This window comes from Tachyglossus aculeatus, chromosome 2 (genome assembly GCF_015852505.1).
Source record: "Tachyglossus aculeatus isolate mTacAcu1 chromosome 2, mTacAcu1.pri, whole genome shotgun sequence".
NCBI lineage: Eukaryota > Metazoa > Chordata > Mammalia > Monotremata > Tachyglossidae > Tachyglossus > Tachyglossus aculeatus.
The window spans coordinates 107689299-107942908 of NC_052067.1; the positions used below are offsets into that span (position 1 = coordinate 107689299).

General features: G+C 44.6%; 3 protein-coding genes and 2 non-coding genes across 8 annotated transcripts; 2 read left to right on the forward strand and 3 right to left on the reverse strand.

The window, feature by feature from the left end:
- Nucleotides 1-8502: 8502 nt before the first annotated feature.
- LOC119942205 lies at nt 8503-23778 on the reverse strand. The gene is made up of 6 exons (XM_038762861.1): nt 23689-23778; nt 18141-18206; nt 17075-17189; nt 16668-16744; nt 9699-9862; nt 8503-9129 (listed from the first exon to the last, which is right to left on the reverse strand). The coding sequence occupies exons 1-6, from the start codon at nt 23776-23778 to the stop codon at nt 8895-8897; spliced, it is 747 nt and encodes a 248-aa protein (XP_038618789.1). The 3' UTR covers nt 8503-8894.
- LOC119924137 lies at nt 22349-22486 on the reverse strand. The gene has a single exon (XR_005449044.1). It is a non-coding gene; the product is annotated as a small nucleolar RNA SNORA7 (small nucleolar RNA).
- Nucleotides 23779-28235: 4457 nt separating the features above from the next.
- WBP4 (WW domain binding protein 4) lies at nt 28236-73533 on the reverse strand. 2 transcript variants are annotated; one of them, XM_038741029.1, is made up of 10 exons: nt 73455-73533; nt 65598-65670; nt 54483-54545; nt 54275-54398; nt 51612-51815; nt 44423-44469; nt 41882-41957; nt 35154-35329; nt 29568-29731; nt 28236-28722 (listed from the first exon to the last, which is right to left on the reverse strand). In XM_038741029.1, coding segments are annotated over exons 1-10 (1140 nt in total). In that variant the 5' UTR covers nt 73457-73533; the 3' UTR covers nt 28236-28511. The 2 variants fall into 2 exon arrangements, with proteins under 2 accessions (XP_038596957.1, XP_038596947.1); XM_038741019.1 differs by having other exon boundaries at nt 51612-51818.
- Nucleotides 73534-73875: 342 nt separating this feature from the next.
- Nucleotides 73876-233121, forward strand: ELF1 (E74 like ETS transcription factor 1). 3 transcript variants are annotated; one of them, XM_038765995.1, is made up of 9 exons: nt 73876-73906; nt 154975-155281; nt 207896-208073; nt 218852-218959; nt 220586-220750; nt 224181-224264; nt 225115-225307; nt 228772-229245; nt 231313-233120. In XM_038765995.1, exons 2-9 carry the CDS (start codon nt 155210-155212, stop codon nt 231932-231934), a joined length of 1896 nt encoding a protein of 631 aa, XP_038621923.1. In that variant the 5' UTR covers nt 73876-73906; nt 154975-155209; the 3' UTR covers nt 231935-233120. The 3 variants fall into 3 exon arrangements, with proteins under 3 accessions (XP_038621923.1, XP_038621922.1, XP_038621924.1); XM_038765994.1 differs by lacking the exon at nt 73876-73906 and adding an exon at nt 119690-119843; XM_038765996.1 differs by lacking the exon at nt 73876-73906 and having other exon boundaries at nt 155210-155281; nt 231313-231952; nt 232097-233121.
- Nucleotides 73938-74009, forward strand: TRNAE-UUC. The gene has a single exon. It is a non-coding gene; the product is annotated as a tRNA-Glu (tRNA).
- Nucleotides 233122-253610: the final 20489 nt, after the last annotated feature.

Sequence of the window (253610 nt, forward strand, 5' to 3'; positions counted from 1 at the left end):
GGGTTTGTAAAAGGCACTGTAAAAGTTCTTTATTATCAGCTATAAAATATTTTTGTATTAAAAGATGGCAATTGAAGGACACTAAGTGAATGGCAGTGGTTATTTTACTAATGTGACATCAGCTTGTAAAATGTTCTTTAATAACGTTGGCTTGCAGGACTAAACATCAGTTTATTTAACGAAACAAAATTACCACTAGTTAGATGCTCCTTTCCCCCCGCCTGAGGTTGTTGGCAGCATCGTCATCGTCCTCCCCAAACCCCTGAGACTGTAAGCTCATGGTGGGCAGGGATCGTGACTGTTTATTGTTGCATTGCACTCTCCCAAAGCACTTAGTACAGTGCTCTGCACACAGTGAGCGCTCAATAAATATGATTGAATGAATGAGTGAATCATCATCAGTGGTGTTTATTGAGCACTTACCATGTGCAGAGCACTGTACTGATCTCTTAGGAGAGTACAATACAACAGTTGATGGAAACAATCCCTGATATCCTTGCCCACAACGAGTTTACAGTCTTGAGGGGGAGACAGATACCCATGTAAATAAATAATTGTCTTGAGCTTATCTCTCTCCATTCACTCAATCATATTTATTGAGCACTTACTGTGTGCAGAGCACTGTACTAAGCGCTTGGAAAGTACAATTCAGCAGTGTTCCTTTATTTTTGTTTAGTACCTTAATTACCATTCTGCTTCCTGTTGCTGTATTTGGTAGTTCCCACATGTGATCACCATTCACCAACTAAGGAGGAGAGTGTGATTTATTATATATTATATATATAAATATATATATATATATTTATAAATCAGCCCTGCTGATTTATTAAAAAGGATGCCTAAAATCGAGTTTACATATTATTTATTATAGTGCCTTTCTGTTCAGTGTTACTCCAGATCACATTCACTTAGCCTGGTGTTTCGTCTCTGAGAGGATAAGAAATGTTTTAAATTACGGCAGATATATAGTTTATCCTTTCTAAGTGTCAAGGATAGAGGAAAACGTGAATGTGACATGCTCAGTTTTTATTGGGTTCCTACTTTCTTTAATGGTATTTGTGAAGTGTTTACTATGTGCCAGGTACTGCACTAAGTGCCGGGGTAGTTTAAAAAAAAATAGCCGGGTTGGGCATAGACCCTATCCTACATAGCGGTTCACAATCTTAATCCCCATTTTGCAGAGGAGGTAACTGATGCTCTGAGAAGTTAAGTGACTTGCTCAAGGTCACGCAGCAGACTGGTGCAGCAGACTCCCCCTCGTCCCCCTCTCCATCCCCCCCATCTTACCTCCTTCCCTTCCCCGCAGCACCTGTATATATGTATATACGTTTGTACATATTTATTACTCTATTTTACTTGTACATATCTATTCTATTTATTTTATTTTGTTCGTATGTTTGGTTTTGTTCTCTGTCTCCCCCTTCTAGACTGTGAGCCCGCTGTTGGGTAGGGACCGTCTCTATGTGTTGCCGACTTGTACTTCCCAAGCGCTTAGTACAGTGCTCTGCACACCGTAAGTGCTCAATAAATACGATTGATTGATTGATTGATTGGTGGTAGAGCCGGAATTAGCAACTAGGCCCGTGCTTTATCCACTAGAACATGCTGCTCTCCTACTGTGTGCAGAGCACTGTACTGAGTACCCCTCTTCAAATGCCATCCAGTCATTTCCGGCCCCTAGCGACTCCGTGGACACACCCTCTTCAGAATGTCCCATCTTCTGTCCTAAAGTTGTTCTGGTGTGTGTATCTATAGAGTTTTCTTGCTTTTATAGATCTGGAAGTGGTTTACCGTTGCCTTCCGCACAGTGAAAACATGAGTCTCTGCCGTTGTCATCGATCAACGTTTTGATCACTCAATCATCTATCTTTGACTGTTTCTCGTGCCGCTGCTGCCCGGCACAGGTAAATCGACTTTGTCCGATGCTTCAGCTTAGACCTTTCCATTATGAATAACCCTATATAGCACAGCTCTCAGCTTCATCACCGAACACAAACTCTCCTGCCACGGTAAGGTGTCGATTCCTAGAAGGGACTGAGTGATAATAATAATGTATTTGTTAAGCGCTTACTATATGCCAAGCACTATTCCAAACAGTGGGGAGGCTACAAGGTAATCAAGTTGTCCCACGTGGGGCTCACAGTCTTAATCCCCATCTTCCAGATGAGGTAACTGAGGCCCAGAGAAGTGAAGTGACTTGCCCAAAGTCACACAGCTGACAAGGCCCTACTGAGAGCTCACCTCCTCCAGGAGGCCTTCCCAGACTGATCCCCTTCCTTCCTCTCCCCCTCGTCCTCCTCTCCATTCCCCCATCTTACTTCCTTCCCTTCCCCACACCACCTGTATATATGTATATATGTTTGTACATATTTATTACTCTATTTATTTATTTATTTTACTTGTACATATCTATTCTATTTATTTTATTTTGTTAGTATGTTTGGTTTTGTCTCCCCCTTTTAGACTGTGAGCCCAATGTTGGGTAGGGACTGTATATGTTGCCAATTTGTACTTCCCAAGTGCTTAGTACAGTGCTCTGCACATAGTAAGCGCTCAATAAATACGGAAAGAATAAGGAACAGTCTTCCAACAATGCGTGTGTTGGGTGTAGGTGCAGCGTAACATGGTATCAAGAAATTGCCGGGTGCGTGAATTTAGCAGCACCAGACACAGGATTCCAACGTGAATTTTCCTGAGTGTGGTGGTTTGCCAAGAATGCAACACCATATTTTAGGAGAACGGGTGTCTTTTGAGTATTTTATAATGACAAACTTGAATTCAATTGAAATTTCCATATAGAGAATGTAAAACAACCCTAGGCAGTGCTCCATTTTAGACATCTGAAATCTAATATTTAAAATTATTTTAAAACGGGCAGATTGCTCTTAATTTTAATAAATAGTGGTTTTTCCTTTGGATTGCCCAATTAATCTGTTCCCTCTGTATAAAAGCCTGTGCTTCATGACGCAGGTCTCTAGTGTTTCTTCTTCCAACTTGGCAAAGAAGTTACTTAATTAGGTTTGGGCCTACCAGAAAGACCCAAAAGGAACAAACATGATTTGGATGCCTGCCTGACTATTTCATTAGCTCATGCAAGTGAAATTTTCAAGGTACCATTGTTAATGTTTTATAGAAAAGGAAAAGGCTATGAAATTAAGCAGCAATCGAGGTACCACTGTTAATGTTTTCTAGAAAAGGAAAAGGCTATGAAATTAAGCAGCAATCAAATAAAATTCTGGGGTTAACTTTGTCGGCTAACAAAGTACCACGTGCATCTACCCTTAATCCTTGTACCTGAAGGTTTTTTTTTCCCATTTTGTTTTTTAGCACTTCCTGTGGGTCAAGCCCTGTTCTCAGCTCTGGGGTTTATCAAGTTGGACCCAATCTCTCTGTCCCACATGAGGCACAAACTAAATTGGAGGGAAGAGGATTTAATCCCCATTTTACAGATGAGGAAGCAGGCTTAGAGAAGTTAAGTGATTTGCCCAAGGTCAAATGGCAAACAATTGGCAGAGCAGGATTAGAACCCTGGTCTTCTGACTCCTAGGCCCGGGCTCTTTCCATTAGGCCATGCTGCTTCTCAATAAGTTTTGATTCCCAATTATCCTGAATTGCAATAATGAAGCAAGCGAACGCTCCCAGGAATTTTTTTATTATAGCATACTATTTTCTAACGTGTTTGCCCAATTTTGGTGATAGTTGGTAGCTAATAATGAAGACACTAAGGTGAAAATAAGATGCCACATAGAGACTTAACTATACCTGTGTTAGGCATGAATGAAATGGCCTTGATCATAAGGGATATGACCATTATGACAACAGGAGTTAGGAAAGAGGATCCCAGCAATAAGCAAAGCTGACCAAGCGGCATCATCAGTAGTCACGGAGCATCTAGGGCATGGAGTGGGAGAACATGATTTGCCCAAGTTGTTTCTTTTGGTTTTGGTTTTGGTTTTTTGGGGCGGGAGGCATTCCTTTGGAGTCGAAGTGAAAGTTTGAATCCAAGAGGTTCAGCTTTTCTAGGGTAAAGTAGGTCTGTTCAGTTTAGGTTGGGTCTTGAGAAATCTTTAGCCCTAAGAAAAGATCTTTATGGGCCTGATGATGTGACGGTAAGCCAGAGCCGTGATGACGTCCTGATCACAATGTGGTGTGAGAATCGTGCCTGCAAGTGTGCCCTCAGCTGCTCCGATGGAAGGTCCTTTCTAAATAAACTCTGGACCCTGTATGAAGGGAGTGAATTTCAAAGAGAAATGTGACACAGCTTCAAAATCACTAAAGGTGGCTTTACCCAGGATAACCCGTGACACGGGTAACAGGTGAATTCTTTTGTCACCTCCGGCCCTGGCTGCCTAGAACTGAACCTCTTCATCTTCCCTCCTGAGTCTTTTCCTTCATTGAACCATCCCGTCACCGTTGACATTACCATCTGTCTTTGCTATAACCTGATATAATCAATCAATCAATCAATCAATCGTATTTATTGAGCGCTTACTATGTGCAGAGCACTGTATTAAGCGCTTGGGAAGTACAAGTTGGCAACATATAGAGAGAGTTCCTACCCAACAGTGGGCTCACATAACCAGTATAACCTTGGGTTAAATTGAGCCAATATACCTTGCGTTATATTGACTCCTCCCTCATTTGCAACCCCTATATGCAGTCTTCTCACCAAATCCTGCAGGTTTTTCCTACTCACTATTTCCAGGATCCACCCTTTCCTCCATCCAAATGATCCCTCTGCTGACCCCAGGTGCCCATCAAGGCCCAGCTTGCCAGTTGCATCAGCCTCCTCGGTGATCTGCCTTCGTGGCTCAGTGGAAAGAGCCCAAGATTTGGAGTCAGCGGTCATGAGTTCAAATCCTAGCTTCGACTGTCAGCTGTGTGACTTTAGGCAAGTCACTTCTCTGGGCTTCAGTTACCCATCTGTAAAATGGGGATAATGACTGAGAGCCCCCCGTGGGACAATCTGTTCACCTTGTTACCTCCCCAGCGCTTAGAACAGTGCTTTGCACATAGTGAGCACTGAATAAATGCCATCATTATTATTATTACCCACCTCGGTTTTCTACGATAGTTGTACACAGCACCCCAGTCTTCAAAATCAGTCAATATAGGTATGGTATTTATTGAGTGCTTAGTCTGGAGTACAATGCTGCAGAATTGGTAAACACGATCCCTGACCACAAGGAGGTTGCAATCCAATGATTTTTTTTTTAATGGTATTTGTTTAGTACTTACTATATGTCAGGCACTGTACTAAGTGCTGGTGTTGATTCATTCATTCAATCGTATTTATTGAGTGCATACTGTGTGCAGAGCACTGTACTAAGAGCTTGGGAAGTCCAAGTTGGCAACATATAGAGATGGTCCCTACCCAACAACAGGCTCACAGTCTAGAAGGGAGAGACAGACAACAAAACAAAACATGTGGACAGGTGTCAAGTCATCAGAATAAATAGAAGTAAAGCTAGATGCACATCATTAACAAAATAAATAGAATAGTAAATATGTAAACTAAACTAAATAGAGTAATAAATCTGTACAAACATATATACAGGTGCTGTGAAGAGGGGAAGGAGGTAGGGTCGGGGGGATGGGGAGTAGGAGAGGAAGGAGGGGGCTCAGTCTGGGAAGGCCTCCTGGAGGAGGTGAGCTCTCACTAGGGCTTTGAAGGGAGGAAGAGAGCTAGCTTGGCAGATGTCTGGAGGGAGGGCATTCCAGGCCAAGGGGGATGACATGGGCTGGGGATCGACGGCGGGACAGGCGAGAACGAGGCACAGTGAGGAGGTTAGCAGCAGAGGAGTGGAGGGTGCGGGCTGGGCTGGAGAAGGAGAGAAGGGAGGTGAGGTAGGAGGGGGCGAGGTGATGGACAGCTTTGAAGCCGAGAATGATGAGTTTTTGCTTGATGCGTAGGTTGATTGGTAGCCACTGGAGATTTTTGAGGAGGGGAGTAACATGCCCAGAGCGTTTCTGCACAGAGACGATCCGGGCAGCGTTGTGAAGTATAGACTGAAGTGGGGAGAGACAAGAGGATGGAAGATCGGAGAGGAGGCTGATGCAGTAATCCAGTCGGGATAGGATGAGAGATTGAACAAGCAGGGTAGTGGTTTGGCTGGAGAGGAAAGGGCGGATCTTGGCGATGTTGCGGAGGTGAGACCAGCAGGTTTTGGTGACGGATTGGATGTGAGAGGTGAACGAGAGAGCAGAGTCGAGGATGACACCAAGGTTGCGGGCTTGTGAGACGGGAAGGATGGTAGTGCCGTCTACAGTGATGGGAAAGTCAGGGAGAGGGCAAGGTTTAGGAGGGAAGATAAGGAGTTCAGTGTGGCTTAGTGGAAAGAGCCCGGGCTTGGGAGTCAGAGGACTTGGAGTCTAATGCTGGCTCCACCACTTGTCTGCTGTGTGATCTTGGGCAAGCCACTTAACTTCTCTGTGCCTCCGTTACCTCATTTGTAAAATGGGGATTAAGACTGTGAGTTCCACGTGGGAGAACCTGATTACCTTGTATCTACCCCAGTGCTTAGAACAGTGCTTGGCACATTGTAAGCGCTTAACAAATGCCCTAGTTATTATTATTACAAGCTAATCAGGATGGAAACACTCCCTGTCCCACATAGGGCTCACAGTCTCAATCCTCATTTTACCCGTGAGATAACTGAAGCACATATAACTGAAGTGACTCACCCAAGGTCACACCGCAGTTAAGTGGTGGAGCGGGGATTTGAACCCAGGTCCTTTGGACTCCCAGGCCCCTGCTCTATCCACTAGGCCACGCTGCTTCTCCAAGATTGATCATTCCTCTGCATCCATCAGAAACTCTGACCAATGGCTCTAAGGCAACCCATCACCTCTCTCCCTCCTACTTAACCATTCTTCTCTCCCATTGCATACCAGCTGGGATTCTTTGTTCCTCTCTAGCTATCCTATTCAATCAATCAATCAATCAATCGTATTTATTGAGCGCTTACTGTGTGCAGAGCACTGTACTAAGCGCTTGGGAAGTACAAATTGGCAACATATGGAGACAGTCCCTACCCAACAGTGGGCTCACAGTCTAGAAGGGGCTCACAGTCGTGCTTTGTTCTCATCTCCCTTTCAGCTAAACCCTTGCTTACCTTCTTCCTCCTCCATCACACCTAATGAATCATTGCTCTTTCCATCTTAAAAACCTTCTGAAATCTCTTCTCCAGGAAGCCTTCCCCAATTAATTTCTAATTACCCCATTCTGTAGTCCTCCCACCCCAAATGCCACATCAGCACATTTACTCACAACCTCCTGTAGCAATTTGGAAGCACTATCTCATAGTCATACATATTCTCCTTTCCTTCCCCCATTTGTAATTTATTTTAGCACCTTTAACCCCCACCAAACCCAGGTTGAAAACACCGTAAGGACAGAGATTGAGTCTACTACTAATTGTATTGTACTCTCCTAAATACTCTGTACATTGTAAGGTCTCAATCACTACTATTGGTTGAGTGAGATCATACTTGGGCTAACTCCCTTTTTTGACCGGAGAAGCTTGTTCGGTCAATAAATTTCCCATAAAAAATCATCCATTTTTTATGGATGATTCATAATTATCCATTATTATTTATTAATAATTAACACCAATATTATATTAATTATATTAAATAGTATATTAAATATAATATTTACATTAATATTAATCCATATTTATTAATTATAAATCCATAATTTAATGGATGTTTCATCCATAGGCCTTCCCAGACTGAGCCCCTTCCTTCCTCTCCCCCTCGTCCCCCTCTCCATCCCCCCATCTTACCTCCTTCCCTTCCCCACAGCACCTGTATATATGTATATATGTTTGTACATATTTATTACTCTATTTATTTATTTATTTTATTTGTACATATCTATTCTATTTATTTTATTTTGTTAGTATGTTTGGTTTTGTTCTCTGTCTCCCCCTTTTAGACTGTGAGCCCACTGTTGGGTAGGGACTGTCTCTATATGTTGCCAATTTGTACTTCCCAAGCACTTAGTGCAGTGCTCTGCACATAGTAAGCGCTCAATAAATACGATTGATGATGATGATGATCCATTTTGGTTCATTGTGTTGAAGCGATTAATATGTGCTTTTTTCTATCATGTAGAAATAAAATCAATATGCACCCATTCACTGGTGTAAAATTAAATGACAATTCATGTTACAATTTATTTTTTAAAGAATGGTATTGTAAAATTCACCTTGAAATGGGAAAAAAATCTGATTCTTAAAATGAAAATTTGTTAAAGTACAACCCCTAAAGCGTGATCATTAAAGGTCATATAGTCAGACAGTTCTTTTACAGTCAACCATGAATTTAAATTATCCATTCATTGTCAGTGGATAATTGAGAATGGGCTTCATTGGCTGCTTTTTTAATGTAATATGAACTAAAAATAAAAAAAAGTATTTATCTAATTTGCATTCTGATTGTTCATCAGCCAGAGTACGGTACTTGAAAATAATACGAACATATTATTTACCAGACTAATTTTTCTAGCATCAAGTTATAGCCACGTGATTAAAATATTTTGGAAGTCTAAGCAAGTCGTATAATTTCAGCTAGCTACACATTGAGTAATCAGAAAATATTTCAAGCACATGCTTTTATCAAGTGTCTGTCCTACCAAGATAGCTCACTCCCTCCTACTTATCCATTCATTTTTCCCATTCCACATCAGCTTGGATTCTTTGTTCAAGTGTCCATCCATCTCTTGAAGACAGGTAATGTGCCTACCAACTCTGTTGTAATGTACAGGCCCAAATGCTTTGTTCAGTACTCTCTGCACACAATAAAGGCTTAATAAATAAGAATTCAGTCGGCTTCTGCATCCCGTCCACCTCAGTGGCATTACCGAGATGTGCCCATTCTGAGGTATGTACTTAGTTAAAGTTGCTTCCAAGTTGATTAATTTTCTTAAGCTCTTCTTTGTTATTGATGGTTTTGTGTACGGTGATGAGGAAAGGAAAAGCTGATGGGAGCTCCACTCTGCTACTTAGTTTCTGGTGACCCCAGTGCAGGCAGCGAAGTTTATCAGCCAAATCTTTCCTTCCGGCCCGCTCCAGAGCATCCTGGAGAAGCTTGGTCTTGTTCAGTTTATGCCACGATCGCTCATACCTGGAGGTGCCAAAATTATCAAGGATCAGCAATTGTAATCTAAACATTGCCCCGTACACCTCACCCATTTTACTCTTAGGTGCGTAGTTCAAGTTGCTGCCTATAATTGATTCTTTAAAGGTAAATTTAGTGGTGATAAACTGCTTCTGTGGATTTATGGCTTAGTATGTGCTGTGCACACAGTGAGCGCTCAATAAATACAATTGAATGAATGTCAAGAAATACACCGATTTCACAACATTAAGTATTACCTAGCTTATGTCCTTCCGAGCACTTGTCAATATTTTTACAGTTTCTTAATTGGTTTAAAAAAACTTTAGCTTTTAGTAAAAAAAAACCCCTAAAAAATAACTTCAGTTTTTATATTTTTAAAGAGGTGGTTAATGATGGGGGAATAAACCAAGTAATTTCTTTCCAAGTAATATGTTGCCAACTTGTTATATGTTGCCAACTTGTACTTCCCAAGCGCTTAGTACAGTGCTCTGCACACAGTAAGCTCTCAATAAATATGATTGATTGATTGATTTCCAAATGTGAAAATGGAGTAAATCTTACAGATGTGGACATACCAGCATTCTAGCATTTTCTGGGCTTGGATCTTCTTTTTCACTGTAGCTTTGTGAAATTGGCTTATTTCACCTCTACTGAATCCCAGCTCGTTGGCAACGATTGTCCATTCAAACCCTAGCTGCTGTCCCAGTTCTCCTACTGACTTCAGGTTAATCACCGCATCCTGGGCATCAAACAGCAACAACAAAAACACATTCGTTAAAACTAACCCATTTTAATGTCCAAAGGTGTAACGAAAGGAATTATTTACTCCATTTTAGGAAGTGTATTGACTAGTAATAGCGACAATATTAGGGGATGGGAGAGAGAAATTTCAAATACTATTTTTTGTATTCATACACAGTTGTTTAGCTTGCTTAAAAGTGTGAGAAGCAGTGTGGCTTAGTGGAAAGAGCACGAGCTTGGGAGTCAGAGGTTGTGGGTTCTAATCCCGACTCTGCCGCTTGTCAGCTGTGTGACTTTGGGCAAGTCACTTAACTTATCAGTGCCTCAGTTACCACATCAGTAAAATGGGGATTAAAATGTGAGGCCCACGTGGAACAACAGCTGTATCTACCCTAGTACTTAGAACAGTGCTTGGCACGTAGTGAGCGCTTTAACAAATACCATAATAATTATTATAATTATTAATTATTATAATTATAATTATTATTAATAATAATTATTATTATTAAGAATTGGAATTCAATTTCTCGTCATGGTTGGGGATTCAGCTTGACAATTGTTAAGATTGCTCGAAAGTAGGGTGCTGTGAAGCATTGGAATTCAATTTCTGGTCATGGTTGGGGATTCAATTGGATTTGATTCTAGAAGGGTAATTCATGGTCCCTTTATTCAGCCCCACAGCACTTAATAATAATAATAATGATAGCATTTGTTAAGCGCTTACTATGTGCAAAGCAGTGGGGAGATCACCCTGGGCTTCAAGGCTGTCCGTCACCTCGCCCCCTCCTACCTCACCTCTCTTCTCTCCTTCTCCAGCCCAGCCCGCACCCTCCGCTCCTCCGCCACTAATCTCCTCACCGTACCTCGTTCTCGCCTGTCCCGCCATCGACCCCCGGCCCACGTCATCCCCCGGGCCTGGAATGCCCTCCCTCTGCCCATCCGCCAAGCTAGCTCTCTTCCTCCCTTCAAGGCCCTACTGAGAGCTCACCTCCTCCAGGAGGCCTTCCCAGACTGAGCCCCTTCCTTCCTCTCCCCCGCGTCCCCCCTCCATCCCCTCTCCATCTTACCTCTTTCCCTTCCCCACAGCACCTGTATATATGTATATATGGTTGTACATATTTATTACTCTATTTATTTATTTATTTTACTTGTACATATCTATCCTATTTATTTTATTTTGTTGGTATGTTTGGTTTTGTTCTCTGTCTCCCCCTTTTAGACTGTGAGCCCACTGTTGGGTAGGGACTGTCTCTATGTGTTGCCAATTTGTACTTCCCAAGCGCTTAGTACAGTGCTCTGCACATAGTAAGCGCTCAATAAATACGATTGATGATGATGATGATGATGATGATGATCAGGTTGTCCCATGTGGGGCTCACAGTCTTCATCCTCATTTTACAGATGAAGTAACTGGGGCTCAGAGAAGTTAAGTGACTTGCCCAAGGTCACAGAGCAGACATGTGGCGGAGCCAGAATTAGAACCCACAACCTCTGACTCCCGAGCCTGTGCTCTTTCCATTGAGCCACGCTGCTTCTCTATGTACATATCTGTAATTTATTTATTTCTATTAATGCCTGTCTCCCCATCTAGATAGTAAGCACATTGTGGGCAAGGAACGTGTCTATAGTGTACTCTCCCAAGCGCTTAGTACATTGTTCTGCACATAGTAAGTATTCGATAAATACGATTGACTGACTGACCGGCCGTCTGGCATTCTGTGCTGCTTTTTGACTGTGACCCAGCCCTGGCACAAGGCACCTGTAATTAACCACTCTTAGTAGACCAAGGATATGAATCTCTTCCGAAGCACATGCACCAGCTTTTGCATCTCACACTACACCCTGACCTCCAGGCTGATATAGAACAACTGTGTTCTATCTCCAAGAGCCGCTAGCTGCCTGGAGATGATCCAGGACTTTTCTAGCATTGAGACCAAAGTCTGTGCACATGTCTTCCCGTTCCTCAAAAACCTCCAATAATAATAATCATGGCATTTGTTAAGCGCTTACTATGTGCAAAGCACTGTTCTAAGCGCTGGGGGGGGATACAATGTGATCAAGTTGTCCCACGTACGGCTCACAGTCTTAATCCCCTTTTTTACAGATGAGGTAACTGAGGCTCAGAGAAGTTAAGTGACTTGCCCAAGGTCACACAGCAGACTTGTGGTGGAGCTGGGATTCGAACCCCTGACCTCTGACTCCAAAGCCCGTGCTCTTTCCACTGAGCCAAGCTGCTTCTCGATGGCTTTCTCACCAGAGGGAAACCTCTTACCATCAGCTTTAAGGCACCCAATAATAATGATGATAATGGTGTTTGTTAAGCAGTTATTATGTGCCAAGCACCGTTCTAAGCACTGGGGTAGATACAAGGTAAACAGGTTGTCCCACGTGGGGCTCACAGTCTTAATCCCCATTTTACAAATGAGGGGACTGAGGCACAGAGAAGTTAAGTGAGGTGCCCAAAGTCACACAGCTGACAAGTGGCGGAGCTGGGATTAGAACCCACAACCTCTGGCTCCCAAGCCCCTGCTCTTTCCACTAAGCCACACTGCTTCTCTAATCAGCTCTCCCCATTTTTCCCCTAGACTGTAAGCTCATGGGCGGGGAATGTGTCTACCAACTCTGTTATATCGTACTCTCCCAAGGGTTTAGTACAGTGCTCTGTACGTAGTAAGCGTGTAATAAATACAATTGATTACCTACTCTCACTCATCCTCCACAATTCACTCTTCAACGTCCCCCTGACTTACTGTACCTGGATTTCATCTTTCTTGCCATCAACCCATTGCTCATGTCCTCCTTCCTGCTTTGAACTGCCTCTCCCTTCGTATTTGACAGATCAAATGCAGATCAAATACTGTGAGCCCACTGTTGGGTAGGGACTGTCTCTATATGTTGCCAATTTGTACTTCCCAAGCGCTTAGTACAGCGCTGTGCACACAGTAAGCGCTCAGTAAATACAATTGATGATGATCACCATTCTCTCCATCTTCAAAGCCCAATTAAAATCATATGTCCTCCCAGAAGTCTTCCCTGGCTAACCTTTCATCTCCCCACCCTCAACTCCCTCCCTTCCGCATGGCCTGTACCCCTAAGCATTTTGACCCACCATTTCCAGCCCCACAGCACCTAGGTATAATAATAATGATGGCATTTATTAAGTGCTTACGATGTACAAAGCACTGTTCTAAGCACTGGGGAGATTACAAGGTGATCAGGTTGTCCCATGGGGGGCTCACAGACTTAATCCCCATTTTACAGATGAGGTAACTGAAGCACAGAGAAGTTAAATGACTTGCCCAAAGTCACGCAACTGACAATCGGCAGAGCCGGGATTTGAACCCATGATCTCTGACTCCAAAGCTCGTGCTCTTTTCCACTGAGCCACGCTGCTTCTCATGCTGCATCCTCATACTCCGCAGCTTCCCCTCCCTGCAAGTTATTTTAGTGTCTGTTTCCCCTTCTAAATTGTAAGCTCTGTAAGGGCAGGGATTGTGTCTACCAACTCTATTATATTCTCCCAAGCGCTTAGTACAGTGATCTGTAAGTGCTCAAATACCACTGATTGACTGAGTGCTAGTTAGATTGGCATGATCAAATGGTGCCTAAACTGATATTACATTAAAGTTTCAGTCAGGAGGTAATTGCCATTACCTACTTTTCCATCACAAAAGTAACCATGATACTTTCTGCTAGATTGTAGACTCCTTCAGGGCAGGGAGCGTGTCTACTAAGTATTATACTCTCCCAAGCACTTAGTAAAATCAATGGTACTTATTGATCACTAATTGTGTTTAACACTGTACTAAGCACTTTGGAGGTTATAACAACAGACACGATCCCTGCCCTCTAGGAGCTTACAATCTAATGGGGGAGGCACAGACGATAAAATAAATTGCAGATGGGGAAGCAAGAGAATATAATAATAATAATAATAGCATTTATTAAGTGCTTATTATGTGCAAAGCACTGTTCTAAGCACTGGGGAGGTTACAAGGTGATCAGGTTGTCCCACCTGGGGCTCACAGTCTTCATCCCCATTTTACAGATGAGGGAACTGAGGCACAGAGAAGTTAAGTGACTTGCCCAAAGTCACACAGCTGACAAGTGGTGGAGTACTTAATTGCTCACCAGTGCTGGGCAGCAGCTGCATGGGAGAAAATCGAGGGTGGAGACTCAAGTTTACTGCGCAGAAGGAGGCGATGGTAAACCACTTCCATATTTCTACCAGTCAACTTCTAGACTGTGAGCCTGTTGTTGGGTAGGGACCGTCTCTTATATGTGGCTGATTTGTACTTCCCAAGCGCTTAGTACAGTGCTCTGCACACAGTCAGCACTCAATAAATACGATTGAATGAATGAGTACTAAGAAAACTCTATGGATACACCGCCAGAATGATTGCAGATGGAGGCGAGGCGTTCTGGGAGAGATGCGACCGTGGGGTCACTGTGGGTCGGAGACGATGCGACAGCAGAAGACAATATTTGATGGCTGCAGGGGTGGGGTGAGTATCAAAGTGCTAAGGAGATAGAGGCGATGCAGGAGGGAAGAAGCTATGAAAGCGGAGCGAGTTCCTGGCAGGAAAGAGGGTATGGAAAAGGGAGCGATAATGATGCTGTTTGGAGTAAGCATTCGAATAAGCATTCTTTTAATCAATCAATCAATCGTATTTATTTATTTTAGACTGTGAGCCCACTGTTGGGTAGGGACTGTCTCTATATGTTGCCAACTTGTACTTCCCAAGCGCTTAGTACAGTGCTCTGCACACAGTAAGCGCTCAATAAATACAATTGATTGATTGAATAAGCCATGTGGCCTAGGAGAAGGAGCATGGGTCTGGGAATCAGAGGACCTGGGTTCTAATCCTGGCTCCGCCACTTATCTGCTGTGTGACCTTGGATAAGTCACTTAACTTCTCTGTGCCTCAGTTACCTCATATGTAAAATAGAGATTAAGACTGTGAGCCCCGTGTGGGACAGGGACTGCGTCCAACCTGATTAGCTTGTATCTACCCCAGTGCTTAGAATGGTGCCTGGCACATAGTAAGTGCTTAACAGCTTGAAGCAGTGTGACTTCTTTTAGACTGTGAGCCCACTGTTGGGTAGGGACTGTCTCTATATGTTGCCAATTTGTACTTCCCAAGCGCTTAGTACAGTGCTCTGCACATAGTAAGCGCTCAATAAATACGATTGATGATGATGACCTAATGAAGAGAACACAGGCCCGGGATCCAGAGGACCTAATAATAATAATTGTGGTGTTTGTTAAGCGCTTGCTATGTGCCAGGCACTGTACTAAGTGCTGGGATGGGGACCGTCTCCATATGTTGCCAATTTGTACTTCCCAAGTGCTTGGTACAGTGCTCTGCACACAGTAAGCGCTCAGTAAATGCGATTGAATGAATGAATGACGGAGCCACCACTGTAATCCAGCTCCGAGCAAGATCGCTCATTCATTCAGTCATTCATGCCAGGGGGCAAAGCGTAAAGGGGGAGCGTGGTCAAGCAGCATCTCACAGCTGCTCCCTAGGCCAGGCTAGGGAGGAAGGGAAACCCCACTGCACAGCCCCTTGGCGTTTCCTAAAAAAGGAAAGGATCCCTCAAAAACGAGCTTTTCTGAGAGTCAGAGGTCGTGGGTTCTAATCCCAGGTCTGCCACTTGTCAGCTGGGTGACTTTGGGCAAGTCACTTCTCTGGGCTGCAGTTATCTCATCTGTAAAATGGGGATTAATAATAATAACAATAATGATGCCTCCTCCAGGAGGCCTTCCCAGACTGAGCCTCTTCCTTCCTCTCCCCCTCCGCATCCCCCCGCCTTACCTCCTTCCCCTCCCCATAGCACCTGTATATATGTATATATGTTTGTACGCATTTATTACTCTATTTTTTGTACACATTTATTCTATTTATTTTATTTTATTAATATGTTTGGTTTTGTTCCCTGTCTCCCCCTTCTAGACTGTGAGCCCACTGTTGGGTAGGGACCGTCTCTATATGTTGCCAACTTGTACTTCCCAAGCGCTTAGTACAGTGCTCTGCACACAGTAAGCACTCAATAAATACGATTGAATGAATGAACGAATACAAGCAAATTGGGTTGGACCCAATCCCTGCCCCAGGTGGGGCTCACAGTTTCAATCCCCATTTTATAGATGAGGTAACTGAGGCACAGAGATGCTAAGTGACTTGCCCAAGGCTGCACAGCAAGTGGCAGAGCAGGATTCTAATCCCAGCTTTGCCACTTGCTTGACTTTGGGCAATTCACTTCACCGCTCTGTGCCTCAGTTCCCTCATCTGCAAAATGGAGATTCAATACCTGTTATCCCTCTTAGACTGAGAGCTCCATTTGGGACCTGGTGACCTTGTATCTACTACAGTGCTTGGCACATAGCATTTAACAAAAACTCTAATTATTATTAACAAATGTCATTTATAAATACATTTATAAATAAATGCTACTGATTGACATTTTCATAGCTCCTTTCATTTATATGGCTTTGAATATTTTTATGATACCAAGTGCAATAACCTGGCACTAAACTCTTCCCATTTATATCCCAATTTATCCCTATTTATATCCATCCTCAGAATTCTTGTGTATGTGTTTGCAGAATTGAAAATATTGAATTCTGAGTTCAGTTACTGATTTTAACTACTGTACATTAGAGTGTAAGGTCTTAGGGGGCAGGCAACTTAATACTTCTTAATTCTATATTTCCGAAGCATCTAGTATAGTGCATTGCACCAAGTGGGTGAATAATAAATACTTTATCTGAAAAGGACATTGCATGTAAGTTGACTTACCTCTTGGGCTTTGTTTGGCATCTCAAAAGCAGTAATCACATTAGCATCTGGCAATCTTCTTCTTATAAATGGAGAAGCTATCAAAATGGGAAGGAGAAAGGTACGAGGGCTCTCTCCAGTGGAAATCTGCCAGTATTTAGAAAGACCCTATCTGGAAAAGTGGCGGGCTAATTATATTGACCCTGGAATGAACATAATTCTCACAACTGGAGCTCTCTGTAATCTTAGTGAATTACAGGCACAATCTCTGTTTATCAGAGATAAACTCTCAATCAGTCAATCAATGGTATTCATTGAGTATTTACTGTGTGCAGAGCACTGCACTAAGCGCTAATAAAACATTGATTGTTCTGGCTACTACTTAGCAATGTATCTAGTTCATCCAGAACATTTTTGGTTTAGCATACAGTATGGCATTAGATGTTCTAAAGTTACCAGACATTTTCTGCTACTAGCAATCAGCTGATAAGTCTGTATTCCACTCTGTCTTGGAATTTGTTTAAAACTAAAAATCCGTAGTATCTGGATGTTCAGAAATTTGGATCATGCCTGGTCCTGATTAGTCTGGATAAAAAGGAAATTACATTTTCCTCCATCACTAGGCTTACTATATTAATCAGGACATTGGGTGACCAGCCTAAACCTGTCTTTCCCGACGGTGAGGGCAAAGAGGTCAGAGGACAAATATGAAGGTAAAAGTCTTCTAGTATTCTAGGAGAGATCTCTACTGAACATAGTAATGCTTAACAAATACCATTATTATCATCATCATCATCATCATCAATTGTATTTATTGAGCACTTACTATGAGCAGAGCACTGTACTAAGCGCTTGGGAAGTACAAATTGGCAACATATAGAGACAGTCCCTACCCAACAGTGGGCTCACAGTCTAAAAGGAGGAGGCAGAGAACAAAACCAAACATACTAACAAAATAAAATAAATAGAATAGATTATTATTATTACTAAAAAAGTGGGATTATAGAGTTTACATTCAGCGTGTTCTCAGCATGCTTAGTCCTGCCTGCAGAAGTCAAAGCATTTAGAGGGACTAAGAGCATCTGGAGCTTAGTATCAAGAAGTCTGACTGGATTAACTAGGTTCGTTTCGCTGGGTTTAGCACAAGCATTATTTTTCTAGAATTGCATGAACAGCCCAGAAACACTGGAGTGTATTTTGTTCACTCTTCCCTTAATTTAAATGTGTGCTTTTTATTTATTGTTTTGATTCTCAAAGGTTTGCTAAGGATAATTTGCTTCTTCATGTCCATTCAAATAGTTACGTTAAAGTGGTCGTACTCAAATTCTCACATTAAACCCCTAAATAACTTTCTCATAGAATCATATAAAGTACTTTCACAGTCAATGAATTTGTGCTTTGATAATCAAAACAATCCTAGGTTCTCTGAATTGCTAACGTTAAAATAAGTTAATAAATCAATTTAGAAAATCCTTATGCTAATTACATACTTACTTTGTAATGTTTGATTTTTTTCATCCACAAGATGAGCAACTCTCCAGTTTTCTTTCTAACTGTCTTCTTGGGTGGAAAACATTTCAAATATAAAAATACTGTTGTTCAGTGGTATCTACAACAAATGTAATAGTCTGTTACAAGTTAAAAATGTTAATTTTTAATCTGGAGTCAGTGTCCCATCACAACCAAAGTACTGATGAGGCAATTCCTTAAAAGGAACAGCTCTTGTATAACATCATTTTTTTAAAATGATATTTATTAAGTGCTTACTATGTGCTAGTCCACAGTACTGAGCTCTAGGGTAGATACAAGATAATCAGGTTGGACACAATCCCGGTCACTGTCTTAACCCCCATTTTACAGATGAAAAAACTGAGGCCCAAAGAAGTTAAGTGACTTGCCCAAGGTCACACAGCAGACAAGTGACAGAGTTGGGATTAGAACCCACATCCTTCTGACTCTCAGGCCCATTCTCTATCCACTAGGCCCGCTGTTGGGTAGGGACTGTCTCTATATGTTGCCAGCTTGTACTTCCCAAGCGCTTAGTACAGTGCTCTGCACACAGTAAGCGCTCAATAAATACGATTGAATGAATGAATGATGCCCGACTACTTGTTTTGTTTTGTTGTCTGTCTCCCCCTTTCTAGACTGTGAGCCCGCTGTTGGGTAGGGAACGTCTCTATATGTTGCCAACTTGGACTTCCCAAGCGCTTAGTACAGTGCTGTGCACACAGTAAGTGCTCAATAAATACAATTGATTGATTGATTGAGTGAATGAATGAATGATGCCCGACTACTTGTTTTGTTGTCTGTCTCCCCCTTCTAGACTGTGAGCCCACTGTTGGGTAGGGACCGTCTCTATATGTTGCCAACTTGGACTTCCCAAGCGCTTAGTACAGTGTTCTGCACACAGTAAGTGCTCAATAAATACGATTGATTGATTGATTGATCATAATGATGGCATCTATTAAGCGCTTGTACTTCCCAAACGCTTAGTGCAGTGCCCTTCACACAATAAGTGCTCAATAAATACGATTGAATGAATGAATGAATTAAAGATGCCCGACTACTTGTTTTGTTTTGCTGTCTGTCTCCCCCTTTCTAGACTGTGGGCCCGCTGTTGGGTAGGGACCGTCTCTATCTGTTGCCAACTTGGACTTCTCAAGCGCTTAGTACAGTGCTCTGCACACAGTAAGCGCTCAATAAATACGAATGAATGAATGAATGTGTTTTTTTTTCTAGCCTTGTCTTTAGTCTAGAGAAAACAATCTTGTGATAGGAGAAAAATTCCATAGAGTCTGACGCGTGAGAGTTAAAAATTGCATTTCATCCAATTGAATTTACTTTGATGACAGAATCAAGGTGCTGGTTAACATTCCAGCCCATCACTAACTGGGCGCCAGTTTGGCATGGCGTTCTACTGGTAACCAGGAGTCATAGATTCTGTGACAGATTCTGTGACCAGACATGAGGCCTTTTGGGGCCCAGTGTCATTCAGGTAAGATGGGGGGGATGGAGAGGGGGATCCCCCCCGCATCGGTGGAGCGCCGAAGGCTGCGGGTTCGAATCCCCCGCCCCCGCCACTGGCCAGCCGGGTGGCTCCGGGCGAGTCGCGTCGCTTCTCTGGGCCTCAGTGACCTCATCCGGAAAATGGGGATGAAGACTGGGAGCCCTGATCGCCTTGTAATAATAATACACACTTCAATAATAATAATAATAACGGCATTTATTAAGCGCTTACTATGTGCAAAGCACTGTTCTAAGCGCTGGGGAGGTTACAAGGTGATCAGGCTGTCCCACGTGGGGCTCAGAGTCTCAATCCCCATTTCAGCGCTTAGAACAGTGCTTTGCACATAGTAAGCACTTAATAAATGCCATTATTATTATTATTCTGCTAGAGTCAGGTCTGATAGGCACTGACAGCCCCAGTTGAAGAACCCAGACAGAGACGCATGTTCATTCATTCATTCAATCGTATCTATTGAGTGCCTACTGTGTGCAGAGCACTGTACTAAGTGCTCGGGAAGTCCAAGTCCAGAGAGGCCCAGCCTGGAGTCAGTCCCGGTCTTGACACCAGTTTGGGTCTGAGGGTCTTGCAGGAGTGGAATGGGGAAGGGGAAATTAGAGGATGAGAAAGCTGGAGTTTGACTAAAAATTGGGACCTCCAGAGTTTTCTCTCTGAGTAGCTCTTGCTCAGTACTCAAGCACTTAATCAACAGAGAACAAAAGCTCCTCCTCTTCCTCATCTCTGGCTCCTTCTAGACTCACTTTCCCCTTAGCGTTTCTGAAGCCTCTTTGTCAGAAAGTTGAAAGCAGGGTGAGGGTGATGCAGTGAATGATCCAGAACTTCTGCCTCCTTCCCCATTCGTCAGGGCTGCCTCTCTTTTGGGTTCAGATTCAACTGTATTAGGATTAGATCATTTTGTTCAGTGTTTGCACTCAAGTGCTCCATAAATACCCCTGATGATGGTTGCAAACCCCTCCTTCAGTGGTAAAATCTTCCAAGGCAGCAACTCTGTCTTTTCCTTTAATTGCCCGTTCCAACAGCCTACTTAGTACGGTGCTCCACACAACAGCTGGCTTTGAATAAATATTAATGATTGTAAATTTACATGATTGGAAAACAGCTTTTGACTTCATGTGTGCACTTTTCACATTTGTCAGGAAGAGTTCTGTTGGGCTGAATGTGTATCTGGATAAATTGCTTCAATCCATCAACCAATCATATTTATTGAATGCTTACTGTGTGCAGAGTACTGTACTAAGTCCTTGGGAGAGTGCAATACAACCAAATTAGCAGATACGTTCCCTGCCCACAAAGTTTTAATACACTTTTGGTTATAGAATGCATTGGTGGAACATAATGAAATGTCAAGAATCAATCGATCGTATCTATTGAGCACTTTCTGCATGCAGAGCACTGTACTAAGCACTTGGGAGAGTACAATGTAACAGAGTTGGTTGAGAACTTTACGAACTAATTATCCCCAAGTTTATGTGATATTGTGTGTGTGTGTGTATGTGTGTGTTTTGGGTGGGGGGGGTGGGGGGGGTGTACAAGCAGTGCTATCTACCAACCCCAAGCACCTAGTACAAGTGGTCTGCACATGCTCAATAAATACCATTGATTGGTAAAGATGCATTTTCTCTCAATGTTCCCTACTCTTCTCTCTATCTGACATGTGGTAAAGACATCCACTGTGTCTAAAGACATTTGCTGTCTCCTGAAGCCACATTATGATCCTGGAAGTGGATGGTAATCATGTTCTTCAGAAATTGGGCCCTGTTTATAGCATTTTGCAAGCAATGGAGAAAAGTGAGGTGCAATGAGAGGTTTTTGTGTCAGCGCTCTCCTCTTTCTTCTCGAACATGGTAGTAATTGTGGCATCAATGCTTTTGACACTGTGGGCCACCCCCTTCTCCTGGAAACACTATCCTCCCTTGACTTCACTGACACTGTCCTCTCCTTGTTCTCCTATCTCCCTCACAGCTCATCCTCAGTGTCTTCTGCAGGCTCCTCTTCTGCCTCCCACCCTCTGACAGTGCGGCTTCCTCAAGGCTCATTTCTGGGTCCGCTTCTGTTCTCCATCAAACCCACTTGCTTGAGAACTCATTCATATATATATTTTAAGAATATTTGTTCTTAAATTCTAATTCTTAAAATATGTATAACATAGTTCTTAAAATATATATATATGCACACACACACACATAAAGAATATTTATTAAATTTTTACTATGTGCCATGCACTGTACTAAGCACAGGAATAGATACAAGCTAATTAGGTTGGACACAGTCCATGTTCCCCATGGAGCTCCCGGTTTTAATCCCCATTTTATAGATGCAGTAACTGAGGCCCAGAGAATTGAAGTGACTTGCCCAGGGTCACATAACAGACAAGTGGTGGAACTGGGATTAGAACCCAGGTCCTCTGATCCCAGGTCCATGCTCCTTCCTCTAGGCCACGCTCCTTCTCATTTGTCTTGTTTTATGCCGTCGAGTCGGCTTCGACCCATAGTGACGCCACGGACACATCCCTCCCAGACGCCCCACCTCCATCTGCAATCGTTCTGGTAGTGTATCCATAGATTTTCTTGGTAAAAATACCGAAGTGGTTTACCATTGCCTCCTTATGCGCAGTAAACTTGAGTCTTCACCCTCGATTCTCTCCCATGCCGCTGCTACCCAGCGCAGGTGAGTTTTGACTTGTAGCAGATTGCCTTCCACTCGCTAGCCACTGCCCAAGCTAGGAATGGATTGGATAGGCCTCTGCCTGACTCTCCCTCTTGTAATTGAGACTGGTAGAGTCCTGGGAACTGTCCAGGTGTGACCCTGAGAGGGGTACTTCTCATTAGGGATGCCTATTTAGGGAAGCCATTGACATCCTTGCTTTTGTTTCTGCCTGGACAGCTTTGTGGCATTTCTGCTTTGGTGGCTGTTTTCCCCAGTGAAGGATTCAATAAGGACCCTTTTTGTTGGGACATGAGGATCTGTAAGGCATCGCTGATGTATTAACACTTAAGCAATTAGCACAGTGCACTGCCAAAGTAAGCGCTCAGTAAATACCATTGGTGGGTGGATGATGGATGCATTGATCGTTGCGCTGTAGATGACTCTCTAATCGTGGTCACTAATCAAACCAGTCCTGGTGTTTTCTTCTGGCAGCACCTTAAAATCTTAAATGCTTCCTGACAGAACCTTGTAGATTACCCCGTTGGTAAAGACAGATGGGGTTTCTTGCTCTAACAAGGCTGCTCTGACATCATGAAATTGCTTGCAAGTGGCTTTGGGTTTTTTTTTTTTTTATGAATTTATAAAGAACTTACTATGTGCCAGGTACTGTACTAAAATAATAGCATTTATTAATAATAGCATTTATTAAGCGCTTACTATGTGCAAAGCACTGTTCTAAGCGCTGGGGAGGATACAAGGTGATACTAAAAGCTGGAGTACACAAACTAATCAAGTTGGACACCATCCATGTTCCACATGAGGCTCATAATATTAATCCCCATTTTACAGATGAGGTAACTGAGGCACAGAGAAGGAAGGGACTTGCCCAAGGTCACACAGCAAACGGTGGAGCTCAGATTAGAACCCAGGTGCTTTTGACTCCCATGTCCGTGCTCTGTCCACTTTATTCCCCAGGAATTTGTCATTTAGCTGTTGAAGTACTTTAGATACACCTTTGTGATTCTGTGGTGTTATTAGTGAAAGGAAGGAAGATATTATCCCAGTTTTTGACAATAGGCATAATGGCAATATGAATATTCTTAAGATCTAATCAATAAAGTTAGGTTTTGGGTGCATTTCCTTAGCCACTGACAACCGATGTTCTGGAATACATATTCACAAAGGACTTGTTTAATCTTTCTTACTGTATGTGGGAAACATGTTTGGTTTTTTCATCAGTAATGACAGGGTATATCAAGCCACCCGCATTCTTCCCAGCCTCTCTGGGAGTAGCAGCCACTGTTGACAAATGGCTGATCCCGGGCTAAGGGTGCAGGGACTTGTAATTCCAAGTATCGATGAAAAACTCACCTTTACAAGGAACGGGGCCGGGATTTTTGCAGAGACTGGGTGAGACGCTTCTGCTGGGATGCTCAGGGTAGAGCCCAAGAACGTATCCATTAGTGATACTTATTGAGAACTTACTGCGTGCAGAGCACTGCACTAAGCACTACTTGGGAGAGTACAAAACAATAGATTTGGTAGATGTGATTACTCGCCGCAAGAAGCTTCCAGTCACGGGGCTGTGTGATACCCTAATAATACAAGGAAAGCGTCTTCGATGATCTGCAGCTGAATCCTAAGGTTGAAATGCATCTATTCAGTCTGATTCTACATGCGATAAATTATACATTAATAGATGATCTGGGGATCAGAATTGGCCTGTTTTTGAAGCTGCAGCCTTGGGGAACTAGATGAGGGCTAAAGCAGATTGCTAATTCTGTTGTACTCTCCCAAGGGCTTAGTACAGTGTTCTGCACGTAGTAAGCACTCAATAAATACCACCGATTTGATCACCCATTCCAGACTATTTATGAGCTTGTGTTAACTAAGAAAACTTTACTACCTGACTGAAAAATAGTATATTTCTCTTTTTATAACATATTCACACAACTTTCCCACTTAGATTATCTTAGAAAGAGTTGAGCATTTTCCTTTAATACTTTGGAGGGGAATACACTGCAAAATTGTGACAATTTGCTATTTCTAGATTACAAGAAGAATGAAACCATTTGTGATCATGAAAGTCATTACTGTGGAAATTTAGATCAGATGACAGTGAAAAATGACACAGCAGAAAGAGTAAAATGAAGAGAAACGATTCAAAAATCAATACTCTAATACTGTAGCTTACATACAATTTAACTCTTATGGCAATACATCTGAATTATCCAGACCTTTTAGACTCACATATTCTTTCTATCCCTACTGCTGTTTTTTTCCTCTAATGATAAAGCAGTATAAATGTTAACATTTTACTATTTATTTTAAGTTGAGGAGGAAAATTAGGCTGGGAGCCCCAGGAAGGACAGGGACTGTGTTGTCAAATCTGATTATCTTGTCTTTCCCCAGTGCTTAGTAGAGTGCTTGGACCATAGTAAGCACTTAATAGTACCATTTAAAGACACACACACACACACACAATACTGTTTTCTTATTAGAAGACTATATTCATTAACGAGCTTATTTCACACTTTTCTACAAAAAACCTTTTATTCTGTGATGTGGTGTGTTAAGCTTATTTATAAGATGCAGGTTCCAAATATTTAGGTGAGTTTTAAAGTTATGTACTGGATTTTTGTCACAGCTGGAGATAGGGGAATAAACTAGAACTACTAGTGGTAGAGGTATTATTGAAAGGAACTTTAGAAACTTGCTAAGAAAATTTAAATCGTAAGTAGAAAATTGCTGTACTTAGTCTGATTATAATTTCTAACTGGATGTACCTACAACCACCAAAATGTGCCACTTTGCTGTTCTTGATGGGTTATGAATAACTTTTAACTGATTTTCCAAAGGACATGTAAGGCTTGTAAAATACTCAAATAGAAGCCAAATAAAGGGGGTTAACAAAAAAATAAGAAAAGATCTGACCATTTAGATGGACTTGAAACAGATTACCAGAGGCTGAAGACAAATGAACACTTTATTCATGCTTCTATGGCTTATTCATTCGTTCATTCAATCGTATTTATTGAGCGCTTACTGTGTGCAGAGCACTGTACTAAGCGCTTGGGAAGTACAAGTTGGCAACATATGCAGACGGTCCCTACCCAACAGCGGGCTCACAGTCTAGAAGGGGGAGACAGACGACAAAACAAAACATATTAACAAAATAAAATAAATAGAATAATAAATATGTACAAGTAAAATAGGGTAATAAATCCGTACAAATATATATACAGGTGCTGTGGGGAGGGGAAGGAGGTAGGGCGGCGGGATGGGGAGGGGAAGGAGGGGGCTCAGTCTGGGAAGGCCTCCTGGAGGAGGTGAGCTCTTAGTAGGGCCTTGAAGGGAGGAAGAGAGCTAGCTCGGCGGATGTGCAGAGGGAGGGCATTCCAGGCCGGGGGGAGGATGTGGGCTGGGGGTCGATGGCGGGAGAGATGAGAACGAGGCACAGTGAGGAGGTTAGCGGCAGAGCAGCGGAGGGTGCGGGCTGGGCTGGAGAAGGAAAGAAGGGAGGTGAGGTAGGAGGGGACGAGGTGATGGACAGCCTTGAAGCCGAGAGTGAGGAGTAGGTTGATTGGTAGCCACTGGAGATTTTTGAGGAGGGGAGTAACATGCCCAGAGCGTTTCTGCACAAAGATGATCTGGGCAGAAGCGTGAAGTATAGATTAAAGTGGGGAGAGACAGGAGGATGGGAGATCAGAGAGGAGGCTGATGCAGTAGTCCAGTCGGGATAGGAGGAGAGATTGAACCAGCAAGGTAGCGGTTTGGATGGAGAGGAAAGGGCAGATCTTGGCGATGTTGCGGAGGTGAGACTGGCAGTTTTTGGTGACGGATTGGATGTGAGTGGTAAACGAGAGAGCGGAGTCGAGGATGACACCAAGGTTGCGGGCTTGTGAGAAGGGAAGGATGGTAGTGCCATCTACAGTGATGGGAAAGTCAGGGAGAGGGCAGGGTTTGGGACGGAAGATAAGGAGTTCAGTCCTGGACATATTTAGATGGCGGGCAGACATCCAGATGGAGATGTCTTGAAGGCAGGAGGAGACCCGAGCCTGAAGGGAGGGAGAGAGAGCAGGGGCAGAGATGTAGATTTGGGTAGGGATGATAGTTGAAGCCGTGGGAGCGAATGAGTTCACCGAGTGAGTGTAGATAGGGAACAGAAGGGGACCAAGAACTGACCCTTGAGGATCCCCTACAGTAAGGGGATGGGAGGGGGAGGAAGAGCCCGCAAAAGAGACTGAGAATGAACGGCTGGAGAGATGAGAACCAGGAAAGGACAGTCTATGAAGCCAAGGTTGGATAGCGTGTTGAGGAGAAGGGGGTGGTCGAACAGTGTTGAAGGCAGCTGAGAGGTCGAGGAGGATTAGGATAGAGTAGGAGCCATTGGTTTTGGCAAGCAGGAGGTCATTGGTGACCTTTGAGAGGGCAGTTTTGGTGGAATGTAGGGGACGGAAGCCAGACTGGAGGGGGTTGAGGAGAGTAACAAGCTATCCTTTTATCACTAGACAATCTCTAGTTTTGATGTAGAAAAATGCATAGGCAATGACCATGTAATTTTGAATTTTAAACATCTGTGGAGAGGTGTACGGAATCTAGTCTTCAAAGGGTAAACTGGGAAATTCTTCCACTATGTCAACTACCCAGAAAACAGGACATTTTCTGATTGCCTGAAAGAATTCTCAGCTCTTTCCCTTGGGTCTGTGGTTAGCCATTGGCAAAGTCCAGCCACCTGCATTTCCAAAAATCAACCTCTACCTTCCATACCTTTTTTCACCAATAGATAACACTTTCCTCCTTTCAACAAGAGAAGACTCTTGACTGAATTTAAGCTAATGTGAGTCCATCTATAGGTGGGATCTTTCAGCTAGACTGACACAGGGTTGGCCTTAGCCCTGACATCCAAGTGCAGACAGTTCTATAGATATAGCAGAGTCTTTCTACTGAGGTTCCTTCATTCATTCAATCATATTTATTGAGCGCTTACTGTGTGCGGGGCACACAGTTGATACTGTTACGGATTCACTCTTAGTAGATGGTGATAATAATAATAATAATGGCATTTATTAAGCACTTACTATGTGCAAAGCCCTATTCTAAGCGCTGGGGAGGTTACAAGGTGATCAGGTTGTCCCAAAGGGGGCTCAGTCTTCATCCCCATTTTACAGATGAGGTAACTGAGGCACAGAGAAGTTGAGTGACTTGCCCAGTCACCCATCTCACAATTGGCAGAGCCGGGATTTGAACCCATGACCTCTGATTCCAAAGCCCGTGCTCTTTCCACTGAACCATGTTGCTTCTTATGTGGTGAACACATAGAGACCAGATCCACTTTCTACTATGCTTCCTCCCAGTCCCACTGTCTCTTTTAACCCCACCTGGACAAGGGGACTTTGGGCTGTAGAATTTGGTCCAACCTAGAATTCTCTTATGTTGATGATTATTTTGATCAACTACTGGACCACTGGAAGCTATTAGTCAAGTGGAATCAACACCTAACCACTCAACATTTAAATTTAGACAGTTACCTAGCTGCAATTTTATACAACATAATGAGCTCCAAGCTATCCAGATTTCTGTTTTTCCAGATGGTTTAATTTTTGACTTTCTTTATGCTCTGGGATATTATTCAACACCTAACATCTCTGGTAGGCAGATTCTAATTTTGGCCCTAGCTTCACTGGGTGTAAATAACCCAGGGGAATCCTTCCTTCATGATGGGGAGATCAGATAGGTCTCTGGCCCTCAACCATGCTCTAGCCACACCACATTAAGTGGTATAATTATCCACTTTATGCTTGCTGACGGAGGACTCTATTTTTGTTGGACTTGAAAGGTGCTAATTTGGGGCAATGAATATACCGAGGAAGCACTGTCATATGCAGCAATGTATATTCACGTAAAGGAGTCCAGAGTCCAGAACTAACTTGGCGTATTTTAATAATTTCATTTTTATGGCAGAACTCAATTCTCAGACAACAGCTATAATACAAAAACAATACAATGACGATTTCCCTTTCAGAAACACGAGTAGGGCTGACATCAAAGAGATTACAGGTTTTTTTACATCTGATCCAGTAGCTAGACTTATCAATTCCTAAAACTTTAAGAACAAAAATAATTTAAAAGATTTATGGGCTCCCTCTTGCCCGACAATGGGTACAAAACTCAGTTTTTGTTATTAAGTTCAATTACTGATCATCTCCTCTCTGTCTTAAGTTTCTAGATTTTCCATTTTCAAATCTTCTTTTTTTGAAGACCGGAGCTACACCTTCTGCCACCTCTCCAAGGGAGGTTACTGTCTTTTCTTTAAATATCACTTTGGCCTCTCCATTAACATTCGTCACTGGAGCTGGTACGCATTCGTTCTCCTTACTAGGAAGTTCCAAGTCCAGCTTCTCACTGGAACGGGATCAAACAAAAAAAAAAAAACCCACAACACTTTTTAGCAAGCAAAGAGAGCATCATATTTATCATAATCTCTACCCACAAATCAACCAAGAGTCCCTGATACACTAATGAGTAGAACAGCAGATATAGAAGGCTAAAATAACCTATCAAACTATCTAATGTGATTACAAGAACTCGCACCAGTTTTTGAAGTAAAAAGTTTGCAATGATATCAAAAAGCAGCTGCTTGTTTTAAGACTGGGGGTCAGAAGATCTGAGTTTGAAGAATAGCTTCCCAACTTGTCTTCTGTGGAAACTTGGGGAAGTCACTTAACCTTTCTGTGCCTCAGTTTCCTCATCTGTCAAATGGGGATTAAATATCTGCTCTCCCTCCCCTTGGTCGGTGAGTCCCAAGTGGACAGGAACTGTGCCTGATATGATGATATTGCTGTCATTGTTGTCTTATGCTGTCGAGTCGCGTCAGACCCATATTGACACCATGGACACATCTCTCCAAGAACGCCTCACCTCCATCTGCAATTGTTCTGGTAGTGTATCCATTGAGTTTTCTTGGTAAAAATACGGAAGCAGTTTACCATTGCCTCCTCCCACGCAGTAAACCTGAGTTTCCGCCCTTGACTCTCTCCCAAGCCGCTGCTGCTCAGCAGACAAATAATCAATCAAACAACAGCATTTAGTGAGTGTGCTTACTGTGTGCAGAGCACTGTTCGAAGAACAATATAACAGAGGTAGGAGACGTGATCCCTGCCCACGAGAAGCTATTTTGTAAGTCAGGTAATTAGCTCGCTTACCAGAGTCTCGTTTGTTGTTGAAATTTATAAGTTTGGGATACTTACAAAGTGACCTCCTCTTGCTTAACACTCTCCCATTCTCCATATGGGTTCGCTTTTTTGGAAGTTTTGGGTTTTTCTTTAGACTGAACTGAGGTGTCTTGGTCATTTTCATTTTCTTTTGGCATTTCTGACTCCGTTTCTTCATCGCTACCCTTTTTACTTTTTATCTGAAAGGGAGAAAATAAAAAAATATTCTCTCTAGTCAGGCAAACCTGATAACGTTCTTTATATATCTCTCCTCTTCCACAAATTTTATCCCTTCTCCTTACTAAAACTACTAAAAACCCACTAATTTAAAGAAAGGTTAGCAGATTAATCTCACCTGGCTCCAGGAATTCAACTATTTCCATACTCCTTGTAACCATGACATTATCTTCGACTCATCTCTTATACGCTATACTTAAGTTCTTAAGTACTTAAGTTCTTAAGCTCTTATACTTACACGGTATCTCTGTATATTATTTTTATCCTTATGTCATTTGTGCTTTTATATAATCTAAGCTATTGTCCTTTATATTTTGTTAACTTTGGGGCAAGTCTGGTATGCCTGTAATAGACCGCAACGTTGAGACGATGGGCTATTCCTTAATTTGTGCTCTGAAACAACGGACATGCTCACTGACTTAAAATCAAGCTCAAAATTTGCCTTAGTTTCTCCTAAAATTTTCAACCCAAAGTTGAAAATACAAATACTGTATTTCTTAAACACAACCTATTTATACTTGACCAATCATCAATATCTGAGCGCTTACTGTGCACAGAAAGTGGTTAGTAAAGTGCTGCAGTAATAAGCACTCAATAAATACGATGGAATGAATGAATACTAAGCACTTGGAAGAGTACAATACAAGAGATGTGGTACATACAACCCCTGTATGCAAGAGGCTAACAGTCTAGAGGGGGAGAAGGCATTAAAATCAATTACGGATATATACATAAGTGCTGCGAGGCTGAGGGTGGGGTGAATATCAAATGCTTAAAGGGTACAAATCCAAGTGGAAGGGTGATGCAGAAGGGAGAAGGAATAAGGAAAATGAGGGCTTCGTGGGGAAGTGATTTTCATAAAGCTTTGAAGGGAGGGAGAATGATGGTCCGGCCTATGTAAAAAGGGAGGAATTTCCAGGTCAGAGGGAGAATGTGCGTAATGGACTGGGGGCAAAATAGATGAGATCGAAGGACTAGTAATAATAATCATAATATTTTTAAGCACTTTCTATGTGTCAAACATTGTTTAAAGTGTTGGGGTAGATACGAGTTGAATCAGGTGCCACCTAGGGCTCACAGCCTAAGCAGAAGGGAGAACAGGTATCGAATCCCCATTTTACAATTGAGGAAAACGAAGCACAGAGAAGTTAAGTGACTTGACCGAGGTCACACAGCTGGCAAGTGGCAGGAGCATGTTTAGAACCCAGGTCCTCTGATTCCCAGGCCCATGTTCTTTCCACGTGATAGGGTAATTAGATTGTTATTAGAGGAGCAAAGTGAGCATCCTGGGTTGCAGGAGGAAACCAGCAAGATAAGCTAGGAGGGGGCAAGTTATTGAGAGCTTTAAAGCTGATAGTATGGAGTTTCAGCTTGATGCGGACGCAGACTGGCAACAGCTGAAGGATCTTGAGTGGAGAAATGCAGACTTAACATTTTTTAGAGTGAAATATGGACTGGAGAGAGTAGAGACAGGAGGCAGGGAGATCAGCAACGAGGCTGATGCAGTAGTCAGACGGGCTAGGATAAGTAGCAGTTTGGATGGAAAGGAAAAGGTGGATTTTTACAGATGTTGTAGAGATAGAACCAATAGGATTTTGGTGACAGACTGAACACGTGGGTTGAATGAGAGAGATGAGTCGAAGATAATGTCATGGTTACAAGATTTTGAGGCAGGAAGGACGGAATAAAATGGTCCAGAAAGATGAAAGTGGGCCTGGGTGGCGAAAGATTTCCATAACTAGTAACTGGAGTGGGTGACGGGCTGGTCATTTAACTATATAGTGTTATCACTAAAAAAATATTTATATTGCTTCAGTCAACGCTTTGGATCTTGGGAATGCATCATATATTTTCTATATGAAGGCAAACTGTGTTTAGTGCTCTTTGGTTTAACCCTGTTTAATCTACGAAAAATGTTAACTTAAGTCCCTAATGTCAGTGTGCAAGATTTTTACAAGATTAAAACTTCTACTGTCTCAGCAACTCTACTTTTCACTGTTAGAATGTCAATGAAAGCATATTCTAAACTGTGGTGTTTTTTTAAAAAAAGGCTATACCCAAGTATGTGGCATAATCATTATGGAATTATGTTTTTAATATATAAATTTTAAAGAATGTATATATCTGGATGTCTGCCCACCATCTAAAACTCAATATGTCCAAGACTGAACTCCTTACCTTCCGTCCCAAACCCTGCCCTCTCCCTGACTTTCCCATCACTGTTGACGGCACTACCATCCTTCCCGTCTCACAAGCCCGCAACCTTGGTGTCATCCTCGACTCCGCTTTCCCGTTCACCCCTCACATCCTGCCGGTCTCACCACCGCAACATCGCCAAGATCTGCCCTTTCCTCTCCATCCAAACCACTACCTTGCTGGTTCAATCTCTCATTTTATCCCGACTGGATTACTGCATCAGCCTCCTCTCTGATCTCCCATCCTCCTGTCTCTCCCCACTCCAATCCATACTTCACGCTGCTGCCCAGATCATCTTTGTGCAGAAACGCTCTGGGCGTGTTACTCCTCTCCTCAAAAATCTCCAGTGGCTGCCTGTCAACCTACGCATCAAGCAAAAACTCCTCTCTCTCGGCTTCAAGGCTCTCCATCACCTCGCCCCCTCCTACCTCACCTCCCTTCTCTCCTTCTACAGCCCAGCCCACACCCTCCGCTCCTCTGCCGCTAACCTCCTCACCGTACCTCGTTCTCACCTGTCCCACCGTCGACCCCCGGCCCACGTCCTCCCCCTGGCCTGGAATGCCCTCCCTCCCCACATCCGCCAAGCTAGCTCTCTTCCTCCCTTCAAAGCCCTACTGAGAGCTCACCTCCTCCAGGAGGCCTTCCCAGACTGAGGCCCCTTTTTCCTCTCCTCCTCCCCATCCCCCCCGCCCTACCTCCTTCCCCGCCCCACAGCACCTGTATATAATAATGATGGTATTTGTTAAGCGCTTACTATATGCAAAGCACTGTTCTAAGCACTGGATATGTTTGTACAGATTTATTACTCTATTTTCCTTGTACATATTTACTATTCTATTTATTGTGTTAATGATGTGCATTTAGCTTTAATTCTGTGTGTTCTGACGACTTGACACCTGTCCATGTTTTGTTTTGTTGTCTGTCTCCCCTTTCTAGACTGTGAGCCCGTTGTTGGGTAGGGACCATTTCTATATGCTGCCAACTTGTACTTCCCAAGCGCTTAGTACAGTGCTCTGCACACAGTAAGTGCTCAATAAATATGATTGAATGAATGAATGAATGAAAGAAAGAAAGATCATAGTCCAGCCAGGTAAATCAGTGCATGTGCCAGGTTCAGGGACTTCAAAAAATGCTTCGGGAAAGCAATTTTAACAAATTGAAACTAAGAACATTAGTGCCATATTGTTATTTTCTGCCACTTGAAATTTATGCATTATTTTACATATGAAATTAGAACATCAGGAAGAGAGCGGGTGTGGTGGCGAACACACTGGGCCGAAAGCGAGGATGTGATGCAAACTGAAAACACAATTTTGGGCCAGTTAACTTCTTCGAAACTTCAAAACCTCAAAACTTTTGCTTTTGGAAACAGGGGCTGTTAACACCTGATTCAGGTAAGATACACCAATCTTATCTATTTGCACTCATCTATACTCAACCCATATAATAAAAATTTTCTTCATGCAGTTCCCAGTATCAGGTACCCCTTCTATCTCTGAATCTTTTACCCCAAACTGAACTGAATGCATGAGAAGCACTCTTTCCTCTATTTACAGTACATCTCTCCTCCCCACTTTTTTTAATGGTATTTGTTAAAAGCTTACTGTGTGTTGGCACTGTATTAACTGCTGGGGTAGATACAAGCTTATCAAGTTGGACACAGTCCATGGCCCACATGGGGCTCACAGTCTTAATCCCTATTTAATAGATGAGGTAACTGAGACTTAGAGAAGTTAAATGTCTTGTCCACAGCAGACAAATGGTGGAACCGGGATAAGAATTCAGGTCCTTCAGGTACTCTAGCCACTAGGCCAGGCTGCTTCTCCTTCAATTCTCAGCTCCAACTCAACTTCTCCAAGATGCTTCCCTGATTAAACCCTGCCGCCACAATTCTGATTTAAATCTTCCCTTTTAATTCATTCTTTGAATGTATTAGATATTTCTATCCTTATATTATTTTTTCCCTTCAGTGTCCCTGAAGTCAATGACAATTCAATCAATGGTATTTGAGTGCTGACTGCATAGAGCACTGTACTAAGCACTTCAATACAACAGAGTTGGTAAACAAGTGCCCTGCCCACAGCTATTCTTTAACATGGGCTTCTCAAAACAAAATTATAAATGCTTGTAAATGCTCAGACTGAAGTAAATAATAATAATAATAATAATGACGGCATTTGTTAAGCGCTATGTGCAGAGCACTGTTCTAAGTGCTGGGGAGGTTACAAGGTGATCAAGTTGTCCCACGGGGGGCTCACAGTTTTAGTCCCCATTTTACAGATGAGGAAACCGAGGCCCAGAGAAGTGAAGTGACTTGCCCAAAGTCACACAGCTGACAATTGGCAGAGCCGGGATTTGAACCCATGACCTCTGACTCCAAAGCCCGTGCTCTTTCCACTGAGCCATGCTGCTTCTCATGATGCAGCAATGCATCAATAAATGATGTCTTTGAAAAACCTGACACTAAGCTGCATGGCCTAGTGGGAAGAGCATGGACCTGGGGGGTCAGTAGATGTGGGTTCTAATCCTGGCTCCGCCACTTGGATGCTGTGTGACCTTGGGCAAATCACTTAACTTCTCTGTGCCTCACTTACCTCATCTGTAAATGGGGATTAAGACTGTCAGCCCCATATGAGAAGCAGCGTGGCTCAGTGGAAAAGAGTGCGGGCTTTGGAATCAGAGGTCACGGGTTCAAATCCCGGCTCTGCCAGTTGTCAGCTGTGTGACTTTGGGCAAGTCACTTAACTTCTCTGTGCCTCAGTTCCCTCATCTGTAAAATGGGGATGAAGACTCTGAGCCCCACGTGGGACAACCTGATCACCTTGTAACCTCCCCAGCGCTTAGAACAGTGCTTTGCACATAGTAAGCGCTTAATAAATGCCACCATCATTATTATTATTATATGGGACAGGGTCTGTGTCCAACCTGTGTTCTAAACACAATCCCAGTGATTAGAAAAGGGTATGGCACATAGGAAGACCTTAACAAATACCATAATTATTTTGCTTAATTATAATAATAATTATTATTATCTTAAAAGGTTTTATATTAAACTACAGTCTTCTCAAAGCCGGGAATGATTTCCTTTGCAATCCTCACAGAACACAGGACAGTGCTTTGTACTCAGTGAGGACTCAGAAAATACTTCGGACACACAAGAACAGCTAAAACATCTCAAAGACGACTTACCCGAAACTGTATTTTTTTCTTTTGTGTTTCTGTAGAGGCCTTGGATTTTTCCTTCCCCTCTTCTCTTGCTTGTTCTTCGGTGGACTCGCTGAAGGATTTTATAAGTGCACTGATGCCTTCATTATTTGAATGGTCAGCACGTGGAACAAAATCATCGGGTTTCTCCCATTTGGATTCTGGTCAACACATTTTCATAAGCAACATGGTTTACGATTTGTCCTGAAAGCATTCTTAAGGCAAAACCACTTATCTAAAGTAACAGGGGTCATTACTGTAGCAGTATGTGCCAGTGTACTGAACGGCTCTAGTAGTAGTGTTATATAGTACATAGTGCGTGTCCTCTTGGTGTAGTGTACCAATGCACTCTGCCCTTGGGAAGTTCAAAACAGAGATGACATGTTCCCACAAGGAACCAAAAGTATAAAACTACTCTGAGAGCAGTGTGGCCTAGTGAAAAGAGCACAGGTCTGGAAATCAGAGGACATGGGAGCAGTGTGTGTGAGACCTTGGGCAAGTCACTTAATTTTTCTGTGCCTCAGTTTCTTCATCTGTAAAATGGGGATTCAATACCTTTTCTCTCATCCCTCTTAGACTGTGAGTCCCATATGGAACAGGGAATGTGTCTTTCATTCATTCAATCGTATTTATTGAGCGCTTACTGTGTGCAGAGCACTGTACTAAGCGCTTGGGAAGTACAAGTCGGCAACATATAGAGACAGTCCCATCTGACTGACTTGTAGGGACGGTCTCTATATCATCATCAATTGTATTTATTGAGCGCTTACTATGTGCAGAGCACTGTACTAAGCGCTTGGGAAGTACAAATTGGCAACATATAGAGACAGTCCCTACCCAACAATGGGCTCACAGTCTCTATATGTTGCCAACTTGTACTTCCCAAGCGCTTAGTACAGTGCTCTGCACACAGTAAGCGCTCAATAAATACAATCGATTGATTGTCGCTACCCCAGCACTTAGTATAGTGCTTGATAAATACTATCATTCATAATCATCAACTATTCAAATTACCCTTCCTGCTGTCTGTTTTCTATATTTCATATTGTGCTTTTTTTTTTAAAACAAACATTGCAGAATGCTGATTTCTAATTATATTTATAAGTCAAAATTTTGTGTCAGTCAAGGGATTTCTCCGTTAGCTTGGATGACACAGTAGATATAGTTCCATGAAGAAAGCCTCAAAAGTATTGCCTAGATCAGTTGTTGATATTTCATTGGACATCAAAGGAAGGACTTGGAAAATGTCTGCAATTATCCAAGCTCCTATGAGCGTTTTGAAATACATGTAAACTATATATAAGGTTTAGAGAAAAAGAGGCCGAACATCTCTTATCCTAAAACGTTTGACACCTAAAAAAAAAATCACAAGAAAATAAACTGATTACAACAGGGGTCTGAGTCTGGAGGCGTGAAAATCTACTTGAAACTAAGCAAATTAATAATAATTATAATAATAATAATGGCTATTAAGCACTTACTATATATCAAGAACGATACTAAGCACAGGGGTAGATACAAGATAATCATATTGCTTGTCATTATCCCACATGTTCACGGTCTAAGAGGGAGGGAGAACAGGAATTTTATTACATTTTAAAGATACGGAAACTGAGGCCCAGAGAAGTAGTTTGCCCACGTTTCCAGAGTGGGCAAGTGGTGGAACCCAGGTCATCTGAATCCAGGCCTATGCCCTTCCTGCTAGGCCACACAATTATTTGTTGTTAATGGTATTTTTTTAGTGCTTATTATGTACTCGGCACTGTACTAAGCCCTGGGGAAAATACAAGTTAATTATGTCCCACATAGGGCTCACAGTCTTAATCCCCCTTTTACCGACACGGAAACTGAGGCACGGAGAAGTTATTTGCCCAAGATCACAGCAGACAAGTGGCGGAGCAGGAATTAGAACCCAGGTCCTCTGACTCCCAGCCTGTGCTCTGTCTACTAGGCCACACTGCTTCTGGCTCCAAAGACTTCCAAATATACTGAGGGTGCGTTTCTGGGGGATAACTTTAAATGTGTATAATAATGAACCTATCTTTATGTGTTTGTGTGTGTGTGTGTGTGTGTGTATACACATATACATACTTATAGGAAGACATGTCACCAATTCCATGCCCTTTGACTGGCACATAGATGGAACCCAGGAGGCAAATGGTTGAAAAGGGTATCTCCCAAGAGGACGCATGCTTATTGTAACTCCCACGCACCCTGTAACTACTGTAAACCCTGCTCCCCGGGAGAAGTGGGAACCGTGGACAAAATAGCCCTTGATATCTCGTCCCTTTCACCCACCAATCTGCCACTGCCAAACAGTTAATCCACAGGCCCCTGGAAGAAGCCCAAGCCAGGCATTTTGGATGTCGCAGTGTTTCCAGGAAATTGAATGGACAAACTATGTATTTCTGCTTCTCTCTAGTTCCACTTTTCCCTACCTCTCCATGTCTCCCTGTCTTTTTCATCCCTGTTTCTTTGGCTCCCTATCTCCCATCCCAAGCCTCTCTGTGCATAGTCCTTGGCATGTGAAGCACAGGTTTCTTGCTAGTTTAGCACAGAATTCATTCATTTGATCAGATTTATTGAGCGCTTACTGTGTGCAGAGTAAGGCCCTACTGAGAGCTCACCTCCTCCAGGAGGCCTTCCCAGACTGAGCCCCTTCCTTCCTCTCCTCCTCGTCCCCCTCTCCATCCCCCCATCTTGCCTCCTTCCCTTCCCCACAGCACCTGTATATATGTATATATGTTTGTACATATTTATTATTCTATTTATTTATTTATTTTACTTGTACATATCTATTCTATTTATTTTATTTTGTTGGTACGTTTGGTTTTGTTCTCTGTCTCCCCCTTTTAGACTGTGAGCCCACTGTTGGGTAGGGACTGTCTCTATATGTTGCCAACTTGTACTTCCCAAGCGCTTAGTACAGTGCTCTGCACACAGTAAGCGCTCAATAAATACGATTGATGATGATGATGATGATGCAGGGCACTGTACTAACTGCTTGGGAAAGTACAGCACAGCAGTAGAGACAATCCCTGCCCACAACTAGCTGACAGTCTAGAGGGGGGAAACGGATATCAATACAAGTAAACAGGCATCAACAGAAATAAAACTACAGATATACACATAAGTGCTTTCGGGTGGGGAGGGAGGGAAGAGCAAGGGGAGCGAGTCAGGGTGATGCGGAAGGGAGTGGGAGATCAATCAATCAATCAATCGTATTTATTGAGCGCTGTGTGCGGAGCACTGTACTAAGCGCTTGGGAAGTACAAGTTGGCAACATATGAGGAAAAGAGGAAAAGTGGAGTAGCATTAAGCTAAACAACAACAAACTTCCTCTAGATGTAAGCTTGTTGTGGGCAGGGAATGTGCCTACCAACTCTATTGTACTGAACTCTCCCATAGGGCTCAGTACACTGCTCTGCCCACAGTAAGCACTCAATATTGCTGGTCAATTTTAATGGAGAAAATTTTTCTTTTTCATTAGCTGAACTACACTGACATCTACTGGATTTTTGTCCCTCTTTAATCAACAGGGGACCATGTCTGCTTCCCGTTGTGTATTCTTTTCCAGCACTCCATACAGTGCTCTTCGCACAGTAAACAACAAATACTATTACTACTACAAGGAAGACAGAGAAAAAAAATCCCCTTCCGGCTCTTACATAAGAATCAAGCCACGGTATATAAATGTCTACTGTATGGAGAGTACGGAACTAAGCACTTGGGAGAGCACAACTGAGATAGCAGCCATGATGCCCGTTTCGGTGAATTAAAATCTACCAGGGGAGACAGGCACAAACAACATTTCAGATAAAAGATGACAGTCGGTCGTTAAATTGTAGAATACATAAATTGATATGTACTGCAGTGCTGCGAGAAATAGTGAGTGACTAAGTGTAGTCTAGACTGTGAGCCCGTTGTTGGGTAGGGACCATCTCTATATGTTGCTGACTTGTACTTCCCAAGCGCTTAGTACAGTGCTCTGCACACAGTAAATGCTCAATAAATACAATTGAATGAATGAATGAGTGTAAAGGTGGAGCAAAACCACAGAGCTTGTAGTTGGGAAAGCATAATGGAGGGAGAAGATGATCTGATTGGAGAAAGTGTCCCAGAAGGGGTAGGGTTTAGAAATGGCTTTAAACATAGGGAGAGCTGTAAAAATGGCAGATAGAAATCAATCATTCTTATTTACTGAGTGCTGTGTGCAGAGTGCTTTACTAAGAGTTTGGGAGAGTACAATATAATAGACACATTCCCTGCCCACAACAAGCTTAGAGTATAAAGGAAGAGGGATATTAATATGAATAAACAGATTTACAAATACACATAGAAGTGCTGTGGGGCTGGGACGGGGGCTGAATACAGGGAGCAAGTCAGGGTGACGTAGAAGTGAGTGGGAGAAGAGGAAAAGACGGCTTAGTCAGGGAAGGCCTCTTGGAAGAGCTGTGCCTTCAATAAGGCTTTGAAAGTGGGGAGAGTAACTGTCAGTCAGATATGAAGAGGGAAGGCATTCCCGGCCAGAGACAGGATGTCGGTGAGAGGCTGACGGCGACATAGACAAAATCGAGGTACAGTGAGTAGGTTGGCATTAGAGGAGCGTAGTGTATGGGATGGGTTGTTTTAGGAGAGTAGCAAGGCGAGGTAGGAGGGGGCAAGGTGATTGAGTGCTTTAAAGCCCAGAGTAGGTTTCTTTTTAATTCAGAGGTGGATGTGCGACCACTGGAGGGTCTTGAGGAGTGAGGAAACATGGACTGAATGGTTTGGTTTTTTTTGAAACATGACCTGGGCAGCAGAGTTAAGTATGGACTGGAGTGGGGAGAGATGGGGGGGCAGGGAGGTCAGCAAGGAGACTGATACAGTAATTAAGGTGGGATAGGATAAGTGCTTGGATCAGCGCGGTAACAGTTTGGATGGTAGTTTGAAGGGGGAGAGTTCCAAGTTGAGGAAGGGTGTGAGCAAGGAGCTAGAGGACACTGTGAGCAAGGTTAGCTTAAGTGGAGCAAGGAGAGTGAGCTGGGGTGTAGAGGTAGAAGAGAAGAGGGAAGAGAACTGAAGAAATGCCTCAAAGCAAACGCTCAGAGGTACGCAGATCTATTCCTTCTCTTACTCCATCTCTACACTGATCACTGGGGACTTCAATATCCACAGAGATGTTCCTGGCTACCCACTTTCTATCACTCCTCAACTTCATCGACCTCCTGCTCCAACCCAGCTCTCCCACTCACCAACTTGGACAATTAATCAATCCATCGTGTTCATTGAGCACTTGTGTGCAGAGCACTGTATTAAGTGCTTAGGAGAGTTCAACACAACAACACATATTCCCTGCCCACAGCGAGCTTACAATCTAGAGGGGGAGACAGACATTAACATAAATAAATTACAGATGGACACACTTCTGATACCATCTCTAGTCACTGTACAACCTCTACCCTCACCAACTTTGAAATCCCTCGATTTGACCACAGCTTCCTCACCTGCCTTCTCTCCCACACACCTCCTCCCCCAAATTCTGTCCTGTTCCCCAACAGAGACCTCCAATCTTTTGACCCCCATCTGACTTTCTGGAGTCACCATGCCCCATTTAGTCTCCATACCCAAACTTCTTTTCCTTGATGAACCAAATTGACACCCTCAATACCACCCTCTCTAGCAGCATGGAATAGTGGATAGGGCATGAGACTGGGAGTCAGAAAGTCATGGGTTCTTATCCTGACTGTGCCACTTATCTGCTGTGTGACCTTAGGCAAGTCACTTCACTTCTCTGCGCCACAGTTACCTCATATGTAAAATGGGGATTGAGACTGTGAGCCCTATGTGGGACGGAGACTGCGTCCAACCTGATCTGCTTGTATCCACTCCAATGCTTAGTACATTACGTGGTGCACACAGTAGGTGCTTAACAAATACCAAAATTATTATTATTATTACTAAACTCAACTCTCTCGCTCCCCTATAATAATAATGGTATTTGTTAAGTGCTTACTATGTACCAAGCACTGTTCTAAGCACTGGGGTAGATACAAGGTAATCAGGTTTTCTCATGTGGGGCTCACAGCTCCCCATTTTACAGATGAGGTAACTGAGGCACAGAGAAGTGACTTGCCCAAAGTCACACAACTGACGAGTGGCGGAGCTGGGATTAGAACCCACAACCTCTGACTCCCAAGCCCTTGCTCTTTCCACTAAGCCACGCATCAATCTCGTACCACTAAGTCACAGCCCTGGATTGCCTCCACAGTCTGCCTCCTTCGCTCCTATACACGAGCTGCAGAGCACTGCTGGCGGAAATCTAGTTAACAGGTCAACCTCGTCCTCCTCAAGTTTGTTCTTGTGTGCTTTAACTCTGCCCAACAAAATTATTCCTCCATCCTTATTGACACCTTTGCCTATTGCCCTCACCCACTGTTCCAGACATTTAATTCCTTTCTCAAACCCCTTGTCCTGCCGCCTCCCTCATCCCTTGCCCCTAAAACTACTTTATTGAGGAAAATTGAAACTATCAGGTACGATCTCCCTAAAATCTCTTCTGATCCTCTCCAGTCCCTTCTTCAAATCTCCCATCCTTCCCAGCAGTATCTCAAGAGGAGATCTCCTGCCTTCTCTCAAAATCCGCCTCCTCCACCTGCGCATCCGACCCCATTCCCATCCAATAAGCACTTTGAGGTTCATACCAATTCAAAATAAATGAGTCAATTTCTTACCTCCTGTTTCCGTATTATAATAATATGTGTAGCCATCTTCACTTACACTTTCCACCCACAGAGGCATGTCTGTTCTCTAATGAAAAAAAAAAACCATAAGATATCACCAATGGTATTTATTGAACATTACTATGTAGAGAGAACTGTACTAAGCGCTTGGGAGAGTACAATACAACAGAGTTGGCAGATACATTCCCGGCCCACTGACACAACAACACAGTTTGGGAGAAGGCATATTTCTTTATTTGTAAGAAAATTTGCTGTTACGATTAACCAATCAATGATATTTATCAAGCGCTTACTCCCAAACTTATTAAACGCTTGGGAGAGTGCAATATGACAGAGTTTGTAGACTTGTTCTGGGTCCCCCAAGAGAGTCTAGAAGGGGAGTCAGATATTAAAATAAATTACAGATATATATATACATATGCTTGGAGCTGAGAATTGGGAGAATATCTAGTGCTTAAAGGGTACGGATCCAAGTGCATAAGTGACACAGAAGGGAGGGGGAGTAGGGGAAATAAAGGTTAATTGAGTGTGGCCTCTTGGATTTTAATGATACTTTGGAAGCGGGGATGTGAGTTAAGAGGGGGCAAGGTGATCGAGTGCTTTAAAGCTAATGGTTAGGAGTTTCTGTTGGATGCGGAGCTGGACAGGCAAACACTGGACGTTCTTGAGGAGTGGGGAAATTGAACGTTTTTTAGGAAAAGGATCCAGGCAGCAGATACAGAAGCAGAGAAGCTAGCAAGAAGGTTGATGCAGTAATCACGACAGGATAGAATAAATGCTACGCTGAAGCAGTCTGGGTGATGGAAAGGGCAGATTTTAACAATGTTGTGAAGGTGCAACTGACAGGATTTGCTGACAGATTGAAGATTTGGGTTGAAAGAGGTGAGTCAAGGAAGGTTATGGGCCTGTGAGATAGGGAGGATAGTGGTGTTGTTTTTAGAAAAGACCACGGGAGGACAGGGTTTGGGTGGGAAGATAAAGAGTTCTGTTTAGAACATGTTTAGTTTGAGGTGTTGCTGAGACATCCAGATAAGCGATGTCCTGAAGGCAGGATGAAATATAAGAATGCAGAGTAGGATATAGGTCGGAGCTGGAAAAGTAGATTTGGGAATCATTCGCATAGAGAAAAGAGTTGAAGCTATGGGAGTGAAGGAGTTCTTATGACAGTAGGTGTAGATGGAGAATAAAAGGGGACCCAAAACTGAGCCTTTTGAGGGACTCCCACTGTTGAAGGGTGGGAAGCAGAGGAGCAGCCTGAAAAAGAGACTGAGAAGGAATGATCAGAGAGCTAGGGGGAGAACCAGTAGAGGAAAGTGTCAGTGAAGCCAAGGTTGGATAATTTTTCCAGTAGAAGGAGGTAGTACAGAGTGTCAAAGGCAGGAGGATTAGGAAGTCAAGAGAGGTTGTTGGATTTGGCAAGAAGGTGGTCACCGGTGACACTGAGGGGGCAGCTTCCATGTAGTGAAAGGGGCCAAAGCCAGATTAGAGGGGATCAGGGAAACAATAGGAGGAGAGGAAGTGGAGGCAGCAGATACAGACAACTTGTTTGCAAGAACAGTAGGGAAGAGCCAGCCCCTGTAAAGTGAATGGCTGAAGGTGGAGGTCTAGGAGGGAAGATGTGAGGGGATGAATGTTTTGATAAGATGTGAAGAGATGAGGTTGGAGGTGCAGGTGGAGGGGTTAGATTTCAATGGGAGATGGGAGATCTCCTCTTGAGATACTGCTGGGAAACATGGGAGTCAAAGAAGGGGCAGGAGGAGGGAGGGAATGGATAGGAGCAAGGGAGATTTTAGGGAAATCATACCTGATGGTTTCAATTTTAGCAATAAAGTACATGGCCAGATCACTGGGGGAAAGACATATAGGGGAGGTGTTTGAGGAGGGAGTTAAACATCTGAAACAGCTGTGACAGGCAATGGGTATGGAGATAAGTAAGGATGGATAAGTACTGTTGCCTGGCAGAGAAGAGGGAAGAATTAAAGGTGAGGACAAATCTGAGTTGGACAAAATCAGCCTGATGTTTGGAGGCTGTGGGTTAGTGGTGAAAGTGCTCTGCAGCTGGAGCATAGCAGTGGAGGGATCACTGTGGAGGTTGTGGGTTAGCGGTGCAAGGTGGGTGGAGGGCCGGTGAGGTGAGGGAGTTAAGTTCTGTGGAGAAGGTAGTGTTGAGGGTGTTGATTTGGATGTCAAGAGAAGGTAGTCTGGATTTGGAGACCAAATGGGGCATGCTGACTTTAGAGAACTGGACGGGGTCAAGCAAAACAGTCCTTCATTCATTCATTCATTCAATCAATCGTATTTACTGAGCGCTTACTGTGTGCAGAGCACTGTACTAAGTGATCGGGAGAGTACAATAATAACAACAGATAGATTCCCTGCCCACAACGAGGTTACAGTCTTGAAGGGGAGACAGACATTAATGTATATATGAAAAAAATAAAATAAGAGTGCTTACCAGTGGTTTATAAATCAGTTACATAACCAGACTCTTCTGGATGAAATCAAATAAGAAAACTCATATTGGTCAATTACCTTTCTGAAAGTTCCTTGGAATCCTTCAGGTTTATCCCACCGAGATTCTTAAAACAAAAATATATTTCAATGAACAATTTTCTGTTCTTTAAAAACTTTTCCCCAAAACATCATATGAGCCCCGGGCGAAATTCAACCAAGATAGTTGTCTATCAGCCAATGACAAGTGAAAACCCAGAGCGATGACAGAGTGCCACCTCAATTATAAACAACAGCAGAAGGCAGGGAATTATTGCAGGAAGACATCCGACTAAAGCAAACATAATGCAAAAAACCAAAGAACGTCAGATGAGTAGTAATACTATTCGAATGGGGAATCATTTCAACATTTGTTTTGCTATGGACCCCACCCTCTCTCACCTCCCCAAAACACTTGTTCACAACTTCCTCCCCTCCTTTACTACCATCTTAAAATGACTCACTGTTTTGGCTTCTACTCGGTTGTTTTCCCACACGCTCAAAATCTCCTCTTTATTCAAAAAGGCTTCTTTCAAATGCATCACATCCTCTTTGCCTGGCCTCCCTGCTCTTCAAGGGGCACGGGTACACATAGGACATTTGCTTCCTCTCCAACAATTCTTTTCTGCCATCTAGCTTTGGCCCTCTTCACTCTGAAACCATGTTTACCAAAGACTCCAATGACTTCCTTTTGGCAAGTCTAATGGATTCTTATTCTGACCTAATCTTCCTTGAACTTTCAGCTGCCTCTCAATCGACCACTTCTTCCTAAAAACTCTCTCTAGCCTTCTTTATACTGATATGGTATCTTGCTATTGATAGATCTTGCCAAGCATCTGTGTGCAAAGCACTGTGAAAAATTACATGGGTGAGAATGACACCTGGCCCTGGACCTCAAAGAGTTCACAATCTAAGAATCGGGGGGTGGGGGGCAGGGAGCTGGTGACAGATTTTTAAAGAAAGAATGTTTCTCTTGGGCCTCTTCCTTCCTCTCAGGCCACTCCTTCTGGATCTCTTTTGCGAGCACCTCTTCTCCCTTTCACCTTTTATCTGTGGTTATCCCACAAGGGTCCTCACCTCTTCTCAGTCCATCAATTGTATTTATTGAGGGTTTACTGCGTGCAGAGCACTGTCCTAAGCACTTGGGAGAGTACAATATAACAGACACATTCCCTGCCCACAATGAACTCTATATTCATTCTTTAGCTACCGCTTTGATATGGACAACCACCAAATTTACCTCACAGGCCGATTTCTAACCTGCCTTTGCAATCGTGCATTGTCCTGTACCTCTGACACATCTCCTTGCTGATGTCCCTGCCTTCGGTCTCTCCCCACTTCCATTCCATTCAGTCCATACTCCATTCTGCTCCTTGAATCTTTTTCCTTCAAAAACATTCAGACCATGTTTCCCCACTTCTCCAGAAACTCCAGTGGTTGCCTGTCCACCTCTGTATCAAACAAAAACTCCTCTCCATTGCCTTTAAAGCACTTAATCTCCACGTGGATGACCCACCAACTCCTTAAATGAAAAATGCACCAAATGGAACTCATCTTAATAATAATAATGATGGTATTTGTTAAGTGCTTACTATGTGTGAAGCACTGTTCTAAGCGCTGGGGGAATACAAGGTGATCAGGTTGTCCCACATGGGGCTCACAGTCTTAAGCCCCATTTTACAGATGAGGTAACTGAGGCACAGAGAAGTTAAGTGGCTTGCCCAAGGTCACATAGCTGACAAGTGGAGGAGCAGAATTCGAACCCATGACCTCTGACTCCAAAGCCCATGCTCTTTCCACTGAGCCATGCTGCTTCTCACCTCTTATACCTACTCCCCTCCCAACTTTCCCATCATGTGCTAGTCTTTGAGACCTTACGTATAACTCCTCTGTCTCACGCCCCATATTTAATCCATCACTAAATTCTTCCATTTTTTTCTCCATGGTATTTACTAGGTTGGCCCGTTTCTCGCCATTCTCACAGTCACCACCCTGGTCCAACGTATGTTACAGTCCACTCTCTCCACCAGACAGCTGAGCGAATCCACTGGGGACCAGCTGCCTTCTCATTATGACAACTGGGGCTCCAGGATCGCAGGGATTTAAGCTGCTGAAGCACTCTGCAGCCTCTCTCTCAAACAGGAAGCCTGCCACCCCTGCCCCTCTCCCAACGTGACTTCTAGGGCCCCTGCTCCTGACACACCCTATCCATGCCAGGCTGCAGGGACTTAAGCTTTAGCAGCCCAACCCTTGGCCTCGATCTCCACCGTGGCTGAGGGAATCCCCTGAGAGACCACACGCCACCTTCCCATCACAGCATCCAGGACCCTCAGCATTCTCCTCTACTGGACAACCCTGCTGCCTCCATGGGAATCGGCACCAGCTCTCTTCCATGTCACCGAGGAGCCCCCATCCTAACCTGCCCTGCGCCACCCTGGTGAGAAAGATAAAACAGCTGCAGCGTACTTTAACAAAATCTTGGGAAGGCTAATGGTAATTTTGATACCTTCACAACATCACCAAAATCCGCCCCTTCCTCTCTGTCCAAACTATTACCACTTTAATGCAAACACTTCTATCCCACCTTGCTTATTATCAGCCTCCTTGCTGACCTCCCTGCCTTCTGTCTCTCCCCATTTCAGTCTATACTTCATTCTGCTGCTCAAATCGTTTTCCTTCAAAAACATTCAGACCATGTTTCGCCACTTCTCCAGAAACTCCAGTGGTTTCCTGTCCACCTCCATATCAGATAAAAACTCCTTGCCATTAGCTTTAAAGTACTCAATCACCTTGCCCCCTCCTACTTCAACCCAGCCTGTATACTTTGTTCCTCTAATGCTAATTTCTCACTGTACCTCAGTCTCGCCTATCTCGCCACCGAACTCTCGCCCACATCCTACCTCTGGCCTGGAACGCCCTCCCTCCTCATAGCAGACAGATAATTGCTCTCCCCCACTTCAAAACCTTATTGAAGGCACATCTCCTCCAAGAAGCCTTCCCTGATTGAGCCCTCCTCTCTTCTCCCACTCCCTTTTGCTCCATTCTTACTCACTCCTTCATTCATCCTCCCTCCCACCCCCACAGCATGTACATATCTGTGTATATATCTGTAATTTATTTATGCATTGTATATTAATGTCTGTCTCCTCTAGACTGTGCACTCATTCTGGGCAGGAATGCGTCTGTTTTTGTTATACTGTATTCTTCCAAGCAGTTAGTACAGTGCTTTGCACACAGGAAGCGCTCAATACAATCGAATGAAGCAATATGTGTGAAGCGCTGTGTGCCAAACACCAGACAAGATAACCAGGTCAGCCACAGTCGCTGTCCCACATGCAACTCTTAGCCTTAAGTAGGAAGGAGAACAGGTATTGAATCCCCATTTTACAGATGAGGTAACCGGGGCACAGAGAAGTTAAGTGACTTGCTCAAGGTCTCACAACAAGCAGTTGGCAGAGCGGGGATTAGAACCTCGGTCCTCTGACTCCAGGTTTGTGCTCTTTCCACTGGGCCTCACTGCTTCTAGGAGACATTGTTGAGGCGGTCCTTCCCTCTTGTGAGACACAGCTGCCCCGACGTCAAGCTTGATCCCTTTGGGATTTGGATTTGACCATCAAAGAAATCAGTCACTGACAGGACTGGGGTCTTCTCGTCCGGCACAGTCAGGAAAAATAACTGCACAGCTCGGGCCCGGTAAGAGCCCACACAGGGAATACCCTGGCGTGTACATAAAGGTCCCGCCGGAGCCGCAGAAAACCCCAGCTCCCCCACAGTGGCTCTGCTCCCTCTCGGTCGCAAGAGGAGCTTAGGGCCGGCGGAAGGGGTGAGCCCACTGCAGCCCCTCTCACTAGAACTGCATTAGGTGGCTGTGGTTTGGGTCCTCCAAAGTGGAGGCAAAGCTCTGCGTGTCACTCTCCACGGCCAAGAAGCGGTCGGTGTCGATGCCGTTCGCAAGCCATCACCAGACGGGCACCTCTGCGGGGAAGCTGTACTTCTCCAGCTGCAACGGCTGTCAGCTCCCAGTGGGCCTCATTTTCTGGGTCGCTCTGCAGCTCCTCCAGCTCCTTGGCCAGGGACCAGCTGCTGATGAAGCTCTTGTTGAGAAGGGCATGGATGGGCAAACTTTCCAGGACCATTCCTGGAGAATTCACCCCAAACCTCAACACGACTGGTCATCTGGGAACCCCTAAACAGCAGGAGCAAATGCACCGACTTCATCTCGGCTTTCGCCCGGTTGAAAGTTTCGATAAATGGCAGGTAGAAGACCTTCTTGAATGGGTTCATGGCCACCTCCAGCCCGGCTCAGAGCCCACGGCTACCTCCGGGTTGTGAATGTTGGACTCTGAACCTCGACGAGCGCAAGTTATTTACACTGTCTGTCTCCCCCTCTAGACTGTAAGCTCTTTGTGGGCAGGGAAAGTGTCTACCAACTCTATTGTACTGCACTCTCCCAAGTGCTTTAGTGCTTAAGCGCTCAATAAATTCCATTGACAATGATGATGAAATTCTGCTCCTCTAACCACAGTACCCCACGGATTTTTGTTTTTCTTTTGTATATTTATCCATGTCTTTGTTGTCTTAGTGTCTTGTTTCATCTCTCTATCTGTTGTTGTCAATCCCCCTCCCCATTCTATAGTTTTAGATTTGACTGCTCTGAGGAAGAGGGACTGCAAATAATTCCCAACTGTGTATTTTTTCCCAACACTTGGTACAATGCTTTGCCCACAGTAAGCACTTAAAAAATATTATTACTACTACTGTCATCACCACCCAACACTTCCACTTTACTAATAAATACCACTGATTACCCATCTCCTTACTTGATTTCTTGTCTGCAGCTTTCCTCCTTCTCTCACATGCTCTGCTGATAGGACTGTCTTCCTAAAATACTGTTCAGAATGCATCACTTCCCCTGGACTACACAACTTTTCTCTCCAAATCTGACAAACCACAGTGCTATTCACACTGGGGATGAAGACTGTGAGCCCCCCGTGGGACAACCTGATCACCTTGTAACCTCCCCAGCGCTTAGAACAGTGCTTTGCACATAGTAAGCACTTAATAAATGTTATAATAATTATATAATTATTATTATTATTATTATGTGCCCTCTTAAGACCCCACCTTTCCAGGACACCAAGTTGTACAAACCCACAGCCAACTCCATTACTTAGACAATTACTTCTACTCATCTTCAGTACTTTTTCATATGTTCCTGAATTGTTTATTCAAATACTTAATTTGCTTACTTTACATGTAAATAGTCTAATGTCTGCCTCCCCCATTAGAATGTAAGCTTCTAGTGGACGGGATGTATCAGTTCTGTTTTCCCAAGGGCTTAAGACAGTGCACACTACTACTATTATTTGTCAAAAACCTCCAAAGCCCGTTTCCCTTCCCATTAAACAGAAAGGCCTGATCACTGTCTTCAAGGATCTCCTCCTGAGACCTCTTCCTTACTTTGCTTGTCCTTTCTCCCACTACACTCCACTTCACCCTATTCATTCCTCTAAAGCTAAGCTAATTTACTAACGATACGTCATTCTCCATTTTTTCTGTCCAACTAATTGTGCCTTTCTACCCATGCTAAGGAGTCCCTTCCCCCTCAAATCCCCTAAAACCCATCCCTGCCCATTTTCAAAACCCTCCAAAGAAGCTACAACTTTCAGGAGACTTTTCTTGGTGAATACCCACCTCCCTGGTTATGTCATCCCATCAGCCACCCTTAGCATTTATATGAATATCAATTTATTTATTTCACTTATTTGCTCACTTTTGTTGGTACCAGCTATACTAAGATTTTCCTCTTGTTCCCATTCTATGCATACAATCTGTATTTGCCTGTCTTTCTCAATTATTACACACTCCTTGAGGGCAGGGACCATATCTTCTACTTTTATTGTAAACCCCCAAACACATACAGTGATCTGCACACAGTAGGCATTCAATAAATACTGATGGCTAATTTTAAATGCTTCCCAGGTTACTAGGGAAAGCTGAAGGCACTTCCTGCCTCCACGGAGCTTATAATATAAAGAAAGATAAAATCATACCTATCAGTATAAATGGGTTATAAACGATGTAGAGACCTAAACATAACAAACAAAAACAACCACGAGAGAAGTAATGTATGTAAAAGAAGAAAAGAAGGGCAGGGAGGGGAGGAGAGAGGGAGGTGAGGAAAGAAGTTTACTGGAATGATTGAAGCCAGGGGAGAATGATCTGGACAGTTTTTAAGGTGAAGGTGATCTCTGAAGGCTGTCCAGGGTTACAAGGGTGATGGAAAGGCAGAGGAGGATGCGTTCCAGGTTCGACTAACAGTACACGCGGTATCTTGGAAGCTGGAATGACTGAAGGATGGAGGGGTGGTAGAGCGCAAATAGCTGGCCTTGCTGAAATGGAATCTTCATTTGGGGTGTATTGAGAAAAGAAGGCAATTACGAATAAATAATTTTGTTTTATGACAGGTAATGGCAGGACTCTAAAAAGGGGAAGGACAGAGAAAAGTACATGCTATCTGGGCACAGATTAGAATTTTCAAGTCTCCTTACACAATCATTGACATTCGGACCCAGTGTTATCATCCTTAGATTTTTCCTACAGCCAGGAGGAAATGAGAAGTACAAGACGGTCCCTGAAGAACCACAGCCTTTGAGCAAAGAGAACTAGAAGTTCTCTTTCAAGCTTATTATTCTCATTACAGAGTCTCTGGGATGTTGAAGAGCCTGCATAGTTTTCTTGTCAGATACTTAAGTGGTCAACCCTTGCTCTCTCAACCTAAACCCCTCAATGCCAGTAAGGATCAGACTAGTATACACTGGATAAATTCAGAGCTCAGGGTTTTACCGGAGGCTAAGTAACTGTCTACTCGCCTTTTCTTCCAAAAGAACAAAAAGCTAGAGATTACCATTGATTATTGATTGCCCTGAACTATCTCTAGGCTTGATTAGAGAAGCAGCGTGGCTCAGTGGAAAGAGCACGGGCTTTGGAGCCAGAGGTCATGGGTTCATATCCCGGCTCTGGCAATTGTCAGCTGTGTGACTTAGGCAAGTCACTTCACTTCTCTGTGCCTCAGTTACCTCATCTGTAAAATGGGGATTAAGACTGTGAGCCCCCTGTGGGACAACCTGATCACCTTGTAACCTCCCCAGCGCTTAGAACAGTGCTTTGCACATAGTAAGCGCTTAATAAATGTCTTCATTATTGTTATTATTATTATTGATTTACTTACCTCCTGTTACGGTATTGTAGTAATAATGGTAGCCCTGGGAGGACATGCCTTCTATCCACTGATGAGCTCCAACCGATGGCTTATTGGAGGGGCCTTTTTTCTTCTTTTTCTTTTCTTTTGGCTGACTTGGTGCTGTGCTGGGTGAGGTGGTGTGGGTTGCTACGGTGCGGGTTGCTACTGGTGTTATGCTAGGTGTTGTAATTTCTTCTGAAAAGGAAAGGGAGGAAAAAAAAGAATCACCAATCAAACACATTTAACACTGGTCAAATCCTTTCTTTCCAGGGGGTAAAAGCCAGGAGAATTGATCTGGCTCTCTCGATTGGGAAACTCAATGTTGAAGCTGCTTCCTCCAAGACGATGACAGTAAGTTAACAGGAAAGAAATGTTACGGTATGTACTTTGGCCTGAGGCTTGGAGGAGGTGACAGGGCAAAAACTTCTGGGTCAACAGGGTTCCCAGACTCTTCCAGAAGTAATGACGGCTAGCCAGGGGTCGCGGAGAGGGTGCTGCTCTCCTTTTCTTCTATCACTTTCAAATAATAAAGCACCCTGGCGAGATGTATGCTCAATCAATCATCCATAATTATTAAGTGCTGTGTGCAGAACAATGTACTGAATGCTTGGGAGAGTACAACACAACAATATAATGGACCCATTCCCTGCCTACAATGAGCTTACACTCTAGAGGGGAGACAGACATTAATATAAATAAGTGACAAATATATACATAAGTGATGTGGGGCTGGGTCGGGGGGTGGTAAATAAAGGGAGCAAATCAGGACAAAGCAGAAGGGAAAGAGGAAAAGAAGGCTCAGTCAGGGAAGACGACGAAGGGTTGGGGAGCGAGAGAGTTTAGTAGAGAGGGTGGTGTTGAGGGCATCAATTTTGTCATCAAGGGAAGGTAGTGTGGGTTTGGAGGCTAAATGCGGTAAGATAACTTGAGACAGTTGGATGGGGTCATAAGATTGGAGTTCTCTCTGGGGGAACAGGACAGATTTATGTGGAGGAGGTATGTGGGAGAAAAGGCAGGTGAGGAGGTTGTGGTTAGATAAAGGAACTTCAGAATTGGTGAGGGTAATAATAATAATAATAATTTTGGTATTTGTTAAGCGCTTACTATGTGCAAAGCACTGTTCTAAGCGCTGGGGAGGATACAAGGTGATCAGGTTGTCCCATGTGGGGCTCACAATCTTAATCCCCATTTTACAGATGAGGTAACTGAGGCCCAGAGAAGTTAAGTGATTGCCCAAAGTCCCACAGCTGACAATTGGCAGAGCTGGGATTTGAACCCATGACCCCTGACTCCAAAGCCCGTGCTCTTTCCACTGAGCCAAGCTGCTTCTCCGGGGTAGAGACTGTACAGTGACTAGTGAGTAGTATGTTTTTTCTTATGACCACTACCTACTAATTCACTTTGGCAGCAGAAGAGAGAAAACTTTTCTTATGATACCTAAGTGCTTACTATGCGTCAAGCACTGTTCTAAGCACTGGGGGCTTAGTGGAAAGAGCACAGGCTTGGGAGTCAGAGGACATGGGTTCTAATCTTAGCTACACCACCTGTCTGCTGTGTGACCTTACGCAAGCCACTTAACTTCTCTGTGCTTCAGTTACCTCATCTGCAAAATGGGAATTAAGACTGTGAGCCCCATGTGGGACAACCTGATTACCTTGTAACTACCCAGTGTTTAGAACAGTGCTTGGCCCACAGTAAGCACTTAACAAATACCATTATTATTATTTATTTATTATTACAAGTTAATCAGGTTGGACCACAGTACCCGTTCCGACATGGGCCTCACAATCTACGCAGGAGGGAGAACAGGTACTGAACCCTCAATTTTTACAGTTGAGAAAACAGAGGCCCAGAGATGTTAAGTGACTTGACCCAGCAAGCAATCAGCAGAGCCAGGATTATTCATTCAATCGCATTTATTGAGCGCTTACTATGTGCACAGCACTGTACTAAGCACTTGGGAAGTACAAGTCGGCAACATATAGAGACGGTCCCTACCCAACAACGGGCTCACAGTCTAGAACCCCGGTCCTGTCTCCAGGGCCTGTGCTCTTTCCACAAGGTCACGCTGCTTCTAGTTATTTGCAATTACCAAGAGTAGCTTCTCCAAACAATAATAATTGTTGTATTTGTTACGTGTTTACTAGGTGCCAAGCCCTGTACTAACCACTGGGGAAGAGTCTAGACTGTGAGCCCGTTGTTGGGTACGGACCGTCTCTATATGTTGCCGATTTGTACTACCCAAGCGCTTAGTACAGTCCTCTGCACACAGTAAGTGCTCAATAAATACGACTGAATGAATGAATCCATGTTCATCGAAGTCAAACGGGTGACTTCAGCATCCCAGAAACACATTTTTGGGCCTAGGCGAGTTCATGTGCGAAACAGCTGGATTCCTTGAAGGCACCTGTGCAGGCAGCAGGGCAGCCCCTGCTGCACAGGGGGGTTACGAGATGGAGACAGAAGTTGTAAAACAAAGAGTGGCTGGGAAAGCCCTGGTGGCTCCCTTGGACGAACCTCCCCAAGAAAAATATCGAGGGCGTTTCCTTCGTGTCTAACCCCCACTAGGGAACTCCACCCTGGAAACAACAAGGGCCTGTTCACCATTCTCTCTGATGCTACTTTGAAAGCATGTTGGCACACTTTTCTACCTGAATCGATTCCAAGCCTTTTCAAATCCTCCTGGTATGCTTTCAGAGCAGCGGCCTCCATAGCTGCAAACTCTTTTGATGCTTTTTCTTCTTCTTTTGCCTTTTCCAGGCTTTTCTGTTTAATCTAAGAAAAAAAAAAAGGGGTCAAAGAGAGGCAAAAGACTAAAATTTACATAGCTTAGAGAAACCACAAAAAAACCCAAATTACCTCACTGATCCTCTTTGCAACATTTTCCTTATGGTTCTTTCCTCGTTCATGGAATTCAACACTCTTGAAAAGAAAAAAGCAACAACAGGCAAATAAATTACAAAATATAATCATCTCAAGGGCAAGGGGAGGAGGTCAATGTGAGAAGGGAAAGATAAAAAAGCACAAAATTGATCTTAAATGAAAACAATACTTTTAAGACAAAAAAAGGGTGCCAGGAAGTAGAGAAGCATGTTATTTTTTAGTTCCTCACTCACTTTTCAATAGTACTTACTGAGGGCCTATTGCAGGCCTTTGTGGAACACGCAAAGGAAGGAAAAGACTTGATGCTTTCAATTTAGACAATATCACACGATGTTCTTTACTGAGCGTTTATTGTGTGCAGAACACTGTCCTAAGTGTTTGGGAGAGAACAAACCAAGAGACGTGGCCGACACGTTCCCTGCCTACAAGGAGCTCATAATCTACAGGCTATGCTTCCTGCCCACAAGGGTTTTACGGCCTAGGAGACCTAATGCCAGTTCAAATCCTCTGCTATTTTGAGCTTGAAGGCATCTAAAACAGCAATCAGGCTTAATGAATGGTATTTGTTGAGTGCTGTGCGCAGAGGACTGAATTAAGCACTACCAAGCTTAATAAGAGTACAATCCAAAGGAGTTGGTAGACACATTCCCTGCCCACACAAGGTTAGAGACTTAATGTTAAGAGAACCTCTGCAGCAACATCACAGGAGCTCTACTACAATAAAGAACCCAGTTTATAAAGAGCCAACATAAGTGGTGCATGGGTATTTCTATCAAGCAGTCACTTAACATGGTGATTGGTTAGCATGAGTAGTTGAAATCACCAAAACCACTCTACTAAAAACAGCACAAGGGAGGACTAAATGCAGCAAATCAAAAAAAGAGGCGGCAACAATGTCTTGCAGCCCTTCACGATCTCGACAAGAAAGCCTTCTGGAAGCGGTGTAGCAGTAGGCAAATTAAGTTAAGAAACACCAGTGATAAGTGATGGAATACCAGGGCTGAAGAGATCTAAGGCTATGCAGGCCCCCACCAAATCAATGATTTCTATACTGAACAATAACAGTTCCGGGATTTATCAAGCACTTACTAGCTGCCAAGCACTGTGCTAAATGCTGGGGTAGATACCAGAGTATCAGATTGAAAATAATCCCTAATCCACACAGGGCTCAGAGTCAATGAGGGAATTCTGCAGAGGTGACGTTTCCAAGATCTCTTTAACACATCTTCTTATTATTATTATTGAAGATGAGGTTCGACAAAGGATGGATAATCTACCCATGTATGAAGGTGTGACCCTCATTCGAATTGTTGAGGAAGTTGACATGGCAGAGCCAAGAAAAAATGGCAAAACACCCGAACTTGTTAGCATGTGTGCTGAGACCTTCAGTCCTTAAGGAGGTAAGTTGCTTAAGCACTTGTACAAACATTTACATCATGGAGAAGAGTGTACTGGACCTTAAAGATGCCACCATCGACGTCTTCAAGAAGAAAGGTGAATGTTTCAGACTTTGGTAATTATGGTGGCATCTCACAGTTTGGCATTGTGGCACATTCTACCAAAGTCCTTTTAGACTGACTACTGAAGAATATAGTTAACTGTCACAAACCTTCTTGACTAGCGCATCGGCTTCCTCTCTGACCTCCCTGTCTTCGGCCTTTCCTCTCTTTCTGGTTCATACTTCACTCTGCTACCCGTATCATTTTTCTAAAGTCCTTTTGTGCACGTCTTCCCAGTCCTCAAGTACTTCCAGTGATTGCCCATCCATCTCCACATCAAGCAGAAACTTCTTACCACTGGATTCAAGGTAGTCAATCAGTTCTTTCCCCCTTATTCTCTCCCACTACAACTCAGCCTGCACACTTGGTTCCACTAATACCAACCTACTTACAGTCTCTCACTCCACTCACCAGCCACTCGGACTCCTTGCTCATTTCTAGACTGTGAGCCCACTGTTGGGTAGGGACCGTCTCTATATGTTGCCAACTTGTACTTCCCAAGCGCTTAGTACAGTGCTCTGCACACAGTAAGCGCTCAATAAATACGACTGAATGAATGAATGAATGTCCCCCATCCTGCCTGCAACTCTCTTCCCCTACATATCCAATGGATGATAATAATGATGGTATTTGTTAAGTGCTTATTATGTGCAAAGCACTGTTCTAAGTGCTGGGGGGATACAAGGTGATCAGGTTGTCCCACGGGGGGCTCACAGTCTTAATCCCCATTTTACAGATGAGGGAACTGAGGCACAGGGAAGTTAAGTGACTTGCCCAAAGTCACACAGCTGACAATTGGTGAAACTGGGATGTGAACCCCTGACTTCTCACTCCAAAGCCCATGCTCTTTCCACTGAGTCACGCTGTTTCGCTGCCACGCTGATCAGCTCTCTCCCCAACTTCAGATCCCTACCAAAGTCATACCTCCTCCAGGAAGTCTTTCCTAATTTCTAATTCTCCCACCCTAGTTTCCCTCCCTACCACCACACCCGTGTACTTATTCCCACAGGCTAAGCCCTTAGGAACTCACCCCATCCCCACTACACTTATGTAAAATACCCTTATACTTCTTTGCCTCCTTTGCCTGAAATTTATTTTATTGCCTGTCTCCCTTGCTGGACAGCAAACTCTTGAGGGCAAGGATCTTGTCTACCAACTGTTTTGTACTTTCCCAAGCACTTAGTAGAGTGCTCTGAACAAAATAAGCACTCAGTGAACACGACTGATTGATTAACTGTGCTTCTGGGGGGAAATGTGGCTTCAGCATGGCAGATCAGTCAATCGGATTTATTGGGCGCTTACTGTGTGCAGAGTACTACACTAAGCTCTTGGGAGAGTACAATACAGACTTGGTATGTTCCTTGCCCAAAATGCTCTTACTGCCAAAGATATATAAAGACTTATTAAAGCATCTCCCCCAAAAGGCCTTTCCCAACTAAGCCCTCATTCCCCCTCCTCCCTCTTCCTTCTGCGTCACCTATGCACTTGGATCTGTACCCTTTAAGCACATGATATAACAATAATAATAATAATAATAATGGTATTTGTTAAGCACTCACTATGTGCCAAGCACTGGTATAAGCTCTAGCATAGATACAAGGCAATCAGGTTGTCCCATTTGGGGCTCACAGTCTTATTCCTCGTTTTACAGATGAGGGAACTGAGGCACAGAGAAGTTAAGTGACTTGTCCAAGCACATGATATAACAATAATAATAATAATAATGGTATTTGTTAAGCGCTCACTATGTGCCAAGCACTGGTATAAGCTCTAGCCTAGATACAAGGTAATCAGGTTGTCCCACTTGGGGCTCACAGTCTTATTCCCCATTTTACAGATGAGGGAACTGAGGCACAGAGAAGTGACTTGTCCAAGGTCACACAGCAGACAAGTGATGGAGCTGGGGATTAGATTATTCACCCCCTCTCAGCCCCACAGCACTTATGTACATATCTGTAATTTATTTTAATATCCATCACCCCCTCTAGACTGCAAGCTGGGTTGGGGCAGGGAATGTGTAAACCAACTCTGCTGTAGTGTACTCTCCCAAAGGTTAAATTCAGTGCTCTTCACACAGTTAGTGCTCAATATGTACCACTGACTCCTGAAGCAGGCATTTAGGGGCTGCTATATTAATGGAATTCAAGCTCCTATTTAAAAATCTAGTAAAAATGCTATCTATTTACAGAGCTATATATCTCTATAAATCAGGGCAGGTCACCGTTTCCCTTGGGCAGCAACGTGGATGTACCCATATGTTTGTACATATTTATTACTCTATTTATTTACTTATTTATTTTACTCGTACATATCTATTCTATTTATTTTATTTTGTTAGTATGTTTGGTTTTGTTCTCCATCTCCCCCTTTTAGACTGTGAGCCCACTGTTGGGTAGGGACTGTCTCTTTATGTTGCCAACTTGTACTTCCCAAGCGCTTAGTACAGTGCTCTGCACACAGTAAGCGCTCAATAAATATGATTGATTAATTCATTGATGTACCCAAGGAGGTACGTTTTAATCAGACCCACCTTGCCACCTTTAAAGACAGGATGAACCTGCTTTGTACAGCATCCCATAACGCCCACGGGCATATGACTGCAAACTACTGGATGACCCAAGTTCCCACATGGTGTTTACCTTTCGAAGTAGGCACGTGGATATGATGTAAAGATGCCTTCATTTCTGTTTTTAACATATCTTTCATTATAATAATAGTAATGGTATTTGTTAAGCGTTTACTAATGTGTCACGCACTGTTCTATTGTTTATTTCCAGATTTGATGGAAGAACGATAAAACATAATAATTACTAATATGATTGTGGTATTTGTTAAGTGCTTACTGTGTGCCGAGCACTGTCCTATGAGCTGGGGTAGATAGAAGATAATCAGGTCATTCTCAGTACAGTTCTCTACATATAGTAAGCACTCAAATTCCACTGACTTGCAGTGGCAGGGAATTTGTCTACCAACTGTTACCTTGTACTCTCTCAGGTGCTTAGTACAGTACAGTACTTAGTACAGTGCTCTGCACACAGTAAGTGCTCAATACACAAGTGTACAGATTTATTATTCCATTTATTTTACTTGTACATATTTACTATTCTATTTATTTTGTTAATGATGTGCATCTAGCTTTAATTCTATTTGTTCGGACGACTTGACACCTGTCCACATGGTTTGTTTTGTTGTCTGTCTCCCCGTTCTAAACCGTGAGCCCGTTGTTGGGTACGGACCGTCTCTATATGTTGCCAGCTTGTACTTCCCAAGCGCTTAGTACAGTGCTCTGCACACAGTAAGCGCTCAATAAATACGATTGAATGAATGAATGAACTGATGCACAGAGAAGTGATGTAAATTCTGTACAGATTTATTACTCTATTTATTTTACTTGTACATATTCACTATTGCATTTATTTTGTTAATGATGTGCACTTAGCTTTAATTCTATTTATTCTATTTATTCTGAGCACCTGTCCACATGTTTTGTTTTGTTGTCTGTCTCCCTCTTCTAGACTGTGAGCCCGTTGTTGGGTAGGGACCGTCTCTATATGTCGCCAATTTGTACTTCCCAAACGCTTAGTCCAGTGCTTTGCACAGTAAGCGCGCAATAAATAGGATTGAATGAATAAATGAAAGTGTTGCCGATTTGTACTTCCCAGGTGCTTAGTCCAGTGCTCTGCACGCAGTAAGCACACAGTAAATATGATTGAATGAATGAATGGCAGGCACTGTACTAAGCGCTGGGGTGGATACCGGCAAGTTGGGTGGGACGCAGTCCCTGTCCCATGTGGGGCTCACAGCCTCAATCCCCATTATACAGAGGAGGGAACTGAGGCCCAGGGAAGCGCTTGGGAGAGAACTCCTCCTCCCCATCTCCGCCGCCCTACCTCCTTCCTCTCCCCACAGCACTTGTATATATTTGCACACATTTATTTCTCTATTTTACTTGTACATATTTACTATTCTATTTATTTTGTTAATGATGTGCATATAGCTTTAATTCTATTAAATGATGAATAGAAGCAGTGTACTTAGCTATTGGGAGAGTACAACACTACAATAAATCGACACATTCCCTGCCCACAATGACCTCACAGTCTAGAGGGGGACACAGATATTAATATACATAAATAAATTACAGATATATACACAGAGCACTGTATTAAGGTGCTGAGGTAGACACACAGTAATTAGTGGGAAAATGGTCTCTGTGCCACAGGAGGTCATAGTTTAGCAGATGGGAGAACAGGTATTGTATTCCCATTTACAGATGAGGAAACTGAGGCACAGAGAAGTTAAATGATTTGCCCAAGGTCTCACAGCAGATAAGTGGCAGGCTGGGGTTAGAACCCAGGTCCTCTGGCTCCCAGGCCTAATGTTCTTTCCACTAGGCCACCCTGCTTCTCTGTAATACTTTTTTCTACTCTACAGTCTTTGTGATTTCTCTCAGTGGGCCAGAAATCAGGAACTATTTCAATTGTTTCTGAACTACCTCTCCCTTAACTCCTTATTTCCCATTAAAACGAGTGTGGAAAACATGGGGTTTTGCCAGAACACACTATGGATTTATACAGCAAATAACTGTAGACTGAAAATTTGGTAAGCTAATTAAATTTTCCATTAAAACGAGTGTGGAAAATATGGGGTTTTGCCAGAACACATTATGGATTTATACAGCAAATAACTGTAGCCTGAAAATTTGGTAAGTAAGCTAATTAAATTTCCCACCACATTCTGAATGAAACATGGAATATATGGGGCATCTTACCGAAACAATAGAAGAAGTTAATTCTGGACATGTTAATAATGAACAATTCCCATTTTTTGATACTGAATAGAAGAAAGCCTCAGTGAGGACCCTACTTATTAATAGTTTATCGGTAATATTTATCAAGCCCGTAGAGAAGTGGCGTGGCTCAGTGGAAACAGCCCGGGCTTTGGAGTCAGAGGTCATGGTTTCAAATCCCGGCTCCACCAATTGTTAGCTATGTGACTCTGGGCAAGTCACGTCACTTCTCTGTGCCTCAGTTCCCTCATCTGTTAAATGGGGACTAAGACTGTGAGCCCCACGTGGGACAACCTGATCAGCTTGTATCCCCCCCCAGCGCTTAGAACAGTGCTTTGAACATAGTAAGCGCTTAATAAATGCCATTATTATTATTATTACTGTGTGCAGAGCACTGTACCTAGTACTTGGGAGAGTATAATTCAATAGAGTCATTAGCCATGATCCCGCCACAAGGAGCGTATAGACTAGAAGGGAAAACAGACAAAATAAATTATGGATACGGGAAACGGCAGAGAAAAAGGATTACAACATAAGCGCTGTAGCTGTAAGGCTGGGGGTGGATATTAAGTCCTGGAGGGACTCAGATCCAAGTGTATATGCAGTGTAGGAGAAGGCAGATAAGGGATTGAGGGCTTAGTCAAGGAAAGTCTCTTGGAGAAGATGTGGTTTTAGTAGGGCTTTAGGAGTGGGGAAAAAGGAAGTTTTTCCAGGCCAGGGGAAGAATGTGAGCAAGAGAGATGAGACTGAGTTCCAGTGAAGAGGCTGGCGTTAGAGGAGCAAAGTGTACAGACGGGTTGGTTTGCAGTAAGAAGTTAGGGAGGTAAGGAAGGGGCAAGATGACTGACTGCCTGAAAGATGACGGTTCTGTTCGATGAGGAGATGGACGGACAATAACTGGAGGTTTGAGGAGAGGGGAGATGTGGACTGAAAGTGTTCTTTTAGAAAAATGATCTGGACCCTGTAGACGGCACCACCATCCTTCCTGTCTCACAGGCCGATAACCCTGGCATTATTCTTGACTCCTCTCTCTCACTCACCCCACATATTCAATCATCATCATCATCATCATCATCATCAATCGTATTTATTGAGCGCTTACTATGTGCAGAGCACTGTACTGAGCGCTTGGGAAGTACAAGTTGGCAACATATAGAGACAGTCCCTACCCAACAGTGGGCTCACAGTCTAAAAGGGGGAGACAGAGAACAAAACCAAACATACTAACAAAATAAAATAAATAGAATAGCTATGTACAAGTAAAATAAATAAATAGAGCAATAAATATGTACAAACATATATACATATACACAGGTGCTGTGGGGAAGGGAAGGAGGTAAGATGGGGGGATGGAGAGGGGGACGAGGGGGAAAGGAAGGAAGGGGCTCAGTCTGGGAAGGCCTCCTGGAGGAGGTGAGCTCTCAGTAGGGCCTTGAAGGGGGGAAGAGAGCTAGCTTGGCGGATGGGCAGAGGGAGGGCATTCAATCCATCACTAAATCCTGTTGGTTCGACCTTCACAACATTGCTAAAATCTGCCCTTTCCTCTCCATTCAACTGCTACCACATTAATCCAAGCACTTATTCTAACTCACCTTTTTTTTTTTGTGGTACTTGTTAAGTGCTTACTATATGCCAGACACTCTACTAAGCGCCGGAGTGGCTACAAGCAAATCGGGTTGGACACAGTCCCTGTTCCACGTGGGGCTCACAGACTCAATCCCCATTTTACAGATGAGGTGACTGAGGCCCAATGAAGTGACTTACCCGAGGTCACACAGCAGACAAGTGGCAGAGCTTGGATTAGGGCCCATGACCTTCTAATGCTCAGACCTGCACTCTATCCACTATGCCATGATGCTTCTCTTGATTACTGTATCAGCCTCCTAGCTGACCTCCCTGCTTCCTGTCTCTCCCCACTCCAGCCCAAGCTTCACTCTGCTGCCCGGATCATTTTTCTACAAAAATGATCAGTCCGTGTTTCCCCTCTCCTCGACGACCTCCAGTGGTTGCCCATCCAGCTCCACAAACAGAATCTCCTCACCGTCGACTTTAAAGCACTCCATCATTTTGTCCTACCCACCCACTCCTAATACAACCCAGTCTGCATACTTGGCTCCTCCTCTAACGCTAACCTTCGCACTGTACCTCATTCTTGTCTATCGTGCCACAAACCTCTCGTCCACGTCCTGCCTCTGGCCTTCAACAACCTCCCTCTTCTTATTTGACAATTACTCTCCCCCACTTCAAAGCCACATCTCCTCTAAGAGGCCTTCCCTGCCTAAGCCCTCCTCTCCTCTTCTCCCACTCCCTTTTGCGCCACCTTGACTTGCTCCCTTTATTCATCATTCCCTCCCAGCCCCACAGCACTTATGTACAGCCTGTCTAGAGGACAGTGCCTGGTCTTGGGACTCAGAAGGACCTGGGTTCCAATCCCGCCTCTGCCACTTGTCTGCTCTGTGACCTTGGGCACGTCATTTAACTTCCCTGGGCCTCAGTTACCTCATCTGTAAAATGGGGATTAAGGCTGTGAGCCTTAAGGAGGACAGGGACTGTGTTCAACATGATTAGCTTGCATTTACCCCAGCACTCACAACAATGCTTGATACATAATAAGTGTTTAACAAATACCATCATTATTGTATGCACACAGTAAGCGCTCAATAAATATGACTGAATGAATGAATGAATGTATCTGTCATCTTATTTATTTTCATTACTGTCTGTCTCCCCCTCTAGACTTTAAGCTCATTATGGGCAGGAAATATTCCTGTTATATTGCTATACTGTACGCTCCCCAGCGCTTAGAACAGTGGTCTGCACAAAGTAAGTGCTCAATAAATACAACCGACTTGGAGTCAAGGTGGGATATGATAAAAGTTTAGATCAGCAGGGTAGCAGTTTGGGATGGAGAGGAAAGGGTAAATTCTGAGTGGCTGAGGTGGTAGAAATGACAGAATTTGATGAAAGACTGAATATGTGGGTTGGAAGAAAAAGAGGAGTTGAGGACAATGCCAAGGCTGTGGGCTTGTGAGACAGGGAAGTTGGTGGTGCTGTCTACAGTGAGAAGCACCGTGGCTCAGTGCAAAGAGCAGGGGCTTTGGAGTCAGAGGTCATGGGCTCAAATCTCGGCTCTGCCAATTGTCAGCTGTGTGACTTTGGGCAAGTCACTTAACTTCTCCATGCCTCAGTTACCTCATCTGTAAAATGGGGATTAAGACTTTGAGCCCCCCCATGGGACAACCTGATCACCTTGTAACCTCCCCAGCGCTTAGAACCGTGATTTACACATAGTAAGCACTTAACAAATGCCATTATTATTATTATTACAGTGTTGACTAGGGGAGGACAGTGTTTGGGTGGGAAGATGAGGAGCTCTGTTTTGGACAAGTTAAATTTGAGGTGTCAGCAGGATATCATCATCATCATCATCAATCGTATTTATTGAGCGCTTACTGTGTGCAGAGCACTGTACTAAGCACTTGGGAAGTACAAATTGGCAACATATAGAGACAGTCCCTACCCAACAGTGGGCTCACAGTCTAAAAGGGGGAGACAGAGAACAAAACCAAACATACTAACAAAATAAAATAAATAGAATAGACATGTACAAGTAAAATAAATAAATAAATAGAGTAATAAATATGTACAAACATATATACATATATACAGGTGCTGTGGGGAAGGGAAGGAGGTAAGATGCGTAGAGAAGTCCTAAAAGCAGGAGAAAATGCAAGACTGCAGAGGAGAGCAGTCAGCGCTGAAAAGATAGATTTGGGGATCATCCACTTAGAGATGGTAATTTAAATTGTAGGAGTGGATAAATTCCCCATGGGAGTGGATGTAGAGAGAGAACAGAAAGGGGACCCAGAACCAAGTCTTGAGGGACCCCCAGAGTTTGCTGTGTGACCCTGGGCGAGTCGCTTAATTTCTCTGTACCTGTTACCTCATCTGTAAAATGGGAATTAAGACTGCGAGCCCAATGCAGCACATGAACTGAATCTTGTATCTACCTCAGCTCTTAGTACACTGCCTGGCACATAGTAAACACTTAAAAACCATAAAAAAATGGTCACTGGATAGGGCAAGAAGGATTCATTGGTGATCCTCAAGAAGGCAGCTACCGTGGAGTGGAGGGGCAGAAGCCAGATTGCCTGGAGAGAATTGGAGGAAAGGGAGTGGGAGGCAATGGGTGTAAACCGGTCACTCAGGGAATTTGGATAAGTATAGTAAGAGGGAGATGGGGTGATAACAGGACGGGGCGGTGGGGTCACGGGAGGATTTTGGCAGGGACCATATGTGCCAACTCTGTTGTACCCTCCCAAGTACTCAACACAGTCCTCTTCACCTAGGAAGTGCTCAAATGCCACTGATGACGATGGGCTTTTTGAAAGTAGTCGGGAAGGAGCACTTAAAGCACTGGCAAGTGAGCAGTTAAAGACTGCTCTCGGGAAGGTGGCAAGTGTTTTAACAAAGTGCGAAAGGACGGGGTTAGGGTGCAGGTAGAGAGGGAAGATTTCTACAAGGAGATCCTGCTGGGAAAGATGGGAGAATTGAAAAGAGGGCAAGAATGTGTCTGTTATATTGTACTCTCCCAAGAGCTTAGTACAGTCCCCTGCAACAAAGTGCTTAAGTGCTCAATAAATACAATGGATTGATTGAGGAGGGTGTGACTGCAGAGGAGCAGGGGAAATTTTAGGGAGATCACACCTTACGGTTTCAGTTTTTTGATGAAATAGGTGGCAATTAAACACAGCTAAACTACGTATAGTATTTCAGAATATCATTTAAAATAGAATGCCATACAGGCCTGTTGTCTGCTATCCAGCACTTGCAGTAATCACAAAATTTCTTTGGTTGTGACTTCCAGTAGTCAGCCCTGAAAAAGAAAAATGACTAATTAGTCACCGGAAACGTGATGCATGATTCCCAGGATAAACTGGTCTCTGTAGTTGTTGCAACTCATTGTTTTCTTTGTTGGCAAAGAGTCCTCAATTATACTTCCCACTGAAACAAAAGTACAGGGAAAAGAAGTCTTACCCTTGTAACCTTATACTAGGTGAAGAAAATGTTAAACACGTATAGTAGGGTAAATAGGCAATTTACAATTTAGCACATTCCTATTTGCACAATTGGAAAAATTAAGTATCATGTTCAACTTCTCCACAGTCTACCGGTCTGCACAGAATAAGCACTCAATCAATACTATTTATTGATTATCGCTATGAGGAATTATCCTCCAACTGTTGCTGGGATATGTCCGGGGGGCAACTGGACTTGAAACCCATCAGATCCATTTTAATCGAAAGTAGACAATAATGCTTACGACTGCATTATGTGACTTGGAGTTGGTCAAATCCGTTTTTGAATTTCCATGACAGGAATGGCCAGAGAAAAGATGGAATGCCGCCAACTGGCCACACGTGACCGTTTTCAGGGGGAAAGAGGTGGCCAAGTCCACTAGTTGCAAGCCTCCATTTGGTGCAGGTCAGAAAGTCCCAGAGAACTCATGCTCATCTGAACAGAATGGTCAAATTACGTTTCTCTAAGGTCACCCTATTTGAGCGGTGCCGTTTTGAAAAAATGAGGCTTGAAACCTCCCCACCCAATGTCGTGCTTGCGGGTTGCTGGGAACTGGGTGAGGGAGAAGTCGGGGGTGAGGGCGATGTGTCTATGAGCCGTGAGTATTGTTTAGGGGTGTGTGTAGGAGGGAGGAGTCATTCATTCATTCAATCGTATTTACTGAGCGCCCGTTGTTCGCAGAGCACTGTAATAATTGTGGTATTTGTTAAGCGCTTACTAGGTGCCCTGCGTGGTGGTCAGTGGACAGACCTGGCCCTCAGGGAGGAAGGTCCCGCGTGGGCCTCCACTGGCCCAGCGGCATCTCCGGTACCTCGTGAGCCTGGCTTTGGCCAAGAGATCCAAGTGTTCACGAGTCCAGGGTCCAGCCCCAAAGTTAGTTTAGGCTTCCCGAAGATGTGGGAGGATGTCAACCGGATGAAGGTTGTTGGCTGGAGGGCCTGTGAGAGATGTCAAAGGTTCAGCTCACCCCTGGGCCCAGGGTAGGCACCAAGTGTACCTTGGTGTGCCTACCCAAGGTAGGCACCAAGGCACCCAGACATGCTCTGGACATGTTACTCCCCTCCTCAAAAATCTCCAGTGGCTGCCTGTCAACCTACGCATCAAGCAAAAACTCTTCACTCTCGGCTTCAAGGCTGTCCATCACCTCGCCCCCTCCTACCTCACCTCCCTTCTCTTCTTCTACAGCCCAGCCTGCACCCTCCGCTCCTCTGCCGCTAACCTCCTCAATGTATCTTGTTCTCACCCGTCCCGCCGTCGACCCCCAGCCCACGTCCTCCCCTTGGCCTGGAATGCCCTCCCTCCGCACATCCGTCAAACTAGCTCTCTCCCTCCCTTCAAAGCCCTACCGAGAGCTCACCTCCTCCAGGAGGCCTTCCCAGACTGGGCCCCCTTTTTCCTCTCCTCCTCCCCATCCCCCCCCGCCCTACCTCCTTCCCCTCCCCACAGCACCTGTATATATATGTTTGTACAGATTTATTACTCTATTTTACTTGTACATATTCACTATTGTATTTATTTTGTTAATGATGTGCACTTAGCTTTAATTCTATTTATTCTGAGGACCTGACACCTGTCCACTTGTTTTGTTTTGTTGTCTGTCTCCCCCTTCTAGACTGTGAGCCCGTTGTTGGGTAGGGACCGTCTCTATTTGTCGCCAACTTGTACTTCCCAAGCACTTGGACCAGTGTTCTGTTCAATAAATACGACTGAATGAATGAATGTGTTGCCAATTTGTACTTCCCAAACGCTTAGTCCAGTGCTCTGCACGCAGTAAGCACACAGTAAATACGACTGAATGAATGAATGGCAGGCACTGTACTAAGCGCTGGGGTGGATACCGGCAAGTTGGGTGGGACACAGTCCCTATCCCACGTGGGGCTCACAGCCTCAATCCCCATTATACAGAGGAGGGAACTGAGGCCCAGGGAAGCGCTTGGGAGAGAACTCCTCCTCCCCATCTCCGCCGCTCTACCTCCTTCCCCTCCCCACAGCACTTGCATATATTTGTACACATTTATTTCTCTATTTATTTTACTTGTACATATTTACTATTCTATTTATTTTGTTAATGATGTGCATATAGCTTTAATTCTATTTTTTGTGACGATCTGGACACCTGTCTACATGTTTTGTTTTGTTGTCTGTCTCCCCCTTCTAGACTGTGAGCCCATTGTTGGGTAGGGACCATCTCTATCCATTGCCGACTTGTACTTCCCAAGCGCTTAGTACAGTGCTCTGCACAGTCAGCGCTCAAACAATATGAACAACGTAACAATAAACAACAATACAGCAATAAACAGGGACATGCCCTGCCCCCAACGAGCTGACAGCTTAGAGAGCCCGTCGTTGGGTAGCAGCTTGGCTCAGTGGAAAGAGCACGGGCTTTGGAGTCAGAGGTCATGGGTTCGAATCCCGATGGTGCCACATGTCTGCTGTGTGGCCTCGGACAAGTCACTTAACTTCCCTGAGCCTGTTACCTCATCTGTAAAATGGGGATTAAGACTGTGAGCCCCCCGTGGGGCAACCTGATCACCTTGTATCCCCCCAGCGCTTAGAAGAGTGCTTTGAACATGGTAATCGCTTAACAAATGCCATCCTTATTATCTGTTGCCGACTTGTATTTCTCAAGCGCTTAGTCCAGTGCTCTGCACACAGTAAGAGCAGCGTGGCCCAGTGGAAAGAGCCCGGGCTTGGGAGTCAGAGGTCATGGGTTCTAATCCCGGCTCTGCCACTTGTCAGCTGTGTGACTTTGGGCAAGTCACTTCACTTCTCTGGGCCTCGGTTCCCTCATCTGTAAAATGGGGATTAAGACTGTGAGCCCCCCGTGGGACAACCTGATCACCTTGTAAACTCCCCAGCGCTTAGAACAGTGCTGTGCACCTAGTAAGCGCTTAAAAAACGCCATCATCATCATTATTATTATTCTCTGAGCCTCGGTGGCCTCATCTGTAAAATGGGGATGAAGACCGTGAGCCCCCAGTGGGACAACCTGATCACCCTGTATCCCCCCCCAGCGCTTGGAACAGTGCTTTGCACATAGTAAGCACTTAACGAATGCCCTCAGCATCATCACAGTCGGCCCTCAATCAATCTGACTGACTGAGAGGAGAGGGGTGTGTGTCTCTGTGTCCTCCGGAGAGGCGTCTCAGGGGGCGGCGACCCCCTGTCTCCCCTTTCTAGCCGGGGTGCTCGTTATTGCCTAGGGACCATCTCTATCTGGTGCCGACTTGGACTTCCCGAGCGCTCAGTCCACTGCTCTGCACATAGTAAGCGCTCAATCCATACGATTGACTGAATGAATTTCTAGGCTGTGACCCCGTTGTTGGGCAGGGACCGTCTCAATCTGTTGCCGACTTGGACTTCCCAAGAGCTTAGTCCAGTGCTCTGCACATAGTAAGCGCTCAATCAATACGATTGACTAAATTAATTTCTAGGCCGTGACCCCATTGTTGGACAGGGACCGTCTCTGTTGCCGACTTGTACTTTCCAAGCGCTCAGTCCAGCGCTCTGCACATAGTAGGCGCTCAATCAATATGACTGATTGAATTAATTTCTAGGCCGTGACCCCGTGGTTGGGCAGGGACCGTCTCTATCTGTTGCCGATTAGGACTTCCCAAGCGCTTAGTCCAGCGCTCTGTACATAGTAAGCGCTCAATCAATACGATTGACTGAATTAATTTCTAGGCCGCGACCCCGTTGTTGGGCAGGGACCGTCTCTATTTGTTGCCGACTTGCACTTCCCAAGCGCTCAGTCCAGCGCTCTGCACAGAGTAAGCGCTCAATCAATACGACTGATTGAATGAATTTCAAGGCCGGGACCCCGTTGTTGAGCAGGGACTGTCTCTATTTGTTGCCGACTTGCACTTCCCAAGCGCTCAGTCCAGCGCTGTGCACATAGTAAGCGCTCAATCAATACGATTGACTGAATTAATTTCTAGGCCGGGACCCCGTTGTTGAGCAGGGACTGTCTCTATTTGTTGCCGACTTGTACTTCCCAAGCGCTCAGTCCAGCGCTGTGCACATAGTAAGCGCTCAATCAATACGATTGACTGAATTAATTTCTAGGCCGTGAGCCCGTTGTTGGGCAAGAACTGTCTCTATCTGTTGCCGACCTGGACTTCCCAAGCGCTCAGTCCAGCGCTCTGCACACAGTAAACGCTCAATCAATCAATCAATCGTATTTATTGAGTGCTTACTGTGTGCAGAGCACTGTACTAAGCGCTTGGGAAGTACATCAATACGATTGATTGAATGAATTTCTAGGCCGTGACCCCGTTGTTGGGCAGGGACCGTCTCTATTTGTTGCCGACTTGCACTTCCCAAGCGCTCAGTCCAGTGCTGTGCACATAGTAAGCGCTCAATCAATACGATTGACTGAATTAATTTCTAGGCCGTGAGCCCGTTGTTGGGCAGGAACCGTTTCTATCTGTTGCTGATTAGGACTTCCCAAGTGCTTAGTCCAGCGCTCTGCACACAGTAACCGCTCAATCAATACGATTGACTGAATTAATTTCTAGGCCGTGACCCCGTTGTTGGGCAGGGACTGTCTCTATTTGTTGCCGACTTGCACTTCCCAAGCGCTCAGTCCAGTGCTGTGCACACAGTAAGCGCTCAATCAATACGATTGACTGAATGAATTTCTAGGCCGGGACCCCGTGATTGGGCAGGGACCGTCTCTATCTGTTGCCGATTAGGACTTCCCAAGCGCTCCGTCCAGTGCTGTGCACATAGTAAGCGCTCAATCAATACGATTGATTGAATTAATTTCTAGGCCGGGACCCCGTTGTTGGGCAGGAACTGTCTCTGTTGCCGACTTGGGCTTCCCAAGCGCTTAGTCCAGCGCTCTGCACATAGTAAGCACTCAAGCAATACGATTGACTGAATTAATTTCTAGGCCGTGAGCCCGTTGTTGGGCAGGGACCGTTTCTATCTGTTGCCGATTAGGACTTCCCAAGCGCTTAGTCCAGTGGTCTGCACATAGTAAGCGCTCGATCAATCAATCAATCGTACTTATTGAGTGCTTACTGTGTGCAGAGCACTGTACTAAGCGCTTGGGAAGTACATCAATACGATTGATTGAATGAATTTCTAGGCCGTGACCCCGTTGTTGGGCAGGGACCGTCTCTATTTGTTGCCGACTTGCACTTCCCAAGCGCTCAGTCCAGTGCTGTGCACATAGTAAGCGCTCAATCAATACGATTGACTGAATTAATTTCTAGGCCGTGAGCCCGTTGTTGGGCAGGAACCGTTTCTATCTGTTGCTGATTAGGACTTCCCAAGTGCTTAGTCCAGCGCTCTGCACATAGTAAGCGCTCAGTCAATACGACTGACTGAATTAATTTCTAGGCCGTGAGCCCGTGGTTGGGCAGGGACCGTCTCTATTTCTTGCCGATTAGGACTTCCCAAGCGCTTAGTCCAGCGCTCTGCACATAGTAAGCGCTCAATCAATACGATTGACTAAATTAATTTCTAGGCCGTGACCCCATTGTTGGACAGGGACCGTCTCTGTTGCCGACTTGTACTTTCCAAGCGCTCAGTCCAGCGCTCTGCACAATAGTAGGCGCTCAATCAATATGACTGATTGAATTAATTTCTAGGCCGTGACCCCGTGGTTGGGCAGTGACCGTCTCTATCTGTTGCCGACTTGGACTTCCCAAGCGCTCGGTCCAGTGCTCTGCACACAGTAAGCGCTCAATCAATACGATTGACTGAATTAATTTCTAGGCCGTGAGCCCGTTGTTGGGCAGGGACCGTTTCTATCTGTTGCTGATTAGGGCTTCCCAAGCGCTTAGTCCAGTGGTCTGCACATAGTAACAGCTCAATCAATCAATCAATCAATCGTATTTATTGAGTGCTTACTGTGTGCAGAGCACTGTACTAAGCGCTTGGGAAGTACATCAATACGACTGATTGAATTAATTTCTAGGCCGTGAGCCCGTTGTTGGGCAGGAACCGTTTCCATCTGTTGCCGATTAGGACTTCCCAAGCGCTCAGTCCAGTGCTCTGCACATAGTAAGCGCTCAATCAATACGATTGACTGAATTAATTTCTAGGCCGTGAGCCCGTTGTTGGGCAGGGACCGTTTCTATCTGTTGCTGATTAGGGCTTCCCAAGCGCTTAGTCCAGTGGTCTGCACATAGTAACAGCTCAATCAATCAATCAATCAATCGTATTTATTGAGTGCTTACTGTGTGCAGAGCGCTGTACTAAGCGCTTGGGAAGTACATCAATACGACTGATTGAATTAATTTCTAGGCCGTGAGCCCGTTGTTGGGCAGGAACCGTTTCCATCTGTTGCCGATTAGGACTTCCCAAGCGCTTAGTCCAGTGCTCTGCACATAGTAAGCGCTCAATCAATACGATTGACTGAATTAATTTCTAGGCCGTGAGCCCGTTGTTGGGCAGGGACCGTTTCTATCTGTTGCTGATTAGGGCTTCCCAAGCGCTTAGTCCAGTGGTCTGCACATAGTAACAGCTCAATCAATCAATCAATCAATCGTATTTATTGAGTGCTTACTGTGTGCAGAGCGCTGTACTAAGCGCTTGGGAAGTACATCAATACGATTGATTGAATGAATTTCTAGGCCGTGACCCCGTTGTTGGGCAGGGACTGTCTCTATTTGTTGCCGACTTGCACTTCCCAAGCGCTCAGTCCAGTGCTGTGCACATAGTAAGCGCTCAATCAATACGATTGACTGAATTAATTTCTAGGCCGCGACCCCGTTGTTGGGCAGGGACCGTCTCTATCTGTTGCCAACTTGTACTTCCCAAGCGCTCAGTCCAGCTCTCTGCACAGAGTAAGCGCTCAATCAATACGATTGATTGAATGAATTTCTAGGCCGGGACCCCGTTGTTGGACAGGGGACCGTCTCCATCTGTTGCCGATTAGGACTTCCCAAGCGCTTAGTCCAGCGCTCTGCACATAGTAGGCGCTCAATCAGTACAATTGACTGAATTAATGTCTAGGCCATGGGCCCGTTGTTGGACAGGGGACCGTCTCTATTTGTTGCCGACTTGCACTTCCCAAGCGCTCAGTCCAGCGCTGTGCACATAGTAAGCGCTCAATCAATACTATTGATTGAATGAATTTCTAGGCCGTGACCCCGTGGTTGGGTAGGAACCGTTTCTATCTGTTGCCGATTAGGGCTTCCCAAGCGCTCAGTCCAGTGCTCTGCACACAGTAAACGCTCAATCAATCAATCAATCGTATTTATTGAGCGCTTACTGTCTGCAGAGCACTGTACTAGGCGCTTGGGAAGTACATCAATACGATTGACTGAATTAATTTCTAGGCCGGGACCCCGAGGTTGGGCAGGGACCGTCTCTATTTGTTGCCGACTTGGACTTCCCAAGCGCTCAGTCCAGCGCTCTGCACATAGTCAGCGCTCACTCAATACGATTGATTGAATTTCTAGGCCTTGAGCCCGTGGTTGGGCAGCGACCGTCTCTAGCTGTTGCCGATTAGGACTTCCCAAGCGCTTAGTCCAGCGCTCTGCACATAGTAGGAGCTCTATAAATACGATTGAATGACTGACTGACTGAGGGGCCCGTCCGTCGACCGCATCCCCCCGCGACACTCACATGGCGGCTCGGGCGTCCCGGGCGTCTGGGCCTGCCGGTCCACCGCCCCCTCCGCGGCTCGGCTGGCGGTCCCGGGGCCTACGGAGGCCGGGGCGGCTCCGTCCGCGTTCGGTAAAGCCGTCCCGGACCGGACCGCCCCGCCCCGCCCCGCCCCAGCTCCGGGCGGACGGTCCCCGGGCGGGCGCGCGCGCGCGCGCAAACAGCCGGTCCCGGGGGCGGGCTTGGCCGCCGACTCGGCCCGCGGTTGTCCCGGAGCGGCGGGAGCGGGAGGGGCACCCCCGCCGGCCCCCGCCCCGTGGGCGCCTTCTCCGAACTTGGGCCACGAGCGGCCCGGCCCTCCCTCCCTTCCGCGCGCGGAGCCTGGGCGCTCGGCCGCGCCAGGCTAACGGCTCGGGCGGCGGCCCCGGTGGCGGCGGCGGCGGCGGCGTTGGCGTTGGTCCCCGGCTTGTCAGGTGAGCCCCGCGGGCCCCCGGCAGCGGCGCTTCCCATATGGTCCAGCGGTTAGGATTCCTGGTTTTCACCCAGGCGGCCCGGGTTCGACTCCCGGTATGGGAACGGCCCGCTTTTTTTTTTCCCCCCTCTCCCCGTCCCCGCTCCTTTATTTATTTGGCCCCCGGCCCCGGCGGACTTGGCCTTCGCCCCCGGTTCGGGACTGTAGTTTTCCAGCGACCCGGGAGGTGATTATTCCCTCCTGCTCCTAGTTTCGGTCTCCCTTTCCTGCCCTCACGGCCAAGTTTTTCCTCCCCCCCCCCCCCCCGCCCCTTCCTCCCGAGCGACGCTTGGGTGTGTTTCTCCAACTTTCCCTCCCCCTTGCTGCTGGGAAACCGTGGGGAATGGCGTTCTCTCTTTTCCTGTCTCTCTGTGGGTCTGTCTCTTGTAAGTCTCTCTCTGTAGCTCTGTCTCTCTTCTCCGTAGGTCTCTCTTCGGGTCTGTCTGTAGGTCTCTGTGGGTCTGTCTCTCTCCTTAGGTCTGTGGGTCTCTCTGTGGGGCTGTCTCTAGGTCTGTCTCTGTGGCCTGTCTCTGTAGGTCTCTGGATCTGTCTCTCTGTGGGTCTGTCTCTTGTAAGTCTCTCTCGGTAGCTCTGTCTCTCTTCTCCGTAGGTCTCTCTTTGGGTCTGTCTGTAGGTCTCTGTGGGTCTGTCTCTCTCCTTAGGTCTGTGGGTCTCTCTGTGGGTCTGTCTCTAGGTCTCTCTCTCTGTGGGCCTGTCTCTCTCTGTAGGTCTCCGTGGGTCTGTCTTTCTCTCTGTGGGTCTGTCTCTGGGTTTGGCTCGGTGGGTCTGTCTCTCTCGGTAGGTTTCTGGATCTCTGAATCTGTCTCTCTGTGGGTCTGTCTCTCTCTGTGATCTGTTTCCGTAGGTCTCTGGATCTGTCTCTCTGTGGGTCTGTCTCTCCGTGGGTCTGTCTCTTGTAAGTCTCTCTCTCTGTGGGTCTATCTCTTGTAGGTGTCTCTCTCTGTGGGTCTGCCTCCCTCTCTGTAGGTCTCTGTGGGTCTGTCTTTCTGTGGGTCTGTCTCTGGGTTTGTCTCGGTGGGTCAGTCTCTCTCTCTGTGGGTCTGTCTCTGTAGGTTTCTGGGTCTCTCTGAATCTGTCTCTCTGTGGGTCTGTCTCTAGGTCTCTCTCTGTGGTCTGTCTCAGGTCTCTGGATCTGTCTCCCTGTGGGTCTGTCTCTGTAGGTCTCTCTCTGTGGGTCTGTCTCTCTCTGTAGGTCTCCGTGGGCCTGTCTTTCGGTGGGTCAGTCTCTCTCTGTGGGTCTGTCTCTCTCGGCAGGTTTCTGGATCTCTCTGAATCTGTCTCTCTGTGGGTCTGTCTCTCTCTAGGTCTCTCTCTGTGATCTGTCTCTGTAGGTCTCTGGATCTGTCTCTCTGTGGGTCTGTCTTTCTCTGTGGGTCTATCTCTTGTAGGTCTCTCTCTCTGTGGGTCTGTCTCTCTGTAGGTCTCCGTGGGTCTCTCTCTCTGTGGGTCTGTCTCTCTGTGGGTCTGTCTCTCTGTAGGTCTCCCTGGGTCTGTCTTTCTGTGGGTCTGTCTCTGGGTTTGTCTCGGTTGGTCAGTCTCTCTCTGTGGTTCTGTCTCTGTAGGTTTCTGAGTCTCTCTGGATCTGTCTCCCTGTGGGTCTGTCTCTGTAGGTCTCTCTCTGTGGGTCTGTCTCTTGTAGGTCTGTCTCTCTCTGTAGGTCTCCGTGGGCCTGTCTTTCGGTGGGTCAGTCTCTCTCTGTGGGTCTGTCTCTCTCGGCAGGTTTCTGGATCTCTCTGAATCTGTCTCTCTGTGGGTCTGTCTCTCTCTAGGTCTCTCTCTGTGATCTGTCTCTGTAGGTCTCTGGATCTGTCTCTCTGTGGGTCTGTCTGTCCCTGTGGGTCTATCTCTTGTAGGTCTCTCCCTCTGTGTGTCTGTCTCCCTCTCTGTAGGTCGTCTGTCCCTCTCTGTAGGTCTCCATGGGTCTGTCTTTCTGTGGGTCTGTCTCTGGGTTTGTCTCGGTGGGTCAGTCTCTCTTTCTGTGGGTCTGTCTGTAGGTTTCTGGGTCTTTCTGAATCTGTCTCTGTGGGTTTGTAGGTTTCTGGGTCTCTCTGAATCTGTCTCTCTGTGGGTCTGTCTCTAGTCTCTCTCTGGTCTGTCTCAGGTCTCTGGATCTGTCTCTCTGTGGGTCTGTCTCTAGGTCTCTCTCTGTGGGTCTGTCTCTTGTAGCTCTGTCTCTCTCTCTGTAGGTCTCCGTGGGTCTGTCTTTCTGTGGATCTGTCTCTGGGTTTGTCTCGGTGGTTCAGTCTCTCTCTGTGGGTCTGTCTCTCAGTCGGTTTCTGGATCTCTCTGAATCTGTCTCTCTGTGGGTCTGTCTCTCTCGGTCTCTCTCTGTAATCTGTCTCTGTAGGTCTCTGGATCTGTCTCTCTGGATCTGTCTCTCTGTGGGTCTATCTCTTGTAGGTCTCTCTCTCTGTGGGTCTGTCTCTCTCTCTGTAGGTCTCTGTGGGTCTCTCTCTCTCTCTGTTGGTCTCTGTGGGTCTCTCTCTCTGTAGGTCTCCGTGGGTCTGTCTTTCAGTGGGTCTGTCTCTGGGTTTGTCTCGGTGAGTCACTCTCTCTCTGTGGGTCTGTCTCTGTAGGTTTCTGGGCCTCTCTGAATCTGTCTCTCTGTGGGTCTGTACCTAGGTCTCTGGATCTGTCTCTCTGTGGGTCTGTCTCTGTTGGTCTCTCTCTATGGGTCTGTCTCTTGTAGGTCTCTCTCTCTGTGGGTCTCCGTGGGTCTGTCTTTCTCTCTGTGGGTCTGTCTCTGGGTTTGTCTCGGTGGGTCAGTCTCTCTCTGTGGGTCTCCGTCTCTGAGGATCTGTCTCTTTTAAGTCTCCGTGGGTCTGTCTTTCTCTCTGTAGGTCTCTCTGGGGTCTGTCTCTCCCTAGGCCTCTCTCTGTGGGTCTCTCTCTGTAGGTCTCTCTCTCTCTGTGGCCTTTGGGAATTTGGTATTCTCCCCACCCTTGGCTCCATAGCACTTATAAACATATCTATAAATATATAATAATGTTACTCTTTCTTCCCCGCTACACTGTAATCTCACTGTGGGCAGGGACTGTGTCTATTGATGGATCTCTCTGGATCTGTCTCTTTGGGTCCGTCTCTCTGTGGGTTTGTCTCTATAGGTCTCTCTCTCTGTAGGTCTCCGTGGGTCCGTCTTTCTCTCTGTGGGTCTGTCTCTGGGTTTGTCTCGGTGGGTCAGTCTCTCTCTGTGGGTCTCCCTCTCCGATGATCTGTCTCTGGGTTTGTCTTGGTGGGTCAGTCTCTCTCTGTGGGTCTCCCTCTCCGAGGATCTGTCTCTTTTAAGTCTCTGTGGGTCTATTTTTCTCTCTGTAGGTCTCTCTGGGGTCTGTCTCTCCCTAGGCCTCTCTCCGTGGGTCTCTCTCTGTAGGTCTCTCTCTCTCTTCTGTGACCTTTGGGAATTTGGTATTCTCCCCACCCTTGGCCCCATAGCACTTACAAACATAATCTATAAATATGTGATATTACTCTTTCTCCCCCGCTACACTGTAATCTCACTGTGGGCAGGGACTGTGTCTGTCTTTCGATGGATCTCTCTGGATCTGTCTCTTTGGGTGTGTCTCTCTGTGGGTTTGTCTCTATAGGTCTCTCCCTCTGTGGGTCTAGCGCTCTCTCTGTAGGTCTCCGTGGGTCCGTCTTTCTCTCTGTGGGTCTGTCTCTGGGTTTGTCTCGGTGGGTCAGTCTCTCTCTGTGGGTCTCCCTCTCCGAGGATCTGTCTCTTTTAAGTCTCCGTGAGTCTATCTTTCTCTCTGTAGGTCTCTCTGGGGTCTGTCTCTCCCTAGGCCTCTCTCCGTGGGTCTCTCTCTGTAGGTCTCTCCATCTCTGTGACCTTTGGGAATTTGGTATTCCCCCCACCCTTGGCCCCATAGCACTTATAAACATATCTATAAATATATAATATTACTCTTTCTCCCCCACTACACTGTAATCTCACTGTGGGCAGGGACTGTGTCTGTCTATCGATGGGTCTCTTTGGATCTGTCCCTTTGGGTCCGTCTCTCTGTGGGTTTGTCTCTATAGGTCTCTCTCTCTGTGGGTCTGTCTCTCTCTCTCTCTGTAGGTCTCCGTGGGTCCGTCTTTCCTTCTGTAGGTCTGTCTCTGGGTTTGTCTCGGTGGGTCAGTCTCTCTCTGTAGGTCTCCCTCTCCGAGGATCTGTCTCTTTTAAGTCTCTGTGGGTCTATCCTCCTCTCTGTAGGTCTCTCTGGGGTCTGTCTCTCCCTAGGGCTCTCTCTGTGTGGGTCTCTCCGTCTCTGTGACCTTTGGGAATTTGGTATTCCCCCCACCCTTGGCCCCATAGCACTTATAAACATATCTATAAATATATAATATTACTCCTTCTGCCCCGCTACAGTGTAATCTCACTGTGGGGCAGGGACTGTGCCTGTCTATCGATGGGTCTCTCTGGATCTGTCTCTTTGGGTTTGTCTCTCTGTGTGTCTGTCTCTGTAGGTCTCTCTCTCTGTGGGTCTGTCTCTCTGTGGATCTATTAGTCTCTGTGGATCTGTTTGGGTTTTTTTTGTAGGCCTGTCTCTTTTTGCGGGTCTCCCTGTCTGTCCTCCCTGTGTTTGTGTGTCTCTCCCTCCCCCTAATTAGGTTTCCTTTAATACAAACAAAACTGTGTCCCTTCCCTCCCTTCCCCCGGAGATTCTCAGGTTTATCTGGGCCCAGAAAAGTGTGATTGTGTTTGGGGAGCGGGCCCGTGGGCCTGTCCTCCCTCTAACATGTCAGACCCACATTGGCTGCGGCTCCTGCATCGGGCCCCGATGGGGTTTATCATGGAATAACCGGCTGTTGGGCGCGGGGCGGGCCCAAAACTGGAGAACAGGCAGGACCGTCCCTCCTCCTCTCCAGTCCTGCCATGGCAAGACTCTGGAAAGGAGGCGTTGAGTTTGTTTTCATCCCCGTTACCCCAAGGGAAGACAGTCAGCCCGACTGAGGAACCCCTGCTATGGGAAGCTGGGGTGTGGGGGGAGAAAAAGAAGAAGGAAAAAGCAAAAAACAACAACCCACGTTAGCAGTTCTGTAGATGGGAAAGTGAAACTTGTCTAAGTAAACCCCATATTTTAAATACTACAGGCAGAAGAAATGGGGGGTGGGGTGGGGCTGTGTACAAAGAGGGAGAGAGTTGGCAGGAGATTGGGGAGGGGATGTTATAACAAAGTTGCACTGTATTTTTAAATATAGAGGCCTTGTGCTGATTATGAAGAAGAGCCAGCTGTGGCAGCATGGGAGCTGCAAGTGAAACAAAAGCGTTATCTTGAAATTCAAGTTGCTGAAATTTGAAAATGGTTAGCTGCGGGATTTAAGCCGCAGGACCAAATCAAGTGGGGCAAAAAGCCCCGACTTTGTGGAAAGTCAAAATGACATTGCTAAGTTTTGGAGTTTGCGCACTGTTTCTGTTCTTAACTGGGTGCGGGTGGGGTTGTTTTTGACAAACGGCAGTCGCTGAAGCAAAAAGATGTTTTTCAAGCGCTGTATATTTGAGAAAAATCTATACCATATAGGGAGTTTGAATGGAAGAATGACTGGTATGGTGTTGGGAAATTACCTCAGAATAGTAAAAAATAAAGTGTGTGTGTGTGCTGTTTCTCTGTTTAGTTGCTTTTTGGTTAAAGAAGGTGTGGTTGAGTGGAAAGAACACTGAACTAGTTCCTACTACAGACCCCTGCCACCTATTGCATAATGTTGGAAGAAAAATTTACCTCCTCGTGACTTATTGAATATCACCAAAGGTTAACGAATCGGTCTGTAGAGTATGTGAGGGAGTTAAATGGAAAGCTAATGGCTAAAGTGATTATTTAGCATTATGTTTAGGTAAGAAGGCAGTTATTTGTTCAAAAAGTACTCATCATTAAGGACATGATCTTGCTTTCGTTGTGATTTTATTGTATGTTTTACCAGAAGTGCTGTACTAATTGTTGGCTGGTGCCGTCAGGTTTTGAATTTCGTTTCCTCGATTTTGCAGGCAAATAATAGCTTTAAAAATAGTGTGCTACTTGGTTAAAGAAGGTGTGGTTGAGCGGAAAGAACACTGAACTAGTTCCTACTACAGACCCCTGCCACCTATTGCATAATGTTGGAAGAAAAATTTACCTCCTCGTGACTGATTGAATATCGCCAAAGGTTAACGAATCGGTCTGTAGAGTATGTGAGGGAGTTAAATGGAAAGCTAATGGCTAAGTGATTATTTAGCGTTATGTTTAGGTAAGGCAGTTATTTGTTCAAAAAGTACTCATCATTAAGGACATGATCTTGCTTTCGTTGTGATTTTATTGTATGTTTTACCAAAAGTGCTGTACTAATTGTTGGCTAGTGCTGTCAGGTTTTGAATTTCGCTTCCTCGATTTTGCAGGCAAATAATAGCTTTAAAAATAGTGTGCTAGAGTGGAGGGAAGAAACCTAGAATTTTCAATCCTGTTTAACTTGACCCTCTTTAAATTTGACTTTAAAGTATGAGGGGAGGCCCTGTAGTTTCATTTTTACTCTGTGCTGCAGTGCCAGTTGGTACTAAATGCAAGTGGTAACAGTGAAATGATGAAAAAGAAGAATAATGAGGAGGAAATAGTGGATTTTATAATGAAATGAAATAGTTTCAATTGCATTTACTCTTTGGCTTGCCATTTGGGGTTTTGAGAAAAAAGCAATTCATTCATTCAATCGTATTTATTGAGCACGTACTGTGTGCAGAGCACTGTACTAAGTGCTTGGGAAGTACAAATCGGCAACATATAGAGACGGTCCCTACCCAACAACAGGCTCACAGACAACAAAACAAAACAAGTAGGCAGGTGTCAATATAATCAGAATAAATAGAATTATAGCTGCATACATATTAGTAAAATAGAGTAATAAATATGTACAAATATATACAAGTGCCGTGGGGAGGAGAAGGGAGTGCCTGTATATAGGTATATATGTTTGTATGTATTTATTACTCTATTTATTTATTTTATTTGTACATATTTATTCTATTTATTTTATTTTGTTAATATGTTTTGTTTTGTTCTCTGTCTCCCCCTTCTAGACTGTGAGCCCACTGTTGGGTAGTGACCGTCTCTATATGTTGCCAACTTGTACTTCTCAAGCGCTTAGTACAGTGCTCTGCACACAGTAAGCGCTCAATAAATACAATTGAATGAATGAATGAGTAGGGCAAAGGGAGGGAGGGGGGATGATGGGGAGGGGATGAGGAGAGGAAAAAGTGGGGATTCAGTCTGGGAAGACCTCTTGGAGGAGGTGAGTCTTAGTAGGGCTTTGAAGGGAGGAAGAGAGCTAGCTTGGCGGATATCAATCAATCAATCAATCGTATTTATTGAGCGCTTACTATGTGCAGAGCACTGTACTAAGCGCTTGGGAAGTACAAATTGGCATCACATAGAGACAGTCCCTGCCCAACAGTGGGCTCACAGTCTAAAAGGGGGAGACAGAGAACAGAACCAAACATACCAACAAAATAAAATAAGTAGGCTAGAAATGTACAAGTAAAATAAATAAATAAATAAATAGAGTAATAAATATGTACAACCATATATACATATATACAGGTGCTGTGGGGAAGGGAAGGAGGTAAGATGGGGGGATGGAGAGGGGGACGAGGGGGACAGGAAAGAAGGGGCTCAGTCTGGGAAGGCCTCCTGGAGGAGGTGAGCTCTCAGCAGGGCCTTGAAGGGAGGAAGAGAGCTAGCTTGGCGGATGGGCAGAGGGAGGGCATTCCAGGCCCGGGGGATGACGTGGGCCGGGGGTCGATGGCGGGACAGGCGAGAGCGAGGTACAGTGAGGAGATTAGTGGTGGAGGAGCGGAGGGTGCGGGCTGGGCAGTAGAAGGAGAGAAGGGAGGTGAGGTAGGAGGGGGCGAGGTGATGGAGAGCCTTGAAGCCCAGGGTGAGGAGTTTCTGCTTGATGCGCAGATTGATCGGTAGCCATTGGAGGTTTTTGAGGAGGGGAGTAATATGTCCAGAGCGTTTCTGGACAAAGATAATCTGGGCCGCAGCATGAAGTATGGATTGAAGTGGAGAGAGACACGAGGATGGGAGATCAGAGAGAAGGCTAGTGCAGTAGTCCAGACGGGATAGGATGAGAGCTTGAATTAGCAGGGTAGCGGTTTGGATGGAGAGGAAAGGGCGGATCTTGGCAATGTTGCGGAGCTGAGACCGGCAGGTTTTGGTGACGGCTTGGATGTGAGGGGTGAATGAGAGAGCGGAGTCGAGGATGACACCAAGGTTGCGGGCTTGTGAGACGGGAAGGATGGTAGTGCCGTCAACAGAGATGGGAAAGTCAGGGAGAGGACAAGGTTTGGGAGGGAAGACAAGGAGCTCAGTCTTCGACATGTTGAGCTTTAGGTGGCGGGCGGACATCCAGATGGAGATGTCCTGAAGGCAGGAGGATATGTGGAGGGAGGGCATTCCAGGCCAGGGGGAGGACGTGGGCCAGGAGTCGACGGCGGGACAGGCGAGAATGAGGCACAGTGGGGAGGTTAGCGGCAGAGGAGCGGAGGGTGCGGGCTGGGCTGTAAAAGGAGAGAAGGGAGATGAGGTAGGAGGGGGCGAGGGGATGGACAGCCTTGAAGCCCAGGGTGAGGAGTTTCTGCCTGATGCGCAGATTGATTGGTAGCCACTGGAGATTTTTGAGGAGGGGAGTAATATGCCCAGAGCGTTTCTGTACAAAGATAATCCAGGCAGAAGAGTGAAGTATAGACTGAAGCAGGGAGAGACAGGAGGATGGGAGATCAGAAAGGAGGCCGATGCAGTAATCCAGTCGGGATAGGATGAGAGATTGAACCAACAAGGTAGCGGTTTGGATGGAGAGGAAAGGGTGGATCTTGGCGATGTTGTGGAGGTGAGACCGGCTGGTTTTGGTGACGGATTGGATGCATGGGGTGAATGAAAGAGCAGAGTCAAGGATGACACCAAGGTTGCGGGCTTGTGAGATGGGAAGGATGGTAGTGCCGCCCATAGGGACGGGAAAGTCAGGGAGAGGACAGGATTTGGGAGGGAAGATAAGGAACTCAGTCTTGGACATGTTGAGTTTTAGATGGTGGGCAGACATCCAGATGGACGTGTCTTGAAGACAGGAGGAGGTAGGAGCCTGGAGGGAGGGAGAGAGAACAGGGGTGGAGATGTAGATTTGGGTGTCATCAGCGAAGAGATGATAGTTGAAGCCGTGGGAGCGAATGAGTTCACCAAAGGAGTGAGTATAGATGGAGAACAGAAGGGGACCAAGAATTGACCCAACAGTAAGGGGATGGGAGGGGGAGGAGGAGCCTGCGAAGGAGACTGAGAATGAATCCCTCACTTCCAGAGAGAGAATGCTAGAGTCTTGAGCCTAGGATGATTGGTGAATTTGGCCTAAAATCTTGTACTGGTCAAAGTAGACTTGAAGTTTTAAAACAAAATTGTGCAAGTCATGCAGAGCCAAATCATGAAGTTGCTGCAAATAGTTTTGCGGTTTTCCCGTTAAGGGGTTTTGAGGCAAATAGTGAATTAAGATCTGGGCACACAGCATGGTAACATGGTTTGGTTGAAAAAGCATGGACTTGAGAGTCAAAGGCTCTAAGAATCATTTATAGCAATAATAAAAAATTGCATTTAAATACTGACTAGGCGCCAAGGACTGCATTCATTGTGGGCAAAGAACTGGGTCTCTCAGCTCTGTGCTGTACTCTTCCAAGTGCTCGGTATCTGTAAGCACTCAATAATACCATTGACTGATTGATCGATTGTGAGCCCGCTATTGGGTAGGGACCGTCTCTATATATTACCAACTTGTACTTCCCAAAGCGCGTAGTACAGTGCTCTGCACACAGTAAGCGCTCAATAAATGCGATTGAATGAATGAATAAATGAATTAAGTGCTGGTATAGATACAAGATAATCAGTTCAAACACAGTCCCTGTCCAGGTGGGACTGACAGTACAAGGGGGAGAGAGATCAGGTACTGAAAAATCTCCGTTTTACAGATGAGGGAACGGAAGCACAGAGAAGTTGATTTGCCCAAGATCACACACAAGGAAGTGGCGGAGCCGGGAGCCGGGATTAAAATCGAGGTCCTCCAACTCCCAGGTCTGTGCTCTTCCGACTAATCCAGAATGCTTTAGAGAAGCAGCGTGGCTCAGTGGAAAGAGCACGGGTTTGGGAGTCAGAGGTCATGGGTTCTAATCCCGGCTCTGCCACATGTCTGCTGTGTGACCTTGGGCAAGTCACTTAACTTCTCTGAGCCTCAGTTACCTCATCTGTAAAATGGGGATTAAGACTCTGAGCCCCACGTGGGACAACCTGATCACCTTGTATTCCCCCCGCCCCCAGCGCTTAGAATAGTGCTTTACACATAGCAAACACTTAACAAATGCTATCATCATTAGTATTATTATTATTATTTTAATCCTGGCTTTGCCGCTTGCCTGCCATGTAACCGTGGGCAAGTCACTTTACTTCTCGGTACCTCAGTTACCTCATCCCTAAAATGGCGATTCAATATCTGTTCTCCCTCCCCTTCAGATCATTATGAGCAGGGAATGTGTCTACCAACTCGGTTATATTGTACTCTTCCAAGCGCTTAGTACAGTGCTCTGCACACAGTAAGCACTCAGTAAGATTGATTCAGTCTGTGAACCCCATGTGGGACAAGGCCTGTGTCCAACCTGGCTGTTGCACATACCCCAGCACTTAGTACAGTGTTTGGCGTACAGCAAGCACTGAAGAAATACCACTTTTTTGTTATTATTATTATTGTTATAACTTGGCTTCTGTGAGGACTCTAGTTGAGCAAAAAGAACAAAGCCCAGAGAGAAATGATTTGATGACCTCAGTGCCGTGGAGTGGTTTAATAGGGAACTCTTAATATAAAGCCCAAATATCTTTGAGTTTTGATTTGATCCGTGTAAAACAAACGTTCAGTAGTGTTTTTAATGTATTTAGATGAGGGTCAATCGAATTATGAAAAATTGTATGAGACTGCCACCTTGTGGAAGAAAGTAACTACTGAAAGTTCAATGTAGAGCCCCCCAAATGACATAATTATTATTAATTTTCCCTGATATTTCAAATAGTCACTAATATATAGCATAAGCCAAGCCAGAAATTTCATTCGATTTATTTAAGTAGCTTTAATTCAGTTTTAGTGGGTATGGGAAAGGGAAAATGGAATGCATTCCAGTCTGGTAACTTTACTTACTACCACTACTAGTAATAGTGGTGTCTATTTGTTAAGCGCTTACTGGCTCTGTATTAAGCGCTGGGGTGCATACAATAATAGTAATAATGATGGTATTTGTTAAGCGCTTACTATGTGCAAAGCACTGTTCTAAGCGCTGGGGAGGTTACAGGGTGATCAGGTTGTTCCACAGGGGGCTCACAGTTTTAATCTCTATTTTACAGATGAGGTCACTGGGGCCCAGAGAAATTAAGTGACTTGCTCAAAGTCACACAGCTTTCAGTTGGTGGAGCTGGGATTTGAACCCATGACCTCTGACTCCAAAGCCCGGGCTCTTTCCACTAAGCAACGCTGCTTCTCCGTGGCTGTGGGCACGCTGTGCCCAACCCGATACAACCTGATACAAGCAAATCGGGTTGGGCACGGTCCCTGTCCTACTTGGGGCTCCCAGTCTTCTGCTTTTTGTGCCATGCTCCTGCTGCCACCCTGAAAGAAGAAGAAGCAGGGAAAGGGCCCACTGGACATTGTGGATATTGCTGAGGAAATACTGGGCTGACCGCGGAGTCAGCGGGAAGAGAAGTCAGGCAGGAGGGACTCGTGTTCTTGACCCTTTGGTTAGATTTGTCCTAAATCTGACTTATTCCCTAAAACAATTTATGCATTAGTTTAACTGTGAATCAGCTTAAATGAAAGGTTCAGGAAATGTTACACTTTGCTTTCTAGAATTCATGGTTGTTAAAGTCTTTACCGCCGATTAGCTCTTCAAACACTAAACTGTTGTAGGAGGTTTACTGTTTGTTGAATTCCCTGGTAAAGGAGAGACCTTTTTTAAAAAAATTAATATCAAAAGGGATAGTGAGGCAGCTATAGTATGTAGCAAATTTAGAAGCAGGCCTCCTGTGACCTTGTTCAGGACAGGAACGAGCCAGAAAAACACAAGAGAAAATGAAGAATCACATTTATCAAATTTTCCGATGATAAAATGTACTTGCTCTACTGTTTGATAGTAGTTTAACAAGATAATTCATTATTTCATCCATTCAATAGTATTTATTGAGCACCTACAGACACATAACAGACACATTCTTGCCCACAACCAGCTCACAGTCTAGAGGGGGAGGGTGGATAAATGTAATCAGTCTCCTGGGATGTTTTCACTGAATCATTTGGGGATGAGAACCATGCTTTTAAGTCAATTGGAACTACCACCCAACTGTGGTACCTGATGGGCCCTTAGACAGGATTCCTCCCCAGGTTTGCTGTCCCTGGAATTTTAATGTTTTCAGAGAAGGTGGGAGTGGGGTGAAAGTGGGAGGGGGAGGGGATGCATTGGCACCTGTCTTCATCCCCCAAATCGAGTGCCTAGAGTATTTATAATAATAATAATAATAATAATAATGATGGTATTTGTTAAGTGCTTACTATGTGCCAAGCACTTTTCTAAGTGCTGGGCTACATACAAGGTAATCGGGTTGTCCCACATGGGGCTCGTGGTCTTACTTCCCATTTTACAGATGAGGTAACTGAAGCACAGAAAGGTTAACTGACTGGCCCAAAGTCACACAGCTAAGTGGAGGAGCCGAGATTAGAACCCATAACCTCTGACTCCCAAGCCCTTGCTCTTTCCACTAAGCCCCACTGCTTCCCCTACTATAATACTATACTAGATGCTTGGAGATATGGAGAGAAAAGTGAATTAAAGACTCTAGAGTGAGTTAAAGTGAATTAAAGACTCTAGCTAATCCACAAGGGGCTCACAATATAGGAAGGCAGATGTAGACACAATTAACCATTCAGGAGAGTAGGGTCACAGTATCAACAGGTCAACAAGTGCTGCCTGATAAATCCTTTCCTAGCAATTCAGTAAACTGTCTCCCACACCTGCAGTCCAGGGAAAGGTAGTTTTTACACCATTGTGGTAAAATTCATGAAGACTTCACTCCTTTACTAGCCTCTTCTCTTTAGAGTCAAGGAGTCAGAAAATGTCAATAAATGGAGCACATGAACCACTTTTTTACAAGTTTATTACAATTTTAATAATGTATAACCATTTTTGATCCTTGCTGTTTAAAGTAAGTAAAGAAATTGATAAAAGCAACCAATCCATTTGCTGCCTTTCCCTTGTTTCGGCTTAACTTAGCCGCTGGACAGAATTTGTTAGTCACATCTTCTCGACATTTTATGCTTAAAACCATGCTTTTCTCGATTGGATTACCTAGAGTACTACTCATTACTATGTACATGAGAAAATACGTCTTGATTAAATAATCCCTGGAGTCCCTCACCCAGGTTGATTTTTCTCCCTGCTGCTTGTCAGTGGGAAAGAGGAGGAAGGTTAGAAGCTGAATTAAATTATGTGGTAGGGTTAGGCATTATTGTTTTATGGATAAGGAAACTGAGGCTCAGAGAGGTTAGGTGATTTGCCCAAGTAAATCCGTGCTGAAGATGGGACTAGAATATCAGGTCATATTCTTTGATAGTATGTAATTGCATGGGTTATAAATGAGTTATGAGGGGCAAACATGTTTTTGTATCAGAACATGGTGATAATTCCTACGCGCTTTACCACACCATTGGCCTGTGTAATACAGGAAATGGAAATTTCCGTGAAAAGTGCAGCAGAGTTCATTACTACTCATTGCCTAGATAGCCTGCTTATTTACCTAGAGTCAAAACTTTTTTTTAAAAGAAAAGACAACTCCTTTTGCTCAATCAAATACAAATATACGTGGCAATAGAACAGTGTGTCAGAGTTGACAAACGGGGTAGCAAAGGGATATGGCCTGGGTTTATGACCACCGGGGATGGTATAAATCCCAGCCACTGCTAAATTTTCAGCTTGGCCAGGACCGGAACACCACCCAGGGAAAGAGACGGAAGATGCCATTAAACGTGACTACAAGCTGATGTTTGGCACATTTGTTGAGCAGGAGGAAACTATTTTTGTTTAGTTTTCCAGTCCCTAGTGGTGCCCTGACTTTTTTTTCCACGTTTAGCCAGAGAATTCAAATCTCCCAAGGCCCCTGGGTTTTCAGGTGTTGGTCTCACCTTGATCAATCCATCCAAATTCTTTAGAAACTTTCGTTTTGTTTGTCCGGATCTGTCATTTGCGGGGCACGGCTCCTCAGGCTTCCGTGATTCCAAGAAACTTGTTCTCAATCACCAGAGAAAAAAGACGGCATTTTTTGATGACACAGGATGGACTCTTGTAGAGATTTCTGTAGCCCTTCAACAATCTCTCGAACAAACCTTCTACTATGGAAGGTACGAAACTTAGAGAACCTGCCGAGGTGAGAAGACACAGCACTTGCTTCGGCTTCCGACAAAGGTGTGGCAGCAGCCCTGTGAGACGATAAAGCACTTGAACTCAATAGCTTACCTGCCAAGATCCAGAATTGTGAAAGACATTCCCTGCCTAAGCACGTGGATGAGCTTTTCCTCAGCGTATTCAATCCAGAAGCGCTGCCCGTGGGTCTGAAGGCAGTCCTCTTGTCTTATGCTGTCCAGTCATCACCGACCCGTAGCAATTCCATGGACAAACCTCGCCCAAAATGCCCCACCTCCGTCTACAATCGATCTGGTAGTATATCCATACAGTTTTCTTGGTAAAAATACAGAAGCGGTTCACTATATCCGCCATCCGTGTGGTAGACTTGAGTCGCTCCCATGCCGCTGCTGCCCAACACAGGGGAGTCTTGACTCGTAGTAGATTACCTTCCACTCGCTAGCCATTGTCCAAGCTAGGAACGGAATGGGTATTCAGTCATATTTATTGAGCACTTACTGTGTGCAGAGCACTGTACTAAGTGCTTGGGAAGTACAAGTTGGCAACGTACAGAGACGGTCCCTGCCCAACGACGGGCTCACAGTCTAGAAGGGGGAGACAGACAACAAAACAAAACGTGGACAGGTGTCAAGTCATTAGAACAAATAGAATTAAAGCTAAATGCACATCATTAACAAAATAAATAGAACTTATATATTATATTTATTATATTATTATAATTATGTATTATTATATTATTATAATTATTATTATTATATTTCTATTATATTTATAATAGAATCAATAAATACAATTGATGAAATAAATAAAATAGTAACAGGGTATGCCTGTGATGGACTCTTGACTCTCCCTCCCCTAGCTGAGACTGGTAGGGGACTGGAAACTCTTCAGGTGTGGTCTTGAGAGGGGGAAGACAGTCATACTATTTTCAAATATTGTGGGTATAGTGGTTATATATTAGTAAATGTTTGTTGGGGCATATAAAATGCCATCACAAACCTCATTTGGAACTCCCGTAGAGGGTCACTGGCTCTCATCATAAGTTTGGAGAAATTGGATTTTTTGCCTACAGAAACAGAACTGGTGGTGGGGAAAGAAAGCTATGAAATGCTACAGTTTCTGGGGAGCCCTGAAGACGTCCTTTAAAGAAAAATTAGGGTGTTAAAGACTGTTCCAAGATTTTGCCCCCTCAAGTTACCATTTGTGAGGTATTAAGGAATTCCCCCATAACTAAACTGGACTAATAAAATGGTGAGGTTTTTGTGCTTCTCTTGTCTGGTGAAAAAAATAATTGGCATATACATGTCTTCAATTGAGCATTTGTCTCAAATTGGTCGGAGGAAGACTTATAAAGAGAATCGCTTGTAAAAATTACATTTGGGCCAAGAAACACTGAAGGGCTGAAGTTCTTACTCTCACAGTGAAGCAGTGTGGTTCAGTGGAAAGAGCACGGGCTTGGGAGTCAGAGGTCATGGGTTCAAATTCCGACTGCCAATTGTCAGCTGTGTGACTTTGGGCAAGTCACTTAACTTCTCTGGGCCTCAGTTCCCTCATCTGTAAAATGGGGATTAAGACTGTGAGCCCCCAGTGGGACAACCTCATCACCTTGTAACCTCCCCAGCGCTTAGAACAGTGCTTTACACATAGTAAGCGTGTAACAAATGCTATTATTATTATAGTGGGAATACAATTAGAATAACAGACATTGTCAGCCCTTGGAAGTTGCACCACAGTGGACACACTACTGATTTTGATCAGTTGTCTCAAGAGTGGCTGAACCAGCGGCGGCACACTTGGGGCATAAAAATCTGTGTTCCCCATTTATGTAATATATCGTATTATCTTGTCTCCAAACTCAACATTACTTCCCTATTTAATACCATCGTGGCTTGGATTATCATTATTCATGTGAAAGAAGGTTGTTACGAGAAGAGCCCCCATTGCTTTTCCTGTATTTTGTTGTTATATGTATTAGGGGAAAAAAAGACACTTGGATCATTGATGAAAAGTGTGAACTGAGCACCAGTAAAATTCAATAATAATCTTGTTATGTAGGCAGTGGATAGAAGCAGGTGGCCTGAACTAGCACTACACTGACTTTGTATAGAAACATTTATTTCTAACTCCCAAGCCTCTTCTGAGTTGTAAGCATTTTTTGTTTTCTGACATGATTTCCCTGACACACTCCTGTACTCAGTAGATCTTGGGCATTTTACATAGACGTATTCGGCCCCGTGCCCTCTCTGGACATTTATTTTGATCTTCTTTTGTTTGTGTTCATATTCCTGGGCCTGTCACGCCGGGAACTCTGGAAATTACCGGAGATTTTTGCCCAAGTTAGTGCCTAGTGCTTGCGTCGTGGCTTTCGGGGCTCGGCTCCCGGCACACCCAACGCACCTCATGCCACCTGCGCGCCCCTCTCCCCACCAGCTGGCCGGATGACTCCCGTGGTTACCCTCTGCCCCCAATGGCGCTCAGGACCCTGGCAACCTCCCATACTGGACCATCACGCTGCCTCCCCGGGGACCCGCACTGGCTCTCCTCCACATACTGAGTAGCCTCCATCTAGGCCTGCCTCACGCCATCCCGGTGATGGGTGGGAGCAAAACAGTCGCAGCCTGGTGCCGGCTGCCGAAGTAGACACCACTGAAGTGGGCACCGTGGCCGCAGTTGGGACTGTGGACTCAGAGCCGAGAGGAACTGGACAGTTCTGCTCCTCTAGCCTCTGTACATTTCTGATCTTTGTTCCTGTCTTTATATTGTCTTGGGTAGGGACTGTCTCTATATGTTGCCAACTTGTACTTCCCAAGCGCTTAGTACAGTGCTCTGCACACAGTACGTGCTCAATAAATATGATTGATGATGATGGTGATTGTCTTAGTGCTTGGTTTTCATTTTTCCTTAGGTATCAGTCATTCCCCCCCCCCCCCCCCCCATTTTTTTTGGAATTACGAGTCTCTTGAGGGACAGAAACCATGCCAAATTCCCACCTGTGTATTCTTTTCCGGCGCTTAGTACCCTGCTGTGCACATGGCAAGCACTTAATCGTATTACTACTACTGTCAAACAATCAATCAATGGTATTTATTGGGCGCTTACTAAATGCAGAGCACTGCATTAACAGAACGAACAAACACATACCACTCTGCATGTTTTCATTGTCATTGCATAATTAATAATAATAATAATAGCATTTATTAAGCGCTTACTATGTGCAAAGCACTGTTCTAAGCGCTGGGGAGGTTACAAGGTGATGAGGTTGTCCCACTGGGGGCTCACAGTCTTAATCCCCATTTTACAGATGAGGGAACTGAGGCCCAGAGAAGTTAAGTGACTTGCCCAAAGTCACACAGCTGACAAGTGGCAGAGCGGGATTTGAACCCATGACCTCTGACTCCAAAGCCCGGGCTCTTTCCACTGAGCCAGGCTGCTTCTTAAGCTTGCTCTCTCCTGGCACTTTGATATTTTCTTATGATGCCCACATTGTCGTCAATCTATTGTTTTTTCCCCACATATCAATCAATCGTATTTATTGAGCGCTTACTGTGTTCAGAGCACTGTACTAAGCGCTTGGGAAGTACAAGTTGGCAACATATAGAGACAGTCCCTACCCAACAGTGGGCTCATTTGTTTGCAAACGTGGCAGGTTCCCTGCATACCAATTTAAGTGTTCTTTTATGCCACAAGATCTCAGGGCTTTCTGTTGGGTCTGTAATTCATAGTCAAAATAGCATTTGTGGATAATAAACACTAGACTTTAAGGTGAGATGCAGACTTTTATTTTTTTTCTTGTGATTAATATTTGTGTGTAAAATGCACAGTATTTCAGTGCAAGAAAAGGATTAATATTTCTCCACTGTTCAGCAAAACATGCCATCCTTTCAATAGGCTCTATTGTTGCTAATTGAGGTGTTGTAGAATGAGATGTTCCCATGACCAGAAGGTAAAATGGTCACAGTGAGGCAAAAGAACTAAAATATAGTCTTCTCAAGATTTCTTTTTGAATTTCTAACAGTAGGTGCAGAGCTGAAAGATGAGGTGGATCATGCCAGAGTTTAAAAAAAAATGTTCAGTGTTATTGGATCGATTTGGCAACTCTTCATTCCATTATTTAGGTGGAAGAAGGAAAAAGATAAGCCAGGAAGGGATCAATCCATCAATCAGTCACATTTATTCAGTGCTTACTGTGTGCAGAGCACTGTGCAATATAAGCGCAGTGCCATATAAACAGGAATAACTATTTGAGACTGGCCATGTGTAATCTTGGCATTTAACCCCTAGGAATGAGTAGTGTTTTGAGCTAATTAGTGTCAACTAGAGAAAGGCCAGTTTGTATTTTTGTATAAAAAGCATATTATTTATGGAACATGCACACTTCTGGTCCTCCTGTCACTTTCACCATCTGGGTTTTGGAACAGGATCAATTTTGCTTCATTTTCTCCAAAATTCCTCCTCCTGATACCCCAGGTAGAGCCAAGAACTTTATTCATTCAATCATATAATAATATGATGATAATAATTATGATGTCACTTGTTAAGCACTTACTACGTGCCCAGCACTGTTCTAGCTTTAATTGCATTTACTCTTTGGCCCGCCATTTGGGGTTTTGAGAAAAAAGCCATTCATTCATTCAGTCATATTTATTGAACACTTACTGTGTGCAGAACACTGTACTAAGCTCTTGGAAATTACAAATCAGCAACATATAGTGATGGTCCCTACCCAATAATGGGCTCATAGTCTAGAAGGGGGGGGAGACAGACAAAAAAAAACCCAAGTAAATAGGTGTCAATATCAAAAGAATAAATATAATTATAGCTATATACACATCATTAATAAAATAAATATAGTAAATATGTACAAAGTAAATATAGTAATAAATCTGTACAAATATATACAAGTGCTGTGGGGAGGGGGGGAGGGCAGAGGGAGGGAGGGGGGTGATGGGGAGGGGGAGAAGGAGAGGAAAAAAGGGGGGGCGCTCAGTCAGGGAAGGCCTCCTGAAGGAGGTGAGCTCACAGTAGGGCTTTGAAGGGAGGAAGAGAGTTAGTTTGGCAGATGTGTGGAGGGAGGGCATTCCGGGCCAGGGGAAGGACGTGGGACAGGCGAGAATGAGGCATAGGGAGGAGCTTAGCGGCAGAGGAGCAAAGTGTGTGGGCTGGGCTGTAGAAGGAGAGAAGTGGGGTGAGGTAGGAGGGGGCGAGGTGATGGACAGCCTTGAAGCCGAGAGTGAGGAGTTTTTGCTTGAATAATAGGTTGACAGGCAGCCACTAGAGATTTTTTGAGGCGGGGAGTGACATGCCCAGAGCCTTTCTGTACAAAGATAATCCGGGCAGCAGAGTGAAGTATAGACTGAAGTGGGGAGAGACAAGAGGATGGCAGAGCAGAGAGGAGGCTGATGCAGTCATCCCACTGGGATAGGATGAGAGATTGAACTGTCAAGGTGGTGGTTTGGATGGAGAGGAAAGGGTGGATCTTGGCAATGTTGTGGAGGTGAGACCGGCAGGTTTTGGTGATGGATTGGATGTGTGGGGCGGATGAGAGAGAGGAGTCAAGGATGACACCAAGGTTGCGGGCTTATGAGAGGGGATGATCTGTCTCTTGGCCCTAGTCCTTTGGTGGGAGTTGGGGGGCAGGGGATAAGCAGTAGCATCTGTCCCCAGCAGACATTTACTTCCATTTTATTTTTGTCCCTTCAAAGTTGACTTCTACAACTTGAACATTGAGAGAGCTAGATGAATGGGGCAACTCTAGAAATAGACCTGTAAACAAAGGTGTTCCGTGAATCATTTTGCTTTCTGAGGACTAAGTTTGAAGATGGGCTGTATATCTTTCCTTAACTCAAGCTCATATCCTCCATTCGAGCAAAACCAACAGGAAGAAGTTGCACTTGTTCCCAGCTGCAGTATTCTGGTGGCCCTGACATGGTCCACGATCATCGAAATAGCAGTTGATAGACACATACACGTAGGGAGCAGTGTGAAATTGCTAAATTGGGCAGCTGGACTCTTTCTATATCCAAAGTCCCTGAGGTCAGTGGCATGATTGTTGTGATTGTATAAAGCGGGTGTTTTCTGAGCAACCAGCCGCAGGCCTGGAGGCAATAGGTGAGCTCTGCCTGACTGAAAAAGCCTTCTGAAGTTAAAAAGATTTTCTTACTGATACCCCAACACCTGGATCCCACACCTGGATCTGGGGCAGGTTATTATTGGAGTACCTACATTTGTCTCAACCAGTGAGACCTCAAGGAAAAGGCTGGGAGAACTCACGTTTGTTAAAAGATCTTGGGAAGAGCCTCAGTAACTTGAAACCCCTCCAAAATGCCCATCTGTCACTCGGGGATGTGCATGTAGGGCTCACATAACTGTAAGTGATTATTACAGCATTGATTAAGGGCGAACTATGTAGCTATAAGGTTACAAGATCATACGTAGCCCAATTCTCACAGGATTTACAATCTATTGTAATCCCCATTGTACAGAAGAAGAAACTGAGGTGCAGAGAGGTGAAATGACTTACCCAAGGTCACCAGCAGGTCAGTGGCGGAGCTGGGACTAGAACCTGCATCTCCTGACCCCATGTTTCTATAGTGTACTCTTTCCATTAGGCTCTGCTGTCTCACCTGCTCTATTTAAATTTATAGTAAAGTGCCCATTCAAGTGGCTTATGCAGAAAACCACTCTCCCTTCTCTGCCTCACGACTGCCTGCAGAAGCGGAAAGTAAGAATGGTGAAAGGCTAAAGTACTTGCTGCATAAGATTACTAGGCGATACCAAGCGATACAGAAGCAGCGTGGCTTAGTGGAAAGAGCCCGGGCTTTGGAGTCAGGTCATGGGTTCTAATTCCGCCACATGTCTGCTGTTTGACTTTGGGCAAGTCACTTAACTTCTCTAGCTCAGTTACCTCATCTGTAAAATGGGCATTAAGACTGTGAGCCCCCTGTGGGACAACCTGATCACCTCCCCAGCGCTTAGAACCGTGCTTTGCACATAGTAAGTGCTTAATAAATGCCATCATTATGATACTAAGTGCTTAGTACAGTGCTCTGCACGCAGTAAGTGCCCAATAAATACAATTTATTTTATTAATGATGTGTATATATCTATAATTTTATTTATATTGATGCTATTGATGCCTGTTTACTTGTTTTGATGTCCGTCTCCCCACTTCTAGGCTGTGAGCCCATTGTTGGGTAGGGATTGTTTCTACCTGTTGCCGAATTGTACTTTCCAAGCGCTTAGTACACTGCTCTCCACACAGTAAGAGCTCAATAAATATGAGTGAATGAATGATTGAATGAATGAATAAGGTGCATTGTAGTGGTCCAACCTGGCCTAGGCTTTCCATGGCCTGACCATGATGGGAGGGAGTTATGAAATGTGGAATCCAGCCTGTTCCGAGTCTTTAGTCCCATTAAATAGCAATTGTTAGAAAAGGGGGAAGCTAGCCTGCTAAATCACTACTTTGGTCTTGTTCCTTTTGAAAAGTAAAGCCAAAACAAAGGAAAACATTTAAATATGAATTTAGCTCTCTTTCCCACTTGGTATGTAACCACAGACTTACTGAAGGAGGAAGTGACTGCTCAAGTCGCAGGAGAAAGGTCGACTTCAGACTCGTGTGGGCAGAGAACGCTTCTGCCAACTCTGTATTGTATTTTCCCAAATACTTAGCACAGTGCTCTGCACATAGTGAGCGCTCAAATACCATTGATGATGATTCAGCAGCCTGAGGTGGGGCCAAAAGGGCCCCCCATGAGCCACGACACATCTCGCTGTGCATGCATGCGTGCATCAAAACATGATCATCAATCAATGAGAAGCAGTGAAGTGTAGTGGATAGATCATGATCCTGGGAGTCAGAAGGATCCGGGTTCTAATCCTGGATCTGCCATTTGTCTGTTTGTGACCTTTAGAATTTACATAACTTTCCCGGGACCTCAGTTTCCTCATCCGTGACATGGGAATAAAGACTGTGAGCCCCATATGGGACAGGGACTGCGTCTAACCCAATTTGCTCAGTCCACAGATGCCAGATCATCACTCTCCCCACCTTCAAAACCTTATTAAAGTCACATCTTCTCCAGAGGCCTTCCCCAATTAAGCCCTCTTTTTCCTGCTCCGTCTCCCTTCTATGTTGTCTGGAAGGGGCAGTGGAGCCGAGTTTGGGCTTTTTAAAGTTTGGAGATAGGTGGGCATGTTTGAAAGCAGGAGGGAAGGAGCCATTGGAGAATGAGAGATTAAATACAGGCATGAAGAAGGTGCACAAGGAAGGGGTCAGAGGTGCAGGTAGAAGGGGTAGATTTTGAAAGGAGATGGAAGATGGCTGGAAAGGATGAGAGAGTGGATGTGGGGGTTGGAGGTATCATGATGATGATGATGATGGTATTTGTTAAGGGCTATGTGCCAAGCACTGTTCTAAGTGCTGGGGTAGATAGAAGGCCCACGTGGGGCTCACAGTCTTAGTCCTCATTTTACAGATGAGGTAACTGAGGCACAGAGAAGTTAAATGACTTTAACACTCAAGTGCCCAAAGTCATATAGCCGACAAGTGGCGGAGCTGAGATTAGAACACATGACCTCTGAGACTTTGGGGAGTAATGGGGTGTTCATGCCTGATGGTTTCAATTTCGTCGGTGAAGTAAGATGGCAAGGTCATCGAGGGGTGAGAGATCGGGAAGCCGAAGGTACATTGCAACATTTTTGCAAAAGTGGACCCCAGCCGCCCTGTGATTGAGCACCCAAACAACTTGCCTTGGAAATCCCGACATGACCCGCCAGCTGGCCATCTCTGTCCAGTTGTCATCTTGGAGAGAAGTTGCGTGGCAGCCATCCTTCAAAGGGCCTGGGTGTTTGCCATATTTAGAAGTTCCCATGCGCCCCACCCTTTGGTTCCCTGAAAGGAACAGCTGATAATAATAGTAATAATAATGATGGCATTTATTAAGCGCTTACTATGTGCAAAGCATTCATTTATTCATTCAATCATATTTATTGAGCGCTTACTGTGTGCAGAGCACTGTACTAAGTGCAGGGGAGGTTACAAGGTGATCAGGTTGTCCCACGGGGGACTCACAGTCTTAATCCCCTTTTTCCAGATGAGGGAACCGAGGCACAGAGAAGTTAAGTGACTTGCACAAAGTCACTCAGCTGACAATTGGCAGAACCGGGATTTGAACCCATGACCTCTGACTCCAAAGCCCCTGCTCTTTCCACTGAGCCACGCTGCTTCTCTATCTCACTTACCTTTTGAAGCTGACCCTTCACCATGGTCAGGTGTTCTAACTGCATCTGAAGCTAGTCTACACTGATGATTTTGGAAGTTCTTTATGTCCAAAAGGAATTGTTCTTTTTCAGGTTTGCTGTATTTCAAGGCTTGTCATTGAAGATGAATATATCAATCAATCAATCAATCGTATTTATTGAGCGCTTACTATGTGCAGAGCACTGTACTAAGCGCTTGGAAAGTACAAATTGGCATCACATAGAGACAGTCCCTACCCGATAGTGGGCTCACAGTCTAAAAGGGGGAGACAGAGAACAGAACCAAACATACCAACAAAATAAAATAAGTAGGATAGAAATGTACAAGTAAAATAAATAAATAAATAAATAAACAGAGTAATAAATATGTACAACCATATATACATATATACAGGTGCTGTGGGGAGGGGAAGGCGGTAAGGCGGGGGGATGGAGAGGGGGACGAGGGGGAGAGGAAAGAAGGGGCTCAATCTGGGAAGGCCTCCTGGAGGAGGTGAGCTCTCAGCAGGGCCTTGAAGGGAGGAAGAGAGCTAGCTTGGCGGATGGGCAGAGGGAGGGCATTCCAGGCCCGGGGGATGACGTGAGCCGGGGGTCGATGGCGGGACAGGCGAGAGCGAGGTACAGTGAGGAGATTAGTGGTGGAGGAGCGGAGGGTGCGGGCTGGGCAGTAGAAGGAGAGAAGGGAGGTGAGGTAGGAGGGGGCGAGGTGATGGAGAGCCTTGAAGCCCAGGGTGAGGAGTTTCTGCCTGATGCGCAGATTGATCGGTAGCCATTGGAGGTTTTTGAGGAGGGGAGTGATATGTCCAGAGCGTTTCTGGACAAAGATAATCCGGGCAGCAGCATGAAGTATGGATTGAAGTGGAGAGAGACACGAGGATGGGAGATCAGAGAGAAGGCTAGTGCAGTAGTCCAGACGGGATAGGATGAGAGCTTGAATTAGCAGGGTAGCGGTTTGGATGGAGAGGAAAGGGCGGATCTTGGCAATGTTGCGGAGCTGAGACCGGCAGGTTTTGGTGACGGCTTGGATGTGAGGGGTGAATGAGAGAGCGGAGTCGAGGATGACACCAAGGTTGCGGGCTTGTGAGACGGGAAGGATGGTAGTGCCGTCAACAGAGATGGGAAAGTCAGGGAGAGGACAAGGTTTGGGAGGGAATACAAGGAGCTCAGTCTTCGACATGTTGAGCTTTAGGTGGCGGGCGGACATCCAGATGGAGATGTCCTGAAGGCAGGAGGAGATGCGAGCCTGGAGGGAGGGGGAGAGAGCAGGGGCAGAGATGTAGATCTGGGTGTCATCAGCGTAGAGGTGATAGTTGAAGCCGTGGGAGCGAATGAGGTCACCAAGGGAGTGAGTGTAGATTGAGAACAGAAGGGGACCAAGCACTGAACCTTGGGGAACTCCCACAGTAAGAGGATGGGAGGGGGAGGAGGAGCCTGCAAAAGAGACTGAGAAAGAACGACCGGAGAGATAAGAGGAGAACCAGGAGAGGACGGAGTCTGTGAAGCCAAGGTCAGATAACGTGTTGAGGAGAAGGGGGTGGTCCACAGTGTCAAAGGCAGCTGAGAGGTCGAGGAGGATTAGGACAGAGTATGAGCCGTTGGATTTGGCAAGCAGGAGGTCATTGGTGACCTTTGAGAGCGCAGTTTCCGTGGAATGAAGGGGACGGAAGCCAGACTGGAGGGGGTCGAGGAGAGAGTTGTTGTTGAGGAATTCTAGGCAGCGCGTGTAGACAACTCGTTCAAGGAGTTTGGAAAGGAATGGTATAAGACTTCTTGTCATGTTCTCCCTAGCACAAGATGGACTGACACTCCAATTTAACAAAAGTACTGATTAATGGATCAAAAAATAGTAAAATGTTTTCCCAAAGTGGTTGTTTCAGTACTTTCAGTACATTGGTAAGACTTGGAATTATTTTCATTCGAAAAGTCTCTTGAATAAAGAAAATCCCCACAATGATGTGTTTCTTTTAGAATCAGAATCTTACTAATACGAGGAAGTATTTTAAAAAGTGAAACTTTTTATTTCTTCATTTTTGGATGACCTTTTCCTTAGTCCTTGAGGAAGGAGGTCATCTAAAAGTGGGAAATGAAAACATTTTGTTAATGTTTACTCAAAAATGATAGACTTTTAACGTGAGATCAGAAAATGATTTCTAAAACAGAAGATTTTGATTTTAATTGAAGTAGTTGGAGAGTGTTTCTTAACATTAAAAAAAATTGAGAGGAAAATACTACAGTTCTGCTCAAATTAATGTAATGCTGGCTGTAGTCAAGAAATATAATTGATGTGGTATTTCCTAAGTGTTGGCACTTCAACATTGAGTCTGTGTAGTCTTTTTATTCATTATTCATCAGTTGAGGAGAAAGTTCAGAGAATGATTGTTTTCTTCATACAGAAAAGCACAGACTGGGAAAGATGTATTGGAAAAAATCATTTGTATTTTTTCTCACGTGGTACTGTAAATAGATTATTATCAGTGACCCACACCTGGGAGCTACTCCCTAGACCTCCCATAAAGTGGGGGTTGCTACCTTGTAGAGTCTCATATTCAGTAAAACCCACATCCATGCTCGCAGCCATTTCTTCCAACACCGCAGCACGGTTGCCTCCAGACAGATGCACACTGTTGGGATGTTTACAGTTTCCGCTGTTACGTTCTATCCAAAATGGGTAATGAAAACACGCATTCTGGCAGAACTTAGCGTAGGTGTCGTTTGTGTCTTCTGTTCAATTTCCAGTGAGCAGAGAGTTTAGTATCAATCTGTTGGTGGTATTTGTTGAGCATTTACTATGTGCAGAGTGCTTTTCTAAGCTCTGGGGAGAGTACAGCTGAATTGGCCAACACACTCCCTCCCCATAGCAAGCTTACAGTCTAGAATTATTAGTATTCGGAAACACAGTTCAGCCAGGCCACACGCTGATTGGCGAAAAACAGTTTAGGGATACTAAAGCGGTGCATTGTTGATCATTTGGCCATTTTGCAGCATAGTAAGAGAGCCAGTTGAAACACAAACAGGGATAGGAAAAACAAATACCCATTAGGGTCAACAAAAGTAACTTCTGTACCTGCTTGTCTAGGAAGACATCAGCTATAGAAGATACTTGTCTCCTGGCAAGGAATTGCATTTATTTCTGCCCATTTCTGTGACATTTCCCAATTAAGCAGACCCTTGCTGATTTCTCGCCCCCGCCCCCGACCCCTCTAGAAACGGGGGATAAGGGGAGAATGGAATAATATGCGAATTGAACCGAAGGTGCATTTTTTTCAGTTAATTACCTGGGGAAGAGTTTTAAAAATAGAGTTTGCAAAATTTGGATTTGTTGTGTCAAGAAATTCATTTTTATTGCCTCTTTTGGCAGGATGAGGGAGAATCATTAAATGCCACCTCTCTCCAAATCAAACCAACTACACCCAGTTCTCCTATAACGTAGGGATTGTGTTGCACAAAACCCCATGCGAAGGAAAGCCTGTGCTGAACCCTCGTAGAACCTCACATTAAATGAAATCCACATTATAGTACCCATCCCGGGTCTGGCACCACATCCATGCACCCGGCCGTTTCCTCGTGCCCCTGTAGGCCAAATCCAAACGGACTCCCATCGTCGGACAAACCTGGCTTAATTCTTTAACAGTGTCCTGGCAAAACATGCGTAGTGCAACTCCATTGACATTTTCCAACAGTATGTCAGTTGTTAGCTCCCTTCAGCATTCCAACCTTACTTCCTCTTATTTGCCTGCAAGGTGCGGTCTGAATCCTTGTATTGGAAAGAAAATTCCTGAAGCACTACATTTAGTCAAGAACTATTCTGTTATTGGCATTTTCCACCACTAGGACAATTACGCTAGGCTTGGACTACATTAATCTGTCACTCGGAAAAAAAAGTTTTTGGTTTCTTGGCATATACCCACTATTTTTAGTTCATTTTATGTATGTGATTACCTATTCCGGGAAGATTTTTTCAAGAATTTAGAATAGAGAAAGCAGCATGGCCTAGTGGAAACAGCATGGTCCTAGGAATCAGAGGACCTGTGTTCTAATCCCAGCTCTGTCACTTGTCTGCTATGAGACCTTGGGCAAGTCACTTAACTTCTCTATGCTTTAATTTACTCATCTGAAAATGGGGATTAAATCCTACTCCTTCATACATAGGCTGTGAACCTCATGTGGGACACAGACTGTTTGTTCCAACCCAGTTATCTTATATCCACCCTGGTGCTTAGAAACATGTTTGACACAAAGTGCTTAGCAAGTTCCACAATTATTAAATATTAATTATTAGTGCCTTAAGCACTTAGAATAGTCCTTGGCACATAGTAAATGCTTAACAAATGCCATTAAAAAAAAAGATTCTAGTGATTGAGTAACTATTCTTGGATAGATGTGAAAGGAGCATGGGCCTAGGACTCAGAGGACCTGGATTCTGATCTCGGCTCTGTCATTTGTTTGCTGTGTGACCTTGGGCAAGTCGCTTAACCTCTATTTGCCTCACTTCCGTCATCGGCAAAATGGGGATTCAATACCTGTCCTTCTTGTACCCCAGCGGTTAGTACAGTGCTTGCCACATAGTACGTACTTAACAGATACCACATTTATTATGTCTGCTGCCAGACAGAAACTGAAATTTTAAAAAGTCACAGATCCAGAAAAATTAAGGAACAAATAACATTGAATAAGGCTGCATTTGGGGGATGGATTAATCAATCAATAGTATCAATCAGTGGTATTTATCGAGTGTTTACTGTGTTTAGAGGACTGTAATAAACACTTGGGAGAATACAGTACAATAGAGTTGGTAGACACGTTTCATGCCTACAAGGAGCTTACGCTCCAGAGGGGGAGTTGGACATAAACAGAAAATTTACAGATCTGTACGTAAGTGCCGTGGGGCTGATCTTGGTGTGAGTACCAAGTGCCCATGATTATTTGAACAATACCACACTGAGACTTAATGTAGATTTGTAAGCAGGGATTTTATATTCAGCAGAGCACCAAAGAACGGTGTACAGATTTTCCACTTGTGAACTCTGTCATGCTCCCCGTGATCCCTTTATTATTTTAGAAAAATGTTCTGAGGTCTCTAAGCGAAAGGGAGCGAAATCGTACCAGCCTTATTTCTCTAAGAAAATAAGAGCCAACTGGCAGCGATAGAAGGGAAGGAGTGATGATTCTGCAGGTAAGGAGATTTGTTCCACTGAACCACGCTGCTAACTCCACCAAATACCTATTAGTAGTGGTAGATCCAGTCTCCACAACTGCTTCAGAACTTTTTCATTCCTCTCTTGGGAAAACCTGGCCTCCATTACCGATGTACAGCGGTCATCCTCTGATAACCTAATAACATATGCTTGAACCCCGAATGAACTAGTTTAAAGCAAAGGAGGATCTTTCCTATGATATTGTTTCAAGCATTACTCAGGAGCTATCCTCTCGGTAGGTTAAATTGAAGTGTGGCAAGGATTCTCAGAATTATCAATTCATTCAGTCGGATTTATTGAGCGCTTACTGTTTATTGAGTGCCCACTGTGTTCAGTAGGCGTCTCCTTGTAGTCTACCGTAACCCCTATCAGTGACGTGTCTCCCCCTCACTAGATGGGTAACACCTTGAGGGAAGGAATCATGTCAACTCCATTGTATTGTAATAATAATAATGGTATTTAAGTGCTTACTTTGTGCCAGGCACTAAGCGCTGGGATGGATACAACAAAATCGAGTTGGACACAGTCCCTGTCCCAGGTGGGACTCACAGTCTCAATCCCCATTTTACAGATGAGGTAACCGAGGCCCAGAGGAATGAACTGACTTGCCCAAGGTCACACAGCAGATAAGAGGTGGAGCAGGGATTAGGATCCACGACCTTCTGACTCCCAGGCAGGTGCTCTAGCACCTACTCCATACTGCTTTCCTTGCTGTCCCAAGCATTCAGTACAATGCACACAGTAAGCGCCCAATAAATACCATTGATTAATTGATTGCAGAACACTCTGCTAAGGGTTTGGGAGAGTACCCTAGATTTAGTAGATGTGATTCCTGCCCTCCAGGAGTTTTATAGCTAATAATAATAGTATTTATTAAGCACTAATTATATGTCAAGCACTATTCTAAACTCTGGGTTAGATACAAGCTAATCAGGTTGGACAAAATCCATGCCCCACATGGGGCTCAGTCTTAATCCCTGTTTTAATGATGAGGGAATTGAGGCCAAGAATTTGATTTGCTCGAGGTCACGCAGCAGGCAAGTGTCGGAGCTGGGATTAGAACCAGGTCCTTCTGACTCCCAGTCCCATGCGCTATCCATTAACCAATGCTGCGAAAACGGAGACTAAAATAAATCAGAGCTAGGAGGAAGTAATATGGTATAAAGATATGTATAAAAGCATTATGGCTGGTGCGTTGTGACTACCTAAGCGCCAAGGTGATTTGGAAGTTCCGAGGTAGCAGTTGGGGGAATATAAATGGGGAGATGAGAAATGAATCTGGAGATGATGTGATTTCAGAAGGGCTTTGAAGATGTTCAGAGTAGTGGACTCTTGGATGTGAAGAGTGGACTTCTAGACTGTGAGCCCGCTGTTGGGTAGGGACCGTCTCTACATGTTGCCAACTTGTACTTTCCAAGCACTTAGTACAGTGCTCTGCACACAGTAAGTGCTCAATAAATACGATTGAATGAATGTGAAGTGGGGGGGAGGGAGGGAGTTTTAGGGATGGGGGAGGGCATGAGCAAGAGGTCAGTGGTGGGAGAGACATGAACCAAGTGCAGTAAACAGATAGGCTTGAGGAGAACAAAGAGCGTGACTACTGGGATATAGAGGAGCTGAGAATCTGTTACATGTCTTAAAACCAAGGGTTTCTGCTTTGTCTGGAGAGGAATGGGCAGGAGGATTTTGAGGAGTGAGGAGGCATGAGCTGACTAGCATTTTAAAAAAATAATCTGGGCAGCAGGGTGAAGTATCAGTCTTTCAGTAGTATTTTGAAGGCCTACTGTGTGCAGAGCACACTGCTAAGCTCCTGGGATAGTACAGTAGGGTAAGTAGACATCCCTTCCCTCAATGATATAGTCTAGTGTGGGAAACAGATACTAAAATAAATTACAAGTAAAGAGAAGCAACTGAGTATAAGGATATAACCTTATACTTTGGTATGGGAGTGGGTTGAGGCCCTAATTGCTTAAAAGGTATGAACTCAAGTGCACAAGTGATGCAATAGGGAGGAAAAATTGGGTGGAGAGGTGAGAGATTAGTCAGGAAGGACTACCTGGAGATGTGATTTTAGTTGGGCTTTGAAGATGGGGAAAATGGCAGTCTATTAGACATGGAGAGGGGAAGTTGTGAGTAAGGGGTCCGTGGCAGAAGAGATGAGAGTGAGGCATAGTGAGTAGGTTGATAGAGGAGCAAACTGCAGGCTGGATCGTGGAGAGGTGATTAAGTGCCTTAAAGTTACTGGTGAGGAGCTTCTGCTTGAAATGGAGGTAGATGGATGACTATGGGAGAAATGGTATGGGCAGCAGAGGATTAGAAAGGGAAGAGACAAGGCAGGGAGTTCAGCAAGGAGGCTGATGCAGTAGTCAATCTGGGATATGCCATACCAGCATGGTGACTGTTTGGCTGGAAAGTAAGGAGTGGATTCTGGAAATAATAATAATAATAATGGCATTTGTTAAGTGCTTACTATGTACCAGGCACTGTTCTAAGCACGGGGTGGGGGGTGGGGGGATACAAGGTAATCAGGTTGTCCCACATGGGGCTCACAGGCTTAATCCCCATTTTACAGATGAAGTACTGAGGCCCAGAGAAGTTAAGTGATTTGCCCAAAGTCACACAGCTGACAAGCGGCGGAGACGGGATTTGAACCCATGACCTCCGACTCCCAAGCCCGGGCTCTTACCACTGAACCATGCTCCTTCTCTGTTATGGAGGAAAGATCTGACAGAATTTGGTGATAGACTGAATATGTGTGTGCTGGGGGAGGGTTTATGGTATTTGATAAGTGCTTAGTATGTCCAAGACTGAGCTCCTTATCTTCCCTCCCAAACCCTGTCCTCTCCCTGACTTTCCCGTCACTGTAAGAATAATAATAATAATAATGATGGTATTTGTTAAGTGCTTACTATGTGCAAAGCACTGTTCTAAGCACTGGGGGGATACAAGGTGATCAGGTTATTATTGAATAACTCTATAGTAACATCCATTGCATAGGGAATGAGTTCTTGGTTTTTTTTTTTATAACACCATAATAGTTATTTCAGTCATGTGGCTTATCAATCTCTACAGAGAGACACCTGGCATCCTGATTCATTCATTCAATCGCATTTATTGAGCACTTACTGTGTGCAGAGCACTGTACTGAGCACTTAGGAAGTACAAATCGGCAACATATAGAGACGATGCCTACCCAACAATGGGCTCACAGTCTAGAAGGGGGAGACAGAAAACAAAACAAGTAGGGAAAATACCTGCTGAGGCCTAGGCCAACAGTTGTCAAGGTTTCTGACTGAAAAAAAAAACACTTAAGCTGTTCTACACGGTGGACCAGCTGAGCAAGAATCCTGAGAAATGCTAGCTAACGTGAGCCGTGAAGGCTGCAGTGGCTACCAAAGCAACCACCTGTTGGGTTTTTTTTAATGGTATTTATTGGGCACTTACTGTGTGGTAGGCATTATAGTAAATGCTGGGGCAGATACAAGCTAATCAGGTTGGATGCAGTCCATTTCATTCATTCATTCAATTGTATTGAGTGCATACTGTGTGCTGAGCACTGTATTAAGCGCTTGGAAAGTACAATACAGCAGTGAAGAGAGATAATATCTGCCCACAACAGGCTTACAATCTAGAGGCGGGGAGACAGACATCAATACAATATCAGTACATTTCCCACATGGGGCTCACAGTTCTAATACCCATTTTACAGATGGGGGAACTGAGTCCTCTCCTCCAACTTTCTCCTGGACCCCTCCAATCTGCCTTCCGTCCCTTTTACTCCACTGAAACCGCCCTCTTAAAGGTCACCAATGATATCCTTTTTGCCAAATCCAATGGCTCCTGCTCCTTCCTAATCTTCCTCGACCTCTCGGCTGCCTTTGACACTGTGGACCATCACCTTCTGCTGGATACATTATACAACCTTGGTTCACCGACTCCATCCTCTCCTGGTTCTCCTCTTATCTCTCTGGCTGTTCATTCTGTTTCCTTCGTGGGCTCCTCCTCCCCCTCCCACCCCCTAACTGTGGGGGTTCCTCAAGGTTCAGTTCTTGGTCCTCTTCTATTCTCCATCTCCACTCACTCCTTTGAAGAACTCATTGGCTCCCATGGCTTCAACTACCATCTCCATGTGAATGACTCCCAAACCTACATCTCCTCCCCTGTTCTTGCTCCCTCCAGGCTCACATCGCTTCCTGTCTTCAGGACATCTCTACTTGGATGTCCTCCTGCCACCTCAAACTCAACATGTCCAAAACAGAGCTCCTTATCTTCCCTCCCAAACCCTGTCCTCTCTTGAACTTTCCCGTTAGTGTAGAGGGCATAACCGTCCTTCTCCGTCTCATAAGCCCGTAACCTTGGTGTCATCCTTGACTCTGCTCTCTCATTCAACCCACCCATCCAATCCATCACCAAATCTTGTCGCTCTCACCTTCACAACATCGCCAAGGTCTGCCCTTTCCTCTCCATCCAAATCGTACCATGTTAGTATAGTCACTCATACTATCCTGCCTGGATTACTGCATCAGCCTCCTTGTTGACCTGCCATCCTCCTGGTTCTCCCCACTTCAGTCCATACTCCACTCCGCTGCCCAGATTATCTTTCTACAGAAACGTTCAGGGCACGTCACCCCCTCCTCAGAAATCTCCAGTGGTTGCCTGTCCACGTCCGTATCAAACAAAAACTCCTCACTGTTGGCTTTAAATCTCTCCATCACCTTGCCCCCTCCTTTCACCCTCCCTTTTCTCCTTCTACATCCCAGCCCACTCACTCCGCTCCTCTGGTGCTAACCTTCTCACTGTGCCTTGATCTTGCCTGTCTCGCCGCCGACCCCTGGCCCATGTCCTACCTTTGGCCTGGAATGTCCTTCCTCCTCAAATTCGCCAGACAATCACTCTTTCCCCCCTTCAAAGCCCTACTGAAAGTGCAGCTTTTCCCCCTTTTCCCCACCCCACAGCACTTATGTATATATGTATCTATAATTCTATTTATTTATATTGATGCCTGTTTACCTGTACTGATGTCTGTCTCCCCCCCTCTAGACTGTGAGCCCGTTGTCGACAGGGATTGTTTCTCTCTTTTGGTGTATTGTGCTTTCCAGGTGCATAGTATAGTGCTCTGCACACAGTAAGGGCTCAAGAAATATAACTGAGCAGACAAGGTCATGCAGCAGACAAGTGGTGGAGTCGGGTTTAGAACCCAGGTCCTTCTCTATCCATTAGGCCACACTGTAAGTTGTCTTGCCACAGCACAGCGCATGTTTAACAGGGATCAGAGAGTGCGAATGGCACAGTGCAAACCACTTACACCATCACTCTTTATAATATCCTGAAGAAGTCGGTTGTAATGAGCACCTCAGATATACAGAAAAATTCAAATTTAGAGGAGAAGAAATTAAACGATTGCACTGTGAATTTCTAATCACTCAATTAGTGGCCGAGTTGACAAGAGAACTCGGAGTCCCTGTTTCAAACCCATTCTTTAGCCCACTGAGTTAAATTATCTATCATCTTTAGCCTTGGCCATTAGCTCAGACTGTTCACTTGGCAAAAAGCCATGAGGGGATTAAATATTGTTATTGGAACGTTTCATTCCTGATAATATGTAGACACACCTGGTAAGAGAAACTAGCATTCAAATAAGGGACCCTGATGAAGGGTTAAAGGTACCATTCATTCATTCAATCGTATTTATTGAGCGCTTACTGTGTGCAGAGCACTGTACTAAGCGCTTAGCTTTGCTTAGCTTTACCTAGCTTTGGTAAGCTAAGAGCTTACCAAACTCCACCTGCCTCAAGAAATGTTGTCTTTCCTCCTGCACTCTTAGTCTTTTCAATTACAAAACAAAAATTCTGGTGTTGCAAAAATTCTTACCCCCTTTTTTATTTTGTGGTGTTTATTAAGCACTTATTTTGTGTCAGGCACTGTTCTGAATGCTGAGGTAGATACAAGATAGGTCGGACACAGTCCCTATTGCGAATGGGGCTCATAGTTCAACTAGCCACTTTCCATTCCACTGCTACATAGCTGAGGCCCCTAGTAATAATAACAATAATAATGATTGTGGTATTTAAGTGGTTCCTATGTGCCAAGCACTGTTCTAAGCGCTGGAGTAGATACAAGGAAATCTGGTTGGACACAGTCCCTGTCCCACATGGGGCTCCCAGTCTTAATCCCCATTTTACAGATGAGGTAAATGAGGCACAGTAAAGTCAGATGACTTTCTCTAGGTCATATAGCAGACAGCTGGCAGAGCTGGGATTAGAACCCAGGTCCTCTGACTCCCAGGGCTGTGCTCTTTCCACTAGGCCATGCTGCTTTCCAGAACCTCATTCTGCAAACATCTCCTCATTCCTCAAAAACCTCCAGTGGTTGTCCATTCCACGCTGTATCAAGTTGAAAACTCATTCACTCATTCATGAATATTTACTGAGCACTTACTGGGTGCAGAGCACTGTACTAACCGCTTGGGAAAGTACAATATAACAATAAACTGAACTCCTGACTGTGGGCAGTTGACGGTCACGTAGTAGCCTCTTGTGCTACACCCTAGCTCTTCTCAAGGTAACCTGCGCACTGTGCCTCATTTTCATGGCTCTCACTGCCACGTTCTTGCTTCTATCCTCTCCTCATCTTCATCTGCACACAGTAAGCGCTCAATAAGTACGATTGAATGAATAGCCCTTCTGAAATATCTCCTTCAGAAAGCCATCCCTGATTAATTTCTTATTTCCCTACCTCCTTCCCCCTTCCCCCAACTGCCACTTCAGCACTTATAATAATTATAATTATGGTATTTGTTAAGCGCTTACTATGTGCCAGGCACTTTACTTCCATGCCAGTAGTCTGGAGACAAACAGAGTACTATATAGCACTTATGCATATGCCTTACAAACCCCATTACGTAAGTACTTATTCATGTGCTTGTCCCCTTTGCCTTCTTATTCCTGTCTAAATAAAGTTAATTCATATCCCCCTGCTAGCTCTCTAAGGGCAGGGATGTTGTCCTTTTAGGACAAAATTCCAAAGTAATCATAAGCATTGTAAAAAATGTAATAGTACTGTACCCAGTTGCATAATTCTTACTGTTTAAAAGCAGTGAAGTGGCTTTCAATTTTGAAGAAAATGTATTGTGATAAAAATGAAATTTAATATAGAAAATGAGAAATGATTTGGAGGTTCCCCAAAATTGAAGGCTGCCTGTGACTTCACCTCTGAAGCACCTCCTCCAGCCTATATCTTCTATTATTCAGCTTGTTGTTATCCCCATGTTTGAAGAGACTGATGCTTGAAGCAGCTCTTTCCATTTTGGGTGCTACTTATACTATCTGCCACCAGCATCTCCATTTACAAACCTCTTTTACCAATGCTTTGTACAATGGGAGTGAGTATCTCACTCAGCAGCAGAGTACAATGGGTCTAAGCAACAAGATGGCAAAATAATCTTCTTGGGAGTCATAGTTGCTCACAGGGCACTGTGTAGGTTCTTAACTGTTACCACCCCACTCCTTCACTATCTCCAGCTGTCATTCATTCAGTCATATTCATTCATTCAATCGTATTTATTGAGCACTTACTGTGTGCAGAGCACTGTACTAAGCGCTTGGGAAGTACAAGTTGGCAACATATAGAGATGGTCCCTACCCAACAACGGGCTCACAGTCTAGAAGGGGGAGACAGACAACAAAACAAAACGTGGAGAGGTGTCAAGTCATCAGAATAAATAGAAATAAAGCTATTGCTTTCTAATTTCTAATTATTTCTAATAAAATTTATTGAGTGCTTACTGTGTGCAAAGCACTGTACTAAGCACTTGGGCGAGTAAACTACAACAACAGACTCATTCCCTGCCCACAACAAGCTCACAGTCTAGAGGGGGAGACAGACATTAATATACATAAATAAATCAATAAATTATAGACATATGTGTAAGTGCTGTGGCTATGGGAGGGAGGATGAATAAAAGGAGCAAGTCAGGGTGACATTGAAGGGAGGGGGGGAGAGGAGGGCTTAGTCAGGGAAGGCTTCTTGGAGGAGATGTGCCTTCAAGAAGGTTTTGAAGTCGGGGAGAGCAGTTATCTGTCTGATATTCCAGGCCAGAGGTAGGATGTGGGTGAGAAGTTGGCGGTGAGATAGACAAGATCGAGGTGCAGTGAGAGGGTTAGCATTAGAGGAATGAAGCGTCCCCGCTAATGTGGGCAATGTGTGACAATGCTAATGCCTCGGCCAGAAAGTATGATGTCATTTTGTAGCCCGTGGATTGGTTGGGTATGGAGTTCATATTCCAGTACAGGGTGAGACTGAACAGCCAGATAAAGGATGGGTCATTGGAGATGGGATCTGGATGCACCTCATCTTGGAGAGGTCTCTTCTTATCCGAGTGGAAGCTGATTTGGCCATCAGACAAATGGCTGGGATCAGGCCTTCCAGATCTGCCCACAGGCAGAAAAGTGTGATGACACTGCACTGCCTCCTTATCATCATTGCTTTGATACTCCTCCTGGATCAGAGGCCCGAAATACGGGAGCCGGGGTCCAACAGTTGGTGGGCTAGGGAGAAGCTAAGAGTACAAGCAGGGGAACAGTCAGGGAGGAGAGGTGATAAGAGTTGGGAGAGAGCAGATGGAGAGAGTTGAAGGAAATGGTTAGGAGACTTTGTGTGATGAGGACGAAGATGGGCTGCTACTGGAGGTTTTGAGGAGGAGGCCAACTTGGGTTAAATGATGTCTCAGGAAGGTGATTCAAGCAGTAGCATGGAGTATGGAGAGACTGGAGGCAGGGAAACGAGTGAGGAGGCTGTGGATGCAGTATGGTGAGTGTGGATGCAGTATGGTGAGTGCGCAAACCAGAGTAGTGATTATATGGCGAGAGACAAAGTGGTGAATCCATGAAATGCTTTTGACCAAAAATTGGAAGGTTCTAGATTGAATGCCAAAGCAGAATGACTGCAAGGAATTTTTTGTTTTTGTTCTGGCTTTTTTTTTTTTTAAAGTGGTGTTTAAGCGCTTACTATGTCCTACATGGACCACAGAACAGCTAAAGAGCCTCAAACGTTTGTCTCAGTATAATTCTGCTGCAGTGTTAGAAGTTTTTTTTTTTCCTTTGGAGACCATCATCACACGTAGTTAACAATCTTGGTCAGGGAGAATTAGGTTGAAAATCAGTCCACAGTACCAATACCAATCAGTGGTATTTATTGGGTGCTTACTGTGTGCAGAGCACTGTACTAAGTGCTTGGGGGAGTACAGTATAACAGAGTTGGAAGCAGCATGGTGTAGCGGATAGACCACGGGCTGGGAGTCAGAAGGTTGTGGGTTCTAATTCCGATGGCCACTTGTCTGCCGTGTGACCTTGGGCAAACTACTGCACTTCTGTGTACCTCGGTTACCTCATCTGTAAAATGGGGATTGAGACTGCGAGCTCCACATGGGACAGGGACTGTGTCTACCTCAATTTTCTTGTATCCACCCCAGCGTTTAGTACAGTGCTTGGCACAAAGTAAGCGCTTAGCAAATGCCATCATTATTATTACTATTCTCTGCCCACAGTGAGCTTACGGTCTAGAGGGCAGGCATCATGTCTACTAACTTGATTGCATTCTCTCAAACAGTTCAGTGCTCTGCATACAGTAAAGTGCTCAAAAATATACCATTGATTGATTGTACATTTTAGTCACTTGGAAATTTTTCAGAATTTCCCAGGAAGAAAGGTGGTGCTTAGAAAAAAGCTTAATACCCCACAAAGTAACCCCGAATCCACTGAAAGACTTTTTGTGCCGCCGATTAGCACCTTTTCTAAGCTGGTTGGAGAGCATTATCTTGGCCTTGGTCTTTCTGTACAGTATTTTCTCCGGCACTTTCTTTCTTCCCTTCCCAAACTAGTTACACTTCTGTCCTCTGCCCTAAGGGACAGATACAGAGTCTTGCTGAACTGGTTCAGCCTTTTCAGATCAGGTTTCCTACATGGGAATGCAGGACTGTTAAGAAAACAAAGTTTGTTTCTATAATATTTTAGTACAGATTTGGGGGAGGAGTTGGAGAGGAGTGGAGAAGTTGAGCTGCAGGGGAGGGGGTGATGCTCAGTGTACACAGCATTTAATAAAACCCACTTTTTTAAGAAAACAAATTCTCAGTTCACAGTAAAAGAAAACTGAACCATGTAATTTATCAGATAGTTATTAGAATATTGACACATCCTGGTATACTCCTCTAGGAGTAAGCCACCAGTTGCATCACTGAGGTTTAATATCTTGTGTTTTTCGGGCAAATTGGCCTTCACATTATTCATTTCATTATTGTTCATTCAGCTCTCAAAGGGTTGATTCCAGGTACTGGAAAAATCGGACTATGTGGTGTCCTAAATTTTATACAGTGTAGAATATTTGTTCATTCAACTCTCAAACAGTTGATTTTAGGTACTGGGAAAAATGGACTATGTGGTGTCCTAACTTTTATACAGTGTTGAAATTTAAAGCAAAAACCTGCTCCATTAGCTCTCCAGGTGAGAAAGATCATCCATATTCATCAGCATGGGGCAGGCTTTCCAAGGACACCTACGCTTGGTATTGCTGATATAATAATGTTGTGTAAATAGCCAGACTAGGTGTGTTCTAGGGATATGTGTACTGAACCCAAAAAGGGACAGTGTACCATGGTGACCCCAGAAGACCCATTTTAGGCAGAATGCATTGCAGTTTTGTTCCCAGTTGCAGTTTTTCCACAGGTAGAGGTGAGCTCGAGAAGCAGGCACACACTCCCCTTTGGAAGAAGCTTTTAGCTGAAAATGATATTTAATAATTGCTCCTTAATGAAGACCAAAGTGAAAAGAAAATAATTAAGCAGCAATTGGTGAATTTGTGTTTGCTTAACTTTGAAGCACAGCGTGGCTTTGTGCCTCTGTTTGCACTTCTTGGGGAGGTTTCTGGCACGGGCAGCTTCATTCCTGAGTGAACTAGAGCACAGAGAGAATGGAATCCCAGTTAAGAACAGATTGGAAACACCTGTAAGCATATGGCATGCCTCCTTATTCTCACCCGAGGTATTAAGGGACCACAATCATTGCAAACTTAGTGTTTGGGAAATTGGAAATCACTGTGGGCTTAATGAGCAGGAGCGGTTTGTTAGTATCCGAAGTGTAGTGGACAGATCACTGGAAGGGAGACTTAAGAACTTATCTTAGTTGTGACAAAAACTATCCAGGAGGATAGGAGAATTTAAAAAAATGGGCCTTCTAGGATGCAAATTAGTTTGAGGTCCCTTAGCTGACATTGGCCGTTTCTAAAAAATGAGTGCATTGAAATGGTAATGTATAATAGTTTTCTAATTGTTAGAGTGACAGGTGCCACTCCTTTGGAACATGCAAGGAAAGGGAATTCTGTTGGATTTGGATGGCATCAGTGGAGATGGTGGGGACAGTCAGCTCTCCTTATAAAACCTTTGGCGAGCAGATTACCCACTTTTGCACATATCCTTGCTGAAACCGCCTTTTACATGCCCCTAGGACAGAGAGATGAAAGTAGTGTGTTCCCACTGCTGCCCTCAGTAAGTTCGGCTGCATCCTCTTAGGCTCTACTTGCCCATCTGTCTTCTTTCCCTCACCCCGCCCCCATCTCAGCCGGTACCACTGCTGCTGCTTCGACTGCTTTCTGTCCCACCTACAACTGCTCCAGTTTTTTCCCTGGGGCCCCACCTGGCCTCATTCCTTTCGGGCTTGGGCCTGTTCCCGCCAGTGGCAACAGAAGCCACCAACCCAGATAAGGCCGAGCCAGAAGTTCGGGGTGGTGTGAGGTCCGAGTGTGAGTAGGTAGATTTGTGTACATGCATATGTCTGTGTCTGGGCAAGTATGTGTATGTCTGAGGATTTGTGCGATTAGATGTGAGACTAGTATACCCTGCACATGGGTGAATGGACAGAAATGTGAGGTGTGTGTGTGTGTGGTGGCGGCGGGGATAGAGCATGTGGCATGGCAGTGACTATCTCAGAGGATATGTGTCTGACTGAGGATATGTGTAATGAAGAGCACCAGAAAGGGAAAATTTGGAGAAGCAGTATTTTATGAAGAACTAAGCTGTAAGTAATTACAAATAACTACCTAGAGGCTGAGGGTCCTAAAATCTCCAAGAGTCCCCAGTTTATATCCAGAGAGTGGCTTCATTCATTCATTCCTTCATTCAATCATATTTTTTGAGCGCTTACTATGTGCAGAACACTGTCCTAAGCGCTTGGGAAGTACAAGTTGGCAACATATAGGGACGGTCCCTACCCAACAACGGGCTCACAGTCTAGAAGGGGGAGACAGACAGCAAAACAAAACATGTGGACAGGTGTCAAGTCGTCAGAACAAATAGAATTAAAGCTAAATGCACATCATTAACAAAATGAATCAGTTGACAAGCTCTGAACCAAGGAAAAATAGTCTATATGGTCGTAACAGAAAATTCATGCTTATCATTCCTCACCAACTACAATAAGATCTTTTTAGTCTGCAGTAAATAAGCTGGATGCTATCAATTTCATTGAAACAAACATGTGGAGAAAAATGTGGTAATGTTGTTGTTTTTGTCCCTATTAAGCAACTGGAAACATTGTACTTCAGTTGATAACATTTTGGTTCCATCTCAGTCTGCTTTCCTGCCACATAAGCCCTAGATAGTTTTTGGAATTGATCTAACACACAGTAGTCTACATTTGTCTTTTTAATTACATTGTAGAGGAAAGACTGATTATGCATCACAGTTCTTGTCACACATTCCTTTTTGGAAATTGGTCACTGTTGCACGTGAGAGCATATTCAGTATTTACAGTGTATATTAATATTGCATTAGTTATACTTACGTAGTCATCTGCTTAGTGATAGCCTAATGTAATCTTGAAATCATTATAGTTTCAGTATGCTGATGCCTGGATATTAGTGAAGCCTGCTTCTGTGAGTTTTATTTGGACATTTTCCGTTGCTTGGAATTCCTACAGTAAAAAGTTGAATGGAACAAAGAACAGACAGTACAAACATCCTTCACTCTCACCCCACAAACACCAGCAACCTGGGTCAATACTACCATCAGTTCTTTGCTGTAAACCCAGATGTGAAACATCCAACTACTTTCATCTCAATTCTCCATTCCTGGCTGTGTCCCAATCTGGTCTGACCTCCTTTCTCTTGTTCACATTGTCCCCCAAATTCGGAACCTCCTTCCCAGCCAAATCTGTCAGACCTAAGTCCTCCCCACCCACAAAGCTCTCCTAAAATCTCACCTTCTCCCACAAACCTTCCCTGACAAATTATCAGTACCTTGAATCTTATCTACCCATCAGCTGCCTCTTGAACTTGCAATATTTAGTTATTGATGCTCTTCCTGGGTGTTCGTGAATGATTAGTAAATCAGTGGTATTTATTGAGCACTTACTGTGTGCAGTGCACTGTACAATATAACAGAGTTGGTAGACATGTACCCTGCCCACAAGGAACATACACTCCTTTCTTGCCTGGATAAAGTTGACTTCTGGCCCATTCTGCCCCCTTGTAAATTTATAACTTAGAATGAAGGAAGGGGTTATGGAGTAGGTGGGATAGGGGAGAAGAGAGGCTATCAACCCTTGTATCCTTCCTTCACAGGCGAAGCAGGGAATGAAAGAACACACATAAGCAATTAACGTATGACTTTTATAATTTGATCGAATGAATTCTAATTTTCTTAGAGTTAGAATTTGTATAGGTGCTGTAGAAAATGTGAAATAAGTATATTTTTTCAGCTTTAAATGTGCCAGCATTTCCAGTAATCTCAAAAACTTGAAGTAAAACATATCAAATGCCTTAAATGAAGAGTTCATTAGCTCTTTCCGTGGCAGAAAATAGTTACCAGTTTTTGTAACAATTTGACTGTGTAGAATCATTGTTGTGGAATCATTCAAGTGCTCTGATGCGGGGGGGACCCTAGATACATGTGACACTGTGTGTGTAACGTAATGAAGTCACACACAAATCCATTTCCCTCCTCCCATTCCTATAGCATTTCTCCAGGAGCACCCCCGACCACCTGAGCCATTGCACTCCCCTCCCAAGTCACTCTGAGCACAGCAGATGTGACTTCGAGGTCAGGAAATGTGGTGACAGGAATCAAGGTGGAGGGAGGCGAAGTGCTTAAAATAAGTGCCGAAGACATAAAGACACCCGGTGTGGTAGCTGTACCCGACAGGACTGATCAGCTGAAAAACAGAATGGCCTGTATAAAACCAGACAGATGACTGCCCTAGGTGAGGGGCAGTGAAATCGTAACCACGTCTCTCAAGTAACTAGGATGGACTGGAGCTCTAGGACTTGGTAACTTTCTCCACAACATTTTTAGAATCCACCCCTTCCTGGCCGTCCGAACGGCCACTGCACTTGCCCAGACATTTGCCATGTCCCAAACTGACTATCAGCCTCCTTGCTGCTCTCCCTGCCTCCAGTCCTCTTATTTCTAGTTCACACGATCATCTGCTGCCCAGATTATTTTTCTAAAGCATCTTTCTGCACACTTCTTTCTGCTCCTCAGAAGCCTCCAATGGCTGTCCATTTCTCTCTGCACCAAGCAAAAACTCCTGACATTTGGAGTTTCCCTCTTTATTTCCTGCTCTTTTCTTCAGATATTCCCCAATGTGCATTTTGTGCCTCTCAAAGTAGCCTACACACTTTGCCTCACTCTCTTCCTCCACAAATCTCCTCATACTCTCTCCACCCTGCCTAATATTCCCTCTCCTTCACATCTGACAGACTAATAATAATAATAATAATTGTAGTATTTGTTAAGTGCTTACTATGTGCCAAGCACTGAATAAAGGTAATCAGATACACATGGAGCTCACAGTCCATGTAGGGGGAGAACACGTATTGAATCCCCATTTTACTGATGAGGAACCTAGGCACAGAAAAGTTAAGTGACTTCAGCAAATAAGCAGCAGAGCCAGAATTAGAACCCAGCTCCTCTGACTCCCAGGCCTGTGCCTATTACACTGGGCCACATTGCTTCTCAGAAAGACTACTGCTTTCCTCCCCACCTTTATAGTCACATCTCTGAAATCGTCAGAAATGACACCTCCACCAGCACACCAATCTCAAATGCCACTCCAGCAGTTCTTCACCTTCTGAGGACTAAGTCAATCAATCAGTGATTTATTGAGTGCTTACTATTTGCAGAGCACTGTATTAATTGCTTGGGAGTGTACAGTATAACAAAGTTGGAAGGCACTTTCCCTGCCCACAAGGAGCTTACTACAATCTAGAGGAGGAGACTGGCATTAAAATAAATTGTGGCTATGTGCATAGGTGCGGTGGGACTCCGGGTGAGGTGAATATCAAGTCCTTAAAGAGAATGGATCCAAGTGGAAGGATGACACAGAAGGGAGAGGAAGTAGAGGAAATGAGGGCTCAATCAGGGAAGGCCTCTTGGAGGAGATGTGATTTTAATAAGGCTTCGAAGGTGGGGAGAGTGGTGGTCTGTCCTTTATCAAGAGAAAGGGAGTTTCAGGCCAGAGGAAGTGAGATGTTAACCCGTCCACTCCCCATCCCCGTAGCACTTAAGAACAAATCTTTGTACTCTGTTTTCTTCCAACTGTAGTTTATTTTAATGTCTGTCTCCCCCTAGATTGCAAGCTCCTTGTGAGTAGGAAACCTTTTTGTTTTATGGTATTCATTAAGCACTTACTATGCGCTGGGGACTATACTAAGCCCTGGGGTAGATATAAGGTAATCAGGCTGGACACAGTCCCTGTCCCACGTGGGGCTCGCAGTCTTAACCCCCCCCATTTTACAGATGAGGTAACTGAGGCACAGAGAAGTGAAGTGACCTGCCCAGGGTCACATAGCAGACAAGTCCTTCTAGACTGTGAGCCCGTTGTTGGGTAGGGACCGTCTCTATATGTTGCCAACTTGCACCTCCCAAGCGCTTAGTGCTTAGTGCTCTGCACACAGTAAGCGCTCAATAAATACGATTGAATGAATGAATGAAGTGGTGGAGCTGGGATCAGAACCCCGGGGCCTTCTGACACTCAGGCCCGTCTTCTATCCATCAGGCCGCTCAGCTTTTGGGTTCCAAACTAATTTCATTGTACTCACCCAAATGCTTACAGTGCTATGCATTCGGTAAGCGTTCAGTAAATATTGATTGATTTGGAGCATAATCATTTTCATCCATGTATTTATTGGGAACCTTTGTGCAGAGAACTGTACTACATTTCATTGAAGAACTTGAATGCTACTATGGCACCAATCTAAAAAAATTCTATCTCTTCTAAGTTTGAATTTAAACCATATTTACTACTGACTGGTTAAAAAAATATACTTTTTTAATTGAGTCAGCAAATAGCAAACACAGGAATCCGTCTGATACTGCTGTGTAACCTGGAAAATCCTCCAGGCAGCAACGTGCCTTTTTCTCATCGGGGTTAATCAACAGCCAGAGGTTTAGCTTGTCGGTTCTACTTTAAAAGGGCAGAGAAGTTCCGTGTTTTGGGGGCTTGTGTCACGGTCAACAATCATTTATTTCTATGTGTGTGTAACCAAAGATATCTACTTTTCAATAAACAACGGAAAAAAGGGTTTTTTGGCGGCAAATGAACTATCGCATGAGAGCAGTTTCTGCTGAGATTGTGTTCCCACTTGTATGAAGATTCTTTAGTTTTGGTTTTAGTGGTTAAGGTGGAGCCAGTTGGAGGATTTGGGGGGGTTGGCCTTTCCCCCCACCTACTTTTCCTCGGCTTCCCTTCCTTCCCCTCCCTTTCCTTGTTCTTCCCTCATTTTACCTGCAGATTTGCATGTTTGACCTAGCAGAGTAATTGGGTCCACAGCAACATGGGCGTGCCTCCCTTAGAAACACTTAGTTTCATGTATGACTCATAAACTGAAGCTCAGACACCACTTCCCCAATCTCCAGGAGCCATTTTAACAGCATAAAACTGTTGGATTTCATTTGCCTTCTAGCCTCTGGGACCACAGCAGCAGATTTCCAAGTCATTAAGGTAAAGACACTTTGGGTTTTACAGTTTAATCGCTGCATCTGGGAGAGAGTGAAAGTGGAAGGGTTGTTCTTACCTGTTGGAGAACATGGCTGAGGGTGCCTGGTAGTGTGTGCTGTCAGTCACATGCCCGATTGCAGTCATCTACCCAGGAAAAACAAAGAATACCATTTCTGGGAGGCTTGGGGCATTCCTGGCAAAACTTTCTTTTTTACTACATACTTTCTGGGATTGGAAATTGAGTTCCTCTAGTACAGCCAGTTAAACTGGAAGAGATGATGTTTTCAGGGCATAGTTGGTATCTAGTGAAGAGCGATCAAAGTCGAAATGAAGCGTTTTTAAGTATCGGATCTAATTCAGTTTCTCTTGGGAGGGTCACGGGGGGAGTTTACAGTTAAATGGATCGTAAAGCGTATTATTAAATAGACTTGCACAGTAAATCGTTTGAAAGTAAAGATAGTTTAAAGGTTATGATTTTCCAGCCATGTTCTGACCTTTAGAAACCAATGCCCATTTTAAAACACTTAGGGTTTTTTTATGCTTTAAACTGGTGCTAGGTGAACATTAAAGCTTTCTATCTTTTAAAATGTTACGACCAGTGGGAAATTAAAAATGGGTTGTTGTTTTTCAGGAAGTACAGTGGCATTGATGTGTTTTGGGGTAAGGAAGCATGTAAAAGTGTGCTGAAGGGAAAATGTCAGGTTAAGGAAAAGGGGCTAAAGTAAGTTCTAATTTTACTGCAGAAAAGGAGTAAATACATTACTCAGAGTAGATACTTGTTTTGAGTGACAGATATTGGAGATGCTGTGTCAATGCAAAGAGATAATCAAACTTGACCCCAAATTATTGTAAAGTGTTTCCAGTGTTAGTAGAAGAAAAAGGCAAAAATATCCCTCTGTCTAGAGGTTTTTAGAATTTGACTTTTTATATGTTAAGATGTGGAGGGACATGTCTAAGTGGGCAGCGTGAGTCGGGGCTATTTTAAAAGCCCATAGGGCACAAAATATGGTTTTAAAATATTGAACTTACATTGTTTTAGTGCATCTTTTCTTATCGCAGATCAGAAAATTTCAGAGAAATGAATTGGGAAATCCAAAGCTTTAATGAAGGAGCAATGTCAGAGCAAAACTTTAAGAAAAAATAGTACAATGTCATTTACTCCTGAATCTGATACGATGTATTTACTTCTTCGGGTGTTAACTGCAATTAACTTTGTAAAGTGCACAGAAGCCTTCAGTTGAAAAGCAGTATGTAAATATAAGGATTTTTATTCCTTAGTGAATTGAAAGGAATGCTGGTATTAGCGGCCTTGACAGCTGTTGCTGTGCTGTTGCTACAGAGGAGATTACTGGCAATTATTTGCAAATTCAGGATAGTCTGCTTTCCTGCAGATTATTGAACCACTGAGGAAGGAAAGGGTTAACCCATTTTTAGGCTGCGCTGTGAGAATTGTCTGCTTCTCTGTAGTCTTTCTTTCTTCGAGGTGGTAATTATAAGGGGATAAAGAGGGGCCGGTTTGGATGAAATGTGCCATAATTTCAGAAAGTGTAATAATACTGTTGGCTTTCCCTTTCTTTCACTGACTAGAAGGTAGATGACATTGCCACTTGGTTCCTTCAGCAGCTTTTACATCGACTGCCCCAGTGCTAAATTGCCCCGGGTTTTAACTGTTTCTTGAGTTTTAACTGCCAAAGGTGAAATAGAAAGATTTTTTCAATTTAATTCATTATGTTGTGATGAAAGCTAGGCTGTGTGTGAGCCTGCTAGAAAAAAAAAATATCAGTTTAGTTGAGCTGTTTAGCAAATGTTAATAGGTGGTTAAAAGATTTTAGCCCATTGTTGGGTAGGGATTATCTGTTGCCAAATTGTACTTTCCAGGCACTTGGTACAGTGCTCTGCACACAGTAAGTGCTCAGTATATACGATTGAAGGAATGAATTTTACCGAGAGCTGGTAACTTTTTTTTTTACATCATGCTTTTTAGTGAAAGTTGCAGTGTTCTGACAATTCTGTGTCGTATTTTGTATAAATAGGCTATAATGCAACCATTTTAGACCCCCAAAACTTGTAATGGCCCGACCCACACCTACTGTTAAAGTTAATGTTAAGGTATGCCTGCTCCCTCCTTTTCCTTTCCATATCTCTAGGTTAAGAAAGCAAAAGGTCATGCTTGCAATAACAACAAAAAAACTGCCTTGAATCTTTCACCAGACACAAGTCCTGTAACTCCCATCAGAAAGGAGATTTAGGGTTTATAAAATTATTTTAGATTTTAAAAAACTTCCAATTGTATATGTTCATTTCGCCACCCAACATTAAATATTTATTTTGAGGAGCAGAATGACCTAGTGGAAAGAGCACAAGTCTGGGGGTCAGAGGACCTGGGTTCTAAGCGTTCAATAAATATGATTGTTTTGAAGAAAAAATCCAACTCTGCCACTTGCCTTCTGTATGATCTTGGGCAAGATACTTAAGTTCTGTGTGTCAGTGTCCTCATCTAAAGAAAAATGGGAATTAAATGCCTGTTCTCCCTCATACTTAGACTGTGAGCTCCATAATAATGTTAGAACAGTGCTTGACACCCAGTAAGTGCTTAACGAATATAAAAATTGTAATATTCTATTCACGGGGAAAATGAGACCCATAGTTGTTAGATGACTTCCCATGAGTTGAACATTTGGGGAACTGAGTGTAGCACCTACATCTGCTGATTTCCAAATTGTTTTAATTTTCCAGGGCTCTCTCTGTTGGAGTCTGGTGTTTACCCTGGTGTTTTGTAAAACTGGCATACCTAGACAAAAGAAATTCTGAAAGATATGTACTGGTTTTAGAATTTTTGTTTCTTTACCTCCCTAATTAACGACCAAACAAACTGACATCATTTCCCTTGCAGGTTTTTTTTTTTTTGGTGTGTGTGTGTGTGTGTCTGTGTGTGTGTCTTTCATCCCCCTCTGCCCAACCAAACTTCCCTTCTGGGTCATGCAGCTTCTCTGCTTAAGCTTCTGCTTCCTGGAACTGGAGTACCTTGATTAGAGTGAGACTGGGACTCAAAAGATGAAGGACACTTTACACTGTGGCTACTCACTTTGCCCTCCAATTCCCAAATGACTACTTGGGCCGTTGAGTTCGACTCACCATGTTTTAACGGAGAGAATGCCTTCTGTTTATGGCAGGTGCTGATCTCTATTTCATTCATTCATTCAATCATTTTTATTGAGTGCTTACTTTTTGCAAAGCACCGTACTAAGCACTTGGGAGAGTACAGTATAACACCAGACACATTCCTGCCCACAATGAGCTCACAGTCTGTTTAAATTCAGATGCTTCAGTCAGCTAACAGATGTTGGTGGACATTTTGTGCCCATCCCTAATACTTCATTTAAAAGGTGATTAGATTCCCAAGAGCCACAGTACAGTAAGGGCACGATCATCCGGTGGGATTCATTCATTCTATCATATTTATTGAGCGCTTACCGTGTGCAAAGCACTGCACCGAGCGCTTGGGAGAGTACAATACAACACCAAACAGACACATTTCCTGCCCACAACGAACTCACAGTCTACAGATGACGAGGAGGAAGCAAAGCTGAAGAGAGAGAAGAGCCAGAGAGGGAAAAGAGAAAGGGAAGAGAGGCCGACTCTCTTCTCAGCGTGAGAGAAATCTCAGACTAAAACATCCAAGGCTGGTCCGGTTGTAGCCAGATGGGCTGGAAGTGCTACTCTGCGGGCAGACTGTTTTGCTTGCTCAGTTCTCATATATGATCTAGAGAAGCAATGTGGCTTAGTGGAAAGAGCATGGGCTCGGGAGTCAGAGGTCATCAATCAATCAATCAATCAATTGTATTTATTGAGCGCTTACTGTGTGCAGAGCACTGTACTAAGCGCTTGGGAAGTACAAGTTGGCAACATATAGAGACGGTCCCCACCCAACAGTGGGCTCACAGTCTAGAAGGGGGAGACAGAGAACAAAACCAAACATATTAACAAAATAAAATAAATAGAATAGATATGTACAAGTTAAATAAATAAATAAATAGAGTAATAAATATGTACAAACATATATACATATATACAGGTGCTGTAGGGAAGGGAAGGAGGTAAGACGGGGGGATGCAGAAGGGGACGAGGAGGAGAGGAAGGAGGGGGCCCAGCCTGGGAAGGCCTCCTGGAGGAGGTGAGCTCTCAGTAGGGCCTTGAAGGGAGGAAGAGAGCTAGCTTGGCGGATGCGGGGAGGGAGGGCATTCCAGGCCATGGGGATGACGTGGGCCCGGGGTTGATAGCGGGACAGGTGGGAACGAGGCACGGTGAGGAGATTAGCGGCAGAGGAGTGGAGGGTGCAGGCTGGGCTGTAGAAGGAGAGAAGGGAGGTGAGGTAGGAGGCGGGGAAGTGATGGAGAGCCTTGAAGCTGAGGATGAGGAGTTTCTGCCTGATGCGCAGATTGATTGGTAGCCACTGGAGATTTTTGAGGAGGGGAGTAACATGCCCAGAGCGTTTCTGGACAAAGACAATCCGGACAGCGGCGTGAAGTATGGATTGAAGTGGGGAGACACACAAGGATGGGAGATCGGAGAGGAGGCTGATACAGTAGTCCAGACGGGATAGGGTGAGAGCTTGAACGAGCAGGGTAGCGGTTTGGATGGAGAGGAAAGGGCGGATCTTGGCAATGTTGCGGAGCTGAGACCGGCAGGTTTTGGTGACGGCTTGGATGTGAGGGGTGAACGAGAGAGCGGGGTCGAGAATGACACCAAGGTTGCGGGCCTGTGAGACGGGAAGGATGGTAGTGCCGTCAACAGTGATGGGAAAGTCAGGGAGAGGGCAGGGTTTGGGAGGGAAGACAAGGAGTTCAGTCTTGGACATGGGTTCTAATCCTGGCTCCACCACTGATCAGCTGTGTGACTCTAGGCAAGTCACTTCTCTGTGCCTCAGTTACAGCATGGCTTAGTGGAAAGAGTGCAGGCTTGGGAGTCAGAGGTCATGGGTTCTAATCCAGCCTCCTCCACTTGTCTGCTGTGTGACTTTGGGCAAGTCACTCAACTTCCCTGTGCCTCAGTTACCTCATCTGTAAAATGGGGATTAAGACTGTGAGCCCCACGTAGGACAACCTAATCACCTTGTATCTCCCCAACGCTTAGAACAGTGCTTTGCACATAGTAAGACCTTAACAAATACCATCATCATTATTATTATGGGAGCTTCTGGGAGTCAAGGCAGTCCAGGAAATGTTAGTAGGCATGCAGAATTAGTACATATGCACAGTTCTCACACACAGGAGCCCCACTGGATTTAGTTTTGCGCTGCTCTGACTCAGAGTGGACCAGGCCCGGCCTGCGTTAAACTTAATATCAATTGAATGTATCACATTAGGTGGGATAATCGTCCACATGGCACATGTTATTTTAGGAACAGGACTCCTTTCTAGCACTTGCAAATGGCTCATTGAATGCTTGATGGCACAGCAATCAGTGGGTATGCCTGTTATGTTAAGGCGACCTTGCTTCACTCATCACACCTCAGCTTCAGTCCAAAAATTAGCAATTCCTAATTTGGGGTGTGAGCCGAGGGCCCTGTGTTGGAGGGGGAAGGGTGATGACACTTGCCCAAAAGATAAACACTGACCCACCTACCCTAGGAAACCCTAGATAGCCATATTCACTACTGATGGATTGCAAATCCATCAACCTGATCACCTGATCACCTTGTATACCCCCAATGCTTAGAACAGTGCTTTGCACATAGTAAGCGTTTAACAAATACCATTATTATTATTATTATGGATTTCCCAACTAGGACAGGTGAGCCCCAACCTCATTCTGAGGACTTCAGGAGCTAGAATCTGGTTGAAGGAACTGATTCCAAATGATAGTGGCCTGTTACCTAGCCGTTGTTGGGCACTGCCGCCTGCCCGCTTTCATCCATGTTAGTCATATCCCACACAGGGGGCTCACAGTCTCAATCTCTCTTTTACAGATGAGATAACTGAGGCACAGAGAGGTGAAGTGACTTGCCCAAGGTCACACAGAAGATAAGTGGTGGAGCCGGGATTAGAACCTATGACCTTCTGAGTACAGTACAACAGAGTTGGCAGACACGTTCTCTGCTCACATCGAGCTATGAAACACAAATAAGAACCTGCCTACCACTTAGGCAAGAAAGCTATTTATTATTATTATTAATAATAATAATAATAATGATGGCCTTTGTTAAGCACTAACTATGTACAAAGCACTGTTCTAAGCGCTGGGGAGGATAAGGATGCAAGGTTGTCCCACTTGGGGCTCACAGTCTTCATCCCCATTTTACAGATGAGGTAACTGAGGCACAGAGAAGTTAAGTGACTTGCCCAAAGGCACACAGCTGACAATTGGCAGAGTTGGAATTTGAACCCATGACCTCTGACTTACAAGCCCATTCTTGTTCCACTGAGCCATGCTACATCTCAGCCATGCTACTTTTCACTGCTATTTGCTCTGGGTACAATGAGAACATTCTCTCCATTCCTTTTTAATAAGGCAGGGTTTTCAAATGAGAGGCTGACCTTTACACAGTGTAAAAATGATACAAGAATGAAGCAGCTTTTAAGGAGTAAGTTGTGTCTTACCTTTTCTTTTCAACTAAAAGTAAATTTAAGATGACAAGGCAGAAACCACTAACATGTTTTCTAGTCTCTGTGATTACTTGAATCAAAATGCATGAGAGCTTAAGTCAGACAATTGAAAAGACGATTGTTCTTTGCCAGTTGCCAGCCTGGGTTCTTGTAATGAAACATTAACTCATGTTCTGCTCAATCTCATAGTGCAGACAGAATAGTTTTTTGCCCACAGTCTAAGGCAAAGTTGGAAAAAAAAATTAAGCCATGATAGTTTGGCTTATCTTGCTCGGCATGTTATAAGTTCAGTGCCTGAATCACTCTTTTCAAAGGGAAATAATTATTTCTCAAAAGTAAACCAGTGGAGCTAAATGCTGTGCCTCTACCTCTATATCAATAATGAAATGATCTGTGCAGTTGTTGGATGTGAAACTGAAAGGGGGAAGGGGGAACAAGAAGTTACTCTGTCATGTTACTGAGTGTGCTCATGCGCTGAGGGAGGGTCACAATCTGGTACAGGCCCCAGGACTTCCACAGCTGTCCAGGAAAGGACAGGCCTTCTGTAGGGTATTGTGTTTTTATGTGATTTAATAATAATAATGGCATATGTCAAGTGCTTACTTTGTGCCAGGCACTGTTCTACATACTGGGGTAAATACAAGATAATCGAGTTGGATGCAGTCCCTGTCCTACATAGTCTTAATCCCCATTTTGGAGATGAGGGAACTGAGGCACAGAGAAGTTAAAGTGACTGGCCCAAGGTCACCCAACGGACAAGTGGCAGAGCTGGGATTAGAACCCTTGACCATCTGACTCCCAGCCCTGTGCTCTATCCACTAGGCCATGCTGCTTCCCCATGGTTTGGTCACTGACTAAATTCCCAAGGGCTGCTCTCATTGGCACCAACTTCAGTTTGGAATTCTAAATGCCTCCTTGAGCCTTGGAGGAGATCGACTGGCCGGCCAGATAGATGGGAAAGCCATCTATCAAATGGCTTTCAAATGAGAGGGATCTGGTCGTTAACGTCCAAGCGGAGGTATGGGTGACACTGGTTAAAGGACAATTTGTCTGACCAACCATGCAAAAGAATCAGATATGCCATACTCTGGCCCACATGCCCTATGTCACTCTTTAATCCAGCGCTTAGTACAGTACCCAGAGATTAGTAGGGGTACGTGGCACTTAGTAAGCACTTAACAAATACCATAATTATTAATCCCTCATTTAGGCTTAACCCAAAATTTTAAGTGGCAAAAATGCATACAGACAATGAACGTTTAAAAAATACTGTAATAGGAACAAGAAAAGATAGCTGAAAGCTATCACTGAATTCATCTATCCAGGCAGAACACAATCCAGTGGTGTGTTGATGGATGAAGAAGTAGACAAACAAATCAAAAAGCCCCGTGATTTCTGAGAAGCGGCAGACGGAATTGTTTCAGCAGAGCATCAATACTCCAGACTAGACTCTTAAGTGTAACGGAATGGGTTTCGGAGAACAAACTGCTGTAAATCTGTAAGTTTTTTAAATTTGTGCTACCTTCATGGTGTTGATTGGATAAAAAATTATGCAAATTGATCTTGATCCCAATCTACCCATTGTCACTGATTGAATTCTGATTTATGCCAAGTATTTTCATTCCATCTTCTCAGTTGTCAAATGTATCTGAACAAAACACATAAAACTGGATAGAAAAGGCTTTACAAATACCCAGTGTCTTTTGCTTCTGTTGTTTTCACCCAAGCTCTTAAAAAAGAGCTTTGCGCTGAATAAATACCATTATTACTACTACCGCCCCTACTGTAGGTAATTTCTTGTGTGTGTGTGTGTGTGTGTATAATGGGGCATGGGGACTTTCCCTTTGGGTCTGTTCTTACCCCCATTCAAATGGTGAACGTCTTGTGGGTCAGAGACTGCCTTCCATATAATTTCCTTGTACCAGTACTTGGTACAGATCTGCAGAACTTCAGAGCTTTACTGTTAACGAATAATAGTGGAGGTAATGGGTAAAGTACCTTCAGGTAGGCCTGGCTAGAAGTGATATGTTCTCTGTGGAGTTGATATGATACTGGTCAAAATTTTAAACTCTGGCTGTGAAGACATCCTGCCTTTTTGAAAATCTCAGACAGATCTGGGGGAGTGGATGAGAAAAAAGAAGTGGGCATGGCTCTGTAATTTTAGGGGAAACACATCCTGGGAATTGAGGAGGAGTTTCTGTAGGTACTCAGGACAACCTGTGATGTGTTTTAAATGTGGGACCAAAAGACCTGTGTTTTGAGGGTAGCAAAGTCATCGATTTTTTGATGTGGACTGCAAGAGCATGGAAAGCCAGAGGGTGAATATACAGTATTTTGTCATTTCTGCAGGGGATAAATTCCAGTGTATAAGGAGTGACTGAAGTAGGACACAGTAATCCGGGAGGCTCAACAGAAGGAGAAGGGGAGATGGAGTACAATAAAAGAGATGAAATTGGAGGAAAGGAAGGTTAATGGTGTCCCTAGAACCTAAGAAAAAAAGGGTGAAGAGGAGGGGAGGGAGGAAGAAGTGGAAGAGAGGTGGCACCAAGAAGGACCAGAAGTAAGGTGAAAAGATGAAGGAACAAGAAGAACAAATAAAATGAAAGGATGAGAGGGTAAAGGAAGAATTTAAGAAAGTGGAAGGAATGAAGAAAAAAATAAGGAAAGAGCTAAAAGGGAAAAAATCTACAGTATGAGAACCAAAGGAAGCAAGAGTAAGAAAAAATGGGTCAAAAAGAAAAAGGGGACATGATAAAAAAAGTGTAGTCTTATTCTTCACCTGTCTGATTCAGTAAAAATTCAGATGCATCTGAAGAGTTGGGATGAAATGTAAAGAACAGAAGGGAAAGTGTATAAGAAAATAATGGAGGGGAAAAATTAACAGTATAAGGAAAAGTGAAAAGAAAGAGCATAAAGTAAAAAGGAAGTATAAGGAAAGGGAGGAAAACAAAGAAATAGGAGAAATGATGCAACCATAGTTAACAGTGGGCACTGGGCATATCAGTATAATAAATCTAGAGATATATGCTGACATATTTAGGAGACAGTGTCACAGGTGATAAGGTCATATCTATATGGCAAGATAAAGTTTTAATTGGGTGGCCCTCAGATAAGACAGGTTTGAGTTTGGTGAGGTAGCCAGTATTTAAGAGACACCTTTTCTAGGCCCACAATATTTGGGACATCGAAAGAATAAATATTGGATATTATTGCAAGAAATAGGAGGCAAAGACATGGCAAAGATACTTCATGCTGCTGCCCGGATTATCTTTGTCCAGAAACGCTCTGGACATATTACTCCCCTCCTCAAAAACCTCCAATGGCTACCGATCAATCTGCGCATCAGGCAGAAACTCCTCACCCTGGGCTTCAAGGCTGTCCATCCCCTCGCCCCCTCCTACCTCACCTCCCTTCTCTCCTTCTACTGCCCAGCCCGCACCCTCCGCTCCTCCACCGCTAATCTCCTCACTGTACCTCGCTCTCGCCTGTCCCGCCATCGACCCCCGGCCCACGTCATCCCCCGGGCCTGGAATGCCCTCCCTCTGCCCCTCCGCCAAGCTAGCTCTCTTCCTCCCTTCAAGGCCCTGCTGAGAGCTCACCTCCTCCAGGAGGCCTTCCCAGACTGAGCCCCTTCTTTCCTCTCCCCCTCGTCCCCCTCTCCATCCCCCCGTCTTACCTCCTTCCCTTCCCCACAGCACCTGTATATATGTATATATGGTTGTACATATTTATTACTCTATTTATTTATTTATTTATTTATTTGACTTGTACATTTCTATCCTACTTATTTTATTTTGTTGGTATGTTTGGTTCTGTTCTCTGTCTCCCCCTTTTAGACTGTGAGCCCACTGTTGGGTAGGGACTGTCTCTATGTGATGCCAATTTGTACTTCCCAAGCGCTTAGTACAGTGCTCTGCACATAGTAAGCGCTCAATAAATACGATTGATTGATTGATTGATTGATGGTAAAATGGATTTGGTTTTGGAATGTCATGGTGGTCAATTAGAGATGAGGAATGTGATCATGTGGGGTGATATCAATTAGTGGTATGTTTTGAGCACTTCTGGTGCACAGAGCACTTTACTAAGCACTTCCGCCCCTAAAACAGTGCTTGGCACATAGTAAGCACTTAACAAATGTCATTATAATAATAATAATTATTATTATTACAACATAATAGTACAAGGAGCTTACAATTTAGAGGGAGAGGAAGACATTGAAATAAAATTACAAATGGGGAATTTGCAGGGTAAAAGTATCTGCTGAAGCAGAGGTGAATATCAAGTGCTTAAAGGGTACAGATCCAAGTTCATAGGCAATACAGAACAGTAAGTGAGTAGAGGAAATGAGGGTTTTTAGGGGAAGGCCTCTTGGAGGAGATGTGGTTTTGGAGGGTGGGGAGAGTGGTGGTCTGTCAAATATGAAGGGGGAGGGAGATCCAGGTCAGAGGGGCGACATGGACAAGGAGTCGGTGGCAAGACAGAGATGCGATCAAGGTACAATTAGTAGCTTGGCTTTAAAGGACTAAAGTGTGGAGGATGGGTAGGAGATCAGCAAAGTAAAGTACAAGAGGGGAGAGCTGATTGAGTGCCTTAAGGCAGATGGTAAGGAGTTTCTATACGGTAAAAAGTACAATGTTAAAGTGCAGATGGATAGAAGGACTTGTGAGGAGCCTGTATCATAAGCACAGATAGGAAGGGGGAGGACCTGATTGTTTCTCACATTCTCTGTGGGGGTTAGATGTTGAAGCAGCATGGCCTAATGGATAGAGCATGGACCTGTAAGTGTAGTATGTGTAAAACAGAACTTTGTGTCTTCCCACCCAAACCCTGACTTTCCCATCACTATGGACTGCACCACCTCCTTCCTGTCTCACAAGCCCACAACCTTAGTGTATCCTTGACTCCTCTCTCTCTCTCTCTCTCTCTCTCTCTCTCTCTCTCTCTCTCTCTCTCTCTCTCTCTCTCTCTCTCTCTCTCTCTCTCTCTCTCTCTCTCTCTTTCAATTTACATAATCAGTCAATCGCTAAATCCTGACTGTTCGACCTCACAACATCGCTGAAATCCACCATTTCTTCTCCATCCAAACTGCTACCATGTTAATCCAATCACTTATCTTATCCTGCCTTGATTACTGTATCAGCCTTTTTGCTCACCTCCCTGATGACCGTCTCTCCCCACTCCATTCCATACTCTGTTGCCCGGATCATTTTTCTACACAAATGTTCAGGACATGTTTCCCCACTCCTCAAGAACCTCCAGTGGTTGTCTCTACATCAAAAAAAAAATTCCTCACCATTGGCTTTAAAGCACTCAATCACCTTGCCCCCTCCTATTTCACCTTGCTACTCTCCTACTACAGCCCAGCGCAACACACTTTGCTCCTCCAATGCTTACCTTCTTACTGTACCTCAGTCTCGTCTGTCTTGCCTCCAGCCCCTCACCCAAGTTCCGCCTCTGGCCTGGAACTGCCCTCCTTCCTCATATCCCACAATGACTCTTTCCCTACTTCAAAACCATCTTGAATGCACATCTCCTCCAAGAGACCTTCCCTGACTAAGCCCTCCTTTGCTCTTCTCTCACTCCCTTGTGTGTCGACCTGACTTGCTCCCATTATTCATTCATCCTCCAAGTCCCATAGCTCTTATGTATGTATCTGTAGTTTACTTACATTAATGTCTGTCTCATTCATTCAATCGTATTTATTGAGCGCTTACTGTGTGCAGAGCGCTGTACTAAGCGCTTGGGAAGTACAAGTTGGCAACATATAGAGACGGTCCCTACCCAACAGCGGGCTCACAGTCTAGAAGAGGGAGACAGAAAACAAAACAAAACATATTAACAAAATAAAATAAATAGAATAGTAAATATGTACAAGTAACATAGAGTAATAAATCTGTACAAACATATATACAGGTGCTGTGGGGAAGGGAAGAAGGTAGGGCAGGGGGGATGGGGAGAGGGAGAGGAAGGAGGGGGCTCAGTCTGGGAAGGCCTTCTGGAGGAGGTGAGCTCTCAGTAGGGCATTGAAGGGAGGAAGACAGCTAGCTTGGCGGATGTGTGAAGGGAGGGCATTCCAGGCCAGGGAGAGAACGTGGGCCAGGGGTTGACGGTGGGACAGGCGAGAATGAGGCACAGTGAGGAGGTTTAGCGGCAGAGGAACAGAGGGTGCGGGCTGGGCTGTAGAAGGGAGGTGAGGTAGGAGTGGGGAGTGATGGAGAGCCTTGAAGCCGAGAGTGAGGAGTCTTTGCCTGATGCGTAGGTTGATTGGTAGCCACTGGAGATTTTTGAGGAGGGGAGTAACATGTCCAGAGCGTTTCTGCACAAAGATGATCTGGGCAGCAGCGTGAAGTATAGATTGAAGTGGGGAGAGACAGGAGGATGGGAGATCAGAGAGGAAGCTGATGCAGTAATCTAGTCGGGATAGGATGAGAGATTGAACCAGCAAGGTAGCGGTTTGGATGGAGAGGAAAGGGCGGATCTTGGCGATGTTGTGGAGGTGAGAGCAGCAGTTTTTGGTGACGGATTGGATGTGAGGGGTGAACGAGAGAGCAGAGTCGAGGATGACACCAAGGTTGTGGGCGTGTGAGACGGGAAGGATGGCAGTGCCGTCTACAGTGATGGGAAAGTCAGGGAGAGGGCAGGGTTTGGGAGGGAAGATAAGGAGTTCAGTCTTGGACATATTTAGATGATGGGCAGACATCCAGATGGAGATGTCTTGAAGGCAGGAGGAAACACGAGCCTGAAGGGAGGGAGAGAGAGCAAGGGCAAAGATGTAGATTTGGGTGTCAGCAGCGTAGAGATGATAGTTGAAGCCGTGGGAGCGAATGAGTTCACCAAGGGAGTGAGTGTAGATAGAGAACAGAAGGGGACCAAGAACTGACCCTTGAGGAACCCCTACAGTAAGGGGATGGGAAGGGGAGGAGGAGCCCGTAAAAGAAACTGAGAATGAATGGTCGGAGAGACAAGAGGAGAACCAGGAGAGGACAGAGTCTGTGAAGCCAAGATTGGATAACGTGTTGAGGAGAAGGGGGTGGTCAACAGTGTTGAAGGCAGCTGAGAGGTCAAGGAGGATTAGGATAGAGTAGGAGCCGATGGCTTTGGCAAGCAGGAGGTCACTGGTGACCTCTGAGAGGGCAGTTTCTGTGCAATGTAGGGGACTGAAGCCAGATTGGAGGGAGTCGAGGAGAGAGTTGGCGTTGAGGAATTCGAACAGCAGGTGTAGATGACTCGTTCAAGGACCCCCACTCCAGACTGGAAGTTTGTTGTGGGTTGGGAATGTGTCTGTTTGTTGTTGTATTGTACTCTCCTCAGTGCTTAGTACAGTGCTCTGAACACAGTAAGTGCTCAATAAATATGATTGACTGATTCAGAAGGCCCTGGTTTCTAATACCGGCTCCACCATTGTCCGCTGCCTGACCTTGGGCAAATAACTTAGCTTTTCTGGTCTTCAGTTACCTCATCTGTAAAATGGGGATTAAGACTGCGAGCCTCATATGGAACAGGGATTGTATCCAACCTGATTTATTCATATCCATCCCAGCGCTTAGTTCAATGCCTGGCACATAATAAGCAATTAACAAGTACCACAGTTTTTATGATACTGTTCAAAGATATGACACTTTCCATTTAGATAACTTAGGGCTATTCTTGCTCATTATTTTTACCTCTTTGACAGACTCTGAAGATGGAAGAAAGATTAGGTAACTATCAAATGATGTATAATAAAAGGCAGCCAGAAGCACTTTGTGGAAAAAAAGGAGAAATTTAGAAGGAAGCTTTTAAGGAAATATGTGGAAAATAACAATATACATAATATATGTGAAGGCTGCAAACTGATATAAAATAAATGCAAGAGATGTTGGAGATAATAAAATGTGAAGTGCGGGAAACACACTTTTCAGACCATCCCTAGTCAAAGTAACACCACCCAAGCTTAGTAAGTTAAGCTTTTGCAAAGGGAAATCTGATGAGTGAGCCCAGTCTCCTTAAAGACCAAAGAAACAGGAAAAAATAAAATAGAAAACTGACAAATGTGCCAGTTAGAAGGGTACATGATGGTTGGAAATTCTGAAATTTTGGTTTTGGGAAGGTAATAGAGGGGTTAAGCTTGGAGTTTCAGAGGAAGAAATTTACCATATAATAAGGAAAAAAGCAATAGACATACAGCAGCTTTAAAGAATAAGAAAGCAATAGTAGACATCAAGAAATAAAAGAATGCATGGAAAGAATTAGTAGGTTAAGATCAGAAAGCAAATGGTAGGTGAAGTAAAAGTTAATGCCTCTAGATATTTTAAAATGTATCAGGAGGAGAAAAGAAGAGAGTAATGATAGTGTCTGAGGGCAAAAATGAGAAAATTAAAAAAGAAAAAAGGAAGTTCTTGGAGTAAAATTGATTTTTTACAAGGAATTTCTTAGAAGATGGAAATATTAGAGAAGGGTGTGGGCTAAGGGGACCAGACATCCAGATTTCAGCAGGACAAACCAGGAATTTGAGGGTTTGTACCACTGCCCACTCTAGTCATCTGGGCACATCCATATCCTAGTGGCTTTACGGACTAATTTTGTAATGCCATTTAATAATAATAATAATGATAATAATGGTATTTGTTCAGTGCTTAGTATGTGCCAAGCACTATTCTAAGTACTGGAGTAGGTACAATGTAATCAGGTTGTCCCACGTGGGGGCTCACAGTCTTAATCCCCATTTTATAGATGAGGTAACTGAGGTGCAGAGAAGATAAGTGACTGGCCTAAAGTTACACAGCTGACAAGTGGCAGAGCCGGGATTAGAACCGACGCCCTCTGACTCCCAAGCCCGGGCTCTTTCCACTAAGCCACGTGGCTTCTCTATTTGTATGTCCAAATAAAGAAAAATTCCCGTGCCACACATACATTTCTATGTTTCTCTTGAAAGGGCGATAAATACTTGAGGAAGATTTTTAATATTAAAAATTTCCAAATGCAATCCATCAAAATAATCATCCTTTATGATCACCTGATATTTGTACAATTCATGATTTGGAGTACAACCTTGGAGACTTCTTGATTGAGCATTGAAGCCTGCTTATCAAGCACAGGCATAAGAGCTGGGAGCACATGGCTTTCAAAGGCTCATCGGTATAGGTCTAAACACTTCAGTCCTATACCAAAGAAGTGTGTGTATGGCACACTCATGGTGGGGTGTGCCATACAATCATGGAATTGCTGTTCACTAGGTTTCGTGGGATCCGGACTGGTAGGCAGTCACTGAAGCTTGAAAGAGATGGGTTTCAAAGCAAACAAAAGGACATCTTTGCTCAGTGGGTGGGCAGTAAACATTTGGAATTTGTTGCCACAGTAAGGTATTTAGGAAGAAAATATAAATGTGTTCAAGAAATGTTTGGGTAAATTCTTAGATGTGAAGTCCAGGATGAATTATAAGAAGGAAAAGTTATGGACGTACCTTCAAAAATGCCTAACCCTTTAGCTAGTTGGTTGTCAGCCGTACAAGTCCTCTATTCGTTCTGTTATTTTGAACTCTTTCGAGCTCATAGTACAGTGCTTTGCACACAGTAAAGATTAAAAAAAATACCATCGATTGATTAGTTGATGTTTTATTGCCACTGTTGGGAATTAAATGTTGGCATGAGTGGACCATTGCTGTGATTGACTATGGCATTTGTGTTTTTAAGTGAACCCTTTTTTTTCCATTTTTCTTTTGTTTTAGGTTAGCTACCTTTGGAAAGTACAAAGTGGGTCATTGTTTCAACTAGGTTTTTTTGGAATTCAGAGAGCTACTGGCCCAACAATATTTTAGATTTCCAATTAAATAATTTGCCGACACTTGCAGCTGTCCCAACACTCTTTTTAACTGAGTAATTGTGGTTTATATGGGGTATTGTTTTTTCCATTTCTTTACAGAAGTCATTTTCAGTGAGTAAAAGAGAAGTGTTATTTTTGTTCATTTTGATGCTTTTTTCAGCAGGGAAATTTTCTTTGTGTTGACAGAAACTTGTCATATATTTCAGACTTTTCTTAATTCCCAAATGCTACCTTTTTATATTTTATTCATATAGATTCACACAAAGTAATTCACTATTTCTAAAAAGGGAGACAGAAAGATATAGCTGAAAGGCAGGAAATGCATGTCATTTGTATGCCATATCTTCTCTTCTGTTTCCTGTCAGTTAAACCACCAGCAGAGGAACAGAGAGGCAGATGCTCCAAGTGACAATTACTACCATAATTTCCATTAATAAGGCCAGTTGTGCAATAAATCAATTTCTATGCACAGTACCTGCTCTTATTGGTAAAATAGCCTGGTTTTAATAACTTCTGAGTAGTTCAGAATTTGGCATGGTGGAAAATAGGAGAGTATAGGAACCACGGAAAAAAACAATTCACTCAGTTCTTCCATAACCCATGTTTTCAGTATGGTTTTTGGCTAGAATGCTGTCAGAGATTGTTCTTCCAAATCTGAGTCTGTTTGAAAACAACGTGGCAAGATGTCACACAAAATGACCGGCCCCCTGTGCGTACATCAGCTACAGGTGAAAACCTCAGAGTGAATCTTCTCTAATCTCACTCGCCACCTCACCAGCCCCATCCTCCTTCCCTGCAGTTTTGCATCTCCTCCTGCCTCCCGGACATTGCTACATGGGTGTCCTGTCGACCCCATAAGTGCAACAAGCTCCAAACTGGACCCCTCCCTGTTTTGCCACCTTTAGTATACCAAATATATAGACTAAAATGGGATCAATATTTGTATGGCTAGTGCACGAATATTATGTGTTCAGTCTATATCTTAGTATAGAACTTGTAGAGGGCATGGACTGACAGGTTTAAACAGCACTTGAATCATTGAGGTTGTTAAAAAAAAAAAGAAAAGCAAAAATCTTCATTTTTCTTCTTAGCACTAAGAGACCTAGAGAGGACATAGAATGCATAGCATTTCTTCAAAGGAAAAATGCACAGATTTCAATAGTGTTTTCATAACACGGATCTTTTTCTCCTTCAGAAAATTTTCCTTAGCTTTCACCACTAAATTCCATGTTCTGCAGCTTGTTACATTTTTCTTTTGGAGAAAATCGAGGCGAATTTATAATAATAATCTCATTTAACTTTTGTGTGACTCAGGAGTGTTGAAGATTACATAAACTATATCTGTAAAACCTTTGAAAAGCACCGAGAAAGGTAATACTGTTCAGGGCCTGAACAGTTTAGTCTTCTGCTGGCTAATGACTTAGCAAAGGTGCACAAAGGATTCCCATTTGAGAATACTTTTGATCTGCCTTTTAAGTTATAAGAAAGTGAGTGTATGTGAGTAGTAGATTTCAAAAAATCTCAACTTTGGCTGTGATCATTTGACTCAATCATGGAATTTTCATGTGGTGTCTACTTAGAATGTAAGGTCCCTGTGGGACAGGGGCTGTGTCTGAGCTGATTAACTTGTATCAACCCTAGTGCCAAGAAGCAACATGGAAAGAGCACGGGCTTGGGAGTCAGAGGTCATGGGATCTCATCCCGGCTCTGCCACTTGTCTGCTGTGTGACCTTGGGCAAGTCACTTAACTTCTCTGTGCCTCAGTTCCCTCATCTGTAAAATGGGGAATAAGACTGTGAGCCCCATGGGGGACAGACTGATTACCTTGTACCAGTGCTTACATAGTAAGCACTTAACAAATACCACCATTAGTATTATTATTATTAGAGCTTAGAAGAACACTTAACACATTGTAAGTGCTTAACAAATACCATAATTAATTATAATAAAATCTTTGCTGAGTTATCTTCAGTATAGGAAGATAAAAGTTGGTTTATTGATTCCAGCATGGTGGTGTCATTGTATCTTTGAAGGATTTATGTACATATCTATAAATTATGTATTACAAATTGTATCTGCCTCCCCATCTAGACTATAAAGTCAGTGTGGGCAAGAAAAGTATCTACCGACTCTGTTGTACTGTGTTTTCTCAAGTACAGTGCTCTGCACACAATGAGCGCTCAATAAATACCATTGATGATGATGATGATAGTATATTTATTGTTGTCCTTCCAGAAAGGCATAATCCCTGGGTCCTAGTCATATTTTTGTGTTAAACTCCTGAACAAAAGTTTGTATGCCTGCTTCAACTTTTTAGTGTTCCGATGAAAAATCTAGATTTAATGTTGTAACAAGATAACATTCAAGGCTTATAAAGCAGTGAGGGCAATATTATTGGACCACTTGACAGTAAATTCCTCAAGGGCATCATCTGCAAAAGCCCTCCTCATTCCCAGGAGGTGTTTAGTGCATTTCCCCTTAAATTACAGAGTCATGCCCACTTCTATTTTCTCATCCACCCCCTATATCTGTCTGTAAGGGATCCTGGTTGAGATTTTCAAAAAGAAAGAATGTCTTCACAGCCAGAGCTCCATGTTTTAACCACACCATGTCATTGCTATAGAAAACATATTGTTTCTTGCCGTGGCGCACCTGATGGTTTTTACCCCGATACGGCCGTTGTTATTTACTCAGCACATGCATCCTCTGAAACCCTGTACCAAGTATTGACTGGTACCAGAGAATTATATGGAAGGCAGTCCCTGGCCCACAAGAAGTTCACCATTTGAAGAAGTTCACCCCAGAGAGTAAGCTTTTTTTTAAATGGTATTTAAGCATTTACTACGTGCCAGTCATTCATTCATTCATTCAATCGTATTTATTGAGCGCTTACTGTGTGCAGAGCACTGTACTAAGTGCTTGAGAAGTTCAAGTTGGCAACATATAGAGACGGTCCCTACCCAACAGTGGGCTCACAGTCTAGAAGGGGGAGACAAACCACAAAACAAAACAAGTAGACAGGTGTCAATACCATCAGAATAAATAGAATTATAGCTATATACACATAATAAAATAAATACAGTAGTGAATATGTACAAGTAAATGGGGCAGATACAAGCTAATCAGGTTGGACATGGTCCTCGTCCCATATTGGGCTCACAGTCTTAATACCTATTTTATGGATGGGTTAACACAGCTATAGAGAAGTCAACAGACGTGCCCAAGGTCACCCAGCAGACAAGTGGCAAAGCTAGGATTAGAACCCAGGTCCTTCTGACTCCCAGGACTGTGCTCTATCCAGTAGGTCAAGCTGCTTTTTGTTGTGCAGGGAACGTGTTTTCCCACTTTGTCTTGTACACTTTTCCCAAGAGCTCAGTACAGTGCTCTGCAAACAGTAAGCATTAAATTCCCAAGCGTTCCTCTCCCCCTCCTCCCCATCCCCCCACCTTACCTCCTTCCCCTCCCCACAGCACCTGTATAGATGTTTGTACAGATTTATTACTCTATTTTACTTGTACATATTTACTATTCTATTTATTGTATCTTGTTAATGTGTTTGGTTTTGTTGTCTGTCTCCCCCTTCTAGACTGTGAGCCCACTGTTGGGTAGGGACTGTCTCTACATGTTGCCAACTTGGACTTCCCAAGCGCTTAGTCCAGTGCTCTGCACACAGTAAGCGCTCAATAAATACAGTTGAATGAATGAATGAATGAAATATGACTGACTGATGAACCAGCCATTTTTTTATAAAATGGAGGAAATTTAGGAAGAATTGTATTCATTATAGTTCCTTGATATATGGTAATTACACTATATCCATATTCTTTGGCTGTCCCAAAAGTTCAGATTTAGTTTGGGCATCTGTGTATTAAATTTCATGATCTTTGTATTATTCCCCTCCCTTCTGGAATTTCCTTGTTTATTAAGGAGTATCTTTGTAGAATTACCAGTATTTTGTATGTAATCAAGTTTTCTCTCTATTCCACTTACCTCTTGTGTTCTGCAGGAGGTAAATGGGAATCTCCTAGGTTATTTAATAAAATGCCAAGGCTGCAGCTAAAGCTAAGCTAATACTAACCTTCATCTTTGTTACTTCTTGGCTGGAACCTAATGTGGCAATGTTGTCTGGGGCTTCATTGGTTCTTCTGTTCCTTTCTCCTTCATTGTTTCAGCGCCTCAAATAAAATTGCTGGTTCATTTCAATGCTCTATGCCTCTCCCCAGATTACTTTCCATTCTTGTTGCTACAGGCTTTTTTTTTTTTTTTTACATCTTAATCATTTCTGATCAAGAAATGCATTCTTTCAGAGTCACCAGAACAGCACTTCTTCCTGGAGCTGCACCTCAAATCTGCCCTGTTCAGGAAACTTGTTAGACCAGGATGGCATAGGCCGTCTTTTTCATTCAGAATAACTTCAGATTGCCAAACCAGAAAGCTATGCACGTATGGGTTAGAAGGTTCAGTTTAGTTGTAAAGTTTTAAGGGAAAAATCACTGAGCTGCCCAATTCTTTTCATGTGTTTAAAGTATTTCTACCTAGCTTCAAAAGGGAATTCCTGGGCCAAACCAGAGTGTATTAATGTAGGCAGGCCTATACTATACTATGAATAGGACAAGTCACCCATAGAAAATAAATTTTAGCAGGTAAAATGCTTTATTGTACTAAGCAAGCTTGCTTATTAAACATCTCATGACAAAGTATAATTGAGCCTTAACTAAAAAAGAAAAATGCATTCCGACCTTAAGAGCAAACTTGGAAAATCTCTATAAGGCTGTCAATGAAAAACTATATTCTTAGTATTACTCAGTCTTGAGTTTGATCATTTTAGCATCAGAATGCAATCATTAATAGTGAAATTGGTAAATATTGTTGTTGTTATAGATAACAGGATAATCTAAGAGGCTAGCCCTTCTCCGCCCCATTTATTAAATGGCAAGTTTTATTGTTTTGTTTGGGAAAATAATAATAATGATGGTATTTGTTAAGCGCTTACTATGTGCAAAGCACTGTTCTAAAATCTACATGCATTTGTATCTGAATCTCTGTAGCAGAGCCAGTCTTGTTCAGCCTGTACTGTATGGCAGGGCTTAAGGATATGACAGTAGATGTACAAGCCAGGATCAGAATAATGATAATAATAATAATTGTGGTATTTGTTAAGTGCCCGGCACTATACTAAGTGCTGGGGTGTGTCTCTTCACCCACTACTCCCCAACTTACTGTCTTCATTCCTCGCAAGCCAATCTTATAGCTGTATCTTGCTGTCAACTCTCCTGCCTCTGTCCCCACTCTTACATTGTTAATAATAATAATAATAATAATAATAATAATAATAATGGCATTTATAAAGCGCTTACTATGTGTAAAGCATTGTTCTAAGCTCTGGGGAAGTTACAAGGTAATCAAGTTGTCCCACGGGGGGGCTCACAGTCTTCACCCCCATTTAAATCAATCAATCCATCAATGGTATTTACTGAGCGCTTACTGTGTGCAGAGCACTGTACTAAGCGCTTGGGAAGTCCAAGTTGGCAACATATAGAGACAGTCCCTACCCAACAGTGGGCTCACAGTCTAGAAGGGGGAGACAGAGAACAAAACAAAACATATTAACAAAATAAAATAAATAGAATAGATATGTACAAGTAAAATAAATAAATAGAGTAATAAATATGTACAAACATATACATATATACAGGTGCTGTGGGGAAGGGAAGGAGGTAAGACGGGGATGGAGAGGGGAATGAGGGGGAGAGGAAGGAGGGGGCTCAGTCTGGGAAGACCTTCTGGAGGAAGTGAGCTCTCAGTAGGGCCTTGAAGGGAAGAAGAGAGCTAGCTTGGCGGATGTGTGGAGGGAGGGCATTCCAGGCCAGGGGGATGACGTGGGCCTGGGGTCGACGGCGGGACAGGCGAGAACGAGGCACGGTGAGGAGATTAGCAGCAGAGGAGCAGAGGGTGCGGGCTGGGCTGTAGAAGGAGAGAAGAGAGGTGAGGTCGGAGGGGACGAGGTGAAGGACAGCCTTGAAGCCCAGGGTGAGGAGTTTCTGCCTGATGCGCAGATTGATTGGTAGCCACTGGAGATTTTTGAGGAGGGGAGTAACATGCCCAGAGCGTTTCTGGACAAAACAATCTGGGCAGCAGCATGAAGTATGGATTGAAGTGGGGAGAGACATGAGGATGGGAGATCAGAGAGAAGGCTGATGCAGTAGTCCAGATGGGACGGGATAGGATAAGAGCTTGAACGAGCAGGGTAGCGGTTTGGATGGAGAGGAAAGGGCGGATCTTGGCAATGTGGCGGAGCTGAGACCGGCAGGTTTTGGTGACGGCTTGGATGTGAGGGGTGAATGAGAGAGCGGAGTCGAGGATGACGCCAAGTTTGCGGGCTTGTGAGACGGGAAGGATGGTAGTGCCGTCAACAGATATGGGAAAGTCAGGGAGAGGGCAGGGTTTGGGAGGGAAGACAAGGAGTTCAGTCTTGGACATGTTGAGTTTTAGGTGGCGGGCAGACATCCAGATGGAGATGTCCTGAAGGCAGGAGGAGATGCGAGCCTGAAGGGAGGGGGAGAGAGCAGAGGCAGAGATGTAGATTTGGGTGTCATCAAGCATAGAGATGATAGTTGAAGCCGTGGGAGCGAATGACTGTGAGCCCACTATGTTGCCAACTTGTACTTCCCAAGCGCTTAGTACAGTGCCCTGCACACAGTAAGCGCTCAATAAATACGATTGATTGATTGATTGAATGAGGTCACCAAGGGAGAGAGTGTAGATCAAGAACAGAAGGGGACCAAGAACTGAACCTTGGGGAACCCCCACAGTAAGGGGATGGGAGGGGGAGGAGGAGCCTGCAAAAGAGACTGAGAATGAACGACCGGAGAGATAAGAGGAGAACCAGGAGAGGACGGAGTCTGTGAAGCCAAGGTTGGATAGCGTGTTGAGGAGAAGGGGGTGGTCCACAGTGTCGAAGGCAGCTGAGAGGTCGAGGAGGATTAGGATACAGATGAGGTAACTGAGGCTTAGAGAAGTTAAGTGACTTGCCCCAAGTCACACAGCTGATAAGTGGCGGAGCCGGGATTTGAACCCATGACCTCTGACTCCAAAGTCCATGCTCTTTCCACTGAGCCACGTTGCTTCTCTAGTTCTAGAATCTTCCTCCCTCCCCACGTGACAGACTACAACACTCTCCACATTTAAATCCCTCTTAAAATCCTACCTCGTCCAACAAGCTTTCCCACTACCCTGAGCCTCATCCTTTTAGCCATCTGTAGCATTTAGTAACACGTTTAGCACTTATTTATATTATGTCTGCTCAGTGATTTATTTTAGACCCGTGTAAATATTTTTATGTTTGTCTCCCCCATTAGAGTGTAAGCCCATCAGTGGGCCAGGAATGTGTCACTTCGTTATTCTCTACTTCCCAAGAGCCCAGTATATAATAATGTTAGATAATAATGTTAGTATTTGTTAAGCGCTTACTATGTGCAAAGCACTGTTCTAGGCACTGGGGAGGATACAAGGTGATCAGGTTGTCCCACGTGGGGCTCACAGCCTTAATCCCCATTTTACAGATGAGGTAACTGAGGCCCAGAGAATTGAAGTGACTTGCCCAAAGTCACACAGCTGACAAGTGGCAGAGCTGGAATTTGAACCCATGACCTCTGACTCCCAAGCCCGGGCTCTGTACTCAATAAGTGACACTACTATTTCATTCATTCATTCATTCGTATTTATTGATCGCTTACCGTGTGCAGAACACTGTACTAAGCGCTTCCAAGTACAATTCAGCAACAGAGACAATCCCTGCCCACAACAGGCTCACAGTGTAGAAGGGGGGAGACAGACATTGGTAGCACTAAATGAGCAGCTCCCCATGAGTCAGTATAAGAAAGAAGAGCTAAGGATGTACAACAGCATTGAAGCAAGGGGTAAGAGGAGTAGGAGAATCTAACAAGGGAGGCAATTAGAGTTAGTTGAAAAATAATCAGTTAGTGGTATTTATTGAGCACTGATGGTGTGCAGAACCAGAGTAGAATTAGATCTTTGGAACCAAGAGCAAAAATAATCTCAAGTGGGAAAAAGTGGTCACAGAGGATCAAATCAAAGAGTAAACCATCGGAATTGGCCAGGAAGTTGTTTGGAGATCTAGAGATGCGGCTTCAGAGGAATAAAGTTGGGGAAATCCAGAGCAAATCAAGGAGAGAGGTGAGACAGTTTAGTCAAGAATGAAAGAAATGAGATAAGTCCTATAGCTGGAGGAGGTTGGGCCAGGAGCCCATTTTAATAAGAAAAGGGGAATTGGAGGGAGAGAGAGAGAATATATGAACATGTTCATTAACCATGACTATTAAGGTTTAAGATATAAAGGCAAAACTGCATTTTAAGTAGAGCAGAGTAGCCCTAGGGCACTGTGGCACAGAGCTATTCTATCTGTGTCTGCTTCTGCTACTTCTTCTCATCAGAACATCTTTGATTTATTTTCTTTGGACAAAATCAGTTCATTAAACACATCATTTTATAACACATTTTACGGGAAGTGTTTGCTATGTTCAAAGCACTATACTAGGAAAACAAGCAATCCTCCCCAAATAAACCCGGTTTTATGTTATAAGCTCATTCCTGTTTGTAGGAGAAAAAGGTTATTTGTGTTTTGGCTTCCCAATTAGATTTGCAGTTGTGAGTATTTCAGCATGTTGTCATGTGACCTCTGAATAGTATGCATCTTTGCCCAGAGGTTTGTTTTGGATCCTTGAGGGATGAAAGTTATTTTGTCAAGGTTTTGTTGCACGATAATGAAAATAGTTGAAATTCTAGCTGACCATTGCTTTTAAACTGTGTCCTGAAGAAGTCGTTTGTCTAGTATTGATTGACAGTCAGAATTGCTGTTGTTTTTGTTGTTCCCATTTCGTTTAAAATTGCATTTTGAGAAAACCATTCTCACTGAAGGGATGAAGGAGTTAAATCACTCAGCCAACAGGTATAGACAGATCTAGGTATGTGATATGTTTGGCTGTTTTTAAAGAAACTACAAATGCTGGCTCTGGGTAATTTGACACCAGGTAGGAAGGGTGGAGTAATGAAGGTAGGTAGAACTGGAATTTCAGGTCTGGACAGTGAGTAATTGTGGCCTCTCCTAAGAGTAGGAGAGCTTGTGTCCTTGCACTCAGTTTGGAGGAGAGGGGAATCTAGGGAAGGCTTGCTTATTCATTATTTATGTATTTATTAATAGCACGGAGCCAATCAGGGAAAGGGTCTGTTTTATGAAGGCCTGTAACCTTTTTGGAGAAATGCAGCACTTAGTGTCAGCAAACAAAAGGCTTCTGCTAGTATGACCAATCAAACAAAAATTTCTTTTGGGTTCATGCAGAAATTGTCATATCCCATCTCAAACAAGTACCAGGTCGTTTATGTTTTTGTGCAATAGCGTGGCTCAGTGGATAGAGCCTGGGCTTGGAAGCCAGAGGTCATGGGTTCTAATCCTGGCTCTGCCACTTGTCTGCTGTGTGACTTTGGGCAAGTCACTTAAGTTCTCTGTGCCTCAGTTCCCTCATCTGTAAAATGGGAATTAAGACTGTGAGCCCCTCATGGGACAACCTAATCACCTTGTATCCCCCCCCAGCGCTTAGAACAGTGCTTCGCATACAGTAAGCCTTCCCTTCAAAGCCCTACTGAGAGCTCACATCCTCCAGGAGGCCTTCCCAGACTGAGCCCCCTCCTTCCTCTCCCCTTCCGCCCCTCCCCATCCCCCCGCCTTACCTCCTTCCCCTCCCCACAGCACCTGTATATATGTATATATGTTTGTACATATTTATTACTCTATTGTACTTGTACATATTTATTCTATTTATTTTATTTTGTTAATATGTTTTGTTTTGTTGTCTGTCTTCCCCTTCTAGACTGTGAGCCCACTGTTGGGTAGGGACCGTCTCTATAGGTTGCCAACTTGTACTTCCCAAGCACTTAGTACAGTGCTCTGCACACAGTAAGCACTCAGTAAATACGAATGAATGAATGGAACAAATACCACCATTATTATTATTAAGGATTGAAGCATAGTACATTAGTGAGAGTTGAGTCAAATCTATGTTCCAAGTGACACTGGTAATACACAGTGCAAAGAAAAGTATTTATAAAATTACAGTTTGAAACCTTTTTTTTTCTGGTTGCACTCCTGAATAACTTGGGTTAAATACTTGAAGAATTCAATAATGGAATGAGTAGGGTGAGAAGAAACTCTTAAAATTATGAGGGGATGTTGCCAGCCTCTTTCACTGGCTCCTCCTATGCCTCCCACACAACTCCTCACTCTCGGCTTCAAGGCTGTCCATCACCTCGCCCCCTCCTACCTCACCTCCCTTGTCTCCTTCTACAGCCCAGCCCGCACCCTCCACTCCTCTGCCGCTAACTGTGCCTCATTCTCCCCTGTCCCGCCATCGACCCCCCCACCCACGTCCTCCCCCTGGCCTGGAATGCCCTCCCTCCACACATCCGCCAAGCTAGCCCTCTTCCTCCCTTCAAAGCCCTACTGAGAGCTCACCTCCTCCAGGAGGCCTTCCCAGACTGAGCTCCCTTTTTCTTCTCCTCCCTCCCCTCCCCACAGCACCTGTATATATGTTTGTACAGATTTATTACTCAATCTATTTTACTTGTACATATTTACTATTCTATTTATTTTGTTAATGATGTGCATCTAGCTTTACTTCTATTTATTCTGATGACTTGACACCTGTCCACATGTTTTGTTTTGTTGTCTGTCTCCCCCTTCTAGACTGTGAGCCCGCTGTTGGGTAGGAACCGTCTCTATATGTTGCCAACTTGTAATTCCCAAGCACATAGTACAGTGCTTTGCACACAGTAAGCGCTCAATAAATACGATTGAATGAATGAATGAATGAATGAATGCAGGTGTCCCTCAAGGTTCAGTTCTTGTTCCCCTTCTGTTCTCCATCCACACCCACTCCCTTGGAGAACTTCCGTGGCTTCAGCTACCACCTCTATGTGGATGATTCCCAAGTCTACATCTCCAGCCCTGATCTCTCTCCCTCTCTGCAGTCTCACATTTCCTCCTGCCTCCAAGGTATCTCTGTTGGGATATCCTGCTGTCACCTCAAACTTAACATGGCCAAAACAGAACTCCTTATCTTCCCACCCAAATCCTCTTCTCCCTGTGACTTTCACATCACTGTAGACAGCACCACTATCCTTCTTGTCTCACAAGCCCGTATCCTTAACTCCTCTCTTTCATTCAACCCACACATTTACTCTTTTACTAAATCCTGTTGGTTCAGCCTTCACAACATCACTAAAATCTGCCCTTTCTTCTCCATCCAAATTGCTACCTTGTTGATCCAAGCACTTATCCTGTCCCTCCTTGATTACTGTATTAACCTCCTTACTGACCTTCCTGCCTCCTGTCTCTCCCCACTAAAGTCCATACTTCATTCTGCTGAATTGTACTTTCCAAGCGCTTAATACAGTGTTCTGCATACAGTGAGTCCTCAATAAATTAGATTGAATGAATGAATGAATGAATTCTGCTCCCCAGATCATTTTTCTACAAAAACGTTCAGTCCATGTTTCCCCACTCCTCAAGCACCTCCAGTGGTTGCCCGTCCACCTCCACATCAAACAGAAATCCTTACCATTGGCTTTAAAGTTATGTCACCTTGATCCTTCCTATCTCACCTTGCTACTCTACTACTACAGCCCACCCTGTATACTTTGCTCCTCTAATGCCAACCTATTCACTGTACCATGACCTCATCTATCCTGTCGCCGACCTCTCGTTCACATCCTGTCTCTGGCATGGAATACCCTCCCTCTTCATATCTGACAGTGACTCTTCCCCCACTTCAAAGCCTTATTGAAGGCACATCACCTCCAAGAGGCCTTCTCTGACTAAGCCTTCTTCCTTTTTTCAACTCCTTTCTGCCTCACCCTGACTTGCTGCCTTTATTCATCATCCCACCCCAGCCCCCGTAGCACCTATGTACATATCCATAATTTATGTTAATATCAGTCTTCCTCTCTAGACTGTAAGTTTGTTGTGGGCAGGGAATGTGGCTGTTATACTGTTGAGTTATAGTCTCCCAAGCGCTTAGTATAGTTCTCTGCACACAGTAAGTACTCAGTAAATTGATGGATTGATCGATTGAGGTCATTAACTGTAATAGGAACCATAGAACCTCTGTTTGAGGAATAGGTAATTTAGGGAACAAATAGTGATAGGTCAACTGTTAGTCATTTGCTTTAGCAATTGATGCCGGAGTTTTTACTCCTTGTCTTCTCTATTATCTCCTAGAATTGGGAGATTAATTTTGCCCTTGTTTGAGGATGTTGCTTATCACAAGGACGGTACAAATGTACAATTTTAGGAAGTCTTCATCTTAACGAATTCCCCTTATCAGTCTTCTTTATACAGTGAAAAACCTTTTCTCACCCAGTTACTCATGTGATACAGCTCATCTCGGGTTAGAGGATTTTACTCAGGTTAGATGAATGTTTCAAAATATTCTGAGATCATATTTGGAAGTCATTTAATAAGAAAAACCAGGAGAGGAATGTAAAGCATATTAATCAGATTTGAGATTATCTATTAAATTGGGTGGGGTTGCAAACATGTTGGGGGACAAGTAGAATTCAAAGTGACAGGCAGGAAAGTGTGTTTCCAAATGAGGATGAAATTCAGTTGTGACAAGGGCAAGGAAGGGGAAAAACGACACAAACACCCAGTGGAGTTGTATTTGACCAAGAGTTGAGTCAGCAATGTATGCAGTCAATCAATCAATCGAATTTATTGAGTGCTTACTGTGTGCAGAGCACTGTACTAAGCGCTTGGGAAGTACAAGTTGGCAACATATAGAGACAGTCCCTACCCAACAGTGGGCTCACAGTCTAAAAGGGGGAGACAGAGAACAAAACCAAACATACTAACAAAAATAAATAGAATAGATATGTACAAGTAAAATAAATAAATAAATAAATAGAGTAATAAATATGTACAAACATATGTACATATATACAGGTGCTGTTGGGAAGGGAAGGAGGTAAGATGGGGGGGATAGAGAGGGGGACGAGGGGGAAAGGAAGGAAGGGGCTCAGTCTGGGAAGGCCTCCTGGAGGAGGTGAGCTCTCAGCAGGGCCTTGAAGGGAGGAAGAGAGCTAGCTTGGCGGATGGACAGTATGCACTGTTATTCATAAAAAGCAACATGGCTCTGGAATGTCTAACCTAGAGTGTAGCATGCAAGAGTCAAGAAGCAGTCCTCTGGTTAATTGACTTTCAAGCCCTCTACTGATCAGGACTATGTTAGAGCACTGTATTCAGTTTTGATCACTGCACTTTAAAAAAGGATGTAGAGAAACTTGGAAAAGGTCTAGGAAAGATCTCCCCAAATGGTAAGACTGTTGGAAAATAGATCCTAGGAAATTTTGACTGTTTTGCCTTACTACTAATTCTGCTGTCTACTAAATCTACTGTACTCTCCCAAGCGCTTAGTACAGTGCTGTGAACTAGGCAGTCAATAGGTAGTATTGTTTGATTGATTAATTGACTTGTCTCCATTTTCTAGAAGGTTTTTTACGGGGAGGATGCTGATCAGTTATCGTCCAATGTTCTCTGGGCTCAGTGAGAGGAAATTAAAGCAAGTGTGTTTTGGTTGGAAAGTTGAAAGGACTTTCTGCCTGTCGGGGTGATAAAGCATGGAATAGGCTACCAGGGAGGCCTGAGAATGAGAATATTTGTGGCCATATGACACCCTGGTGACACAACCTGTCTTTAACATATCTAGAAGCAGTGTGGCCTAGTGGAAAGAGCACAGGTCTGGAGGTCAGAGAACCTGGGTTCTAAACCAAGCTCTGCCAATTGCTTGCTGTGTGACCTTGAGCAAGTCACTTAATTTTTCTGTCTCCGTGGTTCCCCTGTTCTCCCTCCTACTTAGACTGTGAGCCCCATGCAGGGCAAGGACTGTGTCCCGCCTAATTAACTTGTACCTATCCCAGCAATTAGAACAGTGTCTGACTCATAGTAAATGCTTACCACATACCTTAAGCAGCATGGTGTAGTGAATAGAGCAAAGGACCGGGAGTCAGAAGGTCATGGGTTTTAATCCTGGCTCCACCACTGGTCTTCTGTGTGGTCTTGGCAAGTAACTTCTTCTCTGTGCCTCAGTTACCTCATCTGTAAAATGGGGATCGAGACTGTGAGCCCCACGTGGGACAGGGACTGCGTCCAACCCAATTTCCTTGTATCCACCGTAGCGCTTAGTACAGTGCTTGGCACATAGTAAGCGCTTAACAAATACTACAATAATAATAACAAATTATTAATAATAAAATTATTATTATTATCTTTTAAAAAATCTAGAGCTGCCAGCCTCTAAATCAACCCAATCACCTGTTTACTACTAACATTCCCCTTTTTCCTGTCAAGGACCTGCATTCTATTCAGCAATTAATCAAGGGAACCACCAGATTAAGCAGTTATTGCTGCTGACCACCTCTCCTCTAGCCATGAAATGTCTCTGATCTCACCATGTCCCTTCAGTCCCCTCCCTTTAATCAGCTCATCCCTGTCTTTCTTTCCCAGCTCCACCCCTCATTCTCCACACACACTCAGGCCAGTCAGCTCACTCCCACCAACTCCTTTCTGTCCCTCACACTACCCTCTCTCCCCCTGTCTCTGCCTCACAAAAAATCAGTCGTATTTATTGAGCATTTACTGTGGGCAGAGTAAGTACTTGGGCTAGTAAAATACAACAGAGTTGGAAGACAAGTTCCCTGTTCACAAGGAGCTTAGAGTCTAGAGATGGCAGTTGAAGCCATGAGAGTGAATGAGTTCTCCAAGGGAGTGGGTGTCGGTGGAGAATAGAAGGGGGCTCAGACCTGAGCCTTTTTTAAAAAATGGTATTTGTTAAGTACTTACTGGGTGCATTCCATCACCTTATCCCCTCCTACCTCACCTCATTTCTCTTCTTCTATAACCCATCCCGTACGCTTGGCTCCTCTGGTGCTAACCTTCTCACTGTGCCTCAATCTCGTCTGTCTCGCCACCGACCCCAGGCCCATGTCTTACCTCTGGCCTGTAATGCCCTGTCTCATCAAATCTGCCAGACAATTACTCTCCTCCCCTTGAAAGCCTTACTGAAGGCACATCTCCTCCAAGAGACCTTCCCAGACTAAGCACCACTTTTCCTCATCTCCCCCTCCCTTAATAATAATAATAATAATAATAATAGTGGCATTTATTAAGCGCTTACTATGTGCAAAGCACTGTTCTAAGCGCTGGGGAGGTTACAGGGTGATCAGGTTGTCCTTCGGGGGGCTTACAGTCTTAATCCCCATTTTCCAGATGAAGTAACTGAGGCCCAGAGAAGTTAAGTGACTTGCCCAAAGTCACACAGCTGACAAGTGGCGGAGCCCAGATTTGAACCCATGACCTCTGACTCCAAAGCCCAGGCTCTTTCCACTGAGCCACGCTGCTTCCCTTCTGCGTTGCCCTGACTTGCTCCCATTGCTCCTCCCCCGTCTCCCTGCCCCATAGCACTTATGTATATATCTGTCATTTTATTTATTTGTATTGATGTCTGTCTCCCCCTCTGTAGACTGTGAACTTGTTGTGGGCAGGGATTGTCACTCTTTATTGCTGTATTGTCTTGTCCCAAGTGCTTAGTACAGTGCTCTGTACACAGTAAGCACTTATTAAATGTGATTAAATGAATGAAAGAATGTGTGCCAAGAACTGTACTGAACGCTGGGGTAGATTCAAAGTAATCAGGTTGGACACGGTCCATCGAACAAGAACTCCTCACCATTGGCTTTAAAATACTCAATCACCTTGCCTCCTCCTGCCTCACTTCACTACTGTCCTACTCCAACCCACCCTGCAAACTTTGCTCCTCAGGTTGCTTCTTGCTGTATCTCCATCTCGTCTACCTCGCCGCCAGCACCTCACCCACATCCTTTCCACATCGAGAAGCAGCGTGACTCAGTGGATAGATCCCGGGCTTGGGTGTCAGAGGTCCTGGGTTCTAATCCCGGCTCTGCCGCTTGTCAGCTGTGTGACCTTGGGCAAGTCACTTAACTTCTCTGTGCCTCAGTTACCTCATCTGTAAAATGGGGATTAAGACTGTGAGCTCCACGTGGGACAACCTGATAATCTTGTATCCTCCCCAGCGCTTAGAACACTGATTTGCACATAGTAAGTGCTTAATGAATGCCATCATTATTATTATTATCCTCCCTCTGGACTGGAATGCCCTTCCTCCTCAAATCCAACAGACAATTACTCTCCCCCACTTCAGAGCCTTATTGAAGGCACATTCATTCATTCAATCGTATTTATTGAACACTTACTGTGTGCAGAGCACTGTAGTAAGTGCTTTGGAAGTACAAATTTGCAACAAATAAAGAAGGTCCCTACCCAAAACGGTCTCACAGTCTAGAAAAATGGTTTGGCCAGCAGAATGAAGTATGGATTGGAATAGGGAAAGACAGGATTGCCTCCAAGAGGCCTTCCCTGACTAAGCTCCCCTTCCCTCTTCTCCCACTCCGTTCTGCATCCCCTTGACTTGCTCCCTTTATTCGCTGCCCCCAGCCCCACAGCACTTATCTACATATCTGTAATTTATTTACATATATTACTGTCTGTCTCCCCCTCTAGACTGTAAGCTCACTGTAGGCAGGGAATGTGTCTGTTTACTGTTATATTGTACTCTCCCAAGCAGTTAGAACAGTGCTCTGCCCACAGTAAGCGCTCAATAAATACACCTGAACGGATTAAATGTCTCACATGGGGCTCACAGTCCTAATTCCCATTTTACAGATGAGGTTACTGAGGCCCAGAGAAGTGAAGTGGCTTGTCCAAGGTCACACAGCAGATGCGTGATGGAGCAAGGATTAGAAGCCAGATCTTTCTGACTCCCAACCCTGTGCTCTATCCACTAGGCCATGCTGCTTCTCTAAGCCTTGAGGGATTTCCACAGTTAGTGGGTGGGAGGCAGAAGAGGAGTCTGAGAAAGGGACTGAGATTGAGCAGCCAGAGATAGGAGAACCAGGAGAGGACAGTGTCAATGAAATGGAGGTTGGATAGTGTTTCCAGGAGAAGGGGGTGGTCCAGAGTGTCAAAGCCCGTTGAGAGGTCGAGGAAGATTAGGAAAACAGATTAGAAAATGGGAAAAGTCAATTTAGAAACACATTAAAGTGAAGGTATTTGAGCATTATTCACTTTATCAAGTATTAGAGCAGTTTGTGGTCTGGGAAATTTAAAAGGACTTGTATGATATCTAATAAAATGGACAAAAAGTCTTTGGCAGAAAGAGTTGAAGTGGATTGTTCAAATGCTAATCCACGTGCTGCTCTTATGCCATGAAAACATCAGTCAGAGAGGTAGCTGTATAAGATTTAGCATCCTGGACTTGATGTTTGACTCTATTACCCCTGAACATGTGAGACCTGTGCTTTTTCTTGCACAGAATATTACAAAAATGATGGCTGCTTTGATTTGTGGAGGAGTTAAAGGAGGTCTTTTGTGGCAGTTTGGGCCAGGGAGTGGAAAAATTGAGTGATTTTCTGTTTCCCTCCTTGATTTTGTTTTGATGCATATTGGGGAATTCCAAGGAATGCACCTCAACCTCTTGATGTCCCCAGAATGTAGGAGCCAGCCTGGCTAAGGTATAGGAAACTGAGTACATGAGTTGGCCTACACCAAGTACACCAAGATCTCTTGAGGAGTTTAATTTAAAGGAATCTTCATGAAATACTATCTTATAAAGCAATATATAAGAACTTTCTTCCTAAATTATTTATAGTTTTATATTACAGGTCAATAAAATCATTTTAAGACATGATCTTGAGAAATAAATATTAGAGAAGGTTCAGATTTCCCTTTTTCGATTTGTTCAGCTAGTACGTACTTTGGATGAACAAGTTAGATAAAAGGCTGTAAAAACATATCTCCTCCTTCCATTGTGAAATTATTTCCATTCTTAAGTCGTGTCTGTGTTTTTCTACTATTTTTAATTTGCAAGTTTGCGCATGTTTTCCATGATGACGTGGACAGTGCTGCTTCCTTCCTGTTGCCTGCTGCCGGCCTGTGCTGAAGATAAGGATTCATTTCAGTGTATTATTTAAAGAGAAAGAGAGAGAGAGAGATTACTGAAGTTCAGCTAATCATAAAACTGCTGGCACTATCGACATTTCAAAAGATTTTAAAGTCTGAATTTTCATGTATTGCTCATTTTAGGTTAGTAGATTTGCCATCAGTTAACTTAGAAGAACAGTGTGTTGCAATAACAAATCATGTGCAAAGCGATCGTCCCTATGAGCAGACCCAGCAGAGTTTGTCCCGGCTTGATGCATAAAGTGAAAGTGCAATGAAATCCATAATGCCGGTATTTCGTAGGTAGCTGTCAGAAGTAGGAAAGTTTTGCAAGTTGGTGGAAAAGAGAAAATAGCTTTCTCTAACATTGTTCACTCCAGTCCATTCTGGGTTGCTCTGTTGCAGCACATTTTTTTCCCCTTTTACAAATACTTGGTAACTCTAATCCTGAGAAAAAGAAATGTAAAGTTATCTAATGAAACCATAACTAATCTTTCACCAGAGAGTGTCTTCAAGGAAAGCGTATGTCTGAATTTTCATAATTAGAACATTCCGTAGATCTCAATTTCTGTGGCGGCTGCTGTGTTCCAAATTGAAACAATTGGTTGTTAACTAGGAACTTGTGTTTTTTGTTTTTCAGGGGTGGAGTCAGACCAGAGAAAAGAACCATTGAGAAGAGGATTTCCCTAGTTTGTTTGAATTGCAGCAGAGGCAAACGAAGAAAATCTGAAAATTTGAAGGCTGGGAATTTACCGACTGAACTGGATTTCCCTCTTCAGTTTTACATTTGGCTTGGGCATTGGATTCTCTTAACTGTGGTTTAAACCTGGCCGGATTTTGTCTCATGCAGCTCTGAGAGAAGGGAATGCTTTATTATGGCTGCTGTTGTACAACAGAACGAGCTGGTTTTCGAATTTGCCAGTAACGTCATGGAGGATGAGCAGCAGGTATGAGGGACGAAAGAAACTGTTGACTATATTCGTGTTATGTTTCTTCTCTGTGTGTATCCAAAAATTATATTTTAAGAAACTGTTGAAATGCTTGTGGGTGTGGGGCTAGTTAACAAAAAAAAGTTGGATTTTTGAGCAGAGTAGAAACCGAAACAAGTTTTATATTGGAAGGTGGCTTTTGCCTGCAGCTTAAGCACAAATTCGCCCCAGTTCTTCCTTTCTGATCCCCGTGTACAATGTCCCCTTCATCTATATTTTCTCCAGGGACTGAAGGCATGAGACACTTCCCGCCAGCAGTGGAATGTCCATCAATGTAACTTTCCTACTGTCTCAAGGAAATATGTAGGGATGCAGTTTTAAGACCAGTGACTTGTGATTCTGGCCTAATTAGGAAAAGGTCCCACCCACAGCTGCCCCATGAAATTTCAACTTTATGTCTCATAAACAGCTCTTCAAGATGTTCTCCTTCCTAATAGTATCACTTCCCTATTTTTAGGAGGTTTTGTAACCTGGTCATCCTTACCAGGTCTTTAACTTGGGTAATCACACAGTGATTCCGCCTAACCAGCCGAATGCAGTGAGCACGCATTAAAGCCCACTTCCTAGCCATTGCAATACTGTATATATACATATATATAAAATGTCACCAAACTAGCCTTGTGTAGGGGATAAAATGTCACTAAACTAGCCTTGTGTAGGGGTTAAAAAAAGTGTTCTGTGTGTCTCCAAAAATTTTCACCAGCTTAAGAGATGAGCCCGCTGTTGGGTAGGGACCGTATCTATATGTTGCCACCTTGTACTGCCCAAGCACTTAGTACAGTGCTCTGCACACAGTAAGCGCTCAATAAATACGATTAAATGAATGAATCACTGACCCTTCCTGTGCTAATCGATACTACCCCATTTTCTCTTAGCTACTCCCACCCATTCCTTACTGCTCCACAGTTTGTCTTAAATCCAGAATATAACCATATGCCTACCCAAATAAATTAAATTTGCCTGGGCTTCTCAAGAATTCATTACAAAATGTGGAGAGAAGAAAGCTAATGTATTCTGGGCCTCTTGCTGGATTTTACAGGCAAGTGCAGTAGTGGAAGGAGAAATGATTGGTGTTCAGCAGACCCCTTCTAGGCTTTCCTACTGGAGCCGTTCCTGGGCACGACTCCTTTCCAGGCTCTGACAGAATTCAGACTGTGATTCTTTGTTTCGATTTTGTTCTCGTCTCCAGTTTTTAAGGCCCCTGGGACCTTCAGATCGCAACATTTCCAAGACTACTAGGATGACTGGTTAAAGCGTCCGGTGGGGTCTCCTGTAGAATCCATTTGTCAGTTAGCAGACCTGCTGTTTAGCACATGTCAAGTCTGTTTTGCACAACGCTTCTTGCAGTTGGAGATGGATCAGGTTCTAGATGTCAATTCAGGGGTCTCTAAAAACGGAGTAATACTGTATAGGCCTTTTCCGTTATGATCATTTCATCAGTTGTATGTGTACCCCAGGATGGTGATGATGGAGAAGTCTCCTTCAAGGGGGATGGGTGAACAGAGACGAGAAGCAGCACAGCCTAGTGGAAAGAGCACGGGGCTGGGAGTCAGGGAACCTGGGTTCGAATCCTGGCTTTGCCACTTGCCTGCTGGGTGACCTTGAGGGCGTCACTTCACTCCTCTGCCTCAGTTTCCTCATCTGTAAAATGGGGACTAAATGCCCGTTCTCCCAATTCAGACTGTGAGCACCAGGTGGGACAGGGATGGTGTCCGACCTGGTTATCTTGAATCTACCCCAGCACTTACTACTGTGCTTGCATGGGTTCTAATCCCAGCTCCACCACTTGTCAGCTGTGTGACTTTGGGCAAGTCATTTAACTTCTCTGTGTCTCAGTAACCTCATCTGTAAAATGGGGATCAAGACTGGGAGCCCCAAGTGGGACAACCTAATAACACTGTATCTATCCCAGTGCTTAGAACAGTGCTTGGCACATAGTCAGCGCTTAACAAATACCAACATTATTATTATTATCATTATTAATAGTAAGCACTTAATAAATACCACAATAACAGTGGTAATAATAATTATAATAATACTGACCCTGACACTTCAGGACCAAGAATCTGTGTGAAGGAATTATTATAGTTTCAGTGGTTTGCAGAACAGCATTTACACTATCTTGTCCCTGCCTTCCATGCTCCCGCTGGGCCACCGAATGCAGCGAGCAGGTAGACAGGTAGTTCTGTGCAGTGCATTGTGAAGCACACTGTGAAGGGTGTGCAAAAGATTCTTCTAGTACTATGCAAGATCAAGCTCATTGCCATCCTGTTCTCTGGTTGATAGTGTTTGTACATATTTATTACTCTTTATTTTACTTGTACATATCTATTCTATTTATTTTATTTTGTTAATATGTTTTGTTCTGTTCTCTGTCTCCCCCTTCTAGACTGTGAACCCACTGTTGGGTAGGGACCGTCTCTGTATGTTGCCAACTTGTGCTTCCCAAGCGCTTAGTACAGTGCTGTGCACACAGTAAGCGCCCAGTAAATACGATTGATTGATTGATCTACCTCTCTAATTTAGAAATCTTTGGATTTTTTTCCCCCATCGGCAGTTTTCCGAGTTACCCAACTCCATCATAGTGTAGACACTGTGAGGACCGATAGCCAGATGCAGGCTTCCATTTCAGCTCCTGCATCCCGCCAGAGAGTTTTCTGTCATTTTAATTAGTGCAGTCAGTGGCATTTACTGAGCACTTACCGTGTGCAAAGCACTGTACTAAGCGCTTGGGAGAGTAACAAAACAACAGAGTCAGTAGACACATTCCCCACTCACAGTGAGCTTACAATCAATCAATCAATCGTATTTATTGAGTCTAGAGCAGTCAGACTGCCTTTGACCCGGACTCATCCATAGTTACTGCTCTGAGGTTCTGGGCCACTGGGCCTGAATCCTCACTGTGTCTTGGGCTCTCTGCTACTGTCCCCATTCACCTAGACTGAGTAGCAGGGGAATCTTGCAGAATATGAAATGTGGGAGCAGTGGCCATGGACTGCAGGAGAGCAGTGGCCATGAACTGCAGGAGAGCAGTGGCCATGAACTGCAGGAGAGCAGTGGCCATGAACTGCAGGAGAGCAGTGGCATGGACTGTAGGGGAGCAGTATGGGTGCTACCCTTTTAGACTCTGAGCCCACTGTTGGGTAGGGACTGTCTCTATATGTTGCCAATTTGTACTTCCCAAGTGCTTAGTACAGTGCTCTGACCATAGTAAGCGCTCAATAAATACGATTGATGATGATGATGCTACCTAGCAGCACAAATGAAGCCTCAAACCATGATCCCAACTATCAGTGGAAACCCAGCAGCTTTACCCTTTCCTCTGTACTACTTTCCAAACTGGCATAGTAATCCAGAAAGAAAAAAAATAGCTTAGGTGGAAAGCAAATGCTTTTTTTTTTTTTTTTTTTTGGTGGATCACTGTCAATAGAATTCAACTCAACTTGACCTTAAAACACCCAGGTATTCAGGCGCATTGACCTGATGAATGCAGGAAATTTGGGTTTGAAAACCTTAGATGATAGCAATAATAACGATTACTGTTGTGGTATTTGTTCAGTGCTTATTATGTGCCGACCACTGTACTAAGCACTGGAACAGATACAAGATATCCCCTATTCTGTAAGCTCATTCCTTTTTTTATAGTATCTGTTAAGTGTTTACTGTGTGCCAGGCACTGTACTAAGTGCTGAGGTAGATACAAGCTTAACAGGTTTTTAGTTTTATGATACTCTTAAGCGCTTACTGTTTGTCAGGTACATACTAAGCGCCGGGGTACATACAGGGTTTTTTCGGGGTCTTTTTGTGGTATTTGTTAAGCACTTCCTATGTGCACCGTATTAAGCACTGTACTAAGTACCAGGGTAAATTCAAGCTAAACAGGTTGGACACAGACCCTGTCCCACGTGGGGCTCGTAGTCTTAATCCCCATTTTACAGATGAGGGAACTGAGACCCAGAGAAGTGAAGTGTCTTGCCGAAGGTTGCACAGCAGACAAAGGGCGGAACTGGGATTAGACTCCTGGATCCATGATCCATCCACTCAGGCCACGCTACTTCTCTAGACCATAAGCTAGGCCGGAAATGTGTCTACCAACTCCGTTATATTGCACTCTCCCAAGTGCTTATTACAGTGTCCTGCCTGCACATAGTAAGCACTCAATAAATAATAATAATAATGATGGCATTTATTAAGCGCTTACTATGTGCAAAACACTGTTCTAAGCACTGGGGAGGTTATAAAGTGATCAGGTTGTCCCACGGGGGGGCTCACAGTCTTAATCCCCATTTTACAGATGAGGGAACTGAGGCACAGAGAAGTTAAGTGACAAATAAATGCCATTGATGATGATGATGATGATGAAGTCAGATGCAGTCTCTGTTCTACACTGGGCTCACAGTCTAAGTAGGAGGGAAAACGGCTATTGCTTGGGGTAGATATCTCCTTGTCTGGAGAGAAAACAAAACACTCATTATTTGGTATGCCTAGAAAAGCTTAAGGCTTAGTCACTCATAAGGGGCAGTATGATGTGCTTCAAGTAATTGTTCTTAGAGCATGAAAAGAAACCATTTCCTGCCAGTGTTATCATGATTCTCTGTGTATTTTCTGATCTCTGAGTTCCCTGCCTCTGGGAAATTCTAAATTCTATAAATTGAAATAAATGGAGGCCAGTGTTTTCTATGTCACATTGCTCATTTCAAAGATCACTGAGGGTCTGTGAGAACTTATGTTGGCTGCTGAGCTGACTTTCTGTGTGGGCAGTATGTCCTGATTGTCGGGGCTTAGTAAACCCACTGAGGGCCTATCCCACTGCTGTGGCATGGAGACCCTCAGTGGGTGGATTTCATTAGAATGCGCTGTCAAAATCACAAACCAGGGGCTCTCTTAATTCACAAAAGAAGATTTTGACCTTGCCTCCATATCTCACCAAAATGTCTAAAAGTTGACTAGCTGCTAGTTACTACAGAAGTATTGCAAACTTTTTTCCATGAAGCCTTTGAGAATGACAGTTGGATATGATTCCAATAGCATGATTGCCAGGTTTAGTTTCTGGTAGGTAAGTTATACCCAACCAGAAAGCAGGATTGAAGCAAATAGACTCAACTCTTATCTAAAATAGCCCTCAGGAGTGTCTTGAAGCACGTTTCATATATTTTGTGCCAGAGTCCAATTTTGTTTGCAGAACAATTTAGCAGTGACTTTGTAAGCAAAATAATTTTTCTAAAAGATAGTTTTGTATTCATTTACTTAAGAATTGGTGTTGCTCACATTAATCATTATATTATTTCTTCACCCTGCCTCTTTGACTTTTCCCTTTACAATACTGTCCTGTATCTTTCACCCCAAAGCCTGAATATCATTTAACTGATTGGGATTAGAAACAGTTCCATGGCACTCATCATTAATCCTTAGTGCAGATAGGAAAGGCCTGTAATGTCCTTTTTTCCAAGATTATTTTAGGTGATAAAGCTCAATACTGAGAAACAAGAGTTTTGAGTTACATTGTGACCTCGAGGCCAATTATTGAAATATTTTGTGCCTCAGTTTTCCCGAAACATTTTCACTGCGTACATTTGACAGAGATATTCTAAAAAGCTACATCATGGTCTCACTGCAAGGAGTCAGAGCCATGAAATCAACATAACAAATGAAATGGCATTATTGGGTCAGACCGATTATCCGTACGGTCTAGTATTCTGTCTCTGACAATGGTAATGGGATGTGTGGAGGAATAATGTATTTCCCTACTCAAAATTCATATTAGAGGTGTCTGAAGCAACTGATCAATCACCGCCATTCATCCTTGAAAAGACTGCAGGAATTGCTTTCCTAAAGAGCAGGCACCTTAACCAGAAAGAGGTCAGGTATCACCTTTCCGTGGTCCTAAGGAGACCAGCCAACCCGTCTCCCCTCTTTCTCTCTTGCTACCCTTAAAAAGGCCATGAGACCCTTAAAAAAGCAGATAAACAATTTTAAAACTTTCCTCTATCCATCCTTTTACCTAATGTCTAGGGCTTTGATCGCCTCTCTGCCTGAAGGGCTCCAATACTGTGGTGTGGTTGCTGCCCCTCCCTTTTTCTTATTCTTCCCTTTATCTCCTAAAGTTGGCCTCAAATTAGAAGCTAGTCATCACTTCCAGACTGCTGCTCCCTCCAGCCTCCCACAGTTTTTGCTTTTGCTACAAAATGGGCATGAAACCGCTAGTCAGGAGAGCTGAGAAATAGTGCGTGATGCCACAAGAAATGGGTGCTGAGTGCCCACCGTACCCACCTTCCTGTGTCCAAAACCAGAGGGGATTGCGTCCCCAGATTCAGAGGGACTCAAAAAACTTATTTTCCTACCAATCAGATCCTGGCAAGCACTCAACAAGCAGATTTGCCCACTAGTCAGATCCTGCCAGGGGAAACTAATCAGAGGAAGGGGTATTTTTTATTGGAAGATGCTTAACAAAGGTCTTCCGGAAGCCTTTCATTCATTGTAGGTTAGCATAGTGCACACCGATCATGTATCCTTTATTTTCCACTCCTTTCCACCAGGTTAGACTTCCCAGAAGGACGTGGCGGGAGCCGGCCGGCGGGAGGGTGGCTCTTCAGTTTCCTCAGAGACAGGGATGCTTCCCACTGCCCACTTCCCATTCTCTATGGGAAGATTGCCTCTATTTTGGTGGGTGTGACCTTAGACCAGGGAGATTTGCAGCCTTGTTCCAAGCATGGGGTGTGAGCATGCTCTTCTTTGATCACTGTGCGGAGAAATGGTAAATTCCATTTAGGGTCCCCTATCTGTTTTGTTTATGCCCTTAATTAAATCAAATTAAATTGAGGTACACGTTAGAAGTGGGGAAAAAAGGGCTTTTAATTTGGTTCGCATTTTGGTCATGTCCACCACCTAGTAAACAGCAGCATTTGGGGTTTTTTTGTTTGTTTTATGGTACTTGTTAAGCGCTTACTATGTGCCAGCCTCTGTACTAACTCTGGGGTAGATACAAGTTAATCAGTTCATTCATTCATTCAGTTGTATTTATTGAGTGCTTACTGTGTGCAGGGCACTGTACTAAGCGCTTGAGAAGTACAGGTCGGCAACCTGTAGAGATGGTCCCTACCCAACAACGGGCTCACAGTCTAGAAGTCAGTTGAACATAGTCCAAGTTCCCTATGGGGTTCACAGTTTAAATCCCCATATTATAGATAAGGTAGCTGAGACACAGAGAAATGAAGTGATTTGCTAAAAGTCACATTGCTGACAAGTGGCGGAGCCAGAATTAGAACTCAGGCCCTCTGAGTCCCGGGATCTTTCCTCTAGGCCACGCTGCTTCCCTTCAGCAGGCGTGGGCATTCACGTGAATGTCACCTTGGGCTTGTTTGGCAACTTATGCATCCCTTTCACCTCCATGCGTGATGACTTTTCCACTGTTCCCAAGAGAAGTTATAATAAAAACAATTAAAAGAGGAAGCCAGGTATCTGATTTTGCTCTTCTCTCCAGCCTTGTCCCAGATTTTGTTTCCGCCCCCTCACATTGAAGCCCTGCTCAGACCTCTGTCCGATGATCTCTCCTTCATTCCCGTGGTGCTGCCAGGTGGAAGGCAGCCATGTTCATGGGGTTTCGCTCCTCATGCAGCCGTGTGCATTTTCCAGCTACCCTGGGCCTGGGGAAATTTGGTACGGACATCTGGGTCTCACTCCCTTCCAGAACCAAAGACTCGGGGTGACCCATCTGTCTTTCCATCTTCCCATCTACTCTCAGGGTCTCACCTGCACCTCAAGAAGCAATATCCCTTTCCAAAATAACAAAATCCCCTTGACAGCAAATGAAAGAGTTCCTGACGAAGCAGTTGTAGGGAGATACTGTTGGGTACCTCGTGCCAAGTTGCTTGCCCCCCTACCTCCTGGTGTCCTTCCAGAGAAGGTGTATTTGAAGACCTTCCATTCGTGGGGGGAACCCAAGGCAGGAGAACAAATCCACATCTGATCTCCACAGTGAAGTTTAAATATGTCACCTAGACCACCAATCAGTCAATGGTATTAAATGAGTGCATACTGTGTGCAGAGCACTGTGTACTAAGTGCTAGGGAGGGTACAAAACAATTGAGTCTGTAGGCGTGTTCCCCATCCACAAGGAGCCTGCAGTTTAGAGGATCGTTGATCTGCAAGCACTAGCAACTTGGCCCCGAGCAAGTAAAAATATGCCGAAGTTCATCTGCCCCACTCCTTTGATCCCAAAGGAGCCAACAGTGTAACCAAGACAGCAGCCCTTCCTCCTGCCCCGGGCTAAGAGAACATAGTCCAGGCTGTCTATCCGAGGCCTGTTCCCCAGTTCTTTCAGTTATCCTGGACATTTATCTGAGGACAAGCAGATCTATGGCAGCACCAAATGTTTAATTAAACTTTGCAAGGCCTTATAGCCACCTATGCATTGCTGAAGAAGAAGCAGCATGAAAACTGCGCAGTTCCCCCAGTTTAATCTGGGTTGCGGCAGTAGTTCATAACGATTGTAATATCTTTAGCGCTTACTCTGTACTGAACACTGTACCGAGTGATGGAATAGATGCAAGATAATCAGGTCGGACCCCATTCCTGAGCCACCTAGGGCTCACAGTCCAAGTTCCACAGCCCCGCCACCAGTCTCGTCCGAGTGGATCCCTCCCAAGCGCTTAGTACAGTGCTCTGCACACAGTAAGCGCTCAATAAATACGATTGATGATATGGGTGCACTGCTCCTCCTCTCGGCTCTGGGGACGAGAGAAGTCTCTGGCCCATTCCAGAGCCCACAGAGGCAGAGAAAATTGTGGCAGAGGAGGAGACTGAGCAGGAGGGAGGATGAAAATTTGAACTTTCTCCTTTTCCCCTTTTTTTCTTTTCCTCCACTCTTCCTGCTCTTTCTTCTCCTTCTTTCTCCAGCTCCACTGTCTCCTGATTCTCCTTTTTTTCCTCCTCCTTTCCCCCTCCAAGTGTGAGCCCGTTGTGGACAGGGATTGTCTCTCTTTGTTGCTGAACTGTACTTTCCAATCGCTTAGTATAGTGTTCTGCACACAGCACTCAATAAATACGATTGAGTGAATTGAATGAACGATGTGCTTGCCCTAAATTTGTCCCTGTGATCAAAATGAAAAGTTGTCACTTTTGGTGTTGCCTAGTGAGTGAAGTTATATAATGCTAATAATAGTGGTATGTGTTAAGTGCATACTGTGTGCCAAATACTGTACCAAGCGCTGAGGTAATGTCGGACCCAGCCAGTCCCTGTTCCACGTGGAGTTCACAATCTAAAGGGGAGGGAGAACTGATGATGAATCTCCATTTTACAGATCACAGAACTGAGGCACATAGAAATTAAGTGACTTGCCCAAGGCCACACAGCAGGCAGGGGATGGAAGCAGGATTAGAACCCAGGTCCTCTGACTCCCAAGCCTGTGCTGTTTCCACTGGGCCATAGTGCTTCTGTATATCTGGCTCCTTTTCATTTTTATTACAACGTTTTTATCATATACGTTGCCAACTTGTACTTCCCAAGCGCTTAGTACAGTGCTCTGCACACAGTAAGCGCTCAATAAATACAATTGAATGAATGAAGGAATGAATGTGCATTCACTTTAAGTGCTACTTTTGTATTCTGGGGGCTTTATGTGGTGGAGTTGTTTGGGTGAAGATATATATGAAATGGGATGGTGACTTTTTTGCCTCAGCATCACAAGCTCCAGGTTGTGATTTTTGGGGCCCGGGGAGACCCTTATTGGGCAGCTGGTAGTTTTTTACACATGTTGTACAGTAATCTTCACTCCCTTTGAGCTGACCCCCAAGTTTGATCAAATAGTGCTTCCTCTCCTCCTCCCCGAATTTTCCCATTCCACATCCTTTTCTTATGTATATGTCACTTCCTATTTGAGATTGGGCTAAATTATGCTGAAGAACTCAGAGGAAAGTCAAGGTTAGAAAAGCAAGAAGTAAATTTAAAAAATGACCGCATTAGCAATGAAAGTCCCAGTGATGGTGTATTCCTTTTAATTTTTGAGTGTGGATTGACGCTTCCTTCATACCGTGTCTTTTTATTTAAAGGAGGGGAAGTAGGTAATAGAGGAAATAAGACCCAAAATTATTGGTTCCACAGAGATTTCTTTCTCAGAAAAATATTCTCAGTTGAATGTTCTTGGGGAGGAAAATGGATTTGTAGTTTGGGTACTGATACGAAAAGTTTAAAGATGAAAAGGATAGAGTCAAGCATGGGTCCTCGAATTTGGTAGAATCGTTCTGAAAGTCCAGAGTGGTAATAGGAGTCAGAAACAGGAGACAAATATAGTTTTGCTTTAGAAGATCTGATCTTTAAATCATTTAGTAGTAGCAAGCCCTGATCTAAGCAGGCACTGGAAAAGTTTCAACAGTATGTTGATGGAAACCTCAAAGGATGATAAATAAGTATTTAGAATACAATAGAGGTGACATTTCAGGTTAGCACCCAGGATAGAGAAGTAAGAAGTTAAAAAAAAGTAAAAAAAAACAAAAAGCAGAGCTTGCTTGTATTATTAGAAGAGTTACAGGTAAAATTCATTCATTTATTTATTCATTCATTCAATCAATCATATTTATTGAGTGTTTACTGTGTGCAGAGCACTGTACTAAGCACTTGGGGAAGTACAAGTTGGGAACATATAGATGGTCCCTACCCAACAATGGGCTCACGGTCTAGAAGGGGGAGACACACAACAAAACAAAATATGTAGACAGGTGTCAAAATCATCAGAACAAATAGAATTGAAGCTATATGCACATCATTAACAAAATAAATGGAATAGTAAATATGTACAAGTAAAATAAATAGAGTAATAAATCTGTACAAACATAAATACAGGTGCTATGGGGAGGGGAAGGAGGTAGGGGATGGGGAGGAGGAGAGGAAAAAGGGGGCTCAGTCTGGGAAGGCCTCCTGGAGGAGGTGAGCTCTCATTAGGGCTTTGAAGAGAGCTAGCTTGGCAGATGTGTGGAGGGAGGACATTCCAGGTCAGGGGAAGGACGTGGGCCGGGGGTCGACAGCAGGACAGGCGAGAAGGAGGCACAGTGAGGAGGTTAGCAGCAGAGGAGTGGAGGGTGCGGGGTGGGCTGTAGAAGGAGTGAAGGGAGTTGAGGTAGGAGGGGGCGAGGTGATGGAGAGCCTTGAAGCCCAGGGTGAGGAGTTTCTGCCTGATGCGCAGATTGATTGGTAGCCACTGGAGATTTTTGAGGAGGGGAGTAACATGCCCAGAGCGTTCCTGTGCAAAGATAATCTGGGCAGCAAAGTTAAGTATAGACTGAAGTGGGGAGAGACAGGAGGATGGGAGATCAGAGAGGAGGCTGATGCAGTAATTCAGTCTGGATAGGATGAGAGATTGAACCAGCAAGGTAGCGGTTTGGATGGAGAGGAAAGGGTGAATCTTGGCGATGTTGTGGAGGTGAGACCGGCAGGTTTGGTGACAGATTGGATGTATGGGGTGAACGAGAGAGCAGAGTCGAGGATGACACCAATGTTGCAGGCTTGTGAGACGGGAAGGATGGTAGTGCCGTCAACAGTGACGGGAAATTCAGGGAGAGGGCAGGGTTTGGGAGGGAAGATAAGGAGTTCAGTCTTGGACATGTTGAGTTTTGTATGGCGGGCAGACATCCAGATGGAGATGTCTTGAAGGCAGGAGGAGACACGAGCCTGAAGGGAGGGAGAGAGAGCAGGGACGGAGATGTAGATTTGGGTGTCATCAGTGCAGAGATGATAGTTGAAGCTGTGGGAGCAAATGAGTTCACTAAGGGAGTGAGTGTATATAGAGAACAGAAGAGGACCAAGAACTGACCCTTGAGGAACCCCTACAGTAAGGGGATGGGAGGGGGAGGAGGAGCCCGCAAAGGAGACTGAGAATGATTGTAGTGAATAGTTATCACAAAGGACACTGTACCTCAATTTTTCAGTCCCAGCAAGCAGTTCTTCTCCACAGTTCCTCTTAGTCTGTAGCGCAGTACCACGAAGCCATTGAACAAGCAGGCCCTGGCCTAAGAGCGGCTCACTGAGGGCCTGTTGCCTGGTAGAATCAGGGCTTGCTCACAGTACACCGTTTTCCTTTCCATCCCATTCATGGAAGAAGTGTTTCTGCTAGAATGGCTGACACAAATTAGGTCTGTTTGGAATGGCAGGATGAGCCACGGTCAGCAGGGTCAGTGAGAGTAGGACATTTGGTAAAGGAAAGACTGAGGAAGGTAGAAGAAGATGGGGAAGAGGAGAGTAATTTTCTCTTCTGAAAATACTCATAGCCTGGGTCAAGTGCTTAGATGTTTTTACTGAGTGCTTACTCTGTGCAGAGCACAGTGCCTGGCACATAGTAAGTGCTTAACAAATACCATAATTACTCCCTGCCCACAAGGAGCTTACAGTCTAAGCGGGGGGAGACAGACACTAATATAAATAAATATAATACAGATATTTACCTAAGTGCTGTGGGGCGAGGAGGGGGAATGAATAAAGAAAGCAAGTCAGGGTGATGCAGAAGGGAGATGAAGAAAAGGAAAAGAGGGCTTAGTCAGGGAAGGCCTCTTGAAGGAGATGTGCCTTCAATAAGACTTAGAAGTTGCGGGTGGGGAGAGTAATTGTCAGATAATAATAATAATGATGGCATTTATTAAGCACTTACTATGTGTAAAGCACTGTTCTAAGCACTGGGGAGGTTACAAGGTAATCAGGTTGTCCCACGTGGGGCTCACGGTCTTAATCGTCATTTTACAGATGAGGTAACTGAGGCACAGAGAAGTTGAGACTTGCCCAAAGTCACACAGCTGACAATTGGCGGACCTGGGATTTGAACCCATGACCTCTGACTCCAAAGCCCTTGCTCTTTCCACTGAGCCACACTGCAGATATGAGGAGGGAGGGTGTTCCAAGCCAGAGGCAGGACATGGGCGAGAGGTCGGTGATGAGGTCTAGACTGTGAGCCTGTTGTTGGGTAGGGACCGTCTCTATATGTTGCCACCTTCTACTTCCCAAGTGCTTAGTACAGTGCTCTGCACACAGTAAGCCCTCAATAAATACAATTGAATGAATGAATGAATGAAAATCAAGGTACAGTGAGAAGGTTCGCATTAGAGGAGTGAAGTGTGCATGCTGGATTGTAGTAGGAGAGTAGTGAGGTGAGATAGGTGGAGTCAAGGTGATTGCTTTAAAGCCAGTAGTGGGGAGTTCCTGTTTGATGCGGAGGTCGATGGGTAACCATTGGAGGTTCTTGAGGAGTGGGAAAACATGGACTGAACATTTTTGTAGAAAAAAGATCTGGGTAGCAGAGTGAAGTATGGACTGAAGTGGGGAGAGACAGGAGGCTGGGCCGTCTGTAAGAGGCTGATACAGTAATCAAGGTGGGTTAGAATAAGTGATTTTATTAAAGTGCTAGCAGTTTGGATGGAGCAGAAAGGGCAGAGTTTTGAAAGTTGTGAAGATCGGATGGAAGGGATTTATTGATGGATTGAATATGTGGGTTGAATGAGAGAGGAGTCAATGATAATGCCAAGGTATGGACTTATGAGACAGGAAGGATGGTGGTGCCGTCTCCAGTGATGGGAAAGTTCAGTGCACACAGTAAGTGCTCAAGTATCATTGATGATGAGGAGGAGCTATACTGAAGGTGGAATGGGGCAGAAGCGGGTGGGTGCTGATATTGTGATGGAACTAGATGTCTTCATTCTTGATTTGATGACACCCAAGCAAACTTTACCTCTGAATCCAGTGGTCCTCTCCTCCTTTGCACTTCTGTTAAACTATTGCCTTTTTGAAATGAGTGAAGGCATCTCCAGGAAATCACTTTGTGTGCATGCTGAGGAGCTTTAGAAGGAAATGTTTGCCTTCTATGTGCTGCTACCCCCTCCATCTCAAACTCAGAACACAAATAACTTATCAGCTCCTAAAAGTTTGGCATAATAACAGTGTTCTTTGTTAGGCACTTTCTAGGTGCCAAGCATTGTACTAAGTGCTGGGGTACATATACAAGACAGTCAGGTTCAACACAGTCACTGTCACACATGGGGCTCACAGTCTAATTTTGAGGGAGAACAGGGACTCTAGGCATGCACTCTTTATTGGCTATTGAGCTGAAAAGGTGAACGGATCAAAAGGTTGTATTATGTTTCTTCCTGTGTAATACATACTAAAAAAAATCAATTTTTGTACTCTAATGCAGAGGCCAGCAACTTCTGGCTTTCACACTTCTTTATACCAGATGTAATTCTCGACTCTAGGTTCCCACACCATGGGGCCATTGCCCCATGGCCTCAGCGTCATGGGTGGTAATAATAATAACTGTGGTATTTAAGCGCTTACTATGTGCCAGGCACTCGACGAAGAACTGGGGTGGATACAAGCAAATTGGGCTGGACACAGTCCCAATCCCACGTCGGTCTCACAGTCCCAACTCCCATTTTACAGATGAGGTAACTGAGGCACAGAGAAGTGAAGTGACTTGCCCAAGGCCACACAGCAGACGAGTGGCAGACCTGGGATTAGAACCCATGACTTTCTGGCTCCCAGGCCCGTGCTCTATCCATTACACCATGCTGCAGTGTCATTAATCAATCAATCAATCAATCGTATTTATTGAGCGCTTACTGTGTGCAGAGCACTGTACTAAGCACTTGGGAAGTACAAGTCGGCAACACATAGAGATAGTCCCTACCCAACAGCGGGCTCACAGTCTAGAAGGGGGAGACAGAGAACAAAACCAAACATACTAACAAAATAAAATAAATAGAATAGATATGTACAAGTAAGATAAATAGAGTAATAAATATGTACAAACTTATACATATATTCAGGTGCTGTGGGGAAGGGAAGGAGGTAAGATCGGGGGGATGGAGAGGGGACGAGGGGGAGAGGAAGGAAGGGGCTCAGTCTGGGAAGGCCTCCTGGAGGAGGTGAGCTCTCAGAAGGGCCTTGAAGGGAGGAAGAGAGCTAACTTGGCAGATGGGCAGAGGGAAGGCATTCCAGGCCTGGGGGATGACGTGGGCCGGGGGTCGACGGCGGGACAGGTGAGAAAGAGTCAAGTCATTAGCTTTGCCCTCAGTGTTAAAGTGCTTAGGAGAGTACAGTACAACAACAGACAGACACATTTTCTGCCCACAACGAACTCACAGTCTAGAGATGATGAGGAGGAAGCAAAGCTGAAGAGAGAGAAGAGCCAGAGAGGGAAAAGAGAAAAGGAAGAGAGGCCGACTCTTTTCTCAGCATGAGAGAAATCTCAGACTACAGCATCCAAGGCTGGTCCGGTTGTAGTCATATGGACTGGAAGTGCCTTACTCTGGGGGCAGACTGTTTTGCTTGCTCAGTTCTCATATAAGCATCTAGAGAAGCAGCAGAGCTTAGTGGAAAGAGTACGGGCTTGGGAGTCAGAGGTCATGGGTTCTAATCCTGGCTCTGCCACTGATCAGCCGTGTGATTGGGCAAGTCACTTGATTTCTCTGTGCTTCAGTTACAGCATGGCTCAGTGGAAAAAGTACAGGCTTGGGAGTCAGAGGTCATGGGTTCTAATCCCAGCTCCGCCACTTGTCTGCTGTGTGACTTTGGGCAAGTCACTTAACTTCTTGATGCCTCAGTTACCTCATCTCTAAAATGGAGATTGAGACTGTGAGCCCCACGTGGGGCACCCTAATCATCTTGTATCCCCCCAGCACTTAGAACAGAGCTTTGCACATAGTAAGTGCTTAACAAATGCCATTATTATTATTATTATTATTTTGGGCAGGAAGTAGCAGGCCCTCCCCAGTAAATGCTTAGTACAGTGCTCTGCACGTAATAAGTGCTCAGTAAACACCATTGATTGATTGATTCAGCCAGATAGGAAACCGAAGAGGAGCCAAGATAGCAGCTCCATTTCTATCCTCTACTGGCAATATACAGCTCGGGGATCAGTGGGGACAATTTGTTTCTTAAGAGATAGTAGGGCAAGCCTGACCTGCTCTCGTCCTCCCACTGGCACCCAGGATGGTGACCTTTCAAGCAGCAGAGAGCCAAGTTTCCTTGTGGGCAGGGAACAGGTCTGCCAACTCTGTTGAATTGTACTCTCCCAAGCACATGGTAAGTGCTCAGGGAATAATAATAATAGTAATAATAATAATGGTATTTATTAAGCGCTTACTATGTTTCAAGCGCTGGGGTAGATACAAGATAATCAGATTGTCCCACATGGCGCTCACGTCTTAATCCTCAATTTACAGAGGAGGGAACTGAGGCAAAACGAAGTGAAGTGACTTGCCCAAGGTCACACAGCAGACAAGTGGCAGAGCCGAGATTAGAACCCACGACCTCTGACTCCCAAGCCCGGCTCTTTCCACTGAGCCACGCTGTTTCTCATTGGGTTTCCATCGATCGAAGACCGGCCAAGTGGGGCAGTGAGGGAGACTGCTCACCCCCCACCCCAAGGATGCTTGGGTAGGGCTCAAGAACATCCCTCATGCTGGGCACTGTGTGCACCGGTCATGGGTTGCAGAAGCCCCGAAGAAAAGAAAGGTTCACCTCCCGCATGATCAGGGCCTGGAACAACCAAGCAGCTGTGGCACAGAAGGAGTGGGGGTTGAATCAGAACTGCCTAATGCTGCTACCCGTCCCCAGGGTAGGAGGCAGATAGTGACTGTGGGAATTGCTCAGTCTTTTCTCTCTCTCTCTCCGTCCCTCTCCCTCCTTCCCCCTTTCTCTTCCTCTCTCACCCCCTCCCTCCTGCTAGTGGAAAGAGGTAGTCAGTGATGTTTTTTGAGTACTTGTTGTGTACAGAACTTTGTAAGCTTGGGAAAGTACACTATAATAGAGTTGTTAGACATAACAACTTCCTTCCTCTCCCCCTCACCCCCCTCTCCATCCCCCCCATCTTACCTCCTTCCCTTCCCCACAGCACCTGTATATATGTATATATGTTTGTACATATTTATTACTCTATTTATTTATTTTACTTGTACATGTCTATCCTATTTATTTTATTTTGTTAGTATGTTTGGGTTTGTTCTCTGTCTCCCCATTCTAGACTGTGAGCCCACTGTTGAGTAGGGACTGTCTCTATATGCTGCCAACTTGTACTTCCCAAGAGCTTAGTACAGTGCTCTGCACACAGTAAGCGCTCAATAAATACGATTGATGATGATGATGATGATAATCACTGCTCTCGAGGAGCTCACACTCTACAGGGGCACACAGACTGTTAGGTTACAGATAGGTAAAATAGAAGAGTTTGAAGATAGGTACCTTAGTGCTCTGGGGCTGGGAGTGAGTATCGAAGTGCTTAAGGGATACACAGTCAAGTGTATGCGGTTCCAAGCTGAATGCCCCAGCCATGTCCAAGCCCAGCTGCTTTGATTTGTTTTCCATCCTTGGTGATCGGAAAGCTACCCTGGTTCAGCCTGTGTCGCTCCATGTCCCCTTTTCTTTACAGCTGAGCGCCAACAGGGATGGCACCTCTATCATTTGAATCCAGACTAATATTTAACAACTGTCCACAGTTTGTTTAATATGGAAAGTGTTTAATATGTGAACGTGGCACTCTGTAACTCTAGCACTAACAAGAAGTTGAGCACAAATGTGTTACTGGTTATTCTACCCCAGCTTCCACCCGCCACCCCCCTCCTTCACCCTCCTTTTCCCCTTCTTGTTCCCCTTATTCCTTTCTCTTCCTCATTCTTTTCTCCTTCTCTCTCTCTCTCTCTCCCCCCCACACACACACACACCATGGTATTTGTTAAGGGTTTACTGCATGCCAGGCACTGTACTAAGCACTGAGGTAGTTACAAGTTTAGCAGTTTCGACACAGCTCTTGTCCCACATTCATTCATTCATTCAGTCATATATATTGAGTGCTTACTGTGTGCAGAGCACCGTACTAAGGGCTTGGAAAGTACAATTCACATGAGGCTCATCATCTTTATCCCCATTTTACAGGTGAGGTAACTGAGGTATAGAGAAGTGAAGTGACTTGCCCGTGGCCCAGGGACACACAGCAGAGAAGTAGCAGAGCAGGATTAGAACACAGACCCTTTTGACTCGCAGACCCCTGCTCTATCTACTAGGCCATGCTGCTTTCCCCTTCTCTTTCTTCCCCTTTTGCCCTCCCTCACTCCCTATTTTCTTCTCCACCTCTTCTTTTTCTCTCCCCCCTTTATTAGTTTTGTAATTATGCAATAATAATAATTACAATAATTATTATTGCATAATTACCCCATTCACAATGAAGTAAGCTACGTTGAAGTTAATTTAATATGTGCTTAATTTATTTGATTGGCTGTTGGCACACCCACTGTTCCGAGGTTTTGTTTGGCTCTTCTGCAAACTGTCCTTTTCTCAGGGTAGTCAGTCAGGACTTTGAAACATTCTGTGCTGAAAACTTCTGCTACCTTCTGGTTTTGTACACCTGGGAGACCAGCAGAATGTACATAGTGGGCCTGCCAGAGAGGGACTTATGAAAATGTAAAGCACCACAGCCAAACTGCCGCCCACAGCATTTTTGTTTTGTATTTTAGTTTAGCGCTGCTTCCAGAAACATGGACCCTGCCCCTCTTCCCTTACCAGGTGATGATTCCCAAAATGTTTTCTTAGAGAAGCAGCATGGCTCAGTGGAAAGAGCACAGGCTTTAGAGTCAGAGATTATGGGTTCAAATCCTGGTTCTGCCAATTGTCAGCTGTGTGACTTTGGGGAAGTCACTTAACTTCTCTGTGCCTCAGTTACCTCCTCTGGAAAATGGGGATTAAAACTGTGAGCCCCCTTTGGGACAACCTGATCACCTTGTATCATCATCATCATCATCATCAATCGTATTTATTGAGCGCTTACTGTGTGCAGAGCACTGTACTAAGCGCTTGGGAAGTACAAGTTGGCAACATATAGAGACAGTCCCTACCCACCAGTGGGCTCACAGTCTAACCTCCCCATCACTTAGAATAGTGCTTTGCACATAATAAGCGCTTAATAAATGTCATCAGTATATTACAGGGCCATCAGCGCATACGTTCTTCTCATTCCTGGTTACTCTTTGTCCACCATTCCAAAAATTGACCTCCTCCCTCCATTATGGAGCTTTAGAACAGCAAGAAAGCTGTGAGTTTTAACGTTTGTGATTGGAAAAGAAAGGTCTGTGTGAGGTTGGAAGGTAGAAAATGGTACAAGCAGCCCCATTTCAAGCACTTGTGTTTTGAGGTTCTTGAACTTCTGAGCATCTTCTCCTGCAGTTCATAAGTCCTGTGAATTAGCCACTCCTGCATTTAGGCCAGTAATCTGGTCATTTCAAAACATCTCACCTCACAAACGTAGTCAGCAGAAATTAAAGCCATAAAAATGGAGCTTGGGTTAGGGATTGTGATTTTGTTTTGCAACCTACCGATGTCATTTTTTGCTCTATTAAAAACAGAATTGAAGAAGGAAACACATTTGCCCTTTAGTGAGAAATTGAAAACTGATGGGAAGGGAAATTACCAGCTTTAAAGAGTATAAAAAATTGATTAGCATCATTAACATTGACTTTACAGTGGTCTCTTGCCAACCTTTATATGCCTTTCACCTTTAGCGGTTTAAAGCTCTGGCAGAATCCTATGAAAAGGCCTAATTTACAAAGAGCACTTGTAGTTGTTCAGGGGATATTTTTGCTGTAAACTTCCATTTGTACCTGTAGCAGGCAGAATAAATGGCCATTGCCTCAGTAAGTGAGCCTCCTGGCTCTGCCCCACCAGTCCACCTGAGTCTGCTTCGGGAATTAATCAGTCATCATCAATCACTAGACCGTAAGCTCCTTGTGGACAAGAAATGTTTCTACCAATTCTTTTGTTTGATACTGTTCTAAGAGCTTACTTAATACAGTGCCCTGCAATCAATCAATACTATTTATTCAGCACTTACTGTGTGCAGAGCACTGTACTACTTACCATGTACAGAGCACTTGGAAGAGGACAATATAATAGATTTGGTAGACATGCTTCCTGCCCACAAGGAACTTAAAAGAGGCGACAGACATTAAAATAAATTACAGATATGTACATAAGTGCTGTGGGGCTCAGGGAGGGGTGAATAAAGGGTCCAAATTCAAGTGAAAGGGTGACGTAGAAGGGAGAGGGAGTAGGGGAAATGATGGCTTGGTCAGGGAAGGCCTTTTGGACAAGGTGCGCTTTTAATTGGGCTTTGAAGGTGGGAAGAGTGATCGCCTGTCGGTTGTAAAGTGGGTGGGATTTCCAGGTCAAAGGCAGGATGTTGTTGAGGGGCTGGTGGTGAGATAGATGAGATCAAGGTACGATGAGAAGATTGGTGTTAGAGAAGCAGCATGGCTTAGTGGATAGAGCGCAGGCCTGGGAGTTAGAAGGTCGAGGGTTCTCATCCTGGCTGTGCCACTTGTCTTCTGTGTGACCTTGGGCAAGTCACTTCACTTCTCTATGCCTCAGTTACCTCATCTGTAAAATGGGGATTAAGACTGTGAGCTCCATGTTTGACAGGGACTGTGTCTATCCTGATTTGCTTGTATGCACCCCAGTGCTTAGTACAGTGGCACATGTGGGCACTTAACAAATACAATTATTATTATTACAGTAGATAAGTGAGCATTTTGGGTTGTAAAAGGAAATCAGTGAAGTAGGATAGGAGGGGGCAAGGTGATTGAGTGCCTCAAAGCCAGTGGTAAGAAGTTTCTGTTTGATATGGAAATGGTTGGGCAGCCACTGGAGATTCTTGTGGAGTGGGGAACCATTGACTGACCTTTTTTTGGAAAAATGATCTGGGCAGAGTGAAGTAGGGACAGAAGTGGGGAGAGAGAGGAGGCAAGGAGATCAGCAAGGAGACCAATGCAGTAGTCAAGACAGGATAGGATAAATGCTTGGTTCAACATGGTAGCAGTTTGGATGGAGAAGTAAGGGCAGATTTTAGTGATTTGTGAAGGTAGGACCGACAGGATTTGGTGACAGATTGAGTATGTGGGTTGAATGAGAGAAGTGAATCTAGAATAATGGCAAGGTTATAGGCTTGTGAGGCAAAGAGGTGTTGTCTACAGCGATGGGAACCTCAGAGGGAGGACTAGGTTTGAGTGGGAAGATGAGGAGTTCTGTTTTGTAAGTTTGAGGTGTCAGTGAGACAACCAAGTAGTGATGTCTCAAGGCAAGAAGAAATTTGAGGCTTTGGAGAAGGAGAAAGATTGGGGCTGGCAATGTAGACTTGGAAATTTATCTATATGGAGATGGTGGTCGAAACCATGGGAGCAAACGAGTTCTCCGAGGGAGTGGGTGTAGACCCGGAACTGAGTCTTGAGGGACTTCCACTGTTAAGGGGTGGGAGCTGAGGAGGAGCCCGCAAAAGAGACTGAGAATGAATGTCCAGAGAGATAGATAGGAGAGGAACCAGGATAGAATAGTGTCAGTCAAGCTGAGCTTAGAAAGTGATTTCAGGAGAAGAGGGTGATCCACAGTGTCAAAGGCACCGGAAAGGTTGAGTAGGATTAGGATGGAGTAAAGGTCGTTGACTTTGACAAGAAGGAGGCCATTGGTGACCAGTAAGAGGCCGCTTCCATGGGGGGAAGGGGACAGAAGCCAGATTGAAGGGGGTCAAGGGACAAATTGGTGGAGTGAAACTGGAGGTAGTGGAGACGTCTCACTTGGGGAGTTTGGACAGGAATCCACCGATTGTATTTATTGAGCACTTACTGTGTGCGGAGCACTGTACTAAGTGCATGGGAGAGTACAATATAACAGAGTTGTTCAACGTATTCCCTACCCACAACAAGCTTACAGTCTAGGAGGGAGGAGAGACAGTAACTGGAGGGAGCCATGGAGTCAAAGTAGGCATTTTTTTAGGAACATGTTTGAAAACAGTGGGGAAGAAGCCAGTGGAAAGTGAATAATTGGAAGACAGTGGTCCAAGAGGGAAGAAGTGAGGGGGCAAGTGTTTTGATAAGGGGCGAAGGGATGGGGTTGGAGGTGTAGGTGGAGGGGGTGGATTTTTAGAGGAGACAGGAGATGTCTTGAGATTCTGCTGGGAAGATGGTAGAGTCAAAGAAGGGGCAGGAGGAGGGAGGGACTGGAGAGAAGCCGGGGAGATTTAAGAGAGATCACGCCTGATGGTTTCAATTTTCCAATGAAGTATCTGGCTAGGTCATTAGAGACCAGACTGAGCCCCCTCCTTCCTCTCCCCCTCCCCCCTATCCCCCCGCCTTACCTCCTTCCCCTCCCCACAGCACCTGTGTATATGTATATATGTTTGTACATATTTATTACTCTATTTTACTTGTTCATATTTATTCTATTTTATTTTGTTAATATGTTTTGCTGTCTGTCTCCCCCTTCTAGACTGTGCGCCCGCTGTTGGGTAGGGACCATCTCTATATGTTGCCAACTTGTACTTCCCAAGTGCTTAGTACAGTGCTCTGCACACAGTAAGCACTCAATAAATACGATTGAATGAATGAATTAGGGACAAGAGATGGGGAGAGCGGGGGATTTGAGGAGGGAGTTAAAATGTCTGAAACACTGGTGAGGGAAGTGGGCATGAGAGTCAAAAATGTTGGAGAAATAATTTTGCTGGGTGAAGTAGAGGACAGAGTTAAAGCAAGCAAGGATGAATATAGGAAGCAATGTGGGATAGTAGAAAGAGCACAGACCTGTGAGTGATAGGACCTGGGTTCTAATCCTGTCTCTGTCACAGTGAAGTGGTGTGACCTTGGGCAACACTTAACTTCTCTGTGAATCAGTTCTCATCAGCAGACACTTGTTCTCCCTCCTACTTAGACTGTGAGGCCCCTGTGGGCCCTGGTTATCTTGTCTGTACCCCAGTTCTTAGTACAGTACTTGACATATAGTAAGTGCTTAACAAATCCCAACTATGCCACTTGCTGCTGTGACCCTTGGTGAGTCACTTAACTTCTCTGTGCCTCAGTTACGTCATCTGTAAAATGGGGATTAAATCCTGTTTAGACTGTAAGCCCCCACTGGGAAAGGGACCTGATTACCTTGTGTCTTCCTAGCACTTAGAAGAATGCTTGACACATAGTAAGCACTTAGCAAATGCTATAACAATAATAATAATAACAAATACCACGGTCATCATTGTTGTTATCGAGATGGACCAGTTTGGCATGATATCTGGATTTCTGCCAACAGCACTCCACAGCTCATGCATGGGAGCAAAAAAAGCATATTGTGAAGGTGTCCAGGGCTATGGATTAGTGATAAGAGATTGGTGAATGGATAGGGGAGCAAGTGAGTTGAGTTCAGTAGAGAGGGTGGTTTTGAAGGTGTCAGTTTGTTCATCAAGGGTAGGTAGTTTGGGTAGGGAGAGAGCAGGATTATATATGGAGACTTGGGGCATCAGATTTGGAGGCAGCTCCCTGGCCAGCCGAGAGTTTGGAAGAAGAATCCCTGGAGCAAATTTTCCTCAGGATATGGCGAGCAAGGGTGATCCAGCAAAAACTCCTCACTATTAGCCTCAAAGCTCTCCATCACATTGTTGGGTAGGGTTGTCTCTGTTGCCGAATTGTACTCTCCAAGTGCTTAGTACAGTGCTGTGTACACAGTAAGCGCTCAATAAATACAATTGAATGAATGAATGAAAATGGGGCAAGATAACTTTAGAAAATTGGTGTGACTTAAAAGATCCTCAATAAATATTGTTGATTTATTGATTAAGTGCTATGTGTAGAGCACTGAACTGAACACTTGCAAAAGTACAATGCAACAGAGTTGGTAGATGTAATTCTTGTCCACAATCAGTCAATTGTATTTATTGAATACTTACTGTGTGCAGAGCACCATACCGTTTGGGAGAGTACTGTAGAACAGAGTTGGTAGACACATTCCCTACCCCCAAGGTGCCTCACAGTTTACCAGGGAAAACAGACATTAGCATAACTTATGGATATGGGAAAATAAGAATGTGTACATGAATGCTTTGGGACGGGAGTGAGTGTCAAAGGGCTTAGGGGAGTGTCAAAAGCGAACCGACTTCAGCAGTTGTGGCCAGTTTCTTTGCCTAGCTTTTGGGCCTCATATCTTTGCCTGCACTTGTTGGGAGAGAGGAGGGGTAGCGGAAAGCAAGTAAGGGGGTGAGGACAGTAGAAGTGGTACTGTCCCTTTGCTTAGAACTCTGTACTAAGGAAATCCTGTGTGGGGTTAACCATACCCAAAGCAGTGTGGCTTAGTGGTAAGAGCCCGGGCTTGGGAGTCAGAGGACATAGGTTCTCATCCTGGCTCTACCACTTGTCTGCTGTGTGACCTTGGTCTCAGTTACCTCATCTGTAAAATGGGGATTAAGACTGTGAGCCGCACGTGGAACAACCTGCTTACTTTATATCTACCCCAGCACTTAGAACAGTGCTGGGCACATAATAAGTGCTAACAAATACCATAGTTATTATAATTATTAAAGCTCTGTGCATGCATCCACGACACACCCTGACTAATGAATACGCCTCTTTGCTGACCTCCCTGCCTCCTGTCTTCCCCCACTCCAGTCCATACTTAACTCTGCTACCCAGATCATTAAAAAAAAATGTTCAATCCATGTTTCCCCACTCCAAGAACCTCCAGTTGTTGCCCGTCCACCTCCACATAAAAAAGAAACTCTAAAACATTCAGTCAAGCTGCCTCCTCCTACCTTACCTTGCTGATTTCCTACTACAACCTAGTCCACACACTTTTCTCCTCTAATGCCAACTTACTCACTGTACCTCATACTCATCTATCTCACCACTGACCCCTTGCCTATGTTCTCCCTTGGGCTTTGAACTCACTCAGTGCCAGACCACCATTCTCCCCACCTCAAAGCCTTGTGAAAATCACATCTCTTCCAAGAGGCTTTCGCGGATTAAGCCTTCTTTCCCCCTACTCCCTCTCCCTTCTGCATCACCTGTGCCTTTGAATCTGTACTCGCAAAGCACTTGATATTCACTATGCACCCGATCCTCAGCCCCACACCATTTATGTACAGATCCATAATTTATTCTAATGTCTGTCTCCCCCTCAAGACTGTAAACTCCTTGTGAGCTGGGGAGCACTTCTTCCCGTTCTGCTGTAGTATACTCTCCCCAGCCATTTTGGACAGTGCCCTGTACACACAATAGAGAAACAGCGTGGCTCAGTGGAAAAAGCATGGGCTTTGGAGTCACAGGTCATGGGTTTGAATCCCAACTCCGCCACATGTCTGCTGCGTGACATTGGGCAAGTTACTTACCTTCTCTGAGCCTCAGTTACCCCATCTGTAAAATGGGTATTAAGACTGTGAGCCCCACATGGGACAACCTGATCACCTTGTAGTCCCCCAGTGCTTAGAACAGTGCTTTGCACATAGTAAGTGCTTAACAAATGCCATCATTAATAAATTCATTCATTCAGTCAGTCAGTCATATTTATTGACCATTTTGTTCAGTGCACTATTCTAAGCTCTTGGAAAATACAGTTCAGCAGTAGAGACAATCAGTAAATACCACTGATCGATCGATCCAGCTATACCTTCCTAAACCGCATCACGCTGTATCGTGATAGAGATGCACTGTCGGAAGATGTTCCCTAGTTCTGACTTGGTTCGTAACCAAAATGTGTCATGAACACTTGTTCTGGATGAGCTGTATCTCTGAAGAGAGAATGAATTATAGGAGCAGGTGGTGAGGTGTTAGGCAAATCCCAGAGGGTAATACCTGAAGGTCAGGATTGAAGAGAATATTTAAGAGAAGAGGGTGATTGCAGCATTGAAAGCTGTGGAAAGACTGAGGAGAGTTAAAGTCTAAATCCTAGATAAGTTAGCAAATCTAAAGTAAATTGCTATTTAAATAACATAAGATACCTCCAAAGCCTAACAGAAGTTCCAAACAGGCCAGATTTTCCCCTACCTACTCAAACCTGGTTCTGGTCCTAGGCCCGGAGGTTTGGCCTGATTTCAGCCCAGAAAAGTCTGAGTCCAGCTTGGGTACAGTTGGGATCAGAAATGGGTGTGGTTTTTTGTTCTGTAGGGTTGTCTTGCATACAAAGTGCATTTGTGGTGGTTCCCATGTGCTGGTGATTGTGGCAGTGGATGGAGTTGGTGGTGGGGGCTTCCCCACAGCACCTGTATATATGTATATATGTTTGTACATATTTATTACTCTATATATTTATTTATTTTACTTGTATATATCTATTCTATTTATTTTATTTTGTTAGTATGTTTGGTTTTGTTCTCAGTTTCCCCCTTTTAGACTGTGAGCCCACTGTTGGATAGGGACTGTCTCTATATGTTGCCAACTTGTACTTCCCAAGCGCTTAGTACAGTGCTCTGCACACAGTAAGCGCTCAATAAATACGATTGATTGATTGATTGATCTGTCAAAGTCTGGCCCTAGCTGGACAGGGGTTTGAGAGTGCCAAGGGGCATTTGAGCCCCACCCTACCTGATTATGGTGTGTGGACTTGGGAGTCAAGTGCACCCAAGCCAGAAAAGACCTCTGCCTGAGTAAAAGACTGGTCAACTTTAAAAAAGTGAAGAGGATTGGTTAGTACTGGGTAATTTGGGTGCCAATTTCATTGATTTTTAGCTGAGTCATTTCTGCTTGCAGTTGTTTTGTTTTTCCCTTGGTCTTATGAGAACAGCTGGTTTGGTTCTTGAACAGAGTAATAGGCTTGTCATCCATTTTGTTTGGATTTTAATGAAGCGAGCCGCTTAGGCTTGAAGGGACAGCACTCCCTTTAATGTTGCACTAATATAGGTTTGCATTTAATTACTTTAACTTGATGAACTTCCCTTTCCAGCTGTCGGTATAACATCGGTTGTTGCCTGTGGGCAGATGTTGTGACTTTTTGCTGGAGTAGTTTTTATGTAAACCAGGCCCTCCTAGCCAAGCCCCCGCCTGACCTTATTTAATAATAATAATAATAATAATAATGGTATTTGTTAAGCACTTACTATGTGCAAAGCACTGTTCTAAGCGCTGGGGAGGTTACAAGGTGATCAGGTTGTCCCACGGGGTGCTCACAGTTTTACTCCCCATTTTATAGATGAGGTAACTGAGGCACAGAGAAGTTAAGTGCTTTGCCCAAAGTCACACAGCTGACAGATGTTGGAGCTGGGATTTGAACCCATGACCTCTGACTCCAAAGCCCCTGCTTTTTCCACTGAGCCACGCTGCTTCTCCAACGCTGCTTATTTCACTTCTTGCTTCTAGTATATTTGCCTGGAAGTCTTGTCTTTTGTCCATTTTGGATTACATGGGTTGCTAGTATGAGCATCAGTTTGGGTTTGTGGCAGCAGCTAATTAAGCACTTCAATTGTGAAGGAGGGGAGAGAAGAAAGTCTAGAAGAGAATGCTACAGTGATGGACACTATCTCAATTAGCTTTGTAAAGAGTAAAATAAAATTTGTAAGCCCAGCAAAATGATAGTTGACTTAACAGCATTTTCATATACAGCCAATTCTCCCAAAATGGTGGGTTGCTTTCTCTCAAAACCCCACGTTAAGGAAAACCTGTAATATAGAATGTGTGGTGTCCGAGACTGATTCTGCTCAAGCCATTTCTTCCCACTCTGCGGCATCCTTTATCCAAACAGGCCTTTGTCGTCAGAGGTACATTCCCTAATTCCCAGCAATGCTGTAGCCAAAACGTACAGTGAAAAGCATTTCTACTCCAAACACACACAGAAGTCCAGTTTGCTCATGTGCACTGTCTCCTCACACACAACTCCTAAAGTGGAACTCATACCCCAGAGAACAGTCAGGTTTAAACAGTCGCTTAGTGATGTTTATCATTATTGTATACAACAGGGATCAGTGACCCTTTTTTTTTTCCTTCTTCCAGAAGAGCCAAACAGAATGAAACATTTGAAAAGTTGGGAGTGTACAAAGAACCCTACAGTTTATGCTTCCCCTCATGTGACACATGGTATCATCACATCATGTTGTGCACAGCACAGTGTGATGATATAATTGCACCAAGCGACTGCTTCATAGCAGTTGTTGCCATGAGGGGGGAGAAAATGCCTGGGGGGATGGGGAGAGGTAGGAGGAGAGAACAAGAGGGGCGAGAGGAAGAGTGAGGATAAAAAGGAGAAAGGAAGGAGAAGAGGGGAGGAAAGGAAAGAGGAGCCAGGGGGATGAGTAGTAGCGGCCTCCCGGTTGACTCCAAAGTGGGGTCCAGATCAGTGGCCTTCCAAAGTCGTGTGTCCTCACCCCGATCCTCCTCACCCACCCCATCAAGCAGAGAGCCCTAGGTGGTCTGTCCGGTGCAGACTACCTCACTCTCTCGCCGTCCCCCTGAGCTGCATGTGGTAGCAGTTCCACACATTGCAAGGGGTTGGGCAGGGTGTCCCCCCCACCCACCCCCAACTGAGGCCCTGCTTGAGAACCATATTTAGCTCCAAGAAGAGACAGATAGGGCTATAATAATAATAATAATAATATGATATTTATAAAGTGCTTAAATATGTGCCAGGCACTGTACTAAGTGCTAGGATGAATACAAGCAGATCAGGTTGGACACAATCCCTGCCCTATGTGGGGCTCACAGTCTCAATCCCCATTTTACAGATGAGGCTTTAGAGCCGTAAGTCACAAACCACCTGCTATACTGCACCTAGAATCATTTCATATTACTTTTCTAGAGGTTCTAGACTGGATCATAGTTTATAGCTTGTAAATCTATGGAAAAACAATAAAAATAATACTTATGGTATGTGCCAGGTACTGTACTAAGCCCTGGGATGGTTACAAGCAAATTGGGTTGGACACAGTCCCTGTCCCACATGGGGCTCAGTGTCAGTCCCCATTTTACAGATAAGGTAAGAGAAGTGACGTGACTTGCCCAAGGTCACACAGCAGACAAGTGGCAGAGCCAGGATTAGAACCCAGGCCCTTCTGACTCCCGGGCTGGTGCTTTATCCACTACACCATGCTGTGTCTCAAAAATGTACCCCCAACACAAAATTTACAGTGCAACCACATTTTAGCGTGTAGACTTTAGCTCATTGTGGGCAGGGAATGTGTTTACCAACTCTGTTATATTGTAGTCTTCAAAGTGCTTAGTACTCATCTCTGCTCACAGTAAGTGCTCAGCAAAATTGATTGATTTTCAGGAACATCACTCAGTCAGATGTCTTGTGCCTGTGCTTGTAAAGCTATAGGCCATTTATATCTAGCTTGAAGACTTAGAGGATATTTAGCCTTTTGCACAGAGCCATTAATATGCCTTACTCTTATTTCCATTATGTTGAATGTTCCAGCACCTCTCAGAAAATAATGTAATCCCAGCTTCGCCACTTGTCTGCTGTGTGACCTTGGGCAAGTCACTTAACTTCCCTGGGTTTCAGTTACCTCATCTGTAAAGTGAGGTAATTATAGACTGTAAGCTTGTTATGGGCAGGGGATGTGTCTGTATTTTGTTATATTGTACTCAAGTGCTTAGTCCAGTGTTCTGCACCCAGTAAGAGCTCAATAAATATGGCTGACTGCCTAAAATGGGGACTAAAACTGTGAACCCCATGTGGGGCATGGATTCTGTCCAAATGGATTAGCTTGTATCTACTCCAACGCTTAGTGCAGTGCCTGCCACTTAGTAAGTGCTTAACAAACACCATCATTTAAAAAAAAATCCTTTATATCTGATATACTTGGATGATGTTAATTGTTTAACTTTATTAAAGTAATTCAAAGCATAGTGTTGCAATATTAAGTGATACATTTAATATCAAGCTGCAGAAGTAGAAGTATGATGGGTTGATTGCTAGTGGTTATTCAGTGTCTGTGAAGAATTTGTTCAATTTAGATGTACAGCTGCCTTATAACATCTTGTAGCATTCATTCATTCAGTCATATTTATTGAGCACTTACTGTGTGCAGAGCACTGTACTAAGTGCTTGGGAAGTACAAATCAACAGCATATAGAGACGGTCCCTACCCAACACAGGCCCACAGTCTAGAAGGGGGGGACAGACAACAAAACAAAACAAGTAGATAGGTGTCTATACCATCAGAATAAATAGAATTATAGTTATATACACATCATTAATAAAATAAATGTAGCAAATGTGTACAAATAAAATAGAGCAATAGCTATGTACAAATATATACAAGTGCTGTGGGGAGGGGAAGGATTAACTCCACCTGACTTCTTTTGTATTCGTGTCTCCATTAGGATCTTTCTCTTCAGTCAATCAATCAATCAATCAATCAATTGTATTTATTGAGCGCTTACTATGTGCAGAGCACTGTACTAAGCGCTTGGGAAATACAAGTTAGTAACATATAGAGACGGTCCCTACCCAACAGCAGGCTCACAGTCTAGAAGGGGGAGACAGACAATAAAACAAAACATATTAACAAAATAAAATAAATAGAATAGTAAATATGTACAAGTAAAATAGAGTAATAAATCTGTACAAACATATATACAGGTGCTGTGGGGAGGGGAAGGAGGTAGGGCGGGGGGGGATGGGGAGGGGGAGAGGAAGGGGGGCTCCAGTCTGGGAAGGCCTCCTGGAGGAGGTGAGCTCTCAGTAGGGCTTTGAAGGGAGGAAGAGAGCTAGCTTGGTGGATGTGCGGAGGGAGGGCATTCCAGGCCAGGGGGAGGACGTGGGCCGCGGGTCGATGGTGGGACAGGCGAGAACGAGGCACAGTGAGGAGGTTAGCGGCAGAGGAGCGGAGGGTGCGGGCTGGGCTGTACAAGGAAAGAAGGGAGGTGAAGTAGGTTGGGGGCAAGGAGTTTCTGCCTGATGTGTAGGTTGATTGGTAGCCACTGGAGATTTTTGAGGAGGGGAGTAACATGCCCAGAGCGTTTCTGCACAAAGATGATCCGGGCAGTAGCGTGAAGTATAGATTGAAGTGGGGAGAGACCGGAGAATGGGAGATCAGAGAGGAGGCTGATGCAGTAATCCAGTCGGGATAGAATGAAAGATTGAACCAGTAGGGTAGCGGTTTGATGGAGAGGAAAGAGCGGATCTTGGCAATGTTGCGGAGGTGAGAGCGGCAGTTTTTGGCAGTTTTCACTCAATAAATGCGACTGAATGAATGAATGAATCTGTGGCTGTAGCCTTACCAATTCAACAACTTCAATCCAACTTCTTTAACGATTTTGACCCCTTCCTCACCTTGCTTCTCTCCTTTTCCATGTCCACTCTGATCCTTGTAGACTTCAACATCCACACGGATATCCCTGGTGACTCCTCTGCTGCCCGCCTTCTATCTCTCCTTGATGCTGCCAACCTCTTGCTCCACCTCACCTCGCCCACTCACCAACTTGGTCACACCCCCGACCTCATCATCTCCTACCACTGCACTGTCTCCACCCTCACCAACAAAGGAGGAGGTTGTTGCTGACTTGGAAAGGCCGACCGTAGCCACGACCACTACGACCATGCAGCCGGGACTCAAAGCTTCCTAGATGCTTCAGGGGCTACAGTCCCTGGTCTTATAACTTTCAACCCATAAACCAAGCTTGCTTTTTTCCTCCCGAATGGTTTTTCCACTGGGATATGAGGAGAGCATTTCATATATGTCTCCATCAGTGTGACTCGGCTGATGAAGTGTCAGTCAGATAACACTTAAGGCGAATAGTGATCACCATGGTGACCTTGAGAGAGCCCTCTCCCCCTGACCCCACCTCCACCATAGAATATATAGAGAAGATCCAATCAATCAATCAATCAATCAATCGTATTTATTGAGCGCTTACTATGTGCAGAGCACTGTACTAAGCGCTTGGGAAGTACAAATTGGCATCACATAGAGACAGTCCCTACCCAACAGTGGGCTCACAGTCTAAAAGGGGGAGACAGAGAACAGAACCAAACATACCAACAAAATAAAATAAGTAGGATAGAAATGTACAAGTAAAATAAATAAATAAATAAATAGAGTAATAAATATGTACAACCATATATACATCTATACAGGTGCTGTGGGGAAGGGAAGGAGGTAAGACGGGGGGATGGAGAGGGGGACGAGGGGGAGAGGAAAGAAGGGGCTCAGTCTGGGAAGGCCTCCTGGAGGAGGTGAGCTCTCAGCAGGGCCTTGAAGGGAGGAAGAGAGCTAGCTTGGCGGATGGGCAGAGGGAGGGCATTCCAGGCCCGGGGGATGACGTGGGCCGGGGGTCGATGGCGGGACAGGCGAGAGCGAGGTACAGTGAGGAGATTAGTGGTGGAGGAGCGGAGGGTGCGGGCTGGGCAGTAGAAGGAGAGAAGGGAGGTGAGGTAGGAGGGGGCGAGGTGATGGAGAGCCTTGAAGCCCAGGGTGAGGAGTTTCTGCCTGATGCGCAGATTGATCGGTAGCCATTGGAGGTTTTTGAGGAGGGGAGTAATATGTCCAGAGCGTTTCTGGACAAAGATAATCCGGGCAGCAGCATGAAGTATGGATTGAAGTGGAGAGAGACACGAGGATGGGAGATCAGAGAGAAGGCTAGTGCAGTAGTCCAGACGGGATAGGATGAGAGCTTGAATTAGCAGGGTAGCGGTTTGGATGGAGAGGAAAGGGCGGATCTTGGCAATGTTGCGGAGCTGAGACCGGCAGGTTTTGGTGACGGCTTGGATGTGAGGGGTAAATGAGAGAGCGGAGTCGAGGATGACACCAAGGTTGCGGGCTTGTGAGACGGGAAGGATGGTAGTGCCGTCAACAGAGATGGGAAAGTCAGGGAGAGGACAAGGTTTGGGAGGGAAGACAAGGAGCTCAGTCTTCGACATGTTGAGCTTTAGGTGGCGGGCGGACATCCAGATGGAGATGTCCTGAAGGCAGGAGGAGATGCGAGCCTGGAGGGAGGGGGAGAGAGCAGGGGCAGAGATGTAGATCTGGGTGTCATCAGCGTAGAGATGATAGTTGAAGCCGTGGGAGCGAATGAGGTCACCAAGGGAGTGAGTGTAGATTGAGAACAGAAGGGGACCAAGCACTGAACCTTGGGGAACCCCCACAGTAAGAGGATGGGAGGGGAGGATCCAGAAAGATAGTAGGGAGATTATACCAAAGCTTAGCTGAAATGGGACCTGTAGTGAATGGACAGGCTAGATATTTAGGATACAGTGACTTTAGGGCACCTGGCTATCAATTAAGTGGTGTCCTTAGTCAGTGCTTTTGTTTGGAGAGTGGGTCTAACAGATGACTAAGTGGAGCGGCATAGGCATTGTGGTTTTCAGGGAGAAAGTGGTATGCCATGAGTTGCAGCTTGGAAAAGCAATAGAGATAAAGGGATCAAGGACAACAGGGTCCCTAGGCCAGCCTTTTCGTTCACTTGGGACGTAAGAAAAATCTAATCAAGCTTCCTTCCACCTACTGTATTCTATGGAGGCTTGTCTTCCCATCCTGGCCAAAAAACCATAGTTCTGTACGATTGCCTTCCCCTTCATCTGGGACCTCCCTTTGCTGCTCTTTTAACCCAACTTCTGTCTTTGGATGCTGCAGGCCCTGTACATCAGTGTGCATTTCCTGAAATGGTCTGTTCTGAAATAGTCACCTGCCTGTTGAAGACTACACTCCTGTACATTTATTCAAGCTACAACAGCGTTGGCATTTAGGGGTTTGGGGATTTCTTTCTCCTCCTTGTCATTATATATTTGTATGAGGAAAAGAAGATATGCCAACCCAAATTCACTCTAGTTTTTTTTATTATCATTTGCTATTCCTGCTGCCTTTGCTGAATTGTTTCTTCCAGAGGGGCACAGTCAGCTGGTAAAGAAATTTTAAAGGGGTGAGAATTAAGGAAGTGAAGTATCTTTCTCTTGTCTACTTTCTATTGTCTCACCAGGAGGGTCTTTGCTTCTTTTGATTTTTCTGGTGGCATGCTTGGGTATTGCTGCTGCTAACAGTTATCACCTTCTTTTCAAAATTTCTGAGATTCTAGAGGTCCAAGACTAGGCAGAGAGCCACTATTTCGAGGGCCTCAGTATATCCCTTACCTACCCCAATGCTTCCATTCCAAGGATTTCTATTCATCGCAAACACACCCCATCACCAAAGACTCATACTCACTAGAAGGAGTGTGGCCTAATGGAAAGAGCACCAGCCTGAGAGTCAGAGGATCTGGGTTCTAGTCCCAGTTCTGCCACGTGTCTGCTGTGTGACCTTGGGCAAGTCATTTAACTTTCTGTGCTTCAGTTACCTCATCTGTAAAATGGGGATTAAATCATACTCCTTCTCCTACTTAGACTCTGAGCCCCATGTAGGGCAGGGACAGAGTGTCCAAGCTGATTAACTGTATCTACAGTTTAGAACAGTGTTTGGCACGTAGTGCTTAACAAGTGCCATAATGATTATTAATTATTATTACCTCATCACCACTTATGGGTGTAGAGAAGCAGCATGGCTCAGTGGAAAGAGCACGGGCTTGGGAGTCAGAGGTCATGGGTTCTAATCCCGGCTCCGTCACTTGTCTGCTGTGTGACTTTGGGCAAGTCACTTTACTTCTCTGGGCCTCAGCTTCCGCATCTGTAAAATGGGGATTAATTCTGTGAGCCCCACGTGGGACAACCTGATTACTTTGTACCTACCCCAGTGTTTAGAACAGTGCTTGGCACTTAGTAAGTGCTTAACAAATACCATCATCATTATTATAGATGGCTCTTCATTTATCATGTATGTGCTTTCTACTAGGCCACACTGCTAACCTAATGTAAGGAAATAGCCATTTCTCCAGTTTCAAAGGAAGTCACCAATGAAATTAATCGGTCAGTGGACCTGGGAGCCAGAGGACCTAGGTTCTTACCCAGGCACCTCCACTTGTCTGCCTTGTGTCCTTCAGCAAGTCCCTTAATTTATCTGTTCCCCAGTTCCTTTATCTGTAAAATGGGAATTAAGACTGTGAGCCCTATGTGGGACAGGGACTATGTCTAACCTGATAATCTTGTTAACATATCTTATTATCCTCAAACCCTCTGTCCCCTCCATCTCCCGCATCTTTTGCTTCTAATGACTGGCCACATATTTAATTGAGAAAATTAAAACCATCAGGCCTGATGTCTCTATAATCTCTCCTGCTCCTCTCCAGTCCCTACCTTCTTCTGCCCCTTCTTCAAGTCTCCCATCTTTCCCAGCGGAGATCTCCCTCCTTCTCTCAAAATCCAACCCCTCCACCTGTGCCCCAGACCCCATCCCTTTGCACGTTATCAAAACACTTGCCCCCTTCCTCCTTCCCTCCTTGACTGCCATCTTCAACTATTCGCTCTCCAGTGGCTTTTTTGAAACTGCTTTCAAGCATGCTCATGTCCCCCCTTTCCTAAAAGAAAACCAAAAAAACCCTTCCTTGACTCTACAGCTCCATCCAGTTATTACACCATCTCCCTCCTGCCATTCCTCTTCGAATTCCTTGAGTGAGTTTCTCCACTATCTGCCTCCAGTCCCTCTCCTCGACCTCCTCTAATTTGGCTTCCTCCCCCTTCACTTCACAAAAACTGCCCTCTCGAAGGTCACCAATGATCTCCTTCTTGGCAGTCCAACGGCTTCTACTCCATCCTAATCCTCATCGACCCCTCAGCTACCTTTGACACTGTAGACCACTCCTTTCTCCTGGAAACATTACCCTGACCACGGTTTCACTGACATTGTCATTTCCTGGTCTCTTCCTATCTCTCTAGCTGCTCTTTCTCTGACACTGACCTTTCCTGGTCTCTTCCTAGCTCTCTGGCTGCTTGTTCTCAGTCTTTCACAGCTCCTCCCCTGCCTCCCACCCCCTAACTGTTGGAGCCCCTCAGGTCTCAGTTCTGGATTCCCTTCTATTCTCCATCTGCACCCACTCCCTTGAGGAATTAATTTGCTCCCATGGCTTCAACTACCATCTCTGTGCAGAAAATTCCCAGATCTACATCTCCAACCATGACCTCTCTCCTTCCCTGCAATCTCACATCTCCTCCTGCCTTCAGGATATCTCTACTTTCAACAGCTCATACTTAATGAGAAGTAGAGAAGCAGTGTGGCTCAGAGAAGCAGCGTGGCTCAGTAGGAAGAGCATGGGCTTTGGAGTCAGAGGTCATGGGTTCAAATCCCTGATCCGCCAATTGTCAGCTGTGTGACTTTGGGCAAGTCACTTAATTTCTCTGGGCCTCAGTTACCTCATCTGTAAAATGGGGATTAAGACTGTGAGCCCCCCATGGGACAACCTGATAACCTTGTAACCTCCCCAGCACTTAGAACAGTGCTTTGCACATAGTAAGTGCTTAGTAAATGCCATCATTATTATTATTATTAATGTGTCCAAAACTCCTCACCTTCCCACTCAAGCTTAGTTTACCCATGACTTTGCTATCACTGTAGAGATCACCACCATTCTCCCTTGATCACAAGACTGTAGCCTTGACTTTATCTGTGACTTATCTCTCTTATTCAACCCACATATTCAATCTGTTATCAAATTCTATTGGTTCCACCTTCACAACTTCACTAAAATCCACCCTTTCCACTCCATCAAAACTGCTCCCCCACCATCAAAACTGCTGGTGTTCCCAGAACTTTTTCTATCCCACCTAGACTGTTGAGTCAGCCTCCTTCCTGACCTCCCAGCTTCCTGTTTCTCCATGCTCCAGTCCATACTTTACTCTGCCTCCTGGATCATTTTTCTGAAAAATCAATGTTTCCCCCCTTCTCAAGAACCTCCAGGAGTTGCCCATGCAGTCAAATCAATCAGTCATATTTATTGAGCACTTGCTGTATGCAGAGCAGTGTACTAAATGCTTGGAAGAGTACAATATAACAGTATGAGACACATTTCCTGCCCACAGTGAGCTTTAAGACTAGAGGATGAACTTACAGTCCAACTCGGCATCAAACAGAAACTCCTTTATAATTGGCTTTAGGTAGCACTCAGTTTGTCCCTCTCCTATCTTACTTTGCTGATTTTGTACTACAACCTAGCACACTCAATTCACTCCTCTAACTTCAACCCACTCACTGTGCCTCCACTTCTATCTCACCACCTCCCCCTTGCCCATAATCTGCCTCTGACTTGGAACTCCCTCCCCTTTCATATCTGCTAGATGATCACTCTTTCCACCTTCAAAGCCTTATTAAAATCACATCTCCAAGAAGTCTTCCCTGCCAAGCCCTCGTTGCACCTATTCCCTCTGTGTCACCATTACACTTGAATCTGTACCCTTTATTCACCCCACCCTCAGCTCCACAGGACTGTAATTTATTTTAATGTCTCTCTCTCTCCCCCTCTAGACAGTTACCAATTCTGCTTTATTGTCCTCTCCCAAGCACTTAGTACAGTGCCCCGCACACAGTAAGTGAACAATAAATATGATTGATTATTTATTGAATGCTTATTGTGTGCAGTACTAAGTGCTTGGGAGAGGACATACAGTTGTTCATCGCAATCCCTGCACTCAAGGAGCATGAAGATCTCTCTAATTGAGATATAGACCTTGAAAAGGCATTTGACATTGTGGTAGATCCTGGACTCTGACAATTACTGAACAAGCTTAGTTGCCTTGAGGGGTTTTTAAAGATACTAAGGCTTTTTCTTCACAGAGCCCAAGACATCTAATCCTTTCCTCTTCTCCAACGGCGTTAAGCTGTATTGTCTAATGGATCATGTCTTATTTAGCCTATTCTATACATTCGAATCATTATGGAAATATCTCCAATTCAGCAGGCTACACTGTGAAGAGATGGCCATGCATGGTCCTTCATTTGCTATTCACTTAAAACAGGAAGCATACATGCAAGAAACTAAAGGAATATTATGATAATAAACTATAATAATAATAATGGTATTTGTTAAGCACTTACTACGTGCAAAGCACTGTTCTAAGTGCTGGGAAGGTTACAAGATGATCAAGTCGTCCCACGGGGGGCTCACAGTTTTAATCCCCATTTTACAGATGAGGTCACTGAGGCACAGAGAAGATCCTGGCCAAAATACTGCTGAACAATCTATCCTTGGCCCAGTCAAATGTGCAGTAGCAAATCACAATGTGTGTCAAATCAGAGAAGCAGCGTGGCTCAGTGGAAAAGAGCATGGGCTTTGGAGTCAGAGGTCATGGGTTCAAATCCTGGCTCCACCAATTGTCAGCTATGTGACTTTGGGCAAGTCACTTCTCTGTGCCTCAGTGACCTCATCTGTAAAATGGGGATTAAAACTGTGAGCCCCCCGTGGGACAACTTGATCATCTTGTAACCTTCCCAGCACTTAGAATAGTGCTTTGCACGTAGTAAGTGCTTAACAAATACCATTATTATTATTATTATTACAATGAGAATCACTAAGCCCCCGGAACCTGTAGAGGACCACATTTATGCACAATCTGCACCAGAGATTTTCATCAGTAGTATAAATCTGAATGTGATCAATCACATTGTAAGCTCCTTAAGGTTAAAAATAACCTATGTATTCTCTCCCAGTGCTTAGCATGGTGTTTTACACCCAGTCAACACTTAGTAATTACTATTTCTGCTACTGTTTCTGTTGTATTTTCCCAGTGCTTAGTAGAGTGCTGTTAATGAAGTAAGTGCTCAGAGAAATCTGTTGATTGATTCAGAACCCAGACAGCACAATATCTAGCAAAAGTCACAGAGAGACCAAAAACAAACAACAACAACAACAACAACCCCCACAAGAATTGAATCAATTAGGCCAGCAGGTCCTAAGAGTTGCTTTCACAGCGTGACACCAATGTGGCTTCAAGCTTCTGACTAAACTGAAGTTCCTCTGGGAGGAGCAGAAACGATCCGGAACAAATCCAATCTTCTGGTATCAAAGCTGTGTTCTCCTCAGCCCACTACACAGGGTAGCCACACTTGAGTAGAAAGAACCACAAGCAGGATACTCAAACAACTGCTGTACAATGAGCCTAAATTGGGAAACTGAAAGCAAGGAGGACAGAGGAAACATTTTAAAGACACAGTATCCCCATGGAGGAACTTTAGTCAGAAGCTGGAAGCCACATTGGTGTCATGCTGTGAAAGCCACTCTTACTGGCCGAATTGATCCTGGCTGTCCCACTTGTCTGCTGTGTGACCTTGGGCAAGTCACTTAGCTTTTCTGTGACTCAGTTACCTCATCTGTAAAATGGGAGTTAAGGATGTGAGCCCCTTATGGGACCTAGTCTGTGGCCAATCTAATTAGCTTGTCTCTACCCCAGAGTGTAGTACAGTACCTGGCACATAGTAAGTAGTACAATTAACAAATACCATTAAAAAAAAGAAAGTACATTGTATCAGTTGCCAAATATAGAGCAGCATGGCATACTGCAGTCAAGAAAGGATTGGCTCTTCTTGAGCAAAAGCCCCATAAGGAACCAGAGATAGAGACAAAATCAAAAACAGGGCCAGATGCCACAAGCATCAAACGTGACAACAGAGAAACAGCCTGTTTGTGCACACAGTGTGGCCAGAACTCTGGGCCCCACATTGGCCTTCCAGTCAGATGAATCTCACAGTCAGGCATCTTCTTTGACTCTAAGGGACTACGAGATGTGTGTGAAGGTGTGACAGAACAGTTTGGTGTACAATCAGCTCTGTGACTGTGAGGTCTGGAGCTGTTACAGTGCATCACCTGACTTCTTTAGCGCACCAATATCGCATAGGGGCTGTACTTAACATCAGATAGCAAGGAAAGGACAGAATAAGGTTATGGAACAGGATTGTGAAAGAAATGCTCATTCCAGCTCATTGTCTTTGAACAAGCCAGTTGATGAGTGTGAATGACTTTTGTGCACTGCCCTCACTCAGCAGTGATAACATATTCCCCAAGTTCCTAGTACAGAGTAGTACTCTGCACAGAGTAGGTACTCGAACGCTGATGTTGATGTATGGTAAACTGAAGTGGAGAACCGTCATCGAGAAGGATTGATTGACTGATTGAAGAGGCATCTTAACCCAAAGCTTCAAGTGGCGGGACAGAACTGTGGATTGCTGTGTGAAAGCAGGCTAGTCTGACCTATGGATATCCAGAATAGCCTGGCTCTTTTAAAGTAGATGCTTTGGAAATACTTCATTAACAATAATAGTATTCGTTGAGCTCCCGCTGGCTGCAGTGTGCTGTACTATGCGCTTGAGAAGTACAAAATCAGGCAGTTGGGAAAGTACAATATAACAGAGTTGGTAAAACACTTTCCCTGCTTCCCAAAAAGCTTACAGTCTAGAGGGGGAGACGCGCTCCCTGCTCATAAGAAGTTTACACTGTAATGGTGGCAGGGGGGAGCACAAACATAAAAATATTTACAAGACTAATCAAAATAAATGATTGAATGTACAATTGAATAAATATGTGTGTATGTCTGTGTATATGCAAAAGTATGGATGGTGATGATGATGATGGCATTTGTTAAGCGCTTACTATGTGCAAAGCACTGTTCTAAGCGCTGGGGAGGATACAAGGTGATCAGGTTGTCCCGCGTGGGGCTCACAGTCTTCATCCCCATTTTACAGATGAGGTAACTGAGGCTCAGAGAAGTGAAGTGACTTGCCAAGGTCACACAGCAGACATGTGATGGAGCTGGGATTCGAACCCATGACCTCTGACTCCAAAGCCCGGGCTCTTTCCACTGAGCCACGCTGCTTCTCTAGCAGCGTGGTAGATGGTAGACATCAATGCATTCATCAGTGTAAGTTAGAATTGAAAAACTTTCCAGGAACTGCAAATAGTAAGTGAAACAGGATACTATAGGATGATCTCTAAGAACACACACAGGAATTGTCATTCATGGAGCAGTTTTTTTAATCAGTCACATATGCACACCTGGATAAAACTTCACTGCCAAAAACAGGATAATTAAACCGCAATCAATCAGTCATACTTATTGAGCATTTGCTGTGTACTGTACTAAGCGCTTAGGAGAGAACAATATAACAGAGTTGGTAGAACATGTTTCCTGCCCTCAACTAAGGAAAGACACACACGCACACATATATATTCCTGAAATCAGCATTGCCATGTTTTCCTAGATGAGGCCCAGCCCCAGTTCCAAAGGACCAGAATATATAAAATCTGAAGTTATGTCATGCACAGATAGATTGCTGATGGAGCCCAGGGTCCCCAAGACCCACCCTACATCGCTATTTGAAAGTCAGTTCTCTCCAGGCCCCTCCCTTGTGTCATTTCATTCCCTCCATGCCCTGTTCTGAGTAGTTTTCTACGCTGATGACACCCAGATCTACATCTCTGCCCCTGCCCTCTCCCCCGCCCTCCAGGCTCGCATCTCCTCCTGCCTTCAGGACATCTCCATCTGGATGTCCGCCCGCCACCTAAAGCTCAACATGTCGAAGACTGAGCTCCTTGTCTTCCCTCCCAAACCTTGTCCTCTCCCTGACTTTCCCATCTCTGTTGACGGCACTACCATCCTTCCCGTCTCACAAGCCCGCAACCTTGGTGTCATCCTCGACTCCGCTCTCTCATTCACCCCTCACATCCAAGCCGTCACCAAAACCTGCCGGTCTCAGCTCCGCAACATTGCCAAGATCCGCCCTTTCCTCTCCATCCAAACCGCTACCCTGCTAATTCAAGCTCTCATCCTATCCCGTCTGGACTACTGCACTAGCCTTCTCTCTGATCTCCCATTCTCGTGTCTCTCTCCACTTCAATCCATACTTCATGCTGCTGCCCGGATTATCTTTGTCCAGAAACGCTCTGGACATATTACTCCCCTCCTCAAAAACCTCCAATGGCTACCGATCAATCTGCGCATCAGACAGAAACTCCTCACCCTGGGCTTCAAGGCTGTCCATCACCTCGCCCCCTCCTACCTCACCTCCCTTCTCTCCTTCTACTGCCCAGCCCGCACCCTCCGCTCCTCCACCGCTAATCTCCTCACTGTACCTCGCTCTCGCCTGTCCCGCCATCGACCCCCGGCCCACGTCATCCCCCGGGCCTGGAATGCCCTCCCTCTGCCCATCCGCCAAGCTAGCTCTCTTCCTCCCTTCAAGGCCCTGCTGAGAGCTCACCTCCTCCAGGAGGCCTTCCCAGACTGAGCCCCTTCTTTCCTCTCCCCCTCGTCCCCCTCTCCATCCCCCCGTCTTACCTCCTTCCCTTCCCCACAGCACCTGTATATATGTATATATGGTTGTACATATTTATTACTCTATTTATTCATTTATTTATTTTACTTGTACATTTCTATCCTACTTATTTTATTTTGTTGGTATGTTTGGTTCTGTTCTCTGTCTCCCCCTTTTAGACTGTGAGCCCACTGTTGGGTAGGGACTGTCTCTATGTGATGCCAATTTGTACTTCCCAAGCGTTTAGTACAGTGCTCTGCACATAGTAAGCACTCAATAAATACGATTGATTGATTGATTGATTTTCCTTCCTCATCAGGCTTCTAGCTCAGTCTGTCTTTCCCCAGCCCCCTTCGGGTTTTTTTAAAGCAGTGAAGGTGAGGATCTGGCGAGCGGGATCCCACCTTCCTCCCAGCCCCTGCCTGTCTGGAGTAGCAGCCAGCCCAGTCAGCATGAGGACAGGGACCCTGCCAAGCAACCCACAAGAAGAGAAATGAGGAGTGGAGGATCAGAGCTCGGACGGGGAGGGACCGAGGGGATGAGGAGCTACTGCAGACCCCATGGAACCGGGGCGCTGGGGAATAGACGTCAGAGCCAGACGGAGCTGCCAGAGGGAGGCAAGAAGGAAAAGCTGGGATCCAGGCATCCATCCCATCGGGAAAGGGACCTGGGAGCATTTTCCTGCTGCTCCTGCTGGCAGTGGCCATGATGCATGGTTAAAGAGGGTGCCATGCACCTACCTCACTATTTAAAAACAAAATACGTTAGGGATTTAGGGTCCTGGGAAGACAGAGGTGGAAGGGGGACGAGAATGGCATTTGTTGGGTCAGGAAAATCTCTAGGAAGAATGGAGGGGAGGAAGATAATTGTGAAGGATTTACAGATTAATACTGCCTTACTTATAGGGCCCAGTCATGTTCTGCTCTGAAACCTGGCAGATTGCTTGTAAATCTCTGGCAACCCTTGTTGGCTGTTTCAGGGGGTGTACCTCTCCCTTCATTTCTGTGGGTGGGATTAGAAGTTTATCAAAAAAGTCTACTCAAAACCCCAATGACTAAAATCTTATGAAGGAATTTTAAAAGCTTGAATTTTCACCAAGTTATTGCCAAATTAAGAAGAACTTGCACTACTTTTTGCAGAGTGGCACTGGAGCGCCTGTCAGGCTCAGGTTAACGCCACGGGGTTTTACCAGCTGAGTAAACCTCAACCCAGAAGAAACCTCAGTCAGTTTTAAGCTAAACTGTTGGTTTGTTTGTTTTTTTTTATGGTATTTGTTAAGCACTTACTGTGTGTCAGGCACTGTTCTGAGCACTGGGGTAGGTACCAGCTAACCAGGTTGGACACAGTCCCTGTCCCATATGGGGCTCACAGTCTAAGTGAGAGGGAGAAGGATTGAATCCCCATTTTTGCAGTTGAAACTGAGGCACAGAGAAGTTAAGTGACTTACCTATGGTCACAGAGCAAGAAGTTGACAGAGCCGAGATTATAACCCAGGTCTTCTGACTTTCAAGCCCAGGTTCTTTCCACTAGGACATGCTACTTCTCTTATCAAGTCAAATCAGTTTTGTACTTTCTTCCTTTATTTAGCAATCAGGGTTGCTTTAAGAATTGAGCAAAATGGACAGCTGCCCTAGTTCCAACCAGTAAGGGGACCCCACCCACCATGGCTCCTTCACTGGTTCCACCCTTTCCATACTTTTCTTATCATTTGTCACAGAAGGGCCAAAAATAGCCCTGTGCTTCAGAGAGGGTGGGCGGTCTGAGAGACAGACTCCCAGAAATTCTACTGGGCCTTAATTTTCTCCCATTGACAAAGAATGACAGACTTCTAAATTCGGGGGAGCAATCTGAGAATGAGGGGGTCCTTATTTGAAAAAGAATTAGACATAAAGACATCAAGACAAGTAGCTGCAGAGTAATCAACTGAAAACATGCATACTGAATTCACTGAAATGTCGTATTCTAGATTGATCCTAGCTGATTACCCCTCATAAGCTATTCTTTTCTTTTTGAAGGGCTTCATATGAAATCCTGGCCACAGGATATTAAGCAACCATTGCATACCAGATTGAGCTCTAGTGCTGGGGAAGTTGAGCAAGTCCTAGCTGCTTGTTTGGTCTGTACTCTGGCACTTTCGTTTCCACATACTTGGTTGGTTAACAAATGTATTTACTTATTGGATCTGGGGAAGTTAATCAAAATTCCCAAGAACTTTCACTATTGTTTTATAACATCTTCCCTCAAAACCTTTGTAGGTCTGTGGTGAATTTCAGTAGGGAGAGAGTTTATCAAGCAATACTACCTAATGTTACCCTTGTTTAAATGATCTCTCACTCTTCTTCCTCTTCGAATGAAAGGTAAACCAGGCAGTCCGCAATGAACTGCAGTAGTTAATCAGAAGAAAGATTATTAAACACTCATGGGGTTGAGCCAAGATCGACTTCTAGAGAAGCAGCGTGGCTCAGTGGAAAGAGCCCGGGCTTTGGCGTCAGAGGTCATGGGTTTGAATCCCGGCTCTACCACATGTCTGCTGTGTGACCTTGGGCAAGTCACTTCACTTCTCTGTGCCTCAGTTCCCTCATCTGTAAAATGGGGATTAAGACTGTGAGCCCCCCCGTGGGACAACCTGATCACCTTGTAACCTCCCCAGCGCTTAGAACAGTGCTTTGCACATAGTAAGTGCTTAATAAATGCCATTATTTTTTTTCTATGTTAATGCAGTCTTGATTTTTGATAAGGTTACTTTAGGTACATGTAATAAAAAGCACACAGCTATTAGAAAAGACTAAGTTTGACCAGAATTTGTCTCACACCATTTTCTCGAGGCTTCTATGACCTTGGATAAAATAGCCTCGACAGAGCTAGGTTCTGTTTGGATTTAAAACCAGAATAGGAATTAATGGAAATAAATAGTGATCCCTTCAGATGGGACATAAAAGTCCTGGCAATTTGGGAACAATCATTTTATTTTGATTTGTGTAAGAGTGGGTTACCGCTGGGTGCTCTGATGCCACACAATGACCAAGCCAAGCAATACCAAACAACTGCCCAAGGGTGCTACTCTTATCATCCCCACCCCAGCCAGCACTAGGACCTCTGGTTAAGGAAATAATCAGGTCCACCTGGTCCCTTGGGTGGGGGCGGACAAGACTTGTCTCAGAGGTGAAGAGAGATTAAAGGGACATTTGTAGCAGGTGGTGAAGGAACTTCACCAAAAAAGTTTGTTCTGGAATAAATAGACCACCACAAGGTCAGACACTGCTACCGACAATGGATGTTGCTATGCTAGACTGCTGAAAGCAAGGCAAAATTACTCCAGCGCGTGCGAGAGAGAGCACCCTTGACTCACAGAAAAAGAACTACTAAACCCAAGAAGACTGGTCTTCAGGCCCAGGGATTGGCACGGTTTGCAGAGAGCTTATGCCACTCCAGACCCAGGGCCAGTGCCATTCCCAGGGAAGATTATTGTTATTTTAGAAGCCAGCATCCAGCTCTTTCAGAACTGTTCACCGCAGAGAAGTATGAACTGCTGCAGTGTGGCCTAATGGATAGAGTACAGGCCTGAGAGTCAGAAGGACCTGAGTTCTAATCCTGGCTCCGTCACTTGTCTGCTGTGTGATCTTGGGCAAGTCACTTCACTTCTCTGTGCCTCAGTTACCTCAACTGTAAATTGGGAATTAAATATGTGAGCTCTGTGTGGGACAGGGACTGTGTCCGACCCGATCAACTAGTACCTACTCCAGCACTTAGTATAGTGCCTGGCACGTAGCACTTAAATACCATTAAAAAAAAAATGCTGCATCCTCTTGGATGCAGACTGCAAGCTTCATATCCGGCTGTGTTCTGGAACCTGAAGGATAGCTGCTTACGGAGGAATTGTTTTCCTCTTGAGAAAGTAAACTGAGCAATGTGGTATTATTTGGCTATTGGGATGCATTTCCCCGCAACCCTGTCAGCGCACTCAACTCTCCATATCTCATTCCTGTAAATGAGTCCATCGAAGACTCCCGTTACTGATCACTGTCCCAGGTTTCAAGTTATACTCTGGGAAGTTGTGTCCTCAACCTGGCAGTCTTACCATTCTTCAGCATTCTAACTACATTCCTTAAAAACTAGTCACGGCCATGTCCTCACATGTCAATTAGTTCTCTCCTTAGAGCATCAATACTAGGTCAAAAGGACACCAAATAAAATTTGGTCACGAAACTTAAAATGTCATTCTTTGGAACTTTTCATATACCATGGACCTATGGTCTTCGATGATTCAGAGATTATTCAGTCTGCCCAGATTTGTTGCCATGTCCTCTTTCATTCTACATGGCTTCTCTCCAGCTCCTAAGACCTGGTAAGCCCTTACGGTGACATTCCCCTGGGAAAAAAATAATAATAATTGGACTTCCTGTCTCCTTTCTATCATGGCTTGAATTGAATTCCTTCCCAAACTGGGAAGGAAGCATAACTTTAGCAGGGGTGGGGCTGGAGATCTGAGGTTTAAGGCAGGAGGCAATGGGCAAGAAAGAGAAAGGGAGTACGAGAGAGAGAGAAAGAAAAGTAAGGATCTCACACACATATTTTAAAAAAAACCCTAGCAAGGCAGAGAGCCTCTGTCCAGTCTGTCACAGCTGCTCATATTGCCATCTCCCTGGCCGAGAGTGAGGTCTTGCTGGGAGCGGGTGGCAGCCAGAATTTTGTAACTGTCCCACCTAAATCGAGAAATATGGTCACTTTACCCCTAATCTTTGAACTGGTCTGGCTCAATCTCTGGTAATGCCATCAGGGCCAGAACCACCGACCTTTCCCCTGGGCATTCTCTTCTTTTTTCTGATAGGACTCACCTTAAATTAGGCAGACATTTGGAGCTTAGGATATTTTCAGGCTTTTTGTAGGAATAGATCTCATATGTTTACAACCTGCTTTGTGAAAAAGTTTAATTGTTTTGAATCCTTAAATTTATTTGAACCTACCCCTTGAAAATTAGATGGAGCCACCTCGTCCTGCCGTTGTAAGATTGGGTGACAGTTCTCTATTCCTTTTGATGTCAATCAGTCAATCCCTGGCATTTATTGAACACTTACCGGGTGCAGAGCACTTTACTAAGCAGCGGAGGAGAACACTGCAACAGAGTCGGTCAGTATGTTCCCTGCCCATAAAGAGTTTACACTCTAGAAAACGGCAAAACTATTCCAACTTCATTTTCAACCTTGTGGCCTGGGGGAGGTGGTGACAAAGGTTTAAAAAAATCAAAAATGCTGCCATCCTATTTAGGGATCACTGAAAACCACGAGTCTCATCCGCTGCTAGATTTGACTCTATGCAGATTCATGGTGTGGAATTTTTTTAGTGGAAAATTCCTTTCAGAAAATAAAATTTGCCCTGTGAACCCTTGACCAGTTGTTGAAAGCAATTGTGCAGTTTATTTAATAATATAATAAACAACCAGCTGTTGTGAATGTTTTTAAAATTCTCACTTGTCTGAAGCCAGGGAACTATCTTAGAAGACCTCTAGCAGCCCCTTCCTATGCCAGTATGGTCGCCTGTTTGAGAAAGTGGTGAAATCAGTCCTAGATTAAGGGGGAAGGGTGAGGGATATTTTCCCCAGACCATCCTGGTCAAGGAAGACTTTCTCATCTTTATGGGAAGGGCAGGCAGGAAACTGCCTCTCTCTTTGAAGCCTGAAAGGGATCAGAAGTGAAGGCAAGATGTCAATTCCAGTTTTTGCCCATTATTGGTAAATTGTGATGTCTGGTCCCAGAATGTTCAGTATTTCTCTTGCCCCCGCTTAGGGGCTCACGGTCTGAGCCTGGAACTCCTCTTACCCTGAGCCCTGGAGCCCAGTAGTTGTCTCCCCCTTTAGACTGTAAAATCATTGTGGGCCAGGAAGGTGTCTACTACCTCTGTTGTGTCATAATAGTAATAATGAAGATGGTGTTTGTTAAGTGCTTACTATGTGACAAGCACCGTTCTAAGTGCTGGGGTAGATACAAGGTAATCAGGTTGTCCCCCCTATGGGGCTCACAGTCTTAATCCCCATTTTACAGATTCATTCATTCAGTTGCATTTATTGAGCGCTTACTGTGTGCAGAGTGCTGTACTAAGCGCTTGGGAAGTACAAGTTGGCAACATATAGAGACGGTCCCTACCCATCAGCAGGCTCACAGTCTAGAAGGGGAAGACAGACAACAAAACAAGACATTAACAAAATAAAATAAATAGAATAAATATGTACAAATAAAATAAGTAATTAGAGTAATACATACAAACATATATATAGGTGCCGTGGGGAGGGGAAGGATGTAAGGCAGGGAGAATGGGGAGGGGGAGGGGGGAGAGGAAAGAGGGGGCTCAGTCATTCATTCAGATGAGGTAACTGAGGCACAGAGAAGTTAAGTGACTTGTTCAAAGTCGCACAGCTGACAAGTTGTACTCTCCCAAGCTCTTAGTACAAGGCTCTGCACACAATAAGCTCTCAATAAATACCATTGATCGATTGATTGATTGATTGTCTGCCAGCTTGTGTCCAGGTTGGGAAGGTATTGCAGTAGCTCTGAAAATGGCTCATTTGGCAAACTTCACCATTCTCAAAACTGGAACTGATGTCAATCAATCAATAAATCAATCGTATTTATTGAGTGCTTACTGTGTGCAGAGCACTGTACTAAGTGCTTGGGAAGTACAAGTTGGCAACATATAGAGACGGTCCATATAGAGACGGTCCCTACCCAACAGTGGGCTCACAGTCTAGAAGGGGGAGACAGAGAACAAAACAAAACATATTAACAAAATAAAATAAATAGATATATACAAGTAAAATAAATAAATAGAGTAATAAATATGTACAAACATACATACATATATACAGGTGTTGTGGGGAAGGGAAGGAGGTAAGGTGGGGCGGTGGAGAGGGGGAGGAGGGAGAGAGGAAGGAGGGGGCTCAGTCTGGGAAGGCCTTCTGGAGGAGGTGAGCTCTCAGTAGGGCCTTGAAGGGAGGAAGAGAGCTAGCTTGGCGGATGCGGGGAGGGAGGGCATTCCAGGCCAGGGGGATGATGTAGGCCGGGGGTCGACGGCGGGACAGGCGAGAACGAGGCCTACGGTGAGGAGATTAGTGGCAGAGGAGCGGAGGGTGCAGGCTGGGCTGGAGAAAGAGAGAAGGGAGGTGAGGTAGGAGGGGGCGAGATGAAAGAGAGCCTTGAAGCCGAGAGTGAGGAGTTTCTGCCTGATGCGCTGGTTGATTGGTAGCCACTGGAGAATTTTTGAGGAGGGGAGTAACATGCCCAGAGCGTTTCTGGACAAAGACAATCCAGGCAGCGGCGTGAAGTATGAATTGAAGCGGGGAGAGACAAGAGTATGGGAGATAGGAGAGGAGGCTGATGCAGTAGTCCAGATGGGATAGGATGAGAGCTTGAACGAGCAGGGTAGCGGTTTGGATGGAGAGGAAAGGGCGGATCTTGGCAATGTTGCGGAGTTGAGACGGGCAGGTTTTGGTGACGGCTTGGATGTGAGGGGTGAACGAGAGAGCGGAGTTAAGGATGACACCAAGGTTGCGGGCTTGTGAGACGGGAAGGATGGTAGTGCCGTCAACAGTGATGGGAAAGTCAGGGAGAGGGCAGGGTTTGGGAGGGAGGACAAGGAGTTCAGTCTTGGACATGTTGAGTTTTAGGTGGAGGGCAGACATCCAGATGGAGATGTCCTGAAGGCAGGAGGAGATGCAGAAACTCCTCACCCTGGGCTTCAGGGCTGTCCATCACCTCGCCCCCTCCTACCTCACCTCCCTTCTCTCCTTCTCCAGCCCAGCCCGCACCCTCTACTCCTCTGCCACTAATCTCCTCACCGGGCCTTGTTCTCGCCTGTCCCGCCGTCGACCCCTGGCCCACGTCATCCCCCTAGCCTGGAATGCCCTCCCTCCGCGCATCCGCCAAGCTAGCTCTCTTCCTACCTTCAAGGCCCTACTGAGAGCTCACCTCCTCCATGAGGCCTTCCCAGACTGAGCCCCCTCCTTCCTCTCCCCCTCCTCCCCCTCAGCCTTACCTCCTTCCCTTCCCCACAGCACCTATATAGATGTATATATGTTTGTTTGTATTTATTACTCTATTTATTTATTCTACTTGTACATATCTATTCTATTTATTTTATTTTGTTAATATGTTTTGTTTTGTTCTCTGTCTCCCCCTTCTAGACTGTGAGCCCACTGTTGGGTAGGGACCGTCTCTATATGTTGCCAACTTGTACTTCCCAAGCGCTTAGTACAGTGCTCTGCACACAGTAAGCGCTCAATAAATACGATTGATTGACTGATTGAGTGATGCGAGCCTGGAGGGAGGGGGAGAGAGCAGGGGCAGAGATGTAGATTTGGATGTCAGATGATAGTTGAAGCCGTGGGAGCAAATGAGGTCACCAAGGGAGTGAGTGTAGATAGAGAACAGAAGGGGACCAAGAACTGAACCTTGAGGAACCCCTATAGTAAGGGGATGGGAGGGGGAGGAGGAGCCTGCAAAAGAGACTGATAATGAATGACCAGAGAGATAAGAGGAGAACCAGGAGAGGACGGAGTCTGTGAAGCCAAGGTTGGATAGCATGTTGAGGAGAAGGGGGTGGTCCACAGTGTCGAAGGCAGCTGAGAGGTCGAGGAGGATTAGGATAGAGTAGGAGCCGTTGGATTTGGCAAGCAGGAGGTCATTGGTGACATTTGAGAGGGCAGTTTCCGTGGAATGTAGGGGACAGAAGCCAGACTGGAGGGGGTCGAGGAGAGAGTTGGTGTTGAGGAATTAGAGGGAGCGTGTGTAGATAACTCATTCTCTTGTCCTCTTTCATGGTTGCCCAAGTGGCTTGGCTTGCCCACCCTCAGCTGTATTTGCCAGGTAAGGAACCAAATGCATTTGCCTACTTAATGGAACCAAAACGTTGCTCTGCTCTGACCTTTAATTTCACCATATAACCATGAGGGTGTGCATTCCCGTGTGCGACGAAGTGAGACCTAACAACAGCACCCAACTCTGAAATGGCTTATTCTGAGCCTCCACATATGTGCAAGTCATTTTTGTATAATGGTCCCCTTATGAAGTGGCACAAATACTCAGGATATGTATTGACCACAACAAGGTTGAAGCAACAAGAATGATGACATTTCTTAACCTATAGTGGGTATTTTCTGAAAGCGTTAAGCATTTTAATCATAAAATATGGTAGTTTTTTTTCAGCAGAGAAAAGTGTTATGTAGGATATTTCTGAGTTGTACATGAGAAGTCTCCTTTTTGAGGAACCGCATATATGTCATTTATATGTTGTCAGGTTCATTCATACTAAGCCGTCCAAGCCGTCACCAAAACCTGCCGGTCTCAGCTCCGCAACATTGCCAAGATCCACCCTTTCCTCTCCATCCAAACTGCTACCCTGCTCATTCAAGCTCTCATCCTATCCCGTCTGGACTACTGCACCAGCCTTCTCTCTGATCTCCCATCCTCGTGTCTCTCTCCACTTCAATCCATACTTCATGCTGCTGCCCAGATTATCTTTGTCCAGAAACGCTCTGGGCATATTACTCCCCTCCTCAAAAATCTCCAGTGGCTACCAATCAATCTGCGCATCAGGCAGAAACTCCTCACCCTGGGCTTCAAGGCTGTCCATCACCTCGCCCCCTCCTACCTCAACTCCCTTCACTTCTTCTACAGCCCACCCCGCACCCTCCGCTCCTCCACCGCTAATCTCCTCACTGTACCTCGTTCTCGCCTGTCCCGCCGTCGACCCCCGGCCCACGTCATCCCCCGGGCCTGGAATGCCCTCCCTCTGCCCCTCCGCCAAGCTAGCTCTCTTCCTCCCTTCAAGGCCCTGCTGAGAGCTCACCTCCTCCAGGAGGCCTTCCCAGACTGAGCCCCTTCCTTCCTCTCCCCCTCGACCCCTCTCCATCCCCCATCTTACCTCCTTCCCTTCCCCACAGCACCTGTATATATGTATATATGGTTGTACATATTTATTACTCTATTTATTTATTTATTTATTTATTTTACTTGTACATTTCTATCCTATTTATTTTATTTTGTTAGTATGTTTGGTTCTGTTCTCTGTCTCCCCCTTTTAGACTGTGAGCCCACTGTTGGGTAGGGACTGTCTCTGTGTGTTGCCAATTTGTACTTCCCAAGCGCTTAGTACAGTGCTCTGCACATAGTAAGCGCTCAATAAATACGATTGATTGATTGATTGATTAATGTTTTTCTAGAGCATGAAGGTGCTCAGATCTACCTCTGAGAAGTGAAAGTTTGTTGTATTCCTTTTTTTTTTTAATAGTGTTAAGCACCTACTGTGTCCCAGGCACTGTACTAAACACTTGGGTAGATATTAGCTAATTAGGTTGGATATAGTCCCTGTCCCACATAGGCCTCACTGTCTTAATCCCCATTTTACAGATGAGGTAACCGAGGCACAGAGAAGAGAAATGATTTGCCCAAGGTCACAGAGCAGACAAGTGGCAGAGCTGGGATTAGAGCCCAGGTTCTCTCTGACTACTAGGCTTGTGCTCTTTCCTCTAGGCCATGCTACCTCTCTACCTTTGAAAAATCGCAATCGTATGCTTTCTAATCTAAGGGGTATTGTTGTGGTACTGATAGCTGAACATGGCAAAATATGTTAGCCTTTAATTCCAAAATTTTCTTAGCTGTTCTGAATGGAAAGAAGACATCAGTGTGCCTTTAGCAGTGGTTTTTCTTTCTCTCTCTCGTGGTAGCTTGGTGATCCTGCCATTTTCCCAGCTGTGATTGTGGAGCATGTCCCCAGTGCAGATCTCCTCAATGGATATGCTGGTTTAGCCTGTGTGGATGAGCCCAATGACATGATTACCGAGAGTTCACTGGATGTAGCTGAAGAAGAAATCATAGAAGACGACGACGACATTACCCTTACAGGTGTGTTGCTGCCTCGGGGTTGGCCTTGTGAAGGAGTCAGACAATTACTCTCCCCCACCTTCAAAGCCTTTTTGGAGGCACATCTCCTCCAAGAGGCCTTTCCCGACCTAAGCCTTCCTTTCCTCTTCTCCCACTACTTTTTGCATCACCCTGACTTGCTCCCTTTATTCATCCCCCCTTCCCAGCCCCGCAACACTCATAACTGTAATTTATTTATTTATATTAATGTCTGTCTCCCCTTCTAGACTGTAAGTGCGTTGTGGGTAGGGAATGTGTCTGTTTAGTACGGTGCTCTGCCCGCAACCTTGGTGTCATCCTTGACTCCGATCTCTCATTCACCCCACATACCCAATCCGTCACCAAAACTTGCCAGTCTCACCTTCACAACATCGCCAAGATCCTCCCTTTCTTCTCCATCCAAGACGCTACCATGTTAATACAGTCACTCATCATATCCTAACTGGATTATTGCATCAGCATCCTTTCTGATCTCCCAACCTCCTGTCTCTCCCCGCTTCAGTCTATACTTCACTCTGCTGCCTGGATTATCTTTCTACAGAAATGTTTTGGGGATGTAACACTCCCCCCCTCTGCCAAGGTATCTCCAGTGGTTGCCTATTAACCTCCGTATTGAGCAAAAACTCCTTACTATTGGCTTCAAAGCTCTCCATCCCCTTGCCCCCTCCTACCTCATCTCCCTTCTCTCCTTCTCCAACCCAGCCCACGCACTCCACTCCTCTGCCACTGCTAACCTCCTGACTGTGCCTCATTCTCGCCTGTCCCACCGTCGACCCCTGGCCCATGTCCTACCTCTGGCCTGGAATGCCTTCCCTCCTCAAGTCTGCCAAATTAGCACACTTCCCCCCTTCAAAGCCCTACTGAAAGCTCACCTCCTCCAGGAGGCCTTCCCAAACTAAGCCCCTCCTCTTCCTTTGTTCCCCCTCCCCTCCCCAATTGCCCCAACTCGCTCCCTTTGCTCTACCCCCCGCCCCACAGCACTTGCGTATATATGTACATATTTATAATTATAATTCTATTCATTTTTATTAATGGTATGTATATATCTATAATTCTCTTTATGTAAATGATGCTACTGATGCCTGTTTACTTGTTTTGATATCTATCTCCCCCTTCAAGACTGTGAGCCCGTTGTGGGCAGGGCTTGTCTCTATTTGTTGCTGAATTGTACTTCCCAAGTGCTTAGTACAGTGCTCTGCACACAAGAAGCACTCAATAAATACGATTGAATGAATTGAATGAATGAATGAAGTCAGTGCTCAGTAAAGAGGATTGAATGAATGAGTGGTAAAAATCCTGGGCCATGTATTTGGGGTGGGAAAGACTCACATAAAAGTTGTTCCAGCCTTACCCTCTTCCGGTCCCGGTCCCCTCGTTGCTGTTACTGTGGCAGTGATGGAAACCCTACACCCTCCCTACCTTTATGTTGCCTGGAAAGGAGGCAGAGAGGCTCAGAGTGGCAAGTTAAGAATCAAGAAACCCTCATTTCCCCCATTTGCCCTCCCTTTTGCATTGCCTGTGCATTTGGACCTGTACCCTTAAGCAGTCAATATTCACCCCATCCACATTCCCACTGCATTATAATTATTATTATAATTATAATTATAATTATAATTATTATTATTATTATTATTATTAAGTGCCATCGAGTAATTTCTGATTCATAGCGACTCTATGGATATATTTTCTCTAGACCGTCCTGTCTCCTGCCATAATCTGTAACCTTTCTAATTGTTCTTCCATTATCGTTGTTATGGTCTCTATCCATCAAGCTGCTGGTCTGCCTCTTCCTCATTTTCTCTGGACTTTTCCTAGCATTAGTGTCTTCTCCAGAGAATTGGCTTTCCTGATAATGTGTCCAAAATATGCTAATCTGAGTCATTTGGCCTTCCAAAGACCACTTTGGCTTAATTTGCTCCAAAGTCCATTGTTTGTTTTTCGGGTAGTCCATTGTATTTTCAAAAGCCTTCTCCAACACCACATTTCAAAAAAATTGATGGTCTTGCTATCCTGTTTTTTCACTGTCCAGCTTTAGGTTCCATACATTGTCACTAGAAACACCATAGAATTGACGATTTGTATTTTTCTTACAACACTTGTACATATCCTTATATTCTTCAATTTTCCCTCTCTGTGATTTATTTTAATGTCTGTCTTCCCCTATAGACTGTAAGTTCCTTGTGGGCAGTGAGAATGTGATATGCCTTCCCAAGCTCTTACTACAGTACTTTGCACATAGTGAACACTCAGTAAATACCACTGATTGATCAAATCATGTAGGACCTAGGAGTGCTTACTGAATGCAGAGCACTGTACAAAGCACTTGGGAGAGTAGAATTGTGTTGGTAGACACAGTCCTTTCCCACAAGGAATTTATAAACTAGTGGAGGAGACAGAAATTCCAACTGCTCATACTCTATCCTAATCCTCCTCGACCCTCTCAGCTGCCTTCAACGCTGTGGACCACCGCCTTCTCCTCAACACGCTATTCAACCTTGGCTTCACAGACTCCGTCCTCTCCTGGTTCTCCTCTTATCTCTCCGGTTGTTCATTCTCAGTCTCTTTTGCAGGCTCCTCCTCCCCCTCCCATCCCCTTACTGTAGGGGTTCCCCAAGGTTCAGTTCTTGGTCCCCTTCTGTTCTTGATCTACACTCACTCCCTTGGTGACCTCATTCGCTCCCACGGCTTCAACTATCATCTCTACGCTGATGACACCCAAATCTACATCTCTTCCCCTGCTCTCTCTCCCTCCCTCCAGGGTCGCATCTCCTCCTGCCTTCTGGACATCTCCATCTGGATGTCTGCCCGCCACCTAAAACTCAACATGTTCAAGACTGAACTCCTTGTCTTCCCTCCCAAACGCTGCCCTCTCCCTGACTTTCCCATCACTGTTGACGGCACTACCATCCTTCCCGTCTCACAAGCCCGCAACCTTGGTGTCATCCTCGACTCCGCTCTCTCGTTCACCCCTCACATCCAAGCCGTCACCAAAACCTGCCGGTCTCAGCTCCGCAACATTGCCAAGATCCGCCCTTTCCTCTCCATCCAAATTGCTACCCTGCTCGTTCAAGCTCTCATCCTATCCCGTCTGGATTACTGTATCAGCCTCCTCTCCGATCTCCCATCCTCCTGTCTCTCCCCACTTCAATCCATACTTCACGCCGCTGCCCGGATTGTCTTTGTCCAGAAACACTCTGGGCATGTCACTCCCCTCCTCAAAAATCTCCAGTGGCTACCAATCAATCTGTGCATCAGGCAGAAACTCCTCACCCTGGGCTTCAAGGCTCTCCATCACCTTGCCCCCTCCTACCTCACCTCCCTTCTCTCCTACTACAGCCCAGCCCACACCCTCCGCAACTCTGCCGCTAATCTCCTCACCGTGCCTCGTTCTCACCTGTCCCGCCATCGACCCCCAGCCCACATCATCCCCCTGGCCTGGAATGCCCTCCCTCCCCATATCCGCCAAGCTAGCTCTCTTCCTCCCTTCAAGGCCCTACTGAGAGCTCACCTCCTCCAGGAGGCCTTCCCAGACTGAGCCCCCTCCTTCCTTTCCCCCTCCTCCCCCCTCCATCCCCTCTGCCTTACCTCCTTCCCTTCCCCACAGCACCTGTATATATGTATATATGTTTGTACATATTTATTACTCTTTATTTATTTATTTTATTTGTACGTTTATTCTATTTATTTTATTTTGTTAATATGTTTCGTTTTGTTCTCTGTCTCCCCCTTCTAGACTATGAGCCCACTGTTGGGTAGGAACCGTCTCTATATGTTGCCAACTTGTACTTCCCAAGCGCTTAGTACAGTGCTCTGCACACAGTAAGCGCTCAATAACTACGATTGAATGAATGAATGAATGAACTTAAAATGAACTACCTAAAGGGAAGCTACAGAGTACAAGTGTATGTACAGAAGTGCTGTGGGTTTGGAGTTTCTTAGCAGAAATGAGAGGGAACAGTACGTTCTATTGTGCTTGGGGCAAGGTACTGTGTCCTGTGGTTTTGTCAGACTGTAAAATAATCAGTCCTTAAAAACGAAATGAAAATTGATTTTGAAATATCAAGCTAATATTCAAGTTTTGACCTTTTTCATGGTAATAATAATAATAAATAATAGTGGTATTTGTTAAGTTCTTCTGTATGTGGCGAGCATTGTACTAAGCACCTGGGTAGGTTCAAAATAATGAGGTTGGACATGGAGGAACAGAGAAGTTAAGTGACTTGCCCAAGGTCACACAGCAGGTAAGTTGGATTAGAACCCAGGTCCTCTAACTCGCAGGCCTGTTCTTTTTTCACTAGTCCATTGTGCTGGTATTGTCTGTGATTTTAGGGAGAGCTGATATTTTTGTCAAAGGTGAATTTGAAACCGAAGTTTTCTCAGGCAAGCCATTAGCCTTCGTTAAAAAGCCCAGCAGTTTCCCCATAGTTATCTACATTTGCGTGTAAATGTTTCATCCAGTTTACTAGAGTTACTTAATTCTGATGTCTTTGCCCCAAAGGATGATCTTGTGCAACAGATTCTGAACTCGGCAGATTTTTCCACAGTCCCAGCCAGGGACAGAGGGGAGTGCTCATTTTTAATTGAAATCAACCACTGTGTCAACACACAGGGTCCTCGCTGTGGTCTTGGAGGTGGGAGTAGGTGCTTCTGCTGGACTCCTTACTAGAAGTAAAGGCATAAATATGAAGACAGGGACGTTCCCCCTGGGACAGTCTGTGAGCCAGTTGAGGAGTCTATCGCAAAACCCAGACAGCAACCCGTGGTTGCTGGGGTTGGGGGGGGTTCTACCTTTGGGGGCATTAATGATTTTCCCTATTTGGGTGGCAAAAGATGGAAAAAGAATAGGCATGGCAGTCAGACGACCTGAGTTCCAAGTCCACTTGCCTGCTGTGTGACCTTGGGTAAGTCACTTAACTTCTAGGTCCGACCTCATTATCTTATATCTACTTAAGGGCTTAGTATAATGCTTGCCACATAGTAAGCAGCGTGGCTCAGTGGAAAGAGCGCAGGCTTTGGAGTCAGAGGTCATGGGTTCAAATCCTGACACTGCCAATTGTCAGCTGTGTGATTTTGGGCAAGTCACTTAACTTCTCTGTGCCTCAGTTACCTCATCTGTAAAATGGGAATTAAGACTGTGAGCCCCCCGTGGGACAGCCTTGTAACCTCCCCAGCACTTAGAACAGTGCTTTGCACATAGCGCTTAATAAATGCCAGCATCATCATTATCAACAATGGCTTTTGAAGCATTTCCATTTTGGCTTCAAATCCTTATGGAGTCAGAGGACCTGGGTTCTTATCCCGGCTTCACTATTTGCCTGGTGTGTGACCTTGGGCAAGTTACTTCACTTCTCTGTGCCTCAGTTCCCTTATCTGTAAAGTGGAAATTCAATAACTGATCTCCCTCCTACATGCACTTCTTCCCTGCGTGACTGGCATCTTCAACTGTTCACTTTCTAACGGCTTCTTCCCCACGGCTCCCTCCAAATTTCATGAGAGAGTTGTTCACACCTGCTGTCTCCACTTCCTGGCCTCCAGTTCTCTCCTAGATCCCCTCCAATCTGGCTTCCGCCCCCTTCACTCCATAGATACAGCCCTCTCTAAAGTAACCAAAGACCTTCTCATCAAATCTGATGGTCTCTACTCTATCCTAATCCTCCTAGATCTCTCAGCCACCTCTGACACTGTAGACCACCCTTTCTCATTGAAACGTCATCCAACCTTGGATTCACTGACACTGTCCTCTCTTAGTTTTCCTCCTATCTCTCTGACTGCTCCTTCTTGGAGTCTCTTTTGCTGACTTCTCCTCTGGCTCCCACCCTCTGACAATGGGATTCCCTCATGGCCCAGTTCTAGGTCCTCTCCTATTCTACCTCTACACCTACTCCCTTGGAGAACTCATTTACTCCCATGGCTTCAATTGCCATCTCTATGCAGATGATTCCCAAATCTACATCTCCATCCATGTCCTCTCTCCTTCCCTGCAGTATCGCATTTCTGCCTTTAAGACATATCTACTTGGATGTCCCGTTGACACCTCAAACAGGTCCAAAATAGATCGCCTTATCTTCCAGCCGAAACCCTATCCTCACCTTGTCTTTCCCATCACTGTAGATGACACTACTATCCTCCCTACCTCACAAACCTGTAACCTTAGCGTTGTCCTTGACTCATCTCTCTTATTCCACCCACATATTCAATCTGTCACCAAATCCTATCGGTTCAGCACTGCTAAAGTCCTCCCTTTCCTCTCCACCCGAACTGCTCCCATACCGATCCAAGCACGTATCCTATCCCACCTTGACTACTGCTTCTACCTCTTTGCTTACCTCCCAGCCTCCTGTCTCTCCCCATTCCAATCTTTGCTTCAATAGGCTGCACAAATCAAATATCAACAAAAACGTTGAGTTCATTTCTCCCCACTTCTCAAGAACCTCCAATGGCTGCCCATTCATCTCAGCTGCAAACAGAAACTCCTTACCGTTGGCTTTAAAGCACTCAATCATCTTGCCCCACCTTACCTCATCTCACTCATTTCCTTCTACAGTGCAGCCCACACACTCTGCTCTTGTAGCGCTAGTGTACTCACTGTGACCCGAACTCAGCTATCTCGTTGCTGACCCCTTTCCCGAGTTATCGCCTAACCTGGAACTCCTTCCCTTCTATATACACCCGACCACTACTCTCTTCACCTTCGAAACAGTACTAAGGTCACACCTCCTCCAAGAGACCTTCCCTGATTAAGCCCTCTGTTCCCTGCTCACTCTCCCTTCTGCGTCATCTATGCGCTTCAGTCTGTGTGATCTTTGGACACTTGATATTCACTCCACCCTCAACCCCTCAGTATATATATATATATATATATATGTGTGTGTGTGTATATATATATATATGTGTGTGTGTATATATATATATATATATATATAAAATAGCATTTATTATGCTCTTATTATGTGCAAAGCACTGTTCTAAGCACTGGGGTGATTACAAGGTGATCAAGGTTGTCCCATGGTGGGGGGCGGGGGGGGGGGTGCTCACAGTCTTAATCCCCACTTTACAGATGAGGTAACTGAGGCACAGAGAAGTTAAGTGACTTGCCCAAAGTCACACAGCTGGCAATTGGCGGAGCTAGGATTTGAACCCATGACCTCTGACTCCAAAGTCCTTGCTCTTTCCACTGAGCCATGCTGCTTCTCTATGATCAGTAAAGATCTTTAAATTGTATATCATACTTTTTATGGTATTTGCTGAGTGCTTACTATGTGCCAGGCACTGTTCTAAGTACCCATTGTTCTAAGCATTCATTCATTCATTCATTCATTCAATCTTATTTATTGAGCACTTACTGTGTGCAGAGCACTGTACTAAGCGCTTGGGAAGTACAAGTTGGCAACATATAGAGACGGTCCCTACCCAACAGTGGGCTCACTGGGGTAATAATAATAATAATAATAATAATAAAAATAATAATGGCATTTATTAAGTGCTTACTATGTGCAAAGCACTGTTCTAAGCGCTGGGGAGAATACAAGGTGAGCAGGCTGTCCCACAGGGGGCTCACAGTCTCAATCCCCATTTTACAGATGAGGGAACTGAGGCCCAGAGAAATGAAGTGACTTGCCCAAAGTCACCCAGCTGACAAGTGGCGGAGGGTAGATATAAGGTAATCAGGTTGCACACAGTCCATATCCCACATGGGGCTCACGGTCTTCATCCCCATTGTACAGATGTGGGAACTGAGGCCCAGAGAGGTGAAGTGATTGGCCCAAGGGCACACAGCAGATAAGTGGCGGACCCAGGAGAACCCAGGTCCTTCTGACTCCCATACGTGTGCTCTGTCCATGCTGCTTCGTGGCCTAATGAAATGTGAATATTTATTCATATTAATGTCTCTCTCCCGCTCTAGACTCTATGCTCATTATGGGCAAGAAATGTGTCTACTAATTTTGTTGTACTCTCCCAAGCACTTAGTACAGTGCTGTGCATATATTAAGCACTCAATAAGTGTGATTGATTGATTAAGTGACTAGTCCAAGGGCGTACAGCAGACAAATGGAGGGGCTGGGATTAGAACCCAGGTCCTTCTGGCACCCAGGCCTGTGCTCTATCCACTAGGCTACACTGCTTCTCCACAGTATGCTTCCTTTGCTCCTGTGCATGAACTACATAGCGCTGCTGGTGGAAATCCAGATAGCAGGTTGACCTCCTCCATCTGAGAAGCAGCGTGGCTCAGTGGAAAGAGCACAGGCTTTGGAGTCAGAGGTCATGGGTTCAAATCCCGGCTCTGCCAATTGTCAGCTGTGTGACTTTGGGCAAGTCACTTAACTTCTCTGTGCCTCAATTACCTCATCTGTAAAATGGGGATTAAGACTGTGAGCCCCCTGTGGGACAACCTGATTGCCTTGTAACCTCCCCAGCGCTTAGAACAGTGCTCTGTACATAGTAAGCACTTAATAAATGCCATTATTATTATTATTATTATATCAACTCTGTTCTCACCTGCTTTAACTCTGCAGTCTCCTACACCCAGCACCATTATTTCTCCATCCTTATTGACTCCTATGCCCATTCTCCCACCAGTTGTTCAGACATTTAATTCCCTCCTCAAACCACCTGGACGCCTCTCCCCTCTACCCTCCACATTGTTTTGCCACTAATGACCTGGCCAAATACTTTATTGAGAAAATTGAAACCATTGGATGTAATTTCCTTAAAATCTCTCCTGCTCTTTTCATTCATTCAAACATATTTATTGAGCACTGACTGTGTGCAGAGCACTGTACTAAGCGCTTGGGAAGTACAAGTTGGCAACATGTAGAGATGGTCCCTACCCAACAACGGGCTCACAGTCTAGAAGTCCAGTCCCTCCCTCCTCCTCCTCCTCCTTGTTTGACTCTCCCATCTTTCCCAGAAGTATCTCAAGAGATCTCCCACTTCCCCTCCACCTTGGCCCATTTCTTTGCACCGTATCAATAAACTTGTCTCCTTCCTTCTTCCCTCCCTGACTGCCATCTTCAGCCGTTCATTTTCTAATGGCTTCTCCCCCACTGTTTTCAAACATGCTCCTAAAAAAAAACCACACGTCCCTTGCCCCATAGCTCCCTCCAATTATCACTCCATCCCCCTCCTATCACTCCTCTCCACATTTCCTCAGAGTTGTTTTCACCTACTATCTCCACTTCCTTTCTTCCAAGCCTCTTCTTGACTCTCTCCAATCTGCTTTCCATCCCCTTCACTCCATTGCCCTCTCAAAGGTTACCAGTGATCTCCTCCTTGCCAATGCAAGACCTCTACTACATCCTAATCCTCCTTGACCTTTCACCTGCCTTTTTACTGGAACCATTATCCTTGGCTTCACTGACACTCTCCTTTCCTGGTTCTCCTCTCTTTCTAGCCACTCATTCTCAGTCTCTTTTTCAGGCTCTTCCTCTGCTTCCCACCCCCTAATTGTAGGAGTTCCTCAAGGCTCTGGGTCCCCTTCTATTCTCCATCTATTCACACTTCCTTGGAGAGCTCATTCAACTACTATCTCTATAAGGATGATTACCAAATCTACATCTCCAGCCCTGATCTTTCTCCTTCTCTGCAGCCTCCTCATCTTCCCAACCAAACCCTGCTCTCCACCTGACTTTTTCATCAGTGTAGACAGCACCTCCTTTCTTGCTGTGTCACATGCCTGTAACCTTGATGTTATCTCTCAAACTTATCTTTATCATTTAATCCATATATTCAGTCTGTCACCAAATCCTGTCAGTTCTGCCTTCAGAGCATTGCCAAAATCTGCCATTTCCTCTTCTTCTAAATTGCTGCCACATTAATCCAAGCACCCAAGCATCTTATCCCTCATTGATTACTATATCAGCCTACTTGCTGACCTCCCTGCCTTCTGTCTCTTCCCCATCCAGTCTGAATTCCACTCTGCTGCCTGGATCATTTTCCTACAAAACATCCAGACCATGTTTCCTCACTCCTCAAGAAACTCCAGTGGTTGCCCATCCACCTCCACATCAAACAAAAACTCCTCACCATTGGCTTTAAAGCACTCAATCACCTTGCCCCCTCCTATTTTACCTCACTAATTTCCTTCTACAACCCAGCACACTCTCTCTGCTCTTCTAATGCCGACCTATTCATTGTACCTTGATCTCGCCTATCTCACCCCCGACCCATCACCCACATCCTGCCTTTGACATGGAACTCCCTCCCCCTTTACATCCGAAGGTGATCACTTTCCCCACTTTCAAAGCCTTATTAAATTCACGTCTCCTCCAAGAGACCTTCCCCTACTAAACCCTCATTTCCACTTTTCCCTTTTCCCTTCTGCATCATCGTTGCCCTTGGATTTGTACCCTTTATTCACAGCACTTATATACGTATTATAATAATAATAATAATAATAATGGCATTTAATAAGTGCTTACTATGTGGAAAGTACTGTTCTAAGCGCTGGGGAGGTTATAAGGTGATCAGGTTGTCCCACGGGGGGCTCACAGTCTTAATCCCCATTTTACAGATGAGGTAACTGAGGCACAGAGAAGTGAAGTGACTTGCCCAAAGTCACACATTTTATTAATGTCTGTCTCCCCGTCTAGACCGTAAGCTTGCTGGGGACAGGGAACGCATAGCTGTAACACCTAGCCAGAATATTGGGGTCCAGCAAGTGAATGCGTAGATTATCAAACAATTCAGATTGAATCTCTGGGGGTGGAGGAAGGGGTTGAAACCCCAAGTATGTTTGCCATTTCTTTCCTTTTGTTTTGCAGTGGAAGCTTCCTGCCATAATGGAGATGAAACTATTCAAACTATTGAAGCTGCCGAAGCACTCCTCAACATGGACTCCCCTGGTCCTATGCTGGATGAAAAAAGAATAAGTGAGTTGTTGGAGTGATCATATTTGTCTATTTATTTTCTAACCCTTTTGGAAGGGAAAATTTTGAATCTGGAAAATGCTCCTTCATTAAGGAAGAAGAGTTTGAGTGTTGATTTACAGCAGGGTGCCTTGGTAGTTGGTATTACCCATGTTGAATGCCACATTATGATGTCATGCACCACTTTCTTATTTTGGGAGTGAGTGTGGTGGCCTACTGGAAAGAGTACGGGACTATGGGAGTCAGTCCCATTTCTGCCGGTTCCATGCTGTTGGACCTTGGGCAAGTCACTGTGCATCAGTTTCCTTACCTATAAAATGGGGATAAAATACTGGTCCTTTCTCTCTTTTAGACTGAGTGCTCCAAGCACTTAGTACAGTGTTTTGCTTACAGTAAGTGCTCAATAAAGACGAATGAATGAATGAGCGAACGAGCCCTGCTGGGCACAGGTGCTGTCTCTGATCTAATTATTTTGTATTTTCCCCAGCACTTAGCATGGCGTTTGGCACTTGGTAAGTGCTTAATTAAATACCATTGTTATTATTTTGGCATCTTATGAAAGTCGTAGCACAATTAAATGTGTTATTCTGTAACCCTGTCCCAGGGAAGCATTGGCAGGGGATCTAGTGGAAAGAGCAGGGTGCTTGGAGTCAGAAGTCCTGGATTCTAGTCCCAGCTCTGCCACTAGCCTTTTGTGTCACCTTCGTTAAACCAGTTGCCAAACTTCTTTGGATTTTAGTTTCCCCATATTTGAAATGCCTTTCATTACTCCCAAAGTGATGCTGTAGGTATCAAATGAAATTATGGATATGAAAGTGCTGGGAAAAATAAAAACACATTACATATCCAAGCTATTCAGTTCAATGATCCTTTATTCACTGCAGTCCATTCTCCTGTAATGTAGCTTCTGAAACCACACATTTAGGAGAAATCACACCATAGTATTCATGATTTGGGGTGAAACTACGCAAGTATATACAACCATTTCTTCTGACATCACATTGCACACCATTCCGGATAGACTACATTGTTGAAACAATGTGCCTTAACTCCCTTGCAGAGTTCTATCAAAACACCTAATGAAGACACACATTAGAGAGGAATGGATTGTATCTATCTAAACTCCATTTCTGTTTACAGCTTCAGATTCTTCTTTAGTGCCTCATTTCTCATACCTCTGAACATGCATTCTTCATTCTTCAGAGAAGCAGTGTGGCTCAGTGGAAAGAGCCTGGGCTTTGGAGTCAGAGGTCATGGGTTCAAATCCCGGCTCTGCCAGTTGTCAGCTGTTTGACTTTGGGCAATTCACTTAACTTCTCTGTGCCTCAGTTACGTCACCTGTAAAATGGGAATTAAGACTGTGAGCCCCATGTGAGACAACCTAATCACCTTGTAACCTCCCCAGCACTTAGAACAGTACCTTGCACATAGTAAGCGCTTAATAAATGCCATTATTATTATTTGGGATTTCTTTTCAACAAGACTACTTAAATCCTTAAAACTCCAGCCTTAATCATGCTGTCGTTCTGTTGCTTCATAATTTACTTATTTCCAGAGCGTTCTGAATGGTTTCAAAAGTAATGTTGTTTTGCACTGTCAAAATGATTACTCTGAATTTTTTTCCACTAGCAAATATATTTAGCTCCTCTGAAGATGAGATCGTTGTTGCCCCTGTTACACACGTGTCGGTCACACTAGATGGGATACCGGAAGTCATGGAGGTCCATCAAGCCCAAGAGCCTTATGATGAATCACTGGACACTCCTCCCCCAGAGCAGCCTAGGAGGAAAAAAGGTGAGACCCCCACCCCCACCACCACTCCAACCCTCAAAACCTTAAATCCTGTGGCGGAAAGTTTCAGGAGACTAATCACACTCTTCATTGTTAAGCCATTTCTTTTATATACCATGCTGAGTATCTCCCCATCCCCGGTGCCTTTTCCCTCCCAGACGTGCCCTCTTGGGCCAACTATGTGGGGATGGGAGTGGCCGACAGCCCCGTGGACCTGGCACTGAGGGAACAAAGGCATTACAGCTTTTTGGGTAATCCAAGCAGCTTTAGCTACCCCCACCGCACCCCTTGTGACTAGAAAGGTATTAGAAGTGGAGCAAGGTGTCAGTTGTACGTATTGGCCCCAGCCGGCACTCCAGGCTGCCATTGCCACATTCTCACGTACCCGCACTGACCATTAGAGTGGGGTCATGGTTTCTCTGGCCCTAAGGGCCTTTTGAGGGTGACTCTTCTATCTGTCCCTCTCCTGCACCACCCAAGCAGCCCAGGGGACCCATGGGGTAGGAGGTGGAGGGTCATGGATCCCAGGGGATCCCCGACACTCTCTAAATGGATAAAGACTGAGGTGGGTGGACAGCTTATCCTCATGGGCCCCAGAGAGGATGAAGAACATTGAGGCCACAGTGATGGTGAGTACCTTGCCTTCTTCTCCCCTTTCCTTTCTTTTTCATTTCCTTCTCTTCCAGATTCTCCACCCTTTCCCCCTTCTCTGCCTCTACCCCCCTTTTTCTTCCTCCTCTTCCTCTTCCCCCCTCCTCCACCCCACTCCCTCCTCCACATCTTCCCCCTTTTCCATCTCTACCCTCTCCTATTTTTCCTTTCTCCACCCCTCCCCTCCTCCACCTCTTCCTCCTCCTCTGCCCTCCCCTCCTCCCCATCCTCTCTTTCCTCTGCCTCTTCCCCCTCCTCCACACCCTCCTTTTCCTCCATCTCTTCCATCTCCTCTCTTTCCTCTGCCTCTTCCCCCTCCTCCACACCCTCCCTTTCCTCCCCATCTCTTACACCTCCTCCCCTTCCTCCACCTCTTTCCTTTCCTCCACTTCTTCCCCTTCCTCTCTTTTTTTTCCTCAAAAATCATGCCCCCTTGTTGCTCCTTCCCTAGTCCCACTTCCTCTCTGCTCTGCTTCCTGAGACCCGGATCCAAGTTCACCCCACATTCAAGATGAATATGCCCCAACTTGTAGCCTGAAAATGGTGGGTGGCAGAGATCAAGAAGGAGAGAAGAATGGGGTTGAGGAAAGTCTTCCAAAACACTCCTCAGCTCTTGTGAAGGAGGGCTTTTCAGGACAAAAAAAGTCTTTGCTTTGGTCAAGAAGTAATTCTTTGAAAGTGAGTAATCACTGACCAGGCCCACCTTTTTTTTTTTTTAAGGAGTATGATGTTTGTTTAGTGCGTACTATGTGTCAACACTGTTTTATGCCCTGGGGTAGATAAAAGTTTATCAGGTTTGACACAGACCCTGTCCCACTTGGGGCTCACAGTCTAAGTGAGAGACTCAGAGAAGCAGGGGAGAGACTATGCAGCTCAGAAAGTTTTGCTTTTGTCACCCACCCCCCTTGCCAGAAGAGAGGAAATTAATCTCACTACCGAGTTAACTCTTTAATAAGAAAACATATCAGGGGAAATAGTATGAGCTTGAAGGTGCAACATTTTGTTAGCAACCGTGTTTAAATTATTGTTCCTAAATGAAAGTTTGACATATTATGTACTTTTTTTCTGTAATGCTTGTATTTTGATTAATCTCATTTCAAGGGGGCATTATATATTGGCAGTATGTAGTGCTCTGCTCGTCAGACCTCTATATTTTCTGCCCAATTCAACTGTCCTTATTTTGGGAATGAAGGAGTTTGCCCCTGTAATGGTTATGTTGTGTTACTAGTAGAGATGATTAGGTAGCTGGTAATACCTTCCACCTGGGGAAAGAAATCAGTCTTAGCAATTGCAATGTGCCTACCTTGTGGATACCTGAAAAACCTCTGGTTGCTGGGACAGGTGTAGAAGGGCTTCTGGAGTCAGACTGGGAGAGATACTGTGGTGGAAAGAGTTCTATGCAGTACCTGAATTTTCAAGGATTTCTTCTTCAAAATTCTCTGGCTCCTCCTACAGAGAGCCCTTGGGGTGCTGGGTATCCAGAGTTGGGGCTCAGCTTTCATCATAAGCACCATCAAAATAGGGAAGTGAGTCTATGAAGCTCAAATCAAAATCATTTGTTAATTTGAAATTTGTAGTCCTGAATAAAATTATCATTGGGAACATAGGAATTCTGTGGTGGTTTTTAAGATGCTCTTGTAAATGTTTTTTTGCTAAAGTTACATTTCCTTCAGAGGCAAGAGGAAATTGGCATATAAGTGGGTTATTCACTTCTTAAAAGTTGATTTTTTAGGAGACACAGAATCTTTTGTTTTCCCTCATTCACAAAACTGCCAAGCGTTCTCATCTTTCTGAAGACTGGATTTCTTTGCCATTAAAACTCATTAAATGTAACACTTTAACTAACCCTGAGTGTTGCCAGTCTAGCAATGGGGAGCTGTCTCTGACTCCTTGCAGAATCCTCTCAAGGACATATGGTATAGGAAATCCAACTTGTGTTTCCCAACCTAGTTGGAGCCAAAGCTTCCTCTCAATCATATTCCATGTATGTTGCTCAGACAAGACTATTTTTTTCAACCTGGAAAGATAAACTGAAATGGCTAGACAGGTCAGCGGATTGAATGAGAATCCATTTTACTTTGTGACTCTCTTTTCATTTGAAGATCTCTACATGTTTCTGTTAATTCCTAGCTAATAAATGTTGTAAGAGATTTCAGAAAAATGGGAAATAAAATACCATTTTGAAAGCTACTGTTATTTTTCTTTTGTGTAACATTGTTCTTCTGACTTTTCCATTGTGTCTGTTCTCCCCCTAAGATTATGAGTCCCTCTGGGCCAGGGACTGTCTTCATCAAGGTCTTTGCATTCTTCTGGCTGATATACAGTGATTCACATATAAGAAATATGTACTCAATGAATGTGATTGATAATAAATGCTTGGGATTGAGAAGCAGAATTTTTTTAAGAAAGAATAACCAAAACACCCTTTTCAGAGAGTGGCTAAAAATGCCATTGATGACCATGAAAAAACAGTTATTCTGTATTTTCTGAGGAACAAAGTAGTTCACATTGTCATCTCTTGGATTTTCATGAGATCCCTGCAAAGTGAGGGACATTTCTCCCTTCCTGGCCATCAAAACATAAACTCAAAAAAAGCCATAAAACAAAAACTCAAGCCACTGGTGGTGTTCTGCTGTTTCCTTAAAACTGGCAGAAAGATAATGGGATTGGAATTACCCGTGAAGTGACCGAGTTTGCCCTGCAAGGACCTGGATTGGAAGGGAAAGGACTAGGTGAGCTGGAAAATGCCAGGAAATTTATGCAAATCTGCTTTTGATTTCAGGTAGGAAAACCAAACCTCCTCGGCCAGAATCTCCCACGACCACACCGAACATATCTGTGAAAAAGAAAAACAAAGATGGGAAGGGTAAGAACTGTAGTTTGCTTATGGTGCTTTATCAAAGAGTAGTCAATTCAAAATTTCTCTTCTGGATACTGTAAGTAGCGAGCCTACGAGCTTTGTGTCATCGTGATGAATTGGGTCTCACTGCTGCCCCATGCTCGTAAGTTATGCCTGCCACTTTTTATTAAAGGAGGGAAAGTAACAAAGCACGAGAAATCCCTTTTGGAAGATTTTCACTTTCCTGTTGAGGAATTATCTGACTCTCACCTTAGTTACAGGGAGTTCTTGGAAAAGCTTTGGACTTATTCAGTCCACTGATCTTTCGACCCCGTGGTGCTTTTAATGACTATATTATGGTGTCTCGGGGTGCCTGGCATGTGGATTATCTCATTCCGCCTGTGTGTTTCAAACTCGGCCCAGACTCAAAGAAGCAAATTGTTCGGGCTGGCTATCAGACCCCCTGGTTTTAAGATAACAAAGAATCTATTGGAACATATTTGTTGCAGTCACTTTCTTTGGTGTGTACCCTCCCCACTTTTTCCTTCCCAATAGAAAAGAAATAATCAGGTGACTTTAGTTAGCCTCTGTTCGAAGGTCATGAAAATAACTGGCACTAAGATTGACCCATCAGATATAGTCTTTTATTGATTCTATTGCATGAATCCAAATATTTTAGGATTAGTTATGTATCTAGTAGTATCAAAACCAAGTTAAATCTTTTATGACAGTATATGAGTTTGAGTTTCTCTCGCTGTTCAGTACAGTGTGGTCTAGGAGTGCAGTGGGTTTGCTTCAGGTGTGTGTGTACCATTCATCCTGAATATTTTTTCAGAGTAAACCGTTGATTTTTTTTCCAAAATATCCTCTGTTTCAGGAAACACAATTTATCTCTGGGAATTCTTATTAGCACTGCTGCAGGACAAGGCTACGTGTCCCAAGTACATTAAATGGACTCAGCGAGAGAAAGGCATTTTTAAGCTGGTGGATTCGAAGGCCGTGTCCAGGTTGTGGGGAAAGCACAAAAACAAACCTGATATGAATTATGAGACTATGGGCAGAGCGCTCAGGTATGGGACATTTCAAGTGCTGAATATGTCATGAATGCCCAGAAGGGCAGCTTTTGAACCGGTGGAAAGTTCAACCGGGTGAATTTAAACTTAAAAAAATGACAAGTACTTTCAAAAATTCATTAATCTCTCAGCATCAGTAGAAATTAGAACCTTAATTCTTTAATGTATGTGGCACAGGAATGGTATGGTTCTTGATGCATTTTCTTGGGTTTTATCTTAGACCGGTTACTTTCCTTTTGAAAAACAGGGTGTTACAATGAAATTAAATAAGCTGATGCGATGTTGTGGTTGGCATTTTGCTTGCAGAAGGATTAGAAAATTATAAACTGTGGTGTTCACAGGAATTTTTTCAGCCACTGGGCTTGTATTTGTGTCTATACAAATGACACCAAGCATATAATAGTAACACAAACACTGTATGTGCCTGGGAGAAGTGAGGTTTAGGTAACTAAGGAACTTTGATTTGCAAATCTTCCCTGTAATATTATTCAGTAATAATTATAGCATGCATTAAGTCCTTTCTCTGTGCTAAGCACTGGGGAGATATAGCAAATGGCAAGCAGCATGGCATAGTGGAAAGAGCCTGGGCCTAGGAATCAGAGGTATGAGTTCTAATCCCACATGTATGCTGTGTGACCTTGGACAAGTCACTTCACTTCTCTGTGCCTCAGGTACCTCATCTGTAAAATGGGGATCAAACTGTGAGCCCCACGAGGGACGAGGACTGTGTCCAACTTGATTACCTTGTATCTAACCCAGCACTTGGCACATAGTAAGCACTTAACAAATACCACAATTATTATTAAATGGCACCCAGCTCCTGTCCCACTTGGGGTTGGGAGATGGTAGGGAGAAGTAGGGAGATGGCGTCTCATGTTCATTTTGCAGATTTGGAAATTGAGGCACAGAAGTTAAATGCCTTTCCCAGTTTACTACTCTCCAACTTAGAGGACTGCCCCCTGCCCCCAAAGAAAGCATCGTAAACCCTCTCTGCTAGCTTTCTCTTGGCTGCACCCCACAATAATAATTTTGGTATTTGTTAAGCACTTACTATGTGCCGGGCACTGTACTAAGTGCTGGAGTGGATATGAGCAAATCGGGTTGGACACAGTCCCGGTCCCACGTTGGCTCACAGTCTCAATCCCCATTTTACAGAGGAGGTAAAATTGAGGCACAGGAAGTGACTTGCCCAAGACCACACAGCAGACAGATGGTGGAGCCGGGATTAGAACCCATGACCTTCCGGCCTGCAGGCCCGTGCTTTATCCACCATCAGGTGGTGAGAAGCAGCATGGCTTAGTGGATAGAGTACTGGCTTAGGAGTCAGAGGACGTGGGTTCTAATCCCAGCTCCACCATTTATCAGTTGTGTGACTTTGGGCAAGTCACTTAACTTGTCTGTGCCTCAGTTACCTCATCTGTAAAATGGGGATTAAGACCTTGAGCCCCACATGTGACACGTGGTTACCTTGTATCACATAGTAAGTGCTTAACAGCTACTATTATTATTATTATTATCATCAGATCCACATAACCTAGTGGATCTGGAAATCATTAAAGTCAAAGTGGGGAGGAATTTACATGTTGAAAAGAGATGAGGCAGAATTTTAGACTTCATGAGAGTTTAATAATGAGAAGCATTTCTTAACTGGAGAAGTAAAGACAATATTTACATCTTATAAATCAGTGAATTTTTCAGAGAACAGAGTGGTACACAATTCAAACAAATGAAGTTTGTGTTATTCTGAAAAACTCAAAGGGGAACACCTTATAGAGTAGGAAGATCCAGGGATGAGCAGGTGAGTTGGAGATTTGGGGGACTTGACACTTGATGGTTTTAGTTTTGTCAGTGAAGTAGACGGCAAGATTATTAGGGGCAACAGATATTAAAAATAATTATAATAGCAATTGTGTTACATATTAAATGCTTAATATGATCCCAGAACTGTGCTAAGCTCTAGAGTAAATAACATTGCATTCAGATGAGGCACAGTTCCTGACCCTCGTTGGGCTCACAATCTAAGAGTGAGGGAGAGCATGCATTTTAGTACAGTGCTCTGCACACAGTAAGCGCTCAATAAATATGATTGATGATTTAATTCACATTATACAGATGAGGAAATTGAGACACACAATTAATCAATTGCTGGTACTTATTGAGTCCTTAAATGACTGACTCAAGGACACACATCAAGCAAGTGGAATACTACTAATACTAATATACAAGCAATAATACTAATTATTATTATTGCATTAAGCTCTTACTGTGTGTCAAGCACTGTACTGAGCACTGGGGTAGATTTAAGATAATCAGGTCCCACTTGGGGCTCACAGTTTAAGTAGGAGGGAGAACAGGTATTGAATTCCCATTTCGCAGATGAGGCAACCGAGACTTAGAGAAATTAAGCCCAGGACAATCAGGTCCCACATGGGACTCATAATCTAAGTGGACAGGTATTAAATTCCCTTTTCACAGCTGAGGAAACTGTGAACTGGAGAAATTAAGCCCAAGGTCACCTAGCAGACACGTAGTAGAGTCAGTATTAGAACCTAGGTCCTCTAACTCCCAGGCCTGCGTGTTTTCCACTCCCAGTTCTGTGCTCTTTCCACTAGAAGCAATCTGGCCACTTGTCTGCTGTGTGACCCTGGACAAATCACTTAACTTCTCTGTGCCTCAGTTTTCACATCTGTAAAATGGGGATTAAATCCTGCTCCCTCATAATTTAGACTGAGCCCCATGTGGGGCAAGGATTCTGTCCAAACTGATGACCTTGTATCTACCCCAGCACTTAGAACACATAGTTGAGCCCTTAACAAATACCACAATAATAATAATTATAATGTACCGCACTGCTTCTCCGAAGGGAGGTGGTGGCACTGGGAATTTAAGGAGGAGTTAAAGTCAGGAATAGCTGGTGTACCAGTGGCATGGGAGTCAATAAAGGAGAAGTAGTAATAGGCAGATTAGAGAGCAGTTATAGCAGGTGAGAATGAGTTTGAGAGATGGATGAGGTTAGCCTGATGCCCGGATTTCCTCTCACCATGCTCCTCAGCTAGAACGCAAGAGGTGACTTAGAAAAGTCTCAGAAAGACAACAAACCCAGAATTTACACTATTAGATTCATTTTTCGTGCAGAGAAGAAAGTGTAGAAGAAAATACTTCAACATGATGGGTTATATATTGTCCTAATTTAAAATATCTCTCTGGAAAAGTGGGAGATTTGGTATTTGAGAACTGAGAATTTGGTCAATTTGGTAATCTGGTAATTGAGAATTAAATTGTGAACAAAGTTGGAACGAAGGCTACAGGTGGTAATTCTTGCATCAACGTTGATTTTTCCATCGTTTCCGACCCCAGGCTTCAGGCCGCATTTGGTTCAGCAAAGCAGAATTTTCCAAAATTCTCCTTGTGTTGTTAGTATATTGATCTATTTGACTGGCTTGCTTGTCTGCTTCAACTAGGTACTATTATCAAAGAGGCATCCTGGCTAAAGTGGAAGGCCAACGCTTAGTGTATCAATTTAAGGAAATGCCAAAAGACCTGATCTACATAGACGACGAGGACCCGAGTTCCAGCATAGAGTCTTCCGATCCTTCGCTGTTGTCGTCGGCCACGGTTTCCAGTAGAAACCAGGCGACCAGATCCAGGGTCTCGTCCAACGCAGCAATGAAAGGAACAGCCACTACAGTTCTCAAAGCACCAGGAAATTCCAAAGCTACCAAATTGAAAGAGGCTGGTGAAGTCTCCCAGCCACACCTACCTGGCGTGGCACCAGAAGTTTTGAGGACAATGCAGTCACCGCAGTCGGTCTATCCAACCCAGCTTTTTCGGACAGTTCATGTCGTGCAGCCAGTTCAAGCTGTCACAGAAGGACATGCCGCTGAGAGTGGTAATATGCAGGATGAAACGTTAAATTCCTCCATCCAGAACATGAGGTAAGGAAGTGTGCAGTCGTTTTATCTGCGACAGATGGTTCTGTCGATGCTCAAAAAAAAAAAATACAGGGTGCCGAGAAACTGATCCCACATTTTCTAGTAGAAGTGGGAAATTGGTGAGTTCCAGGTTTATTTTGGACAGTTTGAGAAGCGTGGTCATTTGGGACTTCTTCTGCCAAGACAGTGATGGAGGGTCTCCTGCCTTTTGTTCCACGGGCTCAGATTGTGAGGCTGGAAGCAGGGAGAGAGACTCTTTCTCTTTCAGGGTAGTCTGGGGAGGCAGGCCATCAGGGAGGGAGATGAACAGGAAGAAGGTGAAAGCGGGCAGCAGTAATCAGACAACCTTGTGTAGGGAAGCATTGTGGCTCAATGGAAAGATCCCGGGCTTGGGAGTCAGAGGTCAAGGGTTCAAATCCCAGCTCTGCCAATTGGCAGCTGTGTTACCTTGGGAAAGTTACTTCACTTCTCTGTGCCTCAGTTGCCTCATCTGTAAAATGGGGATTAAGACTGTGAGCCCCCCCGTGGGACAACCTGATCATCTTGTATCCTCCCCAGCGCTTCGAACAGTGCTTTGCACATAGCAAGCGCTTAACAAATGCCATCATCATTATTATTATTATTATTCAGAACTGGGGCACATTCACTTTGGGGCTCCCACCACTGCATAGCGTCATGGTTTCCCCACCCTTGTCAGGAAGGAAGTTCACATGTACCACAGTGTGGGAGCAAGTGCTGGAACTTCAAGGGCTTTCACTATTCTGGCAAGAGATTTCAACATTTCAGGTGATTCTGTCACAGCAACACTGACTCATCTCGGATGTTACTTATTACCTCGTGAACCCCTTCCCCTCTCCCCCCACCCCAACCCCTTGCCAGTTGTATCTTTTTCCTCCCAGTCTTCAGGCAGAGAGATGCTGAATATGAGATGAGGAGCTTTTTGGGGTCTCAGAAACCCTTTCCGTTATAATCAATCAATCAATCGTATTTATTGAGCGCTTACTGTGTGCAGAGCACTGTACTAAGCGCTTGGGAAGTACAAGTTGGCAACATATAGAGACAGTCCCTGCCCAACAGTGGGCTCACAGTCTAGAAGGGGGAGACAGAGACCACAAGCCTGCCTTGAGACAATGACAAACATGGCTCATTGGGCCTTTGAGATTTTTGGGTGTAGACAAGTTCACACAATACATTTGAAATCTCAGAAGGGGAAATTTATTTTGGGTGTGTAGCATTTAAGATGGATTTAGAAAGTCTCAGAGAGACATCAAACCAAGAATTTACATTAGTAGATTCATTTTTTTGTACAGAGAAGAAAATCCAGAAGAAAATATTTCAACATGATGGGCTGTATATTGTCCTAATTAAAAATATCTGTCAGGAAAAGTGGGAGATTTGGTATTTGAGAACTGAGAATTTGGACGACTTGGTAACTTGGTAATTGAGAATTAAATTGTCAACAAAGTTGGAACAAAGAATACAGGTGGTTAGCGAGCCTTTGGTAGAAAATATTCACAGTGATGAAGATTTAGTCATGAGGCATAAAGTGATTTCACCATTGATAAAGAATGTATAGCACCTGGGGCAGTTGATCCACACTACATATTCAACTCCAAATATTATCATCATCATCATCAGTGGTATTTATTGAGTGCTTACTGTGTGCAGAGCACTGTACTAAGAATTTGGAAGAGTAGACTACAACAGAGTTGGTAGACACGTTCCCTGCCCACAACGAGCTTACCGTCTAGAAGGGGAGACAGGCATGAATATAAAAAAAAAATAATATAGCAGCATTTTACCTGTACATTTAGCATGCTCTATTTTTAGCCGGCTATTCCGGAGAGCGTGTTGGAGTATACCGTACCGTATTTCATCTGGCTACGTTTTCCCAAGAAATGTCTTGGAGGTATTTGCTGGAATCCCTGGACTCCTTTTGCCTCTCTTCCACAGTTACCATTTCCCAGAGGGCTACCTTTTACCTGAATAGGACTTAATTGCAAAAATATACCGTGTGACTTAAAGTTTGGAATTTTGAACCTTAAAGTTTGCAATTTTGAACCTCGATAGGTCTCTACCGGCCCCAGCCCAGGTTCCAGTGGTGGTTTCCCCTGGGAACCAGCAACTGCACGCGGTCACACTCCAAACGGTGCCTCTTACAACTGTCATAGCCAGCACAGATCCAACCTCAGGGACAGGATCTCAGAAATTTATTCTCCAAGCCATTCCATCGTCCCAGCCCATGACTGTACTGAAAGAAAACGTCCTGCTGCAGTCTCAGAAGCCCGGCTCGCCTCCGTCCTCCATTGTCTTCAGCCCCGCCCACGTCCAGCAGGTTCTGACCAGCAACGTTCAAACCATTTGCAACGGGACGGTCAGTATGGTCTCGTCTCCGTCGTTCAGCGCGACTACCCCCGTAGTGACCTTTTCTCCGGGCAGCTCACAGCTGGTAGCCCATCCACCTGGCACGGTGATCACTTCAGTCATCAAAGCCCAGGAAACCAAACAGACTGTGATTCACGGGGTGGTGAAACAGGAGGGAGAAGAGAGCGAGGCGGAAAAGTCCGAGCGGCCGGAGCGGAACGTGCAGTCGCAGCCGTTTGTGATGGTGGTGTCCAGTTCCAACGGCTTCCAGTCTCACGTGGCCGCCGTGAAGCCAGAGAGCGAACAGTTGGAACCCAGTTCTTATTAGCGTACCAGATTTCAGGGGGTGATTTTATTTTCTTCAATGTGATTTGTATGAAAAGGGATTCGATTTGAAGCATTACGAAGCTCCTGAAGTTGGGCGGTCGTTAGGAGGTCCTAACTTAGCTTTGGCCTGGGTTTTCAGTCCACTGTTAAATGTCGTTACTAGGTGCAAGAAGAAAACATTCCAAGAACGTGTTTGGAACTCAAGCGTGAAGGAACGTGCGTATTCTGCCATGAAGACAGCCTTTGGAAAGCTTCGTCCGATGCTACCTTGTGCATTTGATTTGCATTTCCATGTTCGTTTTGCAGAATAGAAAGAAGCCATTTTGTTTATTTGTACATACGGTATATGTAAGGCCACAATGAGTTTATCTAGGATTTTTGCATTCCATTTATACGAACCAAGAAATTGATTTTGTGCTTTTTGTCGTCAGGTGATATGACTTGTCTGGTGTAACGCACGCAGGCCTCCAGTTAGTTACAGTGTGGGTGCCACTAATTATGGCTTTGGAAATTTAAAAAAGAGAGATAGAGAAATCAACACTCCCCGTATTTAAAATTAATGCTGCACTAATTTAAAAATTGCTAGGGAATCCTGGAACAAAAATGCCTAAGGAAAAAAATAAGGGCACCTCAATAATTGTAGTTTTTTTCATCAATGGGCAGATTTTCCCAATTGTAGCAGGTACTCTTGGGAGACATCTTAATTCTTCTGGGCTGTTATTTGCTGATTAGTCATTTCCTGGGCTGGGTGGCCTTGAAAATATATGTCCAATTTACAGAGATTTATTTATGCCTTAGGAGAATCTAGCCGACATTCAGTAGCTCTGAAGCTGTAACTGCTTTTCGTTCTGGATTATTTTGTAAAGTGGGTGGGGCAGGAATTGTATACAGAGATATATGAAGAGCTATCCGGGTTTTTTGAGATGGAATAATTTTAGCATTTTCAAAAGTGTAAATAATGTACATTTAATTTCACACAAAAAGTAAGTTTTTCAGCAAATTTGTTTCCTAGTATAGAAAAAAAGAAATTTTTATAGTAAGAATCATTATGTTATGTTTAGAGGTCTAATGTTATATGTATTCATATTATTACAGAGTGAATTTGTATTTAAAGCAAATTTTAAAATTTTGAAACTCCTTTAAACTTTTTTGTATTTTTAATTGGTTTATTATTAAAATAAATCATGTGAAAAGTAAAAACAGGATTCTATTTTTTGTGTAAAAAAATGAATGGATTTTGGGGGGCTTTGTAACACACTTTGTAATAAATACTGTCTTGTCGATAATTTTCAGGGGATTTTTTCTACAGAACTCCAAATGCTTTAAACCTTAGAAAGTGGCAAGCTACTTTCCAGATATAAGTCATTTTTGGAGTGGTGTTTTTTTCAGGATACTAGCTGCAACCGAAGGATTAACATGATCCCTTCACATCTTAAAGAAGTTAGATTATGCCTGATACCTAAAGGAGAACAGGAAGTGGGGAACTAAGAATTTAAGAAGTAAAATCAATCAATCAATTGTATTTATTGAGCGCTTACTGTGTGCAGAGCACTGTACTAAGCGCTTGGGAAGTACAAGTTGGCAACATATAGAGACAGTCCCTACTCAACAGTGGGCTCACAGTCTAGAAGGGGGAGACAGAAAACAAAACCAAACATATTAACAAAATAAAATAAATAGAATAGATATGTACAAGTAAAATAAATAAATAAATAGAGTAATAAATATGTACAAACATATATACATATATACAGGTGCTGTGGGGAAGGGAAGGCGGCAAGACGGGGGGGATGGAGTAAACTTTGATCCAGAGCAAAAGTACTATTCTTCACTTTACTTTGAACGGTGTGAACAAACGGTCTGACAGAATTTTTGGAGAGTACGTTTTTGAAAAAGATAATTGAAAAGTTGTATAAAATGCTCTTACTAAATCTCTTACTCTAAATCTTATTATTAATAATAATAATAATAATGGTATTTGTGAAGCACTTACTATGTGCCGAGCACTGTTCTAAGCACTGGGGTAGATACAAGATTATCAGGTTGTCCCACGTGGGGCTCACAGTCTTAATCCCCCATTTTTACAGATGAGGTAACTGAGGCACAGAGAAGTTAAGTGACTTGCCCAAGGTCACACAGCTGGCAAGTGGCAGGGCCAGAATTAGAACCCACAGTTTCTGACTCCCAAGCCTGGGCTCTTTCCACTAAGCCACGCTGCCTCTAAATCTTCCTCTTCCTCTCTCACTCTAAATCTCTTACTAAATGCTCTTACTTATTTAATCCCAGAGGCAGGTACAGTTGTTGATTTGGGACGTGGCAAGTAGCTGGGCCAGCAAGATGGTGGTTTGGATGTAGAGGAAGGGGCAGATAGTGGAGTTGTAAAGAAAGGATCGACGGGATTTGGCGACCGACTGCATATGCAAGTTGAAGGCGAGGGAGGAGTCATTGATAATGTCACGGTTGTGGACGTGTAAAGTGGGGAGGATGGAGGTACTGCCAACGGGGAGCATGTCAAGTGGTGTTCTGGAGACCGCCGTGCCATTAATTGTGATCTACAGAGCGTGGGAATTAAAATGGAGGATGACGTCATACCCGGGGGTCGTGGTTTGCATTTTGGATTGTGGGATTAGAATTCAAAGTGACCGTGACTATGGAAAAGCGATCAGAATAATAATAATGATGGTATTTGTTTAGCGCTTACTATGTGCCAAGAACTGTTCTAAGCGCTGAAAGAGATACAAGGTGATCAGGTTGTCCCATGTGGGGCTCACAGTCTTAATCCCCATTTTACAGTTAAGGTAACTGAGGCTCAGAGAAGTTAAGTGACTTGCCCAAGGTCACACAGCAGACATGTGGGGGAGCCGGGATTAGAACCCATGACCTCTGACGTCATACCTGGGGGCCATGGTTTGCATTTTGGACTGTGGGATTAGAATTCAAAGTGACCATGACTGTGGAAAAGCAATCAGAATAATAATAATAATGATGGTATTTGTTAAGCGCTTACTATGTGCCAAGCACTGTTCTAAGCGCTGAAAGAGATACAAGGTGATCAGGTTGTCCCACGTGGGGCTCACAGTCTTAATCCCCATTTTACAGATAAAGTAAATGAGGCTCAGAGAAGTTAAGTGACTTGCCCAAGGTCACACAGCAGATGTGGGGGAGCCGGGATTCGAACCCATGACCTCTGACTCCCAAATCCGTGCTCTTTCCACTGCACCACGCTGTTTCTTTGGTACAAGGTCATCGGGTTGCCCCACGTGGGACTCACAGTCTTCATCCCCATTTTGCGGATGAGGTAACTGAGGCACGGAGAAGTGTGCAAGGGCACCTAGACTGTGAGCCCACTGTTGGGTAGGGACTGTCTCTATATGTTGCCAATTTGTACTTCCCAAGCGCTTAGTACAGTGCTCTGCACATAGTAAGCGCTCAATAAATACGATTGATGATGATGATGATGATGAGTGGTGGAGCCGGGATTAGAACCCATGACCTCTGACTCCGGCTCTTGCCACTGGGCCTCATTGCTGGGCCTCAGCAATCAGAAGTATTCAGTATGCAATTTTAATAAGAGCAAGAGTTAGGAAAACTGATTAGCGCAAAGCACAAACTAATCAATTTAGGAGATTAAAGCCCTCATGACTATTATTGTTGTGACTATGGATAACAATAATAATTGTATTTGTTATGCAGTTACTATGTGTCAAGTGCTTTTCTAAGTGCTGAAGTAGATATAAGATTAATCAATCAACTGTATTTACTGAGTGCTTACTGTGTGCAGTCCAATGTACTAAGTGCTTGGGGGAGTACAATACAACCGAATGAGAAGCAGCTTGGCCTAGTGGAAAAAGCATGAATTTAGGAGTCAGAGGACCTGGGTTCTAAATCTGGCTCTGCCACTTGTCTGCTGGGTGACCTTGGGCAAGTCATCTAACTTCTCTGTGCCTCAGTTTCCTCATCTGTAAAATGGGAATTAAGGCTGTGAGCCCTAGGTGGGACAGGGACCGTATCCAACCCGATTATTATTATTATTATTATTATTATTATTATTATTATGGTATTTAAGTGCTCATTATGTGCCGAGCACTGTTTTAAGCATGGGGTAGATACAATCAATCAATCAATCGTATTTATTGAGCGCTTACTATGTGCAAAGCACTTTTCTAAGTGCTGGGGTAGATACAAGGTAATCGGGTTGTCCCACGTGGGGCTCACAGTCTTAATCCCCATTTTACAGATGAGGGAACTGAGGCACAGAGAAGGTAAGTGCCATGCCCAAGGTCACACAGCAGACAAGTGGCAGAGCCGGCATTAGAACCCAGGTCCTCTGAATCCCAATCCCGTGCTCTTGCTACTTATAACTACCCAGCGCTTACCACAATTACCATTATCATTATTTATTTGCAGACACATTCCCTGACCATAATGAGCTTGCAGTCCGTAGAGGGAGACAGATATTAATATGAATAAATAATTCATAATATATAAAGATATGTACAGAAATTCTGTGAGATTGGAAGTGGGATGAATAGCAAATATCCAAAGATGATCAGGTCCCACATGGGGCCCACAGTTTAAGTAGGAAGTAGAACAGAATTCTAGACTGTGAGCCCACTGTTGGGTAGGGACCATCTCTATATGTTGCCAACTTGTACTCCCCAAGCGCTTAGTACAGTGCTCTGCACACAGTAAGCGCTCAATAAATACGATTGAATGAATGAATGAACAGGTGTCAAATCCCCATTTTGCAGATGCGGGAACTGAGGCACAGAGAAATTAAGTGACATGGCCAAGGTCACACAGCAGACAAGCGGCCGAGCTGGGATTAGAACTAAGGTCCTCTGATCCCCTGGCCCGTGCTCTTTCCACTAGGCCACACTGCTGAAGAACATCTGATATAGGTGCTTTAGGAAAAAATGAAACCGGTATTAATTGAGCGCCTCTGAAGTGCATTAAATGTACAACTGAATATTCACGGACACATAAGTGCTTACGATCGATGCAAGTGCACTTATTGCTAAGAGTGGCTGTCTAGAGTTGAGAGGAAGGTACAATTGGGAGAAGTGAAGTGTGTGAACTAGAAATTTGCGGGTGAAGGAAGCTGATGTTTAAAATGGAGAAAGCCGGAATGGTTAGTAGCAGCGTGGACTAATGGAAAGAGCAACGGCCTGGGTGTTAGAGGACCTTAGTTCTAATCTCAGCTCTGCCCCTTTTTTTTCTGGTAGTTGTGAAGCACTCGCGATGTGCCAGGCACTGTACTAAGCGCTGAAGTAGATACAAGATAACCAGGATGAGCACAGTCCCCGTCCCGCGTTGGCCTCCGTCTTAATCCCCATTTAACAGGTGACGTAACAGGCACAGGGAATAGTAACAATGATGGCGTTTGTTAAGCGCTTACTATGTGCCACACGCTGTTCTAAGTGCCAGGATACATACAAGGTAATCAGGTTGTCCCACATGGGGCTCAGAGTCTTAATCCCCATTTTACAGATGAGGTAATGGGGGCACAGAGAGGTTAAGTGACTTGCCCACAGTCACACAGCTGAAAAGTGGCAGAGGCAGGATTAGAACCCACAACCTCTGACTTCCAAGCCCGTGCTCTTTCCACTAAGCCACTCCGCTTCTCTTGTCTGCTGGGTAGCTTGGGCAAGTGACTTGTCCAGGGTCTCACAGCAGACAAGAAGAGCTGGGATTAGAACCCAGGTCCTTCTGACTCTCAGGCCTATGCTCTATCCACTAAGCCATGTTGCTTCTGTTGTCTGCTGTGTGACTTGGGCAAGCCACTTAAGTTCTCTGTGCCTCAGTTTCCTCATCTGTAAAATGGGGTAAAACACCTGTTTTCCCTCATATAACCATGAGTCTTATGTAGAACAGTGCTTGGCACATAGTAAGTGATCAACAAATGACCATTATTATGATTATTATCATCATCATCATCAATTGTATTTATTGAGCGCTTACTGTGTGCAGAGCACTGTACTAAGCGCTTGGGAATTACAAATTGGCAACATATAGAGACAGTCCCTACCCAGCAGTGGGCTCACAGTCTAAAAGGGGGAGACAGAGAACAAAACCAAACATACTAACAAAATAAAATAAATAGATTAGATATTATGATTAATATCAGTAATAGTATTTTCTGATATCAGTAATGTCATTTACATTACTTTTTCTTTTAGACTGTGAGCCCACTGTTGGGTAGGGACTGTCTCTATATGTTGCCAACTTGTACTTCCCAAGCGCTTAGTACAGTGCTCTGCACACAGTAAGCGCTCAATAAATATGATTGATTGATTGATTGATTTACAAGAAAGTTGTTTCAGGTGTTGAGTATTGAGTCTACAAGTTTGAGAGGTCCTAATAGCTTGATAAGGTTTGGGTGGAGAGCAACAGAAATGAGTAAAGGCGGGGGAAGTAGAATCTGAGCAGAAGATGGAAAAGGAATTAAGAATATTATTATTGTTATTATCGTTACTATACTTGTTGAGTGCTTACTGTGGAATCAAGCAACAGAAATGATTAAAGTGATGGGAAGTAGAATTCGAGTGGAAAATGGGAAAAGAACTAGGAATATTATTATTATACTTGTTAAGTGCTTACTGTGGGTCAAGCACTGTTGAAGGCACTGGGATAGGTAGAAGTTAGTCAGGTTGGAAACAGTCCCTGTCCCACTTCTCCACAGTCTGCTCTGGAGAGAGAACAGGAATTTAATCTCCTTTTTACAGTTGAGGAAATGGAGTCACAGAGAAGTCAAGTGATTTACCCAAGATCGCACAGCAAGCAATTGGCAGAGCACGGAGTAGAATCCAGGGCCTCTGACTCATCATCATCATCATCATCAATTGTATTTATTGAGTGCTTACTATGTGCAGAGCACTGTACTAAGCGCTTCGGAAGTACAAATTGGCAACATATAGAGACAGTCCCTACCCAACAGTGGGCTCACAGTCTAAAAGGGGGAGACAGAGAACAAAACCAAACATACTAACAAAATAAAATAAATAGAATAGATATGTACAAGTAAAATAAATAGAGTAATAAATATGTACAAACATATATACAGGTGCTGTGGGGAAGGGAAGGAGGTAAGTTGGGGGCGTGGAGAGGGGGACGAGGGGGAGAGGAAGGAAGGGGCTCAGTCTGGGAAGGCCTCCTGGAGGAGGTGAGCTCTCAGTAGGGACTTGAAGGGAGGAAGAGAGCTAGCTTGGCGGAGGGGCAGAGGGAGGGCATTCCAGGCCCGGGGGAGGACGTGGGCCGGGGGTCGATGACGGGACAGGCGAGAACGAGGTACGGTGAGGAGATTAGCGGCGGAGGAGCGGAGGGTGCGGGCTGGGCTGTAGAAGGAGAGAAGGGAGGTGAGGTAGGAGGGAGCGAGGTGATGGACAGCCTTGAAGCCCAGGGTGAGGAGTTTCTGCCTGATACGCAGATTGATTGGTAGCCACTGGAGATTTTTGAGGAGGGGAGTGATATGCCCAGAGCGTTTCTGGACAAAGATAATCCGGGCAGCAGCATGAAGTATGGATTGAAGTGGAGAGAGACACGAGGATGGGACTCTCAGGGCTGTGCTTTATCCATTAGGCCATGCTGCTTCTCCATTGACCTGAAAAGGCCTAGAGGCAGGGTGCTGTCTTGTCTTATGCCGTCGAGTTGTTTCCAACCCGTAGCGACACCATGGACACATCTCCCAGAACGCCCCGCTCTCCATCTGCAGTCGTTCTGGTAGTGGATCCAGAGAGTTTTCTTGGTAAAAATATGGAATTGGTTTATCATTGCTGCCTTCCGCTCAGTGAACACGAGTCTCCGCCCTCAACTGTCTCCCATGCCGCTGCTGCCCAGCATGGGTGAGTTTTGACTTGTAGCAGATTGCCTTCCTCTCGCTAGCCACTGTCCAAGCTAGGAATGGAATGGCTAGGCCTCTGCTTGACTCTCCCTCCCATAGCTGAGACTGGTAATAATAATAATAATAATGGTATTTTATTAAGCCATTACTCTATTATTTATTACTTATTATTTTTTACTTATTATTTACTCATTACTTATTACTCTATTTATTTATTTATTTTAGTTGTACCTATCTATTCTATTTATTTTATTTTGTTAGTATGTTTGGTTTTGTTCTCTGTCTCCCCCTTTTAGACTGTGAGCCCACTGTTGGGTAGGGACTGTCTCTATATGTTGCCAATTTGTACTTCCCAAGCGCTTAGTACAGTGCTCTGCACATAGTAAGCGCTCAATAAATACGATTGATGATGATTAAGTGCTTGCTATGTGCAAAGCACTGTTCTAAGCACTGGGGAGGTTACAAGGTGATCAGGTTGTCCCACGTGGGGCTCACAGTCTTAATCCCCATTTTACAGATGAGGTAACTGAGGCACAGAGAAGTTAAGTGACTTGCCCAAAGTCACACAGCTGACAATTGGCGGTGCCGGGATTTGAACCCATGACCTCTCACGCCAAAGCCTGTGCTCTTTTCCACTGAGCCACACTGCTTCCAGTACTTGGTAGAGTACTGGAAACTCTCCAGGTGTGAACCTGAGAGGGGAGAGTGCTGTAGTTTACACATATTTTTTGAGGGGGGTGGGGGTTGTGTATGTGTGTTATATCATCATCATCAATCGTATTTATTGAGCACTTACTATGTGCAGAGCACTGTACTAAGCTCTTGGGAAGTACAAATTGGCAACATATAGAGACAGTCCCTACCCAACAGTGGGCTCACAGTCTAAAACGGGGAGACAGAGAACAAAACCAAACATACGAACAAAATAAAATAAATAGAATAGATATGTACAAATAAAATAAATAAATAAATAAATAGAGTAAAAAAATATGTACAAGCATATATACATATATACAGGTGCTGTGGGGAAGGGAAGGAGGTAAGATGGGGGGGATGGAGAGGGGGACGAGGGGGAGAGGAAGGAAGGGGCTCAGTCTGGGAAGGCCTCCTGGAGGAGGTGAGCTCTCAGCAGGGCCTTGAAGGGAGGAAGAGAGCTATATTGTCCTCTCCCAAGCGCTTAGTTCAGTGCTCTGCACACAGTAAGCGGTCAATAACTATGATTGATCAAACAATAATGATGGCATTTGTTAAGCACTTACTATGTGCGAAGCACTGTTCTAAGACTGGGTGGGGGGGATACAAGGTGATCGGGTTGTCCCACGTGAGGCTCACAGTTTTTTAATCCCCATTTTACAGATGAGGTAACTAAGGCCCAGAGAAGTTAAGTGACTTACCCAAAGTCACACAGCTGACAAGTCGCGGAGCCGGGATTAGAATCCATGACCTCTGGCTCCCAAGTGTGCTCTTTCCACTGAGCCATGCTGAGATCCCAACTAGCTACTGCAAACCTCACAATAAAGCACAGGACAGTATAGGTATTGAGAGGCAGCATGGCCTGGTGGAAATAGCACGGTCTTGGGCGTCAGAGGACCTGGGATCTAATCCACAGGTCTCCTACCTTGGGCAAGTCACTTAACTTCTCTGTACCTCAGATACCTCACCTGTAAAATGGGGATTAAGACTGTGAGCCCCACATTAGATATGGCCTTTGTCCAACCTGATTAGCTTGTATTTACCCCAGTGCTCAGTACGGTGCCTGCCACATAGTAAATGCTTAAAACAGATACCAATTAAAAATATCACACGAGCCAAAGTTTACTTATAAGACAGTAAATTGTCGAGGATTGACAGATAGTCTATTTCTCCTCCCTTGTTGACACCCATGCCCATCATCCCCGTCAGCTCTTCCCTACATTTAACTCCCTTCTCAGGACCCCTGTTCCTTCCCCTCCTCCTTCCCTCATGCCCAACAATCTGGCCTCCTACTTAATTAATAAAATTAAATCCATCAGGTCTGAGCTCCCCAAAGTCACTCCTCCCCTTTCTCCAACCCCCCGGCTCTCAACCCTCTCCGCTACTCTCCCATCCTTCCCAGCAGTATCCTCAGATGAAATCTCCTCCCTCCTCTCAAGTGCTATTCCAGCCACCTGTGCTTCTGACCCCATTCCCTCTCATCTTATGAAACCTCTCGCTCCGTCCCTCCTCCCCTCCTTAACTTCCATCTTCAAAAGCTCACTCTCCACTTGTTCCTTCTCCTCTGCCTTCAAACATGCCTATGTCTCTCCCATCCTAAAAACTCCTCTTGACCCCACCTCACCTTCTAGTTATCGCCCTATCTCCCTCCTACCATTCCTTTACAAACTCCTTGAACGAGTTGTCTACATGCACTGCCTCGAATTCCTCAACACCAACTCTCTCCTTGACCCCCTCCAATCTGGCTTCCATCCCCTACATTCCACGGAAACTGCCCTCTCAAAGGTCACCAATGACCTCCTGCTTGCCAAAACCAACGACTCCTACTCTATCCTAATCCTCCTCGACCTCTCAGCTGCCTTCGACACTGTGGACCACCCCCTTCTCCTTAACATGCTATCCAACCTTGGCTTTACAGACTCTGTCCTCTCCTAGTTCTCCTCTTATCTCTCCGGCCATTCATTCTCAGTCTCTTTTGCGGGCTCCTCCTCCCCCTCACATCCCCTTACTGTAGGGTTTCCTCAAGGGTCAGTTCTTGGTCCCCTTCTGTTCTCTATCTACACTCACTCCCTTGGTGAACCCATTCGCTCCCACGGCTTCAACTATCATCTCCACGCTGATGACACCCAAATCTACATCTCTGCCCCTGCTCTCTCTCCCTCCCTTCAGGCTCATGTCTCCTCCTGCCTTCAAGACATCTCCATCTGGATGTCAGCCCGCCATCTAAAACTCAATATGTCCGAGACAGAACTCCTTATCTTCCCTCCCAAACCCTGCCCTCTCCCTGACTTTCTCATCACTGTTGATGGCACTACCATCCTTCCCATCTCACAAGCCCGCAACATTGGTGTCATCCTCGACTCTGCTCTTTCATTCACCCCTCACATTTAATCCGTCACCAAAAACTGCCGACCTCACCTCCGCAACATCGCCAAGATCTGCCCTTTCCTCTCCATCCAAACTGCTACCCTGCTGGATCAATCTCTCATCCTATCCTGACAGGATTACTGCATCAGCCGCCTCTCTGATCTCCCATCCTCCTGTCTCTCCCCACTTCAATCTATACTTCACGCTGCTGCCTGGATCATCTTTGTGCAGAAACGCTCTGGTCATGTTACTCTCCTCCTCAAAAATCTCCAGTGGCTACCAGTCAACCTATGCATCAGGCAAAAACTCCTCACTTTCGGCTTCAAGGTTCTCCATCACCTCGCCCCCTCCTACTTCACTTCCCTTCTCTTCTTCTACAGCCCAGCCCGCACCCTCCGCTCCTTGGCCGCTAACCTCCTCACTGTCCCTCGTTCTCGCCTGTCCCGCCATCGACCCCCGGCCCACGTCCTCCCCCTGGCCTGGAATGCCCTCCCTCCGCACATCTGCAAAGCTAGCTCTCTTCCTCCCTTCGAAGCCCTACTGAAAGCTCACCTCCTCCAGAAGGCCTTACCAGACTGAGCCCCCTTCTTCCTCTCCCCCTCCTCCCCCTCTCCATTTCCCCCCACCTTACCTCCTTCCCCTCCCCACAACACCTATATATATGTTTGTACATATTTTTACTCTACTTTACTTGTACATATTTACTATTCTATTTATTTTATTTTGTTAATATGTTTTGTTTTGTTGTCTGTGTCTCCCTTCTAGACTGTGAGCCTGCTGTTGGGTAGGTACCGTCTCTATATGTTGCCAACTTGTACTTCCCAAGTGCTTAGTGCAGTGCTCTGCACACAGTAAGAGCTCAATAAATACGATTGAATGAATGAATGAATTGATTGATTGATTGAATGAATTGATTGATTGATTGAATGGTAGTGGAGGAAAACTTAAAATAGAAAAAAATAACTATCCTTTCAATAAAACTATCCTTTCAATAAAAAAAAGGTCTAGAATGCACTTTAGAAGGAAAATGATAGAATTGGAGAGGGACATGAAGAGGAAAAGTAAGAAAGAACACATAAACAAGGGTAGGAGGAAATCCATTATTTAGACAAGGCAAAAAATAGTCCCATAAGAATAAGGATAACGACCACTTAGTTGCAGAAGGAAATGTGCTTAATTTATCTCGAGACACATGTTAGAAAAAGAAAGGAAATGTCTTGTTTGCAAAGATTATTAGATTTGAGTACCTAAGGTATCGGGCCAGTTTTTCATTTTAAGCATGGGAGGAAGCTTGGGGCCTGCTTTCTTGGGGTAGGGAGAGAGACACACACAGAGAATCTCTGACAGAGACATAGAGAAAAGATAGAGGCACAATACGCAGCAGGATAAGACAGAGATAAAAGAGACAGCTCCAACTAAATGCAGAGAATTGTTTTATGCGCTTAGGGAAACAACCCCAGAAGACATTACAGTCTAGAAGACTAACAGTCCTAAATGGACAGATATGCAACAGTTAAAAGAACAGCATGGGAAGCGGTGGTGGCCTTGTGGAATGAGCTCGGGTCAGAAGACCTGAGTTCTAATCCTGGAAATGCCATTTGCCTACTGGGTGACCTTGGGCAAGTTACTTGACTTCTCTGCACCTCAGTTTCTTCAATGGTAAAAGAGGGATTCAATACCTGTTATACCCGTTCTACCTTGTACTTAGACTGTGAACCCCACGTGTGACAGGGACTGTGTCCGATCTGATTAGTTTGTATCTACCCCAGTGCTTAGAACAGTGCCTGACCTTCCCAAGCGCTTAGTACAGGGCTCTGCACACAGTAAGCGCTCAATAAATACAATTGAATGAATGAATAGTAAGTGTTTAACAAATACCATAAAAATGCATAAAATTAAATCGCAGAGATAACTAAAATCGTCTACAAGTAAGAACATGCTGAGGTGACTAAAGAGAAGGCATGGTTAGGATAGTGGCAAAAGGAATAATGGAATACCTCCTGGAGTCTTTTTAGGGGGGGTCCGCAGGAGGGGAAAGTAGGGGAAATCGGGTTTGGCAAGGCTGAAGTTGGAAAGGGCTGTCTGGGCTGATCGTGTGGAAATATGTACTCTTCCAAGCACTTAGTACAGTGTTCTGCACACAGTCAGCACTGAATAAATGCGATTGAAATTTTTGTTGTCACTTCTCTCAGTCAAGGATTGCATCAAAAGGGGATGAAAATAATGGCCAATCTCCCCCACCAGTGACCTCACTGCCCCTAGGAATCACCACCCACATCCCTCTCTTGCTTTTAAGACTTTTCCCACCCTGCACCCTGGGCCTGGAGCTTTTTTCCTTTCCAGCTCATTCCCCTAATTCCCATCTCAAACAGCTCTTGAAGCCCCCACCTTCCTCAAAGTTGTTCCTTACCGCTTTCCCCTCGATCCACACTGTCTGAACATGCAGTTCCTATGATTCACCCTTCTACTCTCCGGGCCCGAAAATTCTTGCCCCATTGCTTGTTCAGAATCAGAATAATTGCGTTAATGTATTTGAGGTTTGCACAGTCGTTTGCATGCCCTTTTACGTTTAGAGGTGTTTTTTTTCTGAAAAGGGGCTGTGACTCATGACTTTTCGGTCATGAGAATTAAAAATAGCCCTGGGAGCCGCAGATGGCAAAAGCACAACCAAGGGCAGTGTTCACAGTGAGCAAGAGACTTTCAGTCACACATCGCCTTCTCAGCCACATTACTACAGAGATCAAGTTCACAAACAGCAGCATTTTCTTCAAACACTGAAGAATACAGATACATATATAAACCCAGGTCAATGCAGTCTTAGACTATAAACTCCCCGAGGGCAAGGAGTGACTCGTATTTGATCTATACAATGCCTGGCTTGTGTTTGAGCAATGAGGCCAGTACCGGGTCTCACATTGGCCATTTAATAATAATAATAATGGCATTTATTAAGTGCTTACTATGTGCAAAGCACTGTTCTAAGCGCTGGGGAGGTTACAAGGTGATCAGGTTGTCCCACGGGGGGCTCACAGTCTTCACCCCCATTTTACAGATGAGGGAACTGAGGCACAGAGAAGTTAAGTGACTTGCCCAAAGTCACACAGCTGACAATTGGCGGAGCTGGAATTTGAACCCATGACCTTTGACTCCAAAGCCCAGGCTCTTTCCACTGAGCCACGCTACTTCTCTGTCACACAAGCACACATAGGTAAAATGTCAGAATGTGAAGGGCATGGCCTCGTGGAAAGAGCACGAGGCTGGGAGTCCGAGGATGTGGGTTCTAATCTCCGCTCTGCCACGGGTCTGCTGTGTGACCTTGGGCAAGTCACTTTATTTCTCTGTGTCTCAGTTACCTCATCTGTAAAATGGAGATTAAGACTGTGAGCTCCGTGTGTGACAGGGACTGCGTCCAACCTTAGAACAGTTCTTGGCACATAGTAAGCACTAACAAATACCATGTTTTTAATTATTATTATTAGCAGTTCTACATACCTGCTCATGTATGCATGCACATATATTTATATGCACACATAGACACACTCACAGCCAGAGATGTGTGGCTACAGTGCTTTCTGAACAATAAACCATTATCAATAACAGCCTCAATTGGGGGTAGAAGAGAGATTGCAAGAAGTACAATCAATCAATCACATTTGTCAAGCATTGTGCTAAGAGCTTGGAAGATGACAACAAGCCTCCTCCAACCTGACTGCCCAGGGCAGGGGGGCAGGCGGCAAGGTTGTGACAGTGAGGTGACAGTGAAGGTGAGGAGTTCTTTGGATTTCTGTGAGCAATGTGTACAGAAATGTCAGAAACAACAGTCTGTAATAGAAAAATACAAGCTCTCTATTTCTTCCTGACCCATGAACTGCCCATGAAACACCAGCGCGCAACCGTGATTTCTCGCTAGAGTTTGTGAGCAGGGCAGGAGCAAGCAATTCCTTAGAGCAGTGCTTCGCACAAAGTAAGCGCTTAACAAATGCCATCATCATCATCATCATCAATTCCTAGCCTAATACTTGCTGATATCTCCCCTTCCTTGAAGTGATTTCTCAGTGCTCATCAAGTCAGCCTGGCGGGGTCCTTGCTTTTGTCTCAGCAGTCACGGTGCGGGCGTCTCCCCCAGACCAGCTGGAGAATCCCTGCCGCTTCAGCTGAGAAGATTTTTCAGGTTTGATCTGTCCTTTATGGCCCAGCCCTCTGTCCCTGGTTCAAGGGATGCCAGACCAGCCCATTCTGCCTTTCTGCAGACCACAGCGATTGGAAAATTCCTCCTTAGAAGGTTCCTCCTCGCCATCTAGCAAAGGGGCAAAGTCCGTCTAATTTTGCAAGCTGGGCCTTTCTAGGCTTTGCAACAGTCGACAGAGGCTTAGCAAAAGCCCAAAACAAACTTGGGGCTGGAGGTCGGTGGCCTTTGGAGAACACATTCCCAGCCTACAGGGAGCTTACAGTCTTGGACATTTGGCAGGGCAGAGAAACCTCTGCCTTGAGGAAATCACCTTTTAGAGAGACAAGGTGGCCAAATGCTGAAAGTCGTAGAAAATCACTATCCATACAGGAGTTGATAAGTCTGTGCACCTTCACCCCTCCCTGCATCCAGCCGCGAAATCACATCCCCCTTTTAGACTGTGAGCCCACTGTTGGGTAGGGACTGTCTCTATATGTTGCCAACTTGTACTTCTCAAGCGCTTAGTACAGTGCTCTGCACAAAGTAAGCGCTCAATAAATATGATTGATGATGATGAAGATGATGATCCTTCCCATTCTTCTGATTCAAAGCCCTCCTAAAAACCACCTCCTCCTTCAGGGGAAACAGAAATGTGGCCTAGGTGAAAAAGCAAAGGATTGGGAGTCAAGAGACTGGGATTCTTTGTCCCAGCTCTGCCACTTACTTTCTGTGAGACCTTGGGAAAGTCATTTAACTTAGGTCTCAGTTTCTTCACCCGTAAAATCCTCCCTCTTAGTGAGCCCCATGTGAGATAGGGACTGTGTCCGAATTCATTATCTTGCATCTCCTCTAGCGCTTAGTGTTTTTTTTTTTGAAATGGTATTTGTTAAGTGCTTAATATGTGCTAGGCACGTACTAAGTGCTGGGGTAGATACAAGCTAATCATCTTGAACACTGTGCCTCGTTCTCTCCTGTCCCACCGTCGACCCCCAGCCCACGTCCTTCCCCTGGCCTGGAATGCCCTCCCTCCACACAACCACCAAACTAGCTCTCTTCCTCCCTTCAAAGCCCTACTGAGAGCTCACCTCCTCCAGGGTGCCTTCCCAGACTGAGCCCCCTTTTTCCTCTCCCCCGCCCTACCTCCTTCCCCTCCCCACAGCACGTGTATATATGTGTACAGATTTATTACTCCGTTTATTTTACTTGTACATATTTACTATTCAATTCATTTTGTTAATGATGTGCATATAACTTTAATTCTATTTGTTCTGACAATTTCGACACTTGTCTCCATGTTTTGTTTTGTTGTCTGTCTCCCCCTTCTGGACTGTGAGAGAGAGAGGCAGGCCGAGGGCAAACACGTGGGGGCGCTCCGCTCCTGCTCTCCCTGGGGGGGTGGTGGGGGTGGTGGTGTGTGTATTTATATATTCATTCATTCATTAATCGTATTTATTGAGCACTTACTGTGTGCAGAGCACTGGACTAAGCTTTTGGGAAGTACAAGTGGCAACAGATAGAGACGGTCCCTACCCAACAACGGGCTCACAGTCTAGAAAGGGGGGGACAACAAAACAAAACATGGAGACAGGTGTCAAAATAATAATAATAATAATAATAATGGCATTTATTAAGCGCTTACTATGTGCAAAGCACTGTTCTATATATGTATCCCTCCCCCTACAGCCCAGCCCGCACCCTCCGCTCCTCTGCCGCTAACCTCCTCACTGTGCCTCGTTCTCGCCTGTCCCGCCGTCGACCCCCAGCCCATGTCCTTCCCCTGGCCTGGAATCAATCAATCAATCAATCAATCATATTTATTGAGCACTTACTGTGTGCAGAGCACTGTACTAAGTGCTTGTGAAGTACAATCAATCAATCAATCAATCGTATTTATTGAGCGCTTACTGTGTGCAGAGCACTGTACTAAGCACTTGGGAAGTACAAGTTGGCAACATATAGAGACAGTCCCTACCCAACAGTGGGCTCACAGTCTAAAAAAGTACAAGTTGGCAACATATAGAGACAGTCCCTACCCAACAGTGGGCTCACAGCCTAGAAGGGGGAGACAGAGAACAGAACCAAACATATTAACAAAATGAAATAAATAGAATAGATATGTACAAGTAAAATAAATAAATAAATAAATAGAGTAATAACTATATACAAACATATACACATATATACAGGTGCTGTGGGGACGGGAAGGAGGCAAGACGGCGGGGATAATGCCCTCCTTCCGCACATCCTCCAAACTAGCTCTCTTCCTCCCTTCAAAGCCCTACCGAGAGCTCACCTCCTCCAGGAGGCCTTCCCAGACTGAGCCCCCTCCTTCCTCTCCCCCTCCCCAACCCCCCGTCCTACCTCCTTCCCCTCCCTACAGCACCTGTATACATGTTTGTACAGATTTATTACTCTATTATACTTGTACATATTTACTATTCTGTTTATGTTGTTAATGATGGGCATATAGCTTTAATTCTATTTGTTCTGACGACTTGACACCTGTCCACATGTTTTGTTTTCATTCATTCATTCAATCGTATTTATTGAGCGCTTACTGTGTGCAGAGCACTGGACTAAGCGCTTGGGAAGTACAAGTTGGCAACATATGAGCCCACTGTTGGGTAGGGACTGTCTCTATATGTTGCCAACTTGTACTTCCCAAGCGCTTAGTACAGTGCTCTGCACACAGTAAGCGCTCAATAAATACGATTGATGATGATAATAATAATAATGATGGTATTAAGCGCTTACTATGTGCAAAGCACTGTTCTAAGCGCTGGATAGAGACGGTCCCTACCCAACAACGGGCTCACAGTCTAGAAGTTTTGTTCCCTGTCTCCCCCTTCTAGACTGTGAGCCCGTTGTTGGGTAGGTCCCGTCTCTGTATGTTGCCAACTTGTACTTCCCAAGCGCTTTAACAAATACCAACATTAATACATAACTATAATTCTATTTAGAGAAGCAGCGTGGCTCAGTGGCAAGAGCCCGGGCTTGAGAGTCAGAGGTCGTGGGTTCTAAATACAACTCTGCCACTTAGCTGGGTGACTTTGGGCAGGTCTCTTCACTTCTCTGGGCCTCAGTTCCCTCATCTGTCAAATGGGGATTAAGCTGGTGAGTCCCACGTGGGACAACCTGATAACCTTGTGTCTACCCCAGCGCTTAGAACAGTGCTTGGCATATAGTAAGTGCTTAGCAAATACCAACATTATTATTATTTATTCTGACGGCTTTGACACCCATGTACTTGTTTTGTTTTGTTGTCTGTCTCCCCCTTCTAGACTGTGAGCCCGTTGTTGGGTGGGGACCGTCTATGTGGCCGACTTGTACTTCTCTAGCGCTTAGCACAGTGCGGTACACGCGGTACCGTGTTGTTGTCTGTCTCCCCCTTCTAGACTGTGAGCCCATTGCTGGGTAGGGACCGTCTATGTGGCCGACTTGTACTTCCCTAGCGTTTAGTACAGTGCGGTACACTTAGTACACGCAGTAAGCGCTCAATAAATACGATTGAATGAATGCCCTGCACACAGGAAACGCTCAGTCAATACGGCAAGTGGCGGAGCGGGATTGGAACCCATGACCTCTGACTTCCGAGCCCGGGCTCTTTCCACTAAACCACGTTGCTTCCTTTAAGATCATCATGGGCAGGGAATGTGTCTGTTTATTGTTCTGTTGTACTGTCCTAATGATAATAATAATAATAATAATAATAATAATGATAATAATAATAAATGTTGGTATTTGTTAAGTGCTTACTATGTGCAAGGCACTGTTCTAAGCGCTGGGGTAGATACAAGGTAAGCAGGTTGTCCCATGTGGGACTCACAGTCTTCATCCCCATTTTATAGATGAGGGAACTGAGGCCCAGAGAAGTTAAGTGACTTGCCCAAAGCTGCACAGCTGAAAAGTGGCAGAGCCGGGATTTGAACCTACGACCTCTGACTCCAAAGCCCGGGCTCTTTCCACTGAGCCACGCTGCTTCTCCAAGCAGCAGCTTCTCCCAAGCGTTTACTACAGTGCTCTGCACACAGAAAGTGCTCAATAAATATGACTGAATGTATGAATTGAAAGCCCTTCAGAAGTCACATCTCCTCTAGGAGGCCTTTTTTCGTCCATTTCAAGCTAATCCCCGTACCACATAGCCTCACAACTGCTACTTTGATACTTCCATTTCACTGAAGAAACTAGTAATAATAGTAACAATTGTGGTATTTAAGTGCTTACTATGTGCCAAGCACTATACTGAGCGTTGGGATAGCTACAAGGTCATCAGTGTTCACAATCTCCCGTAGCTCTTAGGGACATCATATCCTAAACACTCTACTAGCTCCTAATGGTAATTTACTTTAGCTCCTGTCTCCCGGCTGTTAGATCTTCAACTCCTTGTGGGCAGGGATCGTGTTTCCTAATTCCTAATTCCTAGTGAGAGCTCACCTCCTCCAGGAGGCCTTCCCAGACTGAGCCCCCTCCTTCCTCTCCCCCTTCCCCTCCCCACAGCACCTGTATATATGTTTGTACAGATTTATTACTCCATTTTACTTGTACATATTTACATTAGAGAAGCAGCGTGGCTCAGTGGAAAGAGCACGGCTTTGAGTCAGAGGTCATGGGTTTGAATCCCGGCTCCGCCAATTGTCAGCTGTGTGACTTTGGGCAAGTCACTTCACTTCTCTGTGCCTCAGTTTCCTCATCTGTAAAATGGGGATGAAGACTGTGAGCCCCCACATGGGACAACTGGATCACCATGTAACCTCCCCAGCGCTTAGAGCAGTGCTTTGCACAAAGTAAGTGCTTGATAAATGCCATTATTATTATTATTACTATTCTATTTATTTTACTCGGTTAATATCAATCAATCAATCAATCAATCATATTTATTGAGCGCTTACCGTGTGCAGAGCACTGTACTAAGCGCTTGGGAAGTACAAGTTGGCAACATATAGAGACGGTCCCTACCCAACCGTGGAATTTTGTTTTGTTGTCTGTCTCCCCCCTTCTAGACTGTGAGCCTGCTGTTGGGTAGGGACTGTTTCTATATGTTGCCGACTTGTACTTCCCAAGTGCTTAGTACAGTGCTCTGCACACAGTAAGCGCTCAATAAATACGATTGATTGATTGATTGATTAGTCCGGTGCTCTGCGCACAGTAAGCGCTCAATAAATACGATTGATTGATTGATTGATTAGTTCGGTGCTCTGCGTACAGTAAGCGCTCAATAAATACGATTGATTGATTGATTGATTAGTCCAGTGCTCTGTGCACAGTAAGCGTTCAATAAAAAAAAAAATAATAATAATGATGGTATTTATTAAGGGCTTACTATGTGCAAAGCACTGTTCTAAGCGCTGGGGGGATACAAGGTGATCAGGTTGTCCCAGGGGGGGCTCACAGTCTTAATCCCCATTTTACAGATGAGGTAACTGAAGCACAGAGAAGTGAAGTGACTTGCCCAAAGTCACACAGCTGACAATTGGCAGGGCCGGGATTTGAACCCCTGACCTCTGACTCCAAAGCCCATGCTCTTTCCACTAAGCCATGCTGCTTCCCAAATAAGATTGATTGATTGATTGATTAGTCCAGTGCTCTGTGCACAGTAAGCGCTCAATGAATAATAATAATAATAATAATAATAATAATAATAATGGTATTTATTAAGCACTTACTAGGTGCAAAGCACTGTTCTAAGCGCTGGGGGGATACAAGGTAATCAGGTTGTCCCACAGGGGGCTCACAGTCTTAATCCCCATTTTACAGATGAGGTAACTGAAGCACAGAGAAGTGAAGTGACTTGCCCAAAGTCACACAGCTGACAATTGGCAGGGCCGGGATTTGAACCCCTGACCTCTGACTCCAAAGCTCGTGCTCTTTCCACTAAGCCATACTGCTTCCCAAATAAGATTGATTGATTGATTAGTCTGGTGCTCTGCGCCCAGTAGGCTCTCAATAAATACGATTGAATGAATGGATGAATGAATGAATGAATGAACGTATGAATGAATGGATGAACGAACGAATGAATGAATGAATGAATGAACGAATGAATGGCTGGATGACTGAACGAATGAATGAATGAATGAACGAATGAATGGATGGATGAATGACCGAATGAATGACCGAATGAACGAATGAACGAATGGATGAATGAACGAACGAATGAATGAACGAAGGAATGAATGAACGAATGAATGAATGGTGAATTGATGAATGCACGAATGAATGAATGAATGAACGAATGAATGAATGGTGAATTGATGAATGCACGAATGAATGAATGAATGAACGAATGAACGAACGAATGGATGAATGAATGAATGAATGAACGAATGAATGAATGAACGAATGGATGGATGGACGGATGAATGGATGAACGAACGAACGAATGAGTGAACGAACGAATGAACGAATGAACGAATGAATGAATGAATGAATGAACGAACGAACGTATGAATGAATGGATGGATGAATGGATGAACGAATGAAGGAATGAACGAACGAATGAATGAATGAACGAACGAATGAATGAACGAACGAACGAATGAATGAACGAACGAACGAATGAATGAATGAATGAACGAATGAACGAATGAACGAATGAAGGAATGGATGGAT

Coding starts and splice junctions, on each gene's coding strand:
- LOC119942205 (XM_038762861.1), bottom strand. CDS start 23,778: ATGGATACGTTCTTGGGCTCTACCCTGAGCATCCCAGCAGAAGCGTCT. Junction 16,745..17,074: donor AGAACATCTAATGCCATACT/GTATGCTAAACC, acceptor CCATTTTGATAG/CTTCTCCATTTATAAGAAGA. Junction 9,130..9,698: donor CAGAAAATGCTAGAATGCTG/GTATGTCCACAT, acceptor TGGCACCTCCAG/GTATGAGCGATCGTGGCATA.
- WBP4 (XM_038741019.1), bottom strand. Junction 54,399..54,482: donor TTGCAAAGAGGATCAGTGAG/GTAATTTGGGTT, acceptor TTTTTTTCTTAG/ATTAAACAGAAAAGCCTGGA. Junction 29,732..35,153: donor AGAAAAAAATACAGTTTCGG/GTAAGTCGTCTT, acceptor TCTCCCTTTCAG/ATAAAAAGTAAAAAGGGTAG.
- ELF1 (XM_038765995.1), top strand. CDS start 155,210: ATGGCTGCTGTTGTACAACAGAACGAGCTGGTTTTCGAATTTGCCAGT. Junction 208,074..218,851: donor CGACGACATTACCCTTACAG/GTGTGTTGCTGC, acceptor TTTGTTTTGCAG/TGGAAGCTTCCTGCCATAAT. Junction 218,960..220,585: donor GCTGGATGAAAAAAGAATAA/GTGAGTTGTTGG, acceptor TTTTTCCACTAG/CAAATATATTTAGCTCCTCT.